This window comes from Capricornis sumatraensis, chromosome 17, assembly GCF_032405125.1.
Source record: "Capricornis sumatraensis isolate serow.1 chromosome 17, serow.2, whole genome shotgun sequence".
Classification (NCBI taxonomy): domain Eukaryota; kingdom Metazoa; phylum Chordata; class Mammalia; order Artiodactyla; family Bovidae; genus Capricornis; species Capricornis sumatraensis.
In genome coordinates this window covers 62,079,380-62,327,934 of record NC_091085.1, presented here as the reverse complement: position 1 = coordinate 62,327,934, position 248,555 = coordinate 62,079,380, and the positions used below count along the sequence as shown (strand labels likewise).

Genomic DNA, 248,555 nt, shown 5'->3' with positions numbered 1-248,555 from the left:
ATCGGTGGTCTGACTACTATCATTGTGATTGTTTTAGTTACAGTTCATCTTAGTTCCAATGTTGGTTTGTTCCCATTTCCTTGAGGCCATTTCTCAGAATTGAGGTAGCTTATGTCACGGCTACAGTCTGGGTATCATGTAACTTCTGGGTAACTTCTATATTAAGTTAAGGGGTTTTGGTGTCTATAAGGCAGCTTACAGGATATGGGGGCTTCTCAAGTGGCTCAGTGGTAAAGAATCTGCCTACCTATCCAGGAGATGCAGTTTCGATCCCTGGGTCGGGAAGATCCCCTGGAAAAGGAAATGGCTACTCCAGTGTTCTTGCCTGGGAAATCCCACAAACAGAGGAGCCTGGCGGGCCACAGTCCATGGGGTCACAAAGAGTTGGACACAACTTCGCAACTGACCATGCCCACACAGGCTATGGCTCAGAACATGACCTATAGCACTTGGAAAGGAACTGAAGGTCCTAGACTTTGCTTAACAGCTCCACTTATTATTTGGTCTCCTTTTACTGTTTTTCTTTGTTTCTGCATTTTCTTGCTGCTCTGATTAAACTTATTCTTCAGCTAAAGTTTTCCACAGACAAAAGGCAGGCAGAGGACATGTGTGTTGTGGGGTGGGGGTGGGCAAGGGCCATAGGGTCCTGCTCCATTTCATGTGGACTGGAGCCTTTTTTATATATAATTTTTTTTTTTTTTTTGCCCAAAGTTATACTTGAATAGGTTTGGGTTCTGCACATTTTGGCCAAGTCCCAGTGTAAAAGCAGTACTTCTTAAACTTTCATATGAGTATCAGTCATGTAGGGGTCTTAAAAATGTAGACTCTGAATCAGTAGGTCTGGTCTGAGACCTAAGACTTTGCTTTTCTAAGGAGCTAATGCCAAGTAATGCTAATGCCACTGGTTCACAGACACATTGTGAACAGCAAGGTTTTACTGAGGTATGATTACAGATCATAAAATTCACCTGTTCTGAGTGTACAGTTCAATACTTTTTGGTAAGTTTATCATTCTGTGCCACCATCCTTATAACACAGTTTAGGAATGTTTTCATCACCCCAGCAATATCACCCCTTTTACAGTTAATCCCCATTCCTACCCCCAGCCCCAGGCAACTGATCTACTTTCTGGTTTTATAATTTGCCTTTTCTGGATATTTCCTATAAATGAAATGCTGCAGTACATGGTCTTTTGTATCTGGCTTTTTTGAGAGAACATAATGGTTTGGGGGTTCACCCAGGTTGCAGCAGGTGTCATTACTCCATTTCTTTGTATTGCTCAGTAGTATGAGCAGACCATATTTTGTTTATCCATTCACCAGTTTGGGGGTTGCTTCCACGTTTTGGCTATTGTGAATAATGCTGCTGTAAACATTCATGTGCAAGTCTCTTTGTGAAAGTATGTTTTCATTTCTCTTGAGTAAATGCCTAGGAGTGGGTTTGCTGGTAAGAAGTAAGGCATTAGAGCATCATAAGACGTTAGACAGTTCTATGTTAAATAACAGGGCTTTGTTGATATTTGTGACTATTTTTCAGGCCCAGGGAGGTGCTTACAACTCTTGGACTATCTAGTAATTCTGTTTTCCTTAAATCAGGGTTTCTCAACCACAGCACCTTTGGGAATTTCCTGGCAGGCCAGTGATTAGGACTCCATGATTTCGCTGCCTGGGTTTGATAACTAGTCCGAAAACTAAGATGCCGCAAGCCACGTGATCCAGCCAAAAAAAAAAACCCACACCAAAAACAGAACCTCAGCATTGTTGATATGTTAGGCCAGGTAATTCATTGTTGGGTTGGAGGGAGGGTGTCCTATGCATTGTGGGATGTTGAACAGCAGCCCTGGTCTCCAAATGCTCAAGGCCACTAGCATGCCCACCACTAGCCCCCAGTTGTGATCGCTAAAGTTGTCTCCAGACATTGCCAAGAGTCCCCTGGGAGGCAATATTGCCCTGGATAAGAATCACTGTATTAGGGTTTACTTAATACACCCTAATTTATTTAATTTGTTCCAATCGTGCTTCTGACCTAGAGGTATTCAGTGGTCAAGTACATGGTCAATCCTGTCTTCCTTACTCGGAGAAGGTGTGTGGGTCCTGTCTTGGAGCTCTCAGCGTTGACATCCTACACGCTGCTTTATTTAATTTGTTCTAAATCAGTAGTTCTCCTGTGGTTTGGTGTGTATGCATTTGTTCTCAAACTGGGCCAAGAGAAGAAATAAAGGATTGCAGATGGCACAGGCTGTGGTTTCTGTCTATTTAATTCAGATGAGTCCAGCCTGATGGGACTTATTCCAAAATATGTGCTTGAGGCATACCTAATACACATGTAATAGGTATTTTGAGTTATACAGCTCTGCTTATAAGAAACACGAAAGAAAATAGAGTGGATGTTTGTTGTTTTTTGACTGCCGGGTATACATTTCTTGCTTCCAAACAGCTTTCTGCTTGCATTTTGAAGAATGAATTCTCCCTGACTGTAGGCGCTTGGTGAGACAGAAAATCCAGGATGCAACTGAGGAAGACAAAGGGCTTCCTGGAGCCCTCCCCCACCTCCTGACTGATCCTTCCTCTCCAACTCTGGGAGGGGGAGTGTTTCAGTTTTTCTATTTCTATGAAACAAACAACTGCAACCCTAGAAGTTTAACACCACAGTGATTTATAATTTCTCATAATTATTCTGTGGGTTAGTTACTTGGACAGATCTGCTGGTCTCACCTGGGCTCATCCACGTGGCTACCTTCAGTTAAAACGTTGGCTTGGCTTGGATAGAAGACTCAAGATGGTCTCACTCAATATTTGGTAGTGAGTGCTCCTCCACGTGACCTCTCATCCTCCAGCTGCCAAGCCCTACAACAAGACTCATGTAAGATCTATTTTCCTCTTACCTGAATGGTGTGGCATGAAGATATGAGATGTACTAAAAGTAGCAGAGCCCAGAAGAGCCAGAGGACTACTGGGGAGACTGGAAATTATGACTGTAGGAGTTAGAATGGAGATGCAGAAAGAAAGACATGACATTCTTGGTGACATTCTGTAAGCCACTGGATCAAGCCTTACCTGAAGCTGAAGGCCTACATATAGTCTTCAGTTATGTGAGCAAATAGATAATAAATTTTCAGTGTTTTTTAAGCCATCTGGAGTTAGGCTGCAATCAAAAGCATCCTCACCAACAACTATCTCTTATAAGAATAACCTGCTGCTACTTTAGAGGGTAACAGATGGAGGAACTTCAAGCTGCGTGTCATTGAAGAGGACCCAACTCCCAAAGCAAGCTCTACAGGCTCTCTTGGCACTTTATGGGGTATTCACAGATCCTCCTTGAGCCCCTTCAGTTATAGATACCATATGTCTGCATCCTCCAATAGAATCTCTTAGAGTGTCCTATGTAAGCAAGAAAAGCAATTTGCAATTGAATGGAAATTTTCCTTGCGATTTACTCTTTGAAATTTTTTCCTATAGTCTAGATCTCTAAGTGTGAAGAATTTGGCAAGAACAAATGGAGCAAGTGTCTTGGGGCTCATTCTGGGATGTTAAAACCCATATTAAGCTCAGAAGATCATTTATTTTCCACCTCTGGCCATCTCAACCTGCAGGATTCAGAAATAATCTGGTACTTCCGAAAGTGACCAGAGGAACAGCTGAGCCTGTGGGAGCCAAGCAGATAATTCATTTTATTCTCTCACTGCTGCTAACATATGAAAAGGAAGTTTGAGCTCCATTTTCCAGATAAAGCAAATTGAACCATGTAGAGGTGATTGACTCAGCTGTGCCTTAAACAAGCACTATCAAGGGTGCTTACATTTGATGCTGGCAAAGCTCCTAAATAACCTTTGTAAATCAAGTGTTATCCACCTGCCTGTGTGTGTGTGCTAAGTGCTAAGTCACTTCAGTCGTGTCTGACTCTTGGCAATCCCATGGACTGTAGCCCACCAGGCTCCTCTGTCCATGGGATTCTCCAGGCAAGAATACTGGAGTGGGTTGCCATTGCCTTCTTTAGGGGATCTTTCTGACCGAGGTATTGAACCGGCATCTATTATGTCTCCTGCATTGGCAGGTATGTTCTTTACCATCAGTGCCACTTGAGAAGCCTAGACACCTAAAAATAGAACCAGAATTCTGAGGGAGCAGCTCCCCCAAAAAACATAAGAAAAAGAAAAGGCCAGAGGCATTTCAAAATTATAAATCTAGTTTAAATGAGCAGGACATGCATTACAGTGACACAGTGCAAGGACCTCATTAGTGACTGACTTTTAAGGAGTTATTAGAATTGTCCAAAAATGAATACTGATCCTTCCACAGTTCCGTGGATAGAATCAAATGCCATGAGTAAGTATGCAAATTAGCAGATGCCCACATGCCCAGAGTCTAAAGAAAATAAATCAAGAAGTTATCCGAAGAAACACATTTTTCCCCTTTATTAGTGTTTGGTTCAGTTTCGTTCAATAAGCGTTTATTGAATGTTAACCCATGCCCAGCACTGGTCATTTCATTTCCATTCATATGATGGTCAGCTGTCATTTTCTCATTTTCCTCATCAAACTCTTCCAAATAGAACACTGTGTTAGTCTCCTAAGGCTGTGTCGACTAAAAAATATAGACACAACCTGAAAGTAGAGAGTTATTTTATTTGGTGGGAATGTTTAGGAGTCCGAGCCTAGGAGAAGGTATCTCAGTAGCTCTGAACTGCTCCAGGAAGCAGGAGGGGAAGTCAGGCTCTATGTAAGTTTGCAATAAAGGAAACAGGCACCCTGAACATCAAAGATCAGCTAACCAGTTAAGGAATTGAACATACTATGTGGGACGACGCAAGCCTCTGGGCTCGCTGAATTCATGCCCTTCACCTCAGCTCTCTGGGGCCAATCCTGTTTCCTCTCTCACCTTGCTTCTTGTATTCCCCCAGCTCCTTAGCGATCACTGTGGGGAATGGCAGTGTCCACTGGATCGGAGTGTTGGGAGCCCTCATTCACATTTGGAGGCCAGAAACTACTGATGACTGTGACATTTCTTGTTTATCGATATAGCAGGAGATATTTTCATTTCACAGCTGCCATAACAAAGTACCACAAACTGAGGAGTTTAAACAATAGAATTTAATTCTGTCACAGTCCTGGAGGCTGCAAGTCCCAAATAGAGGTGTCTGCTGAGCCATCTTCTCTCTGAAGGCTCCAGGGGAGGACTCTTCCTGCCTCTTGCAGCCTCTGGTCGTGCCAGACTTTTCTTGGCTTGTGGCCACATCACCCCAATCTCAGCCTCTGTCTTCATGTGGCTTTCTTCTGTATGTGGGCCTCCCTGTATCTTCTCCTCACCCTATAAAGATGCCAGTCTGTGGATTTAGGGCCCAGCCTAAATCCAGGATGATTCCCTCTTGAGATTCTTAGCTAGTTAGATCTGCAAAGACTCTATTTCCAAATAAGGTCACATTCTGAGGTTCCAGGTAGGCATGAATTTCAAGGGGCAGGGGTACACCATTTAACCCACCATAAATGCTGTCTCACTAAAGCCAGAGGGAGAAATGTTAATTTCACTAAAGCTTTTGAAAGGGAGGAGGAGAAGGTTCGGATTACTCACCCCACAACCAACACCAGTGAAATCCCCTGTTGCAGGCTGAATAGCTGGGAAGCAGACTCAAGTGAAGATTAGCTTGAAGGGTGTTTATTAAACAGTGCCCTGGGACTTTCCTGGTGGCTCAGATGGTAAACAATCTGCCTGTAATGCAGGAGGTGTGGGTTTGATCCCCGGGTTGGGCAGATCCCCTGGAGAAGGGAAAGGCTACCTGCTTGCCTGGAGGATTCCTTGGACAGAAGGGCCGGGTGGGCTACAGTCACAGAGTCTAACATGATTGAGTGACTAACACTTTCACTTTTGGGATCCTAACCCTTGGGGAGGGAGGGGAAGAAAGCCAGACTGGGGAAACTTGAGCTATGATGCAGTCACCCCAAAGTCTGACACCCGTCCTGAAGAACTCTGGAGCTGGGGTGTCCTTCAGAGCTTTTCAGTCCCCATCCATTACTGGGTGTAGGATTCCCAGGGATGGGTGTGACCTTGGGTGAAGTGGGTGTCTTTCGGAAAGGCAGTCCCCACAGTGGGCTGAGAGCTGAGGACTGCCAGCCAGTAGAGTGCCCAGCAGTCGGGGGAGTAAGTCTTCATCCTTGAAGAGGGATCTGGACAGTGCATCACAGTATCTACAGCACTGCCTTAGTCACTGGTCTGTTCCTGCAGCTGCCATGGAGGAGGTTTTCCTTTTTTCCTGTCTCCACGAGGTGCTGAGGACCCGTCACAGTCCTCGCCCCCACTGAAGCTTCCTTCTCCAAACTTGCAAAGTTTGGAGTTTCCATCCACAAAAAAAGGAGTCTGAAAATTACCCCTAAGGGTTAACTCCTTAAAAAAAAATATTGAAGCAGTAATAAAGAGCAAACGACGTGTTTGTCAGTATTGCATCATGGACTATGTACTGGATTTTGAATAAGAAGACATAGATTCAACAGCTAGTTCCACCACTATCTGTGTAACCTTGAGCAAATCACTAGTTTTTTAGAAGAGAGGGCAAGGAATGTGTCTGCTTTGTTTGTGACTGATAATGCAGAACCTAGGGGAGTACTTTACACTTTGCAGGTTTAGTAAATATTCCCCGTGTACATGAAGGAATGAACAAGCTTTGCTTGGGCTTTGGTTTCTCTGGGATAATGTTGATTTGGTAACGAGAAGCGAGGCCATGGTTCCCCAAGTGTGGCACCTGCACTAGCAGCAGCAGCAGCGGCGGCATCCCCTGGGAACTTGTTAGAAAAGCAAATTATCAGGCTCCACCCCAGCTGTGCTGAATCAGCAAACCTAAAGGAGGGGCCAGCGTTTTGGGCTTTAATAAGCTCTTCCGTTGATTCTGCTGCCTGCTCAAGTTCCAGAACCACTGGGCTAGGTTATACCAAGGCATCAAACTCAAAATCTCAATGGCTTAATACAGCAAAGGCTTATCTCTTGCCCACACTAAATGCCCATCTTCTGTTGACAAGGGGCTCCGTTCATCATGGTCACCCAGGGATTCAGGCCGATGGAGCAGCCAGCATCTAGAAAGCCACTGGTGGTCATGGCCATGGAAAAAGATGTGGGGAATCACGAACTGGGTCTTTGAAGCCCCACCAACAGGTGCTGTCATTTCTGCTCACAATCCACTATCCAGAGCAAGTCGCAGGGGCACATCCAATGGGAAAAAAGTAGAGAAGGGCTTCACCCATTGTGGGACTGTTGGGAGGATCAAGTTAAGCAGCAGATGGGGAAGCCTTTGGAGACCTGTTAAAAGCTACACCACTCGAAGAGATTATTTCTATTACTTCTGCTCGTGGTATTAAAGTGTTGGCCCCCTGGCTGTTTGGCTCCTTGTCATCGTTATTAAGTGATGGCTGAGAATGGGGTCGCAATGATGTGAAATTCTAAAGCAGGAAGTCACAATTTATAAGGTTCTGTTCGAAATAAGTTTATCAGATATTTTTTCAAGATGCTGGCTTTGAGGAGACAAAACGATAGAAACGTATAGAAAACACGATGCATGCTTCACGTGGCACGTAGAATGTATTTGATATTTTGTTAGGCAAGCGATTTTTTCCTCCTGTTCAGATGAATTATTGTGACAATCTCACAGTTACAAAGACTGGATTGGTTTGGAACAAGCTTTTTATTTACTGGTCACCTTAGATGTAGGGTTCATACAGCTGGTTCACAGGATAGTTTACAGAGGTAGGAGTCCATCCAGAGTTCAAATCTCAGCTCAGCTACTTATTACCTGTGTAACTTGAAGTCAGTTATTTAAGCTCTCTGTGACTCTGTTTTCTTCTGGGGAAAAAATGAGGCTCACCATAATTGATACCTCACAGGGTTATTGTAATGATTACATGAAATAATACCTATAAAATGCTTAAAACAGTATCTGCAACATAGCAGGTACATAATACATACATGAAGCTATTGTACTGTTGTTGGTTTTTACATTTTTTATTTTAAAGTCCAACCTCTTCATCCATAAATTTCAAGATTCTGCTTGAACTCTGTCTACCTTCTCCACCTCACCTGCTCCTATACTCCTCACTGACTTACCTCTCGAAGACCACACTGGCCTTTTCCATTCTCAAATATGCCAGGTTGGTCCCTGCCCCAGGGCCTTTGTCGGGAAACTTCCCTGTAGCTCAGATGGTAAAGAATCTGCCTGCAATGCAGAAGATCCGGGTTCAATCCCTGGGTCAGGAAGATATGCTAGAGAAGGAAATGGCAACCCACTCCAGTATTCTTACCGAGAATCCTATGGACAGAGGAGCCTAGCAGGGTACAGTCCATGGGATCACAAAGAATTGGACATGACTGAGCAACTAACGCATCTACCAGGGCCTTTGTACTTCCCATTCCCTCTGGCTTGGCTCTATCAGCAGCTCTGCAGATGGCTAGCTCTATCTTACAGTTTATTTCTTGGTTCCAATGTTGTTAGGGAAATTAAATAGTCTTATTTAGGCTTCAGAGCAGGCCTCTGACCTCACTTCTAACTTGCCCGGAAACTGCCCTGACTATGAGTGACTGTGAGTGACTACCTACTATAGATGAGATAGGGGACGAATCATGAGATAGTTGAATCCCTGGAAGGGGGTCTAGCCAACCAAGCCCTGGGTTTAACAACATTCCAAGTCTTACAAGACAAAACAAATAGCATTAACATGAAGCCAGAGCTGCAACTTGCTCACGGATTGATGATGATATCAGTTTGCGTTCTGGGATTATAAGTGGGAATCCAAGCTGCAATTTTTGAAGTCTCACCCATGGAGTGGACGTGCTGCCTGGGAGCTTTCCCCAGATGGGACTCCGGATGTGCCATGTCACAGGACTTCCCAGTGCTTAAGTCTGCATGTTTGTCAAAAGCCAATTTAGTGATGTACCCTCTGCTGTTTCTATTTCTCTTTTAACGTTAGTATATTGAAAGTAACCTAGATAATTCTCTAACAAATACTGGTATTATTTGTTTGTTTAGAATGAGTGGCTTATTTTGTTGACAAATACTTTGAACCTGAGACGAAAATGAGAATTTACTGCGAAACAAATGTACTCTTCTACATGGGTGACCACAAAATCCAAAATTAGCCATACTTACAGGCTGATTTAGTTTTTCTTCCCCACCATCCTGGCATTTTTACTCTACGTAACCATCTTGTTCATCTGTTTACCAGCTATATGTCATCTTCTTAAGAGCAGGGACCTTGATCCCTCCTTTATCCCTGGGACTTAAACTTCTAAAATGATGCCCAAGACATAAGTCAGCACGCTATGAATTGTTGAAAGAAGGGTTCAGGTGGATATATCAGCACTCTACCCCATGAGAAGAAATGATCTTCTCTTGAAACTTGAGATGACAATGATTTTCTGCAGCAGAAATGTTTTTCATGTTGAGTGGATCCAAAAACGAAGTGCTTCTGGAGCCATGTGGGGAGGAAATGCCGTTTTTAACAAAGGGCCGACACGGTCACCATGCCAGCTGATCTACTTTGCCGCCTCACCATGGATGAGGCAAAATATTGTACTCACGGCCAAGTGATTTTTGTACATTACTACACTAGAGCTATGTGCTATGTCCTAGCAGTTGGATGTACACATACTTCGGGGGAGAAAAATAACATGTATTGCAGGCTTTTTTTCTTTTAAAGTTCTGATCTCAGAAGAATCACAAGCTCAGTGTAGAAATTTTGGAAAACAGAGGAAAGCAGGAAGCACACAGGAAAACATGAGACTTCAATCAGCTTTCCAGTCTTTTTTCTGTGAATGTTTTAAAAATGAGTCTGCATCACATAAACTGTTTTAGAGTTGAACTTTTCATAGTGGCATATCATGGGTATGATTATTTATTTAACATTCTCCTATAAAAATGTTTCTTAGTTATAATAGATTTAAATAAATTTGAATATCTAAAATACACACCCACGGTAAAAAAACAAAACAAAACTCAGATAGTACAGGGGACTAGGAAAGAAAAAAAGCTTCTCCTACTGCTAAAGGTATCTTGCAATTCCTTCCAGAACATTCTATGTTTATATATACATAAATGGAATCATTAGATTATGGTTTAGCAACTTATTATTTAATAATGTAACAGTATGCTTTAGATATCTCTTTATAGTTGCATGATGTTCTGCATTGTTGGTTGCATAAATGTGCGGTAGTTTTTTCAACTACCTCTACTTGGACACTTTTGTAATTCTTAGTACTTTGATGTTCTACACAATGATTAAATTCTCTCTCTTTCTCCCTCTTCTGTCTCTTTTCCTTCTCTCAATAGATATGTAGATAGATGGGTATGTAGACAAGTACACAGACAGTTAGATTAGATAGATAGATAGAGATACATAGATATAACTGCTTAGAGTAGTACCCACATATGTGTGTGAGTGTATACGTATCTCCTTTGACTTGTAAATTCTGTATACATTGCAAATCTATAAATTTTTAGGATCAATAACATATTTTAAATTTTATAAGATACTACCAAGTTGCCCTCCAAAGGGATATACTAACTTCCAATTTCACTGAGAGTTTTTGAAAGTATTTTTCTACCCTTTCTCTACCCTTTTGCCAACATTGTTGTTGTGTTAGTTACTCAGCCATGTCTGACTCTGCGACCCCATGGATTATGGCCTGCCAGGATCCTCTGTCCATGGGATTCTCCAGGCAAGAATACTGGAGTGGGTTACCATTTCCTTCTCCAGGGAATCTTCCCGACCCAAGGACTGAACCGGGGTCTCCTGCGTTGCAGGCAAATTCTTTACTGTCTGAAACACTAGGGAAGCCCTTTGACAGTATTAGATAACATCATTTTTTTAAATTTGTTAAACTGTTAAATGAAAAATTATACTTCATTTAATTTTTTAAATTTGCATTTCTCTAATTGTTAGTGAACTTGCTCTGTCTTTCTATGTGCTGCTGCTAAGTCGCTTCAGTCATGTCCGACTCTGTGCAACCCCACAGACAGCAGCCCACCAGGCTCTCCCGTCCCTGGGATTCTCCAGGCAAGAACACTGGAGTGGGTTGCCATTGCCTTCTCCCTATTTTCCTACGTATCTATCTGCCCCAGTTCAATTCCTGTGTCAGGATGATCCCCTGGAGAAGGGATAGCCCACCCACTCCAGTAGTCTTGGCCTTCCCTGGTGGCTCAGCCAGTAAAGATCTGCCTGCAATGTGGGAGACCTGGGTTCAATCCCTGGGTTGGGAAGATCCCCTGGAGGAGGGCATGGCAATCCACTGCAGTATTCTTGCCTGGAGAATCCCCATGGATAGAGGAGCCTGGCGGGCTACAGCCTATGGGTCACAAACATGACTAGGTGACTAAGCACAGCACATACATATACAGAGAGATGTAGATATATAGATATTTATTGCTTGTTTGTTTATTTTTCCTGAGAACTGCCTTTCATGTCCTTTGTGCGGTTTCCTATCATTCCTCTTTTTCTCATTGATGTCTAATCTCATATGTTGTTAGGAAGGAAATCGTATGTTGCTAGGAAGGAACCAAATTCATGTAACTAGTGTCTTGGTATTAATTATGTGTTGTTTTCAATTTTCTGAAAACATTGGAAGTTCTCAGCTCTGTTTGCTCAGTTGCGTCACCTGAGAGGTTGTTGGTTTTGCTTAAATACTGATGTTCTCCCTCAAGAGATCTTGATGTAGTCGGTCTGAGGTGGGGCCCAGACATCAGTGTCCCACAGGGTTTCTTAATCTCAGTACTACTGACTTGTGGGACTAGACAAATCTTTGTTGCAGGGACACACTCTGTCCTCTGTTGGGTGTTTACCAGCATCCTGGCCTCTACCCCTTAGATGCCATTCCTCCACAGTTGTAACAATCAAAAATACTTCCAGGTAATGCCACCTGTCCCCTGCATGCAAAACGCTCCTCTGCTTCTCTACTAGCCTTCCCCTGCAACCCTACACTTGGTTGAGAACCACTAATAAATTGGCTTTAACTCCCGAGTGAATCAAAATGCAAGCAGAGTTGAGAACCTCTGGTATAAATAATGCTGCAGTGAACATTTTCAAGCATATGATGTTGCCTACATCTTTAATCCTCTCCGTGAGTCACAGACTTGTTGTGAAGGGGCTTGAGTAACTCAGTGAAGCTATGAGCCATGCCTGCAGGGTCACCCAATATGGATGGGTCATAGTGGAGGCTTCTTACAAAATGTGGTCCTCTGCAGGAGGGAATGGCAAAACAGTATGCTTTCCATGAGAACCCGATGAGCTGTATAAAAAGGCAAAAAGATATGACATCAAAAGATGAGTCCCCCAGTTGACACCGTCTGACAATTGCTGATAGCTCCAGAAAGAAAGAAGCAGCTGGGCCAAAGCAGAAATTATGCTCGGTAGTGGATGTGTCTGGTGATGGAAGTAAAATCCGATGCAGTAAGGAACAGTATTGCCTAGGAACCTGGAATGTTAGGTCCATGAATCAAGGTAAATTGGCACCAATTCTAAGGGACATGAATTTTGGGTGACTCTGGGAGATTGTGAGGGACAGGGAGGCCTGGCGTGCTGCAGTCCATGGGGTTGCAAAGAGTCAGACATGACTGAACAACTAAACAACAACAACAACATCTTTGTTTCTTTAGCATAACCTCAGGAAGCTGGCACGTCTTAGGGCTTTGGACAGAGTTTGGCCAGTTGCCCTTCAAAGAGATTGTAATAGATATCGACTCTCTCATCACCAGTGCCTGAGAGCATCTTATCCCCCTCACCTTTGCCAGTTCTGAACATTATCAGCATCCTTCTCATCCAGTGTGATATGCAAGAAATGTTATCCCATGTTGAAGCTGATGTTTTGTAGGCTGCCTTCAAAATTGGGCTTTCACCTAATGAATAATGTGCGAAATGTGACCTTAAAATCAATCTTTTTCATCGTGTTGGCTAGTTGATTTCACCACTTGTGAAAGCCTGAAGGATTTGGATAAGTTTTGATGCTCATCTAGCCGTGGTGTCTTTGTAAAATGTTTAACAACTGGCTCTCTAGAGGTCAAAAATAACAAACCGATCCCCTCCAAAAAAAAAAAAAACTGTTTGCCAGTTTCTGTGATAAGTACACCCATTGTGGTCAGTTTCAAGTTATCAGTGTGATGCCATTGAATACGCAGATGGGAGGAGATGTACCCAATTGGTTGTTGTCGGCTGGTTGTGCCTGGTTGCAGCTCACCACAGCCTTGTATGAAGGTCAAAATAACTGTATAATTCAGTTCTGGGTCCTATATCTCATAGTAAGAATTTAACCTATTTCTGTTAGATCAGGTGTAAGTTAGCAAAGTGGACAAGCAAATAAGTGACAAACCTAGCCCATGAGTTCAGCTTGCATAATGAAAAATTTGAGAGAAAACAAGGATAGTAGGTGAAGACAAGGGTCTGTGTCACCCAGGACTTATTCTAAATACCCAGTGGGCCTAAATATTATCAGCTTGCCACTCTATGTAGTATAACCTGACTTCAGAGGGTCTATCCTTGGCTTTGATACTTGCAAGATATCCAGCCTTAAGCAGCTCCCTTAAATTTCTGTGCCTTATTTTTATCCCATGAATTGAGAAGGAGAAGAAGTATATCATTTCACTAGAGGACTGTGCAAAGGGATGCAGTAAGGCCATCGCCCCACTGATTAACATGAAGCCACAAAATGACAAGTCAGCTGACTTCAGCTCTGTGCACTCAAGACAGTGTCAGAGCTTAATAATCATGTCCAGCACAGAATCAAAATGCATGACCTGACTTGCTAAGCAGTTTCCCAGCGACAGCAGTCAAAATAAGAATGAGTTTCCCTTCTTCCCAACATAAAAAACAGCAACATGTAAGGTCAGATTCCAGAGAGAAAATGACCTATTAACTTTAGTAAACATTCAGCTCTACTGTTCAGGGACTATTTTAGCAGTTTAAGAATTTCTTAAACTAGTAGTTCACAATTCTAACTGAAAATCAGACTCACCAAGGGAAGTTTTAAAAATTATGAATGTCTATGAATTCCCACGCACAGGAATTCTAGTTTAAGCAGTTTGGAGCAGGCTCTAGTACCCTGAATTTTTTAAACTCTCCAGGTCACTCAGCTGGTAAAGAATCCACCTCAATGCAAGAGACCCCAGGTTGATTCCTGGGTTGAGAAGATCACCTGGAAAAGGGATGGGCTGCCCACTCCAGCATTCATGGGCTACCCTGGTGCCTCAGACAGTAAAGAATCCGCCTGCAATGGGGGAGACCTGGGTTCCATCCCTGGGTTGAGAAGATCCCCTAGAGGAGGGCTTGGCAACCCACTGCAGTATTCTTGCCTGGAGAATCCCCATGGACAGAGGAGCCTGGTGGGCTATAGTCCATGGAGTCAGAGTCAGACATGACTGAGTGACTAAGCACAGCACAACACAGGTCATTGTAATGTGCAGCCAGATCGGAAAACCACTGACCTAAATCAGTGGTTCCTAAGCTTGAATCTGTATCAGAATCATTTGGGAGAAACTTTTAGGCAGACAGGGACCTGGGTAGGAACTTGGTAGGAATCTGCAGAGATTCAAATTTGGTGAACTTTGTCTCTGCAGCACAACCCTTCCCCGGTGATCCAGTGGTCAAGACTCTACTTCGTCTGCAAGGGGTGAGGGTTTGAGCCCTGGTCAGGAAACTAAGATCTCACATGCTGCTCTGTGTGGCCAAAAAAAATTATGGTATACTTTTAACAAACTCCTCACCTCAAGACTCACTGTTAATTCAGACAGTGGGGAATGCTCCAAGGATTGGGCAGTGATGGGATATGATCAGATCAGATCAGGAGATCAGCAAAATGACTGGAGGGAGGAGATACAGGATGACTCCTTAGGGAGCTGTGAGAGAATTCCAGGCAAGTGATTCTGATCTGAAGTAAGTCAAGTGCACTGGGGATGGAGGGCAGGCACTGGACCTTGGACAGACTTGGGAGGTGGTGTTAGCAAGATTTGGTGATTGATTGGATGTGGAGAATGGAGGGAGAGGAAAAAGTCACAGATAACCACTAGTTTTCTCCATTCATAATCGGTTGGATGGTGGTGCAATTAAGGACATAGGAGTCACAGTAAATTTGGAGAGAAAAGCAATGTGTTCAGTTTGGGACCTGATACATTTGAGATACCTCTGGGACAGACAGTGCAGATATTCAGTGGCTGACTAGATAGTTATCGCTGGCATCAAGAAAGATAATGGGGAAATTCCCTGATGGTCCAGTGGTTAGGATTCCACACTTTCACTGCCAAGGGCCGGGGTTCAATCCCTGGTCCAGGAACTAAGATCCCTCAAACTGCATGGCCAAAAAACAAAGAAAGATGATAGGCTGGTGATGGAGACCTGAGTGTTGTTGATGAAGAAATGGAAATGAATGAACAAGTTTCCATTTCTTCAACTGTCAACAGTTGATTGGATGCATTCACTCAGGGCCAACTTCTCCATTAGGCCTAGCAGGCTCAGGACCTAATGCCCATAAAAAACGTTTTAATTGCTTTTAAAAGCAGAAGAAAGCAAGTAAATCTAATAATAATAGTGAACCTGGTCTGGATTATTTGCATCTTTATATGCACACAGTCATAAAGTATAATTTTTAATATCTTATATAGTTAAGGTTATAAGGTTTAATATCTTATATAGTTAAGCTATGGTTTTGCCAGTAGTCATATACGGATGTGAGAGCTGCACCATAAAGAAGGCTGAGCACTGGAGAATTGATGCTTTTGAATAGCAATGCTGGAGAAGACTCTTGAGAGTCCCTTGGACAGCATCGAGATCAGGCCAGTCCATCCTAAAGGAAATCAACCATAAATATTCATTGGAAGGACTGATGCTGAAGCTCCAATACTTTGGCCACCTGATGTGAAGAGCCGACTCATTGGAAAAGACCCTGATGCTGAGAAAGATTGAAGTCAGGAGGAGAAGGGGACAACAGAGGATGAGATGGTTGGATGGCATCACCAACTCAATGGACATGAGTTTGAGCAAACTCCGGGAGATAGTGAAGGACAGGAAAACCTGGTGTGCTGTAGTCCATGGGGTAGAAAAGAATCAGACACGACTTAGCAACTGAACAGCGAACAGAGGGGGCCCTCTGTAAACAAAAGTGCCTTGGGCCCACAGAAGTCATCATGTGGCCCCGAGTCCACCAGGGAGAGGAGAGCTGAGGCCAGGCTGAAGGAACTCTTGGGTTTCGTAGAGATTTCTCCCCTCCACTGTGGGTGGAGTCCCTTGGGCAGTCTTGTGAAGCTGAGGGACCTTCCTTAGGCTTTTAAATGTCTAAGATAAAACACAAAGTTACCAGGGAACCAATTATGTTGAAAAGTGAAGTGAAGTGAAAGTCGCTCAGTCATGTCCAACTCTTTGCAACCCCATGGAGTGTCCATGGAATTCTCCAGGCCGGAATATGAGAGGGGGTCTTTCCCTTCTCTAGGGGATCTTCCCAACCCAGGGATCAAACTGGGATCTCCTGCATTGCAGGTGGATTCTTTACCACTGAGCTATCAGGGAAACTCTAAAGAGTCATCAAAATGTTTTAAGAAACCAATTTGGTATATAGTAATATGTTTGTGTGTCTTTATTGAGGCACTGAATAATAAGATTCAGCAGCAAACCTAAAAACTCCCGTCATTTCAAAGTAGTAACAAGCGTTAACTTTGAAATAACAGCAACAGCTATAGATGTAAAACGCAAATATCTGTGCCTTGTCCTGGCGACAAGGTCACAGGCACCACTGACACTTCTGTGTTTTGTTGCTTACGTCCATAACGGAAGGAGAAATGCTGACCCTCATTCAGAAATGGATGAAAACAAAGTGACTTTCTCCCAGTCAAGTTCATGGACGCCTGAATTCTATCCACAGTCTCCCTGAGGGTCTGTAGATTCCAGTTAGGAACTCATGGTCTACAGGGAGAGATCAGAGGAATATGAACAGATCCAAGAAAAAACATGGCCCAAATGTGGAGTGTTTAATAAGAGCTGGCCTGAAGTGTTAAGACAAAAGGTTGGTATGGGGCTGGGGGTGGGGGTGAAAACAGATAAACTATCAGCACCTTGAGGGCGGAGATTGTATCCTGTATTATCCTGGAGTCGGAGGGTCATGGAGTTATCATAGGGACCTGTGAAATTAATGTAACCCATCATCAGCCACAGACTGAAGAAATGTTGCCTCCTACATACGTATTAAATACAAGAGAAGTTTTCAATTATGTAAAAGTGATGCTGCAATAAACAAAATAGAAATCTGTTAAAAGTCCTTGAATCCTGGTTTCTTTGAGTCAGTATGTATTTCCTCCATTGAAGTGCTCTAAAATTATATGGAGATCATCGAGCCATCAACTACGCTGTTTTCTCTGCTGAGAGGACTCTTTTCCACTCTCCCCTACTTTGCCAAGACAGCTCTTACTCCTCCTTGGGTCTCAGCTTAAGCATCACTTTCCCAGGGGGGCCTCTGCTGCGTCCTCCAAAAATGAACTCACCCCATTACTCATCTCCAGGGTTCCTAAATGGCTAATTAATAGCTCCCATTGCATGTGTCTTAAAGAATTGGACACGGCTTAGAGATTGTACAACAAATCACATGCATAATTAATTAGTTGTCCAATATTTGTCTTCGCTTTCTCCATGAGGATTGGGATTGCACTTGAATTCTCAAACCAGGAGTGAATGTTTGTCGACTGGATGGTGGGTGAATGGATGGCCCGTGGGGGACAGGAACTTAGAGAACAAGGAGTATTTTTAAATATTTTCCTTTTTCCCATTGTCTCATCAGTTTTCACTGATTTTGCCTGCCATGTATATCATAACTCCCGTAGGTTTAATCTCAGTTTAATTTCAGTTTAATCTCATTTTAACTTTGGAGTCCGAACTCAAAGACTTCTGTCACTTCCAGTTTACTTCTCAATGGATTTAAGGGGCAAGGAAAAGAGGCAGGAAGTTACTATTCCCATGATAGAAAGAAAAAAAGACAGGTGGGTGTTTGGGGAGTAGGGAAAGTTTGAGGAGGCAGAAAATGAATGAAAGAAGGTGTCAACTTGGTAGAAATCAGGGAGAACCATCAGCTGCCTCACTCCCCCCTAGAAACTGACCAAAGGAGCCTCTGAGAGGAAACTTGCATTCTGCTGCCATCTGGTGGCTGATATTGGAGCAGTTCCCACAGGAAAAAATTTTACCCTACAGTTATGAGGCATCTATTGTGTTCAATATGCCAGGGAATCTATAAGCAAGTCCTTACTTTTTTATTCTCCTTTACCAATGACAGAGCATTTTTATAACAGGGAAGAGCAAAATCTGACTCCATGTTGGATCTGTTTCTTTTAGTTTAACCTTTGCTTTCATTGATTTGTTATTATAATCACTAAAAGGATGCTGTCTATAACTGTAAGCATACATAGTGGAACCCTGCCCCCTGCTTGAATGTTAAACTAAAGAGCCTTTGTTCAGCTCTCAGGGAGACATTCTGACCCCTGCTCACCTGTGAATGGCTGCAGTAAAGAAGAAATTAACATATCTCCTCGATGGTGCTGGCCAAGCTGGGAGATATTTTGCAAGATTTACGGCCTTTTTGCTTTACCTCCTCCCCCTCCCCCTCTCTTTATTCTATAAAACAAATTGACATCCAGACCCCAATAAGATGATCTCTAAGGCTCTAGCTTGTCATCTTCTCTTACGCTGAGCTTTCCGAATAAAGTCGCTATTCCTCGCCTCAACACCCCAATTATTGCCTTGTGGTGTGGTGAGTAGACCCTGCTTGGATTTGGTAACATTTTCACCTACAGTATTGCAATCCCAAGAAGGAGGCCCTAAGCAAGTGAAATTACTCCCATTCCCATTTTGCAGATGAGGAAACTGAGCCCCAGCTTGCACAGGCCCATATTATTGACCTCATTTCACCGACTACAACCACATTGATATTACTTCTTCAGTTCTATTCTGGGTAGAAGACAAAGAATGAAACAACAACAACAAAACTAAGTTCTCCTGCAGTGAAAGTGCATAAACCTGGACAGAGACAAAGAAAAGGAAAATGAACCAAGAAGAGAGAGAAGGAAGAAATGGCATCTCTAAAATTTTTTCCAGCTCTTAATTTATTAATTTCAAGTAATACCCCCAAAGTTTAAGGCTTCAGATCATTGAAAGACAAATAAGAAACAACAAAAAATAACAATACAATATTGTATAAATGAAAGTTGCTAAGAAAGTAGATCTTAATAGTCTTTATCACAAGAAAAAGAACATAATTATGGGAGGTGATGATTATTAACTAAATTTACTGTGGTAATCATTTCACAATTTATACATATATCAAACCATTATGTTGTACACCTAAAACTAATACAATTTCATATTGCTAATAATATCTCAATTAAAAATAATTTAAAATAACTTTAAAAGAATAAAAAGGAATCAATTAAGATCTTCCCTTGAAGTTTGGCATTAGAAGGAACCCTGAAAGTCACATAAATTACTCTTCCTTCCAAAGCAAGTGTTCTCTACACAGTATCCTCCAACCTTACTGAGCATGCAAACTCCCTGGGGATTGTGCTGAAATGCAGCTCCTGAGGCAGTCAGTCCGGGATAAGGCCTGCTGCTGCTGCTGCTAAGTCACTTCAGTCGTGTCCGACTCTGTGCGACCCCATAGACAGCAGCCCACCAGGCTCCCCCGTCCCTGGGATTCTCCAGGCAAGAACACCGGAGTGGGTTGCCATTTCCTTCTCCAATGCATGAAAGTGAAAAGTGAAAGTGAAGTCACTCAGTCGTGTCCCACTCTTGGCGACCCCATGGGCTGAAGCCTACCAGGCTCCTTCATGCATGGGATTTTCCAGGCAAGAGTACTAGAGTGGGGTGCCATTACCTTCTCCGGGATAGGGCCTGAGACTATACATTTCAAACCAGTCCCCAGTAGATGCTTATGCTGCAGGTCTGCAAACTGCTACTTTGAGCTGCAAGGATCTAGAGCAAAGGCTGGCAAACTTGCTCTTTGAAGGATGAGATATTTGAGGCTTTGCAAGTCTTATAGCCTCTCTTGTAACTGTTCAATCCTGCCATTGCAGATTCTCCATTCTGCACAATAGCACAGCCTTAGATAATGCATAAAAATGGGTGGCTGTATTCCAAAATAACGCTTGATAAAAACAAAAGGTTTACTGGATTTGGCCTGCTGGCTATAGTTTGCTCACTCCTGCTCTATATATTTCTACTCCTGGATGAGTTTTATATGGATGGAAAATGTGTTGGTGGGATTATGTGTGGCATACTCTCGCTGGTGACTCAGCAATAAAGAATCCGCCTGCAAGGCAGGAGACATGGATCCGATCCCTGGGTTGAGAAGATTCCCTGGAGAAGGAAATGGCAACCCCCTCTGGCATTCTTGCCTGGAAAACCCCATGGACAGAGGAGCCTGGGGGGCTAAAGTCCATGGGGTCACAAAAGAGTCGGACACAACTTAGCAACTAAACTACAACAAACAACTGTCCAGCAGTCGAGATTTCAGGTTCTTAAACTCAAGGACTGTCATCACCACTCCTTAAGTTGTTCCCGTTCATTTGAACCTTCATACTGGGTGTTGGTCTGACATCAGTTCAGTTCAGTTCAGTCGCTCAGTCGTGTCTGACATCAGGTTTCCATAAAGGAGTAGAGAATAGAAGGCAATATTACTGACACTTACATAGTGCTTGTTATGTTCCAGACACTGTTCTAAGTTCTTTGTATATATTAACAACAACCTTGTTAGGAAGCACAATTATCATCTCCACTTTACAGATGGAAAAACTAAGTTTGGTTAAGTAATTTGTCAGAAGTTGCACCAATAGTAATTAACAGAGCTGGGCTTTGAATTGAGGCAAGCCAATGCCAGACTCCCTACTCTCTCTCTTTTTTTAATTGACAGACTTTTTTTTAAGTCTTTATTAAACTTGTTACAATATTGCTTATGTTTTGTGTGTTTTTTTTTTTTTTTTGGCTGTGATGCATGGGGGATCTCAGTTCCCCAACCAGGGATTGAACCCACACCCCCTGCATTGGAAGGCAAAGTCTTAACCACTGGACTGCCAGGGAAGTCCCCAGACTCCCTATTCTTTATTGCCTAATTATACCACTCCTGAAGAGAAGCAGCAGGTGGTTTACCATTAGTTTTGATAAATGGGTGGAGGGAGACTGAGTTACATGGAGAAAGATGCAAAATAAAGAAGTTGAAATAGAAATAGAAATGATTTTCTGTTGCCTAATTTTCTGTTAGTTTTCGTATGCTCTATTTTGTTATGCATTAAATTCCTTTAATAATGGTATATAGCTATTATTTTCCAAGAGTAGGAATAGAAATGGTCATTTTCACATTCAGCTGTAATCCCAGCTACCCTTCTCTTGCTAACGTGCTTTAAATACATGCTATCCTACAAAGGGTCAGGCAGAGTTCGAGAGAGTGAATTTTCCAAGGAGGTTGCTGCTGCTGCTGCTAAGTCGCTTCAGTCATGTCCGACTCTGTGCGACCCCATAGACGGCTGGGCGCTTTGAAAACTTTCACCTGCCATGTTCAATGGCCTCCTCCCAAACTGGATAAGAGGACTTCAAGGGCACCTCACTATGCCAAGACCAGCCTTAGAGGGTGCTGTCAAAGTTTTCTGTCGAGGCAAGTCTTCTTGTTGAGACTTCTTTAGATGCAAAAGTAAAAACCAGACCATATCTGTTGGCACAGATTAGAGATTCTCAACCCCAGCGTTATTGAGATTTTGGACCAGATAATTCTTTGTTGTGGGCGAGCTGCTATCTGTGCACTGCAGGGTGTCTAGCAGCATCCTGTCCTCCCCACCATGAGAAGCCAACGGCATCACCCCAGTTGTGACAATCAAAAATGTCTCCAGGCACTGCCGTCATCCCCTGGGAAGTCACAGTCACCCTCAATTGAAAACCACCAGTACAGATCAATGACAGTTTACAATTCAAGAGTGCCCACCACCATCTGTGTGTGGGAGTATATACTGGCACAAACTTTTTGAAGAGTGATTTTGAAAGTGGCTTTGGAAAGCAATCATTAAAATATTCAAAATATTTGCATTTGGAAGGAAATAGAAAGGATTTACTATTTATAGACCGGAAATGTAAAAGAGTCATTAGGAATAAAGATTTGACAATCTACAAGATTTTATTTGCCTTGAATGATGGGCACAGATCTGGAGGCTGCCAGCTTCCAAAACTCCCTAAAGCAACTGAGTGCATGATAAACCCTTGGATACTTGATTGGAGGTGTGGGCATCTGTCTTAAGGTGCTTAGTCTACACATTTCCCGGACTACTGTGATTGGTCTAAGGCCGAGCCAGAGTACTTCCTAGGGTGCTCCTTACCAACGTGAGGGGGCAGCAGGGGGCACAAGGTTTTCTCTCTAGGATCACAAAGCGGTAAAGATGGGGGCCCACCATTCAACAGCCATGCCCCCACCTAGTGAAGTGGCTGTTCTGAGAAAATGAAGCCAATTAAGCTAGAGAGCAGCACAGGTGAGAGGCACAGACAATGTAGCGATGTTCTCCTCCCAGCTTCTGGCCATCCCCATGACCAACTCCCACCAGGACATTCTGGTGATTTTATTATGTGAAACAACTCATTCAAGCTAATTCACGTTGGAGTTTTGTCTCTTGCAACCACTCGGTTTTTACTGAGGTACCTTAACAAAGATGTTAAAAGAGTCCATACAATGACCAGAAACATGTATGAAATGTTGACTCATAAATCTCTTCAGGCAAAAAAATCCCTGTGCAAACCAGATAGGTTCACATGCACCTATTTTGTCAATTCTGGTGTGGCTCTAGAAAATTCTCAGCAGATATGGCTGCTTCTTTTCACATACAGATAATCACAATGGCTTCCATTGGTTCAAAGGATTTATACTTCCCACAGCTTTCACATTCATTATCTCCTTTGCCTTCCACAATAATGCAATCAGATGGGGAAGGAGATTTTAGCATCCCTGTTTCCAGGTGAGAAAATGGAGACACCATGTGGCTAAATGACTTTTTTATGTAATGTAGGGGTTTGGAACAAGATCAGCTCTTCTCAAATTCAATCAGTCACGAACTGTGTCATGACTGATTTGATGCTAATGGTTAAAGTACCAGAGCTGGAGAATGATTCATCTTTTTTAAAATAACACATTATCCCTGTAACAACCTAATTCTCACCAGCATTCAATATGCTTTCCCAAGTAGGAGAAAAGCAGTGGAGTTACACCTGGCATATTGGGAATTCCCGTGGGATTGTTATTCATGTGAATAACCAACCACGTTCTTGGCAACAGAAAAAAACAAGGTTGAGAGTCAGTGGATTAGCCAGGCCTGGAAGTTGTTTCCAGCTCTAAAATTGGATGATTCACCTAAAATAAATGAGATAATAGTACTTGAGATTTAAAAAACCACTTTTCCTTGCCCATGGATCTTAATCCATGACTTAGCAACTGAACAGCATTTCAAAGAGTGGTAGGTTGATCATAAAATGTATCATCCAAACCAGGGTAGTTTTAAGAGACAAAGGAGCATCTATGGAATGGAACATCAGGGCGATAGATTAAACAGGAATTGCATCGAACAAACCAGAACTTGAATCACTCTAACTATATGTAACTCAAGACAAGTACATTTATATAACTGGAAACCACGAGACATGGCCCTAGGAACATCACTCTGAAGGTGAGTTGGATGTGTCTTGGTTTCAGTTCCCCCCAAAAGCAGACTTTAAAGCAAGGATTTTTTGGTGTGAGTAGTTCACTGAGGAAGTTCGGGAGAGTGGGAAAGTGAGACAAGGAAAGAAAGACAGCCAATAAGAGTGTTTTGGACTTCCCTGGCTGTCCAGTGGTTAAGACTCCCAGCTTCCGATGCAGGGGACATGGGTTCAATCCCCTCAGTGAGTAGTTCACTGAGGAAGTTCGGGAGAGTGGGAAAGTGAGACAAGGAAAGAAAGACAGCCAGTAAGAGTGTTTTGGACTTCCCTGGCTGTCCAGTGGTTAAGACTCCCAGCTTCCGATGCAGGGGACATGGGTTCAATCCCCGGTCAGGGAACTAAGATCCCACATGCCATGAGGTGCAGCCAAATAATAATTTTAAAAAAATTTTAATGCCACATGGGAAGACATTAAGAAAAGACTGTGTTCTCAAGCCAGCAACTGCTGAAGCCAACTGGAACGGGACCCCCAGAGGCGGTCAGAGAGATGTGCCGCCCACATTTCCCCTCAAGGAAGGACTTGCTGTCCAGCTGCAGGCAGTGGGGTCTGCAGGCCCCACCCCACCCCCACCCTGGCCCCACTCTTCAAAATCTGCCTTAGGAGCAAAGAGCTGCCTCACTCAAGGTCATGCCTTCCCAGAGAAGCCTGTACTGTTGACCAAGCAAGGCAAAGCTAGAGAGGCTGCCCATTTCCTCCAGCTGTGGGACACTCTGACGGGCAGTCCTCACTCCAGAGTTTCCCTTGAATTGGCCCAGTGTTGGTCAAGCTGGTGTTGCAACCAGACTTTTCCTTTCCTTTCAGAGGGGTTGATCCCTAACAAGCATTTTGTATCCCAAGCCGCATACAAGCATCTCCTTCCAGAGAAGCTAGCCCCAAACCATCCCTCTGGGGAAACTCAGTGTATTGATTATGTTTTTTATTTTCTGTATCTTATGATATTTTGACACTTTGGGGGACCTTTCAGACTTGGGTAGAAACTGCACCTACAGGGCCATCTAGTTCCTAAGGGTGGTGGACTGTTTGCCTGGAACATGTCTAGTCATGAGCAGACCCCTTGATCTGCTGCCATGTCCCCATCTGCCTCTTTATCTAACTCAAACACCAAGCCAATATTTCCTCTGCCCTAATCACCCCAGAATCAGATGCCTCTGCCCCAGATCCTGCTTGAATTATTCATAGGTGCCCATCCTAAACTATTTACAGTCTCTTTTTCTGCAGAAGCTTAGGCTTTTCCACTATTACTGATTCTGTTTCCTGATCAAAATCTGATGCCTCCCTCGTGGCCCTGAGTGGCATGCCGTGTCCCTGTCTCTTGGGAATGTAAGTAATAAACAGTTGTTCAATGGCCTTGGATTCTTCATGTCATCACTCAAACAGAGAATGCCTATAGTACCTTTATTTATAACTGCCCAAATCTGAAAGCAACCAAGATGTCCTTCAAAAGGTGAACAAGCAAATGAAAGCAGCCACTCTGAAAGGCTAAATACTGTATGATTCCAACTACATGACATTCTGGAAAAGACAAAACCATAGTCAAAAGTAAAAGAGGATGCTAATAAAAAGAGACAGGAAGAGATGGGTGGTTTCCACACTTTGGGAGAGGGAGAGATGAATATGTAAAGCATAGAGGATCTTCAGGGCAGTGAAGCTACTTTGTATGATACTATAATGATAGATATAGGACATTACATATTTTGTCAAACATATACCACTGTACAGAGTGGGTTTGTGATCCCTGGGTCAGGAACATCCCCTGAAGGAGGAAATGGCAACCCATTACAGTGTTCTTGCTGGGATAATCCCATGGACAGAGGAGCCTGGTGGGCTACAATCCACGGGCTCACAAAGGGTCGAACACCACTGAGCAACAAAGCACACGTGCACAGGTGCACACACACCATGGTACAGGATCAAGAATGGACCCTAATGTAAAATAGGGACTTTAGTTAATAATAATATATCAACATTGCTTCACTGATTGTAACAAATGCATCATATTAATGTAGATTTTACTAAAAATGTTACTAAGAGGGGGAAACTGTGGGCAGAAGAAAAGGGTACATGGCAACTCTGTACTCTCCGCTCAATTTTCTGGAAACCTCAAGCTGTTATAAAACCAAGCCAAAACAAAAAACTATGTGAAAGAAGAAAGATGGGGAGGGAAATGGATGGATGCTCCAGATAGATATACCTGGGCTCAGCCAGGACAGGGTGAAATTTAAACTTTTCAAAAAATAATAGATATAAGCCACAAGATACCACTTCACATCCACTAGGGAGGCTATAATTAAACACACACAGAATAATAAGTGTTAGTGAGGAAGTGGAGAAACTCGAACTCTCATATATTGCCAGTGGAACATAAAACGGTGTAATCACTTTGGAAAAGAGGTGACTCTCATATGACTTAGCAATTCCACTCCTAGGTATATACCCAAAGGGATTAAAAATGAGGGCTTGAAAGGAGCTGAGTATGCCAGTGTTCACTGCAATATTATCACAGTAGCCAAAAAGTAGAAACAGCTAAATGTCTGTTCCTGGATAAATGGATAAACAGAATGTGGTGTATCCATATTCCAATGGAACATTCTTCAGCCATGACAAAGGAAGTTCTGATACAAGTTACAACACGAATGAAATTTAAAATCATCCTAGTCAGTGAAAGCAGCCAGATGGGAAAGGTCACATATACGATATGACTCTCTTTATATGAAATATCGAGAATATGTAAATCCATAGAGACAGAAAGTATAATGGTTGCCAGAAGCTGGGAAGAGGGAGAAATAAGGAGTGACTACTAAAGGATATAGGAAATAAATAAATAAATATAAAAAAATAAAATAAAGGATATAGGGTTCTTTCTAGGATGATGGAATAGTTCTGGAGTTAGATAGTGGTGATGGTTTCATAACACAGTGAACATACTGAACACCACTGGCTGGTTCACTTTAAAGGATGAATTTTATGTTATGCAAATTATATCTTAATTTAAACACACATAAATAACACAAGTGCCAAACTATTTCTCGCTCCTCCTTTGCTAAGATCTACATGAAAACAGAACTTCCTAGAAGTAACCTACTTATGGCTAATGCTGAGTGGCAAGAATTTGTCTTTCCAAGGCTAGATTTTTTTCATTTCTAGTTACTGCTTTATTAAGTAAACCTATTGTGCTTGCCACTTAAGGGCAAAGTATTACAACAACAACAACAAAAAAAACACACAAAAACCCAGATACCATCATGCCTGTGACCCACCACCTAAACAATAATTTCTTTCTAATTTGTGGGATGCAAGGCAGTCACTCAATTTCCAGCATCTGTGATTCCTGGGGAACCCAGTTTCCAACAGCGCTGGTAATTCTTTTCTCAATAGGGGTGTTATTGAGAACAGTTTTCTAGGACACCTACAAGCAAAGATTAGGCTTATAAACAGGCTGCATTTGAACTACCATTGGGTGTTCTGAGATGCATGTAGCCTGCTGGGTATACATTTTAAAATGCCATCTCTGGAGCTATCTTTAGTCTTTGCCTCCCAGCTTGTGCTCATGAAAATAAATACATCCACAAGACAGTGGTTTAAGGAGCAACTTTGACCTTACAAACACAGTTGCAGTGTGGTGGTAGATCTCTTCGTGATCTACGGGAACCCTTATGGATGGAGGTCCTCTGAGTTTTGTTCTTTCATTTAACAAATATTTACTGAGCACCTGCTATTAATATGTGCAGGCATTGTTCTACGCACTGGGTTCAAGAAAGATGGGTCCGGAGAGTCTTCTGCCTCTGTATCTGCTTCTAGTCACAGTTGGTTTATAAACCAACTGTATATCTCTGCATATCTTTGTTCTGTATTATTCTACAGAGCAACAGTCAAATGCCTTCAATGTGCCCAGCACAGTGCTAGAGGCAGGTGAATGAGGCTCTGGTCCAAGAAGCTCACAGAAGGGAAGGAAAAAAAAATTGGTCAATAAATAAAGGAAAAATGTTAAAACTTGCTAGTGTTTATTTATTTATGGGTTGCTGTGTTCCAAAAAAAGATTCAAGGCTGCTTACAAGGATACATAAAACCCAGCCAGATTGCATAAATTTTAAATAGGAGAGAAGGGAGAAAAAGAAAAACAAGAATGAGGAATGAAATGGGGCCAGAAATGAGACAAACACAAAGACAAATATGAGAACTTCCTCTGTGCTTGACGCCTGGCTGTAGTCCCTTGTGTAGTAGAAGCTGCCGGGGCCCTGCCCAGAGTCCCTCAATACTCTGCTCTGTACACACAAGGGTGCTCATTGCTACACTTGTGACTTTCTGAATAAGGGCTTTGTTCTGGTTGTGGAAGCACACCTGGCCAGCAAGCAGGATGGCCTGGAAGTCCCAAAGAGTTTGTCTCTAGAAACAACCCCACCCAGTGACGGATGGGAGTTGGTATACGAGTATCCCAGCTTCCTCTCCTTCCACTGAGATAATGTGAGGCAAGCTCTCCACAGCCTCCCAGTGCCCCCTGGGGATGCTGAGATCCACTTGCCCATAGCAATGACTCACTTTTCACATGTCCTTTATTGGCCATCCTCCTTTCTGTGTCTCCCTTTCCCTCTCCCCAGGCTGTTATTTCCTGGGATCATCTCTTAAATAAACTACCTGCCCTTGAATCCTTGTCTCAGAATGAACTTCTTGGGGAACCCAACCGACGATAACTCACCAGACCCTCATCTGCTATTTTTTGTAGAACTCCAGGTTTCTGCAAGTATCACTCCTAGAATCTCCTGGGATGCCTAGGAAGGAGTTGCACATGCTCAGAAACAAGTCTAGTCAGCTAAACTACCATGTTTGTAAATTTCTCCTCTTTTTCTACTTTTCTGGACACCTCTGCATGGACCAGGCATGTTGATATTTCTGCTGCTTATGACTACCTTGGTTGACTGCCACTTTATCCAAGAGTCATCTCCACTTTGCATCACTGGGCACCTTTTGTACCAGCCACTGCTGCCTCCTATTGGGTACCAACTAACACGGTACCAGGGGCCAAAGTAGTTTGGTGTCCAATGGTGATGTTCAGTAGAGGAGAATGCCTCCCTGCCATACTGTGCTCGTCATTGTGGATGCGATGCCAGAACAAAATTGTTTGAGAGCCAAAGAGAGGTTTTCATTTAACAATTTCCTCATTTTTTACTTATAGCCATAGCCACAGAAAAACTCAGGCATGGTAAGTCCATAAGGACTGGTTGTTAGAACAAATCTGAGTGAAACGTACACCACTAAACTCAAAAATCACCCATCCAAACCCTAGCCAAATATAAACCTTATTTTGAGGCTATCTTGTTTGATCTTGTCTTCCCTCTTGACGTGTTATCTCCTGGGAGGTCCTTGGGCCCCTGGTGCAAATAAGCTACATGCAAAATGTACAAGGAGTCTCGGTATCTGGAATTATTAACTAAAATACTACTGAATATTGGAGGACGTCGACTCAAACCAATCAGTTCTTCGTTCTTCTTTCTGGCAATTGTAGAGCAGAGTCACCTATTTATTGAAGTTACTACAGGATCATTTGTATGTATATACATATTTTAGCATTTGGTTACTCGTGCGCTCTGAAACCATCATTGGCTCCCCATTACCCTTAAAATAAAATGTAGACTTAACATGACTTGTTGGCTCCTGTTGGCTCCTGTCTGCCAACTCCATCTCCTATCCCTTTCCCTTTTGCGTACCACATCCTAGTCATATGACTTCCTTTCTGTTGTTCCTCAAACACATCAAACTGTCAACGCAAGTCCTTTGCATCTGCTGTGCCTTCGGTCTGGACTGCTCTCCCCATGGCTGACTCCTTTTTCTTCAAATGTCAATTCAGATGTCAGCTTCTCAGAAACTGCCAGTTACCTTAACTAAATTAGAGGCCCCATACACACACTCCCCACCATTTGATAAAAACTCTTTACCAAATCATTATATTAATTTTTTTCATAGAACTTGTCAGAATCTATGATTATCTTATTCAATGGTTTTCTGTCTCCTTTCACTGAAATATAACCTCTATGAGGACAGGCACCTTGTTTGGCTTTTTCTCCTAAATACTCAGTACCAACCACGGTGCACCCAAAGTTCACCCAATATGTTGATGAGTGACTGTATGTAAATAAGTGCTCATTTTCTGTTCTCAGTAGCAGAAAGGTACATATTTTGGGTTTATCCAAAATTAATGGCACATCATTAAAGTATGACTTAAAAAGCAGGGAGGCCAGCAAGCATCCCTTACTTTCCCTCAAGACATTCGCTAGTGACTCTGATCCTGTATGAGCATCAGTGACTGGCAGGAGAGGAGGAAAGCTTCATCAAACTCCTGCGATTAAACACATAAACAAGTTCTGGTCCCAGTTGGAGTCTAAGGAAAGGTCAATAAAATTGATAAACATTACTTGTAACTAAATTTTTCACATGACAGCAAAATATATATATACATATGTTGCTAAGTCACTTCAGTCGTGTCCAACTCTTTGCGACCCCAAGGACGGCAGCCCACCAGGCTCCCCCGTCCCTGGGATTCTCCAGGCAAGAACCCTGGAGTGGGTTGCCATTTCCTTCTCCAATGCATGAAAGTGAAAAGTCAAAGTGAAGTCATTCAGTCGTGTCCGACCCTCAGCGACCCCATGGACTGCAGCCCATCAGCCTCCTCCGTCCATGGGATTTTCCAGGCAAGAGTATTGGAGTGGGGTGCCATTGCCTTCAAAGATCATGGTAGGTGGTCAAAAATAAACAATTGAAATTAATTTTAGTAGTATATTTTATTAAATTTAATGTTTCCAAAATGGTATCATCTCAACATGTAATGAGTATTTTTTAAAAAGATAAAGCAGATCTTTTACATCCTTATTTTTCCTACTAAGGCTTTGAAATCTGCTGTAAATATAATTTCATACTTACAGCATATCTCAGTTGGAATGATAAATTTGAATTGCAAATTATGGCTCTGGATTTAGATTTCAAAAGTTTAGAGCTGAAAAAGTAGATTCATATACCCAAGGAATTCCAAACATCCTTGAGAATTTTTCCAATAATGGAGTCAAGAATCAGTTTTACAAGTTAACATGAAGATTGATGACTTTATGCTAAGTAAAAGAAACCAGACACAAAAGGTCACAAATTATATGATTATTAAATCCATAGAAAAAAAAAAATAAATCCATAGAGACAGAAAAACTAGTGGTTGCCAGGGGCTTGGGGGAGGGGAGAGTGAGGGTAATTGCTTAATAGGTACAGGGGTGTTTTGTGGCGTGATAAAAATGTTTTGAATCAGATAGAGATGGTTGTTACACAACATTGTGAATGTACTAAAATTGTTCATTCTAAGATGTTTAACTTTGCATTGAGTTTCACCTTGATTTTTAAAAACTGAAATTAATCAAATTCGATTCAAGTTACAACTTCAGTTCCTCCATCACACTAACATGTACATCACAATCCGTGTACTCAACAGCCCTAGACCATGACACTGTCCAACACACGACCAAACTACTCCTTTGCAGAGGCCTCAGCTTCTTAAATCACTTATTTCTGTTTTTACAGGACACGGCTTCCCTGCACTTAGTGAAAGCTTTCAAGGTGAAGTGTCTCAGTTTATTTAAACACCACCTGGCAGCCATTGAAGTGGCACGTTTCTATTTCACGAGAGCCAGCCATGAATCTGATTGCTACTGTTCCACATGATTAGCCCGTTTGGGGTGACAGATTGTTAAGGGCTGTCACCTTTTTGAGCATGTTGTGATTCCTTCATAGTTTTTCTGAAGGGCACCAGACAGCATTCAGAAGCTTGTGATAATGGTTTCCAGCAGCCCTTGCCTCCGGGGAGCTGGAGGGGAGCAAGGAGGAGATAAGTCACAGAGAGCAGGCACTGTGCCGGTCATGATACACGTGAAAGGGGCAGTTTAAATGATTAAGGGTGTAAAACATTCAGAAACCTGAGGATGACTCATAAGACTCTGAAGGATCTGATGAGTTCACCTTGTCCATCCCAAATGAATATAAGGAACTTGCTCTTTTCTTTCAACTTCCCGGAGGTCCACAACCATTCCTGTTTTCTCACTGCGCTGAATCACACCTCTCTGGTATTAAGACATGTTCCTCTAAGTCTTTCTTATCTAAATCTCTCCTGTTAGTTTATCATTTAAACCTCCCAGTTAAGCCTGATATCATTCAGTGATGGCTGTTCCCTGAATATCAGGACCTTTACTTGGAAATATCTCCTTAATATTTTCTCCCTTTTTTTTTTAGTATATTTATTTATTTATTTAGCCTCATTGTGTGGCATGCAGGATCTTAGTTCCCAGACCAGGGATTGAACCCATGCCCTCTGCATTGCAAGGCAGGTTCTTAACCACTGGATCACCAGGGAAGTTCTGTGTTTTCTCACTTTTGATGCTTCTATATTCTAGGATGATTATTCAGTTTTTAGATTGCCTGGACTTTTTTTTCCTCTCTCTGTCTTCTTGCTGCCCAGTGCTTTTTTCTTTCTTTCTTTCTCCCTTATTGTATTGAAGTGAAGTTGCTCAGTTGTGTCCGACTCTTTATGACCCCGTAGACTATAGCCTACCAGGCTCCTCAATACACAGAATTCTCCAGGCAAGAATACTGGAGTGGGTTTCCATTTAAGAGAAAAGTAAATAAACTTTTCACTGATCAGTTTTTCTTGGTCAGTCCAGTAGTGGAAATATATTCAAATTCTATCTTTCTAATACTAAGTGACAGCTATTACCATAAATCTATGCCTCTTATTTATTTAAAACACTATGGCCTCATATATATATATATATAATTTATTTATAAGACTGGTTAGTTTCTTTCAACAGCAACAACAGCAATACTAAAATATACGCCATGGTGACACTTTCAGTCATACTGCTGACAAAAGTGATAGCTTTCATGGATGTCTCAGAAGAAATGACAGATATTCCCCCAAAGAGTTGCCGTCCATCATACCCCTTCCAAGGTTAAACTTGGCTGAATGCAATGTCTTGTTCACAAAATTTTGATTGCAATGAATGGAAGTGTCCTATGGTTAGCATAAACCAAAAAATAAAAACAGGGGTGGGAGAGAAGAGGAAGTTAATGAAAGGAGGCTGGGGATATTTTGTGGCATGAAAATAGGAGCTGAACATGGGACTTCATTGGTGGTCCAGTGGTTAAGAATCCCACTTTGCAGGGGGTGTGGTATCAATCCCTGATCGGGGAACTAAGATCCCACATTGCCAAGGGGCAACTAAGCTTGGGTGCTGCAATGAAGACCCAGCACAGCCAACAAAAAAAGAAAAGATCATGGCAAAACTATTTTTTAGAAAGAACTAAACACCTAAGGCTTAGAAGAAGAAGAAACTAAGGATGAGTTTTGAGAATTCAGCAGTAGTTCACAAACTTTTTCTCCAGAGCACTGCCATCAACATCACTTTGTTCCAGATCTCCTCTTACTTCTTTCTTTTCTCTTTCCAATTTCAGATTCTTGGGAGGGAGCCCAGGGTGGGTCAGGTGACCTTGAAGATACTTGGTGCAAGTGAAAGATGAAACTAATGTTTAAAAGGATGAGCTCAAATGTGATAACACACATAAGGCGAATTATGTCTTCCAAAGATGACTAGAGCCATATCTCCCATCCCGCACACTCTTCTGCAACGTGACCTTGTCACTCCCTCATCAAGAGGTGTTTGAATCTGGGTTGCCTTAATGGCTCACCTGTAACCAATGCAAAAATACAATAGTAACAAACATGAGAACATTCCTTGTGCCCCATCATTAGTGTTGACAGACAAAACACAAGACACATGGCTAGCTTTGAATTGCAGACACCCAAAAAATAATTTTCAGATAGACAGTGAATATATACAAATGGAACATACTTATACTATTAACAAACATGGTTGTTTATCTGAAGTTCAAAATTAACTGGGATTACTATGTGCTAATTCTGGCAATCTTATCCAGTTTCTATTCTCCCTTTTAGAAATAAGAACACCCCACCCCAGCAGTTTTAGCCCAGCTAGAGACTGTTTCCATGCCTCCCTTGTGCTAGGAGTGGTCGTGTGAGTGGTTCTTGTCAGTAGAATGAATGGAGTAAAAATGGGCCACTTCAGCCCACAAACTTTCTCCCTTTCCCTCCTTCCCATAGGCTCAAATCCTGATACAGTGCTGGAGAGTTGGCTTGTACTGTGTAGATAAAGATAGTACCCAGCTGGTACAGCAGAGCAACAACACAGAAGGAACCTGGGGCCCCTTTCAGTGTCTTGGAGCAGAGCTGCCTAATCTCCTTAGACCAGCTCCTACCTAAGGCTTCCCAGGTGGCACTGGTGGTAAAGATTCTGCCTGCCAATGCAGGAGATATAAGAGATGTAGTTTCAATCCCTGGCTGGGGAAGATCCCCTAGAGGATGGCATGGCAACCCACTCCAGGGTTCTTGCCTGGAGAACCCCATGGATAAACGACCCTGGTGGGCTACATTCCATAGGGTTGCAAAGAATCAGACACGACTGAAGTGACTGAGCACAGCACAGCCTAACTCCTACCTGTGGACAAGAGCGTGAGAAAGAAGGAAAAGTCTAACTTGATTAAACTCCTATTTTTTGTGGTCTGTTACAATAGCTCATTCATGAAATAATAGAATTGGGATTACTGCACTGGATCTGAAGGACTTTCCAGTTTCTGCCTGCAATCTAATCACTGGGAAACCCAACAAGATCCAGTTTCCATACATTTAGGAAGGCTGAGTTGTATGCTTTCATCTGGATTCCCATGAGTCCTGGCAGCCTTTTGAGATCTCTGCGTTCTTCATTTCCATTCATATGTTCATACTAATAAGAGACCATCTGTTTCTTGATACCAAATCTCGTAGGAAAATTTCTTCCCTTTGATTCGGCAATTTTCATTTATATGTGTCCTTTCTGTCTTCCCTGATAAATGTGGGCTCCATGAGAACAAGGGTCATCATCCCTCTGTCCACTGCTGTTTCCTCTGTACTTAATGTGGTACCCAGCCCATAGGAGGTGCTCAAAAGAAGATGGGTGGATAAAAACCAGACTGTAGTTTATATGAAGGAAGACTTCATGGAATTTTCCCCTGAAACTCTGAATTCCTTCTGTCTTGACATTCTCTGTGTCACTGTGACATTTGAGTAGGCCACATTCCCTTTTTTATCTCCAATTGTAGAGGCTTGCCTCAACAGAAGTGTTAAGTCAGGAGAGTATGCCTTTAGGACCTTTCTTTCTAGTGTTTTCTATGACCTTACTACCTTATTCCTAAGCACCCAGAGGCCTGATATTATGGACCTTCCCCTTTATCATAATGAAAGATTCCTTTCTTTCATTCCTCTAGAAAAGAGGCTGAGACCAGGATTAAAGGACTAACATCTTATTTAGGAGGCAAAAGCCTCCAGAGGTGAAGATGTGGGGGAAAAAAGAAAGAGAGAGAGAAAGAGGAGGTGAGGAAAGATGCAAAGCAACGTGATGCAGTTCCACTGTTTGCTTGACAGTCTTTTCAGAGAGGCCACAGGAGAGACCACAGCTAAGAGTGGGTCTGCAAAGGCGAGGAAAGAGATGGGTCATATCTGGTCAGCTCTCTCTCATCTCCCACTTTCGAGTGGTCAAGACCCATCGGTTGGGAAACTAACTTCCCTTCACTTCTTGGTTGTGTCACCTGACACCTTGCAGCCACCCAGGCTGAAAAATTCCCATGGCGTGGTATTGCATCAAGACCAGAAGCAGAAAGACAAGTCAGTGCCTTGACAGGTCAGACAGAAGACAAGACAAGACAAGGATGGGGAGCTGATCAGGAGAGAAGGGAGAAGACGGTAGTTGAGGAATCTGGAAAGTTTTATAAGGTGCAAATCTTATAAAGAGACTTATAGGCTTCTCTGGTGGTCCAGTGGCTGAGATGCTGCTCTCCCAGTGCAGGGGCCCTGGGTTCAGTTGCTGGACAGGGAACTAGATTCCACATGCTGAAACTAAAAGATCCAGACTGCAACTAAGACCAGTGCAGTCAAATAAATAAATAAAAATTTAAAGTATTTTTTAAAAGGTAAAGTGTAAATCCCTTGCATAACCCATGTCTATTCATCTCCTTCCATAGGATAATATTGGACCACCACTGTGTCTGTAAGAACCACATTGCACTTATTTTCCCAAAGAAGGGGGAAACAAAATCAGTCAGTTATAGAGCATGAGAAATGCTGGGCTGGAAGAAGCACACGCTGGAATCAAGATTGCCAGGAGAAATCTCAATAACCTCAGATATGCAGATGACACCACCCTTATGGCAGAAAGTGAAGAGGAACTAAAAAGCCTCTTGACGAAAGTGACAGAGGAGAGTGAAAAAGTTGGCTTAAAGCTCAACATTCAGAAAACTAAGATCATGGCATCTGGTCCTATCACTTCATGGGAAATAGATGGGGAAACAGTGGAAACAGTGTCAGACTTTATTTTTTGGGGCTCCAAAATCACTGCAGATGGTGATTACAGCCATGAAATTAAAAGACGCTTACTCCTTGGAAGGAAAGTTATGACCAACCTAGATAGCATATTCAAAAGCAGAGACGTTACTTTGCCAACAAATGTCCGTCTAGTCAAGGCTATGGTTTTTCCAGTGGTCATGTATGGATGTGAGAGCTGGACTGTGAAGAAAGCTGAGCACCGAAGAATTGATGGTTTTGGACTGTGGTGTTGGAGAAGACTCTTGAGAGTCCCTTGTGTTATGCCCAAGGTCCCAATCCCCAGAACTGAGAGAACAAGACAGCCACAGCAATGCAAACACAAAAGGGAATTTATTGCTAGCTCGAGCCAGGGCCCAAGTTACATCCAACGCAGTGGAGTGGAACAAGGGGCCTGAGCCCTGAATTACAGCAGTGTTTATAGGGTTAAGACAAAGACAGGGAGTTGGCAGGGGCGGATTGGTTGCAAGAGTTCCTTAGCATCTACTAATTGGCTAGATTTTCATGCACGTGGGCTTTCTCAGGGGATTTTCATCCTTGTCCTGATAAGCTCGAACCAGGCTACAGGGAGTATACTGATTGGTTGAGTCCTGGCGCCAGCGGAGGATGATCTCAGCTCCTCCTTGGCAATAACTCAGCCCCTCTGTAAAGGAGACTTAGGCCTACCTTGGCCCCCTGAAGCCTGTCATGGCACCTGTTTGGTCCTAACACCTTGGACTGCAAGGAGATCCATCCAGTCCATTCTAAAGGAGATCAGTCCTGGGTGTTCTTTAGAAAGAATGATGTAAAGCTGAAACTCCAATACTTTGGCCACCTCATGTGAAGAGTTCTCACATTGGAAAAGACTCAGAGGAGGAGAAGGGGATGACAGAGGATGAGATGGCTGGATGGCATCACAGACTTGATGGACGTGAGTCTGAGTGAACTCCGGGAGTTGGTGATGGACAGGGAGGCCTGGCGTGCTGCAATTCATGAGGTCGCAGAGTCGGACATGACTGAGCGACTGAACTGAACTGATAGAGCTTGACTCAGGGATGTGGCAGTCACTAATTCCAGGAAGGCTAAGACAAAGGCCTCAGTGACACAACCTACAGTCTGTGGTAGAAGGAATAATGTCCCATCTCCCAAAGATATCCATGCCCTAAGCCTGGAACCTGTCAATATTTATCTTACAAGGCAAAAGAGGTTTCGCACGTGATAAAGTTGAGGACTTGGTGATAGAAACCACAGCCTGAATTACCTCATCACATGAACTCTTAAAATCAGAGAACCTGTCCCAGCTGTGGTTAAAGAGAAACACAACAGCAGAAAGATGAGAATGACGCTACATTGCTGGCTCTGCAGTGGAGAAAGGGGGCCACCAGCCAAGGAATGTGGGCATCTCAGGTGGGGCTGACCCTCAAGGAGCTGACATCCGGACCCCATCTGCTTGCTGACTGCACTCTTCACAGCTGGGCAACAAGTTCTTCCTTGAAGAGGGACTGGAATGGGACATCTCTGTGACTACCAGAGTCCACCTCTTGCTCTGCTGGGATCCTGTCTGTCTTCATGTAGTCTCCTCCATGGCCCTGTGGGTCTCTTTCTGAGCGAGAACTCAGGAAAGGGAATTAGTCAGCTGAGTCATTAGCCCCTGCTGGTGCAGTTGGTCTCAAGGCTGCAACTAACACTCCTTCCCTTCCTCATCCATTACCCAGACTGGAGTCACCTGCACCTCAGCTACCACCTCAGCAGGCTTTGGTGGCTTAGCTGGTGATGTGATCCAGACCCTTATTGCTAGAGTTTGGCAGGCAGGAAGTTTACTAAAGAAGGCTCTCAGCATCAACACCTGGGGGGCAAATGAAAGAAGCGAGAATGGATGCAGAGAGAAGTGAGGCAGTCACAGCAAGATTCCAGCTGAACCCGCAGGGAGCTCTGCAGCTGGACTCACTCTTCAGAGGGCCATCCCCAACTGGGGCCAAGAAGATTGGGCCTTTTCTGCTCCTGTATGGACCTCTGCTTGAATGGGAACTGCCTCGGGAAAGTGGGTATGACACCGGGTAGTATGGCTTTTTTCTGCAGAGGACGGTACCCACAAAAGGCTGGCAGCTGAGGGCTGGCAGCTGGAGTGTGTAGTTGCAGCAAGTGTCCGTCAGTCCTGACGGGGAACGAGGTGGTGCTAACCATGCTAGCTCCATCTGGGTCCAGGGCCCAGTGCTTGTCTCCCCCTCGCACAGTGTCAAAGTTGGCATCAGAGTTGTTTCTCACTGACTCCTCTTTCCAGGATTTGTTATCATAGTAAAACTACCCATAACAGAAAATTTACCGTCTTATCTGTTTTTAAGTGTACATTCAGTATTATCAAGTATATTCACAGTACCATGCAACCGATCTCCAGAACTTTTTCATCTTGCAAGACAAACTCAATAGCCAGCCATGAAGTAACTCCTCCTTCTTCTTCCTCCCCAGTCCCTGGAAACTCAACTGCCACTCGGCTTTCTGTCTCTAGAAATGTGACCATTCTAAGTACCTTACATAAGAGCCTTTTGAGACTGGCCTATTTCACTTACCATAATGCCCTCAAGATCCATCTATGTTGAAGCAAAAAACAGCCTTCCTTGGTAAGGCTGAATAATACCCCATTATGTGTATATATCACATTTGGTTTAACCATTCATCCATCAATAGATACTTAGATTGCTTCCACTTTTTGGCTATTGTAAATCATGCAGCTATGGACCTGGATATACAGATAGCTCTTCAAGATCCTACTTTAAATTCTTTTGGATACAAAGCCAGATCTAAGATGTTTTTATCAGAGATATTTTTAATCTCTCATGGCCTTAACTCCTTCTAAACCAAGACAGAGGCAAGGGTGAACCACCTACTTACTGTCTTCCTAGGGAGGCAAATTTTATAAATCAGAGCACCTCCAAGGTTAGTTCGTCGCAAGCAGGATTTTGAGAAACAGCCTCTCTGATGAAAGAAAATAAGGTTAAGAGGCAGGCACGGAGCCAGCTCATTACCATGCTGAAGCTGGTGAGGATGTCTTTGTGATGAGGAGGGGAAAGCAGGGGCTGACCAGGGAGAGGCAGACACTGTCGAGGCAGGGGACTCAGGGGAGGTTGGATGAAGTTTAAAAGACTTTTCTGCCCAGGAACCTATCAGTACATCAATTTGTTGGCCTGGTTATTTTAGTCTAAGCAATACCTGAGATATCAAACAGCAAAAAGGACAAGTTCATTTTTTAATAAATTATTAAAAATAATTCAAGCTTCTCATCTCAGACCTATAAATTTGGATGAACATCCTCTGTTTTCATTAAAGTTAAACCCAATCTGCACGACTCAAGCCAAAAGTTAAAAGCAGCATCAGATGTCTTTTGCGCTTTTCTTCACCCCAGGTAGCCAACTAAAATGAGAAAGTGATAAAAGAAAACTTAAAATTCAGAGTTCATTTTCTTAAGAAAATTCTCAATGCTGAAACACACCCACTCAGAGCTGTGTGCAAGTAGATAATTGATATTGAATACATTAATGGCAAAAATCATATGTACGCTTCCTAAAATAAGTAAAACTGTTCCATGGTGGTTGGGAAGGAGGCTTAAAAAATAAATAACAGTAAGAACTCCCTACCACAAAAGACTCATTTTTAACCATTATTTGAAATAATACCTGTTGACTATGCTAGACACTCCCAAGAATGTGCTCTGAAAAGACCAATCAAACCTAAAAGTTACATTGTTATGGTGCAATGTTTAGCGAACTTTAGGATAAAGTTGGTAATTTTATCCTCTTGGAACATGCCCATCTTTATGAGAGCACTTATACGTGATGCTGTATATGTTCTCAGTTATGTATTAATACAATGATTCTATATCTTAAATAACTTCTCTGGTCATTTCAAGGAGAAAAAGAAAATGGCCAAAAAAAAAATCCAGCACCTCTGCAACTTTTCTCCATAATTCTTCTTTTAATTGGCAGAAACACGAAAAAAATCTAAAACCCCTCTTTCCCTTATTCCCTTTAACAAGATGAGATTATCTATAATTTCCCAAAGAAGCTTCACTAGAAAACACAGAAAGTACCAAAAAACAAGAAAAGAAAAAAGCCAAGTTGAAAAATATAGGTTTCTGATTTTCTGATTCTATAAAAGCTTACTGAGACAGCTAGGTCTGATCTGACATCCTGATCAAACAATTTCCATGCTTAATTTTTCCATCCTTTCTTCTCTGACTTCTTCCTCTCTCTCCTATATTTGCGCTCACCCAAAAGGGGGTCCCAGTTACTCAAAACTTCAAGGGAAAAGTGAATGGAAGGTAAATGAGGTTAGTGACCCAAACCTGTGTGAACAATGGACTTTCCACTCTTCTCTAGGTGGCTTTGACACAGAAGGTGTTCCATCACCTGAAAACGGTCATGAATTCATTTCTTAGAGTAACAGTCTGTGGTTATACTTAATTTGTAATATCTATTCCACAAGGATCTAATGAGCTGCCTTAACCCAACTTCAGGCCTAGAGATTTAATCTTAGCTTTAAAGTCAAATTCCATTTATGGAAAAGAAAAGTAATTTTTATCATGGAAGTCACAGCTGTCTTTGATATAAAATGGTATCCTTTTCTTTTTATTATCAAAACTGTCCACAGCTGAAACAAACCATCCTAATCTATCTGTAGACATCTCAAAGAAGTCCAGTTATCATAATAACCTAAGTGTTACTTTAAGGGCAATAAGTTTCTGGAAATGTTGTCCCAAGTTGACATATATGACCAACATAGTGGGTTTAGGTTTAGTTTAGGTCAGCACAAACTAATTTCTGTTTTTATGGTTAATAGAATAGAGTAATAAGACAGAAGAATAAGTGCCAAAGAATTGATGCTTTTGAACTGTGGTGTTGGAGAAGACTCTAGAGAGTCCCTTGCCAGCAAAGGTCTGTCTAGTCTAGGCTATGGTTTTTCCAGTGGTCATGTATGGATGTGAGAGTTGGACTATAAAGAAAGCTGAGCGCCCAAGAATTGATGCTTTTGAACTGTGGTGTTAGAGAAGACTCTTGAGAGTCCCTTGGACTGCAAGGAGATCCAACCAGTCCATCCTAAAGGAGACCAGTCCTGGGTGTTCATTGGAAGGACTGATGTTGAAGTTGAAACTCCAATACTTTGGCCACCTGATGTGAAGAGCTGACTCATTTGAAAAGACCCTGATGCTGGGAAAGATTGAGGGCAGGAGGAGAAGGGGATGACAGAGGATGAGATGGTTGGATGGCATCACCAACTCGAATGACATGGGTTTGGGTGAACTCTGGGAGTTGGTGATGGACAGAGAGGCCTGGCGTGCTGCGGTTCATGGGGTCACAAAGAGTTGGACATAACTGAGTGACTGAACTGAACTGAACTGAACTGATGTGAAGAACTGACTCATTGGAAAAGACTCTGATGCTGGGAAAGATTAAAGGCAGGAGGAGAAGGTGACGACAGAGGATGAGATGATCGGATGGCATCACTGACTCAATGGACATGAGTTTGAGCAAGTTCTGGGAGTTGGTGATGGACAGGGAAGCCTGGTGTGCTGCAGTCCATGGGGTCGCAAAAATCGGACACAACTGAGTGACTCAACTGAATAAGATAGAATAAACAAATAAAAGCTCATTTGTGTATCATTTATTCATCTTTGGCTGTTCACCATGGTCACCTCCAAGCCATCTTAGCCCACCTACCCAGTTTTTCAAAGCATCCCAGAGTCTGTAAACATAGTAAATGATCCCGGAGTCAGGCAACCAGCATTTTCTGAAAGTTTTCTTTGATACTTAAAGAAAATCCTAAGTGCAATTAGCAGGCAATTGATCCCCACTATATTCAAAAGCAGAGACATTACTTTGCCGACTAAGGCCCATCTAGTCAAGGCTATGGTTTTTCCTGTGGTCATGTATGGCTGTGAGAGTTGGACTGTGAAGAAGGCTGAGCACCGAAGAATTGATGCTTTTGAACTGTGGTGTTGGAGAAAACCCTTGAGAGTCCCTTGGACTGCAAGGAGATCCAACGAGTCCATTCTGAAGGAGATCAACCCTGGGATTTCTTTGGAAGGAATGATGCTAGGGCTGAAACTCCATTTGGCCACCCCATGAGAAGAGTTGACTCATTGGAAAAAACTCTGATGCTGGGAGGGATTGGGGGCAGGAGAAGAAGGGGACGACTGAGGATGAGATGGCTGGATGGCATCACGGACTCGATGGACGTGAGTCTGAGTGAACTCCGGGAGATGGTGATGAACAGGGAGGCCTGGCATGCTGCGATTCATGGGGTCGCAAAGAGTCGGACATGACTGAGCGACTGACCTGAACTGACTGATGGTGGTTAATTTTATGCAGCAACTTGATGGGCTGAGATGCCCAGGTAGCTCGTGAAACACTGTTTCTGGGTGTGTCTGTGAGGTGTTTCTGGACGAGACTGGCCATTTGAATCAATAGACTGATAAAAAAAGTTTGTCCTTACCTGTGCAAGCAGGCATCATCCAATCCGCTGAGGGCCTGAACGGAATAAAAAGGCAGAGTAAGGCTCTATTTGTTTTTTTCACTTGAGCAGCTGAACACTGAACTTTTTTTTGTGTGTGTGTGTGTGGCCATATCTTGCACCCCGACCAGGGATGGAATGCGCACCCACCTGCAGCAGAAGTGCAGAGTCTTAACCACCGGACTGCTAGGAAAGTTCAGGCTCTTAGACTTGGAATGAGACTTTCACCAGCAGCTCTCCTAATTCGTGGGCCTTTAGACTTGGACTGAATTACCCCACCAGCTTTCCTGGTTTGTCAGCTTGCAGACAGCAGATCGTGGAACTTCTCAAGTCTCCACATTCATATTAGTCAGTTCCTATAATAAATCTTCGTATCTCTGGCTAAATCATTTCATTCACTCACATTTTTCTTTGTTCGTTCTATTTACTAATTGTTTGACCATATTTTGTGATTCTCTGAACCATCTGCTGGTCTTGGTTGCATCCTGACTTAGAAAGCAGCAATGTGAATGGTGGCTAGTCCATCTCTTTGCTTCAGGTCCCCTGGATCAGGACTAGTTTGCTCCACAAGAAGCCATGTCTGTCCTAGGCTCAGACCAGCTCTATTTCATGGTATTCTTCTGTACCTGCCTCCAAACTACATTATACTTACTATTGTGCAGCTCACCCACACCTGGAAGCTCCTATTTCAGCCCAAGAATTTCCCCAGTCTCACCCACAGTCCTTCAAATCTCATAAAACCCCTGGCAAATTAGAAGTCTGATTTGCCAGCACATCAAGAGCAGGTCCATATTTTAGAATTGGACTTACATTAATTAAGATTACTAAGTCCAGTGTTCAAAGCCAGGGCACCAAAGTATTGATTTATGATGAGAAATGTAAACTCTCAAACACCACAATGCCAAGGTTCACATAACTAAAAGCATTTTCCCTTTATAGGCAGAGAAACCAAATTGCAATCAGAACACAGATTAAGGAGTTTATAATTAGAACAAAGAGAATTAGATGCATGAGCTAAAGGAGCATCCCTCGGTTTAGAAATACTTTGCCCTTTCTTGCCAATGAGTCAGTAATACTAGAAGTCCCTTGCTGAGCCATATTTGAATAGGACTCTTGATATTTACCCCTGCGATGCTACTTTTTCTAGCTCTTCAAAAAGACAAACTTCTCTTTTAATGGACAAAATTTTTTGAAATTGTGTTTAAAAACCCCCATAAATTCAAGCCTTGCTCTGGCTTAGGGATAACTGTGTCTCTCTATTCTGTTACATTGTATATTTATTTTATAGATCTCTTTTGTACCACCAAATAAGTCTTATTTATAAACTTCACAGAGCCTAGCATAGTCATTATACAAGGCAAGTCCTCAGTTTGTTGAAAGGAGAGTGAAAGAATGAATGAATAAGTATATTTCAATGACAGATGACTTTAAAATAGTTCTCTTATCACTGTGGGAAACAGAATGGCAGTTTCTCAGGAAATTAAAAATAGGATTACCATAAGATCTGGCAGTTCCACTTCTGGGTACATACTCAAAAGAATTAAAAGCAGGGATTCAAAGAGAAATTTGACCACTTATGTCCATAGCAGTATTATTCACAATAACCAAAATGTGGAAGCAACCCAAACTTCCATCAATGAATGAATAACTAAACAAAATGTGATATATACCTGCAGTGGAATATTATTTGGTCTTTAAAAAGAAGGAAATTCTGACACTGCTGTGATATGTATTAAGCTTGAAGACATTATGCCAAGTGAAAGAAGCCAGTCACAAAAGAATATATACTATATGATTCCATAAGTTACTTTGAATAATCAAATTCATAGAAACAGAAGGTATAACGAGAGTTGCCAGGGGCTAAGGACAGAGAGGTTAGGAGTTAGTTTTTAATGGGTACAGAGTTTTAGTTTTACAAAAAGAGTGCTACGGTTAGATGGTGGTACACAATATGACGTACTTAATGCCTCTGAACTGTACACTTAAAATGGTTAAAATGGTAAATGTTATGTGAATTTTACCACAACTGAAAATAATGGCTCATCTATACTGACTCATGGCTTATGTTTTTAAACCTAAGCTCTGTCTCCACAAAACCAATATATCAGTTCTCTTTCACTCTGTTTGGGGCTTCCTGTTATACAGTATCACTGTATTATCCATGCCATAGAATTTGGTTAGAGCAACACAAAACACAGCATTTCAAAGTAAAGCTATAAACCGTATTGTCACTCTTGTCAAATTAAAAGAACAGACTTTCAATCAAAAAGATAAACACATTATTTGTGGTAGATAAGACAATTTGATATTGGGTTAACATCAACTTAGACAATATTATACTTGTTTTTTAAAATCTGCAAGAAGCAAACGCGTGAGCTGAATGCAGTTGAACAAAATCATTGTAGGATTAACAGTTTTCTGACCCACTTACTAAAAAAAAAAAAGCTGAATCACTCAGTTGAGACCCCAGGGAAATGCAGATTTATACCTTTGAAATATTGCTTGGTTTTTCTTCAGTTAAATTCAATTCTGTGACCAGTTTTTGAGTCCTTGCCATTTTCTTTTCTTTCAGTTGGTTGATTTGCTATGCCTTCTGGAACACAAGCCTTTGCAAATTCTTGATTTTTGTAAATGCAAATGTACAATAAAACCCCAGACAGCTTTCCTCTATGCAATTATTTTCTAAACCCATCAGGAGGGCTGCTTCTCTCCCTAATCCTTTCCTTTATTAAACTGGAGCTGAATGGGTGGGGTGAGTTGTCAGGAAGAGAAGTTCAATGCTCTTTGCTTGCACATGGGAATGAGGGAAGATGGGGAAAATGGTCACTTCACCTGTGGCCACGGTGGCCCTTAAAAGAGAGGTGCTTCCATTCCCACAGGCATGGAGCCATAGTCAGCTGTTTCCTGTCTCCTGGCCTCGATTAATGCTCTTCCAAACAAGAGAACCATCTTTGTCCTCTTGTCAAGTACTTGAGCCCTTCTCTTCCATCCAGTGAAGCTTCCTTTAGGAAGGTTGCTTTCATATGAAGAAACTTTCCCAACACAGGGATCAAACCCGGGTCTCCTGCACTGCAGGCAGATTCTTTATTGACTGAGCTACAAGGGAAGCCCTCATTTTCAAGTCAAGTGAAAGGATTGCTGACCAATATCTCATCAACAGGTCACTCTTAGAATTGCTATGTTTTTACTGATGAGATGCTTGTCTCAGTTCCCTGTACAGGCCAGATGTCCTTGGCAATGGCCAGATCAAAGGGCCTAATTGTGTGATTCTCTCTCTTGTTTCTGGCTTTTTGTTTTTGGCAATAGCACCATCATTCTGTTGCCCAGAATCATAACCTCAGAGGCGTCCCTGCATCCTCCTTATCAGTCTCCAAATCCTAGTAATTATGTTTTTTCAACTTCTCAAACATCTTTACTCAGTTTCCATTATCTCTTTCATCTAGACCAGCAGTACCCAACCTTTTTGGCACTAGGGGCCAGTGTTGTGGAAGGCAATTTGCCAACAGACTTGAGGGTAGGGGATGGTTTGGGGATGATTTAAGTGTATTACATTTATTGTTCACTTTATTTCGCTTGCTTGCCCTCTGCTCACTTCCTGCTGTGCTGCCTGGTTCTTAACAGGACACAGATGGGTACCCTGATGGGATCCCTGATCTAGACTCTTCCAGCACCATCATAACTGGCCTCCCTGATTCCCAGCTCCCACTGTGAGCTCATCCTTCAGAGCCAGATGCATCTTTCTGAACTACAGCTTAATTCAGATCATGATTTAAAAAATTCTCTGATGGCTCCCCATTGACTCAAGGCTATCATAGGTGGAAAGACCACAGGTTTTATAAGTAATCTGATCTCTGTTCGAATACCAACTCTACCCTTTACTAGTTGCAGGCTTTAGGGCAACACCCTGATCCTCTCAGAACCGCAGGTTCCACATCTATAAAATGGCAGTCATAACCCATCTGGAAAGATTATTAAAAGGTTTAAGCAGTCCTCTGACTGCCCAAGCTGTTGTTGTGTTGTTTAGTCATGTCTGATTCTTGGTGGCCCCATGGACTGCAGCACGCCAGGCTTCCCTGTCCTTCACCATCTCCTGGAGCTTGCTCAGACTCATGTCCATTGAGTCGGTGATGCCATCCAACTGTCACGCGCATGTATGTTCCTCGATTCTTTGTCTCGTCACAACAAAGATTTGGAGTGACGGACATTAAAGCCCCCTCAGCGTGTCACAGCTCTCAGGTCTTGGAGAGACCGTGTTATAGCTCTCAGGTCTCGAATGGACCGTGTTATAGCTCTTAGACAAATCAGTGTTACAGCTTAGTGTTACAGCTCTATTTTATTTAGAAGATAGCAGGAAAATCCATCTTTGAGGCGTGAGGGCACATCGATCCAAAGACACGAGAAGAGCACCCCAGCGCGCGGGAGAGGGAGAGACAGCTAGCTTTGGCTCCTCTATTTATATGTTTCTCTCTCCCTGGGCCTATCCTGTGTAAATTGGGCCAGCCAGGAGTGTTGTTTGTTTTACCTGAGGTCCTCACTCCGGTCCTCGGACCTTCTTTTGTTCTATTTTCACGGGCTTTTCCCTTCCTTGTCTTTTAGCCACCACCATTTTGGACTCCTTTCCCCTATTCTACCTACCTAACACAACCATCTCATTCTCTATCGTCCCCTTTTTCTCCTGCCTTCAGTTTTTCCCAGCGTCAGAGTCTTTTCACTGAGTTGGCTCTTCACATCAGGTGGGCAGAGTACTGGAGCTTCAGCCTCTGCATCAGACCCTCCGATGAATATTCAGGATTGATTTCCTTTAGGACCAACTGGTTTGATCTCCTTGCAGTCGAAGGGACTCTCAAGAGTCCTCTCCAACACCACAGTTCAAAAGATGCTTGCTCCTTGGAAGAAAAGCTGTGACAAACCTAGAGAGCATATTGAAAAGCAGAGACATCACTTTGCCGACAAAGGTCCATATAGTCAAAGCTATGGTTTTTCCAGTAGTCATGTATGCACATGAGTGTTGGACCATAAAGAAGGCTGAGTGCTGAAGAACTGATGCTCTTGGCTGCCCATAGTAGGTATTCAATAAATGGCATCTTTCCTTCTTCTGCAAACCCATGCCAAACTATCTTTACTTTTACAACTTTATTCTCCTTCCTTGATTGTTCTCCAAACACAACTTCCTGCCCTCTGTGTCTTTGGAGAAGTTGTTTTTCCTACTTGCCTTCCATCTTTGCCTATGGAATCCCCAATGCCCTGTAAGAGCAAAAGTCATGTCATAAAGTGTTGCTTGATCAATTCTGTCAAGTATTGTCAGTGGCATAACAAGGGGGAAAGTGAGAATGTGTTGTCATTGATAGTATTTAGAACTGCAAGCTCAGACTGAAAATAAAAAGCACACAGACTTTTTACTATTTTTTAATTGAAATACAGTTGTTTAAGCACCTAGACTTTTAGTTTTATGTCACTATATCTAATATCTCCCTTCTCTGAATTCCAGAAAAACACATGGCATAATTTATCAGGTATTTAATGTACTCTTTAATATAAGTCAATATGGTTATAATTATAGTTTTTTCTATTCATGTTTTCTGTTTATTTATTAAATTATAAACTTTTTGAGGGCAAGTATCATAATATATACACCATTATTTCCCCTACATAATATCCATCACTATGATTTCTTGCAACAAATGTTCTGGATAAATTAAGAGGTTAGTGAAGTGAAAGTCACTCAGTTGTGTCTGACTCTTTGTGACCCCATGGACTATACAGTCCATGAGATTCTCCAGGTCAGAATACTGGAGTGGGTAGTCTTTCCTTTCTCCTGGGGATCTTCCCAACCCAGGGATCAAACCCAGGTCTCCCTCATTGCAGGTGGATTCTTCACCAGCTGAGCCACAAGGGAAGCCCAAGAATACTGGAATGGGTAGCCTATTCCTTCTCTAGCTGATCTTCCCAACCCAGGAATCGAACTGGAGTCTCCTGCATTGCAGGAGGATTCTTTACCAACTGAGCTATCAGGGAAGCCCAAATTAAGAGGTTAATACCAAGTTAATATGTAACACTTCTGGCATTCTGAGGTCAAGGTTTGTTTTTTTTTAATATCTTGAGTGAGCACTGACTTTGTGCTAGGCAGTGTGCTCAGAGCTTTATATACAACATTCACTATTTTTAAAATATTTATTTGGCTGCACCAGGTGGTAGTTGCACAGGTGGAATCTTTAGTGGAATCTTGATTGCAGCACATAGGATCTAGTTCCCTGACCAGGGATGGAACCAGCCCCCTGCCTTGGGAAGCAAATTCTTAACCACTGGACCATTAGGGAAATCCCACATCATTCATTATTAAATTATATCAAATTCCTACTATACCCTATGCATTGTGTTAGGCCTTAAGAATGCATTCGTAAACAAAATTAATTACTTACACAATGCCTGGTCAGAGAGATTAACTAACTTACTCAGGGTTATTTAGCTAGTAACTGGGGGAGCCTCAACTTGAAACTGGTTTACCCTAGAAACTATGTGGTCGATCACTATATTACATTTCCTCTGATGTGAGCTATAGTGAAGCCATAGGAGACTGGTGATTGCCCAGTTTGGCCATACTCTTTTTTTAAAAAAAATTTAAATTGGAGGCTAATTACAATATTGTAGCAGTTTTTGCAATACATTGACATGAATCAGCCATGGGTGTACATCCTGAACCCCCTCTCACCTCCCTTCCCATCCCATCCCTCAGGCTTGTCCCAGTGTACTGGTTTTGAGCGCCCTATTTCATGCATTGAACTTGGATTGGTGACCTATTTCACATATGGTAATATACATGTTTCAATGCTATTCTCTCAAATCAGTCCATCCTCACCTTCTTGCAGAGAGTCCAAAAGTCTGTTCTTTATATCTGTGTCTCTTTTGCTGTCTCGGATATAGGGTCATCGTTATCATCTCTCTAAATTCCTTATATATGCGCTAATGTCCATCTTTCTAAATTTGATATACATGTGTTAATGTACTGTATTGGTGTTTTTCTTTCTGATTTACTTCACTCTGTACAATAGGCTCCAGTTTCATCCACCTCATTAGAACTGATTCAAATGTGTTCTTTTTAATAGCTGAATAATATTCCATTGTGTATAGGTACTACCACTTTCTCATCCATTCATCTGCTGATGGACATCTAGGTTGCCTCCATGTTCTAGCTATTGCAAACAGTGCTATGATGAACAGTGAGGTACACATTTGACCACACTCTTTTACACAGGCAGTGATGGAAATCTTCTCAAGGATAGCAATTTGTGTTTTCCTAAATCCTAAATGACTCTTATGATGTTAAGTCTAAATCCATACCAGCTTATGATGGATACTTAATAAATACTCACTGGCCAATGGCCTTGATAACTATACAATTCATTAGGCTTCTTTACACCTTGAGAATTAAAAAAAAATTAATTCTCCCATAAAAATTTAATCACCAGTAAGAGCTTATTTCTCCCAGACACTGTCAGGGATAAATTAAATTACCAATATTAACTGGTGCATTATTCCATCTATCTTTCCAGAACACTTAACATGCCCACATATACACCCATAACTACATTGTGCAACACATGCAGTTACACCTTGACTCTTCAGAAAATGCCGAGTCCTCCTATCACAGAAAGGCCCCAAGAAGCCCATATCGGCTTTTTACCGAGAGCAGGAAATGTAGTAGTAGCAATGACAACACAAAATATGAAAAATAGGTTAAAGGCATTTTACCTAACCACCAGCAAAAGTTTTCAGGTGTCCTGGAAACTGGATGATAAACTGCTTCCTCAATCAGTTTACTCTGAAATTAACAAAGAAATATAAAGAAAAAATGGGGGAGATTCACTTAAGGAATCAGTGCTACCATGTGTAAAATAGGTAACTAATGGGAACCTGCTATAATGCACAGGGAGCTCAACTTGGTGCTCTGTGATGATATGAGTGATATGGGCATGGAATGGGAGGAAGGTCCAAGAGGGAGTGCATATATGTATTCGTATAGCTGATTCACTTTGTTGTACAGCAGAGACTACCACCACACTGTACAGCAATTATAATCCAATTTAAAAAAAAAACAGTGTTACTATGAGCAGTTATCAATAGATATAAATAACTTGCCTGCCAACAGATTAAATAAGAGTGTGATGCAGAAAAAACAAGACAAAACAAATGTTTGGCAAATTCTTGAAATAATGAAATTAGGAAATGTCTAAAAATAGCATCAGATGAGTGATGTATGTACAAAACACATCAGTAGTGAGTTTAGGGCCAAGATCATTGAAAAGAAGCAGGAAAATGTGAACACAGAAAATTGAATCACAAATCTTTCTAGATTTGGGCATTGGAAGAACCAAAAATAGCCAACTCTTGAACATAAATTTAGCAGTTGTTTTCTGATGAGTTTGAGCAGTGGAGACCGCCAAATCACTCAAAGAGGGAGTGAGGAGGAGGGAACTAGTTAGTCAATGTTGGAAGCCAGTCAGCCTGAAACAGAAGGGTTTTGTTTTTGTTATCTACTTGTTTGTTTGCATAAGTGGTGTATGGCTCTTTAAGAGCTGGCTTCCAGATGGGACTTCCTAAGAGCAAGTACCCTTGGACTCACATCACAGCTTCTTTTGTGTATAACCCATTCATATATTTCTCAGGCAACAAATCTCATTGCCAGGTTGTAGAAGCCTATTGTTTTACATCAGGGTTTCTCAACCTTGGCACTATTGGCATTTAGGGACAGATAATTCTTGTTGTGGGAGGCTGTGCTATCCATTGTAGAGTATTTAGCAGCATCTTTGACCTCGATCACTTAGATGCCCGTAGCAACCCCCATTCCCAGTTGTGAAAACCCAAAATGTCTCCAGATATTGCCCAATGTCCTCAGGGGGCAAAAATCAGCATTAGTTGAGAACTGCTGATTTAGAGAATAAAGGCTTATTCAGCCCAACCATGTACCATACAGATGAGGAAACCAAAGCTCAAACACACTGAATGCCTTGCTCAACTGTATACAGTTGGTTAATGGCAGATGTAATCCAAGAACCCCAGATCGTCACTCTCAATAAGTGACTATCTGCCAACTTTAGTCTTTTGCATACAACCATCATGGTTTTGCTATATCCAATACCACTTATATTATTATTTATTATTTTTTAGTTGATCCCTTTTTTAACTTAGTAAGTTTTATTTTAAAAGGAAACAGGCATCTAAAGAAAAAGAAGTCAGACATAAAAGCTTTAAAATATCATGGTGTTAAGAGGAAGAAATCTGTGCTCAGTTATTTTATGTATTTATTGATTTATCAAGCATCCACACTGTGCCTACCATGTGCCAGGCATCATTTTAACTACCATACATACATGAAATACTTTTTCAATTTTATTTTATTTTATTTTTATTTTGGCTGTGCTGGGTCTTCGTTGTGGCACAGGGGCTTCTCTTACTGTGGGTCACAGGCTCTAGAGCCCAGCAGGTGTGGTGCTCAGGCTTAGCAGGATTTTAGTTCCCCAACTCCGAGTCTCCTGCATTGGGAAGCGGATTCTTAACTACTGGACTACCAGAGAAGTCCTAAGAAATTTTTTATCTTAATAACAACTGAAGGGGAAAGGGGAGTGAAGGGTGGGGTTGAGGTTCAGGAGAGGACCCTGGAAGGGTGAAGGGAAAGGCGTGAGGGGGCTGCCAAGGTAAGAACCTAGAGGTGGGAGGGGCTGGGAAAGAGGTCCCAGCAGGATGAGCTGGGGCCCTAGTGACAGGTAGCAGAGAAAGCTCACTCCTACATCAGACAGTGCAAGGTATGCACTAAAGACTGATGCCACTGAGCATGAGCCACAGAAGTTAATGTTTTTCCCTTAAAAACCAAGTTGAGGATCACTGGAGGTATACACATCACATTTCACAAAAATGTTGACTCAGTTCATCTCTAAAAAACATAAAATGTTTTTGGGTAACATTTTAGGAATTTTTGAGACTTTTGTTCCTATGACTAGTTTGTAAATAAAATATAAAATTAAAAGCACACACACTTATAATTGCTGGATGAAAATACCAAATGTGGAACTGCTTTATCACATATTTTGCCAGCTCCTCATGTTTCTTCAACACGACTTTTCAAAAACAAATTTTCTGGAAAATATTTACACTTACCAGTTTTCACAGACCAAGATGCTAATAAAAATAAACAACTTGAGGAAATTCAATGAGCGTCATCATGTTTGGAACTATCAGGATTTCTAAGAAAATTTCATGCTTTGCCCTTAAAGATGTGACAGCACTTATGTGGAAATCTATCCATGCTAAGATGGGTCATACCTAAGGTCACCAAAATATCAAGGTACCCAAAGCAATATTGATGAAAATGTATTTTAAAGGAATAAAAATGATTTAAAAAATATGACGCTTAGTAACTAAAAGCAAGCACTTTAGAGTTAGGTAAGATTGTAATATCATGTCATAGTACTTACTATTTCATATACGAGCATCGTAAGGTTACTATGGGGATTAAATGAGATGTTATACAAAGGATTTAAGGAATGAAATGATACATATTTTAGCCACTATTATTCTGGCATGAATCAGAATAAACTAAATAAGAGATTTCTTAGAAGTCTGTGGGTTTTCATATCTTTGCTTTGTGTTTTGAATCTTGGCACTAATTTCCATAGCAAACCTAGCATATATGCATGTGTTAGGTTGCTTCAGTGTCTGACTGTTTATGACCCTACAGACTGTAGCCAGCCAGGCTCCTCTGTCCATGGGACTCTCTAGGCAAGAACACTAGAGCGGGTTGCCATGCCCTCCTCCAGGGGATCTTCCCAACCCAGGGATCAAACTCCACCTCTCTTATGTCTCCTGCATTGGCTAATTGGGTTCCTTACCATTAGTGCCACCTTGGAAGCCCAACAAGCCTAGACAGCATATTAAAAAACAGAGACATCACTTTGCCGACACAGGTCTGTATAGCCAAGGCTATGGTTTTTCCAGCAGTCATGTATGGATATGAGAGCTGGACCATTAAAAAGACTGAATGATGAACAATTGATACTTTTAAATTGGGAGAAGATTCTTGAGAGTCCCTTGGACAGCAAGGAGATCAAACCAGTCAATCCTAAAGGAAATCAACCCTGAATATTCATTGGAAAGATTGATGGTGAAACTGAAACTCCAATACTTTGGCTACCTGATGTGAAGAGCCAACTCACTGGGAAAGACCCTGATGCTGGGAAAGATTGAGGGCAGGAAGAGAAGGGGCCAAAAGAGGATAAGATGGTTAGACAGCATCACTGACTCAATGGACAAGAATTTGAGCAAACTCCAGGAGACAGTGAAGGACAAGGAAGCCTGGCATGCTACAGTCTCTGAGGTCTCAAAGAGTTGGACACAGTGTAGCGACTGAACAACAATAACGACTAAGTGCCATGTGGGAAGGTACTTTTTCATTCTTCTTAGTTTAAGGTTAACTTGTCTTGAATGGTTCTAAATCAGCAATTCTCAGCATGGTTCATCAACTCCTGAGGTTCTAAAGACCTTTTCAGAGGGTCAGCAAAGTAAGCACTATTTTCATAATAATTGCATTGATAGCAATTCTAACAGTATTAACAACAGTAAAGCTAATTTCATAATCTCATATTTTATTTCATAATTTCATGTTAGTAAACATAATACTAACTGTATAATACTATTTTTATTTTTCACTATGTTGGTCTTGGTGTGAAAAGGATAGTGTGGATAACATTACTGATACCTTAGCATGATTCATGGCAGTGGTACCAAAGTGTACTCATAGACATGTTATTCTTCACTACTGTTTGTTCACAAGAAGAAGAAAGAAGCTAGTTTTCATTTGAGAATGTGCCTGATGAAACATTACTTTTATTAAATCCCATTCCTTGAGTAAATATCTTTTTAATACTCCATGTGATGAAACTGAAGTACCCATAATGCATTTCTGTTGTATACCTAAGTACATTGTTGTTTTGAGATAAAACCTTTGTACCACTGTTTGACTTAGGGGTTGAACTAATCATGTATTTTGGGGAACATCATTTTTCCTAAAATTAATGACAAATAGACTATGGTATTCAGATTTGGGTATTTGGTAGATATTTTCTCAAAAATGAATGTAGCAAGACTGTCACTTAAAGGAAAACAATAGAAACTATGGTTACCAATGATAAAGTTGGAGCTTTCCAGGGAAAATAAGAATTTTGGAAAACTCATATCAACCCCAGTGAGCTTGATAGCTTGCCAATACTTAAGACTTTTCTGATGAGATCAGTGGTGATATTAATGAATGGAATTTTGAAATACATAACAACATATAACAGTATTTGGAAGATCTGCATCACTCAGTGAACCATTATTTCCCAAATACTGATACATACTGTTAAAGAATCAATCACACACACACACACACACACACACAAAGAATCAGTCACATATGGGTAAAAAAGCTATTTGTGGAAGAAAGATGAGTGGATTTCCTTCAGGTTTTAGATTCCACATTGCAACTAACATCTCTTGTTGAATTTCAGTATATTATCAAAGAAAAATACCCTTGACAATCATAAAAGGCTAAGAGAAATTCTTCATTTTCCCAACTAAATCCTTGGGGTTTTCTTCACATATTTCAACCAAAACAAAACATCACTACATTGAATGGAGAGGCAGATATAAAAATCCATTTTGTGCTGTTAAGCTAAACGTTAAAGAGATTTACAAAATAAAAAAGAATGCCATTCCTTTTGTTCATTTTTTTTTTTGGCTTGGGAATATTTAGTTATTTTTCATTAAATACATTATGTTAAACACATAATGGGTTTATTATAAGTATTTTAAAAACATTTAATTTTTAATACAGTGAATGTTGATATCTAAACCTATATAAACTGAAGGTTTTTAAGAACTTTATTTATTAAGAGTGTAAAGAGGTTCTGGGACCAAAAATGTATGAACAATTATTCTAAATAGTTTTCTAAACTTGGGGTGGTCTCCTTTGACTATTCACGGTAAAATAGTACCTAGGGCCAAACCTGCAGCAGAAAATGATCGCTTCCAAGCCAGGTTAGGCAGGGGAATATTGTGAGGAAGGATCTTCAGAAATTATAATTATTATTAGCATTGTAATAGTTCATTTTCACAGTATCAGGCAAGTCTAATAGAGTAGGTCTACTGAGTTTAAGGAAGGCAAGACAAAGACCTTTGGGGAAAGATAGGCTGCAAGTCTGCATTAAGGAAAAATAAATAACTGAAACCTCTTTTGATTAAGAATTCTATTTGGTCTTGTCCCTAATCTATTTTTAGGAGTAACTTCTCCTTTCCTGATCAAAAAAGACAAAAGGGATTTGCCGTTGGGTTTCACCATGGGCCCACGATTTCTGCTCAAGGGGATATAATAAAAAGTGTTAGAACAGTGCTTTGTTGGAATGGTACCACGGTCAACTCTCAAAGCTTACTCTTAGATTGATGTGGGAAACCCTCTATTGTCTGTCTCCTTTTCAATCCGCAAGAGAACAAAGACAGCTCTGAGGCTCAGGACCTTTGGGATTCTCTCCTTCAGTCTGAGGGTAGAAAGTGATGCATATACCTGAGTATTGTTAGGCTCTGAATTTAACAAGGAGAAGACGTTAGGAGAAATCATTTGACTCATTTCAGCTGAAATTTCCATCTTATAGTGATAAAAAGAAACAAAGTGTGATCTAACTTAAAAATGGGTTGTCCAAGAGGAAAGGAACCAATTCTAGCTTCAGATGAGACTGTTTCTGAAGATAGGAGACAGAGCATCACCAACGACGTCACAGCCAGAACTGACTGGAATCACCTAGTAGACTGTTCAGTCCTTGGTTTGGTTATTCCAGGAAGCTTTCCTGATATCTCCTTGAATATCGACCCCGGCCATCTTGCTCACAATTACCATTTATCTTCCTCAAGATTTATATGTGAGGAAAGTAAAGAATAACAATATACGCAAACCCTGGAGTAAGTCTGCCTGGATCTAATCCTATCAAGCTCTCAGTTTCCTTCTCTGTAAAATGGGAAGAGTGAAAGTACTGACTTTATAAGAGTCTTGTGAAAATAATGCGTATTTAGCGCTTAAAACAAGACATGGCACACAATAAGTGTCTAATAGAAGTTATTATCGGACAGAATGTTTGCTTCGTATTCACCACCTGTGAGCGGTTTTTTCCCATTATTTCTAAATAGAACCCCTTTCCTTAGGGGTTGCTGGTCTCCAAAGCATCTGATCCCTTGTATTCCTGCGTCATTATCAAGATGCTGGGATACTGAAGTCATCTCTTCTATTGCTCTCTAGCGCCCCCTCTCCTGACTGCTTAACTCTGACGGGGAATCAGACCCAAAATCGTGGCTGGAGAAATGTCCTCAGTTCCCTTGGAGACCACCTGAGACTGAGACCCACCTGAACACACAGAAATTCCTAAGCCCAAGCAGCAGTGAGGCCAGGCCCTCAGAAGGGCCTGGAGGTGAGAACCGGGCCGGGGGCGGGGCCGTGCTCAGAGGTTCTCGCGAGGCCACACCCCCAAGTGAACGTGCTAGAGGCGGGGCCATACCGTGAGGCGGGTGTGAGGCCGGGGGCGTGGCCGCACCCGGGAAGAGCCAAGACTGTTAGGAAGGCAACAGCGGTCTCCACAGGTAGCGCGCTCAGGGGTACAGGCCGCCAGCGTCGCCTGGGCGCCGCTGAGGAGATGCATGAACCGGCGATCGCTCGCGGACGCGGTGGACAGGTGCCCGCGCGCGTCCTGCGCCCGCAAGGGGCGGGGAGAGGGGGTGCGGCCAGCCGGGAGGACTGGAGGAGCTGAGGCATGCAGGGAGAAGCTTGCGGGGCTGTGCGGCGCGCGACCTGGAACCGCCGTCGCTGCTGCTGCCGCCGAGCCAAGGGACAAGGAGCTCGGCTCCATCGAGCGTCGCAGGGACAGCAGAGCGCCCCGCGAGGCGTTGCCTGGGCGGCCGCGGCAGCCCCACCTAGCAGCAACAGGGCGATTGAAAACCTGGCGGTTCCCCCTCGCAACCTTCCTCCTGCTTCCTGTCTCCTCAGTCTCCCCTTCCTCATCCTTTGTCACCGCCTCCTCCCCAGCAAGCGCCGACCCCCTGAGCCTGGGATCGGCGGAGGGGCGCGGCCGGCCGGCTAGGTGGGGCCCCTCCACCCTGCCGCTCGGCGCGGGCCGGCCAGCCGCACCGCTGAGGGCTCCGCGTGGGCCAAGTCCGCCCTTCTCCTGCCTGGGCCTGGCGGCCGCGCTTCAACACCCGCCAAGCTGAAGAGCGCCTGCTGCTCTTGGCTGCCTGGCGCGGCTGAGGTCGCAATCTGGAGTGCTGTCGCCACCCTCAACTTCTTTCCCGGGGGTCCCGCGGAGCTGGAACTGGCGCTAGAGGAGGAACTGGAGCTGCTGGCGGCCGGGGAGCGGGCTTCCGAACCCGGGGAGCATCCCCAGGACAAGCCCAGGGAGGGTCGGACTTGCAGCCATCGTGCCCGCCCAGAATCCGGCAGAAGGATCCGGTGTTAGCGACCCGAGGGGGCACGGCATTGCTGGAGAGGAACCAAGACAAGAGTCGGCAGGATGAGCAGATGCCCAAGGAACTGACAGATAAGCTGGAGGTGAGGACGTCCCTCTGGCGATGAGTGAGACCGAGTGGTGACGCCTGGGGAGGCACCTGCCCGCTGGGTGGCTTTGGGAGCCACTCACTCATCCATCCCCACGCCCCCACACACATCCCGCCCCTCCCGTCTCCCCCCCAACCCCCCTCCCCCGCTTTCCTCCTCGTCCAACTGTTACCAAATCTCAAGTGCACGTGCCCCAGGCACAGTGAGGCCAATCAATAATAAAAATTATAGAGTTTAAAACAGAGAGAGGTTTATTATAGGTTCATACAAGGAGAGGGTGGCTCATACCCTAAAAACCCCAAGGTTACTGAAAGCTTTCAGCAAGCCCCTTCAAAAGCAAAAGGTGAGGGGGTGGTGTGGTTAGTTGTTGCAGACTTCTTGGCGTCAGATCCTTTGTTCTTCAGGTCAGGTCATGGTCAGGTAGCGATGTTCTTGTAAATCTCTACCAGATGAATGTTATTCTCTGTGCTGACAAGAAAGAGCAAGGTCTCAAGGCACAACTTGCACCCTCCACGGTCCCAGTCCTGGCTAAGAGGAGGCAGATCTCAGGTGGCAGCTCCCTCAGGGCCAGGTTCCCACATCCTGCCCAGCTGTCATCCCTGAGGGAACCAAGTACCCAACCCAACTGTCCCTCAGTCTCCTGAGGCCACCCAAATAGGGGAGACCAGGTCTGACAGACTGTGACCCACACAGTCGGCCACTGCTAGTAGGTTGCAGAGACAGGGATGGGGGAGAGGTTCACCACTGCCTCAAGGCCTGGGCTAGTGGAAGCCCTTAGTCAGGGCTCTGGAGCAGGACATAGTCCCCGGTCTGTTCCCTGGGCCCTCCAGCTCACCTGCTGGCCTAAGGCTGGGTGAGCTTGAGGGCCTCTTACTTCACTCTCTACCTGATGATCACCACACCACTAACCCTTAGCTGAATCACTTACCTAATGGTCCCTCACTGACTGTTACTTGTGGGCAGGGTCCACTGTGGCACTGACCAGTAGCTGAGCAGGACATCTACTGGTTGCTCATTGACAGTTTGTGGCTTATGGGCAGGGCCCACTGAGGAACCAGACCAATGGCTGAGCAAGACCTCTTGCCTAGTAATAGGGTGTGGAGTAGTGAGGCCCAGCAGTGGCTGCCTGCTAAGGAATGTATCCATCCTGCTATGTTACACTACCTCACAGAAGACTGCCTGGAAGGGGGGTGGAATGGACCATTTGGGATCATCAGAGAAGGGCATTCATTGAGCCCACTTGACCTTTCCCATGCTGCTCACAACAAATGGGTCCATACAGGGTTTCAGACACTGGGCCATTCTAGATATGTACTGTTCACAGCATCTAAAATAGAGCATACCAAGTGAACTCCGGGAGATGGTGATGGACTACTACTGTGGCTAAGCAACCCACTCCAGTATTCTTGCCTGGGCAGTCTCACAGACAGAAGAGCCTGGCAGGCTATAGTCCATGAAGTCACAAGGGTTGGACATGGCTTAGTGACTAAACCACCCCCACCACCATGGCTACAGCACTGCAGATGGTGACTGCGGCCATGAAATTAAAAGATGCTTACTTCTTAGAAGAAAAGTTATGACCAACCTAAATAGTATATTCAAAAGCAGAGACATTACTTTGCCAACTAAGGTCTGTCTAGTCAAGGCTATGGTTTTTCCTGTGGTCATGTATGGATGTGAGAGTTGGACTGTGAAGAAGGCTGAGCACCGAAGAATTGATGCTTTTGAACTGTGGTGTTGGAGAAAACTCTTGAGAGTCCCTTGGACTGCAAGGAGATCCAACCAGTCCATTCTGAAGGAGATCAGCCCTGGGATTTCTTTGGAAGGAATGATGCTGAAGCTGAAACTCCAGTACTTTAGCCACCTCATGCGAAGAGTTGACTGATTGGAAAAGACTCTGATGCTGGGAGGGATTGGGGGCAGGAGGAGAAGGGGACGACAGAGGATGAGATGGCTGGATGGCATCACTGACTCGATGGACGTGAGTCTGAGTGAACCCCGGGAGTTGGTGATGGACAGGGAGGCCTGGCATGCTGCGATTCATGGGGTCACAAAGAGTCGGACACGACTGAGCGACTGAACTGAACTGAACTGAAGTGATGTTTGCACACAGAGTAATTAAAAAGCAGTGAAGCATTTAAAATATGTTCCAGGTTTTCAGAGAAGTAGTGAATCACTAATCAGGGTGTTATCCTAAAGCTTTTCATTTGTGTTAAGGCCTCCAGGTAGCCATGTTTTAACTTCCCACATGGAAGGAAACAACTGCCTTAAGGGAGCTTCATATAACCTTCAAATACTCAAGAATTAGGAAATCTGGTTCCATTGCACAAATAAGGTAAGCCTGAGCTCATCATGTGACCATTGGTTAAGGATTTATTTTGGACTGCAGTATATTTATATGTATTTAAACAGTAATTTTCTGTTTGTGTTCTCAGTCTCACACATGCAACTGGATGGCCAAATGTAACCTATGAGAACTATATAACTTGTTGTTGTTTTCTGCCTATACATTTGCTGCTGCTGCTGCTGCTAAGTCACTTCAGTCATGTCCCACTGTGCGACCCCATAGACGGCGGCCCACCATGTTCCCCCATCCCTGGGATTCTCCAGGATATTGTTACCCAATTTGGTTGCAGCTTTCTTTTCACTCTTACTTACAAGAGAATAGTACGGTCCTGAATAAGGTCTGAAATTGACCCTCGTCTGGTCCCATATTACTGCTGCTGGTTGAACAGTCAGAATGCAGATTCAAAACTTTTCTGTAGTAAGAAGTGTGTTTGTAGTCCAATGACATATCAAATCCGAGAGGAAAAAAAGAAAACCAGTGAGTGCCCTGTAGTTCAGTTAACTGCCTAGTTGTAGTTAACCAGCTAAGCCAGTTGATGAACTCCTGAGATACCACTCTGAAAAGTGGCTAGTGAAACCTATAGGTAGACTGCCAAAAAACAACTCCGTGAATTGAAATTTTTAATTTTCACTTGAAGGCAAGCAACAAGAAATAAAAGGGTGTCTTTAAAAAGATTCAAAAATTTAAAAGAGATTTGAATATGATTATATAGAAGTATTACTGCAGAGATGTATGCTTGTGATTTGAAATTCCTTCAGCGAGGGATTTGATTAAACAGACAGCTAACCTGAAAGAAACATCCTATCAGTCAGTTTGATTGGTGATAGATTTCAGGGTAATCCTCTGTGTGCAGTTACACACATTCTCGGTTCCATTTGGAACCCATGTACATGTCTTCAACAAAAGAAAATGATTTTCAAATTCTATAATGAGATGGGTTCTGGCATTTTGTTTGTGAAACCAACCTTCCCTTCTCTGGAAGAAGGGAATATTTTTGCAGTTGTGAAATGGGCGAGTTTTCCTATATGGCAAAGTGTTTTGTTTTGACTGACAAAGGAAAAGAAAAGAGAAAAAAAAGACTTTGGAATTTTTAGACCCTGATGCTGGGAAAGATTGAAGGCAGGAGGAGAAGGGGACAACAGAGGATGAGATGGTTGGATGGCATCACAGATTCAATGGACATGAGTTTGAGTAAACTCGGGAGTTGGTGATGGACAGGGAGGCCTGGCATGCTGCAGTCCATGGAGTTGCAAAGAGTCACACATGACTAAGCAACTGAACTGAACTGAAATTAAATCCTTTTCACCCAGCAATTAGAACAAGAGAAATGTGAAGATTTGAAAACCAAGAAGGGGAGGGCGTGTGTCTGAGCCGGAGAGTGGTGTGAAACAGCTTCAGTTTGAGTTGGAGAGTCAGCAAGCAAGGAAGCAGATTGAAAAGAAACACAGACTATCCAGGAATTATCAGAACAGAACCAAAGGTTATTGGATCAACTTAGCAGGGTGAGTCACAAGTTAAGAATTTGTGGAATAAAATAATAAAAGTTGAAACAGAGCTTTTGTGTAATGTCAATTGTGTATATGGTAAGAGTAGTTCAGATTTTTGTTGACTTTGTACTGATATCAACAAATGAAGTGTTTTTCACTTATAAGAATTCCAGTTTTCAGGTGTCAGGAGCAAAGACCCTTGCCTGTCATTAGCCAGCTGTGAGATTTTGGCAATCACTTAACTTGGGAGTTTTCTCACTGTAAAAATGAAAGAGTTTGCTTAATGATTTCTGGTGTTTCTTACAGCGTTTGTTGTTGCGCTTGTTCTTCAGTTGCTAAGTCGTGTCGGACTCTTTGCAACCCCAGGCTTCCCTGTCCTTCGATATCTCCTGGAGTTTACTCAGACTCATGTCCATTGAGTCAGTGATGCCATCCAACCATCTCATCCTCTGTTAGCCCCTTCTCCTGCCCTCAATCTTTCCCAGCATCAGGATCTTTCCCAGTGAGTCGGCTCTTCACATCAGGTAGCCAAAGTATTGGAGTTTCAGTTTCACCATCAATCTTTCCAATGAATATTCAGGGTTGATTTCCTTTAGGATTGACTGGTTTGATCTCCTTGAAGTCCAAGGGGCTTTCAAGAGTCTTCTCTAGCACTACAATTCAAAAGCATCAGTCCTTCAGTGCTCAGCCTTCTTTATGGTTCAATTCTCGCATCCATACATGCTGCTGCTGCTGCTGCTGCTGCTGCTAAGTCGCTTCAGTTGTGTCCAACTCTGTGTGACCCCAATGATAGCGGCCCACCAGGCTCCCCTGTCCCTGGGATTTTCCAGGCAAGAACACTGGAGTGGGTTGCCATTTCCTTCTCCAATGCATGAAAGTGAAAAGTGAAAGTGAAGTCGGTCAGTTGTGTCTGACTCCTAGCGACCCCATGGACTGCAGCCTACCAGGCTCCTCCGTCCTGGAAAAACCATAGCTTTGACTATACGGACCTTTGTTGGCAAAGTTATGTCTCTGCTATTTAACATGCTGTCTAGGTTTGTCATGGCTTTTCTTGCAAGAAGCAAGTGTCTTAATTTCATGGCTGCAGTCCTTGTCCGCAGTGATTTTGGAGCCTAAGATCTTAATAAAGTCACTGTTTCCACTTTTTGCCCATCTATTTGCCAAAAAGTGATGGGACCAGATGCCATGATATTAGTTTTTTTTTCTTTTTAAAAAATTTATTTATTTTTAAATTGAAGGATAATTGCTTTACAGAGTTTTGTTGTTTTCTATCAAACCTCAACATGGATCAGCCATAGATCTTAGTTTCTTGAATGTTGAGTTTAAGCCAGCTTTTTCACTCTCTTCTATCACCCTCATCAAGAAGTTCTTTAGTTCCTCTTGACTTTCTGCCATTAGAGTGGTGTCATCTGCCTATCTCTAAAAGTACATGATTCATTTACCTAGAGAAAATCTTTCATTGATAAAATTCTGTTAATGCTTTTAGCGTAAATGTTAAACAGTGCCATCTTTAAAAGCAAAAGCTTGGGGGGAAATTTCTAGAGCAAATGGTTTTCATTGATGTTACATTTGTGACTATATCAATACATTTCTTCATATTATTTAAATATGAAAGGAGGTATGTATATCTATATTTAAAATTTGTTCTCTTTATTGCCACATTAAATAAAAGTTCTTTTTTGTAGCTTTTTAAGGTGGTGTCATGGAAGTATTAATTAACCAAAGTCAAGACTGTAAAATCATTGCAGAGAAGGAGTTTGAAGTTTGAGTAGGTGGAAATCTAGTTTAAATACAGAACATACCTTTTACAAATGCAGAAACATTATTCATGCCCTGGTCTCTAAATCTACTTACTTTTGAAAATTAAGAGCTGGATTTATTACTGTACCTCAGCCCTTCTTATGTGTTGAAAATGAGTTCAGTTACCAGAGGAGAAAAGAACTTCTACTCTGATTTCATCCCTAAGCACGAATGATCTCAGGAGAGCACTGCTCTTGTCTGCATGGTTAGTGTTTGGTGCTTAGGTCTCTGGGAAAGGTTTAGCTAGAGCAGCATGTGAAGTTATTTCACTATTTTGTGTCATAGTTGCTTCCTATAGGAACCCTGAGACAGGTCAGAACTGTCGTGCCTTACCAGGAAGTGCGAAGTAAATGCTCCCACTAGAGAAAAGAAGAAGAAGGAGAGGTATAGAAGGAGAGAGTAGAACCAGGGGGCTGGGGGAGATAAGGGGCAGTGGAGAGACAGGAGAGAGATGGGAAAAACTTGAAAAATAGCTAGTTGCAGGAGATATTGAATGTATGTGAAGGTGAGAATTCAGTTGGTAGGTGGAGCTAAAACTACATATCTCACCTACTGGTTTCTTTCTTGTCTGGGGAATCAAATCACCGTTTGATTGGCTGAAAAGGAGAAGCTGGACAGTTCTTCAAGAAGTCATTACAGGGCCAGCTCAGCAGCCTTTCTGACTCAATTCTAAAACCTTTTTTCACCAGTTGGGAAGGATATCTTTATCCTTGTAAGACTTTATAGATTTTTAAGTCTTTGTTCACCATTCATGAAAGATTAACCAGGTAGGCCTGGCTAGATTGACTTATTTGCTCAAAAACACTTATTTAGTACTTTATTTTTATTATTACAACCATCTCTTTGTCTTTTTAAAAAACTTTTTAAGACAGGCTCCTCTGTCCATGGGATTCTCTAGGCAAGAATACTGGAGGCAGATTCTTTACCATTGAGCCACCAGGGAAGCCCAGTTCTTCCCCATTTAATACCTATTCTAGTAAGTGTTTCTTATGGAGACTTATGAAAGGAATACAACCAACCAGAACAATTTAGGAGGAAATTATTTCTTGGGAGTTAAGTTTCTGTTACAAAATGATGTGAGCAGAAGCTGACTCAAACTCTGTTTTCTGATCTGGTGAAATATAGGTGGCCTAGAGAGATAGAGTCGGAGAAGGCAATGGCACCCCACTCCAGTACTCTTGCCTGGAAAATCCCACGGACGGAGGAGCCTGGTAGGCTGTAAAGAGTCGGACACGACTGAGTGACTTCACTTACACTTTTCACTTTCATGCATTGGAGAAGGAAATGGCAACCCACTCCGGTGTTCTTGCCTGGAGAATCCCAGGGACAGGGGAGCCTGGTGGGCTGCCGTCTATGGGGTCACAGTCCATGGGGTTGCAAAGAGTTGGACATGACTGAGCGACTTCACTTTCTTTCTTTAATTATTTGCCCAGAGAGAGCCATGCCTGATTCAGGAGTCCTCAAGTTGGTTCTGTTAGTATCATGGTCTGATTATCTTTTTCAAAAGAGGCGAGCTTGAGGTTCTAACACATTAGGTCTAAATTTGGGGGGTTGCAAGGTCCAAAATTCAGATGAGTCACTGTGGGAGTAGATCTTATTAATGCTGCTAGATTTGACTTAATACAATGGCAGTGGGCTTTTTTTTTTTTCTTTTTTACATTGATATCTGAATGCCATCGGTCCTTGTAGGCAGCTTAGTATATTGCATTGGAGTAATGAACACAGAATTAAATGAGTTGCCCCTGCCTGGTATGGGGTGAGGCCTCTAATTTCTGTACCTGCCACATGGATTGCAGGTGATAGGTTGGGGTTTACTGGCATAGAAAAAAATATTGACTGCAAAGTACACACTCTTTTGTTATTTCGCTGCCTGACCCATAGTTCTGGTCACTGAATATTGTTGCCTTGAAAAATAAAGTATCTGTAATCAGTGAGTAAACATAATCAGCAGAAAAGCTGGTAATATTTGTTTTGACTCTGATAGCATCTTCTCCACTGCTCTTCACTGGTGTCCAGGACAATTATACAGTACTATCATGTATTTTTAGTACTGAAAAATAATTTCTAGTCTAGCTGGACCAGACCAGAAAATGTTGGTAAAATGTTTTTCAGAGGTTCTGTAAATCTGATTGTGTTTTTAAATATTTGTTCCACTTTGAAGAGCCATTACCAAAAAACATCCTATGTTCTCTTGAGATGAATTGGTTAAACTTTCACCAGTTTAAACAGGTGAAAGACCATTGGTGCCTCAGGTTGTGCTGCCAGTTTATCTTGCCTTTGTGCCTTCTCTGTTAACTAAATAGTATGATGCTGTTGTAACCTGAACTGTGTAAAATCTGGTGGCATTTGTAATTTCTTCACTGGGTGAATTTAAAAATTTGTGTTCAGTATTTTAAAATCAGAGCTAAGGTAAACCCACAAATACAAATACATACTGAATGAAGTTACCACTATCATCCTTGTCCTCCAATTTCAAATTATTTTTAGAAGGCCTAAGATTGAGGGTGGGAGGAGAAGTGGACGACAGAGGATGAGATGGTTGGATGCCATCACCAACTCAGTGGACATGAGTTTGGGTAAACTCCAGGAGTTCATGATGGACAGAGAGTCCTGGCGTGTTGCATTTCATGGGGTCACAAAGAGTCGGACACGACTGAGCGACTGAACTGAATTGAACTGAATTATTTTTAATGAGTTTATAAATCTTATATAGTTAAACTTATAAAATATTTAATATTAACAAAAGATAACCATTATCTATATGTTTATTGAGACTTCTTATAAGATTACACATGTAAAAAGTATATGAGTTGGGAAAAAACCTCATCAGACATAAATTGGAAAGCCATTAGTTTAGATCAGTAGTTCTCAAACTATAGTCTGAGGAGCCATAGGTCTCCAAGAGGTGCCGCAGAATAGTTATAAAGTAGTACAATTCAGTTATTTTTAGCAAATTTATAGAATTGTGCCACCATCACTATGAACCACTTTTAGAAAATTTCGATACTCCTGCTCTCCCTGCAGATTCCCTTGTGACCTTTTGCAGTCAGTTTTTAATCTCCACCCGCAGCCCCAGACAAACATTGATCTGCTTTTTATCTGTATCAATGTCTTTCTTGGATATTTTGTATAAGTAGAATTGGACAACAGATAGTTTTTTTGTGTGTCTGACTTCTTTAGCATAATGTTTGTGACGTTCACCTACATTGTAGCATATATCAATAGTTCCTTTCTATTGCTGAATGTATCCTGTTGTGTGGATGCAGTGCATTTTGTTTATCATTTAACCAGTTGATGGACATTTGGATTATCTAGTTTTCGACCATTATGAATTGTGCTGCTATGAACATGAACTTGATTCATGTACAAGTCTTTGTGTGGACAAGTGTAACTTATAAAGAAACTGCCAAACTGCTTTTCAAAGGACCATGCATCATTTTGCATTTCCACGAGCAATGCCTGAGAGTTCCAGTTTCAACAAAAAGGACCGTTTTTAATATTAAAAAAATATGGTGTATACTCACATGATAATAGATGTCATTTTAGTATCTGCAGGATGATAAAAAAGAACAAAAATGACAGGGAATTAGTAATATTCCTAGAAGGATTTATATTCTGTAATCACAACAGCATTTAATGACTTGATGCAATTAGTCTATAGGCTGTACTTTGTGTGCACTCTTATAGCAATTCAGTGGCCCACAGGGATCATGGTTGGAAGCTACTGGTCCAGATGATATGTTTATGGATAAATATAAGCCATCTTTTAATCATCTTCTATAAAATAGAGACCTACTTCATAAAGTTGTTTAGAAACCAAAGCATTTGGCCCATCCTAGGTACTCAACTGGAGAAGGCAATGGCACCCCGCTCCAGTACTCTTGCCTGGAAAATCCCATGGACGTAGGAGCCTGGTGGGCTGCAGTTCATGGGGTCATGAAGAGTCTGACATGACTGAGCGACTTCCCTTTCACTTCTCACTTTCATGCGTTGGAGAAGGAAATGGCAACCCAGTCCAGTGTTCTTGCCTGGAGAATCCCAGGGACGGGGGAGCCTGGTGGGCTGCTGTCTATGGGATCGCACAGAGTCGGACACGACTGAAGCGACTTAGCAGCAGCAGCAGCAGGTGCTCAATTAGTGACAGCTGTTACTACTAGGAATTAGTGTGACTTTAAATAGCAGGAGACCTGGGTTTGATCCCTGGGTTGGGAAGATCCCCTGTAGAAGGGAAAGGCTACCCACACCAGTATTCTGGCCTAGAGAATTCCGTGGACTGTATAGTCTATGGGGTTGCAAACAGTCGGACATGACTGAGCGACTTTCAGTTTCACTTTTGGAGCCATACAGGTGAGAATTCTAACTTTTCTGAACCTGGTTAAACTAATAGCAGTCTCTTCTTTATTCAAACTGACTTGCAATAGAGACTAATTGGATTTTTGGCAACACCTCTTTTCCATACTTCTTGCTGACTTCAAAATGTTGCTTATATCTATACATTTCATTTGATTTCATCTTTTTTGAATTGGAAACTCCTCTTCCCCACCCTCAAATTTATCAAAGCCCCTTAGCATGTTGTTACTGTATTCTACAGCTGTAATTCTCATCTCTGATGTTCACAGGAATCACTTGGGTAGTTCTTGCACTGAATACTGATTCCTGGGTCCCACCCCCAGAGATTCTCATTTAACTGCTCTGTGATTTGCACGTCAGCATCTTTTTTTTAAAAGGCAGGTGATTATAATGTATGGCCAAGGATGAGAATTATTATTATAATATGAAACAGGATTGGTGACAGTGTTCTTGCCTACTTGAGTATCAATAGTCAGTGTTACAAGTATCTTAATTCCTTCATTGTAAAGACATTAAGCAAAATAGAGTCTCTGGGATACACTGTTAGAATGACACAAAGCCGCTGGAGGAATCTCTGAGGTAAGCCTTTCTTCCACCTAAGTGGTACAGTCAGTGGTACAGTTGTGTGTAATGAAAACAAAAACTTTAAGGCATGCTGAAGTCAGGGCATGTTTCATTCATCATCACTTCTTCTAGGAGGCACTGTGGCATAGTGAAATGGATTCAGGTTTTGGCACTAGATGAATTTGGGCTTATTTTGGATCTGTAGATTACTATGTTGATTGAGATTCAGAGTTTGCAATTGCACATTTTTCTCATGTGGAAAAAAATAAGGATTATGAAAAACACAACAGGAATCATATTATACACCATACAGGGTTGTTAGCATTGTAGACTATATATAAAATCCTTAGCAAACTTTCTGGCTTAGTAAATAGCAGTTGTATTGTATATACCATCCCTCCTCATTCTAAAGACTGTCTTTGACTTGTTTGTATCTCCAGTGCCAATCACAATGCCCTAATGCTCAGAAGGTTATAAAATTTGATGATGATATAGAAAATCTGATTTCTTTTTTTTAATCAATTACTCATAGTTAAAAAATAGAGATGTGGCATTATAAAATTAGAGCTCAGCAAGTAAATGTTGCCACACATTATTTAATGGCAGTATCCCTTCATTTTTGTTTAATGAGATTCATGGTCAAAGTCATGTAGTGTCATACAATCCATGGAAAAAATAGTAGCACCTCAGTATTTAGCAAGTGATGCTTTAGTGGCTATACTAAGTATGATATAAACAAGAGATATGGTTTCAAGGGAAGGGACAATTATAAAAATAGACAAGAACTTAATGTCAGAAAAATCAAGAGTTAAAAAGGTTAGGACAGATACACAAGCCAGAATCAGAACACATTAGGCAAATGCAGTTCATCGTGGATTTTCTTCCTAGCTCTGACTTCAGAAGGCCTAGAAGCAATGAAATACTAGTAGTAATAAGTACCTCTAATGCACAGAGTTTTACTTCCTAAATATCGTTCTTGACTAAAAGGGACCAGGGCTCCTTGGAGAAATTACTAATTCCAAGTTTGTAGTAGGAACTTAGGCTGAGTCTTAGACATCATTTTGTGCTAGGAGCAAGAAAGTTTTCAAAACCTAATAGAATAATTATGTGTATACATCAGTTTAGCAGCAAGATCTTTATTGACCCACCCTTTCATTTAATGAAAATGAAAACAACAATAAACAAAAAGGACCTAATTAAACTTAAAAGCTTTTGCACACCAAAGGAAACCATAAGCAAGATGAAAAGACATAAGGAAACCATAAGCAAGACAACCCTTAGAATGGGAGAAAGTATTTTCAAATGAAGCAGCTGACAAAGGATTCATCTCCAAAATACACAAACAGCTCATATAGCTCAATATAAAAAAAAAATCAAAAAAAAAAATAGGCAGAGACATAAATAGACACTTCTCCAAAGAAGACATACAGATAGCCAACAAACACGTGAAAAGATTCTCAACATCACTAATTATGAGAGAACTTCAAATCATAACTACAATGAGGTATCTATCACCTTATACCCATTGAAATGGCCATTATTAAAAAATCTATGAACAGTAAATGCTGAGAGGGTGTGGAAAAAAGGGTACCCTCTTGCACTTTTTGTGGGAATGTAAATTGATACAGCTACTATGGAGAGAAGTATGAAGGTTCCTTTAAAAACTAAAAATAGAACTACCATATGAGCCAACAATCTTCTACTGGGCATGTACCCAGAGAAAACCATAATTCCAAAAGACACATGCAACCCAATGTTCATTGCAGCACTACTCACAATAGCCAAAACATGGAAGCAACCTAAATGTTCATCAACAGATGAATGGATGAAGATGTGGTACGTATATACAATGGAGTATTACTCAGCTATAAAAAAGAGGAAAATTGGGTCATTTGTAGAGACGTGGATGGACCTAGAGACTGTCATACAGAGTGAAATAAGTCAGAAAGAGAAAAACAAATACTGTGTATTAACACATATATGTGGAATCTAGAAGAATTGTACAGATGATCTTATTTGCAAAGCCCGAATAAAGACACACAGGCTGGACACCAAGAAGGGGAAGGGGAAGGGGTGGGGGTGGGATGAATTGGGAAATTGGGATCGACATATACACACTATTGATACAATGTAAAAATACTATATATAGGATCATTCCAAGCTGGATTCAAGATTGCTGGGAGAAATATCCATAACCTCAGATGTGCAGATGATACCACCCTTGTGGCAGAAAGTGAAGAGGAACTGAAGAGCCTCTTGATGAGCGTGAAAGAGGAGAAAAACTGGCTTAAAACTCAGCATTCAAAAAACTAAGATCGTGGCATCTGGTCCCATCACTTCATGGGAAATAGATGTATAAACAATGGAAACAGTGACAGACTTAATCTTCTTGGGCTCTAAAATCACTGCAGATGGTGACTGCAGCCACGAAATTAAAAGATGCTTGCTCCTTGGAAGAAAAGCTATGACAAGCCTAGACAATGTATTAAAAAGCAGAGACACTACTTTGCCGACAAAGGTCCATCTAGTTAAAGCTATGGTTTTTCCAGTAGATATGTATGGATGTGTGAGCTGGACTGTAAAGAAGGCTGAGTGCTGAAGAATTGATGCTTTTGAACTGTGGTGTTGGAGAAGACTCTTGAGAGTCCCTTGGACAGCAAGGAGATCCAAAGGAAAGGTTGATTCTAAAGGAAATTAACCCTGAATATTCATTGGAAGGACTGATGCAGCAGCTCCAATACTTGGGCCACCTGATGCTAAAAGCTGACTCACTGGAAAAAACCCTGATGCTGGGAAAGATTGAAGGCAGGAGGAGAAGGGGATGACACAGTACAAGATGGTTGGATGTCATCACTGACTAAATGGACATGAGTATGTGCAAGCTCTGGAAGATAGTAAAGAACAGGGAAGCCTGGTGTGCTGCAGTCCATGGGGTCGTAAAGAGTTGGACATGACTGAGCGACTGAACAACAACAACAGTAATAAAACAGATAACTAACGAGAACCTACTGTATAGTTCAGCACTGAACCTACTCAGTGCTCTGTGACAAACTAAATGGGAAGGAAATCTAAAGAAGAGGAGATATATAGCATATTCAAAAGCAGAGATATTACTTTGCCGACTAAGGTCCATCTAGTCAAGGCTATGGTTTTTCCAGTGGTCATGTATGGATGTGAGAGTTGGACTGTGAAGAAGGCTGAGCGCCGAAGAATTGATGCGTTTGAACTGTGGTGTTGGAGAAAACTCTTGAGAGTCCCTTGGACTGCAAGGAGATCCAACCAGTCCATTCTGAAGGAGATCAGCCCTGGGATTTCTTTGGAAGGAATGATGCTGAAGCTGAAACTCCAGTACTTTGGCCACCTCATGCGAAGAGTTGACTCATTGGAAAAGACTCTGATGCTGGGAGGGATTGGGGGCAGGAGGAGAAGGGGATGACATAGGATGAGATGGCTGGATGGCATCACTGACTCGATGGACGTGAGTCTGAGTGAACTCCGGGAGTTGGTGATAGACAGGGAGGCCTGGCCTGCTGCAGTTCATGGGGTTGCAAAGAGTTGGACACGACTGAGCGACTGAACTGATAGTTCATTCACTTTGCTTTACAGTAGAAACTAATACAACATTGTAAAGCAACTATACTTCAGTAAAAAAAATTTTAAATAAAATAAATTTCTCTTTCTGGTAATTATTACTGTACAGAAATTCAACAGATTCCTGTTTATTGATTTCATATCCTTCAACTTTACAGGACTGATTTATTCTAATCATTTTTTGGTGGAGGCTTTAGGGTTTTCTATATATAATATCATGTCATCTGCAAATAGTGACAGCACACCCCCTCCTTCCAGAGGAACCACTATCAAGACTTTTTATGATAATCATTCCTTTCCTTTGCTTTCTAGTGAGTTTTACTTGCTAAGTGTGCATCTGTAAATAATACCATTTTGTTTGCTTGTTTTTGAATTTTGCATCAGTGGAATCATAGTGTGAATTATTTTGTGTCTGACTTCTTTTCACTTAGCATTTTGTTTTGTAGTTCATCCATATTGATACCTATAGCTTAGGTAATTCATTTGCTTTGATATATTATATTCCATTGTGTGAATATATAACATACCTGAGTCATGTACTGGTACCTTGACTGCTGTGGGGGTAGAAAGTATTACAGGGTAAGGGCCCTTCCATATGGGCTGGAGACCTTGGAGATGCCCAACTCCAGTCTAGGAGGTTGTCCTGCCTTGACTTGCCTAGGGATCTGGTCCTCGAAAGGTTGTCACGCCTCAACCTGCTCAGGGATATGCCAGTCCAGGGGTCCCAGGAAGTCGACATGCCTCGACTTGCCCAGGGACCCAATTCTCGGGAGGCTGACCTGCCTTGACCTGCCTGGGGATTCGATCTCCAGGAGGCTGTCACTCCTCAGCTTGCCTGGGGATCCGCAACCTGACCCAGGGACGCCTGGTTCTCAGGTTGTAAGAGTACTGGGTAGGATAAGTTTCAAAAAGATTCACCCCCCATGGAAATTGAAGGAGGCCTATTAGTTTTTTCTTTTTTCTTTTCCTCGCTGTCATCACTGTCTTTCATATGGGAAATAACCAATCCACTTCCTGACAGACATCCTTGAGATGCATCCTTGATAACTGGAAGTTGTTTGATCCTCTAACTCTAAGGAGAAGTTGCTTAAAATTCTTTTGTGCCACTATATGGCCATGGTATCCTCTGGGGGACAAGGAACACTAGCCTGAGGATGGGAGTTTGAATCACAGTGCCATCCTGCAGCTAGACTTATTCTGCAAAGGACAAGGGAAATGGACAGAGATCCCTTGTGTCCAGACTTTATTCTGACTAAGAGCTATGCAGGAACTCAGTCTCAAGTATGGGATTGTTGTACACCCTAAAAGTGAGCCTACTAGGCAGATGGTGTTAGGCACAGACAACCAAGAGAAGGTACCTGCCTGCGAAGGCTCACCTCCCACGGCTCCCGAGTCGCCTGGTGCTCCTTCCTTGTATCCAAACCAGGCCCCCATATCTGGGAGCACCCCCTCCACAAAAGTGAACTCGAGTAAGTCCCTTAGTCGAAACTGAAGGAGTATTTGAACCAACCTGGGTCCATAAGCCCTTCTCCCTCTTAGAACTAAGACAGATCAAACAAGATCTGGGAAGCTATACAGATGACCCAGGCAAATATACAGATACATTCCAACACATTACCTTGGCCTTTGACTTGATGTGGAAGGACATCATGGTCATATTTAGTCAAACTTTATCTGACCCTGAGCATGCTAGGGTCTTAAAGGAAGCCGGAAGGTATGCTATGGGGCTTCACATGTCAAGCGATAAATACCCAGTAGGGGAAACTGCAGTCCCCTCCTTAGATCCTAATTGGAATTATAATGACCCTGAGCACATCTGGGAAAGGGAACATTTTCTGATCTGTGTGAAGGCAGGACTGAAAGGAGCCCAGCAAAAAGTAATCAGCTATGCCTGGGTCTCAGCAATAACTCAGGAGCCCAGTGAGAACCCCATTGCCTTTCTGGAAAGGCTAATAGAGGCCCTCCAAGTATTACTAGAAAGATCCTGCAGTGGAGCAGGCCTCCAAACAACTATAAGGCAAGTGGTCTCCTCTTGTCCCACTTGCCAATTAAACAACCCCCAAGGAGCTCGAAGACTTCAGCCTGTCCAATGATGTGGGACCTATCCAGGAGAGGACTGGCAGATGGATTCACCCAGATGCCAGTTTCTCAAGGGTAAAAATGCCTATTTGTTATGAGAGGTACATTCACAGGATGGATTGAAAGCTTTCCCACCCAGACTGAGAAGGCTGAGGAGGAGGTAAAAAAACTGCTCCATGAAATCATTCCAAGATTTGGTCTGCCCCAGTCATTACAAAGTGACAATGGGACATCATTTACTTCTAAGGTCACCCAAGGGGTCTCTAAAGCATTGGGTGTTACTTATTATCTCCATTGTGCCTAGAGGCCTCAGTCTTCAGGAAAAGTAGAAAGAGCCAACCAATTCTTAAAATCAGTGATAAAAAGATAACCCAGGAGACCTCCATGGGATGGAAGGAGGCTTTACCAATAGCTCTCCTCTGCACCCATATTGCTCCTAAGGAATATGTTGGTCTTAGTCCTTATGAGATGCTATATGGGAGACCTTTTGTTTATGTCAATGACCTCTTCCTAGATCCAGAGGTTCAGACCCGCCAGTCTTATACCATGGCCAGTGGGCAATTCCAACAGGATATATGCTTGTGAGGTATCAACCAGGACCCAAAAGATTCTTAAGAGTCACCACTATATGCTCCAGGGACTCAAGTCCTAATTAAAGTCTGGAAGGATGGGTCCCCAAAGGCTCAACTCCAGCCCACATGGAAGGGCCCCTACCCTGTAATACTTTCTACCCCCACAGCAGTCAAGGTACCAGGACATGACTCCTGGATTCACTACTCATGAGTCAAGCCATGGAAGAAAACAGAAAAGGACACTCAATATACCTGTGAGCCCCTAGGAGATCTCAGATATCTATTAAGAACTACAAATGAGTGCCATTCTAATGAACACCCTCAAAATTAAGTTTCTGGGGATAAGATTTCTCAGGACAGCTCTAAAGAGCCAGCACAACTTGGCAGAGGTTGTACTCCAAAACAGACAGAAGATAGATCTCCTGATCCCTTGACAAGGAGGGACTTGAGCTATCTTGAATGAGATGTGTTGTTTCTGGGTAAATACCTCCAGCTAAGTTAAAGTCTGACAGTCCTCAAGAAAAACATTCAGACCCTACAGGATCTCAGAGAACAAGCTGGAGAGTTCTTGGGGTGGCTACAATCTCTCTTTGGGGGATCCTCCTGGTGATGGGAAATTTGGAGTTGGCTAATGCCCCACACCCAAGGGCAGAGAAGCCCCAGCAAGATGGTAGGCACTGCAGCAGCGGCTGCATAGTGCTGGAGACTGTGAGGAGATATCCCACATCCAAGGGCAAAGGAGAAGCCCCAGCTAGATGAGGGCAGACAAACTGAAAACCACAATCACAGAAAACTAACCAATCTGATCACATGGATCACAGCTTTGGTCCTAACTCAATGAAACTATGAGCCATGCCATGTAGGGCCATCCAAGACAGACAGGTCATGGTGTAGAGTTCTGACAAAACGTGGTCCACTGGAGAAGGGAATGGCAAACCATTTCAGTATTCTTGCCTTGAGAACCCCATGAACAGTATGAAAAGGCAAAAAATAGGACATTGAAAGATGAACTCCCAAAGGTCAGCAGGTGCCCAATATGCTACTGGAGATCAGTGGAGAAATAACTCCAGAAACAATGAGGAGATGGAGCTAAAGCAAAAACAACACCCAGCTGTGGATGTGAATGGTGTTGGAAGTAAAGTCCCATGCTGTGAAGAACAATATTGTATAGGAACCTGGAAAGTTAGGTCCATGAATCAAGGTAAATTGGAAGCGGTCAAACAGGAGATGACAAGAGTGAACATTGACATTTTAGGAATCAGTGAACTAAAATGGACTGGAATGGGTGAATTTAACTCAGATAACCATTATATCTACCACTGTGGGCAAGAATCCCTTAGAAGAAATGGAGTAGCCATCATAGTCAACAAAAGAGTCTGAAATGCAGTACTGAGATGCAGTCTCAAAAACGACAGAATGATCTCTGTTCGTTTTCAAACCATTCAGTATCACACTAATCCAAGTCTATGCCCTGACCAATAATGCTGAAAAAGCTAAAGTTGAACAGTTCTATGAAGACCTACCAAACATTCTAGAACTAACACCCAAAAAAGATGTCCTTTTCATTATAGGGGACTGGAATGCAAAAGTAGGAAGTCAAGAAATACCTGGAGTAACAGGCAAATTTGGACTTGGAGTACAGAATGAAGCAAGGCAAAGGCTAACAGAGTTTTGGCAAGAGAACGCACTGGTCATACCAAACACCCTCTTCCAACAACACAAGAGAACTCTACACATGAACATCACCAGATGGTCAATACCGAAATCAGATTGATTATATTCTTTGCAGCCAAAGATGGAGAAGCTCTATACAATCAACAAAAACAAGACTGGGGGCTGACTGTGGCTCAGATCATGAACTCCTTATTGCCAAATTCAGACTTAAATTGAAGACAGTAGGGAAAACCACTAGACCATTCAGGTATGACCTAAATAAAACCCTTTACAATTATACAGTAGAAGTGAGAAATAGATTTAAGGGATTAGATTTGATAGACAGAGTGCCTGAAGAACTATGGATGGAAGTTTGTGATATTGTACAGGAGACAGGGATCAAGACCATCCCAAGAAAACAGAAATGCAAAAAGGCCAAATGGTTGTCTGAGGAGGCCTTACAAAGAGCTATGTAAAGAAGAGAAGTGAAAGTCAAAGGGGGAAAGGAAAGATATACCCATTTGAGTGCAGGGTTCCAAAGAATAGCAAGGAGAGATAAGAAAGCCTTCCTGAGCGATCAGTGCAAAGAAATAGAGGAAAACAATAGTATGGGAAAAACTAGAGATCTCTTCAAGAAAATTAGAGATACCAAGGGAACATTTCATGCAAAGATGGGCACAATAAAGGACAGAAATGGCATGAACCTAACAGAAGCAGAAGATATTAAGAAGAGGTAGCAAGACTACACAAAACTATACAAAAAAGATCTTCATAAGCCAGATAATCACGATGGTGTGATCACTATGAACAAAGCTAGTGGAGGTGATGGATTTTCAGTTGAGCTATTTCAAATGCTAAAAGATGATGTTGCAGAAGTCCTGCACTCAATTTGCCAGCAAATTTAGAAAACTCAGCAGTGGCTGCAGGACTGGAAAAGGTCAGTTTTCATTCCAGTCCCAAAGAAAGGCAATGCCAAAGAATGCTCAAACTACTGCACAATTGCACTCATCTCACACACTAGTAAAGTAATTCTCAAAATTCTCCAAGCCAGGCTTCAACAGCATGTGAACCATGAACTTCCAGATGTTCAAGCGGAATTTAGAAAAGGCAGAGGAACCAGAGATCTAATTGCCAACATCCACAGGATCATCAAAAAAGTAAGAGAGTTCCAGAAAAACATCTGCTTTATAGACTACACCAAAGCCTTTGATTGTGTGGATCACAACAAACTGTGGAAAATTCTTCAAGAGACTGGTATACCAGACCACCTGACCTGCCTCTTGAGAAATCTGTATGCAGGTCAGGAAGCAACAATTAGAACTGGACATGAAACAACAGACTTGTTCCAAATCGAGAAAGGAGTATGTCAAGGCTGTATATTGTCATCCTGCTTATTTAACTTATATGCAGAGTACATCATGAGAAACGCTGGGCTACATGAAACACAAGCTGGAATCAAGATTGCTGGGAGAAATATCAATAACCTCAGATATGCAGACACACCACCCTTATAGCAGAAAGTGAAGAAGAACTAAAGAGCCTCTTGATGAAAGTGAAAGAGGAGAGTGAAAAAGTTAGCTTAAAACTCAACATCTGGAAAACTAAGATCGTGGCATCTGGTCCCATCACTTCATGGCAAATAGATAGGGAAACAATGCAAACAGTGACAGGCTTTATTTTTTGGTCTCTAAAATCACTTCAGATGGTAACTGCAGCCATGAAATTAAAAGACACTTGCTCCTTGGAAGAAAAGTTATGACCAACCTAGATAGCATATTCAAAAGCAGAGACATTACTTTGCCAACAGTAGTCATGTATGGATGTGAGAGTTGGACCATAAAGAAAGGCGAACACTGAAGAATTGATGCTTTTTAACTGTGGTGTTGGAGAAGACACTTGAGAGTCCCTTGGACTGCAAGGAGATCCAACCAGTCCATCCTAAAGGAGATCAGTCCTGAATATTTATTGGAAGGACTGGTGCTGAAGCTGAAACTCCAATACTTTGGCCACCTGATGCAAAGTGCTGAGTCATTTGAAAAAACCCTGATGCTGGGAAAGATTGAAAGTGGGAGGAGAAGGGGATGACAGAGGATGAGATGGTTGGATGGTATCACCAACTCAATGGACATGAGCTTGAGTAAACTCCAGGAGTTAGTGATGGACAGGGAGGCCTGGCATGCTGTAGTCCATGGGGTCGCACAGAGCTGGACACAACTGAGCAACTGAACTGAATGCCCCTACTAGTCCTTGTCATCACATATTGATGCTGCTTATGATTGTTCCATATATTATCAATTGTCTACCCCATTTTGTCTCTGTCCAGGTCAACAAGCTACAACATGCAGCGCCAGTTCAACAAGGATATATAAAGCTACAGTGCCCCAGAGAAAATATCACTCACCCTTAGATGAACACTGCTATAAGGACTCTGAGGCCTGAGACTAGCAAGAGGGGGAGGCCCAGTGCCCCTCACTGTCCCTGTTCAGCAGGAAGTAGCCAGAAAGACCTTGACGCCCCTATTCCCAAAGAATTGGGCCTCCCATCTCTTGAGCGGGGAATGTTAGGTAGTTAGAATAGGAAAAAGGATTCCAGAATGGCGGTGGCTAAAAGAAAAGGAAGGCAAAAGCCCATGAAACTAGAACAAACGAAGGTCCAAGGACTGGAGTGGGGACCTCAGGTAAAACAAACAGCACTCCTGGCTAGCCCAATTTACACAGGGTAGGCCCAGAGGGAGGAGAAAAAAACGTATAAAAAGAGAAGCCAAAACTGGGCTGGGGGCCTCTCTTCTCTTCATGTCTTTTGGGTCGGCATGCCCTCATGCCCTCATGCCTCGAGGATGTATTTTCCTTTACTTTCTAAGTAAAACTGAGCTGTAACATGGAGCTGTAACACTAGTCTGTCCGAGGGCTGTAACACTGGTCTGTCACTTCAAATTTTTGCTGTGATGAGACAGACTGAGGGGATTACAAACTCCCCTGACATACCTATTTGTCTGGAATGTTTGTTTCTAGGTTTTAGTTAACAAATCATGCTGTTATGAACAATCCATTCTGGTAGACATTAACACACACTTCTGTAGGATTTACACATAGGAATTGCTAGGTACATAAAACTGATGGCTTCTCTGATTATTCCTGAAGATAGATTCCTAGCAGTTAAATTAATGGATCATAAGTTCTAAGCTTGGAAGAGGATTCAGGACCTCTGTGAATTTACTCTGTAATCAGCAAGATAGCCTTTAGTCTAGTTTAATTCTTTTTTTAAATTTTAATTTACTTTTAATTGGGAGGATAATTGCTTTACAATGTTGTGTGGGTTTCTGCCATACAATGACATGAATCAGCTGTTAAGTATACATATATCCTCTTGAGCTCCCCCACCCCCACAAGTTTAATTCTTCTACAGTGTAAACTAGCTACACTTTGTTCAGTGTGGGAACAAACTATAGAATCAGTAAGCAGTATCCTTATTTTTTTCCTAAAGTTCATATGGAATTGTGTTTCTTTCATGCAGTCTAATGCCTTCCAATTCATATGGGTTTGTGTAGTGATTATGGCTGACTGACTGGAAAGCTTAGAACTGTTGAATCTCATTGTACAGAAACATCAATTAACCATGATCAAATTAATAAAGACATTGATTCAGTGTGCTTTATTTGAGGATTCACTTTCCAGAGCTTAAATTCAGTCAATTGAATGTTTTAATATACGTGCTTCTATGTTGTTTTCACTTTAGCAAATGTGAAATGTGTTTGTTCATTCACCTGTTTTGTGTCCTTCCTTGAATGCAGGGCTGAATCCTAATCAATGCCTAAAATCTTGCCTTGGCTGTGGTGGATATTCAGTAACTGTGTATTGGAATAGTGTTCGATTAACACATTATTTTGGCTTCCCCAGTGGCTCAGCAGTAGAGAATCTGCCTGCAATGCAGGAAACACAGGAGATTTGAGTTTGTTCCCTGGGTTGGGATGATCCCCTAGAGGAAGAAATGGCAACCCACTCCAGTATTCTTGCCTGGAGAATCCTATGGACAGGGGAGCCTGATGTATTATAGTCCAGTTCAGTTCACTCAGTTGTGTCTGACTCTTTGTGACCCCATGGACGGTAGCATGCCAGGCTTCCTTGACCATCACCAACTCCCAGAGCTTACTCAAACTCATGTTCATCAAGTCAATGATGCCATCCAACTATCTCATTCTCTGTCATCCCCTTCTCCTCCCACCTTCAATCTTTCCCAGCATCAGGGTCTTTTCCAGTGAGTCAATTCTTCACATCAGGTGGCCAAAGTATTGGAGTTTCAGCTTCAGCACCAGTCCTTCCAATGAATATTCAGAGTTGATTTCCTTTAGGATGGACTGGTTGGATCTCCTTGCAGTCCAAGGGACTCTCAAGAGTCTTCTCCAACACCACACTTCAAAAGCATCAATTCTTTGGTGTTCAGCTTTCTTTATAGTCCAACTCTCACATCCATACATGACTACTGGAAAAACCATAGCTTTGACTAGATGGACCTTTGTTGGCAAAGTAATGTCTCTGCTTTTGAATATGCTATCTAGGTTGGTCATAACTTTTTTTCCAAGGAGCAAGTGTCTTTTAATTTCATGGCTGCAGTCACCATCTGCAGTGATTTTGGAGCCTCCCAAAATAAAGTCTGTCACTGTTTGCATTGTTTCCCCATCTATTTGCCATGAAGTGATGGGACTAAAACCATGATCTTAGTTTTTTAAACACTGAGTTTTAAGCCAGCTTTTTCACTCTTCTCTTTCACTTTTATCAAGAGGCTCTTTAGTTCCTCTTCATTTTCTGCCATAAGGGTGATGTCATCTGCATATCTGAGGTTATTAATATTTCTCCCAGCAATCTTGATTCCAGCTTGTGCTTCATCTAGCCTGGCATTTCGCATGATGTACTCTGCATATAAGTTAAATAAGCAGGGTGACAATATTCAGCCTTGATGTACTCCTTTCCTGACTTGGAACCAGTCAGTTTTTCCATGTCCAGTTCTTACTGTGGCTTCTTGATCTGCATAGAGATTTCTCAAGAGGCAGGTCAGGTGGTCTGGTATTCCCATCTCTTGAAGAATTTTCCACAGTTTGTTGTAATCCACACAATCAAAGGCTTTGGTGTAGTCAATAAAGCAGAAGTAGATATATTTTTTAAAATTCTTGTGCTTTTTTGATGATCCAACGGATGTTGGCAGTTTGATCTCTGGTTTCTCTCATGCCATTACATTCCCATGCCATTAAAGTGTACGGGGTCGTAAAGAGTTGGACATGACTGAATGCACATACACTCACCACATTATTTGAAATTGTTGCCATTTTGTATTTTTGCTCTTCCTTAGTATGTTAAGTATATTAATGATTAGGATCATTTTGACTTTACAAAGCACCTTCTCTTCCCCTTAGGAGCTGTGAGGTGACAGGTTATTTTGATTCTTTTTGATTTGGAATAATTATTTCAACATTTAAATGAGCCTCTGTCTGAATGTACTCAAATTTTCATTTCTATCTTTTTAAACTTTCCTGCTCCTGAGAATTTTCAGGCTTATAAGATTGCAGGTAATTAATAATCTCCATCGCTGCATCCCAGATAGACATGGGAGTTGCCAGAAAGGAAGGAGAAACAAGTCTAAATAAAATAACGCTTAGCAGTGAGATAACATGTTATACCAGAAAGCCTTTGCAGACATTACCTAATCGATTTTCCAGCACATTGGAAAAGTAGGAAATGGGTTTTTATTATATTTTAATGGCTGAGAAAGTGAGATATGCTTTTAATCTCTTAACTTCCTGAGAAGTGGACATTCACAACTTTGTTTAAAATCATAAAGACATTTTTTGCAGCCAGGTTTACATGATAGATTTCTGTCTTTTTAAGCTTAATCTTTTAAGAGACTCATCCCTTGACCTTCCATTTTTCTGAGATGCAGGCAGCTGAGTCAACTTCAAAGCTTATTGATTTCATTTTCACAAAGCCAACACACTAGGCAGTTTCCAGAAGCAGTAAGCTCCTTTTGCTCCTTCACCATCCTTGGAGAAACAAGAGACTAGAACAGATGCCAACTCAGAACACAAAGGAACATCTAATTCCCCCTGAAGGATGGTCTGATGGTGGGTAGAGTTAGTTTGGCCCATGTGTTTGAAGGCCAGATTGCTTACATGAATTGCTTATGTTCACCCAGTTAGGAAAGGAGTCGAGTGATAGGTGATCCCTTTCCCAATATTTTTTGGTTCTTAACCTTTTTTCCTTCAAGACATATGTTTATTTTGCCCAGAAGTCTAGCTCTAATACCTTTTCTCTTCTAGTCAAGAAAATATAGTGAGTAAATATTTTTAATTTTGTTACTATTTAAATTTTTTGAAGAAATGATATATTTACTTCATTACTTTATTAGTAATAACAAACGATTTGCAACATATCTCACAACTAATTATGACCAAATGATATGTTCATAGTTACAACTTTACATAAGATTTTAATTTTTTTCAAAATAGTAAGTAGACATTGTTATATTTTTCAGTATATTTGATTTCTTCAACAAAAACAAACAAACCCAACAGTCTTCCTCTCACTTGCTTACATCAGGTATAATTCTTTTTATTTTTTTCACTGTTGATTTTCTTTAAGTCTTTTTTTTTCTATTGTGAGCCAAGCCCTTTCTGAATCCTAGAGAAGTGGCAAGAGGTGAGCCACCCTTACATTGAATAGCCTGCAATCAAGCACAAGTGATTGTTTTGAGGAAATAACTTGTACGGGGAAAATCACTTAACCTCTCCAAAGTTCAGTTTCCTCATCTAAATAGTGGATTAATAATGCCTGCTTAACAGGTATCATTATGAGGACTTAAGGAAATAATTCACATGATAGCACTTATTACTGGCACAAGGTAGGCACTCAGAGACTACTTATTCAGTTTACTTCTGGAGAACCATGCAAGACACTATCATTAGATTATTAAATTATAATATGAAGGCTATTTTAAAAATAAGAATTGAGAGACATAAGCGAGAACTGAGAGCTAGAATTTATTAGGAAAGGATCTGTGGAGGATGTGAGGTTTAAAGAGGCTGAGCTTAAACGATGAAGCTGTAGGTATTATCAGGGTAAGGAATGGATTGGCTCTGATTTGGAGAAAGAGTTTGGACTCCCTACTTAAGTCTCATCAGCTTTTTATGCCAACATTGTATCTGCATTGATTCCTGAGTGACTTCGCAGAAAATAATTCTGTACTCTGTGGTAAAACCCTGAGCTAATCCTTGTTAGTATTACTGCTATTTTCATGGCAACCATCAGATGATAATCTTAGTGAGGCAAGATGTGAGAAGTATTTTCATCAACAAATACCCAAATTTACTGGTGGAATGTCCCATGGGAGATAACCTTATCACTTAGCTGCTGTCCCCCAAATCTAAACCCTGCTCTTCTACATTTCTGTGTTTGAACATTTAGTAGGAGATATTTTTAAGAAAAAAAAATCTTGCCATGGATTTTCTCCCATAATGGAATATCATTACACTTGAATTCTGTTTGAATAGTTTTTGGAAAATGGACATAAGTGATAAGATAAATCTGAGAGGTGGGAAAGGCTTTATATTTCATTTATAAATATTTCTGTGACTATTGATAAAGTTTTATAACTACTGGTAATTAGGTATGAAGGTAAAATTGACTTGATCATCTTTTATTGATTTTACTGAAAGATTTAAAACTAAAATTCTTAATATTTAAATATAAAAATTTCTTGTTGAAAACTGAACTCACTCTGTAATATGGGGGATTTTATAGAATTTATTTTGTTTTCTGTGACATTTAAGGAATATGTTATAGAGATTTCATGTGGGTACAAGGGGAAAAAGGAGAAGTCTGGGATAATTCCTTTGTGTAGGGCTAAAACTCCTAAGAATGGAGTTCCCATGGGCTTCCCTGGTGGCTCAGAGGTTAAAGCGTCTGCCTGCAATGTGGGAGACCCAGGTTCAATCCCTGGGTCGGGAAGATCCCCTGGAGAAGGAAATGGCAACCCATTCCAGTACTCTTGCCTGGAGAATCCCATGGAGGGAGGAGCCTGGTAGGCTACAGTCCATGGGGTCCCAAAGAGTCAGACACAACTGAGCAACAAACTACTAAAGAAGGGAAGAGGCAGGAGAAACATGTTTGGGTGGAGGTCCTAGAACCAAGAGTTCTGCTTTTGTATGTGTTGAGTTTGAGATGCACAGCAACTATCCACCTGGACGTGTTGAGTAGGCAGTTGGAGGAGCCAGAAGTCAGAGCTGGAGATAAATTACAAAAGTGGTATGAAAGCATTCAGGAAGAAGTGCCCACTGGAGACCTGGTTGTTGCTGGTAAACCTACCCAAAGTAGTTATGAGGAGTCTTTTCCCATGGGTGTGGTTGTAGAGTGGCATTTTCATTGGCTTTTGGGTCAGACCTGTATTTGAATACTAGCTCTATCATTTACTAATTAAGTGACCTCAACCATGTGAATTAATCTCATTTAGCTTCACTTTCTTCACCTATAAAACAGGTTAACAGGACATATTCCATAGCATTGCTAAGATAAAATGAAATAATGTATGTTTCTTAGAGCAGTGGTTGGATGTGATAAGTGCTTAAAAAATATTATCTTCTTTTTCTTCAGATTTAGTTTGTTGCATTCAATCCAAACTAACAAAACATGAGCTTCTCTTCCAAAATAAAATAAACCTGAATTTAAAGTCTACTCTCACATTTACTTTTGGGGGTGCCTACTTAATGATAAGCTCCAAAAAGGATTTGATTCAAATCTATTTCCTATCAATCAATAATGACCTCATAAAATAAAGGATTTTTGTGCAGATCCTCTGCAACTTGGCCTCAGGGAGGGCTGTCATTCTCTCCATCAACCTCTGGGCCAAATTTTCCTGGCTCTTTAAGACCAACCTGCCTTCTTTTTCCATTTAATCCTTTGGGCTTTCTCTGCCAATGACTTGAACATCAGATCTTCAATCCAGTTGATCTTTGAGGTTATTAGAGCTATGATAGCGATGGAGACAACAAAGCAGCAGAACAGTGAGCACGCACAGTACGTAACTGTGCACCAGATGCTCCTCACTACTTTTACTTAGGTTAGTTTATTTCACCTCCACAACAGGCTTTTGAGGTAGCCACCACTTTATCTCCATTTTACAAGCGAGGAAACTAAGGCAGAAAGAGTTGTGTAGTTTTGCCTCAGGTTATACAATGCAGTAACTGGGAGAGAAGAAAGACTGCTCTTTTCAGAGGTTGAGTTTGGAAGACAGTTTTCCCACAAGAACACAGTCTTTTTTCATCTCTGTATCCTCAATTAAAAGTATAGAAAGCAAATGTTCCATCCATGTTGGAGTTAGTGCAAAGTGCCAGCCCATCAACACAGAGGATTGTGTCATTCTGTTTAATTTCTTTTTTTTAAAAAAAAAAAAGGAAGGGGGAGACCAAGTGAATCAAAAGCTCTGATTGTGAATACAGTATACTGGCAACATCTGGGGCCTGTTTTATTTTGAGTCCTCATAGGACATTTAGAAATAAAAATTTTAAAATCTATTCTGACTTCTGAAATATTTTTTATTTAACTAGCAGTAGGGATCTGACATTGAATAATGACCCTCCTCCAGCAACAAAAGCAGATTAACATTTGTCCTTTTTTTTCTATTAAAAGCCTGTGCTGCCAGATTTGCTGGTCTTTGATGCTGAAGGATTACTGTTTGTGACATGATTAAAAGATGATAATAAAACTAGTATTGTGCTCTAATTTTAAAGTTAGTTCAAATAAAATTAGACATGATCCCTAAGGGCAGTTTTTCACAGATCCATATAAACAGGCATTCCGTTCCGTTAATAATAAACATTGTTAGTGGCATCAGACTTTCCTCATTCCAGGGGATGAGTTTTTAGCATATCTGAAAGTCATCCACTCTGTGGCTTTTTGTCTAAAAGAAGAAAAACAGTATTAAAATGGAAAGAAACTGAAAATGGGAGCCAGGCATCAACCAGCTGTGTGATCTTAGACAGGACCTTACTTTCACTCATTCAAATTACAGGCCTATACGAGGTCACGCTTGGGTTCCCACCGGTGTGCACAGTTGTGTGTATCAGTTTAGCACACATGTTGGGTCATAGGTTCTTTTACTCTGGTTTGTTCGTCTGTGGCGCTCACCCTGGCCCTGTAGTTTTAGGGGCCCTTCTTCCCCAGGCCCATCCAACTATCTCTGCTTAAGGAAATCTTTCCTACCAAGATTCAGCCCAAACCCCATCTTCTGAGGAAGTCTTCAATAATCACACTAGCTTCTCTTGGCTGCTTTCACCAGTTTTCAGTTCAAGGTCAACCATACACTGCAGCCCAAGATTAACTGCATGTGCTGAAACCCTAATATATTTGTGACTCCATGTGGCTCAGTCTGTCCAAGACATTAAGTACAATTTAACTTTCAACCTAGATTTCTCCCTGATAATATGTGTTGACTCTTTTCTTTCTTCCACTTTACTTTCAATATGTTTTCTTGCACTTCTGTAAGTCTTTGTTCTGATATTTTTGTTATCTTTGTCTCTAGGTCCAACTTTATTACTCTCCATTGCCCCTTGTCTGTGTGGACACACTGCCAGGAATGAAACTGACAAAAGCAAAGTATCCTTAGAGGGAAGAGGAATGAAGCAGGGAGAGGATCTAAGCAAGCAAAATGTAAGGATGCTACCGAAGGAAGAGATGTGAACACTTTGACGTGAATAAATATTATCCTCCCACCATGCCGAGATCATTGAGAGAAACTCCGAACTGGGTAAGAAACAGTCATTCACTTCCTCTAAGAAGTTACACAAAGTCTTAGCTTTGAAATATTCCAAAGCATTTTATTGTTAGGGCCCAACAGTGTCTTTTCAGGTTGGAAAAAATCTAGTTCCACCTGTTCTCTAAAAACAGTGGTAACTGAGATGTCCTTCAGGGTCACTGAATGGTGAGATTTTAGATATTTGGTCGTATAGTCCCAATGCTGGGACACTGACACTATCAAATGGAGGGAGTTTTCTGTTTTGCAAACTGTATGGGGGGAGGGGAGTAATTCAGAGCAATAGTTAAACAAGAAGACATTCTCTCTCAGGAGCCAAAGGACAAACAGTGGCCCAGCCTGGGCATAGGCTGCCCTCTTTATTCTTGTACGTGCACACATGCACACACACGTACACACACACTCTGATGACAGGCCACCAGCACTCCATGCCCTACCTTCAGCCCTAATGCAGATGTTCCCACAGGGGCTGCCCCCTAGGCAGTAAGGAGGTATCCCCAAGATTCCCCAGCTTTGGAAACAGACTCACATACTTTATTCATGGCAGGACATGTTCTCGTTGGCTGCCTGGGGCTGCTTTTTCTTCTTCCTCCTCCCCCAGGTGAGGCAGCCAGCACCTCAGGAAGCCTCTCAGAGATGGTAAAAATCCATGCCTCTGAGTGGAAAGAGCTCTGCAGTCTTGTGATTTAGGTTTGAATTCACTGACTAGCTGTGTGATCTTAGGCAAGTCATTAAACCTCTTTGAACCCCAGTCTCCTCACCTCTAAAATGGGCAGAAAAAATTATTTGCCAGTTGTTGAGATGTGCAGTTCTTGGCACCTGGTAGGTACTAAAAGTGCTGTGCTAAGTCGAGTCAGTCATGTCCAACTCTACGACTCTATGGACTGTACCCCACCAGACTTCTCTGCCCATGGCATTTCCCAGGCAAGAATACTGGAATGGGTTGCCGTGCCCTCCTCCAGGGGATTTTCCCAACCCAGGGATTGAACTCCCATCTCTTGCGTCTCCTGCATTGGGAGGCATGTTTTTTACCACTAGCATTAGCCCATACCTAGTAGCTATTACTGTATCCACATGATGAAGTTAGGGGAGTCTAGCCATTCTCCTCACTCTGCTTCTCCAGATGGGGTCCCCAAGCAAACAGCAGTAACTGTTAGCACATTAGGAAGACAGGTCTGCTGAGTCACACTTGGCACTAAACCAGATCCCCAGGTTCACTCCTCTGCACGTTAGCCTGTGGGAGAGCTACAGCTGTGGCTGGTCCAGCCGTGCTTAGTCGTGTGGGACCCCCACAGGCCTGTATCTCAAGTTGAGATAGCCTCCTCTTTAGACCCCTCCAGAATCCAGCCACATGACACACTGGCATGTACTACAGGCTTCATGTTTAATCTTCATGAGTCAGCTCATTTTACCTTCAAACAGTCCTAGGAAGGATTGCTGTTCTCTCCCATTTTCCAAATGGGAAAACCAACTCTATGAGATGAAAATATCTTCTCTGTCATCACCCAGCTCATCTGTCACAGGCAGGGTTGAAACCCAGGGTCACTTGAATCCAGAAGCATAACTGACAATGAGCCTCTCCCTGACTAGACTCTTGCTACGCTTCTCTAAGCACTCTTGCTGACTGGGCCGACAGAAACTATAGACTCTCAGTATGAATGATGTGGTCCACCCCCACCACATCTGAAGACCCTGAACAGACACTAATAGTTTCTAGCAGCTCAAGGCCACATCCCTAGGATGGCTGGAGCCTGGCGAATGTGCCTGCCTGAGGAAACTCAAGGCTCCCAGAAGTTATTGCCAGTTTATTCCAGCCAGTGTTTCAAGATAGGACCCTGCCTTCCTTTCTCTGTGGGAGGCTAGGAGCCTAGCTTCTTTAAGTGCCAGTTAGCAAACCCAGATAAATTTCATGTGGACTGGTGCCCTCCACCTTCCCACTTTCTGTTGATTTAGCAGGAATTTCCCTGTGTAAACCCTGCCATTGACCCTCCCTGCTTTCATTCTCTCCCTAAGATGCCCCCTGTACAAATGGAAGCTGAGGTCAGTTCATGCTGGGCCCTCATTCTTACTGCAGTAGAGTATAACTAATTAATATTTGTCCTTAACACTTTAGTGTCTATGTTTTTCTGTGACAGCTCTTTACCGCTAGGTTATCTATCTAATACCGATAAAAATTCCCTGAAGTCATTTATCTATTCAGCCATCTTGATTAAAAGAACTCTGCTCCCAGAGTATTTGTCCAATAGATGGTCACAGGTTTGGACCCCTGGTTGCTGGAGCCTGGGACTCTCCCGTCTTTCTGCTGTGATGCTTACATGCATTGGCAAGTTCAACGATGGCGAGAGGGCTGTAGCCTCGTGGCACCATGGAGGGCAGCATAAATACTGATCCAGAGATCCCAGAGATGCTCAACCAAAGCTTCAGCTCTGGGCTTGCCCCTCTGTTTCCCTGTGACTATGGAGAGGCCAACAGCAGCACAGCCCTGGCCTCCCAGATGAACACTGGGGACTCTGGAATGGGAATGCTGGCAGAGAATGCAGGAGCCTATTCTTTCAACATCACTTCCAGTGACATTCCCCTAAAGGGGCCCCAACCAGAGGAGTTCTCTGGAATCCAGTCTCTTTCTTACAGCCTTTCTAGGATTATTCTGGAATTATCTGATAGTATATGAAATCAGGGCTGGGAGGAACACGGGCAGCTGTGGATGCCAGGACCACACGTAACTGCAGGGAGCATGAGGTGGGGGAGAACGGGACGAGAGGGCTAAACACCCCATCACAGCTGGCATTCTAGATGGAACCCTGAGCCCTGAAACTGTCATGGGGCCACGGGGGAGGGCTCAGTCCAATGGGAATCTAGCCTCTGATGCCAAGAGATGAGCAGAGGAATTGTGTGTTCAATTGCTTTGAGACAGAAAGTCAATGTGAGAAAAAATCATTGTATGTTATGACGACATTTTTTTCCCATACCCAAGACAGGCTAATAAGAAGGCAGACCCAGCCACATAGAGACGGTGGCAAGAGATTAAGTGTGCCACAAATAAAGCTGGTCAGGCACCCTCGTCACCCGCCAAGCTTGTTCATGCCCAAGCATGCATCTACAACCATACACAGACTCCTACTCCAGAGAAGCAGAATGCTGTCACGGCACCACGTTAGTTAGCACATTCGGCCAACCAGAAATGCCAACTGTTTGCTGAAGGTAGGGGAAAAAAGAGAGAGAAAGACAAGGTTAAATTTCCTTTATTCTTCAGATTTTTTGCTCATAACTCATTAAAACCCCTGCCCCTCATCCTCCACCTTTCCTTCTTTTTTTTTTTCTTTTTTAATTTTAACTTTGTGGGTGGTTTTTTTGCACCCCTCTGCAGCAATATGGAATTTCGAACCAGCTCTAATCTTCCCTTATTCCTTCTTTATCCTGGTGAACTTTGGAGAGCAGAGGCAGCTTTTAAAAACTCAAATCAAAGTGTCACATTAAGACCTAAACTTACTGTTTTGTCAAGTTTAGAATCAACACCAAACTCCCACCAAAGGCCCCGAGGTCTCAGATGGCCCAGCACCTTCTACCTTCTGGTATTCAACACCCAGACACACTGGGCTGCCCTGCAGGGCCTCTGCATCTGCTGTTCCTTCTTCTGAAGCACCCTTGCCCATTCTTATCATGCAGGTCTTGCTCAAATGCCTCCTCTGGAATGAGTTCTCCCTTTCTGAGCCCCCAGCTCCCACCCTCTAGCAGTGCCTATTAGAGCACCCACATCACCCACCACCATCTCAGATACTCGCCACCATCCCCTACTTGAGAGAACACCCACCTGGGGCAGTTACAACCACATGCCTTCAGGGCACCAGGGGGTCAAGGGGCCAAGGGCCCCCTGGTGTCAGCAACTGGGCCAGTTTGTTCTCCTGCACATTCCCCAGGGCCTAGACTAGTGCCCAGCTAAGAGGAAGGGTATACTTGACAGTGGTGAGTGGAATTATTTCACAGGATGGGAGATCCTGGATGAGGGGCTGCTGGTGGCTGCATCTCTGTGAGTCACATCCTTTAAGCACGCTCACTGTCCCACCCAGGGCTTCCCCTTTCCCCACAGAACCTGAGGGAGATGTGCAGTCGCCCCACAGTTTCTATTTTCATCCCTGCAGCTGCACTAGTTAACAAGCAAGGTTAACTTCTGAGGCCATGAGAGAAACCTGAGGGTCACGTGACACACGTGCCAGAGCACTTCCTTTTTCAAACCCCTCCTTACTAAGACTCAAAGCAAGAATTCAGGCTGCTAGAACTCTGCCACAGTTTTCAAAAGGTTGTTTGGCAGTGCGGCTGGTGTTGTGATAGCAGTTCATTGTGGGGGAGGAGTTGAATTTAACTATCTTTGTGAGCAACAAGCAGTAGAGGAGGGCCTGCCTCCCCAGACCACTAAGGCAAGGACATCTGAGAAGCATTTTCACAAGCCCCCCATGCCTCCCCGGTACCCTGAAGGCATGAGGTTGTAACTGCAGCAGGTGGGTGTTCTCTCTGGTAAAGCAGTTCCTTGAGGGGGCCAGGTCTGCAAGGCAGCAGACAGTGAAGAGTGATCCCTGCCCATGTGGTCTGACCTGAAATGGGCAGCTGTTGGCCACATCATCCCAGATCACGAGATTAGCAGATCAGGCCCTAAGAGCCAATGGCTTATCTCCACCCACTGCCTGGGCTCATGGGCACCCATTCCTTCAACTCAGACCTCAAGTGAGCAAGCATGTCCACTTTTCTCTGTGGGAAAAGTACTGCTCTCTGGATTGTAATGGCATATTGCCCACCACCTCCTCTCCCCACAAATATTCTGACTACAGAGCAGATGGAGGATGGCCCTCACACACCAGAACGCCATGGTCTTTTGCTGACCTTTAGATGAGTAGCACTGAGGTGGCTGATTTGGGACCTACTGTGGGTCACTGCATCTTTGCCCTCCATGCGTACAGGTAGGCTGATGCACTGGGCAGGATCTTGTGTAAACTCAAATATGCGGAGGCAACTGACATTACTGAAACAGGGGTTGAAGTGATAGCCTTCATTCTCCATTCTTTTTATACAATATAGAGAATTCATGATGTCTCTGAAGTATGCACTCTTATTCTTTCATGTTTCCAAAGTTTCTTTCTAAATTAACATTTCAGTGTTCTGTGTTTTGGATATTCAAAGAAAGAAAATTAGACGGCAGTGGCTTCATGATTTGGGTTACATTCCTTTTTCCCAGGAGTTCTACCCCAGGTTTGTAGGCTGCAGCCATCAGCTGGGAGAAGCGGTGGGGAGGGACAGAGCAGCAGGCCCTGTATTGGGAGCAACCACAGGCCCAGTAGGTCTCCTAATACTCATGCAGATGCCCACAGCCTTTGCACACCACAGCCAGAGAGAAGGGGCCCAGCTGCCCATCCAGCTCCTGGCCTAAAGACCAGCTCTTCAGGCTCTGTGCCAAAACCCACTCAGCTCTTGGCTACTCCTCTTCCTCCTTGCCTGAAACAGGCAACTCCAGGCTTCTTACAGAAGTGTGTTCTGTGAGGATCCACCAAGGCTGAGTTCACAAGGGTCCCAGGACAGAGCTGCCAGGCAGGGTGCATGGAGCGCACACACCAGGCCTTTCAAAGCACGTCATTTAAACATTTGGGCACAACAAGCCTGGTGGGGATGATCTGGCTCCTGCAGGTCTAACTGCGGTGCTTCAGCTCCATCTTGGCCACTGCTGCTCGGTGCACCTCATCAGGGCCATCAGCAAAGCGCAGGGCTCGGGCCCCAGTGAAGAACTGAGCCAGTGGGTGGTCGCTGCTCAGCCCTGCTGCTCCAAAGGCCTGGCAGACACAGGGCAAGAGGGGAGGAAGCCCTGGGTGAGCCCTCATCCCTGAGAGCCCCACGAACAAGTGCCTGCTCCTAAGATGTGAGGACAGCTCAGAACAGCCACACTGCAAGGCTGTCCCCTGACACCTGTGTGACAACAGCATTCTGGAAGACTCCAAATGGGGCCTCACTAGCCATCCCAGGGACACCAGGTTCCCCAGGTCTGCTCTGCTAGGTGACTTCTGCTGTTGGGAAGTCCCTCTCTAGGGGCCATGGATTGAGATTTGGGAAGGAGGCATCTCTATGTGGTTAGAAGGCTGGGCCTGGTGTAAGAAGGACCTAGGTTCCCCAAAATCTGAGCTCAGCTCCTTGCAAGCTGAGTGACCTTAGACAAATCACTTTCCTGTGCTTCTGCTTCCACGTATTCAAAATGGAAGCAGAAATAGGACCCCTCATAGGGTTGTTCTGAGGAGGAAAAGGACAGTCATGTATGGGGGTTGTGCAACAAAGGGCTGTTATTAGTTTATAGGAGGTTGGGCAGCTAAAGGAGAGAAATTCTGAATCTTGTGAATGATTCAGAAGAACCAGCGATCCATCATCTGTGCTCACCTGAATAGCACGATCAATCACTCGGGAAGCCATGGATGGGGCTACCATTTTAATCATGGCAATATCCAGAGCTGCAGCCTACAAGGAAGAGGAACTACGGTGAGGAGGGCAAGACCCCAGGGTGGAATGCGTGGAAGACTGATCAGTTTCACAGGGAGGAGTAGAAACAGCAGCTCCGAACAGAGATCTGAGCTCCTGCTGGACCACAGCCTTGCCTGGTGCATGGATCCTACCCAGCACCAATGGGTGGAGAGGCAGGGTGGGTGACAAGGAAAGTGGCTTAGGATGCTGTGTGGTGTGGGAAGCTGCCTTGTCAAGGAAAGACAAGGGGCATCTTCCTAGGTGACAGGCAGCATCACCGCACACTCAATGCAGAGTGGGGACTGGCCTGAGCCTCATCTGGGGTCATGACCAGCTGTTTCCAAAGGAAAGGTGGCATGAGGCCAGCCAGGACTCAGCGGAATTGAAGTACAAGCATCTTCCCTGAGTTTGGGATTTCAATCAAAGCCCCTGAGAGCCCTCATACCTGGCACTAGATGACCAAGAAACCAGGAACTTGAGCCTGGGTCACCCCCTGCTACCGAGGCCTCTCAGCTAAGGGTTAGGGACTCAGTAGAGAGATGGAGAAGGCAGGGATTGACATGGCATCATGCCTGGTGTTAGGAGGCACTCAGAAAGAGCCATTTAAGGAATAATGTCACGTTGAAAATAAAGCTTTTCTGGTTAACTCCCTGGCTTATTCTCAGTTTGCCTGACGCCTGGAAGACCAGGCAGGTCTGTAGCTCAGGCCGGGGCCATATGGCCCTGTCAGGCCTGCTGACAGACGGTCACTGGGTCAGTAAAACAGAAAGGTCAGCCCTCTTTATTGTACCTTTTCTGTTTTTCAGAAGCTGCCCAGGCAGTTCCAAGGAGAATTGAAGCAAAGTTATTTATGTCAAGGAGCCAAGTGTTTTCTCTGTAGTTTGCTGAGTGGGGAGGGAAGAGTCAGCATCTATTAATAGACTTCCGGGCTGGCATCCCTCACCGTGTCCTCTGGACCTGTCCTCTGTGAGGTCCCTCGGCCTCCTACCTTATTTCCCGCCACATCCATGACGTGGGCAGCTTTCAGCACCAGCAGCCGGGCCTGCTCGATCTCCACGCGGGATAGGGCAATGTCTGCCAGGACCGTGCCTTGCTCTATCAGGGGCTTCCCAAAGGCCACGCGGGACTTCGCCTGTGGACACAGGAGACAGGATGGGAGGCATGGATGGTGCTCTGCAGAGGAGAGGGTGGAAGCACAGGAGAGGGCGGGGGCGTGGGGGAAGCTAGACAATGTGGTGGCTGCACAAATTATCTCCAGGAACCCCTTTACTCCAGCCCTTCTGCCCCATCTGGGCAGCCCTGGCCTCCAAGCAGGACAGAGCTTGGTCTGAGTTGCCTGTGGCCCAGGGCTACTCTGGTAACCAGGCAGTGACTGTGGGCGCCTCACACAGGCCAGCAGGGCGCCCTCTGCTGACAGCAGGGCCTGCTTCACATCCTGAGGAACTCTCAGGGGCAAAGTCTGGGTGCCAGAGCCCTCTTGTGGACAACTGTTATTGCAATGGGGATTCTAGAATCTGAAAACTACAATCAGAAGAACTTAAGGGATCTTTTCTCTGCCCCACTTTTTAACTAAAAACAGATAATGATACCAATTATATTACTAATGGCAGAAAAGCATACATTTTCAGAACAAAAAAAAAAAAGAAAAACCACAACACAAACAACATGGTATTCCATCATCTAGTCACACTTTAAAATTTGGATACTTCTCCGAATGCATAAACATACATATGTATTTTTTTAACAAAAAAATGGAATCATATCCTTTATAATGCTTTTGTAGCCTGCTTTTTTTTCATTAAGGGTTATCTCTTTACATATATTAAGAAACAGATTTCTACAGCATTGCTTTGGAATTTCACTGCATGTCCATAACCAGGGTTATCTGACCAAGCTCTACTTGTTAGCCTCACAGGTTGTTTCAAAGTATTATAATCATGGTTGTGGTGAACCTCCTAGTATCAAATCTAACTACTCCTTATGATCAGGTCCTATGAGTCGGATGGCCATCCTCCTCAATACTTGGCATCTTCTAAGACTTCTGGCATGTACACTTAAGCTGCTCTGCAGGATGAGACTAGGTACTATACCTGAGCCCTTAAAGGGAGCATTTTCTTTAAAATTAAAAAAAAAAAACCTAAAAACAAAAACACAAAACAAAGAAATTGGACATAAAAGGGTGTGAATATCAGATTTGCTCAGTGACCTATGCACACATGACTATCTCTGTTCTTTGGACAGTATCTTGTGAGATATTTTGGGGGGCTCAAAGATTCCTTCAGTTTTCTTTGCAAAATTGGTATCACCGATTTGAATTACCATTGCCAGCAAGAACTTTCATTTCTGTGGACTTGCAACCTTTGAGGGGTCACAGAAGAATAAAGTTTTAAATGTGCTTGGGGAGGAGGATGGTGCAGGGCTGGATGCTAGAACCCCAAGTTCTCTCTATTACCTAATTTTTAAAGATGAACTAATAGAAGAAATGGTCATCAGTAGACCATGACCCTGTGGACTTGGAACCCTGCCCTCTGTTGTCACAGAGCTTGGCCTTTCCCTTCTGGTCACCTTGACAGGGCGAGGCCCATCTGCTCTGGATTTGAAACTTTAGCAAAGTAAAGGAGGCAGAGCAAACACAAGGACACAGCTTCTCGTAAAGAACATCACCTTGCTTCACCTGCCAAGTCTGCTCTCAGGAAACAGGATTTGAAGTCTGAGAGGAAGACAGATGGGTCGTTCTGGTCCAGAGACAGGCACGAAGGGAAGTACTTACTCGGGCCTTCATGAGCGCCAGCGCCCTCTCTGAGCAGCCAATCAGCCGCATGCAGTGATGGATCCTGCCAGGACCCAGTCGGCCCTGGGCGATCTCAAAGCCCCGGCCGGGGCCCAGGATGATGTTCTCTTTGGGCACGCGCACCTGCTCAAACAGGACTTCACCGTGGCCACCTGAAAGACACAAAGGGTACTCCGAGTGATCTGCCTACACATTTTTCTTGGTTATGTTTATCTCATCTGAGGCAATATTCCTGCCCTTGTGTAGTCTTCTAACAGGAACGTGGTTGAACAGTGTAGGAGAACAAAATGGAGCCTATTAAAAATAGAAAATAAGTCACTAATTTACACGATAACAAATGAATAGTTTGGCATTTCTTTTCTAAAACATAACTCTAGGGATTTCCTGGTGGTCTAGTGGTTAAGAATCCACCTGCCAAAACAGGGGACATGGGTTCAACCCCTTATCTGGGAAGATCCCAAATGCCTCGAGACAACTACATCCATGCACCACAACGACTGAGTCTGCACTCTAGAGGCCAAATCACAGCTACTGAAGCCTGTGCACCTAGAGCCTACACTCTACAATAAGAGAAGCCACCAAAATGAGAAGCCCACACACCATGATGAGGAGCAGCCTCTGCTCACCGCCACTGAGGAAAGCCTGAAGGCAACTATGAAGACCAGGTACAACCAAAAATAAAGAAATCTTAAAAAAAAAGAAGTAACTCTAACTTAAACTGGAACTCCCTAGCAGTATTGTGACTCTAACAGTGTATTGACCATATGGGAACTCTGAAGTCAAAACGTGGACAAAATCAGCAGAGAGAAAGAGCCCCTGTGAGAGGACCTCCAAGCTGGGAAATCAGATCTCCACACTGAGGTCTAGAAGAGAAGGTCTGGAGGCCACTTCCTGCCTCCATTCTCTGTGGCCTCCTTACCTCCTAGACTCCTGCTTGTCTTCTATGATTAAAAGAGAAAAACAACAACAACAGATGAATGCCTGTCTGAACCTTGCCTACATGGTTGATACTCATGAACTAAAATGCAGGAGCACGTGGCCTTCCAAATGTCCTCAGACTCATACAGGTGTTATTTTGCACTGGAGCAAGGGTTACCCAAAGCCTTTTCCCCAGACCCAGACCCACACAGAGAAGCGAGCTGTTTTCAAGGGGCCAACCTGGTGCGTCCTCCAGCCCATACACCGTCAGTGGCCGGATGATTTTTATCCCTGGAGTATCCATGGGAACCAAGAGTATGGACTGCTGCTGGTGGCGTGGGGCATGTGGGTCTGTTTTTCCCATAAACACGCAGAGCTGGCAGCGAGGATCCAGGATGCCTGCCAGGAAAGGAGAGAGACAGAACCCCATCATCTGACACCAGGGCCATCAGCTCTCCTTAAACACTCAGTCCTGGCCCAGAGAAGCTGAAGTCAACGAGCAGATGGGACCCTTTAAGATGTCACGTGATCAGATGAGGCCATGCAGCCCTTTGACTAGCAATAAGAACAACTGGTTTCTGCCCCAGTGAGAAAGGAATCCAACATCCTAAGAACAGTTGATTTGTAAAGCACATTGGGTTGAAAATATAATTTGGAGACAAGAGTCTGAAAACTGCTACTTTATCAGTGGCAGCCTATTCTGCTTTGTTCCCACAGGAGGTGGAAACATGCTGGCTTTGGCCACAGGCATCAGAGTCAGGCCAGCCTTGAACTCTGGGTGGTTCCCTACTTGGCAGTAGGGGGGCTAGTACCTTGGGCAGTGACTCAAGTCACTTCTCCATCCTGGTTTCCTTCTCTGTGAAGTGGGGATAATACCACAGACCTTCTGGGGAAGGGTGGAGACTCAGTGAGGGGAGGTCCCCACAGCATGTACCGCGGGCCCTGGAGAATTAAAGCCTAGTGAACGACAGGATTATCACCAGCCCTTCTGCTATACCACAGCTGACCTCAGAAGACGGGGACACCATTGAGGAAGTGACCTCCGGCCTGTCTAAAGCGAGATGCCCACAGCAGAATGAGGAGAGTGGGGAGTGGAGGAGAGATTCCTGGAACTGTCGCATGTGGGGTCACCTGGAGTCCACGTAGAACCTTTGGTTCTCTCAGGGTTTGCTGCCTCTTCTGGGATCAGAGACAGAATTTCTTTTGTGTTAGCTGGAAATGAAGCTAGTCCCTCCCAGTTTCTCAGACAACAGCAGGGCAGAGAAGACATGCTTATCAGGCTAGATCCACATAAACGTGATTGAAAAATGAATTTCAGGCCAAATACCTGTGATCCACCACTTGTGACCATTGATGACGTAGAAGCCATCTTCCTCTCGGATGGAAGACTCAATGTTGGTGGCATCTGAGGAGGCGACCTGAGTGAGAGCACATTCTGATTCGAGCTGGCAAGGGTCCCGAGGTCCCTGATGGCAGAGCCCGATGGGGCTGGGTAAGGGTCTGGCCTGACGAGGAGCGCCTGTGGGTGACTCAAAGTAGGTACCTGGGGCTCAGTCATAGCGAAACAGGAGCGAGCCTTTCCCTCCAGCAATGGAATCAACCAGCGGGCCTTCTGCTCCTCGGTGCCGTATCGAACCAGAAGCTCCATGTTCCCCGTGTCTGGAGCAGAACAGTTAAAGATCTAGAACGAAGAAAAATCGTAAGAGTGACTTTCACTTCCATATTTAAAATTCAAACATCTCAGAAGCATGGACTCTTTCATGTCATAGATCCTCTGACACCGTCAGGAAAGTCCTTCCTCTCCCCAAGGAAATGCAAAGACCCACAACATTCTGAATACAGTACCTCAGAGGCCCCTGAAGCTCAACTTCAGAGCTCCTTGGGGAGAGAAAGTAGATTGGAGCTGTTGGATTGAGGCTCCACAGAAGCCAGCCGCCAGGCTGTGCTCAGCCAGGCCCTAACTTCCTGAGAAGACACCACCCCTGGCTCCTTTCCTGCTCTGGCTCCAGCCACCTGCCTGCAGTGTCTTTACTCCTAAGAAGTCTGAGTGTGCGTCAGAGCTCCCGAGTCCAGTGCTGCTGCAGGGAACCCCGTCAGCCCAGGAGGATGGCTGAACTCTCTGGAGGACAAGCATTTTCTCCCATGCTGAGGAAGACAGTAAAGAAGGTACCTCGGGAGCATACAGAGACGTGCCCATGACCTCACACAAATGTGCGTACTCCACGTTGGTCAGCCCTGCTCCATATTTCTTCTCGGGATCAGTCTCCAGGGGTAGGAAAAGGTTCCAAAGTCCTTCGGCCTTGGCTTTCTCCTGTCATGGCAAAAAGAAATCAAGGATTCACACAGGGTGGCCTTCATTTTATTTTGGCCCATGAAAAATAGTAAGTCCAAATTATCATGCTGGATACAACCCTGCAGATCTGTGGGAGGAGAATGGGAAGTGTCCGGGGACAGCCCATTCCTAACAGGGATGGTGCGATCAGTTCACTTCCCCGTGTCCATATCCCAGATGCCCCACTAGCCCACTTCCATCACTGCTAGCATCACTACTGTCATCACAACACAGCTAGACCTCACATCATGAACACAAGAGAGTGAAGTCCTTTAGTGAGTCTGCAGGGAACCAGCCCAGGAGATCTGGCGGCAGTCTTAGCTGGTTTGAGGATAATATGATGATGATGGGTGATGAGGTACCTAAGGAGATCCCCTGTCCAGCTTTCTTCATGAGGCACAACTTTGTTCCTGGGGAAGTACCCCTAGGTTTCTGAACATAGCTCCTGACAGGGAAACCAGGGAGTCCAGCCTGGGGATCAGGAACCCAGGCCATGAGTCAGACTGCCTGATTCAGACCCTGCCCCACCACACCTGCTGGGAGACCTTGGGCAAGATAGTGGAGCTCCTCATGGCAGTTTCCTCATCCCTGACAGGGGACGTCACCAACCACCCTACCAGTCACAGCTACTGAGTGAGACTAGGAATGGAGGTGACTGACTGGAACAAGGATCTGAATGGGAAGATTATCAGGAGTTCAGGTTAGAGAAGGGGGCTTAAAAATGGATGGGAATCCAGGCAGCTTAGAGAATGGCAGCAGGGCAAACACTCAGCAGTCCTGCTGTTCAGTGAGTGAGTGCTGGCTGTTTTCTCTGTCGAAAACACTTCACTCTTCAGGTTCCAGGTAGGGACTGTGGGGCTGCCCTAGCTTGGCTCCACGTGCCCAGTTCCTGTCTGGGCATTGTGGGGTGGGTTGAGCTGGTACCTTGACTACAGCTCTGCCAGACTGTCCAAAGGCAGGGAGGGAGGCACCCAAATGACTAGGGTGCTACTACCCAAAGAAAGGAGAAGAGACACTAGGTAGCCAACCTATGCTCAAAACACGCATCTCACTAGATTGTTGGAAAGATTAATTAGGAAACACAGAGAACACAGAGTGTTGGACTCAGAAGCTGGGGCTGCAATAAATATTAGTGATGATGGTAAGTCTTCCCACTGGGAGGGTACCACTTTGCTGGCTCTTCCATGACATGAGGGCTGCGCTCTAGAACATATACTTCTAGAATCAGCACATACACTCGTCTCATGACTGTGTTAAGCTAATTAGCTGAGACTGCAGTGACCAAGGAGAGGAAGGACAGATTAACTGGAACAAATGAAGCAGGAAAGGAAAGGAGAATTAGGAAAAGAAGCAAGGGAGTTCTGAGAAGAGGAAGAATAAGGAAGTGAATAGAATCATCTCCTTGTGGGAGGGGAAAACACATAGATTTGAGCCCAGAAGATCTGGATTGAGTCCAGGTGATACTATTTCTAGTTGTGTCCCTAGACAAATTTTATTTCTTACCTTTAAATTGAGGTTCATAACGCTTACCTCATAGGATTTGTGAGATGTAGTATAAATACCAAATACTTCTCACTTATGAGTAGTAATGACACTTTGGATAAAAGCTGTGAGCCATTCTTTTACTACTCTCCCCAATAATCTTAGTGGTCCTTATGATTCCCATTCAGGTATGACCACAGGTAGAATATTCTCTAGGTTTTTCTTATAGATTCACTTAGAAACTAGAGGTGTCCATGGCAATAACGTCTGCTTTTCCAACACTTCTGTGCACTGGACGGGTACATCTAATGCGTGAGGATTAAGTGTGCAGGTCAGCAGGTGGGGTATAGGACATTTCATAAGGTAATAGGAGTATAGAATGGTATGCACCTTACTGATGAAAAGGACCTAAAATGGTCTCATTCAGGAATTCCCTGGCAGTCCAGTGGTTAGGACACAGTGCTTTCACTGGGTAGGGGGAGGGCAAGTGGGGGGAAGGTGTCAGGTTCGATCCCTGGTGGGGAACTAAGATCTCATGTGCTGTGGGGCAACAAAGCCAGAAGGCTGCAACTAGAGAAGCCGGAGCACTTTAGGGTCCGTGTGCTCTAGAAACCATGGGCCACAACTACTGAGCCTGTGTAAGAGATACAACAAGAGGGAAAAAAAGTCAACGCACACCACAACTAGAGAAAGCCCATGCACCACAATGAAGACCCAGCCAGCCACAAGTTAAAAAAAAAAAAAAAAGACACTGTAGAAACAGTAAGTGGACATACAAGCATTTAACAGCATTTGACACGCCTGCTTGCACAGGACCCAAACTGCTTCTTATTCTGCGCTGCTCTCACTGTAAAACTTTCAGGGGCATCAACACATGAGGATGGGACCTACACATGACTGGCTGAAAATTCCCACCGCAGTCTCAGTGTCCTGGGGAAGCATCCAGTGGAGACCTCCTGGCCATTGCCCTATGACAGCTGTGGCCACACTCCTAGCAGCCAGCATCCCCTTGGCTTCCACTGTCTCTTTCAGCTGGCTCTTCAGCCTCCCTGTCCATGTTAGCAGCTAGCTGCTCACTCTGCTGCTTTGGTGACCTGGAGTGACCTACACTGAGATCCCCACAGTGTCTCTCAGCCGGGGGCAGGGTAGCCAAATTACGGTGCACCCCCAATGTGGTCCCCTCGGGGATCCACCTCCAGGCACTGACATGGAATACATCATTAAATAACATAAGCCAGTGGGAGATTCAAAGAATTGAATAAAACAGTTTCATTACAATAGGATGTGGAAATATATATATATAATTTCTATATATATTATAGGAATAATATATATATTACTATGTAGTAGAAGAATGGAACTGGAAGCCTATAAATCAAATTGTTGACAGTCACTATCTCAGAGGCCAGAGAATTTTATAGAACTCTTTCTATGTCATGAATTCTTTCTAATCTTGCCATGTTTGAACTCTGGTTAATTTGAAACAGGTTTGAAAGTAGAGATAATGCCAATTCATTTTAAAGTAGGTCTGGTTGGATCACAGGCAGAATATGTGCTCCTGAAGACCTCAGATAACTTAAGAACTAACACAAGCCAAGACCAATCCTGAAAAAGAACAGCAGGTATTTCCATTATACACTAAACTGATGTCACCGTGTGTCAGGAGCATAAACATAGTTTACAGTTGATGTGGCCCTTCAGGTTTGATGTTACGGATTCTTTAAAAAGAGTGTCATTTAACTGATGCAATTTATATCACTCAGTCTCAAATTTACATGATTCAGACATGTATAAAATGAGTCCACCTGCTTCAGAGTTAGAAGCCACAGACTCGGCACTCCTCTGCCTGGGGTGAGTATCAGGCCGAGACATGGTCACATAGAAAGAGCAATAAAGTGAAACTGAGTGATCTAGGGCTGGCTCTTTCTAGTGGTGGTGGCAAGCAGAGACCATTGAACTCAATCTTCCATCTCTTCACTGCCTAAGAAGGAACAGATATGGCCAGTGGACGAGCTGAGGTTGGGCTGTGCTAACGAAAGGCTGCTTTACCTTGAGATCTTCAACCAGTGGGGAGGGGGTCCACCTCTCGGCCGAGGCCTGGTGACGCTGTAGCTCCGGCTCAGCGGGGTAGACATGTCGCTCCATAAACTCCTTCAGCCGCTGATATAGCTCCCTGACTCGGGGGGAAAGGCCTTCTGGAGAGAAGATCAGAGCTCCCTTTGAGGCATGAACTAGAGAAGAGTCTGTGGAGGTGACATAACTCCTCGTGCCTGGGGTCCTCAGCAGGGACCATGTGTGGTGGGACCTCATTAATGGTTTGGTGGCCGGCATTTCCTTAAAAACCTGGAACCCCTCTTTGATTGCAAAATCCCATGCCAGGTTAGACATAAATTCTGTCAGCTTCCCAGTTTGTTTCGCAGTCGCCGAGCTTGCTTGCCCTAAGCAGAAGCAAAGAAAACCAGTGAGAACCCCTTAAACAACCCTTAAGAGTACTAATGTATAACAGTATTGTTGTTCCATCAGCAGCTACTACCATTGCTGAGCACTTGACATGTACCAGACTTGATGCTGAGTGTCTGATGTGCAACTCACTGAATTCCTAGAGTTACATGACTGCTGTAATCCCCATTTTACAAAGATCAAAAATCAGATTGATTACATTCTTTGTAGCCAAAGATGGAGAAGCTCTATACAGTCAGCAAAAATGAGACCAGGAGCTGACTGTGACTCAGATCATGAATTGCTTATTGCCAAATTCAGACTTAAACTGAAGACAGTAGGGAAAATCACTAGACCACTGAAGTATGACCTAAATCAAATCTCTTACAATTATACAGTGGAAATGACAAATAGATTTAAGGGACTAGATCTGATAGACAGAGTGCCTGGTGAACTATGGACGGAGGTTCATGACATTGTACAGGAGGCAGCGATCAAGACCATCCCCAAGAAAAAGAAATGCAAAAAAGCAAAATGGCTGTCTGAGGAGGCATTACAAATAGCTGTGAAAAGAAGAGAAGCGAAAAGCAAAAGAGAAAAGGAAAGATATACCCATTTGAATGCAGAGTTCTAAAGAATAGCAAGGAGAGATAAGAAAACCTTCCTCAGTGGTCAGTGCAAAGAAATAGAAGAAAACAATAGAATGGGAAAGACTAGAGATATCTTCAAGAAAATTAGAGATACTAAAGGAACATTTCATGCAAAGATGGGCTCAATAAAGGACAGAAATGGTATGAACCTAACAGAAGCAAAAGATATTAAGAAGAGATGGCAAGAATACACCAAAAAACTGTACAAAAATGAGCTTCACGACCCAGATAATTACAATGGTGTGATCACTCACCTAGAGCCAGACATCCTAGAATGTGAAGTCAAGTGGGCCTTAGGAAGCATCACACGAACAAAGCTAGTGGAGGTGATGGAATTCCAGTTGAGCTATTTTAAATGCTAAAAGATGATGCTGTGAAAGTGCTGCACTCAATATGCCAGCAAATTTGGAAAACTCAGCAGTGGCCACAGGACTGGAAAAAGTCAGTTTTCATTCCAATCCCAAAGAAAGGCAATGCCAAAGAATGCTCAAACTACCGCACAATTACACTCATCTCACACGCTAGTAAAGTAATGCTCAAAATTCTCCAAGCCAGGCTTCAGCAATATGTGAACCGTGAACTTCCAGATGTTCAAGCTGGTTTTAGAAAAGGCAGAGGAGCCAGAGCTCAAATTGCCAACATCCGCTGGATCATGGGAAAAGCAAGAGAGTTCCAGAAAAACATATATTTCTGCTTTATTGACTATGCCAAAGCCTTTGTGTGGATCACAATAAACTGTGGAAAATTCTTCAAGAGATGGGAATACCAGACCACCTGACCTGCCTCTTGAGAAATCTGTATGCAGGTCAAGAAGCAACAGTTAGAACTGGACATGGAACAAAGACTGGTTCCAAATAGAAAAGGAGTACGTCAAGGCTGTATATTGTCACCCTGCTTATTTAACTTATATGCAGAGAAAATCATGAGAAACACTGGGCTAGATAAAGCACGAGCTAGAGTCAGGATTGCCGGGAGAAATATCAATAACCTCAGATATGCAGATGACAGCACCCTTATGGCAGAAAGCGAAGAAGAACTAAAGAGCCTCTTCATGAAAGTAAAAGAGGAGAGTGAAAAAGTTGGCTTAAAGCTCAACTAAGCTCAGAAAACTAAGATCATGGCATCCGGCCCCATCACTTTATGGCAAATAGATGGGGAAACAGTGGAAACAGTGGCTGACTTTATTTTTGGGGGCTCCAAAATCACTGCAGATGGTGACTGCAGCCATGAAATTAAAAGATGCTTGCTCCTTGGAAGGAAACTTATGATCTACCTAGATAGCATATTAAAAAGCAGAGACATTACTTTGCCAACAAAGGTCTGTCTAGTCAAGGCTATGGTTTTTCCAGTAGTCATGTATGGATGTGAGAGTTGAACTATAAAGAAAGCTGAGCACTGAAGAACTGATGGTTTTGAACTGTGCTGTTGGAGAAGACTCTTGAGAGTCCCTTGGACTGCAAGGAGATCTAACCAGTCCATCCTAAAGGAGATCAGTCCTGAGTGTTCATTGGAAGGACTGATGCTGAAGCTGAAACTCCAATACTTTAGCCACCTGATGTGAAGAGCTGGCTCAGTGGAAAAGACCCTGATGCTGGGACAGATTGAGGGCAGAGGCGAAGGGGACGACAGAGGATGAGATGGTTGTATGGCATCACCGACTCAATGGACATGAGTTTGGGTAAACTCTGGGAGTTGGTGATGCTGGCGCGCTGCAGTCCATGGGGTCACAAAGAGTCGGATACGACTGAGTGACTGAACTGAACTGAACTGAACAAAGATCCAAGTCTTAGGAAGGAAATGGGCCCAAGCTTACTTTAGGGAGCTGGGAGCCAGAAGTTGGACTCAGTCAGCCTGCTCCCTGCGCTTTATCTCTTTTCCTAAAGAATCTAAATTAAATCAGGAATTCCCCAAAGCACTTCTGCTATCACCTTGGGCTACAGGAAGCCCTGCCATGAAACTGGTAACAAGTGTCACAGGGGATTGGATTAATGGTTAGTTTCTGGGCACCATTTTGTCTAGATCAACACCACTGTCAGCATTGCAGAATTCACTCTAGTCATGCCTTTTTTTTTTTTTTTTTTACTTAATACATGCATGAAGGCTTTTTTGAAAAAATTTAAATTAAGATATAGTATACATACATCCTCTTTATAAAGTGTACAATTCTTTAAGTTTAGTCAGGCAGCCAACAGTACCATCAGGATATAGTATATACATTCCCATCATCCCCAAATATCCACAGCGTCCGTTTGTAGTCAAGCCTTTACCCTTGCCCCTAGGGTACAACACTGATCTATATTCCTGTAGTTCATTTTTTCCAGAATGTCATATAAATTTGTACATCATATTCTTTTCAGTGTGGCTTCTTTCACTCACTCAATGTATCTAGGATATATCCTTGTGTCTCCTTATACTGTGAATATTCCCTTTTTATAGTGGGCTTGGAGGCCTAGCATGCTGCAGTCCATGGGGTTGCAAGAGTCTGACATGACTGAGAGACTGAACTGAACTTCCATAGCCAGTTCTCCTGGATTAGTTTTAGAATTTCTATGTTTTAAAGAGACTGTTTTCATCATTTACTTTGTATCAATAAATGGATCTTTGCAGAGGCCTGGACTTCCCTGGTGGCCCAGATGGTAAAGTGTCTGTCTACAATGTGGGAGACCTGGGTTCAATCCCTGGGTTGGGAAAATCCCCTGGAGAAGGAAATGGCAATCCACGCCAGTACTACTGCCTGGAAAATCCCATGGACAGAGGAGCCTGGTAGGCTACAATCCATGGGGTCGCAAAGAGTCGGAAATGACTGAGCAACTTCACTTGCAGAGGCCTATTTTACTTCTGGCTCCTGCCATGGTCAAGTATTATTTCTCAAAAGAACCATTTGCATGCAGCTTTGGTTTTAAAGATATTAGGCTAGACTATTCCTTACAAATTGAAAACCAGATCCATCTGCTACACAGCAGAGGATGCAGCCCACTGGACCTCAGCAAGTCTTTACTTAATCACCTTCCGGGTAATGAGTATGGACCCAGGCACTGGGGGCCAGTTGGAAAGCAGGCAGCCCCTTCCCTGGTTCATGGTCTTACAGACTTTATTTTCCCCTCCTAACTCAGACTGTACATATCTCATTGAAAGAAAAGACAGCCCCCCACCTTGCATTCATTGTTATTCATAGTGATTTTCTTTTCTAACAGAGGGTACAAAGAATTTTTTAACATTTTCATCCCCTTAATTGGATATTACTCTCACAGTACTGCTTTGTCTCTTGGAAAGTCATTTGTATGAGCTTGGATTGATTTAAAGTGAACATTTCTGATATATTTTCCTGAATGTAGTCCTAGCAGAAGAGACCACATCCATGGCATCTTCCTAAATTGCAGCCACCAGCACTTATCTTTCTAGAATTTCAGCATCCATCTATAAGAAATCTAAACCTCAGCATCAACTTATTAATGAAGGAAAATCATATGTGGGGTTGCCTGGTACAGACTATAAATCAATCCCTGCCAGCCTAAGGATGAACCCAGATCTCCTGTGATGATATCACAGAGAGAATGCCTTTGAAACACATCCTTTTTCTCCAAAATCCACTTTCCCAGGGCAATAGCAAGTATCTCTATAAGTGCTATTCACCTGAAGCTATCACAACATTGTTAACAGGCTCAACATTCAGAAAACTAAGATCATGGCATCCGGCCCCATCACTTCCTGGCAAACAGATGGGGAAACAGTGGAAACAGTGACAGACTTTATGTTTTTGGGCTCCAAAATCACTGCAGATGGTGACTGCAGCCATGAAATTAAAAGATGCTTGCTCCTTGGAAGAAAAGCTGTGACCAACCTAGACAGCATATTAAAAAGCAAAGACACTACTTTGCCAATAAAGGTCCGTCTAGTCAAGGCTATGGTTTTTCCAGTAGTCATGTATGGATGTGAGAGCTGGACTATAAAGAAAGCTGCTGCTGCTGCTGCTAAATCACTTCAGTTGTGTCCAGCTCTTAGCGACCCCATGGACTGCAGCCCACCAGGCTCCTCCATCCATGGGATTTTCCAGGCAAGAGTACTGGAGTGGGTTGCCATTGCCTTCTCCGAAAGAAAGCTGAGCACCAAAGAATTAATGCTTTTGAACTGTGGTATTGGAGAAGACTCTTGAGAGTCCCTTGGACTGCAAGGAGATCCAACCAGTCCATCCTAAAGAAAATCAACTCCAAATATTCATTGGAAGGACTGATGGTGAAGCTGAAGCTCCAATACCTTGGCTACCTGATGTAAAGAGCTGACTCATTGGAAAAGACCCTGATGCTGAGAAAGGCTGAAGGCAGGACGAGAAGGGGATGACAGAGGACAAGATGGTTGGATGCCATCACCAACTGAATGGATATGAGCAAGCTCTGGGAGACGGTGAAGGACAAGGAGGCCTGGCGAGCAGTCCATGGGGTCGCAGAGAGTCAGATACAACTGAGCAACTGAACAACAACAGCAAGGTGTTGCTGGCATGGTGCCTGACCTAGCAGAGGCTCTTGGGAGTGAATGCATGATCAATTCCCCTACTGCAACTGCCTTTCTCAGAAGGTTTTGACACCCTGGCTGAGAGCAAAATGCTACCAGAAAGCCTTGGGTACTGATGAGCACAAGGCTAAGATGTCCCCATAGTACTAGCAAACCCACTGCTGGGCTTCTTTCCATTTGCCTTTTTAAGTTTTCATTTTGGAAAATTTCAAAGACAAACAAAACTAGAGAGAAGAATTTAATGTACCTACAGGTTTCTGCCACTCAGTTCAATAATCATCAAAGCATGGCCAATCCTGTTTCATCCTCTGCCTTTCCACCCCACTGCCCTGGATTTTGCTGCAGTAAATCCCAAACACCACATCTTTATACTTATATTTCATTTATATCTAAAAACAAAGACTTAAAAACATCCACACAATATCATTATCACAGTTAAACAGCAGTTAACTATGACGCCTTAATATCCTCAACTATCTAGTAAGAATTAATTTTTCATTGATTGTCTCAAGAATTTTTTTCAGAACATTTCTTTTTTCAAACAGGGATCTGAATAAGGTTCTAATACTGTTTTTGGGTAATGTATCTTTTAAGTCCCTGAGATAGTTAAGACTGTCTCACAAAAATTTTTTCCACAACATTTCTTTTTTCAAATAGGGATCTGAATAAGGTTCAAATACTGATTTTGGCTAATATATCTTTTAAGTCTCAACATCGTATCACCTTTTTCATTTGTTGAAGAAACTGAATTGTTTCCCTGTGAAGTTTCCCAGAATCTGGATTTTTGTGAGTGGCTTTGTCTCAGTGGTACTATTTAATGTGCTCCACTGAATCCTCTGTTCCCTGTAAGTTGGTGGCTGGCACTAGAGGCTTGGTCAGATCCAGGTTCAACTTTTGAGGGCAGCATCAGGAGGTATGTAATGTCTGGTTGCCTCTCTTGATGATTTTAGCACCATTAACACTTATTTTCCAGATGCATTCATGTACTGGGATGGCAAGTTGGTGCTATGCTAATTCTATCACTGGGTCCAGGATGCTTCTCTAAAGAAAAACTTCCTCGTTAATCATTTGTTTAACATGACATCTAATTTGTATAGGAAAGGCAGGATAAGTGGTTGACTTTTTCCCCTTCATTTACCAATTATCAGAATAATGGGTTGCTTCCCTCTCAGCCTCCAGTCACCAGTGAGACTTTTAGTATCACTCTTTACTCATGGATCTAAACATACTTGATGTGTGTCATCCATCCATTCCAGCTCTCATCCTTACTGGTGCTCAAAGTTTCCTGTCATTAGCAAGTGGGAGCCTATTCAAGAGGACTCCTGAGACAGTTAAATATGACCTTCTCAACAACCTCCTATCTTTCTGGTACAGGAAGATGTTCCAGATTCATCTTGTGGATATTCTGCCCTAGACCTAAAATCAGTCACTTCTCCAAGGTGCCCTGGTTCCTTTTGGTAAGAATGGAATTTATAGATTATAATGTGGATGATTATGGGTACTTAATGCTATTGGCCTAGTCACTATTGCTAAGTCTTTGGGGAAGCCTTTTGGGAGATTCTACCTTCCTGCTTTCTAATTGCTTTCCTTCTACATAGGAAACAAATTTTAATCTGTCTTTATACCTTCTTAAATAATTTAGGCTATGGCTCAGATGGTAAAGCGTCTGTCTACAATGCGGAGACCCGGGTTCGATCCCTGGGTTGGGAAGATCCTTTGGAGAAGGAAATGGCAATCCACTCCAGTACTATTGCCTGGATAATCCCATGGACAGAGGAGCCTGGTAGGCTACAGTCCATGGGGTCGCAAACAGTTGGACATGACTGAGTGACTTCACATTCACATAGATTATTTCAGTTTCTACCCTACAGAATTCAGAATGAAAACTAAATTGGCACAGTAACACTGTGCCATACTTGCATATATATAAACACTCCATAGGTGGCCCATGTATATATTGAACCATCAGTTCTAAATAGCCAAACTTTTCTTCTCAAACGTTCAAACTTTAAAGATATAATCTAGAAAACACTGGTTAAATAAAATATTTTCCCATATATGTAAGAGGATCATCAAAGAAAATACAGTAATCTTTTTTTCTTCTTCAACAATCCTCTCACTGGGCAATTTGGCAACATTAAAAAAATTTAAAATACACAAATTTTTAACCCAGAAATTCTAACTCTGGGAATTTATCCTTTAGATATATTCAAATATGAGTAAGAAAAGATGTCCACCAACCACTAAGTGACTGTGGAAATCTGCAGACGATCCAAAGATACATCAATAGGGTAACTGGTTAAATACATTACAGTATATCCATACCATGGAATGTACTATAGAAAGCAAAATGAATGATGTCTATACATACTCACATGGAAAGGTCTCAGTGAAATACTGTTATGTGGAAAAAAATAAGGAATTTGCCTTACATAGTTGTCAAATACATATATATGGCCATAATATATAAATGTGTATATATATACACACAATCAGTTCAGTTCAGTTGCTCAGTCATGTCCGACTCTTTGCAACCCCGTGAAGTGCAGCACACCAGGCCTCCCTGTCCATCACCAACTCCTGGAACTCACCAAACTCATGCCCATTGAGTCAGTGATGCCATCCATAGTATTTCGTTAAAATCTTTGGGATAAAAAATTTTTATATCAAGGTACTAAAAAATAACATGTAAAATGATCACACTTTTATAAAACTTGCAGAGAGAGACAAAGAGGAGAGACAACAGATATACAGAAAAATTGGGGCCCAAAACCCTTAACAGTAGCTTTGTCTTTGAGGAGTGATGCTGAAAAGAATGGAAAACGATTTTATATTCTTCTATATGATTGAGTTCTTATTATTGTGTTTTTACTTTTAAAAAGTTTTGTACCTTATTTTAATAATTTAAAAAAATTCTAAATATTTCTTAAAAATATATGATATACACTTGCTGACAAATGGTTGAATTAACTGAACTTTGTAGTTTGGTCATGAGAGGGTTTCAGGGAGAGAAGCCTCTTGGCTGTGACTCACACCCTGAGGCCAGCTCTCCTAGGCTCCCATTACCTGTGAGTGAGCGCTTGTAGACTCCCTGCAGGATTGCGGCGATGCGGAAGAAGGAGAAAGCCATGTAGAAGTTCCAGTTCTTAGTAGGAGGGATCCCCATGTGAAGACAGTACATCCTGAAATGCTCCTCTGCAGTAGGGATTCCCAGCTCAGTCAAATCACAGTCGCTCAACCCTGAAGCGACAGAGCCAGGACTAGGCAATGACCTCATGCTCCCCTGTGGCTCCCAATATTTGAATTCTGAAAATCACCTTGTCCCTTGGAAATAAGTTTCACAACTAGTTCAAAGGGTTACAGGTCATCATTTTAAGATGTCTGGAATCCAAGCATGAAGCTGTTCTTCATAACCTGGTTGTTAAAAGTTTTGGACTAAATTGGCAGTAAAGGAAGTAATGAGGGGCCTCCAAGTTCCATCTGGACTACAGGTCAGGGTGGATGCATATTATTTTCTATCAGTCATTTGATAAAAAATGGTATTCAAAGAAATCTCACCAAATTATGAAAAAGATAACTGCAACAGATAAAAAATCTTACTGATTTTCTTCACTTGTAACATTTTGATGGTTCAGAAGCATATAATATATTCTGTTCCAAGAATTTATCCTAGGAGTATACCTTATATACAGGCAAAGATATTACTATGCAGATATTCACTGCCTTTTTTGTGGAAGCACAGGGAAGTTAGTAAGAATTAAAAAAACAAACAAACAAAAAAAAAAAACTGGAAACAAATACCCACATAGAAATCAAACCAAATGCCTTGAATGAGTTAATTCTTTAACAATGAAATCCTATGCTGTCATTAAAAATGATACTGTAGAAGAAATACTAAATACCTGAATCTCATGAAGGAGCCCCCAATCACCAACTACTTCAGCTGAGTTTGCCCAAATCTTTGAGAATGGAGGAGACTCCATCCCTACTCCCCCAGCAGCAGTTTCTACCTGGCTGAATGGGAAAACCGGATGGCAGGTAGTGAGCCAGGCAGTTGTAGGCCACATCGGCAAGAGGGTCGCCTAAGGTAGAAAGTTCCCAGTCCAGGACAGCAAGCACCTCGGCAGTTTCCGGATGGAATAGCAGGTTGTCCAGCCTGAAGGAGCCACAAGGAATGGAGACAGCACTAAGAAAACTGACCACTGGGGAGTGTTCCATGCTGAGTGTTCATTTTGTTGGCCCCTCCAGACACACTTCCCAGCCCTCTGTGCTCCATGTGCCCAGGAGCCTGCGTGGGCTGTGTCCACCAGCTCCCTTGCCCTCTGGCTCAGCCAATGGGGATACCAACAGGCAATGGGAAGGGGGCCTGCGTATTAATTCCTCAGCCCCCTCTCAGCACAAGGCCAAGGGACAGCTGCGTTCCTCTCCCAAGGGCCACAGCTTTGGTGAGGCAGCCCTCGCCACATAGAGACAGTATCCAGTTTCTGGTAATTCTCCTTCCCTGAGATGGTTTTAAAACAGGTCGGCAATTTTTTGACATTCCTGCCACAAAAGGAAGAGTCTAATCCTTCACCTTTGGAAGCATCTCACTTCTAACAATTATGATGCAGGTGGAAGTGGTGCTGAGTGACTTCCAAGACAAGGATAGAAAAGGTGATCAGCTCCTGCCTGGCCCTCTCCCCTCAGAATACACACCTTTGGAGCCCAGAGCTACCAGGTAAGAAGTCCAGCTACCCAGAAGCTACTATACTGGACAGTACGTGTGCGTGCAATCAGTCGCTCAGTCGTGTCCGACTCTTTTTGACTCCATAGACTGTAGCCCACCAGGCTCCTCTGTCCATAGAATTTCCCAGGCAAGAGTACTGAAGTGGATTGCCATTTCCTCCTCTAGGACATCCCAACTCAGGGACTGAACCCACATCTCCTGCATTTCCTGCGCTGGCATGGAGATTCTTTACTACTGAGTCACCTGGGAAGCCCCATACTGAAAAGACTAGTTGAGAAACCATAGATATACAGAGAGAGATTCAGGGAGCCCAGCTCTCCTCTGCCCCCGTGCAGATGTGTGAGTGAGCCATCAGGTGATTTCAGCCCCTGGCCTTAAAGTCACTCCAACAAGCCATCTTGTCCCCAGACTGTAGACTCATGAGTAAAATCATTGCTGTGGCTGTTGACAGCAATGCAGTTTTGGAGGTGGTTGTCCTGCAGTAGTTACAACTGGAGTCTGTGCTTGTGCCTTCGGACCTGGGGGTGGTACTAACTCTTGCTGTGGCAAAGGCCCCAAATGTCAATAGTGTCAAACCTGACAAACCCTTCCCTAAAGGCTATGCACAGGGAGCTAAGTGTGCATGGATAGTTGTCAGCAGTAAACTGGGGCAAGACCAGCTGCTTCTTTCCCCTTCAGATGCCTTTCCCATCACTTTCCACATCTAAATATCAACCCTCCTCATGCCGAGTCGACCTGAAGTCCCCGTGCACCACTGTGGTCCGCTGCTGCCTGGGAAGGTGGAGGGGCAGCCACTCGATGAGCCTCTCCATTGCTGGAATGGTGCTGGTTTCTGAGGCTCGATACTGCTTGATCCATGTTTGCACCTGCCGTGCAAGATAGTCCCCTGAGGGAAAGAAGATTAGAATATGGTGTGCCATTTCAACAAACTCCAAAGGTTTCAGAAACCAACCACTGCGTGAAACCCTTTGTAATGTCTGAGGCATCTTCATCCCATGACTGGAGAATTTTCCACATGATGCTCCTGCTCCCTCTGCTTGGAAGCCACTGCTATTTTGTCTTGGCTGGATCTGTGTGATATGGGCATTGTTCCAAGCCACACAGCCCTCTGAGCCTGATCTCTGGCCCTCTTGGAGATCCTATAAGCTTCCTAACAGCCTTTAATAAATCCTTTCTTAGCTAGAGGACAGTGCTTGGCTAAGAGCATGGACACTGGGACAGATGGTCTGAATTTGGTTCCCAGCCCTGCCATTCTCTGTGTGGTCTCAGGTAGGTTACTTTATGTCTCCATGCCCTTGTTCCTCATCAGTGAGATGGCCCTCATTAGAGTTGTTGGGAGGATAAAATATGTAAGGCCCCTGCAACTATTCCCGGCATGTAGTAATACATGAGCATTTGCTATTATTCAGTTGTTTATTAAGAAACCCAGAGTTACCACAGTTGAGGAACTTGCAAGTTATGGGACCATAGACTAGAAGTGAGTTCTGGAGTTACCTGGCTCACAGTTAAGCTTTTCAAATGATTTAACCTTTCTAAGCCTCCACTTCTTCATCCGTACAATCAGTGTACTGATAACCTATATCCCCTAGAACCGTTGTGAAGAACAAATGAAATCCATATATAACATGCTGAACACAGAAGGCTGCTCAATGAATAATGGCCATTATTACTGTCACCGTCATTGCTGTCAAATGACAATTATTATCACTATTAATAATAAACAACATACTAGGTCCATGCTCTAAGTCAAGCCCTCACCCCTCATCTGAGAGAAAAATGTTTCCCAGGAGCTTGAGGACAAGGAAAGAGAGACTGGGCTCCTTCCGTGGAGTCAGCTGCACACTCGGAGCATCCATTCACCTGGCATTAGAATGATCCAGCAGAGCTGTAAGAGGCGTGATCAAAACCCACAGGAGTTCAACCCAAAACAAATCAAGCCTTGAGAACTAACTTTCAGTTTTCAGAATTATAGGAAGAAGTCAGCAGTAAATGAAACCATAATCAAACTAAATCTATAATACACTTACCTAGTACCTTTAAAAACTCATTTAAAAAAATTGGTGAGGGGGTTGTTCTAGACTCCTCAATCAGATCCTGATTTGGAAAACAAACCGAAAAACCTCACTTATAAAAGATATAAGAGGAATAATGAGGAAATCGAATATGGACTGGGTCTTAGATATTCTGAGAAAATGGTAAATTTTCTTGGATGTGATAATGGTGCCGGGGGATGTTCTTATTATTAGGAAATACATACTGAAGCACTTAGGAGTCAAGTGTCAGGGTCTCTTAATCATGCAGATAGATAAATACCCATTCTTAAAATCAGTCACGGGCATATAGTTATTCACAGCACTACTGAATGTTTCTGTAAGTTTGAAAATTATCATAAGAAATCAAATACTAAAGCCTCCAGGAGCTGAACCTTTGTGGAAGGAGCCCCTCAGGTTAATATCCTATGTGGATTTAGGATGTCCCCCCACCCGCCATGCACACACCACCCCAGTGCTATGCACACTCCCTTCTCATGGGAAGCAGGTACAGCTGTCCCTGTGTTTCTGTTCTGTTGGCCACTGGCCTCAAGCAGGCCTGCCAAGGCACAAACACCCTTCCTCCCCAAAGCAGCCTGCCCTCTGGGATGAGAAAAGGGAATTATGCTCTCTACAGGTTCTTGGTGGAAAATTTCTTTATGATAACTAGATTGGACCTAAAGGGATCTTTGTCAAAAGTTCCTTTCCATCAGAAATCGTGTTTATGTCCTTTTTTTCCCTTACAAATTTATATTTGTTCTCTTCAACAAATCATATATTCACCTGGTTCAAAATTAAAGTGACAAAAAGGTGTACAATAAATCCCCAATCCCCTGCCCAGCCACTCAGCCCTTTTTCCCCAAAGGCAAACCATGTGACCAATTTCTCAGGAATGCTCTTGAGGATATTCTTCACATGTGCAAACAAATTAATTTTATTTAAATGTACCAATTTTATACAAATGGTGTATTAGCTATACACAGCCTGTGCCCTGCCCAGCAGCTGGATTTCTAACATAACTTAAATTACAGGATACTTGAAAAGAATATCTGATGGCCCTGTAGCTGGACCAGTGAATGTAAAATCTGAGGAAGCTGCTTTATGTAATAAGCCTCAAGACATAGCCAGTGGCCCAGGAGCCTGACCCTGAATTATATGAAATCAGACCAGATTTCTGCTTCATTTCTTTGTCAACCTAGTAGGTCAGTGGAAAGTATATCAGAACGGTCCACTTTAAAACTAAAAGGCAAAGGATACACTCAGCACATACAAGAGCCCTCCTTAAACTGTTCTCTCTTCACTGTGCAATGGGATGTCACACTGCCCACTGCTTCATGTGGCAGAGACTTTGTCCATTCACAGCACTGGAACAGGTGCCACCTCCTTTGCTTGTCATATCAATGCTGTGAGAGGGGCAGGGCAGGGCTTTTTCACTCAGCCTCTATTCTTGAGAAAACTATGATGAAGTAATGGGGCTTGCCCAAGGTCACCCCACAAATCAGCACCTAACTTCTGTTCCAGGGCTCTTTCCATCCTGAAACAATAGATCAATAAAGGCAATATCTGTTGTCTTTGCCTACTGGCCCTTTTACTAGTAACTAATGGCAACCCACTCCAGTACTCTTGTCTGGAAAATCCCATGGGCAGAGGAGCCTGGTGGGCTGCAATCCATGGGGTTGCAAAGAGTTGAACACGACTGAGCGACTTCCCTTTCACTTTTCACTTTCATGCACTGGAGAAGGAAATGGCAACCCACTCCAGTGTTCTTGTCTGGAGAATCCCAGGGACAGGGGAGCCTGATGGGCTGCCATCTATGGGGTCGCACAGAGTCGGACACGACTGAAGCGACTTAGCAGCAGCAGCAGCAGGGCTCCAGATGAAATATAAGATGCTCAGTTAAGTGAAATTTTGGATCAGTTCAGTTCAGTCGCTCAGTTGTGTCTGACTCTTTGCGACCCCATGAACTGCAGTACGCCAGGCCTCCCTGTCCATCACTAACTCCCGGAGTTTACCCAAACTCATGTGCTCTGAGTTGGTGATGCCATCTAACCATCTCATGTTCTGTCATCCCCTTCTCCTCCTGCCCTCAATCTTTCCCAGCATCAGGGTCTTTTCAAATGAGTCAGCTCTTTTGCATCAGGTGGCCAAAGTATTGGAGTTTCAGCTCCAACATCAGTCCTTCCAATGAACACCAGGACTGATCTCCCTTAGGATGGACTGGTTGGATCTTCTTGTAGTCCAAGTGACTCTCAAGAGTCATCTCCAACAGTTCAAAATTTTGGATAGACAATAAATAAATTATTATAAATATCTTCCAGTGAGACCACCAAGATGGAGGGGAACCCCACTAAATTGGTGATTCTGGTCAAAAGTTAGCATTTGATACAGATCTGGCTACAAGTGGAAAGGGTAGAGAACTCCCTTTACTGTGACTGGGAACTCAGCAAGCCTGCTATGTGGTAGCAAAGTTTCTCAAAGGGTTAGTTTTGAGGCCTCACATCATGTGCCTACAGACTGATAGAATTTTAGGAAACTTGGTAAAAATATGTTAGGAAGTTGATGTACATTGGATACATACTGCAGCATTTGATACAGTCCTAGAGGAATAGGCATGCTTTAGTTAAAAGCAGAGAAAGAACAAAATACAGCTTACTGAGATTCTTTTTAACCACGGTCAGGAATGCATTGAGAGTCAGATAATTTTGAATGCTGCAGGGAAAGGTGAAACTCTTTGGCTCATGCTAAAGTATCTGCATGTAAAAGCACGGAGACGGTTGTGGTGGTGGTTATAAAACCGTGTGCATTTGCCAGAATTCATAAAATGCTACCTTTCAATACAACTGACTTCCAAAAAAAAAAAAAAAGGAAAAGGGAAATCCTGACAACACAAAGTGCTTACAAGGATGAGCAACAACTGGAGCTCTCAGACAATTAAAAAAAAAAAAAGAGCAGCAACAAATTATACAAATACCTTGGTACAATGGCGTTTAAAAAAATTTATCCCTGTTGAAAAGAATATTTAGAGGAAATGGTAAAAAATGGAGAAGAAAATACATATCTTAAGTACTTTAGGCCAGTTGGTATCAGAAAAAAGAAGACAGTGAGATAAAATTTGAAGGGAAAAGAGATTCTGTAGTCCATGGATGGATTTATCTCAGGACAAAACATCTAGGTAAACAACACCTCCACTAAAATGAAAGTGGATTTCCAAGTAGGATGCTAACAAGCCCACCTCACATTTACCAATGCTGCCTTAAAACCCTGGCACAATAGAAATCATGAAAGCAAGGGACCAATGAGGAAACATCAGCACAGAAGACAAGGGGCCCTGTGCTCACCGTGTTTCCCATAGTCTTCCAGGCCCACAGCCTTGAGGTCCACACTGTGAATCTTGCACAAGACTCTGTTCATGGCAGTGTAGATGGCCCTCCTCTGGCTGGGCTCCAAGCCTGGCAGAGAGGGGTCTTTGTAGATGAGGCCTGGGCAGTATTCCATCAGATAGAAAGGGGTACCGACAACACTGGGAGGGACACAAACAGGGTGTTTCAGTGGCCTGTGATGTGGTAGGCTGTTAGGGCACTGCTCTGTCCTGTGTGTAAGCTATAAGTGCTGGGTGGGAGTTCAGACCCAGAGTACTGGAAACTTCCTTTTTCCTCTGCATATAAGTGGAAGTTAGAAGTACTCCTTCCCCAAACTAAGCCACACATAAACATCCCTGTCTACACTTCCTTGCCAGCATGCCTCTCTTCTCTTTGGAATCTACTCGGAATGGGATTGTGATAATATAGGAAAGCAGCATGTTGGGTCAGGGGGTGGGGAGGTCAGGTCTGGAGTCACAGAGAACCAGGCTTAAGTCTCACCTCTGCCCTTCCTAGAACTGTGATCCTGAGGAACATATTAAACCTCTCTGAGCATTGTTTTTACTAAATCTATAAAGCTTCAAAGAATAGCTATAAGAATTAAGGGAGCGATATACAGGGAATGCCTGGTTCCATGAGGGTTTGACAAATATCCCTTCTTGTTGTTGACATTATTTTCATCATTATTCAGTGAAATGAATGGCATACACAACACCCCAAAGTATTAAGGTGACACACCAAAATGTCATTAATCAATCTTTTCGTCACTACTAGAAATCAGTTTAGTACTGTGAAAAGTTGTTTTGAAAATTCTACTGTTATAAATATTCATCCTGGCTTGAAAATTTAAATTATTTTTAGTTTAAGTATAATACTGCTGCTGGAGTTATGAAAGAAAATGTCTTTATTCTTAGGAGATACATGCTGTCTGCAACTTACTTCAAAAGGTTCAGTGAATAATAATTACATACATATGAAATATATTTACTTACTTATAAAACAATTATATAATTATTTATCAAAACAGTAAATTAGAAAATGTTTATATAATTATTAACTATTTCTATAAAATTATTTTATCTATCATACACTTACATATACACACATACATATATATATACACATAGAAAGCAAATGTGGCAAAATGTTAACCGATGTTTTCATCTAGATGAAGTGTAAATGGGTGCTCACTGTACTGTTTTTTCTTCTTTCAACTTCTGTACATGTTTCAAATTTTTCATAATTAAAAATCAGGAAAAAAGAGACTCAGAAAGTATATTATAACACAATTCAAAAACAGTTTAGAAAGCCCACAATAAAAAAATTAATTAAAACAAACAACATGAAGCTAGATGGACGTATGCTCTTTAAATGTTAGAAAAGATGCTTCCTACCAATTCTCCTGAAAGCAGGCATTTATCTTTCAGGATAACTTAAACCTCTCTAGGGGAGGTTGCTATAAAATCTCTTTTCTACTTGAATTTTACTTGTCTTTACTCTAGCAAACTAGAATTTGAGTTAATATATGGACTTTTCTCTAGCGTGAATATACAATGGAAAAAATAAATCTGAACATTACCTTGAGTCTTCACAAAGGTCAAGAACTTTGGGGACAGGGACTCCAGCGTTTGCAAGGGCTTTCATTATCCTGGCAGAACAAAGATGAGAGACACTACTGAATAAGGTGATCAGATTTTCTTGAGATTATTCTTTGATTTTAAAATGGTACATGCAAAAATCAAAATGGAATGCTAAAATTTAAAAATTTCAATTGACCCAAGAAGGCAAAAAGGCAAGGAGAACAAAAGAGAAATGGGACAAAGATCTAATAGGAAAATCATAGATCTGAGTCAAATATATTGATAATTACATTAAATTTAATAGCATAAGCATTCCAATTAAAAGACAAAAATTGTCCTACTGGATACAAAAGCGAGACTTAATATGCTTTAAATATAAAAACATAGAAAAAATAAATAAAATATGAAAGGATAGAAAGGGACGTTCCATGAAATTGGTGAGCATAAGAAAGCTAGTGTAACTATATTAACATCAGAAAAAGAGACTTAAGACAAAGAGAAATACTAGAGATAAAGAGAGACATTTCAGAACAATACAAGAGTTAATTCACCAGGAAGACATTATAATCATAAATGTGTATGTGCCTTAAATAACAAGGTTCTACTGTATAGCACAGGGAACTCTATTCAATATCCTGTGACAAACCACAATGGAAAAGAATATGAAAACAATATATATATGTATGACTGAGTCACTCTGCTATATAGCAGAAATTAAACATAACATTAAATCAAATATACTTCAATTAAAAAAATAAAAAATAAATGTCTATGTGCCTAATAACAGAGCTTTAAAATACCTAAAGTAAAAATTTCATTATTAAAGACAGAAATGGACAAACTGACAATCATAACTGAGACTGCAAAATGCCTTTATCATTAACTGACTTTATCAGACTAACTAGAAGTAGTAAGATAAGAACAACACTACCAACCAACTTGATCTGATGGACAGTTCTATCACACACAACATCCACAGGATATGTATTCTTTATGAGTGCACACAGTACAGTCACCAAGATTTATCATGTAATGGTCCATAAAATAAGTCCTAATAAGTTTCCAAGTATCAAAATCTTAGTATTTCCAAGATCTTAATGGAATTAAAGGAACATTAAAAAACATTTCAAACTGTAATAATAATGCTGCTGCTGCTGCTGAGTCGCTTCAGTCGTGTCTGACTCTGTGCGACCCCAGAGACGGCAGCCCACCAGGCTCCTCCGTCCCTGGGATTCTCCAGGCAAGAACACTGGAGTGGGTTGCCATTTTCTTCTCCAATGCATGAAAGTGAAAAGTGAAATAATAATAATAATACATGTCAAAACTTTTTGGATGCAGATGAGCTTAGAAAGTGATTCATACCTTTGAAAGCTCATGTTAGAAAAGAAGGAAAATGTAAAGCATTTACATTTACAAAATGTAAGGTTATAGCTAAGAAGGTAAAAATACATCCACAGTAAGCAGATGGAAAGGAATAAAGCTCAGAGGAAAACTAAATGAAATAGAAAATAAACAGAAAAATTAATAAAACTAAGCATTTATACTCGTCAACACAATGATAAATCCTTAAGTAGACTGATGAAAGAGACAGAGAAAATACAAATTATCAGTCAATTGCAGGAATCATAAAGAGGGGACATTCCTAGAAATCCTACATACAGTAAAAGGACAGTAAGGGAATATTTTGAACAATAAATTTAATTGTTCATATGAAATGGACATATATAACTTTATATATATTTATAACAATTTTATATATTTAAAAGTATAAACAGACAAATTCCTTGGAAATTACAACTTCCAAAGCTAAGGTAAGTGGCAATAAAAGACCCAAATAATCCAATATTTTTTGAATTGAACCCATAAGCAAAAACCTTTTCATAAAAAAACTCCAGGCCCAGATGAGTTTACTGGTAAATTTTATGAAACATGTAAGGAAGTTCATGGATTTTTCCAGGCAAGAGTACTGGAGTGGGGTGCCACTGCCTTCTCCTAATGTTTCAATGTGTAAGTCTTTACAAAAAATAAAAAAAGTAGTTAAGACATATATAGTTTGTATCTGTTTTTGCTACATTAAGATTTTATCATATATATTTTATTACAGGCATCCTTTTATTGGCAGCAATCACAGTATAATCATTAAGACTTGGCTATGGAATCCTACTACCCCTGGGTGTGAAGCCAGGCTCCATCCCTCACATACTAGTTATATATCACTAGGCATGTTGCTCAGTTTTTTTAAGCTTCCCTTTTCTATAAAATGGGGGTCATAATAGGACCATATCAGGGGGTTGCTGAGAATTATCTGAATTAATAATATATTCAAAGCATGTATTATAGTGCCTGACACATACTGAACACTCAGTAAGTATTAGCTATTACTATTATTGTTCCAACAAATAGAAATACCAAGGTTTGCAAAATCATTTCTTGATTACTGCATCTATAGGCTATTTCCACTTTTTTTTTTATTATAAATGACACTGCAGTCAGCATATTAATGCATAAAGGTTTTCTCCCTATTTAGAACTATTTTTTAAAGAGAGATCCTCTATTAGAATTATTAGGTATAAAAATATGACTACCCTGAGGTTTTTACAAATTGTGTTATACTGTTTTCCCAGCTTTCCAAATTTGATTTGGCATTTTATAAGCAGATACATGTTTCATCTTCAAGTACACATTTTATTCCTTTACTAAAATGGAAATTCTGTACATTTTGGATTTTTGGATGTCCTTCGAACAGTCCAGAATTCCTCAGAACACTGGCAAGTTGGAGAGAGTCCCCAAGCAGAATGCATACATAGTGGTAAGTTTCACATTTCAGGGTTTCTCTTCTGTAAGCACATACTATCACATGGGCACATATATAAATATAAATGCTCACAAATAGCTATTGGACTTCTGTGGGCTTCACAAATGAACCCCGAAGCCTTCATAAATGTCAGTCATCAGTAGCTGTAATACAGAGAGTCAGACACAAGGAGCCAAAAAGTCAGAGGAGAGACAGTAAATAATGAGAAAGAGGCCAAGAGCTAAAATCACATTTTCCTGAATAGTTCCCACAACCTTCCTTCTGCAGAACATGATAGGCTGGAAGGTGGAGGAGGAGGCAGAGAAAGTCTTCTGGGAGAGGAAGCTCCACTCTGGAGCCCAGTCATCACGCTGTTACTCACTGACCAAGGGTTTGGAGCTAGGTTTTTCAACCTACTATGTTTTATTTTGTTTTGTTTAATATTTATTTATTTTGTCTGTGCTGGGTCTCCATTGCTGTGCACAGGTTTCTCTAGTTGCAGAGAGTGGGTGCTACTCTTCAGGGTGGTGTGCATGTGGGCTTCTCATTGCAGGGGCTTCCCTTATGAAGCACCGGCTCTAGAGTGCTCAGGCTTCAGCAGTTGCAGCTCCTGGGCTCCAGAGAGGAGTCTCGGTAGCTGTAGCCCCAGGGTTAGTTGCTCCGAGGCATGTGGGATCTGCCCAGACCAGGGATCGAACTGGTGTCCCCTAACCAGTGTTCCCTGCATTGCAAGGGAGATTCTCGTCCACTGGACCACCAGGGAAGCCTCAACCTACTATGTTTAAATTTTCCTATTTGTGAAGCAAGAGATTTTACTTGGGATGGGTTATAACACATTTATTGTTTTAAACATCTTATTATGAAAAATATCAAACATATACAGAAGTAGGAAGATTCACATATGGAATCCCAGGTTTCAACAACTATCAACTCATGGATAGTTTCAACAACTATCAACTCAACTCTTTGGGCAATAGCCCCATTTAGTAGAATCTCAAAAAGTCTTGTTTCCTACAAGTTTAGATAGAGAAAACAAGCTCCTAAAATTAAGTGACATGTTCTTATCTGAAATAATTATGGAGCATCATACTTATAATTTTAAATATCTCAAGACACTATGATGGGGTGCTGACTTGCCAGCCCAGGGGCTGGGCTGTGGAAACTGGGGACAGCGAGCACAACTCTCACCCTGAAAATTTACCTGAACTCCCTCTCTACTGCATGCGCGGATGGAAGGAGTGTCCCAGGGGGTTTCTTCCTCAGAACCAGCTGATGATTAGCCAGCTTGACATAGTAGGTGGGATTTGACTGCCCATGATCAAACTGAAGGAGTTCCAATGGGCCTGTAAGTTTGAAAGCAAGGAAAACTCAAACCAGCTCTGGAGGACAGATGTGGACAGAGACTCTTTCTTTCTAATGAGTACTGCACATGGACAAAGAGCATCCTGATTTGGAATGCACTGTAAGGAAAGCATCTCCTCCCTGGGTCCCAGACATGACTGGGTCAAATCTCCAATGTCACATTATAATGTAGCAAAGGCCACTGAATTTACATCACAACAATTTTCACTTTGCAGGGAGGTGTCCAGTTTGGCCTTCCTGCCTATTTCTGCTCCATGAAAAAGCTTTATAGTTCTGTTTATCAACCACAAGCACAGTCATGGCAACCCATCTTGCTAACTGGAATGCTTTAAGCCAAGGACAAAAGGTGCCCTTGTGTGTCCCTCACCCCATGTTTGGGCACATCACACCTGATACTCATGTGACAGCTGAACGCAGCTATACAGAGGCCTGCTTTCAGGAGATGCAATTTCCCATTCCATCAAGCTAAACTGTGAGGCTCCCTTGCAGAAACAGTTTATATAGGGACTCTGCACTTCCACTCCAGTATTCCTGCCTGAAGAAGCCCCATGGACAGAGGAGCCTGGTGGGCTACAGCCCATGGGGTCCCACAGAGTCCGACAGGACTGAGCGACTAAGCACAGCACTTCCACTGCAGGGGCCACCAGAGGGGAAACTAAGATCCCACAGCCACAAACCCAAAACAAAACAGTAACAGAAAGAAACAGCCTAATTAACTCTGGTCTTCCCAATGAGATGAACTTGACACATAAGATTCATTTCACTTGATCAGAAGAACAGGCAGTGGGAGTTTGCCTGAGTTGCCTGGTCTGGTCAGAAAGGTTCCCTCAACTTTGTAAAGGCTCTACAACAATCCATCAAGGGAAAAAAATCCTCACATGAAGCTGCATACAAAGAGTACTTTCAAGGATCAAACTTTATCACCAGGTAGAAATTTCTTCAAAAGGTCATGAAACTATAATAAAAAAATTTTTTTAAAAAGTTATTGAAGCACTTGTTTTTCTGAGGGTGGAATATGAAAAAGAAGAGAGGGACCTTTGAAAGATGAAGACAAATTGTCTCATTTTAAACTCATGAGACTTTTTAAGTCATCTTCACAAAACAGGGTGTCATCTCAAAAATATCAGAAAGACCCAAACACCCTAGGCACATACTGCAAGTTCTTCTCCCCCAGGACAGCTGTTTGCAGGCAACTGCTGCCACGCCATGGTCTCATGTGGAACAAGGGCCAAGTACACTCTGGGGACCCATAGAAAAGGAGGTCAGTGCTTCTTCCCAAGCAAAACAGAGAAGCACCCGGGTATGCAGAGCCCAATGGCTATTTTCTTCACTACATGGCATCTTTATCTCCAGTATATTCCACTAGAAGAGAAAGTGAGAGCCAGACTGAAAGCCTAGCCTCTACCAAAATGCAGAAACTTAACTACCTGTGGTTTGGGTCCCCAGTAAGTCTTTGAGGTACTTCTCCAAAGCGTCTTTGGGAATTTCCATTGTCTTTCTCACAGGGCGAGTGTTTGGAACGGCCATTCTCAACGGAAATCCCAAAAGAGTTTCCAATTCTTTTACTGCAGTCTCTGGGTCATCGACCTGGTTTCAAAGAGAATATTGAGCATGGATCCCCAGACAACCCTGACCTCTCCTCCTACCTGTTCTCTAAGAGGGTACATTTTTAGAGGGAAATATAAACAAAAGCCAGTTCTCTAAGCAAGGACTTTGGAGCCAGCATAATCAGCTCATGAAAAAGCCTCAGAATGACTTTCCTCCCCCATTTAATTCCTAACCACATTAAACTCTTTTATCTGCTGGAGAGAGTGCCAGTTAAAAGTTCATTAATACTCCCTTGTGCCAGGAGGGCAAAATATTGTACTGGAGTATCCATTCTGCCCCTATAGGCCCATCACCTAATAATGAAAACCTAAATGTAGAAAGCTGAACAGAGACCACCGCCCCCTCCCTCAACACACACACACACACATGGCTTCTCCTGTTTCAAAGCACTGAAGCGGTCCAAGTAGCTGGTAGTTGAACAGCATCAACCGGCCAGCAGGACTGTCACCCAAAATGTCTTAAGCCTGCCATTCACCTCCCTGTGTAACTCTTTTCTCAAAATGCCTTCTTACTTCCTACTGAAAATATAAGCTGCTAGTCAACTAGACCTCATAATTAAAAAAAAAAAAAAAAGACTGTGGCAGCAAGGGCTAAAACCACCAGAGGCAACTCCAACTCTGAGTGTAAGAGGACTATACTGAAATACCTACACTAGTGTCTGAAGCACAAAGGGGTTCAAAAAACAGTGACCATTACCTTAATGGTATGAATACCAAGGCTGGCAGCTGCTTTTAGATTTGGTCCAAGATCATCAAGAAGGACGGACTCAGAAGGCTGCCGGCCAAGCCGCTCCAAGCACAGCTTGTATATCTTGGGGTCTGGCTTGCAGATACGTTCCAGGCAGGATTCCACGACCTGAGGGAGAGGCAGGAAGGAGAGATGAACATCCCTAAAAGTGGTGTTCCCATGTTATACCCTGGTATGTTTTTTTGAAAAGAAGACCAGAGGGAGAGTGGAGATTTGTCATAACAGGTAACTTAAGAATGTCATAATATAAAATGATGTTGCTTTTTTAAGTGGAGTGATTTGGATATACTCATCAGGAAACTGGAAACACTGATAGCCATCTCACCCATCTTAACAGTAGCTGGGAAACTTAGTGAAACTGGAAGGTGTTCCAAAATGACACAGCATTCTGCTCATGTTAGGTATCGTGGCTGCATGGAACAGAAGAAAAGCTGCATATTTCAGTTTTAGGGTAAGTATTTCACCATGTTTTCAGAAAGAAAGGCAGTATTTACTGTTTTGAAAGAAACATGACTTTAATATCCATATTTCAGAAGTGAAAAAACAAAGAGCTATATTCAACCTAGACAAGAGGACTAACACCAGAGATACTGTCAGTGGCAAAGACAGGTTTCATGCAAAGAGCCTCCTCTATCCTGAGAACCTTGCCTCAAACTCTGTCCAGTCCAGAACTGGTGGGGGGCATCTGAGGGTTCAGGAGAACCCTGAAAAGCTGTCTCAGTGTCAGGCTACCTCTGATCCAGCAACCCCCGGAAGTCCTCTGACATTGACCCCAGGGCTTAATCTCCTGTGAGTAGGTCTAAAACAGCCATAGAGGCCTGTAACCAATACCCTCTGGGTCTGTCCTAAGAATAGAACTAACTCCCTCATTCACTCCTGAATTGACCCTTGCTCTCCAAGATCAAGGACAAATCTGAGGACCCCTCCCTCTCCTCCAAATTCCCACTGTTCAAGGTTGGAGGAGAACTGCCCTTTCAGGTAAATAAATGTTGAGTAACTTACTCTTACTTATTCTTCCCGGTCTCCTAAGGACCTGAATGAGCTAAAAGAAAACAGAGAAATTCCTTCTGAAGAAAACCTCAACAGTGGGCAGTGGAGAAGCCAGATGTTTCAGACACCAGTGAAGGCATCACATGACAGGAAAGGAGCACATCTGGACAGCTGAGACAAGAGGTGAGAGGGGAGCAAACTCTGGGGACCTGGGCCACATCTGGCAGGCAGACACCTCCTCTCAGGTGATTGTATCGGGGGAAGGGAAAAAATTCTTGAGATTTAAATTGGATAAGACCCCTGGCCTTTTCCTTATGTTCTGTTTTGCAAGATAAAAAATTTCTGGGGTTCTGTTTCACAAAAATGTGAATACACCTAATATTCTTGTGCTATATCGTTAAAAACTGCTAGAATGGTAAATCTTAGATGACACGTTCTTGACAATAAAATATAATGTAAACGTTTTTACTTAAACAAATTAGAGGACCAAAATTTAAAAGCCACATTCACCTCAGCAGAAACAGAATCCTATAATATTATTGAAAAGTTTAGGAACAGCTTCCAAAGATGATGGGGATCATAGGAATGGTTATATTAGCTTTGCGTGCAAGCTAAGTTGCTTCAGTCACGTCCAACTCTTTGTGACCCCATGGACTGTAGCCTGCCAGGCTCCTCTGTCCATGGGATTCTCCAGGCAAGAATATTGGAGTAGATGGCCACGCCCTCCTCCAGGGGATCTGCCTGACCCAGGGACTGAACCCACGTCTCTTCTCTCTCCTGCATTGGCAGGTGGGTTCTTTACCACTAGCACCACTTGGGAAGCCCAGATATACTTCTATCAAAACAAGTATTTTTCCTCATAGCTTTAGAGGATAAAAACGTACACTCTTGCTCTTGAGGAAACAGATTTTCAACACTCCAGGTCGCCTGCAGACCTAAGATATGAAAATGGATCAGAAAAAGCTGCCTGAAAGCACCTACCAGAGAGTCTGTGAAGTCTGCATAAATGAGTCCATCGTGTTAAAGAAGCTCACAAGCCCTTAAACACTTGAAGGGCCCAGTGTGAGCCTGGCAAACTTATTTTGTCCAGATCAAGATAATAATCCCCACTGCTGCACTGGAGGGAAGGAATCTCTGAAAATAATCTGCCAGGTACTCTGTAAAGTGCTTTGTATGTATTATAGTCTGGGATCCACACAGCCACCCTAAAGAAACAAAACTGCTGCTCCTGAACCACAGGTAAGGAACTGCGGTTCAGGGAATCAGAGCTACTGCCCACAGCAAGCTGCAGACAGGATCCAAATATGGCTGAGGTCCCTGAGCCCCCAAAGGGGAGGATGCTTGGAGAAAGGCTGTGCTGTGGACAAGCCAGGAAACCAAGAATCAAAGTGGGTAAGGAGCCAGGCAAGAGTACAGAGGGAAGAGAACTCTTATCTTGACAGGGTTTGTATAAGGATGAATGAGGAGGTGGGAGGTGAAGAGAGCATTAGGCTGGGTGGTTAATTTCCCATATTTGAACTCTGAATTTCCGCTCGTCTGTTTCAATAGGTTTTTTTTTTTTTTTTTGTGGCCATGCTGCATGGAATGCAGAGTATTAGTTCACTGAAAAGGGATCGAACCTGCCCCCTGCAGGGGAAGCAGAGTAGGGGACTACCAGAGAAGTCCCCTGATTACATTTTATGTTCTAAAATATCACTATCCAATAGAAATTTCTACAATGATAGAAATGCTATATTGCCCAGTCTGACACAGTAGCCACTAGTCACATGTGGCAGCTGACCACCTGATATGTGGTGAATGCATATTCCTGAGGGCAGGACTTCTGTCAGTTGCATTGAACACAGTAGCCCTTCATGCCTAGCCCGTGCCCAGTACACAGCCACTGCTGTGAAAGAATGTGTTTTCTGACTGAAGTTTAAGTTAGTCATCTGTCAATAATTTCTATCTGTCCCAGGATAAAGATAAGATACTTCCTTTGAGGAAAATGGGGAGTCTTTCGCAGAAGTAACCTCCTGGCACAGAAGACCATCTCCTGACTCAGAATCTTCTCAGGTATACTTCCTTTGAGGAAAATGGGGGAGTCTTTCACAGAAGTAACCTCCTGGCACAGAAGACCATCTCCTGACTCAGAATCTTCTCAGGTCCTTTGATAGTCTAGCCCTTCACACACTGTCCCATAAGGCAGCCCCTAGTCATTTGTGATGATATGCATTTCAGTTGAAATAGAATTTAGTTGCTCAGTGCCACTAGTCACATTTTAAGTATTTAATAGCCATGTGTGTGACTAGTAGCAACTATATTAGACACTTCCTTTCCTGCAGTAAGTCTGTTTGCTTAGCAATGATCTAAGGATTAATGCCATAGAAATAGAGGGCAATGGGGCTGGTCTTTGAAAAGATCAAAGGGCCCATTAAAAGGTGAGGGCTGATCAAAGTACATATGTTATCTGATGCTGTTGTTGTTATATGAGTTCAGTTGTGTGCAACTCTTTTCAACCCCATAAGCTGTAAGCTGTCAGGCTCTCTGTCCATGAAATTTTCCAGGAAAGAATACTGGAATGGGTTGCCATTTCCTACTCCAGGGGCTCTTCCCAACCCAGGGATTGAACCTGTAGCCCTTGTGTCTCCTGCACTGGCAGGCAGATTCTTTACTAACTGTGCCACCTGGGAATCCTTGATATCTGATGACTAAGGTTCAAGTCCAGATGAAAGGGAGTCTCTGAAGCTGAGGTTTCACCCAGTTATCAAAGCCCATAAATAACCTTGCTCACAGCTCAGTGATACTTTGCAAGTCCTCTTTCCCACCTATCATGTCTAATCCTAACTCAGTCAACTGTGTGAATAAACAAACCCATCCATTCAAGACCTTATGAGAGGCAGCGTTAATGCTGCATCCTAAGGTAAGGACAGAGACTTGATTCAGATTGTTCTGGGTCCCTGTCAGCTTACCACATCAAACTGTTTCCGGTCCAGGGGCAAAAAGCTCTTCCCATTGGGAAGATAAAAATTATTGCTCAAGACTGCAGTCTGAAGGCCTTTAGCCCGAATCTGAGATATGGCCTCAGTCATCACTGGAAACTGCTTCGCCACTTGCTCACTGGTCAGCAGAGAGAAAAAGGAGTCCACGGGCACGGAGGTCTTTGACTAAGGTTGGGAGTAGGGAGAGAAGAGAACCAGCCATCATTAAGAATAAGAACAGCTTATCACCAACACAGAAAAACATATTCCAGGCCTCTGGCTTGCTGCCAAAAGGAATTCTCTCTTTCAGCCCTGGTGCAGAACTTTGCATATAAGGTTGAAAAAAGTTTCTTAGAATTAGAATTATAGTGGTTAGGGAATGGAGCAATTTATATCAATATTCCAGTTAAATGAATTCTTTATTTCACTCATTCATTGTCAATTTCAAAAAGATTCTGAAGACTCTAAGAGGATACATGAAACCCTAAAAGTGAATTAAGCAGATATAATTTAATTTTTAATGACCCAGAGATTTGATGATTCTGCATTGTCTCAGCTTCAGCATGACAAACTGAATGTCAGTTTCTGATCAATTTTTGTGATTTTTAAATTCAGTCTCTGTGGATTTTAAAACCTCTTATTTTATCATGTTTCAAAATTTGCAATGGCAAGCCTGCTATTTTATACACACACACTTATTTTACAACAGCTTTATTGAAATACAATTCATATATCACACAAGTGGTGCATTTAAACTGTAAAATTCAGTGCTTTTTAATATATTCACAAAGGTGTCAAACCTTTAAGGCAGTTTTAGAACATTTACATCATCCAAAAAAGAAACATCATACCTATTAGCAGTCACTACCCATTCCTCTGCCTCCCTGCCCCCAATTCCCCAATACTCCCAGTCCTAGAAAATAACAACTCTATTTTCTACTTCTATAGATTTATCTGTTCTGGGTATTTCATATAAGTTGAATCGTACAATATGTAGTCTTTGGGGCTGGCTTTCTATGACTTAGCAGAATGTTTTCTATATATATATAAATATTTATTCATTTACTTAAAATTGTGGTAAGACCACATAACATCATATTCATTGTTTTAACCAGTTTGGATAACATTAAGGACATTCATTGTTATCTAACCAAAACCACCATCCATCCACAGAACTTCACTATGTTTTAAATTATATTTTAGCAATTATATTGTGATGGTATGGGAGTTAATATAAATAAAGAGCACAGAACAATGCATAGTCCAGAGAAAGGCTCAATGTTATCACTGCGTTAAACAAGCTTTCTGATCAAAGCCATTATGCAACAATTCCAGTTTCACATAAACAATAGCTAATATACATAATATTTTATTTTTCATTCGTGCAGTTAAAATTGAGTACCTGGGGATGGAAGAAATAACTTAAAATCTTATAATGGGTTATTAGGTTTTCCCTTCTTCATTTTTAGTTTAACCAATTTAATGGATGAGTGTTGCATCCACTATTCTAGATGACAGAATATTGAAATTCAAGTGTGTTTATCACTTACAATTTCAGAGCAAAGTCTCCCAAATTCTTGTAAGAAATCTTCTGTTGTTATCTCTGCTCTCATAAATTTCATCCAGGGCCCATTTTCACCACCTGAGATCAAGGCCTTCACTATAGTTCCAGAAGGGATATGATTCTGTACTTCCCACTCTACCAAAAGTAAAACACATGGTAAGTGAAATGATATATGGACAAACAGCTCAAGTTCGGGGAGCAGGGTAGTTACCACACAGGTTCTGTGGCATCACTGTGGTGCCAGGTGGGTTCTATCGGGAATTCAGAGAAATTCAGGAAATGGAAAATCTCAGCCTTAGACCTCCCAGGGAACAGCAGTAATAATTTGTGTGACTGAGGGGACACTGCTGCCAAGCATCAGTCCACGCCACCAGCTTGAGATGACGCCGGACACTACTTTATGAATTTTCTTCCCTGGTCTCTCATTAGCTGGTTCACATATATTAGGTCAGGCTTCGCAGGTAGTTCAGAGGTAAAGAATCCACCTACCAATGCAGGAGATGCATTTCATCCTCAGGTTGGCAAGATTCCCTGGAGAAGGGAATGGCAATCCACTCTAGTATTCTTGCCTGGGAAAATTCCATGGACAGAGGAACCTGGCCAGCTACAGTTCATGGGCTCTCAAAAGAGTCGGACATGACTTAGCAACTAACCAACAACAGCAACAATATATTAGGTCACTCACATGGTCCTGGCACGTGGTATGGAAGTACATGAGGGAATAAATCAGATTCTGACAACATTCCAAAACAAACCCTTCATTTGGTAAACTGAAGTAATCCTTCAGGGCAGTGTAGCTGGTACACTGAAACATTCGAATGGAGGATGGTGTCTTTGAAAAATAACAAAATTCTGTCTGTAAAGAGCCAAAGCAGTGGATGGATTACTATTGTGTACTTGGGGAAACGCTGCGATAGTGGATACTTTTTCCTGTACAAGAGGGTTTTCTCTTTCTATAATATACCTGCTTATAGGGCAAAAACATCTAGCATCCATAATTATATCTAAGATATAAGATATTTAACACAAAGTTTTTGTTTAATGTAGTGGCTGTGCACTGAAAATATTTCAGACAACACAGAAAGATATAAAAAAAGAAAACAGAATGACAAAGCAATCTCATTCTTCAGAAATCACCAACAGGACCAACTCAGTATGTCTTCTAAGAACAGCAGGTCTTTTAAAACTCAACCCAAATAATACCTCTTTAATTTTAGAACTAAAGTTAGAACAATTTTTAGGATCTTAAGAGTTGGTAAGCATGCAAGGAAAGGCTCGCTCTCCTACGCTGCTGATGTGGGTGAAAATAAGCACAACCTCTATGGAGTGCAACATGTTAAATGCACATTTACAATTGATGTAGCAATTCTGCTTCCAGGAATTTCTCCCAAAGATATATTTATAAATGTAAGCAAAGATTATGTATACCACTGTTGGAGAGACTGCTTACAGTGAAAACTAGAAACTTACATGTATGTTAATAAAGGGCTTGTTAAAGCGACCATGGTACATTCATATAATGAAATGCCACATAGATGTTAAAAATGTGTAAACTAGGTCACAGGTCAGCAAATTATGGCCTGGGGGCCAAATCTGTCTCCGATCTACTTTTGTGGATAAAGTTTTACTATAACATAATCACACCTACTTGTTGACTATTGCTATGGCTGCTGTTGGCTCCAACAGTAGAGGTGAATAGTACCCCTGACAGAAAAAGTTTGCTAATTCCTGAACTAGACCTATGCCTGCTATTGTTGTTGGTTATCACTAAGTGGTGTCCGACTCTTTGCAACCCAATGGACTGTAGCCTGCCAGGCTCCTCTGTCCACGGGATTCTCCAGGCAAGAATACTGGAGTGGGTTGCCATTCCCTTCTCCAGAGGATCTTCCCAACCCAGAGACTGAACCTGAGTCTCCTGCATTGGCAGGTGGATTCTTTACCACTGAGCTACCTGGGAAGCCCATGCCTACTGATGTAGAAAATTTCGCAAGGTATTTTCCTAGGTCAGAAAAAAAGAAAGGTATATCTAACAGTTTGTATGAAAAGCGAGAGTGGTAGTCACTCAGTTGTGTCCAACTCTGTGATCCCATGGACTGTAGCTCGCCAGGCTCCTCTGTCCATGGTATTTTCTAGGCAATAATACTGGAGTGGGTAGTCATTCCCTTTTCCAGGGGATCTTCCCAACCCAGGGACTGAACCCAAGTCTCCTGCATTGCAGGCAGATTCTTTACCATCTGAGTCACCAGGGAAGCCCAAACAGTTTGTATAGCATGACCCAATCAGTGTAGACACAGTACACACACACACACACACACACACACACACACACACACACACACACACACACACACACACACACGTTCCTGTGTATATATTGGGAATTTTCGGAAGGATAAACAAATTTTTCACAATGATAACCAATGAAGGCTAGAACTGCGGGGAAGGGATGGAGGTGACAATAAGAAATTGGCCTTTGTATTTTTTAAATCCAAAGTATGAAATATACTTTTAGTACCAGCTATTTAATAAATATGGTTGGCATAAGTGAGTTTCTGAATAGAAAAAAATTAATTAAATCTCTATTTCTCACAATTACAAAAATGAATTCTCAAAAGACTAAATACCCAAATCAGGAAAGAAAAAAAAAAACCTCTTAAAGTTATAAAACAATATACAACATCTTTATGAATGTCAAGGAAAGAAAGACTTCCTTAGCCTAGACACTTTACACTCAAGCCATAAAGAAAAACACAGATGATTTTGATGACAAGAAAAATGAAAATCCTGGTATTGCAAAAACATTATAAGATAAAAACACAAGTCAATAACAACCACAAGCCTTACTAAGTGCTCAAAAGATTCCGGGCACTGCTGAATAACATACCATTTAAAAGTATAAGCAGGATTTCAAAAGGCAGAGGAGGCAAGGAAGGGTAGCTTCAAGCAGAGGGAACAGAACCTGCAAAGGCACAGGAGTATAAACACATTCGGCAATTTTAAAGAGCATCAAGTAATTGAAGGTAGCTGAAATGTGGGTGTACATGGCAAATGGTGTGAAAAAAGGACATGAGAGCTGTTTGTGAGAGGCCCTGGAACCAGGTAAAGTTCCAGTCTTGAAGGGGAAAAAACTGCAGGCAGTCAAGGATCTGAAGCAGGAGAGGGAAGGGAGAAGATGTGATGTGTGTTTTAGAAGGGCAGTTCTAGGGGCTGTGTGGAGGGGGTGTAAAACCCAGAGGCGAGAGGTAGACTTAGCAGTTAGGAGGCTGCTGTGATCAAGCAGGTGGGAGAATTTAGGGATATAACATGTGCAGCGGCAGTAGCAGTGGAAAGAAGAGAACAGCTTCTCAAGGTATTCTGGAAAGAGCTGAGAAAATTCCTGCCAAGTGATCTTTATGTTCGCTGCAAAAGCAGAGATTCAGCTACCTGCCAAGGTTTGGTCTGGAGAAGTATGATGGCTCCGAGGGGAGTTTGGAACAGCCCTGTAGTAAGTTCAAGGAATATCAGTGGAGGAATAGAGAGCCTGAGGGCTCACTTGCAGCTGAGCTAAAAAACAAAACAAAACAAAAAGTAGCTCAACCAGTTAGCAAAGTTCGGTAATTTTTCAACCAGGGGCACAGAAAACCTGACCTTGGGTTGATTTAGCATACAAAACTGCCCAATCAGCAACCACAGTCTGTCAAAAGAACAGAGACCTCTGGTCCTTCCTGGTGGCTAGAATGCACATGAGATGGCAGAAAGTGAAGCAGCCAAACCTGATCCACAAGGTGAGAGTGGAAATGGGGTGTGCTCACAGCAGAGCAACACAAGGAAAACAGCCCCGGGCCCTGATATCACAGAGCAACACACTAGCCCAAGACACACACCTGGACTTTCACGTAAAAAACACATTTAACTTCAATCTTGTTTCAGTCAATGTTTTGTTGGTTTTCAAGCCAAACAAATCAAATTTAAGTCAGTTCAACTGAGTGCATAAAAAGGTAATACCAAAAAGGGCTGAAAAAGGAAGGATCAGAGCCTAGAGGTTTGTCTTGTAACAAAAGCAGGTTTAGAGGGCGGTTGATGGAAGAGGAAAGGTTGTGATCACAGTGGGGAAGGCGGCAGATTTCAGCATTCACAAGTAGTTCTCGGGGAAAGGTAGTTAAATTCTACCTATAACATTGACAATAACAATGGCAGCTTGTCATTTTTTGAGAAGTTCAGATGAGCCAAGCACTCATTCTGCTAACCAAGTGCTTTCCATGAATAATCTCACTTAACCATCTCCTAGCACCAAAGAGGTACAGACCATTAGCCCTAATTTAATGATGAGGAAACTAAGACTCAGAGAAGTGAAATCACTTGCCCAAGATCCTCAGCAGCACTAACTGTTGCTTGGAATTTGATTCAAGAGCAAGAATAGCACCCACTGAGACACGCTGTCATCTTCCCTCACCACCCTCCTTTCCCCCACCCCCACGCACCCCGGTCTCCCAAGGTGAAGGAGAATGAAGAGCTCACCTGCGGCCACTCTCCCTGGAGAAGGAAGCAGAACTCCGCCCATGTCAAAAATCACTGCTCTGTAGGGGCCGCCTCCAGAATGTGTCCATCTCCAGGCTCCCGGGTGCCTGCCCTGGACGTGTTTCAGGAAGGCCGCCCTCCAAGCCCGCTGGAGCTGGGAGGACTGCAGAAGCTGCCTTAGGCACATGTTGGGGCCAAGGCTGTGAAGCAGAAACAGGACATGATTAGCCTTCACTGCCTCCAAGTCGACCTCCGTCCTGGCACTCAGGGTGCCACCTGCACGTCTACTCTGACTTCCAACCAGCGTTTCAGACACAACCAGAGCTGAACTCAGTGTCTCTGCCCTCCATGACAACTCCTCAGTCTTCCAGCCAGACACCTCCATTCTGGTGCTCGGTGTGACTGGTCATTCCTCCCAAAGCTCTCCATCTACTCTCTTCATTCCCACTGCATGATCTCACTCACAGACCTTTGCAGCAGCCTCCTAAGTGGTCCCCTTGCCTCTTCATTCAAAATTGCAAATTTGATCATGTCCTACCCCCATTTAAAATTTCCAGTGCCTCTCCACTGTCCTCAAGATAAACTCTCAGCCCCTTAAGCCACCTGAAAAGGCCCTCTGAGAACTTCTTCCCCCTCTGGGCAGCAGCTCTCCTTTGTACTTCACCTTAGCCTGGGTGATCTCAACACTCATGTCCACAGCAGCTTCACTGAACACATGATGCCCTCCTCCTGTGGCCAGGCCTTAGCATATGCTGTTTCCCTGGCCTGAATGCTCCCTTCCATCCATTACCTGGATAACTGCCCACTGTCCCTCAGGTTGTAGTTTGCCTGTCACTTCCTTCATGAAACCTCTTCTGGCCACCAGAAGAGACAGATGAGCAGTCTCTCCTGTACTCTCTCAGGGTGCCCTGTACTCACCTCCTCTTGGCACTCACGATGCCACCACACTATCATCCCTCCTACAGAGCAGGGCGATGACCTCCTGATCTTCACTGCCTCTTTTCTAAACTTACTTTCAACAAGTTCGGGGAAAAAAATAACATACACACAACAGGTACATGTATATACAGATACATAAACATTTTCACATGAATAGACATAAATGTGGCAAAATGTTAATAATTAGTGAAAGGCACATGATGAGAGGTATATGAGAGATCATTGTACTATTGTTTCAAATTTTTTAGAGATCTTAAATAAAAACCTGGGAAAACAACAACAACAAAATTCTACTCGCAGCCAGTTCCCCTTGAAAATCTTGAAGTTTCTCATATGATGTATTTCTCATATGATGTCTAAGAAGCCGGTTAGAGCAAAACAGGTTGGTAAGACAGCCTGCATGTTCATGGGAGTCACCTCAGTGGCACCATAAGGACTAAATAAAGTATAAAAATCTAAAGAAAGAATTCTTAGGAAGTAAATGTTCAAGATGATACAGTGTGTTTCTTATGTAATTGGAAATTTGCTGGATTGGGGCATGAATGCTGAAATGAAAAATGTAGAGATTATTTGCATTTTGGGTTTTACTTATGTTCTTATGCCAAGGCCAAAGTTAATGATGGAAGGAGAAATTTATTTATAGGCTCCTCAACATGTTCTGTGTGAGGGCTTAACAGAGATGAAAAGGGTGTCTGGACCTGAAAGGTTGACTTTCATTCTCATTGAGGACATCATGAAAGTGAAAGTCGCTCAGTCGTGTCCGACACTTTGCAACCCCATAGTCCATGGAATTCTCCAGGCCAGAATACTGGAGTGGGTAGCAGTTTCTCCGCCTCATACTCCTGCTAATGGATAATTCGGCAACTCTCCCATCACTGGCTTCCTTCTTCCTTCCAACTAAAGATGACGCTTCAGTTCTAGCCACGTACTGATTGCGGCTCATTTCATCATCACAGCTGTACAAAGATACTAAGTCAAGTTTACACAAAACTTAAGGTCACGAAACTGGTGATCAGGGTCTATTCCATAATCATCAACGTATCTCTACCGCCGCAACAGAGCCTGGGCTCTCAGTAAACTTTAAGAGATTAGTTAAGAGATTAGTCCGGGAGGGGGGCCCAGATGGATTTCCAGTTCAGGGCACTTAACCAACCCACCGTCCTACCTTAACAGAATCAGAAACACTGCAACTAGTGCCAACTCCCCAGGCGGATTCAGCTCTCTGAGCCTCAGCGCACCTATCTGTAAAGCGTGGCTGACACAAAGTAGCTCTGCCTACAGCTGGAGCGAGGTCAAACACGACAAAAAGAGACCAGAGCTCGGGTCTCTGCAGGGAGCGGGTTCCTCCAACAATCGGAGACCTAGCGGAGCCAGAGACTCCTCGCCGTCAGATAAGGCGGGCTGAGGGCACGTCCCCTCAGGCCTGGGAGCAAAACCCACCGATCCTCCTAGTGTCCAAGTGTCCAGGAACCCTGAGACGTTCCTCCTCCAAGTCCTCTTGGAGATCCTGACCAGTGTGCGCGGGTTCACCTCGGAGCAAACACGGCCGTCACGTGGGCGCATCCAATCAGCGAGCCCGCTGATCCGCGCTTGCGTAACCTCAAGGGTCAGCGACGGTGGCCGGCAGGCGGCAGTGAAGGGTTTGGCTGTAAGCGTAGCACGTAGAGCCGGTGGCGCTGAGGTGGCGGCGGCTGTGGCGCTACCTGCTCCAGGGCTCTCATCCTCAAGGCTCCCGTCCCAGCCTCGCCTGAGCCCTCCGGGGCCTGCGCCGGCCCGCGCCTGCCGTATGAGCGGTTGTCATCCACCCAGAGCTCCCAGAACACTCGCGGGTCCCCGCCGACTTCAGCTTCATTGGTGAGTCCGCGGCCTCGCCGCTTCCCCGGTAGCCCGCGCCTCGGCCCCGGGGCTCGTCCTCTCAGAGTCTGAGTCCGGGCAGGAGCCTCGGCGAGGGCTTTCGCCTCAGGAGGAAGCCGAGGAGTGGTTGGGATCCCTCTCATTTCCCCCAGCCGTAGGAGGACTTCCCCGGGGAAGTCCTGCTTCCTGGTGCCTTCCCACCGGAACTCTTTATATTTGGCCGCGGCGCTCTCTCCAACCTGGTTGAGAGCCTAGTTGCGTGAGTTGATTTCCTCTTGGCTTTATGAAGACGAAATACCCAGCACTCTGATGGCTCCTGGGAAGGTTTAATTAAATCTTTCCTCTTTGGAAAACTTTCCATTAAGGGGCCCTTTAGCAGTAGTTAAAACTAAAATGTCTACACGTTCTGTATCTGAGCAACTAAATACTTCCTGGGCACTGTTTTCTCTAGTTGTCTTCATTCAACCGTACTAGTTAGATGGGTGTGTGAGCCTTCTACAAACTAGGAAACTGAAGTCCTGGGATTAAGCGCCTTGCCCAGGATCATCTGTCCGATGGAATTCTAACTCAGAGAGCTGGACTTGAAAGTCTGAGCACTTCATTCCCAGTCACACAGCCTCCTGAGGGGAAAGGCAGGTATGGCTCTGTTCCTTGAACCTCCATCAGTTATCTAACAATAGTTCAGTTCAGTTCAGTCGCTCAGTCGTGTCCGACTCTTTGCGATCCCATGAATCGCAGCACGCCAGGCCTCCCTGTCCATCACCAACTCCCAGAGTTCACTCAGACTCAGGTCCATCAAGTGCATGATGCCATCCAGCCATCTCATCCTCTGTCGTCCCTTTCTTCTCCTGCCTTCAATCCCTCCCAGCATCAGAGTCTTTTCTAATGAGTCAACTCTTCGCATGAGGTGGCCAAAGTACTGGAGTTTCAGCTTTAGCATCAGTCCTTCCAAAGAAATCCCAGGGTTGATCTCCTTCAGAATGGACTGGTTGGATCTCCTTGCAGTCCAAGGGACTCTCAAGAGTCTTCTCCAACACCACAGTTCAAAAGCATCAATTCTTCGGCGCTCAGCCTTCTTCACAGTCCAACTCTCATGACTACTGGAAAAATCATAGCCTTGACTAGACCAACCTTTGTTGGCAAAGTAATGTCTCTGCTTTTGAATATGCTATCTAGGTTGCTCATAACTTTTCTTCCAAGGAGTAAGTGTCTTTTAATTTCATGGCTGCAGTCACCATCTGCAGTGATTTTGGAGCCCCAAAAAATAAAGTCTGACACTGTTTCCACTGTTTCCCCATCTATTTCCCATGAAGTGATGGGACCAGATGCCATGATCTTCGTTTTCTGAATGTTGAGCTTTAAGCCAACTTTTTCACTCTTCTCTTTCACTTTCATCAAGAGGCTTTTTAGTTCCTCTTCATTTTCTGCCATAAGGGTGGTGTCATCTGCATATCTGAGGTTGTTGATATTTCTCCCGGCAATCTTGATTCCAACTTGTGTTTCTTCCAGTCCAGCGTTTCTCATGATGTACTCTGCATGTAAGTTAAATAAGCAGGGTGACAATATACAGCCTTGACGTATTCCTTTTCCTATTTGGAACCAGTCTGTTGTTCCATGTCCAGTTCTAACTGTTGCTTCCTGGCCTGCATACAGATTTTTCAAGAGGCAGGTCATTCAAAAAATGTTATCTAGCGTGTCTGACTTCTTCCACTTTCAGTTCAGTTCAGTCCCTCAGTCCTGCCAACTTTTTGCGACCCCATGGACTGCAGGCTTCCCTGTCCATCACCAACTCCCATGGAGCCTACTCAAACTCATGTCCATTGAGTTGGTGATGCCATCCAACCATCTTATTCTCTGTTGTCCCCTTCTCCTCCCACCTTCAGTCTTTCCCAGCATCAGGCTCTTTTCCAATGAGTCAGCTCTTCGCATCAGGTGGCCAAAGTATTGGGAGTTTCAGCTTCAACATCAGTCCTTCCAATGAATATTCAGGACTGATTTCTTTTAGGATGGACTGGTTAGATCTCCTTGCAGTCCAAGGGACTCTCAAGAGTCTTCTCCAACACCACAGTGCAAAAGCATCAATTCTTCGGTACTCAGCTTTCTTCACAGTCCAACTCTCACATCCATACATGACTACTGGAAAAACCAGAGCCTTGACTAGATGGACCTTTGTTGGCAAAGTAATGTCTCTGTTTTTTAATATGCTGTCAAGGTTGGTTATAACTTTCCTTCCAAGAGTGAGCATCTTTTAATCTCATGGTTGCAGTCACCATCTACAGTGATTTTGGAGCCCAAAAAATTAAAGTCTGCCACCGTTTCCCCATCTATGTACCATGAAGTGAAGGAACCAGATGCCATGATCTTACTTTTCTGAATGTTGAGCTTTAAGCCAACTTTTTCACTCTCTTCTTTCACTTTCATCAAGAGGCTCTTTAGTTTTTCTTTGCTTTCTGCCATAAGGGTGGTGTCATCTGCATATCTGAGGTTGTTGATATTTCTCCTGGCAATCTTAATTCCAGCTTGTGCTTCATCCAGGCTGGTATTTTGCATAATGTACTCTTCCACTTTGACATGTTTTAAAGACTCAACTGAGTAGCTCTATGTTTTCAGAGCTCTTTCTCTTTGTGACTAGTGTTCCACTGTGTAGATGAACATCATTTATTATTCATTGATTTATTGGAAGTTTGGGTTTCCGATTTTGGCTGTTATGAATAAAACTGTTATCAGCATTTGTGTAAAAGTAAAAAAAAAAAGAAATACTTTTTGAGAACCCACTCTCTGTTGGAGTTTTAGTTGTGTGTGGAAAGGGATGCCTTGCTTTAATGGCACCAGCAGTTCACTCAAGTTCATGGAGATGAATGAAATAAACATTTACAGAATAAATGTAGAACTGCAGTTGTGACAAATGTGGTGAAGGAAGGGAAGATAGTTTTTAGACAGCTGTTACGAGAGGATGTGTTTGATTTGGGGAGGGGCCCTGGGCCTGGTGACGTGGGGAACTTCCCTGAGTGTGTGAATTTTGGAGCCATTAATTAAAAGACTGAATATGATTTAATAGGCTACTGAGTTTTGAAAGTCAACTAAGTTGACATAAGCCACATATACAGTTCTACATGGGTCAGTCATTGATTCATTAATTTATTCAACAAATCTTTAAATAGCTTCCAATATGTGCTAGGCACTGTGATGTAAGTGCTGGGCAAAACAGACGTGATCTCCACTCTGATAAAGCCTATAATCACAGATTTAGGGTGTGATGGCATAACGCTAACCCAGGGTGTTTAAGAAGACTAAAAGTTTTTTAAAGTTTCTATTATTAGTGGACTTTAGCCTTCATTTGGGTTCCAACACAAAGTGTCACTCTACAAGTGCTACTGAAATGTTGGTTCATCTGAGCATGATCACTGTCAAAGCTCTTATCTCCTTCATTTGCTTTAAAGTGCATGATTTTCACTAGAACTGCCCTGCATTTCTGAGTTTATTGCCCTGGGCATTAATTGACTGTCAGGTACAGCAGGAGCCCCAGAGGTGAGTGAGAGGACTACTGCAGAGGCATCTTACAGTCTTGAGGGAGGGCAGCAGAGAGAAAAGGGAAACCTGTGGATGGATACATTGAGAGTGGATTTATCAGGTATTAATCATTCATGTGTTCTTTAGTCAGAGAAATGTCTGAAGAGGAGATTGAAAAGAAGACACTAGCTTCAGCTGTTGCCTGTTTAGAAGGGAAGTCACCAGGGGAGAAAGCAGCAATCATACATCAGCATCTTGGTCGTTGAGAAATGACAGATGTGATCATTGAGACCATGAAGGCCAACCCAGGTATGCTTTCCAAAACCCTAGGCTATCTTCTGTAAGGTAAACCCATGGTAGCTTGTGTTGGAGTGGTGTTCAGTGAGCTGTGATTAAGACCTCTTAGCATACTTTAGCTTTTACTGCCTATGTTCCTTACATGAAGCTGTCAGGGTGGATTTCAGTTTCTCTAAATATTTCTTCTAAATTACTCATAACAAGCTAGGTTGACAACTCTCCTCAGTGAGGAGAGCTACTTAGCATGTAGGTCTGTGGCGATTCATGTTGAATCCAGATAGGCACGGTGTGACTCCTCGCCCCCGACCCCCTCCCCAGCTCACTCCATCCAGGGGAGTGGATGTGTATTGCATCTCCAGTGTGAAGAAGTGGTAGGTTTGGTTTTCAAACTTAATAGCCCTGAATATTTGTCTCACTTAAGAGTGTATGATAGAAGACACCTGCTTTCTTATGGTATTTCTAAACATAAAAGCCATCTCTGCATTTGAGGGTGTCAGTGAGGTTTTTTTATGGGGCAGAGACCACTTTTAAGTTGAGATTCCCCCATAACTCCACTGTTTTGTGAATATAGTTCTTAACATAAGACATCTGGGTCCACAGTGGAGGTGAACACCACTCCCATTTTCTAATTTGGATTCTTTTCTGTGTGAGAACATCTCCGTCAGAGCCCCTTTACTTTCTCTCACAGCTTAAAATCTTCCTGACAGCTGTGGCAAACTCCAGTTCTCATTGTGTCCCATAGGGTGCTGTTTCCTATGGATGGCCTGAATTGCACAGGATAAAGAGAGTTAATACTTAAATTTCTGCCCTCTCACTCTTTTTTAAAATTCAAGTGATTTAAACCACTTTTAAAGAAATATTGCAAGGCATTTAATTTGGATCTGTGGAAAAAAAAATTTTGTCCAAGTTAAAGGCTTATGGAGACCTTTTTCATTCTGAAGAACCATGCATTGGTTGACTTATTCTTTTCTTTAGATAATTATGTCCACTGACTGGTTGCAAGTAAAACAGATGGAAAACTAGTACAGTATGAGGGTGATAGTTGCCCAAAGGAGAAAATAGGTACCTTATAGTTAAAGGTAAGATATTTTACTAGTAATTACTAAATACCTATATCTACTGCTTTTTACTATTCCAACTGTCCATCAACTGGATAAAGACAGATGGATAAAGAGGGTATGGTGTGTGTGTGTGTGCATGTGCATGTACACACACACATACACACAATGGAATATTACTCAGCCATAAAAAGGAATGAAATATTGCATTGGCAGCAACACGTATGGACCTAGAGATTATCATACTAAGTGAACTAAGTCAGACAGAAAAAGACAAATATCTATCACTCATATGTGGAATCTAAAAAATAATACAGGTGAATTTATTTACAAAACAGAAACAGATAGACATAGAAAACAAACGTATGGTGCAAACTACAACACTGTTCCAATTGTGGATATGTGTCATGATGTAAAATGTATGAAAAATGAATTTGCCTAATGGAAGAGATCACGAGTGACAAGAATAAAACCATTTTTTCTGTTGAAATCCAAATAGGATGCCATGTACTTACTAGAAAAATGAGGAGAAAAAGGTGGCCTGTCATGAGTATCCATGGTGACATGAGTCAACAGGAATGTGACTAGGTTGTAAATGAATTTAAACATGGAAGAACTCCTATTCTGATTGCTACAAATGTGGCCTCCAGAAGGCTAGATGTGGAAGATGTGAAATTTGTCATCAATTTTAACTACCCTAACTCCTCAGAGGATTATCTTCATCGAATTGGAAGAATACTCACAGTACCAAAACAGGCACAGCACACACTTACATAACATAAAGCAAGTGAGTGACCTTATCTCTGTGCTCCTTGAAGCTAATCAAGCAGTTAATCCCAAATTGGTTCAGTTAGTCAGAAACAGTTTCAGATCATTTCAGAGGCAGGGGAGACATGCAGGCTGAGTGTCGCAACAGATACTCTGTGGGCAAAACAGATGGACTAAATCCCTTTAGAGACAGAGAAAATTATGAAAGGGGTTACACTAGTCTGCTTAAGAGAGATTTGGGAGCAGAAACTCAGAATGTGGTTTATATTTGCTACAAATTACACCAGTGGGAGCTTTGGAAGCGATTTTGTGCCTGCTGGTATACAGACCAGTTTTAGAACCAGTAATCCAACAGGGACTTACCGGAATGGTTATGATACCATTCAGCAATATGGGAGTAATATTCCATATATGCACCATGGTGTGAACCAGCAAGTATTTTCATATCTGGCTACTGCAGCTGAGCCTATATTTGGTTATCCAGTGCAAACAGGATATTCTCAACAAGACTTCAGAAGTATGTGTAAACATCTGTTTTTCATAATTGCTCTTTAGATGTTATCAGGCAAGATCGTTATTTAAGAAAAGAAACATGGGAAATGCAGAAATGACTGCACTGCAGCAGTAATTATGATGCGCTTTTTTGCTATTTAAGTTGGATATTTCTCTACGTTCCTAAAACAGTTTTTAGGGTTTTTTTGTACTAAAAAGGGCAAGCAGTGTTTTCCCCAAAGTTAAGTGTACAGTGATTTGAAATACAATAAATGAAGGCAATGTGTGACATTCCAATAAAAAATATTTGAAGATTAAAAAAATATTTTTCTCTATCAAACTTTATTCTTCTGACTCAGTTTTCATCTAATTGGAATCCTGCTAATTTTTAGTTTCTGAAAGATGAGCTGAAAGCTACAATGGAAGAAAGTCTTCAGAAGCATCCCTCATTGCACCGAGAAGTAAAGATCAAAGTAAAGAAGGTGTAAATGCTGCTCCTGACTCTCCATCCAGGCAGCTTCCAGAACAGATTTCCTTCTTCAGTGGAAACCTCTCAGTTGAAACAGTTCACAGTATTATGCATCTATTCAAGACAAGGTGAGAAAAACACTGTTTCCTTTTGAGTTTGCCTATTTTTTGACATTGGGCAGAGAAAGTGCTCTTGCCCTGAAGGGAAGTGGATATTTTAAGCTTCAGAGGAATAGAACAATATTTTTTGTGTTAAAGAATTCCCTGGTATTTATATTTAGCTAAATCTTGTAGATTGGCTCAAAGCTTCTTACAAAAGTGACATAGATACACCTGAGAAAATACCTGGGAAAATACTCTATGAGAAGTTAGGTATGCAGGTGATTGGGAAGTTGAAGCAATATAGGAGATAGATGGGCACCAGGTTAGACATTTACAGCTAGCCTCCCGTTTGCATTTCATGGGGCACGAAGAAGTGGGCTTCAAGCTGGATACTTAAAACTGTTAGCATTTTGTGAGACAAGAGATAGGTGGTCTCCAGTTAAGTTATTTACAATCAGCCTCTTGTTTGCCCTCCGAAATGGAAGTAACAATAGAAACAGGGTAAATAGTCAGTTTGTCTCTTGTAAACACCTTAAGGTAATAGTCCTGGCTACACCTATAGTCAAGGTTATAATCATGACAAGGACAAAGAGGGGCAAAACCTTGTTTGAGTAAAGGATTAAGCGATCCCCCTCCCTCCCTCTTTTGAGACAAGGGAGACACTACACATGCCAGAAAGGCTCTTTGTGGGTCAGAAGTCAGGGGACAATGCCAGGCCATAATGAGTCTTGCTCCTCCCAGATGCCTTCACTTTGAGATCCGTCTTGGCTGAGGGGTATGAGTGTACCCCTAAGGGAGTGTCCCAGGTTAGGTCACGTGTGGAAAAAGAAACCAGGTAATTGACCTGGAGGAAGACAAAGACCTGGAAGAACTGACCTATATAAATGACTTAACCATCTCTTTATTGCTCTCCTCCTCACTGGGGGGATGCGCACACCCTTCCTCTCTGGGTGTGCATCTCTGCCTTGCTTCTGTCTTAACTAAGCAAACCATCTCTCTATGTGCTCTCCCACTTGCTGTGCTACGTCTCTAATAAACTTTGTATCTACGTTTACAGTTTCTGCCTCTGTGATAAATGCACTGGGGGCAAAGATCCAGGGAAAAATTGCTTCTAGCCTGTAGCCCTTGCTGGTCTGGTAGCTAGGATTCCTGGTTTTCATCCAGGCTACCCAGGTTCAATACCTGGGCAAGGAATTAAGATCTCACTTCACGCCACTGCTTACTGCTGCCTTGCTGAGACCAGAAGGAAGATAGAAAAGAAAAATTATAAGTGATCCATACATCGTTGTAGTCTCATATTCCCACCAAGTCTTTACTAAAGAAGCTTGTAGGTCAGTTAATTGATTGCAGTTTCATCATTTCTTTAAACTCCTTTCTGTGGTCCAAACAAGGCTTGCTGGAGGCCAAAGGAAAGGAAGAGTTTGGCTTGGTAATCAATAAGCTGGGCCACCAGCTCCTTGGATATTGGTAGCTGACCTCTTTAAAAGTCTTTAAAGAGGACAGTCCTTGTCCTACCTTGTTTGCTCGGTCCCCACTGGGACACAGAATACTCAGGTAGCCATTTTGGATCACAGCTGTTGAAGTGAGTTTGCAGCATTTCAAAAGCAAATTACATTGTAGGGGGCTTTTCTTTCCCCTCTATTCCAGCTATTCCAACCCAGCAACACTTTCTGTAATCTTTAGAGTCACATCCTCAAGGTTCAGAATTCTCTTTCTTATACTTAATTTTTAGAGAAGGCAGGGGCAGCCCACTCCAGTACTCTTGCCTGGAAAATCCCATGGATGAAGAAGCCTGGTAGGCTGCAGTCCATGGGGTCGCTAAGAGTCAGACACGACTGAGCGACTTCACTTTCACTTTTTACTTTCATGCATTGAAGAAGGAAATGGCAACCCACTCCAGTGTTCTTGCCCGGAGAATCCCAGGGACAGGGGAGCCTGGTGGGCTGCCGTCTATGGGGTCGCACAGAGTTGGACACGACTGAAGCGACTTAGCAGCAGCAGCATACTTAATTTTAGAATATAGATCATGTGTTTTTATGTAACTAATTGAGGTCTTACCTACTTCTTGGCAGAACCTTTGGATTTACTTAATATGTGGCCACATAGGATGTGGACGATATGTGAGTCGACATGCCTATAAGCACTTAGAGGAGACCAGCACACGTATGCCATGCAGCCCACCAACCATCGAGTCTGGGACTACACTGGAGGTGAACACCACTCTCATTTTCTAATTTGGGTTCATTATGTCTGAAAACATCTCCCTCAGAACTTTCTCTCAACCTTCTCACAGCTTGAAATCTTCTGACAGCTGTTGCAAACTCCAGTTCTCATGGTGCCCCATAGGGTGCTGTTTCCTATGAATGGTCTGCATTACACAGGATAGAGTTAATGCTTACACTCCTGCCCTCTCATTTTTTTTAAATTCAAATGATTTAAACCACTTTTTAAAGAAATATTGCATGGCATTTAATTTGGATCTGTATCAACAAAAATTTTGTTCAAGTTAAAGGCGTAATTATGGAGACTTTTCCTTCTGAAGAAACACACGTTGGTTGACCCATTCTTTTCTTTAGATAATTATTTCTGTTGACTGGTTTCAAGTAAAACGGATAGAAAAACAGTACAGTATGAACGTGAGGGTGACACTTGGCAGGAGGAGAAAATAGATGCCTTACAGTTAGAGGTAAGATATTTTATTAGTAATTACTAAATACCTATGTCTAGTGGTTTTTATTGTTCTAACTTGGAAGGTTGTTTGGGCTTTTAATTTTGCCATTTGCCCTGCATGTTAGATTTTGTTTTTAAGATCTATATTGCTCTGAGGATTATTAAAATATCTTTATTCCATCTCATTTTCATCTTTGAAAGTCTGGGTTTCACTGAGTCTTACTACTTTCAGTGTCACGTTCCTAGTTGTCTCAAGTTCATCATTAGGGTTGCCCTCTGTAGCTGTGATAAAACTGGAGATAAGAATCTTCCTGTTGGCATCACAGTAGCAGTTGGAAATTGAGCAGACTTGGTCAGGATAAGGAATCTCCAAAGCATCTTTCCATCCTGAGAAGCTTTTTCACATATATTGGGCTGGAGTTTATGAACTGGACCCTTATACAGATGTAGTCATTTGGGGGTATTCATATAATTAAACAACAAAATTAGCACAGTCTGGTTTTTCTCACTGAAGTAATTCCCATCTACTATAAAATTGATGTGTAAATGTTATGTTAAGGGAGGAATAGTTTAACATGAAGCCTATTTTATATAAATTTCAGAATGATGGTTTTAAAACCAAATACCTTAAACATAGGAGGAAGTGGACATTTGAAACTTGATCATCTCCAGACTTTTAAGGTCAGTGGAATCGCCTAAAATAGGGTTGTTGTTACCATTAATAAATTGTATTAATTTGAAAAAGTTCAAATCTTTAATGTTAAAGTTTTTATACTAAGTAACTATAACATATTAAGTATGTTTATTCGGTGAATATTTATTGAGAGTTATTCTCCATGTGCTGGGAACTCAACATTGAATAGACTCCATGCTGTCATAGAGTGTACATTCTGGTGACACGCGCATATTTTCCCAATTGTCCTTTCTTTCTGTTACCCTTTCATTCTCTTCTCTAGCCTGCAAACATGATTAGATCACTTCTAGTCTCCTGGAACAGTTTCCAGAATGCAGATGTGACTTATTATCTGTCATAGTCACGTCCATTGATTGAGCTCAGCTAGACAGGGCTTGCTCGTGTTGCACAGTAAAGGCACCTGGGGCCACAGGTTCAAGGTGGCTTCTTCACTCATATGTCTGACACCACATAGTTGCTTGGGTTTCCTCATGGCAGGCTCAGGCTAGTCTGACCTCTCACATGACAGCTGGTTTCCTCAGAGAGTTCTACAGTACCAGGGAGAAGACATGTAAGATCTAGCTTTAGATTTTGCCACCAAATTCCATTGATCAGCATGAGTCACAGGCCCCATCCAGGTTCACAGAGAGGGAGGAGAGCCTCCACCCCTGCCTGAGAGGAGCAGCAAAGAATTAGCAGCCACCTTTCCTCTACCACACTACTGTCATGATTGTTGTAACAACCAAGTTAGATTATTCTTTCAACCATTCAACAAATTTTTAGTGAACACCTGCGATGGGCCAGGTACTATTCTAGGGCTGAGGACACAGTGGGAACCAAACTCAGTAAAGATCTATCTCTCATGGAGCTGGTATTCTGGTGGGCATAGAAAATCAGTCAGATACACAAGACAACCTCAGACTGCAGTCGTAAGTGCAAATGAGAGAAACAGGATCCACAGAGTACCGAATAGGGGGAAGACAGAGACGGCTAGCTCTGTGCTGTTGTGAGGAGGAACAGCTCCTGCCTCTGGGGAGAGACTGATGCTGGTTTAATGAAGCCAGTATCAGGGATGCACAGGCCTCTCCATTCACTCAGGGAAAGAGTCCTTAAGCAAAGCCACTATTCTCGTGTCAGAGTCTCTGCTCCCAAAGCCAAGCAGTGGCCTTAGGGGAGTACAGAGGGGAAATTTCCCCTGAGGTTAAGGAAGCTGGTCTCTCAGGGAGGGGGCTGAGGTCACTTTAGTCACTTCAACCAAGGTGAAGGTGAAGGCAAGGAAACCTGTCCAAGCTCTTCCTTGCCCAAGAGCTGTCCCAATATGGCTTGACTCTGGCTTAGGACTCCAGTCACTCAGGGCCAGGGTCTGGGACCTCAGACAAGATCAAGGCATAAAGCAAAGCCCAGAACTTAGTTGATGCCGGGGCCTGAGATATCAGGGCAGCAGGGCCCAGGGAGGGATGGCTTGGCTCAGTGGCCAGGGGTTGAGACAACAATCAGGATGAATCTGGATCTTTTAAGCACATTGCCCCATTTGTGTCACGTGGGACAAAGGACTTTACCTGCCCACACCTTCATTTCCTCATCTGTTGAGCAGGAATCACTGTAATACCCCTCACAGAGGGGCACATGAGAGGCTTCCAGCTGTTGCCTTGAGCCTCATAGAGCGAGCATACAAGGCAGTGACCATAATGGTAGTGCCTGGGTGACACCAGAAGAACCAGGCAGTCTGGGTCCACTAGGGGTCACTTTCTTAGGCTCAAATTTGGCATTTCAGCACAGTGTCTCCCCAACCATCATGGCAGAATCTGAGCTGTGCACCTGCAGTAAAATGTCCCGGGCCTTCGGGAGGAGAGTGTGGGTGGACATCAGCCAGGTTCTTCGGAAATGTGTGTGGGTTCACATTAGTTGGTTGATCATCAGTCTGGAGGGGAAAGACACCTCTGTTTCTTCTTGCAGGAGGGCTGGGAAGTGGGTGACAGGTAGTTTCCAATGGTGGGAACAGGTGTGGCAGGAAGAGTTCAGGCTGGAAACCAGGTAGACCCCAGTTCAAGCTGGACTGGGCCACACCCTGCCCACATGCTCCCCTCTCTGAGAATCGACCTTGCCTCCTGCTGAACGTGGAGGAGAGTGAAGCCCATGGGGAGAAGCAGAGATAACACCCATGGAAGAGGGAGGAGGGCCTGGCCCACAGTCTGTGACCACCCTGAGCATCTGTTCCATTGCCACCCGGAGTGCATGTTCAGGATTCACAGCTTCACACACACAGCTTCCCTGAAGCACTTGAAGGGGGAGGTCAGCTACAGAGAGAAGCAGGCTACGGCGGTGGGGTGAGCCCAGCTAACCTTGTGCTGTTTCCTTCTGACCAGGATGTCAGCACCTGGTCCCCAGAGGATGACCCACCCAAACCTGGGTTATGTCCTCAACACAGACAGTTGAGTATTTCTGAACTACATTCTGGTCATAGGCCAGTATGATGCTGTTGTGACCACAGTAGATTTCTTGTCAGTCTTAATCTTGCGTACTATCGTTTCTCTTCACCAAGGTCTTTAAGTCTGGGAGTGATGAGTTTCCATGTATGCTTTTGAGGGGTCCCTCTAGGGACAGCATGGAAAATCGGTCCTAGAGAGGAGGACAGGCTGCAACAGCAGAGAGCTGACGTGAAAAATAATTAGGTTCATCGCAGCACTGTTTATAATAGCCAGGACATGGAAACAACCTAGATGTCCATCCGCAGATGAATGGATAAGAAAGCTGTGGTACATATACACAATGGAGTATTACTCAGCCGTTAAAAAGAATTCATTTGAATCAGTTCTGATGAGATGGATGAAACTGGAGCCGATTATACAGAGTGAAGTAAGCCAGAAAGAAAAACACCAATACAGTATACTAACACATATATATGGAATTTAGAAAGATGGCAATGACGACCCTGTATGCAAGACAGGAAAAAAGACACAGCTGTGTATAACGGACTTTTGGACTCAGAGGGAGAGGGAGAGGGTGGGATGATTTTGGAGAATGGCATTCTATCATGTATACTATCATGTAAGAATTGAATCGCCAGTCCATGTCTGACGCAGGATACAGCATGCTTGGGGTTGGTGCATGGGGATGACCCACTGAGATGTTATGGGGAGGGAGCGGAGGGGGGTTCATGTTTGGGAACACATGTAAGAATTAAAGATTTTAAAATTTTAAAAAAAATTAAAAATAAATAAATAAATAAATAAGCAGGGTGACAAAAAAAAAAAAAAAAAATTAGGGCCTGAGTAGAAGCAACAGGGCTGGCTGGGAGGGAGAGCATGGAGGCAGATTTGACAGGTCGCTGGGTGGAGACGAGGGAGAGGAGGAATGAAAGACGTGTAAGGATGCAGCTGACATACTGTGTCAGGCTAAAGTGTGAGCTTTTGTTCTCCACTCCTTGTGTATGACAGAATGTTCACAAAGTCTCTGAGACATATTTTCTTCTTCTTTGTTCCCAAAGCTCATTTCCAAAATAACATTTTAGTAATCTGTGTTTTGGATATTGAAACAAAGAAAATTACCGAGCAATGGCTTCACAATTTGGGTTTATTTCCATCCTCCCAGAGCACTCCTGCCCTGGCTCTGTAGGCTGCCACCATCAGCTGGGGGCGGTGGGGGACACAGAACAGGAGGCCACCGTATCATCCTCAGATTGGGAGCAACCACAGGCACAGCACCCTGGCAGGACTCCTAATATTCATGCAGAGTCCCACAGCCAGAGAGAAGGGGCCTGGCTGCCCATCTGGCACCTGGACTAAAGATCACCTCTCCAGGCTCTTCATTACTCCCCTTCCCCCCTGCCTGAAACAGACAACTCCAGGCTTCTTACACAGGAGTGTGTTCTGTAGGGACCCATCAAGGCTAGGTTCACAACAAGGATCCCAGGACAGTGCTGCCGGGAGGGGTGCAAGGAGCACACATACCAGGCCTTTGAAAGCGCATCATTTAAAGATTTGAGCGGGGACGATCTGACTCCTGCAGGTCTAACTGCGGTGCTTCAGCTCCATCTTGGCCACTGACCTCTGGTGCACCTGATCAGCAAGGTGCAGTACTCGGGCCCCCACGAAGAACTGAGCCAGTGGGTGGTCGCTGCTCAGCCCTGCTGCTCCAAAGACCTGGCAGACACAGGGCAGGAGGGGAGGAAGCCCTGGGTGAGCCCTCATCCCTGAGAGTCCCACGAACAAGTGCCTGCTCCTAAGATGTGAGGACAGCTCAGAACAGCCACATTGCAAGGATGTCCCCTGACACCTGTGTGACAACAGTGTTCTGGAAGATTCCAAGTGCGGCCTCACTAGCCATCCCAGGGACACCATACTCCTCAGATCTGCTCCACTAGGTGACTTCTGCTGTTGGGAAGATCCTCTCTAGGGGCCATGGATTGAGATTTGAGAAGGAGGCATCTTTACATGGTTAGGAGGCTGGGCCTGGCATAAGAACGACCTATGTACTCCTTCATCTAAGCTCAGCTCCTTGCAAGCTGAGTTACCTTGGACAAATCACTTTACTGTCCTTCTGTTTCCATGTATTCAAAATGGAAGCAGGAATAGGACACCTCATAGGGTTGTTCTGAGGAGGAAAAGGACAGTCATGTATGGGGGGTGTGCAGCAAAGGGCGGCTATTAGTTTACAGGAGGTTGGGCAGCTGAAGGAGAGGAATTTTGAATCTTGTAAATGATTCAGAAGAACCAGCGATCCATCATCTGTGCTCACCTGAATAGCACGATCAATCACTCGGGAAGCCATGGATGGGGCTACCATTTTTATCATGGCAATATCCAGAGCTGCAGCCTGCAAGGAAGAGGAGCTGTGGTGAGGAGGGCAGACCCCAGGGCAGAACACGTGGAAGACTGATCAGTTTCACAGGGAAGAGTAGAAACAGTAGCTCAGAACAGAGACCTCAGGTCCCTCCCGCTGGACCACAAGCCTTGCCTGGTGCATGGACCCTGCCCAGCACCAACGGGGGGTGGAGGGGCAGTGGGGGTGACGAGGCAGGTGACTTGGGATGCTGTGTGGTGTGGGCAGCTGCCTGCTCAAGGACAAGGGGCATCTTCCCAGGCAGCATCACCAGCACACAGGCAATGCAGATTGGGGACTGGCCTGAGCTTCCTTCAGGGTCATGATCAGCTCTGTATTCAAAGGGAAAGGTGGAATGAGGCCAGCCAAGATTTAGGGGGATTTAGGTTCAAGAATCTTCTCTGAGTCTGGGATTTGGATCAAAGCCCCTGAGAGCCCTCATACCGCCAATAGAGAGCCAAGAAACCAGAATTTCATCCTGGATCACCCCCTGCTACCGAGGGCTCTCAGCTAAGGGGTGGAGACCTGTGGAGAAATGGAGAAAGCAGGGGTTGGCCTGGCATCATGCCTGGCACTAGAGGCACTCAGAGCTGTCTACGTGATAATGTCACATTGAAAATGAAACTTCTCCTCTAACTCCCTGGCTTACTCTCAGTTTGCCTGATGCCTATAAGATCAGGTGGGGCTGTAGCTCAGGCTGGGGCCATGTGGCCCTGCTGTCTTGAACCCATAAGGTTACTGGATCAGTAAAACAGAAAGGTCAGCCCTCTTTATTGTACCTTTTCTGTTTTTCAGAAGCTGCCCAGGCAGTTCCAAGGAGAATTGAAGCAAAGTTATTTATGTCAAGGAGCCAAGTGTTTTCTCTGTAGTTTGCTGAGTGGGGAGGGAAGAGTCAGCATCTATTAATAGACTTCCGGGCTGGCATCCCTCACCGTGTCCTCTGGACCTGTCCTCTGTGAGGTCCCTCGGCCTCCTACCTTATTTCCCGCCACATCCATGACGTGGGCAGCTTTCAGCACCAGCAGCCGGGCCTGCTCGATCTCCACGCGGGATAGGGCAATGTCTGCCAGGACCGTGCCCTGCTCTATCAGGGGCTTCCCGAAGGCCACACGGGACTTCGCCTGTGGACACAGGAGACAGCATGGGAGGCATGGACGGTGCCCTGCAGAGGAGAGGGTGGAAGCACAGGAGAGGGCAGTGGGGGAAGCTAGACACATGGCAGCTGCACAAATTATCTGCACAACTCCTTTACTCCAGCCCTTCTGCCCCATCTGGGCAGGCCTGGCCTCCAGGCAGGACAGAGCTTGGTCTGAGTTGCCTGTGGCCCAGGGCTACTCGTAACCAGGCAGTGACTGTGGGCACCTCACACAGGCCAGGAGGGTGCCCTCTGCTGACAGCAGGGCCTGCTTCACGTCCTGAGGAACTCTTAGGGGCAAAGTCGGTGCCAGAGCCCTCTTGTGGGCAACTGTTACTGCAACAGAGATTGAGTAGTGTGTTCAAAAGCTACAAGCAATCAGAAAAGGTGATAAGGGGGTTCTTCTTCCACCTTATTTTTAAAAATTAAAAACAATTACAACACACATGAATAGCTCATGGCAGAAAAGAGTATACATTTTCAGACAAAATATAAACACTCAGCACCCCATTATCTAGTAAATTATACTTGCTATTTGGTGCATACCCTTCTAGACTTTTTGTATATGCATATACATACATCTGCTTTTCTTTTTTTTAAGTCATTCTCTGTATTACTTTATAGCCTTTTTTTTTTCCACTTAGCATATAGCGAACGTATCTCTAGTTAACAAATAGATATCTACAGCATCATTTTGGAATTTCACTGCACGCCCATAGTAGGGTTATCTAACCAGACCCCAATAGCTAGCCTTATAGGTGTTTCCTAACATAATCATGGCTGTGGTGAACCTCCTAGTATCAAATTTTTTGTAGATTCCTGATTACTCCCTTTCAACCAAGTCCAATGAGTAGCACGGCTATGTCAATACTATAGCATCTTCGAAGATTTCTGACACATTAGGTCAGATTGATCCACAGGATGAGAATGGAGACTATATCTGAGTCCTTAGAGAGGAGTATTTTCTTTTAAACTGGCTGGTTTCAACTAAAAAGGGTTTGAATCACAACTTTGCTTAGTAATGCGATACCCTGAACTGTTGCTATTCTTCATTAAGACTGTCTTGTGAGATATCTGTTCGGTCTGAAGTTTCACTCTGAAATCACTTCAGAGTGAAACTGATTTCACTGATTTGAACCGCTATTCACAGCAGTAACACTCTTGTATGGGCTTGCAACCTTCGAGGGGTCACAGAAGTATAAAGTTTTGGACGTGCTGGGGGAGGAGGACGGTGCAGGGCTGGCTGTTGGCACCCCAGGCTCTCCCTGTTGCCTGAGGTTAAAGGTGAGCTAGTGGCAGGAATAGTCATCACTGGACCCTGACCCTGTGGACCTGGAGCCTTGCCCCCTGCTGTCACAGAGCCCACAGAGCCCAGACGCCTTCTGGCCCCTCGGCAGAGGGAGGCACATTCTGCTCTGGATTTGAAACTTTAGCAAAGTAAAGGAGGCAGAGCAAACACAAGGACACAGCTTCTCGTGAAGAACATCACCTTGCTTCACCTGCCAAGTCTGCTCTCAGGAAACAGGATTTGAAGTCTGAGAGGAAGACAGATGGGTCGTTCTGGTCCAGAGACAGGCACGAAGGGAAGTACTTACTCGGGCCTTCATGAGCGCCAGCGCCCTCTCTGAGCAGCCAATCAGCCGCATGCAGTGATGGATCCTGCCAGAACCTAGTTGGCCTAGGAGGATCTCAAAGCCCCGGCCGGGGCCCAGGATGATGTTCTCTTTGGGCACGCGCACCTGCTCGAACAGGACTTCACCGTGGCCACCTGAAAAAACCCGTAGAGTACCCCTGAGCAATTTGCTTTCCTGTTTTCTCTGGATGCATTTATCTCATCAATATCCCTTGCCCTTTTGTAGACTTCTAACTGGAACATGATTGGAGGAGGATGGAAGGCAGGAACAAGGCTATTGCAGATGGAAGAAAAATTGGTAATTTAAAATGTCAAATGAATAGTTTGGCATTCCTTTTATAAAACGTGATTCTAACTTAAACTGGAACTCCTAGTAGTCTATGACTCTCACAGTGTAGTGACCCTAGGGAAACTCTGAAGTCAAAATGTGGACACCATCAGCAGAGAGAAAGAGCCCCTGTGAGAGGACCTCCAGGCCAGGAGATAGGCTGTCCACTCTGTGGTCTACGAGAAAAGGTCTGGAGGGCATTTCCTGCCTCCTGTTCCATCCTCTGTGGCTTCCTTACCTCCTAGAGTCCTGCTTGTCTTCTATGATTAGAAGAGAAAAAAAAAACAAACAGATGAATGCCTGTCTGAAGCTTGCCTGCATGGTTGATATTCATGGATGAACTGAAATGCAGGAGCATGTGGCCTTCCAAATGTCCTCAGACTCTTACAGGTGTTACTTCTGCACTGGGGCAACTGCTGTCCAAAGCCTTTTCCCTAGATCCAGACCCACACAGAGAAGTGAGCTGCTCCCAAGGGACAAACCTGGTGCATCCTCCAGCCCATACACCTTCAGAGGCCGGATGATTTTTATCCCTGGGGTATCCATGGGAACCAAGAACATGGACTGCTGCTGGTGGCGTGGGGCATGTGGGTCTGTTTTTCCCATAAACACGCAGAGCTGGCAGCGAGGATCCAGGATGCCTGCCAAGAAAGGAGAGAGACAGACCCACATCATCTGACACCAGGGCCATCAGCTCTCCTTAAACACTCAGTCCTGGCCCAGAGAAGCTGAAATCAGCTAGCAGATGGGGCCCTTTAAGATGTCACGTGTTCAGATGAGGCCATGCAGCCCTTTGACCAGCAATAAGAGCAATTGGTTTCTGTCCCAGTGAGGAAGGAATCCAACATCCTAAGAACAGTTTTGTTTTGTTTTTTAAAGCACAACGTCGGATTGAAGAAAAGAGGCTAAAAACTGGTACTTTATCAGTGGCAGCCTGTTCTGCTTTGTTCCCACAGGAGGTGGAAACATGCTGGCTTTGGGCACAGGCTTCAGAGTCAGGCCAGCCTTGAACTCTGGGTGGTTCCCTACTTGGCAGTAGGGGGGCTAGTACCTTGGGCAGTGACTCAAGTCACTTCTCCATCCTGGTTTCCTTCTCTGTGAAGTGGGGATAATACCACAGACCTTCTGGGGAAGGGTGGAGACTCAATGAGGGGAGGTCCCCACAGCATGTACCGCGGGCCCTGGAGAATTAAAGCCTAGTGAACGATAGGATTATCACCAGCCCTTCTGCTATACCACAGCTGACCTCAGAAGACGGGGACACCATTGAGGAAGTGACCTCCGGCCTGTCTAAAGGGAGATGCCCACAGCAGAGTGAGGAGAGTGGGGAGTGGAGGAGAGATTCCTGGAACTGTCACCTGTGGGGTCACCTGGAGTCCATATAGAACCTTTGGTTCTCTCAGGGTTTGCTGCCTCTTCTGGGAACAGAGACAGAATCTCTTTTGTGTTAACTGGAAATGAAGCTAGTCCCTCCCACAGTTTCTCAGACAACAGCAGGTCAGAAAAGATGGGCTATCAGGGAAGACCCACATAAATGTGATTGAAAAATGAATTTCAGGCCAAATACCTGTGATCCACCACTTGTGACCATTGATGACGTAGAAGCCATCTTCCTCTCGGATGGAAGACTCAATGTTGGTGGCATCTGAGGAGGCGACCTGAGTGAGAGCATATTCTGATTCGAGCTGGCAAGGGTCCCGAGGTCCCTGATGGCAGAGCCCGATGGGGCTGGGTAAGGGTCTGGCCTGACGAGGAGCGCCTGTGGGTGACTCAAAGTAGGTACCTGGGGCTCAGTCATAGCGAAACAGGAGCGAGACTTTCCTTCCAGCAATGGAATCAACCAGCGGGCCTTCTGCTCCTCGGTGCCATATCGAACCAGAAGCTCCATGTTCCCCGTGTCTGGAGCAGAACAGTTAAAGATCTAAAAAGGAGAAAAAGCACAAAGGTGACTGCCTTATCGTATTCAAAACTTCAAATTCCCCAGAAGCATGGGCCGGGGCTCCTTCCAAGATACATGCCCTCTGACACCCTTATGAAAGTCCTTCCTCTCCCCAAAGATGCAGAGACCAAGGACATTGTGAGTACAGCAGCTCAGAGTACCTAAGCTCAACGACAGAGCTTGTTGGGAGAGGAGGAGGAGAGGAGAGCTGGGGGACTGAGGCTCCATGGAAGCCAGCCAGGCTGTATTCACTTGAGAAGATTTCTCGAGAAGATGCCCACCCCCTGCTCCTTTCCTGCTCTTGCTCCAGCCACCTGCCTGCAGTATCTTCACTCATAAGAAGTCTGAGTTTGCGTCAGAGCTCCTGAGTCCAGTGCCGCTGCAGGGAACCCTGTCAGCCCAGGAGGATGGCTGAACTCTCTGGAGGACAAGCATTTTCTCCCATGCTGAGGAAGATGGTAAAGGTACCTCGGGAGCATACAGAGATGTGCCCATGACCTCACACAAATGTGCGTACTCCACGTTGGTCAGCCCTGTTCCATATTTCTTCTCGGGATCAGTCTCCAGGGGTAGGAAAAGGTTCCAGAGTCCTTTGGCCTTGGCTTTCTCCTGTCACAGCAAAAAAAAAAAAAAAAAAAAATCAGGGATCCACATAGCGTGATTGTCATACTATCTTGGCCCATGGAAAATAATGAGTAAGTCCACACTACCAGGCTGGATACAACCCCACAGATCTGTGGGAGGAGAGTAGGAAGAGTCTGGGGACAGCCCATTCCTAAAAGGGACGGTGGCAATCAGTTCACTTCTTGTGTCTGTATCCCAGATGCCCCACCTGCCCCACCCCCTCACTGTTAGCATCATTAATGTCATCACAATGCAGCATAAAACTCGCTCCATAACACAGAGAATGAAGGGTCCTTCAGTGAGCCTGCAGGGAACCGGCCAGGACATCTGGCAGCAGCCTCAGCTGCTCTGATGAGGTGCCCAAGGAGATCCCCTGATCCAGCTTTCTTCATGAGGCACAACTTTGTTCCTGGGGAAGTAACCCTGGGTTTCTGAACGTAGCTCCTGACAGGGAAACCAGGAAGTCTAGCCTGGGGGTCAGGAACCCAGGCCCTGAATCAGACTGCCTGGTTCAGGCCGTGCCCCACCACACCTGTTGGGAGACCTTGGGCAAGATGGCGAGCTCCCTGTGGCAGTTTCCTCATCTGTTGTATTAGGACGGTCACCACTCACCCTACCAGTCACAGCTACTGAGCAAGCAAGAGTAGGAATGGAGGTGACTGACTCACTGGAAAAAGCATCCAAGTGGGAAAATTAGCAGGAGCTCAGATTAGAGAAGGAGGCTCAGAAATGGACAGGAACTAAGGCAGCGAAAAGAATGGCAGCAGGACAGATGTTCTGCAGTCCAGCTGTACAGTGACTGAGTGCCAGCTGTTTTCCCCCTCGAAAACATTTCACTCTTCTGGTCCCAGGTAGTGACAGAATATAGTATGCCAGAAGCTGGGGCTGCACTAAATATTAGTGATGATGGAAATTCTTCCCACTGGGAGAGCACCACCTGGCTGATTTTCCTATCACATTGGGACTGCCCTCTAGGACACATACTACTAGAATCAGCACATATACTTGTTTCATGGCTGTGTTATGCTAATTAGCTGAGACTGCAGTGACCGAGGAGAAGAAGGACAGATTAATTGGAACAAATGAAGCAGGAAAGGAAGGGAGAATAGGAAGGGAAGCAAGGGAGTTCTGAGAAGAGGAAGAATAAGGAAATGAATCATCTTGTGGGAGGGAAAAACATAGATCTGAGCCCAGAAGATCTGGATTGAGTCCAGGCGCTATTATTTCTAGCTGTGTCCCTGGCAAACTTAATTCCTTATCTTTAAATTGAGGTTCATGATGCTTACCTCATAGGATTTGTGAGATGCAGTGTAAATGCCAAACATTCTTATTTATTGGTAGTAACACTGAATAAAACCCATGAGCCATAACTTCACCACTCTCCCCTAAAATCTTAGTTATCATGATTCCCATTCAGGTATGACCACATGCAGAATGTTCTCTAAAGCAGATTTTTCATATGCATTCATTTTCAAGTCTAAAAGTGTTCACAGCATGAGTGTCTGCTTTTCCAACACTTCCTTGCATGAGATGGGTACATCTAATGGGTGAGGATTAAGTGTGCAGGTCAGCAGGTGGGGGATAGGACATTTCACAAGGTAACAATGGGAGCATAGAATGGCAGCTTTCTGAAATACATTTGGCAGTATTTGTCAAGACTTAAAATGGTCTCATTCAGGAATTCCCTGGCAGTCCAGTGGTTAGGACTCACTCATACTGCAGGGGCCCAGGTTTGATCCCTATTCAGGGAACTAAGATCCCAAAAGTCACGTGGTGCAGTTCAACAAAACCAACCAAACAAACAAACCCAAAGCAAACAACAACTAAAAATGTTCTCATCCTTGGACCAGAATTTTTACCGCAAAGAATTCATGCTGGGACTTCCCTGGTACCAGTGGTTAAGAATCGGCCTTCCAATGCAGGGGACACAGGTTCAGTCCCTAGTGGGGGAACTAAGATCCCATGCGCTGCGGGGCAACAAAGCTGGCAGGCTGCAACTAGAGATGCCTGAGCACTCTAAGGCCCATGTACTCTAGAGACCATGGGCCACAACTGCTGAGACTATGCGCTGCAACAAGAGGAAAAAAACGTCTATGTGCACAACTAGAGACAGTCTGCGCACCATGAAGAAGACCCAGAGCAACGAATTTTTTTTTTTTAACTGACACTGTAGAAACAGTAAGTGAACACAGAAGTATGTAACAGCATTCGATATCCTTTGCTTGCACAGGATCCAAACCCCTTCTTATTCTGAGGTGCTCTCTCACCGTAGACATTTCAGTGGCATGAAGATGTGAGCATGGGACCTACACGTGACTGGCTGAAAATTCCCACCTCAATCTTGGAGTCCTGAGAAAGCATCTGGACACTGCCTAGTGACAGTCATGGCCAGGCTCCCCATAGCCAGCCTTCCCTTGCCTTCTACTGTCTCCTTCAGCTGGCTCTTCAGCCTCCCTGTCCATGTTAGCAACCAGCTGCTCACTCTGCTGCTTCAGTGACCTGGAGTGACCCAGACTGAAATCCCTACAGTGTCACTCAGGCAGGGGCAGGGTAGATAAATTACGGTGCACCCCCAATGTGATCCCCCAATGTGGCCATGGGATACAACATTAAATAACATAAAACAACTGGAAGATTCAAATGCATAAAACATTTTCATTACAACAGGAATGATAATAATATGTATTATTATGTACCAGAATAAAGGAGCCGGGAGCCTATAAATCAAATTATTGACAGTCATTATCTCAGAGGCCTGAGAATTTTAGAGAATTCTTTCCAGGTCATGAACTCTTTCTACTCTTGCCATGTTTGAGCTCTCGTTACCTTGCAATAGGTTTATAACTATGAACAAAATTCAATGCCGTTTCTTTTTAATGTAGGTGATGGTTGCATTATAGGCAGAATATGTGCTCCTGAAGACCTCAGATAACTTAAGAAGTAACACAAGCCAAGACCAATCCTGAAAAAGAACAGCAGGTATTTCCATTATACACTAAACTGATGTCACTGATGTCAGGAGCATAAACATAGTTTACAGTTGATGTGGCCCTTCAGGTTTGATGTTACAGATTCTTTTAAGAGAGAGTCATTTAACTGATGCAATTTATATCACTTGGTCTCAAATTTACATGATTCAGACATGTATAAAATGAGTCCACCTGCTTCAGAGTTAGAAGCCACAGACTCGGCACTCCTCTGCCTGGGGTGAGTATCAGGCCTGGACATGGTCACACAGAAAGAGCAATGAAGTGAAACTGAGTGATCTAGGGCTGGCTCTTTCTAGTGGTGGTGGCAAGCAGAGACCATTGAACTCAATCTTCCATCTCTCATTGCCTAGGAAGGAACAGATATGGCCAGTGGACGAGCTGAGGCTGGGCTGTGCTAACGAAAGGCTGCTTTACCTTGAGATCTTCGACCAGTGGGGAGGGGGTCCACCTCTCGGCCGAGGCCTGGTGACGCTGTAGCTCCGGCTCAGCGGGGTACACATGTCGCTCCATAAACTCCTTCAGTTGCTGATACAGCTCCCTGACTCGGGGGGAAAGGCCTTCTGGAGAGAAGATCAGAGCTCCCTTTGAGGCAAGAGCTAGAGAAGAGTCTGTGGAGGTGACATAACTTCTAATGCTTGGGGTCCTCAGCAGGGACTGTGGCCTGGACCATGAGTGGTGGGACCCCATTAATGGTTTGGTGGCCAGCATCTCCTTGAAAATCTGGAACCCCTTTTTGACTGGAAAATCCCATGCCAGGTTACACATAAATTCAGTCAGCTTTCCAGTTTGTTTCACAGTCACCGAGCTTGCTTGCCCTAAACAGAGGCAAAGAAAACCAGTGAGAACCATCCCCCCAAACAACCCTTAAGAGTACTAATGTATAACAGTATTGTTGTTCCATCAGTAGCTACTACCACTGCTGAGCACTTTACATGTATCAGACTTGGTGTTAAGTGCCTAACATGCGTTATTTCAGCTCACTGAATTCCTGGAGCCACACACCAGTGTTTTAATCCCCACTTTACAGACAAGGATCCGGGTCTTAGGGAGGAGATGGGTCCAAGCTTACATTCCATGGGCCGGGAGCCAGAAGTTTGACTCATTTGGTCTGCTTCCTGCTGTTTATCTCTTCTTTTCCTAAATAAACTAAATTAATCAGGAATTCCCCAAAGCACTTCTGCTGTCATATTGGGCTATTGGGAGCCCTGCCATGATGTTGATAACAGTGTCACAGGGGATTGGATTAATGGCTAGTTTCTGGGCACCATTTTGTCTAGATCAACACATTTGTCATCATCACATAACTCACTCTAGACATGATCTGTTTTTTTTTAATCTTTAAAAAATATATTTATTTATTTGGCTGTCCCAGGTCTTAGTTGTGGCACGGAGGATTTTCCATCTTCGGTGTGGCAGGGTGGATCTTTTATCGTGGAATGTGGGATTTGTAGTTGTGGCATGTGAACTCTCAGTTGCCACACATGGGATCTAGTTTCCTAACCAGTGATGGAACAAGGACCCCCTTCACTGGGAGAGTGCAGTCTTGGACAGTGGACCACCAGGGAATTCCCATGCTCTGTTTTCTTTATTTAACATATGCATCAAGCCTTGTTAAAAAATGATTTTTGAAAAAAATTTAAGGTATAGTGGACATACATCCTCTTTGTAAAGTATACAATTCTGAGTTTAGTCAGGCAGCCACCACTGCCCTCAAGAAATGGTATATTTACTTCTATCATCCCCAAAGTTACATGGGCCCTTTGTAGTCAAATCTTTCTCCTTTCCTCTGGGGGACAACACAGATCTATTCCTGTAGTTTATCTTTTCTGGAATGCCACATAAATACATACTTTCTACTCTAGAGTTGCCTGGTTCATAGTCAAGCTGTTCAGTTGATTTAACCTCTCTAAGCTGCCACTGATTCATCAGTACTATTAGTGTACTGACACCTGTATTCCCTGTGAGGCCATATGAAGTCCATATTATAACATGCCAAACACAGCACTGACACAGAAGGCTTCTCAGTGAATTGTGGCTGTTATTACTGTGACTGCCATTGTTGTCAAATGACAATTACTATCACTGTCAATAAACAACATATCAGGTCCATGGCTCTAAGCCAAGCCCTCACCCCTCCTCTGAGAGAAAAATGTTCCCCAGAAGCTTGAAGACAAGGATAGAGGGACTGGTCTCCTTCTCTGCAGTGAACTGCACACTCAGAGTACTCAGTCACCGTCCTTTGGAGAATCCAGCAGGGCTGTTTTTTTTTTTAATTGTAATGAGTAATCTTTTAGGAACCACTTCATTCATTTAGTTTGTTCGTTTATGGCTGTGCTGGGTCTTCGTTGCTCTGTGTGGGCTTTCTCTACTTGTGGCAAGCAGGGACCGCTCTTTGTCGCAGTGCTTGGGCTTCTCATTGCGGTGGCTGCTCGTGGCAGACCTTGGGCTCCAGGCACTCGGGCTTAGTAGTTGAGGTTCTTGGGCTCTAGAGCACAGGCTCAGTAGCTGGGCACATGGGCTCAGCTGCCCCAAGGCACATGGGATCTCCTGGACAGGGATCAAACCTGTGGCCCCTGCATTTGCAGGTGGCTTTTTAACCACTGGACCACCAGGGAAGTCCCTATGAAAGGTTTTAACTCAAAATAAAATCAAGCCTTTAGAACTAGAGTTCAATTTTGGGAATTACAAGAAGTCCAAAGTAGTAAATGAAACCATAAGGTAATAATCAAGACAAATCATAAGACAACTGACTTGGTCCCTTTAAAAATTCATTAAAAAAAAAGAGGGGGTACTGTTCTAGGTTCCTTGATCAGATCCTGACTTAAAAAACAAACCAAAAACGAACCCACCTCACTTATAAAAGATAAGGAGGAAAATGAGGAAATCTGAATATGGACTGGGTCTTAGATACTGGGGAAAACGATGAGTTTTCTTGGGTGTGAAATGGTACTGTGAAATGTTCTTATTATTAGGAAAGGCATACTGAAGCACTCAGAAGTCAAGTGTTAGGGTCTGTACCACTTTGTTAATTGTGCAAATAGATAGATGCAGAAAGAGAAAGATAACAGACATGGCAAAAGTTAATCATTGTTAAAATCAGTCATGGGCATATAGTTATTCACAGCACTATTGAATGTTTCTGTAAGTTTGAAAATTATCATAAGAAATCAAATACTAAAGCCACCAGGAGCTGAACCTTTGTGGAAGGAGCCCCTCAGGTTAATCTCCTACATGGATTTAGGATGTTCCCCCGCCCCCCCCATGCACATACCACCCCAGCGCTGTGCACACTCCCTTCTCATGGGAAGCAGGTGCAGCTGTCCCTGTGTCTCTGCTCTGTTGGAGACTGGTTCTGACCAAGCCTGCCAAGCATTAATGCCCTTCCTCCCCAAAGCAGCCTGCCCTCTGGGATGAGAAAAGGGAATTATGCTCTCTGCAGGTCCTTGGTGGAAAGGTTATTTGTGATAACTAGATAGGACCTAAAGCATCTTTGTCAAAAGTCCCTTTTGATTAGATCATTTCGTGTGCCTAAAAAAATTTAAATGTGTTCTCTTGAACAAATGATACATTCACATACCTTGAAATTACAGTGACAAAAGGGGGTGTGGGCAAGGCTCTCCCACCCCTTTGCTCAGCCACTCAGCTCATTTCCCCAAAGGCTACCAACATGACCAGTCTTAGGTGTCCTTTCAGAGATTTTTTTAACTTCAGCAAACAAACAGTTATATTTATTCAAATTTTAAGTATACTCATTTTACACAGATGGCAGATTAGCTATATATAGCCAATGCCCTGCCCAGCAGCTGGGCTCCTGACGTAACTCTAGAAATTGCAGGATTCTTGAAAAGGAAGATCTCATGCCCCTTTAGCTGGATCAGTGAATGTGAAATCTGAGGAAGCTGCTTTATGCTGTCAGGCTGAAACCACAGCCTGGGAGGCTGGTCCTGAGTCACAAAAAATGACACCATATTTCTACTTTGTCTCTTTGTCACACTAATAGGTCACTGTAAAAAGCACTTTAAAACTAAAAAGCAAAGGATCCGCTTAGCACGTGAGAGAGCCCTCCTTAAACTGTTCTCTTTCCATTGCAGGATGCGATGTCACACTGCCCATTGCTTCATGTGACAGGCTTTATCTGCATTCACAGCACTGGGACAGCTGCCGTCTCCTTTGCTTTTCACATCAGCGCTGTGAGGGGGGCAGGGCAGGGCTTTTTTACATAACCTCTACTCTTGAGGAAACTATGACAAAATAATGGGGCTTGTCCAAGGTCACCCCACAAATCAGCACCCGACTTCTTGTCCAGGGCTCTTTCCATCCTGAAATAAAGGATCAATATAGGCAACATCTGTTGTCTTTGCCTACTGGCCATTTTACTAGTAACTAGGACTCTAGACAGAGGATGAGATGGCTGGATGGCATCACCGACTCAATGGACATGAGTCTGGGTGAACTCCAGGAGTTAGTGATGGACAGGGAGCCCTGGCGTGGTGCAATTCATGGGGTCGCAAAGAGTCGGACACAACTGAGCGACTAAACTGAACTGAGGGCTCCTAGATAAAATACAGGATACTCAGTTAAATTTGAATTTCAGATAAATAATAAAAAAAGTTTTATTGTAAATATTTTCCATTGAGACCACCAAACAGAGGCAACACTGACAGAGTTTGTAACTCTGGTCAACAGGTTAAAATATGAGAGGATGATATGGGTCTGGATGTACTTGGAAGGTGTGGAGAACCTCAACTGGGGCTGGAAGTTGGCAAGCCTGCTTTGTGGTAGCAAAGTGTCTCAAATTGTCAGTTTTGAGAATTCAGATCATGTGTCTATGGAGTGAAAGAATTTTAGGTAAGTTGGTAGAAGTATGTCAGGAAGTTGACGTACACTGAACACATACTGCAGCCCTTGATATGATCCTACAGAAAACATAGGTGTTTTGGTTAAAAGCAGAGAAAGAAGAAAATACAGCTTAGCTGAGAGATTCTTTTTAACCACAGCTAGGAATGCATGGGTTTCCCAGGTCGTTCAGTGGTAAAGAATCCTGAATGCAGAAGACACAGGGGACACAGGTTCAATCCCTGGGGTCAGGAAGATCCCCTGGAGAAGGAAATGGCAACCGACTCCAGTACTCTTGCCTGAAAAATCCCATGGACAGAGAAGCCTGGTGGGCTACAGTCCATGGGGTTGCAAAGAGTCGGACATGACTGAGCAGTTACCCATAGCCACAGGAATGCAAACTGGTCAAGAGTTAGAGAATCTTGAACTCTGCAGGGCAGAGGTACAATTTTTTGGCTCACAGTAAAGATTCAACATGCAAAAGCATGGGGACAATTGTGATGTTGATTATAAACTATGTGTGTTAGTGGGGGATTTCCTTGCACTTCAGTGGTTAGGACTCCAGGCTTCCACTGCAGGGGACAGGGATTCAATCCCTGGTCAGTGAACTAAGATTCTCTATGCTACTCGATGCAGCCAAAAACAAACAAACCTACAAATCGTGTGCATTTGTCAAAATTCATAAAATGCTACACTTCAGTAACTCTGATTTTTTTAAAAAGAAAGCAAAAAACCTGATGATAACAAATACTCAAAACAATGAACAGGAACTCAAACTGAGATACAAAAAAAGAAAAGAAAAAAGTAGAAGCAAATTATATAAACAAATATTTGGCACAATGGCGTTTTTAAAATCTATCCCTGTTAAAAAGTATATTTATGGGAAAGGGCAGAAAACGAAGAAAGTAGGTATCTTAACTACCTTTGGGCAATATCAGAAAAAAAGAAAGGTTTAAAGATACAGTGAGATAAATGTTGCAGGGAGGAGAGATACTATACTTCATGAAGGTATTTATCCCTGGACAAAATGTCTAGGTAAGCAACACCTCCACAAAATGAAACGGGCTTTCCAAGTAGGAAACTAACAAGCCCAACACAATTAGCAAAGGTTGATGTGTTAATACCTTGATACCATCCAAATCCAGAAAGCAGAGGACCAGTGAGGAAACATCAGCACAGAAGACAAGGGGCCCTGTGCTCACCGTGTTTCCCATAGTCTTCCAGGCCCGCAGCCTTGAGGTCCACACTGTGAATCTTGCACAAGACTCTCTTCATGGCAGTGTAGATGGCCTGCCTCTGGCTGGGCTCCAAGCCTGGTGGAGAGGGGTCTTTGTTGATGAGGCCTGGGCAGTATTCCATCAGATAGAAGGCGTTGCCGACGATGCTGGGAGGGACACAAACGGTATGTCAGTAGCCTGTGATGTGGCAGGCTGTTAGTCAGGGCACTGCTCTGTCCTGTGTATAAGCTCTGTCAGGGCACTGCTCTGTCCTGTGTATAAGCTCTGTCCCTCTCCAAACCAACACACACACACACACACACACACACACACACACACACACACACACACACCACCCCCCCCCACCCCCCGTTTATACTCCCTTGCCAGCATGCCTCTCTTCTCTTTGGTCCACTTGTAGAAGGTATCAGGAATGGGATTAACTATGATAATATGGGAAAGCAGCTGTTGAGAGGGGGTCAGAGCACACAGAACCAGGCTTAAGTCCCACCTCTGCCTTTCCTAGCAGTGTGATCCTGAGGAACATAGTAAACCTCTCTGAGCTTGTTTTTCTTAATCTTCAAGGGGCAGTTATAAGAATTAAGGGAGAAAATTTATATATGGAGTGTCTGGAATGTGTGTGGCTCCAGTGAAGATTCCGTAAGTATCCCTTCCCGTTAGATATAATTTCATCATTATTCAGTGGTTTGAATGGCATACAAAATGTCATTAATCCATCTCTTCATCATTCCTAGAAATCAGCTTAGTACTCTAAAAAGTTGTTTTGAAAAGTCTACCATTAGGACTGTTTATCCTGACTTGAACATGGACAATATATTAAGTTATACAATTCTTTTTAATTATCTTATATGTAATACTGCTATGAAAGAAAACATCTTTATTTTTAGGAGATATATGCTGCCTGCAGCTTACTTCTAAAGTTCAATCTTATTTATATACATTTATTAAAAAGATACTTGATGGTCCAGTGATTAAAAGTCCATGCTCCTAATGCAGGGGGCACAGGTCTGATCCCTGGTCAGGGAACTAAGATCCCACATGCCATACAGCAGAGCAAAAAAATTAAATATATATAAAAACAACAATTAAAAAATATGTATATATATATATATACACATATATTTGTTTACAAAATAATCCTTTATAATTATTTAACAAAATTATTAAATGTTATAAGACAATATTATTTTATAAAATTATATTGTTATATAATTATTACTATTTCTATAATATTTTATATATATAAAATACACATATATACATACACATATATAGAAAGCAAATATGGCAAAATGTTAACAATATTTCCATCTGGCTGAAGTGTAAGTGGGTGCTTATTATGCTATCTTTTTCTTCTTTCAACTACTCTGTAAGTTTCACATTTTTCATAATTTAAAAATTGAGAAAAAAGACACAGACTTAAAAAGCATATTACAGGGACTTCCTTGGTGGTGCAGTGGTTAAGAATCTGCCTGCCAATGAAGGGGAGATGGGTTCGATCCCTGGTCCTGGAAGATGCCACACGCCATGGAGCAGTCAAGCCTGTGTACTATAACTGCTGAAGCTCACATGCTCTGGGGCCTGAGAGACCCAACTACTGAAGCCGGCTCCCTAGATCCTGTGGTCCACCACAAGAGAAGACATCGCAATGAGAAGCCTGTGTACCACAACTAGAGAGCAGCTCCTGCTCTCCGCAACTAAAGAAAGACCGAGTGCAGCAACAAAGACCCTGCGCAGCCAAAAATCAATCAATAAAATTATTTTAAAAAGCATATTACAAAGCAACTTTAGAAGTTTAGAAAGCCACAATAAAAATAACTAAGAAAAACAAACATGCAACTTGATGGAAATTATTTCTAGAATGTTTTTTTAAAAAAAAGTAGATGTTTTCTACCAAATAGGAGGTGCCTATAAAATCTCTTTTCTCTTCTACCCAAATTTTATTTTTCTTTACTCTAGAAAACTGAAATTAGAGTTATTATATGGGCTTTTCTCTTCTGTACCTTGAGTATACAACATAAAGAGTAAATCTGGACATTACCTCGAATCTTCACAGAGGTGAAGAACTTTGGGCATATGGGCTCCAGCATTTACAAGGGCTTCCATCATCCTGCCAAGAAAAATGAATGAACTTCTGGCTAAAGTGATGAAATTTTCTTGAAATTATTTTTCTGATTAAAAATTAATAAATGCATAAATTAAAATGGAACTCTTAAAAAAATTCAATTGACCAAAGAAGGCAAGGAGAACAAAAAAACAAACGAGACAAACAAAAAATGGTTCATTTACAGACCTAAGTCAAACATACCGATAATTACATTAAATTTAATAGAGTAAACATTCTGATTAAAAGATGAAAATTGTCCTACCAGATAGAAACACAAGACCTAATAGGTACTGTTTATAAGAGACATTGTTTAGGAACTTGCCTAGTGGTCCAGTGGTTAAGAATCTGCCTGCCAACTCAGGGAACAGGGTTCCATCCCTGGTCCAAGAACTAAGATCTCAGATGCCTCGGAGTAATTAGACCCACACCCCAGAACTACTGAAGCTCACGTGCCCTAGATAGAGCTCACGCTCTGCAACAGAAGAAGCCACTGCAATGAAGAGGCCGTGTGCCACAACGAAGACCCAGTACAGCCAAAAATAATAAAATAAGTAAATAAACTGCATAAAAAATACCTCTGTGTTTGTGTGTATACACTGAATAACTGAATCACTTTGCTGTACACCAAAAACTAGCAAGTAAATCAACTACAATTTTTTTTTTTAAAGTAGAGGTATTCACATAACGAATCCCCCAGTTTCAATAACTATCAATTAAAAGCCATGCTTCTTTGGGCTAAAGCCCCACTAACAGAATTCCAAAAATTCCTAGCCTCCTAGTGGTTTAGACAGAGAAAAGAAAAAACAATCTCCTGAATAAAATTAGGTGACATGTTCTTATCTAACATAATTTTGGAAAGTCATACTTGTAATTTTAAATGTCTCAAGGCACTTTGATGGGGCACTGACTTGCCAGCCCAGGGGTGGGGCTGTGGAGGCTGGAGACAGAGCACGCCCCACCCCCCACACACACCCTGAGAATTTACCTGAACTCCCTCTCTACTGCATGCACGGATGGAAGAAGTGTCCCTGGGGGTTTCTTCCTCAGAATCAGCTGATGACTAGCCAGCTTGACATAATAGGTGGGATTTGACTGCCCGTGATCAAACTGAAGGAGTTCCAATGGGCCTGTAAGTTTGAAAGGAAGGAAAACTCAAACCAGCTCTGGAGGACAGATGTGGACAGAGAGTCTTACTTTCTAAGGAGTATTGTACATGGACACAGAGCATCCTGATTTGGAATGCACTATAAGGAAAGCATCTCCTCCCTGGGTACCAGACATGACTGCATCCCAGGCATACCCCCCACCCCGGCTTCGGTCCAGAATGTCACGCTGCAGTGTTACAAAGGCCACTGGATTTACACCACAACAATTTTCACTCTCACAGGTATCCAGTTTTGTCCGTCTTGCCAACTCCTGCACCGTAAAGAAAAGCTTTATAGTTCTGTTTATCAACTACAAGCACAGTCATGGCAACCCATCTTGCTAAATGGAATACTTTAAGCCAAGGATGAAAAGTGCCCTTGTGTGACCCTCACCCCATACTTGGCCACACCACACCTGACACTGGTGTGACAGCTGAAAGGAGCTATGCAGAGGCCTACAGCTCAAACCAAAGGAGCTTTGGGGAGAAGTGATTTCCCGCCACAAAGATTAAACTCTGCGGCTCCCTTGCAGAAACAGCCTATTTAACCCTAGTCTTACAATGATATGAACTCTACATACAGATTCGTTTCACTTGGTCAAAGGAGCAGGAAATGGGAGTCTGTCTGAATTGGCTCAGTTCAGTTCAGTCGCTCAGTTGTGTCCGACTCTTTGTGACCCCATGGACTGCAGCACGCCAGGCCTCCCCGTCCATCACCAACTCCCGGAGTTTACCCAAGCTCTGCTCTGATTCAAAATGGTCCCTCAGCTCTGTAGAGGCTCTAGGAATAATCCGATCACTAGAAAACATCCTCACATGAAGCTACATGCAAAGAAAGAGAACTTTGAAGGATCAAACAGGGGAGGCCAAATTTTATGCCGAGGTAGGAGTTTCTTCAGAAGCTCATGAATCACCTGTTTTCCTGAGGGTGGAATGTGAAAAATGAGAGAGCAACCTATGAAGAGATGGAGACACATTTTCTCATTTTAAACTCCTGCAACTTTTAAGTCACCTTCACAAAACAAGCTGTCATCTCAAAAATAGCAGAAAGAACCAAACACCCGAGGCACATACTGCAAGTTCTCCTCCAGGACAGCTGTTTGCAGGCAACTGCTGCCACGCCACAGCCTCACGTGGAACAAGGGCCAAGTACGCTCTGGGGACCCATAGCAAAGGAGGCCAGTGCTTCTTCCCAAGCAAAACAGAGCAGCACCCGGGTCTGCAGAGCCCAATAGCTATTTTCTTCACCACATAGCATCTTTATCTCCAGCATATTCCACCAGGATAGAAAGTGAGAGCCAGACTGAAAGCCTAGCCTCTACCAAAATGCAGAGACTTAACTACCTGTGACTTGGGTCCCCAGTAAGTCTTTGAGGTACTTCTCCAAGGAGTCTTTGGGAATTTCCATCGTCTTTCTCACAAGGCGAATGTTTGGAACAGCCATTCTCAATGGAAATCCCAAAAGAGTTTCCAATTCCTTTACTGCAGTCTCTGGGTCATGAACCTGGTTTCAAAGAGAATATTGAGCATGGATCCCCAGACAACCCTGACCTCTCCTCCTACCTGTTCTCTAAGAGGGTACTTTTTTAGAGAGAAATATTTTTTAATAGCCTGAGCAAAGACTTGGGAGCCAGAAAGTCAGCTGATGAGAAAGCCTCAGAATGGGTTTCCTCCTTCCATTTACTACCTAACCACGCTAATCTTTCTTATCTGCTGGGAAGAGTGACGGTTAAATGTCCATGATACTCCCTTTTCCCAGGAGGACAGAATATTGTACTGTAGTGTCCACTCTGTCCCTATAGACCAGTTAATAATGAAAACCCAAATGTAGAAAGCTGGATGGAGACCCCTTCTCACATGGTTTCTCCTGCTTCAAAGCACTGAGGTGGTCCGAGTGCTGGTAGCTTCTTGGGTCCCCACCCAAAACAGCATCACCAGATCAACCTGTCACCTGAACCATCTTAAGTCTGCCATTCATCTCCCTGTGTGACTTTTTCTTGACTGCCTTCTTAGTATGTGTGTGTCTTCTTATTGAAAATACAAGTGACTAATCACCTAAATTTCATAATTAAAAGGTAAAAAGACTGTGGCAGCAAGGGCAAAAACCACCAGAGGCAACTCTGACTCTTGAGTGTAAGAGGACTGCACAGAAATGCTTACCCTAGGACTCCCTGGAGGTATGATGGGTAAGAATCTGCCTGCCATTACAGGGTACACAGGTTCGATCCCTGCTCTGGGAGGATTCCACATGCCTTAGAGCAACTAAGCCAGTGCAGCACAACTACTGAGCTTGTGTTCTAGAGCTGGGGAGCCACAACTACTGAGCCCACATGCTGTAGCTACCAAAGCCTGTGTGCCTAGAGCCCATGCTCCACAACAGCAGAAGCCACAGCAATCAGAAGCTCCTGCATGGCAATGAAGATTAGCCCCTTCTCACAGCAACTAGAGAAAGCCCACGTACAGCAACAAAGACTCAGCACAGCCAAAAATAAATAAATTTTTTTAAAAAGAAATACTTACACAACTGTCTGAAGCATACTTACACTAGTGCCTGAAGCACGAAGGGGTTCAAAAAACCGTGACCATTACCTTAATGGTGTGAATACCAAGGCCGGCAGCTGCTTTTAGATTTGGTCCAAGATCATCAAGAAAGATGGACTCAGAAGGCTGCCGGCCGAGCCACTCCAAGCACAGCTTATACATCCTGGGATCTGGCTTGCAGACACCTTCCAGGAAGGATTCTACTACCTGAGGGAGGGGCAGGAAGAAGAGATAAATGTCCCTAAAAGTGGTGTTCCCGTGTATACCCTGGTATGTTTTTTTGAAAAGAAGAGCAGAAAAAAGACAGTGGAGCCTTGTTATAACAAATAAGAGTGTCATGATATAAAATGATGTGGCTTTTTTAACTGGAGTGATTTGGAAATACTGGGATGCAACCTGAGGGAAGACTCAGAAAACGAAAGTTCTGGTTCAGACATGGTGAGTGACCTTGTACCAGCATCGAGGCCATGAGGGACTGCAGGTTCATTGTCAGGAAACTGCAAACACTGATAGCCATCTTACCCATCTTAACGGTGGCTCAGACAGTAAAGCGTCTACCTACAATGCGGGAGACCCGGGTTCGATCCCTGGGTCGGGAAGATCCCCTGGAGAAGGAAATGGCAACCCAGTCCAGTATTCTTGCCTGGAAAATCCCATGGACGGAGGAGCCTGGTTGGCTACTGTCCATGGGGTCGCAAAGAGTCAGACATGACTGAGTGACTTCACTTAAGCAACTTAAGACCCATCTTAACAGTAGCTGGGAAACTTAGTGAAACTGGAATGTGTTCCAAAACTAGGTATTGTGGCTGCACAGGACAAAAGACAAGCTGCACATTTCAGGTTTAGGGACAGTATTTTACGGTTTTTTCAAAAAGCAGTGTTTACTGTTATAAAAGAAGACTTTAATGTGCATATTTCAGAAGTGAAAAACAAACAGCTGTACTCAACCTAGACAGATAAATCCCACAGAAGAGCTGACACCAAAGAGATCCTCAATGTCAGAAACATGGTTCTTTTCTTTCTTTTTTAAAGAACTTTTTTAAAAGACTTTTTTGATGTGGACCATTTTTTAAGTCTTTATTGAATTTGTAACAACATTGCTTCTATTTTATGTTCTGGTTTCTGGACCAAGAGGCATGTTGGATCTTAGCTCCCTGACCAGGGATAGAAGTCATACCCCCTACATTGGAAGGCAAGGTCTTAACCACTGGACTTCCAGGGAAGTCCCAACACAGTTCCTTTCATGCAAGGAGGCTCCTTGCAGTCTTGCCTCAAACTGTATCCAGTCCAGAACTGGTGAGCAGCAGCTGAGGGTTCAGGAGAACTCTGAAAAGCTGTTTCAATGTCAGGCTACCTCTGATCCAGAAACCCCCGGAAGTCCTCTGACATTGTCCCTAGGGCTTGATCTCCTGTAAGCAGGTCTAAAACAGCCATAGAGGCCTGTAACCAATACCCTCTGGGTCTGTCCTAAGAATAGAACTAAATCCCTCACTCACTCCGGAATTGACCCTTGCTCTCCAAGATCAAGGACAAACCTGAGGGCCCCTCCCTCTCCTCCAAATTCCCACTGTTCAAGGTTGGAGAACTCCTCTTTCAAGTAAATAAATGTCCTGAAAAAACTGGACCTCTCTACTTACCCTTCCCTGTCTCCTTATAACTTGAATGACAAAAAAAAAGACAAAGACCGCTCCTTCTAAAGAAAATGTCCACCAAGGGCCATGGAAAAGCCAAGTGTTTCTAATCAACAGATGACCTGGCAGGAAAGGAGCATAGCTGTACCAGCTGAGAGAAGAGGAGAAAGGGTAGCAAATGCAGGGGCGTTGGGCCATGTCTGAGGAACAGACACCTCTTCACATAGGTGATTACATGTGGGGAAGTGAAAAAAAACTCTTGAGGTTTAAATTGGATGAGATCCCTGGCCTTCTCTGTGTTCTGTTTTGCAAGATGAAAAAGTTCTGGAGATGAGTTTCATCACAATGCGAATATACTTAACACTAATTGAACTCCACAGTTAAAAATTGCTAGGATGGTAAATCTTATGTTCTTTCACAATTCAAAAATGTTGAATTTTAAAAAATATTTATTTTTATTTATTTCTTTGCCTGCACCGGGTCTTACCTGCGGCACCCAGGATCTTTTTTTTTTTCAGCTGTGGCATATGAACTCTTAGTTGTGGCAATGAGGGATCTGGTTCCATGACCAGAAATCCAGCCCAGGCCCCCTGCATTGGGAGGGTGGAATCTTAGCCACTGGACCACGAGGGAAGTCCCCCTCAATTTTTTTAATTAAAAGAAAATGGCGGGGGGCAGAATATGGGGCTTCCCTGGGGGCTCAGTGGTATAGAAGCCACTTGTCAATGCCGGAGACATGGATTCGATCCCTGGTCTGGAATGATCCCACATGCCCCAGAGAAACTAAGCCCTGTGCCACAGCCCTAGCACCCATGCTCTGCAACAAGAGAAGCCACCACAATGAGAACCAGCAGCAGCACCACCACCCGCTCCCTGTACCTCAAGTAGCACCCCCCACACCAGTCATAACTGGAGAAAAGACTGCATGGCAACAAAGACCCAGCATAGCCAAAAAATAAATAACATTATATTTGTTTAAAAAAAGAAAGAAAATGGATGAAAACATTTTTGAATGTCATATACGCCTCAGCAGAGCTATATATATATATTCCTATAACACTGAAGAGGTCAGGAACAGCCCCCAGTGATGACACAGATCATAGGAGTGGTTACACTATCTTTACCCTCATCAAAAAAAATTTGTTTTCGTCTTATAGCTTTAGAAAACAAAAACATAAACCATGCTCTTGAGAAAAAGGATTTTCAACACTCTAGGTCTCTTGCAGAACAAAACTATGAAAACTCATCAGAAAAGCTGCTGGAAAGCACATGCCAGGGAGTCTGTGAAGTCTGAATGAAGTCCATTGTGTTTAAAGAAGCTCACAAGTCCTTAAATAGTAGAAAGGCCCTGTGTGAGCCTGGCCAAGTTATTTATCCCCATAGCCGCACTGGAGGGGAGCAATCTCTGAAAATAATCACAGGGTATTGAATACTTACCTATCTGCCAGGCACTCTGTAAAGTGCTTTGCATGTATTATGCTGTGGGATCCACATAGCCACCCTAAACAAAACTGCTGTTTATGAACTACAGATGAAGAAACTACAGTTCAGGGAATCAAAGCTGCTGCCCATAGCAAGCTGCAGAGACAGGGTTCAAATCTGGCTGAGGTCCCTGAGCCCCTAAAGGGAAGGGTGATTGTAGGAGGGTTGTGCTGTACACAAGCCAGGAAACCAAGAATTGAAGTGGGTAAGGAGCCAGGCAGGGATGTACAGGGAAAAGACTCTATTTCAGTAGGCTGTGCACAAGGAGGAATGAGGAAGTGGGAGGTGAAAAAGAGTATTAGGTTGGGTGCTTAATTTCCCATATTTGTGCCTGTCATCCGACTAGATGTCATGTTCTAAAATAGCACTATCCAACAGAACTTTCTATAATCACGGAAATGCTATACTGCCCAGTCCGACATAGTAGCCACTAGACACATGTGGCAACTGACCACCTAAAATGTGGCAAACATATATTCCAGAGGGCAGGGCTCATGTCAGCCACATTGAACATAGTAGCCCTTCACACCTGTGTGCCCAGCACACAGCCACTGCTGTGTAAGCATGTGTTTTCTGACTGAATGAAGTCTAAGCCAGTCATCTATCAATTCCTATTTGTCCCAGAATAATCATATACTTCCTTTTAGGAAAATGGAGAGTCTTTCGCAGAAGTAACCTCCTGGCACAGAAGACCATCTCCTGACTCACAGTCTTCTCAGGTACTTTGATAGTCTAGCCCTTTATTCACTGTCCCATATGGTGGGATGATAATTTGAGTTGCAGTAAAATACAATTCAGCTCCTCGGGGCCACTAGCCACATTTCAAGCGTTTAACAGTCGTGTATGATAATAGCAACCATACTAGACATTTCCTTTTCTGCAGTAAGTTTGTTTGCACAGCACTGGTCTAAGGATTAATGCCATAGAAATAGAGGGCAAGGGGGTTGGTCTTTGAAAAGGTCAAAGGGTGAGGGCTGATAAAGTGCATGTATTATCTAATGACTAAGGTTCAAGTCCAGAATGAGAGAGAATCTCTGAAGCTGAGGTTTCACCCAGTTATCAAAGCCCATAAATAACCTTGCTCACAGCTCAGTGATACTTTGCAAGTCCTCTTTCCCACCTATCATGTCTAATCCTAACTCAGTCAACTGTGTGAATAAACAAACCCATCCATTCAAGACCTTATGAGAGGCAGCGTTAATGCTGCATCCTAAACTAAAGACAGAGACTTGATTCGGATTGTTCTGGATCCCTGTCAGCTTACCACATCAAACTGTTTCCAGTCCAGGGGCAAAAAGCTCTTCCCATTGGGAAGATAAAAATTATTGCTCAAGACTGCAGTCTGAAGGCCTTTAGCCCGAATCTGAGATATGGCCTCAGTCATCACTGGGAACTGCTTCGCCACTCGCTCACTGGTCAGCAGAGAGAAAAAGGAGTCCATGGGCACGGAGGTCTTTGACTAAGGTTGGGAGTAGGGAGAGAAGAGAACCAGCCATCATTAAGAGTAAGAACAGCTTATCACCAACACAGAAAAATACATATTCCAGGCCTCTGGCTTGCTGCCAAAAGGAATTCTTTTTCAGCCCTGGTGCAGAACTTTGCATATAAGGTTGTAAAACATGAGTCATTAGGGAATGGAGCTATTTACATCAACATTCCAGTTAAATGAGTTTTGTAAAATAAGTATTTATTTGGCTGCATCGAGTCTAGTTGTGGGCTGTAGGCTTAATTCCCCTGCAGTATGTGGAATCTCTTCTGGCACCAGGGATTGAACCTGCATCACATGTTGCTAGGCAGATTCCCTGTTACTGGGCCATCAGCTGCTGCTGCTGCTAAGTCGCTTTAGTCGTGTCCGACTCTGTGCGATCCCATAGACAGCAGCCCACCAGGCTCCCCCGTCCCTGGGATTCTCCAGGCAAGAACACTGGAATGGGTTGCCATTTCCTTCTCCAATGCATGAAAGTGAAAAGTGAAAGTCAAGTCGCTCGGTCGTATCCAACTCTTAGCGACCCCATGGACTGCAGCCTATCAGGGAAGTCCCTAAGGGAGTTCTTCATTTCACTCACTCACTGTCAATTTTTAAAAAGATTCAGAAGACTCTAAGAAGATACATTAAACTCTAAAAGTGAATTAAGCAGATATAATTTAATTTTTATTTGATTCCTCTTGGTAATTCAGAAGACATTTGATGTTTCTGCATTGTGTGAGCTTCACCATTATGCACTGAAGGTCAATTTCTGATCACTTTTTGTGTGTCCAAATTCTATCTGTTTGGGTTTTGAAAACTCTTACTTTAACATATTTCAAAATCTGCAGTGGCAAGTCTGCTATATTATACACAGACAAACACACACATTTCACAACAGTTTCATGTTGTTGTTAAGTTACTCAGTCATATCCAATTCTCTGTGACCCCATGGACTGCAGCATGCCAGGCTTTCCTGTCCTTTACTATCCCCCAGAGTTTGCTCAAACTCATGTCCATTGAGGCAGTGATGCCATCCAACCATCTTAACCTCTGTCGTCCCCTTCTTCTGTCCTCATCTTTCCCAACAGCTTTATTGAAATACAATTCACATATCACACAGCTGACCCACTTAAACTGTAAAATTCAGTGCTTCTTAATATATTCATAAAGTTATACAACCATCACCACAGTCAGTTTTAGAATATTTTCATCACCCTAAAAAGAAACCCATATCCATTAGCAGTCAGTACCCATTTGGCACCCCCACCACCCCAATACTCCTAGGCCTAGAAAATAACAACTCTACTTTCTGTTTCTAAAGATTTACCCGTTCTGGATACTTCATATAAGTAGAACTGTTTATTATGTGGTCTTTTTGTACTCGCTTCATTCTATCACTTAGCATATGTTTTCTATGTATATTTATATATTTAAACACAATTTTATTTAAATATTTAAATTGTAAAAACACATAACATCAGATTTACTATTTTAAGCCCTCTGGGTGACATTAAGTACATTCACTATTGTGCAATCAAACCCACCATCCATCCACAGAACTTGACTATATTTTAAATTATATTTTAGCAGGGTTATTGTGAAGGTATGTGAGTTAATATAAATAAAGAGCTTAGAACAATGCATAGTCCAGAGAAAACTCAATGTTATCACTGCGTTAAACAAGCTTTCTGATCAAAGCCATTATGTAACAATTCCAGCTTCACATGAACAATAGCTTATGGAGGGGCTGAGTACATAAAATTTTTATTTTTCATTCATGTAGTTAAAATTGAGTACCTAGGGATAGAAGAAATAGCTTAAAATCTTATAAGGGGTTATCAGGTTTTCTCTTCTTTATTTTTAGTTAAACCAATTTAATGCATGAGTGTTGCATCCACTATTCTAGACAAAAAGAATATGGAAAGTATGTTTATCACTCAGTTTCAGAGGAAAGTCTCCCAAATTCTTGCAAGAAATCTGTTATCTCTGCTCTCATAAATTTCATCCAGAGCCCATTTTTGCCACCTGAGATCAAGGCCTTCACTATAGTTCAGAAGGGATATGATTCTGTACCTCCCACTCTACCAAAAGTAAAACACATGGTAAGTGAAAGGATACATGGACAAACAGCTGCAGTTTGGAGAGCAGGGTAATTACCATACAGGTTCTGTGGCATCACTGTGGTGCCAGGTGGGTTCTACTGGGAATTCAGAGAAATTCAGGAAATGGAAAATCTCAGCTTTCGACCTCCTAGGGAACAGCAGTAACAATATGTGTGACTGAGGGGACACTGCTGCCAAGCATCAGTCCACGCCACCAGCTTGAGATGATGCTGGACACTACATTACGAATTTTCTTCCCTGGTCTCTTATTAGCTGGTTCATACATATTAGGTCACTCACATGATCCTGGGACATGGTTAGGAAGTACATGAGGGAATAAACCAGATTTTGACAGCACTCCAAAACAAGCCCTTCATTTTGTAGGCTGTAGTAATCCTTCAGGGCAGTGTAGCCAATACACTGAAACATTCACTTGGGGGTGTTGTTTTGTAGAATAAAGAAGAAAATTTTGGTCCACAGACAGCTAAAGCAGTGGATGGTGGATCAGTATTGTTTCTACTGTGAGCATTTGTATAGGAGTTGCTTTTTTTTTTTTTTTTAACAAAGATGTTTCTTTCTACAATACAGCTGCTATGGGGCAAAAATATATATAGCATTCATAATGATATCTAAGACCTAGGGATGGAAGAAATAGCATACTTTATAGTATACTTGATACATTTTCTTTCGATAAAGCAGTGCCTTGCATTGAAAATACTTCAGACAATATAGAAAGGTTTAAAAAAGAAAGTAAAATGACAAAGTAATCCCATTCTTCAGAAATCACCAATGTGACCAACTCAGAATGTCTTTTGAGAACAGCAAAACTTATAAAACTCAATCCAAATAATAATACCTCTTTAATTTTAGAACTAAAGTTAGAGCAATTTTTAGGATCTTAAGAGTTGGCAAGCGTGCAAGGAAAGGGGCACTCTCCTGTGCTGCTGATGGGGGTGTAAATAAGCACAACCTCTATGGAGTGTAACATTTTATCTTACTTTAAAATATTTATTTATTCATTTGGCTACACCAGGTCTTAACACAGGATCTTCATTGTGGCAGGTAGGATCTTTAATTTTAACAGGCCAACTCTTAGTTGTGGCATATGGGATCTACGTCCCTGACCAGGGATCCAACCCGGGTCCCCTGCATTTGGAGTGCAGAGTCTTAGCCACCAGACCACCAGGGATGTCCCAAATACAATATTTTAAATGTACATTTACATTTGATGTGGTAATTCTGCTTTCAGGAATTTCTCCCACAGATGTATTTATAAAAGTAAGCAAAAATTATGTACATGGCTATTGGGCAGAACTGCTCATAACAAAAACTAGAAACTTACATGTATGTTAATAAAGGGCTGGTTAAATCAACCATGGTACACCGATATAATGGAATACCACATAAATGTTAAAATGTATAAGCTAGGCCAGAGGTCAGAAAATTATGACCTGGGGGCCAAATGTGTCTCCCATCTGGTTTTTTGTAAATAAAGTTTTATTGGAACACAACCACACCTATTTGTTTACTACTGTCCAGGGCTGTTTCTGGTTCTAACACTAGAGCTGAATAGTTGTGATAGAGCCATTATGGGCCTGAAAGTCTTTCTAGTCCTTGACAGAAAGAGTTTGCTAATCCCTGAACTAGACCTATGCCTACTGATGTGGAAAAATTGCAAAGATATTATACTGAGTCAAAACAAAAAAAATTTACCAAACAGTTTGTACAGTACGATTCAGTTTTGGTATACACATTTTCCACACACACACACACACACACACACACACACACACACCCATTCTCAAATACATAGATGAAATTTTTTGAAATATAAACAATAAACTTTTCACAGTGATAACGAATGAAGTCTGGAACTGACTGAAAAGTAGTGGAGGAGCAAGCAGGAAATTTATCTTCATAGTTTGTATACTTTTAGAACTGACTATTCCATAAATGAGACTGTCATAATGAGTTTCTATAAGGAAAAAATTTAATTAAATATCTTTTTCATACCACCACAAAAATTCCCAATAGATTAAATACCCAAATCAGAAAAAACTCCAAAACAATACAGAACATCTTCATTTGAATAGATTTCCTTAGCCAAGACTCATAAAACTCAAGACATAGAAAAAAACAGATGATTTTCTTGATATCAAAAATGAAAACTCTTGTACAGCAAAAACATTATCATAAAATAAGAGAAGCCCCAGAATAGAGAAATATATTCATGTGATATGACAAAAGTTTATTATTGCAAATCAATAATAAAAATGAACAATTCACAGAAAGGGAAAACTTACCAATTAATATACAAAAAAAGCATTCAACCTGAATATTAAAATAACATACAGAGGGAGAAAAACACACAGAGATAGGCTTTTATTCATCACACTGACAAAAATTAAGCAGTCTGATCATATGACACTCCCTGAATGCTATGCTAAAAATGTTTGGGCTGTACTCTTAATTTTTTGTGTACACTGATTTTATAGTAAACTAATAGCTGAAATCAGGGCCTTGCACACTTTCTGAGAAGGGCCACAGATGGACACTGTGTAAATGAATGAACATGGCTGTGTTCCAATACAACTTCATTTTTATGGATACTGAAATTAGAATTTTGTATAATTTCCACATGCCACAGAATAATATTCTAGTTTTGACATTTTTAATTATTTCAAAACATAAAAACCATTCTTGGCTGATGAACTATATAAAACCATACAACAGGCCAGATTTGGTCCACAGGCTGTAGCTGACTGACTGACCTCTGGCTTAAATGTAAAAAAAGTGTGCCATTAGAGATGATCTGAATTCTAGTACTTGCTGCTCCAGTGACTCTTGATATGGGTCATTTTGTTTTATCTGGGATGTGACCACCAGGAATGTCTCATAGGTCTTTTTAATGAATAAATAACATTAGGAGTTCCAGTCAAGAAAAACAAGAAGAACGTAGAAGGTATTATTATTTCCTTCTTTATCTATCCAACCAGCCTTTACTGAATGAACACCTGAACCAGCTCTGAGCTGACACTGGAAAAGTGAACTTAACACATCCCAGACCCATGGTTCCCAATTCTAACTGCCCCACAGAGGAGTAGGAACACATCCCATAGCCAGCTAAAACACCCGTTGGTGTTAAGCTGAACTGGAAAGCTGCTATCCAGGGAAGGAGGTCAGAGGAGTCTTGACAGAAGAGAAGTCAATAATAACAACCATCATCTGATTTACAGGCACCATGCTGAACACCATACGATTTAACTTGTCATTAAAGTATAGGTAGGATTTGAGCACACAGAGGAGGCAGGGAAGGGTAGCTGCCAGCAGGTGGAACAGAACTTGCAAAGGTGCAGGGGTGCAGATGTGTTTAAAGAACATCAAGTGGTTGAAATGTGGGCACATGTGGGAAGTTGTGTGGTACAAGGGTATGTGGGCTAATTGTAAGAGGCCCCTAATGCCAGACAAAAGCTTCCCAACTTAATCTAAGAGACAGAGTGCAGGCACTCAAGGATTTGAAGCAGGAGAGTGAAGGGGTAAGATGTGTGTATGTGTGACGGTTTTTTTGGCATCACGTGGGATCTTGGTTCCCCGACCAGGGATCAAACTCTCACCCCTGCAGTGAAAGAATGGAGTCCTAACCACTGGACAGTGAGGGAAGTCCCAGATGCGTGTTTTAGAAAACTAATTCTGGGGGCTGTGTGGAGGGTGGTGCAAAAAAGCCAAAGGACCAGAGTTACTGAGAGGACGCAGGTGGCTGATATGATTTCAAAGGTAGAACAAGTCGGGGATTTAAACTTGGGCAGAGGCCATTGGAGTGGAGAGAAGCAAGTAGCTTCTCAAGATATTCTGGAGAAGCTTAAGAAAACTCCTGCCCAGTGATCTTTGTTTCCAAGCAGAAGGATTGGGGTAGGGGAGTACGATGACTCAGGGAGTGTGGAACAGGCCCGGGGTAAATGCAAGAGGAATATGAGTGGAGGAAAAGGAAAGCTGAGGGCTCAGCTCAGAGCTGAAGCAATGAAAAGGAAACAAAAAAGGCTCACCTCAGAAGTTTGTATACCCAGGTAATTTTTTGACCAAGGTCACAAAAAAACTGAACTTAAGTTGACTTAGCATGGAGAACTGCCCAATCAGCCAGCAGTACAGGTCAAAAAGAAAGGTCCTCCGCCATTCCTGCTGGCTGTAATGATAATGTGACAGCAAGAGATGAAGCAGCCAGCAGAGACTATAAGGTAAGACTGGAAATGAACAATACCCATAGCAGAATGACACTATAGAAAGAGCCCACAGCTCTGATATCACATAGCAACATACTAGCCCAGACCACATTCCTAGCTTTCATATACAAAATAAATCAACTTCTGCCTTCTTCAGTCACTGTTCTGTTAGAAAGGACAGATAAAGAAATGATCAGAACCTATAGGTCTGATTTTATAGTAACAAAAGCAGGTGTAGAGGGAAGTTGGTGGAAGAGGAAAGACTGCAATCAAAGCAGGGAGGGGAGATTACAGCATTCAGAAGCAGTTCTCAGGGAAAGGTAATTAAATTCTACCCATAACAATAACAATGACAGTTCATCATTTATTGAGAATTTCAGATGAGCCAAGCACTCATTCTGCTAATCAGGTGCTTTCCATGAATGATCTCACATAATGCTCCCCAAACTCCAAAGAGGTATGTACTATCATTAGCATTAATCTAATAATGAGGAAACTGACTCAGAAAAGTGAAATCACTTGCCCAAGATCCTCAGCAGCACTGTTGCTTGGAATTTGATTCAAGAGCAATAGCACCCACTGAGACACGCTGTCATCTCCCCTCACCACCCTCCTTTCCCCCACCCCCACGCACCCCGGTCTCCCAAGGTGAAGGAGAATGAAGAGCTCACCTGCAGCCACTCTCCCTGGAGAAGGAAGCAGAACTCCGCCCATGTCAAAAATCACTGCTCTGTAGGGGCCGCCTCCAGAATGTGTCCATCTCCAGGCTCCCGGGTGCCTGCCCTGGACGTGTTTCAGGAAGGCCGCCCTCCAAGCCTGCTGGAGCTGGGAGGACTGCAGAAGCTGCCTTAGGCACATGTTGGGGCCAAGGCTGTGAAGCAGAAACAGGACATGATTAGCCTTCACTGCCTCCAAGTCAACCTCCATCCTGGCACTCAGGGTGCCACCTGCACGTCTACTCTGACTTCCAACCAGCGTTTCAGACACAACCAGAGCTGAACTCAGTGTCTCTGCCCTCCATGACAAACTCCTTTCCTAAGGTCCTTAGCCCAGCAAAGGGCTCCACCATTTCCCCAGCCACCCAAGCTAGAAAATTGGACTCACCCCAGTCCCCCAGCCACACACCTCCATTCTGGTGCTTGGTGCAACCAGTCTTTCCTCTTGAAGCTTTCAATCTACCTCTCTCCACTCACTGTGTGATCTCACCCACAGACCTTTGCAGCAGCCTCCTAAGTGGTCCCCTTGCCTCTTCATTCAAAATTGCAAATTTGATCATGTCCTACCCCCATTTAAAATCTCCAGTGACTCCCCATCGTCCTCACAATAAACTCTCAACTCCTTAAGCTGCCTGGAAAGGCCCTCTGAGAACTTCTTCCCCCTCTGGGCAGCAGCTCTCCTTTGTACTTCACCTTAGCCTGGGTGATCTCAACACTCACGTCCACAGCAGCTTCACTGAACACATGATGCCCTCCTCCTGTGGCCAGGCCTTAGCATATGCTGTTTCCCTGGCCTGAATGCTCCCTTCCATACATTACCTGGATAACTGCCCACTGTCCCTCAGGTTGTAGTTTGCCTGTCACTTCCTTCATGAAACCTCTTCTGGCTATCAGAAGAGGCAGATGAGCAGTCTCTCCTGTACTCTCTCAGGGTGCCCTATACTCACCTCCTCCTAGCACTCACGATGCCACTACACTATCATCCCTCCTACAGAGCAGGGCGATGACCTCCTGATCTTCACTGCCTCTTTTCTAAACTTTCAACAAATTCAGGGGAAACAAAAACATACGTACAACAGGTACATGTATATATAGATACACAAACATTTTCACATGAATAGACATAAATGTGGCAAAATGTTAATTAGTCTCAGTGAAGAGTGTGTGATGAAAGGTATATGAGAAATCATTGTACTATTCTTTCCATTTTTTTAGGTCTGAAATAAAAACCTGGGAAAAAGAACAACAACAACAACAAAATTCTACTTTCAGTCAGTTCCACTTGAAAATCTTGAAGTTTCTCATGTGATATCTATGGTTAAAAAACTAAGAAGCCAGTTAGAGCAAAACAGGTTGGTAAGACAGCCTGCATGTTCATGGGAGTCACCTCAGTGCCACCATAAGGACTAAATAAAGTATGTAAGAATCTAAAGAAAGAATTCTTAGGAAGTAAATGTTCAAGATGATATAACGTGTTTCTTATGTAATTGGAAATTTGCTGGATTGGGGCATGAATGCTGAAATGAAAAAGGTAGATTGATTTGCATTTCGGGTTTTACTTATGTTCCTGTGCCAAGGCCAAGTCAATGACGGAAGGAGAAATTTATTTATAGGCTCCAAAAGTTTTAACAAGTTCTCTATGAGGGCTTAACAGAGATGAAAAGGGCCGACTTTCATAATGAAGGGGTGACTTTTATTCTCATTGAAGACACTGTCCTCCTCATACTCCAGCTAATGGATGAGTGGGCTCCCACAACTAGCTGCTGCTTCCTTCCAACTAGAGATGATGGTCTGTTCTCACTTCCCAATGCTCTCTTCAGAGCAGGAAAAGGTTGTGATTTCTCATACCATGCATCCTGATAACTCCGTGGTAACTGCCCACTGACTGGAACGCCTCTGCCTGGTTTGTGTGTGTTACTTGCTCAGTTGTGTCCGACTCTTTGTGACCCCATGGACTGTAGCCTCTCAGGCTCCTCTGTCCATGGAATTCTCCAGGCAAGAATATTTGGGTTGCCATTCTCTTCTCCAGAGGAACTTCCCAACCCAGGGATCGAACCCTGGTCTCCTGCATTGCAGGCAGATTCACCATTTGAGCTACAGGGAAATCTGCTTTATTTGCTAGTAAATTTCCACTCATTTTTACATCACAGCATCAGCTTTATCTCCTCTAGAGAGGCTAGTCTTTCTTTTTCCTGGAAGACTCTGATACTAATATTTTTTTCCACTTCACTGCTTCTTATCCATACCTTCAGTAGACGACTTACCCCATCATAGTTCTTTTTGACTTTGTCTACTCCTCTACATGTAAACTTGTTAAGGGAAGGCCTTATTTCATTTTCATGTCTATCTATCCCCTAGGACCTGGCACAATATCTAGACATGTAGCAGGTGCTCAGTAAAAACATGAGTTGGAGGAGTTCCCTTGGCTTCCCTAGTGGCTCAGACAGTAAAGAATATGCCTGCAATACAGGAGACCTGGGTTTGATCCCTGGGTTGGGGAGGTCCCTTAGAGAAAGGAATGGCTACCCACTCCAGTATTCTTGCCTGGAGAATTCCATGGTCAGTGGAGCCTGGTGGGCTATAATCCATAGGGTTGCAGAGTCAGACAAGACTAAACCAATAACACTTCCTTTCACTTCCTGGGTGCCTAATAGGATTCCCAGCTTTCACTGCTGTGGCCTTGGTTCAGTCCCTGGTCAAGGAACAGAGATCCTGCAAGGTGTGTGGCAAGGCCAAAAATCAGAAAAGAAATATGAGTTGGAAGGATGAATAAACTGGATGAATCAGAAAACAGGGGAACACAGGTGGCAGGCATAGTATTTGGCAGCTACAGAGTACTGTAACAAGCCCGTTTTGCCCATCTCTAGTGAATAATTCTAGTTCTCTGGAACTGGCATCTTCCTTCTCCACCATAAACAATATTCATCTTCTCTTTCTCTGCCTCTCAGAATGAGATCAGTATGTGTAATGTAGATGTGCTACCTAAATTATACTTTCATAAACATGCACACAGTGTGAAAAAGTGAAAGTGTTAGTTGCTCAGTTGTGTCTGACTCTTTGCAACCCCATGGACCAGCCTCCTAAGTCCATGGGATTCTCCAGGCAAGAATACTGGAGTGGGTTGCCATTCCTTTCTCCAAGGAATCTTCCCAACCCAGGGATTGAACCCATGCTTCCTGCATTGCAGGCAGATTCTTTACCATCTGAGTCACCAGAGAAGGCCAGTTCCTGCATATTAGAGAGATGGTTTAGTAGAGATTGAGTGTTGGCTCTGGAATCAGATTCCCTGGATTCAAAGTCTAGTTCTGCCGCTTACTTACGTGTGAGATCCTGAGCAAGTGATTCTCTGAGCCTCAGGTTCCTCCTCCATAAAATGGGAAAAATTATAGTACCTGTCTCATGAAGTTGTTCTTATTACTACACAGAGACAAAGTATGTATTAATAAAGCACTCAAGTTAGTACCTGGCACAACATTAAATGTTATCTGCTACTGTAATATATTATAAAAAAAAGTTCACATGAGATATCATATATTATATATATATAGTGGGATGCATATGGCATATACAGTTCCACAAAAATCAGCAACTGCCACTGTGGGGAATTTTGGCCCCAAGGGGACATCTGGGAATGTCTGGAGACATTTTGGTGGTCACCAGTTGGAGGTGCTACTGGTACCTAGTAGGTCAGGCCAGGGATGGTGCTAACTATTCCATTAAGTGTAGAATATACACACAACCCAAAGGCTTAGTGAATCCAATCATGTTAACAGTGCAGAGGTTGAGAAATCATGATATAAAGTGTACACTGAAACTAATTCATAGTGTGCAGTCATAAGGTATAAACGTCAGGTGGTCATGATATGGATTTGTAGTCCACACACCTACGTATGTCCAGGACAGTGTGTACTCTGACACCCTTACATGTCATAACATACACCTATGTAGCATCTTGTCACATATATGCTATATATGTATTGACTGTGGCTCTCCATGTTCACGTGCCAAAGGCAAGTCTTGTTCAGCGGCTAAGTCCTTTAGGACTCCTTGCGACGCCATGACTGCAGGATACCAGGTTTCCCTTTCCTTCACTATCTCCGAGTTTGCTCAAACTCATGTCCGCTAGGTCGGTGATGCATCCAACCCTCTCATCCTCTGTCGCCCCCTTCTCCTCCTGTCCTCAATCTCAAGTCTGGGGTATTGAAAAGAATGCGGACTCTCAGAAAAATTAATGTAAACAGAGTCACAGCCTCTACTTGCTTCATCCTCATAGCTATATAAGGATATCACACAATTTTATGAAAAACCTCGCTCAAGGTCACACAACTAGGGACAAGGTCAAATCCATAAGAACAGGAATTGGGTGTTCATCTTATTTACCAATGTATCCCCACCACCCCAACAGTCCCTACTCCCTATTGGCCCTCAGAGAAAGAAGCCGATTCATCTCTATGCCTCAGGGCACCGATCTGTAAAGCGTGGCTGACACAAAGCAACCCTGCCTACAGCTGGAGCGAGAGATCAAACAAGACAAAAAGAGGCTAGAGCTCTCTGAAGGGTGCGGGTGGCTCGGACAATTGGGAGACCTCGCGGAGTCAGAGACCCCTCGCCGTCAGATGAGCTGGGCTGAGAACGAGGTCTCTCAGGTAGGCTAACTCAGGTCTGGGCGCAAACCCACCGATCCGTCTAATGAAAGCCCAGCTCCCGAGATTCCCGTGACGTGCCTCCTCCACGATTTCTTCCAGATTCCGTACGCAGGGTGTAGGCTCACCTCAGCGAAAACACACCAGTCACGTGGCTACCGCCACACCCAATCAAAGAGCGCGCTGGCCCGCGCATGCGTAACCTCACGGGACAACGACGGCGGCCGGGAGGCGGAAGTAGAGCTTGTGGCTCAAAGGGTTTCTCGCGGAGGTGCTGCTGCTGCTGCTGAGGCGGTGGCGGTGGCGGCGGCGCTGAGGCGGTGGCGGCGCTGCCCGCCCCGGGCCTCTCTACCTGTAGGCTCGCCTCCCACCCTCGCCTGAGCCCGCCGGGGCCTTCGCCGGCCAGCGGCTGCCCTATGAGTGTGTCACTAGTTGTCATCCGCCTGGAGCTCGCAGAACACTCGCCGGTCCCCGCCGGCTTCGGCTTCAGCGCTGCCGGTGAGTCCGCGGCCTCGCCGCCTCTCCCGTGGCCCGCGCCTGGGCCCCGGGGCGCGTCCCCTCAGAGTCTGGGTCTGGGCAAGGGCCTCCGCTTCAGGAGGAAGCCGAGAAGTGGTTGGGATCCCTCTTATGCCCCCACTATCCTTGGGAAGTCTCTTCCCAGGTGTCACCTGTGGGAAGTCTTTCCCGGTCCCTCCTTCCTGGTGCCTTCCCACCGGGACTTTGTTTATATTTGGCGCGTCGCTCTCTCACCAACCTGGGTGAGAGCCTAGTTGTGCGAATTGATTTTCTCTAGGCTGCCGTTTCTGGGGTCGCACAGAGTCGGACACAACTGAAGCGACTTAGCAGCAGCAGCAGCAGCAGCAGGCTTTGTGAAGGCAGACAGGGAATCCCCAGCACGCTGACGGCTTCTGGTTTAATTAAATTCTTCCTTTTTGAAAAACCATACATTTGGGCGCCCTGTAGCAGTAGTTACAATTGTAACTGAAAATGTGTACAGTTCTATATCCGAGCACTGTACTAAACGCCTCGTGTGCACACTTTCCTATATCTTCATACAACCCAATTAGTTTTATGGGTGTATGAGGCTTTTGCAAACTGGAACTGAAGCCCTGGGATTAAGTGCCTTACTCAGGATTATCTCTCCGTGGCAAAACTGGAATTCTGCCTCAAAGAGCTGGACTTGAGAGTCTGAGCTCTTCATTCCATCACACAGCCTCCTCCTGGGAAATGCAGGTATGGCTCTGTTCTTGAACCGCCAGCAATGCATCATTCATTCAAGGAATACTTCATGAGTGCTCACTCTGTTGGGCTTTAGTTTTGTGCGGAAAGAGAAATGGTCCCTGCTTTAAGGGCACCAGCAATTTACTTCAGTTCATGGAGATAGATTAGTTAAATAATTACAGGATAAAAGTAGAATACAGCTGTGACAAATGTACAGTAAGGGAAGGTAGAAAGCTGGAAAGGAATTTGGAAAGCTACCATGAGAGCATGTGTTTAGTTTGGGGAAGAGGCCTGGGGCTGGTAGGGATGGTCTTGTGGGAAACTTCCCTGAGTGTGTGAATTTTTGAGCTGCAAACTAAAGACTGAATATAATTAAATAGGCTACTGAGTTCTGAAAGTTGAATTAATCGACATAAGCGACATATACATTTTTACATGGTTCAGTCATTGAGTCATTAATTTATTCAGCAAATCTTTAAAGAGCTTCCAGTGTGTGCTAGGCACTGTGATGTAAGTACCGAGGATACAGTGATGGGCAAAACAGGCTTGATCTCTCTTCACATAAAGCTTATATTAAGGATATTTCTGTCAAGTCTCCGAATTCATTTTTCATTTTTGTGTGTTTTAGTGATTTAAGAAAATGATCACAGTTTTTCAGGACAAGGTGGCATTAGGCTAACCCAGGTTGTTTAAGAAGACTAACCTCAAAGTTTTGTTGATTAGTGGACTTGATGCCCTCATTTGGGGTCCAACACAATTTCATTGTACAAGTGTTACTAAAATGTTGGTTCATCTGAGCAGGATCACTATCAAAGCTCTTACCTCCTTCATTTGCTTTAAAATGCACGATTTCCATTAGGACCACCCTGCATTTCTGAGTTTATTGCCCTGGGCATTAACTGACTGTACTGCAGGAGCACCAGAGATGAGTGAGAAGGACCCTGCAAAAGGTATCTTATAGTCTTGAGGGAAAGCAGCAGAGAGAAAAAGGAAACCTGTGGATGGATACATTGAGAGTGGAAAGAGGCTTGTTTTATTATCAGATATTAATTATTCATGTATTCTTTAGTTGGGGAAATGTCTGATGAGGAGATCGAAAAGAAGACACTAGCTTCAGCTATAGCCTGTTTAGAAGGGAAGTCACCAGGGGAGAAAGCAGCAATCATACATCAGCATCTTGGTCGTCGAGAAATGACAGATGTGATCATTGAGACCGTGAAGGCCAACCCAGGTATGCTTTCCAAAACGCTAGGCTATCTTCTGTAAGGTAAATCCATGGTTGCTTATGTTGGAGTGGTGTTCAGTGAGCCTGTGATAAAGACCTCTAGCATACTTTAGCTTTTACTGCCTATGTTCCTTACGTGAAGCTGTCAGGGTGGATTTCAGTTTCTCTAAATATTTCTTCTAAATTACTCATAACAAGCTAGGTTGACAACTCTCCTCAGTGAGGAGAGCTACTTAGCACGTAGGTCTGTGGCAGTTCATGTTGAATCCAGATAAGCACGTTGTAACTCCCCCTGCTCTGCCAGCTCGCTCCATCCAGGGGGGTGGATGTGTATTGCGTCTCCAGTGTGGAGAACTGGTAGGTTGGTTTTCAAACTTTCAAATAGACCTGAATATTTGTCCCACTTAGGAGTGCATAGCTCAGTTGGTAAAGAATCCGCCTTCAATGCAGGAGACCCTGGTTCGATTCCCACGTTGGGAAGATCCACTGGAGAAGGGATAAGCTACCTACTCCAGGATTCTTGGGTTTCCCTTGTGGCTGAGTTGGTAAAGAATCTGCCTGCAATGCAGGAGACCCTGGTTCGATTCCCGGGTTGGGAAGATCCCCTGGAGAAGGGAGAGGCTACCCACTCCAGTATTCTGGCCTGGAGAATTCTATGGACTGTATAGTCCATAGGGTTGCAAAGCGTCAGACACAACTGAGCAACTTACACTTTCAGGAGTGCATGATGGAAGACACCTGCCTTATTATGGTACTTCTCAATGTAAAGTCAACATCCTTCAGTTTCTGAGGGTGTTAATGACATGGGGGCAGGGAGAGGGGGGGCAAAGAGTACTTTCAAGTTGTGATGTCCCCAAAACTCTGCTGTTCTGTGAATGCAGTTCTTAATGCAATTTCTCTTTCAAAGTTTATTCTTCTGACTTAAAATTCTCATCTAATTGGAATCCTTCCACATATTTCATATCAGTTTATAATCTATTAACTTTTTGGTTTGTGAAAGATGAGCCAGAAGCTACAGTGGAAGAAAGGAAATCTTCAGAAGCATCCCCCACTGCACAGAGAAGTAAAGATCCAAGTAAAGAAGGTGTAAATGCTGCTCTTGATTCTCCATCCAAGCAGCTTCCAGATCAGATTTCCTTCTTCAGTGGAAACCCCTCAGTTGAAATAGTTCATGGTATTATGCATCTATACAAGACAAAGTAAGAAAATCCTTTTCTCTTTTGAGTTTGTCTGTTATTTGCCATAGGGTGGAGAAAATGTTCTTGCCCTGAAGAGAAGGATTATTTTAAGCTTTGTTCAAAGGGTTAGTACTTTCATATATTGTGTGTTAAATTCTTAGATATTTTCTTAAGCAATCTCATAAATTGGGTAAAGAGCCTTATGAATGAATCATGTAGATTCACTTGAGCGAATACCCAGGAAAATATTTCCTGAGAAGGTAGGCTTGCAGGTGATTGGAAAATTGAAAGGAAGGAAGATAAAAAAGAAAAGAAAAGTTCTAAGTGATCTATAACATAGCTGTAGTCTCTTATTCCCACCAAGTCTTTACTAAACAAGCTGCTAAGAAGTCACTTAATGGGTTGCCATTTCATCATATCTTTGAACTCCTTTTTGTGGTCCAAACAAGGCTTTCTGGAGGCCAAAGGAAAGGAAGATTTTGCTATATAATCAACATAGCTGGGCCACCAGCTCCTTGGATAATTAGTTGCTGATTTCTTTAAAGACTGTCCTTGTCCTAAATTGTTTGCTCAGTCCCCACTGGGAAACAGAATACTCAGATAGCCATTTTGGATTGCAACTGTTGAAGTGAGTTTGCAGCATTTCAAAAGCAAATTGCTCACCTGAAACTACCACAACATTCTTAACTGGCTATACCCCAATACAAAATAAAAAGTTTAAATTTTGAAGGAAAAAGCAAAGTGTATTGTGGGCGGTTTTTCTTTCCCTTCTTTTAGCTATTCCAATCCAACAACACTTCCTGTAATCTTCAGAGTCACATCTTCATGGTTCAGAATTCTTCTTCCTATATTTAGAGGTCTTTTCTCTTGAAAAACCTTCAAGAGAAGTCCATAGTTAGAGTTGTTCTTCTATTGTTATCTAAGGATGGTGATTATTAAAAACACGAATGAGAGCAAAACACTGCAGATTTGCCTGATGGAGGTTTATAACCATTAAAAGCCTTTAACTGAAGATTAAAAAATATCAGTGGTGGGTATCATGTAGAACATTTCAAAGGTTACCTTAAACTCCATTGCAGATGTGTTTAAGGGGTTCTCCATTTACCCAAGTGTGTATTTTCCAGTAAGATAATAAACTGTTTAAATTGATTTATAAAGTATTACATTTTGTCTTTCCTTGGACATAAAAGTTGTCTGATTAGTGTTGCTTGAACTAACCATACCTCATCTATTTAAGACAGTCTAATTATTGTCTTATTAGTAAGATGACCTCCTTAAAAGAAGATGTGAGGCGTAGTGCCATGCTGTGTATTCTCACAGTCCCTGCTACAATGACCAGTCATGACCTTATGAAGTTTGTCGCCCCATTTAATGAAGTAATTGAACAAATGAAAATCATCAGAGACTCTACTCCAAATCAATATATGGTGCTGATAAAGTTTAGTGCACAGGTAAAAGTTAAGATACTAAAAATCTGTTTGCCACAAAAACTGTGTTTTTGAAAGTGTTTGATACTAGCCATGTTTAATTTACTACGTGTTGCATTTAGAAGTCTTGATATCTTCTAGAGTATTAACGTAATTCTAGAAATATTGCTGAACTCATCAGCAAGCACACAATTTTAATTCATAGCTGTTATTTTTTATAAATCAAATTGAATGTGAAATCTAGGGTTGTGTGTGTTTGTTTATCCAGTAGTAACTATTCTAGTAGAACAGTTATTCCCAACCTTTCTTAACCCTGTATTGTTATTTACCATTATAAAACTGTGCCCCTGCTTCTATCATTCTCTTTTTAGTAGATATTCTTGGGCATATTCTAGAAAATCAAATAAAAAATTTTTTTGATGATGAGGGGTTTTGTGATATTCCTTGAATTATTAAAGATGCTTTTGAGTTCTAACTGGAAATCACTGCAATAGAGAGACAAACTCTGAAAGAAGGGTGATATTTTCAGCTTTTAAAAGTATACTGTGCGTTGTAACAATCTTTAAGAAGGTTTGGCCATCCAGTCCATTTCCCTTTTTGCATTAAGCGTAACTTTGCATGTGCTTCAGTTCTAAAGATGTTAGATATTCTCTTGGTCTTGTATTTTCATTCTTAGGAGTCTATGTGTTTTTATGTGAATATAAAAATGAGGTAAGCTTTAGGTATTATGCAGGTTAATAGAAGACTACTTTGTCCATAGGTTTTCTTTAATTTGTTTGTATTTTTTAATACCTGTTACATTTTGAAATTTCATTAGGTTGTGAAATGCAGCTTTGTCAAAGTTAGTTCTTTCACACTGATAAATAGCCTTTCTGAGTTTGCCCCAGATAAGCAGTTCCAACTTGCAGATTGGCAAAGAAATGAATGTGCCTGTAAGGTCATTTGTCATTGCCTCTGACCGTTCACCACGATCTGTGGATAATAGAAGCTCATGACACAATGCCCATTTGTCACCTCCTCATGATGAAAAGCTAGAATTTACAGCAGTAGTGGCCATTCATTGGTTGTAGGTAGAGAATTAAGAGAAATAAGAGTTGAACTGTATTTGTACCTGTTCACTGGGCCACCAGAAGAAAAAAACAAAACAAAAACTTGGTATGGATTTCCCAGTCCAAGAGAGTACACAATTATCTTTAACCTTCACAAAGCACCGCACCTTTGAGGGAGACATTTAAGAAGTATTTCAATGGCCCTGTGAGCTTAGACTTCACAAGTTGACACTGAGAACTGAAAAGCACCTAACAGCTGCTTTCACTGACTGTCAGAACACCATCTAAGGTCACTGAGACACTTTGCGAATAGTGGGCAAGTGGTATATTAAATCTTTTAAATGTAATAATGAGGATAGTGATAACACACAACCTTTATTGACTGCTTATTCTGTACCATTCACTCTGCTAAGTGCTTAATGGGCACTAGCTGATGTAAGCCTTACTATAACCCTATGAGGTAGACAGGTACTGTTGTTACCCTGTTTTACAAATGAGGAAACCAGCTGCAGAGAGAGGTTAGTGATTTGGCCACGGTTATACAGCTAGAAATAAGTGACTAAGCTGGGAATTAAGCCCTCACTTTTAATCCCTAGGGTGTAGTCCTTGTCCAGCAGGAGCAGGATATGGGCAAGGGAAGATACTGTTCACAAAGAATTGCGTCATGACAGTATTTCACTTATAGCTTCTACTGAATGGGCAAGGGTGGTAAGCAAGTAACACAGATAACGTCATAGAAAGGGATTGGGAAAAAAATGTTTGAGAATATATTAGGCTTTTTATTTAGTCTGAAGTGTATTAACCCAACACTAACTTGTCTAAAAACCCCATAAATGTCTCTGTAGCACATACCACCCTTTGCAGTCTGCAGATGATGCTGTGGAAATTTTCTGCTACTCTTAATGGATTTTCTTTGTAAGATTTTATGGAAAAATCCAAATGAACTTTTTGGCCAATCCAATACTTGTTTCTCCACCTCTGCCTTTTGGCCACATGTAAGTTACTTAAGTTGACAGATGTTTTCTAGGACTGTAATACAGCTTTCTTAGTGCTCTCTGAAGATAGAACCCTTGACCTTGGTATCGTGAGTTGTATTTTTAATGCTAGATCTTAAGGTATAAGGCTCATTCTGTCAGGGATTTTCTAAGGCCTAAAACTACCCTAGTATAGGTCTCAAAGATGTTAAATTAATATTGGGCCCCAATGAGAGTAGACTCAGTAGGCACCAACTCTGGATCACTTACCAGATGCCAGGTTATTAGCTTTGCATGCATTAGCTCCTTGAGTCCTCTCAGATATGTCATGAGCTAGGTGTCATTATTTTCATATTTTATAATTGAGGAAACACACATGAGTGAATCAGTTGCCCAAGGGTACACAGCTAGTGTCAAAGAGTTATGATTCAAACACAGGCAGCCTGACTGCATGGCCTGGGCAGGTAACTATATTCTTATTCCTTTCTGTTTCTCACCAGAGAATTTTTATTAAGAACTAACAGGCCTATATTACGTCTTTTATCATTTTTTGAATCTCTGTTGACCTCATCTTTCTTTATGCTGGAGGTATCAGATATCCCTACAAAGTTGTACTGTGCCCTTTGATGAATTAATTTATAATTCAAAGTACAGGGAGGCAGAAGGGGGTTCAGTTTTGTAGTTCTTTGGAACAGAAAATGACAGATAACCTCTCCATAATGGAGTATGGTGGCTCATTATCACTTGTAGGCTTAGGCCAGCCTACTTTCTTTTGAGAAGTAAAAAATATGTTCTTAGCACTAGTTGATCACCATAACAGTAAAGAAACATTGATTATAATAGATTTTTCTTTTTCTAAGTTAATCCTGAGAAGAGAACAATCAAATCAAAGGACTAGAAAAAAACAGAAGCTGGGTTTCATTCAATTTGGGGCTCTATACAGTACAGGGATTTTAAATGAGTTGTTTCTTCTGTGTTTTTGCAGTTAGCTTCAGGCTTTTGTTCAGTGCATCTCAGTGCTGGGTTGAAGCAGGAACCACATAGATTTTGCTCCCTGCTCTTGTCCTTTGCATATACAGTACCTGGCATGCTTTGGGTGCTCAGTAAATGTCCCAGCCAGTGGAGCTACATTTCCAATACCAAGATTTTAAAGAAGAAAGCAGTGTGTTCAAAAAGTATACACCTTTGGTCCAGGTGACTCCCCCAAGAAAGAAAGGATTTATCTGGGATTGAGTAGATTTTGTCACATTCCCAGCATCACACAGCTTGTCCCTTCCCCTGAGGAGGCTTGGGTGCTTAGGGAGCATCTCCAGAGCTGGAGGTCTTTGGCCGGGTCTTCTGTTCTCAGCAGCCACATCTGCAGCAGTTCTGGTGGTGACGGCAGCCCTGAAGAGCCGGCCATGGCCCACTGGCCCTTGGTGCGTGAGTCCAGCGGCTCACTGTGCTGGTTATTCATCCAAAAGCATTTCAAGGCAAAGCCACTGCTCTTGAAAAATGGGAGAAGCCATTTGGGGCTGCTGCTTCTTAGTGTTAAAGACATTTATTATCCAAGAACTGACTTTAACATTTTGAATTTCAAATACCCTTTACCCAATGTACAGGTTATTTCCCAAAGGAAAAGCCTTCCCTTCTCCACCAAAAAGTCCCTGCAGAATCTATGTTCAGAACTGGTCATCCTTCCTTAGTGGCTTAGCTCGCTTGGTCATATTAAGATAGCATAGGTAGTACAAGAATCCACATTTGAATTACATCATCCAAGTGCAGACTCAATGGACATGGGTTTGGGTGGACTCTGGGAGTTGGTGATAGACAGGGAGGCCTGGCGTGCTGCATTTCTTGGGGTTGCAGAGTCGGACACAACTGAGCATCTGAACTGAACTGAGTGCAGTGAAAAACTACTGAAAAGCTTACAGTGGCTGTAAGATTCAAGATCCCATGAGGGTAGACAGCCAGGACTGTTTTTGCTTGATACAACTCAAATATCGACCTCAAGGTTGACGGTGCGGTATTTCCTTTTGCAGAACACACTTCCTCTCTTCAGGCAGCTTGCCTGTACTGGCAGGGCCAGAGCACTTCTCTAATGCCTGGGCCTAATGCCTGTGTGGGAGTGAAATGCACACAAGCCACAGCCTCTCAGCTGCCTCTAAAAATTGCTGAGCTTTAAAAGCTGGAATTGTCTCTTTGTTACTTCCTACTGAGGCTAGACTGGAAGATTTGATTTATTTGTGTTCTTATCCACAAATGCACATGTGCTTTCTGCAAGGGACTGATTTCCCCTGGTTTTATCTGTCTTCCACTCCAAGGGAACAAGACTGTTAGAATTTTAAAGGTAGTTCATCTTGGACCTCTTGACCATGGCCAGGAGTTTTGCTTTTGGTATTATACACTAGGTTGTTAAAACCTCCTGACAGGATCCTGGTATAACTGTCATGTACTAATTACTGTTATTACTTGGCTTATTGAAAAAAAGGAATTGGCTTCTCACTCCCTACTGGTTCCACTGGTCCTCTTATTTTTTCTCACCTCTTAGATGCTGACATTTGTTTTAAAAAACTTCTCCATAGGGAATTAATTCCCTAGCAGTTCATTGGTTAAGACTCAGCACTTTCACTGCTGGTGGGCCCAGGTTCAATCCCTGGTTGGGAAACTAAGATCCTGCAAGCCCCAAGGTGCAGCCAGAAAGGAAAAAAAAAAAACTCACCCATTTACAGTCATCAGTTATGATTTGGTTCCAAATAGAACTGACCTCAGCTGCTGTGAAAGTGCTGACTAGAGGCAAAAGGGGAAAAAAATGATTATCAAGGGAAACATTGACCATTGTTGGTTGACTGTGTATTAAAATTGTAGTAGCCATCAGTTTATTGCACTTCAGTAGCTTCTGATTATTCAAATAAAACTACCACATAAATCAGAAAAAATTGTAGAGTAGGATATTGACCTGCAGGGTTCACTTAGCCTGTGAGTCTCCTACCACAGATGTTACTTTTGGCAGTTGTTCTCTCTCCTAAGTATAACTTTTAAAATCTGATGAAGAGAATAATTGACGCCATCTTGAATAGAAAGCACATTACTACGATCGCTCTCTTAATTGTTTCCCTTTCCCCCCTGGTTTACCTAGGCTGATGCAGATAGTTTTTACATGGCATGCAATGGCCGCCAGTTCAACTCAATAGAAGATGATGTTTGCCAGCTGGTCTATGTGGAGAGGGCAGAAGTAGTGAAATCTGAGGATGTAAGTGCAAATAATTCCTATATTTGAAATAAATGTATCAGAGTGGTATAAAATTGAAAGTTAAGATACCTGTGGAAATGTCCAGAATTGGCCAGTCCATAGAGACTGAAAATAAGTTAGTTGCCAGAGACTAGGGGGGGAGAGAAGTGAGAAGTGACAGCAAGTACATGGTTTCTTTTGGGGGTGACAGAAATGTTCTAGAATTAGTGGTATGATGATTGTACAACTTTGTGAATATACTAAAAATCACTTTAAAATGGCAAGTTTTATATATGTGAATTTTACCTCAACTTTTAAAAATTGTCCAAAATATTTTTTTAATAAAGAATATTATTTGTGTTATTAAAGTTGAGTGTGTATCTATTCCAGATGGATGAAACTGTGCCTGGAGCCCCAAAATGAATATTTTTGTTCTAAATATTAACCCTTAATCCTTATCCTAATACTTAATTCCCTTTTGATAGCAATTTGTATCAGTAATTGCTCTGATCTCCCACCCTCCACGGGAAGCATTCCTGTAACATGTGCTCATTTGAATAAAGTAGTAGACCCAGCTCTGTTATACTTTTAACATTTCCTCTTTTAAAGTAGCCCTAAAGGTCTTTTCAGCTTGAATTCCACTTGATAGGAATAAATTCAGATTAGATTGTTCTGTCATTAGATTAGGTAAAATAAAAATCGGCAAAGGGGACTTTCTCTGGTGGTCCAGTGGTTAAGACTCTGCTCCCAATGCAGGGGACCTGGGCGTTCAATCCTTGGTTGGGAAGCTAAGATCCCACAGGCTAAGTGGCATGGGCCAAAAAAAAAAGTCAGTCTACTCTTTTGCCAGGTACTCTGCAAGGCCTCAGTTTTAGGAATTCCTTTCTCTAAATGAACATGGCTTCTTGAGAGATTTTCAAATATCTGCTCTTCAGGGATAGTAGATGAATGTGACTTTTCTCGGTGTGTTTTTATTTATATGCCTCAATAGTCCCCTAGTTGGCAGGGCTTGGGTCAGACATTGCTGTGTTAGAGGTGTTTTTTTTGACCACCTAGATCCTTATGCCCTTCATACTCTGTTCTTTCACAGCCATTGGTAATTACAACCATTTTATAAGCATTGGTAATTAACAGTTTTTAAAAGTTTCAAGTTTTGGGGGACTGCCCTGGTGGTCCAGTGGCTAAGACTGTGTACTTCCAGTGCAGGAGCCCTGAGTTTGATCCCTGGTCAGGGAACTAGATCCCACATGCCACAACTAAAACCTGCTGTGGCCAAATAAATAAATATTTTTAAAAATAATAATAAATGAAAATTTTGAATTTTGTATCTCTCTCTACTAGAGGCTAAGCTCTGTGAGGAAAGGGACAGATTTTGTGTTTTGCAACTTAACTGAATCTGTTTTTGCTCACCGTAGTCCCACACCTAGAACATTGTCTAGCTCACAAAGCAGGGACTTAATAAGTATGTACTAAATAAAAATCACTGTTGTTGATACTATTATCACATAGTGGAAAGTGTTGAGTTTTAATTTACTCTATGGAAAATCATTCAGATACACTGCTGCTTTTCTTCCTTTGTGTTCTGTTATGGTCATGGCCATTTAGAGTTAGAGCAAGGAGTCTGGTAACATGAGATTCTGGCAGCAGTCTCTCTTCCTCCAATGTCAGCACTGTGAGGGCAGGGATCTTCATCTGCTTTGTTCCCCTTGGTATTCGTAGTGCTTAGCACAGTCCTGGGACTCTAAGAGGCGACCAATTAATATTTGTTGCATGGATGAAAACCTCACCAAATTAGGTTGTTTTCGCAAAGCAATAATATTGAGAACATCCTACCAGGAGTCAAAGAGTATCAGGAAAACTATTGCCTTAAAAAAGAAAAATTAGAACCTGTGGATGATGAGTGAGGCTCATTCAGGGTGTTTCCCTGTAGGGCGCCAGCCTCCCTGTGATGGACCTGACAGAGCTGCCCAAGTGCACGGTGTGTCTGGAGCGCATGGATGAGTCCGTGAACGGCATCCTCACCACCTTATGTAACCACAGCTTCCACAGCCAGTGTCTGCAGCGCTGGGACGACACAACGTGAGTGCAGGGGCTCATCCCCCTCCCTGTCAGAGCTCATTATTACTCTTTCCCAGAATTAAGAACAGCCACCCCCCAGAAAGAACCACTCCAAGTATTTGATTTTATAAACTTGGGTACCACAGTGGTGAGGAGGTCACATGGAAGGGCCTTCTGTATTTCTTCTTTGCTTTTCCTCAGTTCACATGGGGTCAGCATCTGTAGACCAATTCCTTTTTAATATGCTGACTAATATCCTTGTGGAATGTCCCAAAGCAGCATGAATCGTTCTCTCCTTCCAAGAGCCAGAGAATGAAAGGAGTAGGGGGTGGGGAAGTAAAGCTTAGCTTTTAGGCTCCTCTACTTAAAGGGCATCTAGGTCTAAAATCTTGTTTATCACTTGTACTTTATGTCTACCCTTGACTTTGGCTTTCTTATCAGAGTGCCGGGCTACACCCATCTGACGTTTTGGATTTATCATTATCGATGGCTTGGTGGCCAGTAGTAACAACAGTCACTAAGTATGAGGCACACACACACCTATGGTGTCCTGTTTCCTAATGCAGCACAGACCCTGTTTGTATGAAAGGGAGCACTGTGCAAAGAACTGAGGTGTAACCTGTACTTTTACTTCCTCTGGTCAAAAGTTGCTGCTCCCTTTGCAGACTGCATTGTGAGTCTTAGCTAGAAACGGAGATTGGACGCTGGCCACAAGGGTTTCCCAGTAGAGAAGAAGATGCAGAATCAAATAATCACACAGATAAACGAGGTTACAAAGGAACAACGTTGCCGCACCGTGACTAGAGAATAGGGCCCTGACCCCACCAGGCTCGTCCGAGAGGCAGCTCTCAGGGAAGAGGAATAGGAGTTAGCCAGGTGACCGGTGGAACCCAAGAGAAGATGGTGTGGGGGAGGGGTGTACCCAGGAAGCAAAAGGTCAAGTTCCAAAGCCCAGGAGTGAGGAGGGGTGAAAGTCCACAGGAGTCTCAGTTCTTTGCCCCCATGTGGCCAGCTTTCCAGAGCAGAGACCTTGTCTGGCTGTTCTCTGCTGTGCCTTCCATACTTAGGGGGAGACATAGTGTGTAGGAGGAGCTCAGTAAATATCTCTGAGCAAATATGTAGACCCTGGCTTTCCTGTGGTTTATTTAACCAGGAAATAATTTTGCCCTGGTTCTGTAGAGTCCTTGGTCAATTCTGTGGTATCATTTAGGAGTTCTTCAGAGAATTGTCCGGGTTTAAATTTGCCTGGAATAAAGCCACTCTGAGATGTGTGCATTCCATAAAGTGTTAGTCTGTATCTTGTGTCCATCTGCTACCCCGTTTAAGTTCTGGATACTTCTTTGTTTCCCACCACTCCAGTTTTACTCTCAGTAGACGTTAACTTTTTTTTTGGTTGCAGTGGGTCTTTGTTGCTGCATGCGGGCTTCTCATTGCGGTGGCTTCTCTTATTGGAGAGCACAGGCTCTAGGCGTGTAGGTTTCAGTAGTTGTGGCACCCAGGCTTAGTTGTTCTGTGGCTTGTGGGATCCACCTGGACTAGGGATTGAACCTGTGTCCCCTTCATTGGCAAGCGGAGTCTTATCCGCTGTGCCATCAGAAAGTCCCACATGAATTTTTGTAAAACCATAGCATTTTCACGTTTCCTCAGGGACCATCTTGTCCAACCTCCTCATTATTTATAGAGGAGGAGACCAAGACCCAGAGGTGATGAATGGCATGCTTAGAGTGTCAGGACAGAGAATGCCAGAACTGGGACCAGAATCCAACCCACTGGGCAACTGCCTTCCAAACCATACAGTGCCTTTAGCAAGTGGGTTTTAAGCCTCTCTATAGATGGCTGGATGGCATCACTGACTCGATGGACGTGAGTCTGAGTGAACTCTGGGAGTTGGTGATGGACAGGGAGGTGTGGCGTGCTGCGATTCATGGGGTCACAAAGAGTTGGACACGACTGAGTGACTGAACTGAACTGAACTGATATGCACAGTGCTGAGAGGCAGAGAATCAAAACACAGATCCTCTTTAAGGACATTGAGTCTCCTAAGGGAGAATCATACATGTATGTGTACAATTCAAGGTAGAGATGAGAGATCAAGCTGGTTCCTCCTCTGGGCTGGTCCAGAAGGGCTGCTTACAGAAGACAGTATTGGTACCAGGCCTTGAAGGGTACTTTCTTGTCAGGGAATGACATTCTGAGAGGGTTTCCCCAAATATCTCCTCAGGAAAATAAGGTAACAACTCATAATTATTTTTTGAAGGGAAAGCAGGGAGAATTAATGAACTGTTTTTTTTTAATAGACAGATGGGATGATATATCATGGAGTGCTAATTGTATGGTACAAATAAGTTAATTTTTGTAATTTCCCCTCTTTTCTCCTTTTTGATTCTCAGGATCATACATTTCAAAAGATCATTCTGGCACAGCATTTAAAGTTAGATTTCAGAATTCATGTGTTGTTGTTGTTGTTTTAAATTATATTGATTTTTGACTGTGCTGGGTCTCCACTGCCACGTGGACTTTTCTTTAGTAAGGCACAGGCTCTAGGGCACGTGGGCTTCAGTAGTTTCAGCGTGTGGACTCAATACTTGTGGCTCCTGAGCTCTGGAGCAGAGGCTCAGTAGTTGTGGTGCGTGGGATTAGTTGCTCCAAGGCATGTGGGATCTTCCTCGATCGGGGATCGGACCTGTGTCTCCTGCAATGGCAGGTGGGTTCTTTTACTACTGAGCCACCAGGGAAGCCCCAATTGTTAATTTCTTATCCCACAACTACTAACGGCCACCACATGGACCGAAGGGATGACACAGAGCTAGTTCCTACCTTTGACAAGACCGCTTGTGAGATCCTGCCTGCAACTTTTGTTATTTTTTCAAATTTCTCCTGTCTTCTCTTTTGATCCTAAAAAAAGAAACAGGCTAAATCCTTTAGTATTCTCTTGACAAACATAGTCCTTATCTGTGATAAGAACTTAGTGTTCTTCCTGCATATTTCCTTTCCTTGATTTTATTTATTCAGTTGAGTAACAGATTGATTCTAGTTATATCTTGAGCATTGGTGGTGCTAGTTCACTTAGCCTCAGCTGTAGCCCTCTTTCTATCATGTTTGCCCATCAGACACAAATATTCAAGGCTGGCACTTAGTATTACTTTGTCTTGAGTTAAGGGTTAATATTAATAGTTTTTTTCAAAAATGTTTTTAGTTTTATTGAAGTATAATTGACAGTCAAAATTGTATATATTTCTTCTTTTCCAGTCTGGATTCCTTTTATTTCTTTTTCCTCTCTGATTGCTGTGGCTAGGACTTCCAAAACTATGTAGAATAATAGTGGTGAGAGTGGGCACCCTTGTCTTGTTCCTGATTTTAGAAGAAATGCTTTCAGTTTTTCACCACTTAGGATAATGTTTGCTGTGCGTTTGTCATATATGGCCTTTCTTATGTTGAGGTATGTTCCTTCTGTGCCTACTTTCTGGAGAGTTTCTATCATAAATGGGTGTTGAATTTTGTCAAAGGCTTTCTCTGCATCTATTGAGATGATCATATGATTTTTATCTTTCAATTGATTAGTATGGTATATCACATTGACTGATTTACATATATTGAAGAACCCTTGCATCCCTGGGATAAAGACCAATTGATCATGATGTATGATCTTTATAATGTGTTGTTGGATTCCGTTTGCTGGAATTTTGCTAGAATTTTGAGGATTTTTGTATCTGTGTTCATCAGTGATACTGGCCTGTAATTTTCTTTTTTTGTGGTATCATTGTCTGGTTTTGGTATCAGGGCGATGGTAGCCTCGTAGAATGAGTTTGGGAATTTTCCTTCCTTTTCAATTTTCTGGAAGAGTTATAGCAACATAGTTGTTAGCTCTTCTCCAAACTTTTGGTAGACTTTGCCTGTGAAGCCATCTGGCTCTGGGCTTTTGTTCATTGGGAGAGTTTTTATTACAGTTTCTATTTCCGTGCTTGTGATTGATTTGTTCATATTTTCTGTTTCTTCCTGGTTCAGTTTTTCTAAGAATTTGTCCATTTCTTTCAACTTGTCCCAATTTATTGCCATACAGTTTTTCGTAGTAGTCTCTTATGATCCTTTGTATTTCTCTGTTGTCCACTGTAACTTCTCCTTTTTCATTTCTAATTTTATTGATTTGAGTCTTCTCCCTTTTTTCTTGGTGAGTCTGGTTACTGGTTTGTCAGTTTTTTCTTCTCAAAGAACCAACTCTTAGTTTTATTGATCTTATATGAAGTCTAGAAAGATAGTACTGATGATCCTACGTGCAGGGCAGCAGAGGAGACACAGATGTAGAGAACGGACTTTTGGACACAATGGGCTAAAGAGAAGGTGGGATGATTTTAGAGAACAGCATTGAAACATACACATTATCATATGTAAAAAAGATAGCTAGTGGGAGTTTGCTCTGTGTTGCAGGGAAACCAAAGCCAGTGCTCTGTGACAGCAGGTGGGCTGGGGGCCAAGAAGGGAGGGGACAGTTGTATACCTACGACCAATTCATGTTAATGTATGGCAGAAACCGTCACAATATTGTAATTAGCCTACAATTAAAAACAAAATATAAATAATTTAAAAATTGTATGTATTTAAGGTATACAACTGGATGACCTGATATACGTCAACATTGTTAAATACACATCACAACCAAGCAAGTCAGCATATCCGTCACTTCACACCTTTACCATTTTATGTTTTTTTTTCTTTTTTACTTTTCTTTCTATTTTTATTTTATGGTGAGACCATGCTCCGCCCTCTAGTAAATTTCAGGAACACAATATAATATTGTCAGTTACAGTCAATATTGATGTACACCAGTTCTCCAGAACTTACTCATCTTGCATAACTGAAAGCTTGTAACTCTTGACCAGTATTTCCCCATTTCCCCCTTTCCCAGCCCCTGGTAGCCACGTTTCCTCTCTGTATATCTATGAGTTTGGCCTCTGTGCCATGTTTATTGGCTTTTTGTAAATTGAAACAGTACTCACAAAGTGCTGATACCTTCTTCCAGGTGAACTTCATTGTATGATAAAATGTCATATGCATTTCATGAGTATATTAACATTTTTGTTTTAATATAGTGAAATTTACTACAGAATTTAATTTCAACTCTTAGGAGCAACCTTGAGAGGACAAGGGTACATATTGGATGATTTAAAACTTTAGGAAGTGGAGATAAGGTAGACTGCAAGTAAAAATACATTATGGGTAACCAGACTTGAAAAAAATAACTTGTCTCAAGTCTCTAATTGTAACCTGTAAATATTTAGTTCTTTGATTACCTAAGCTTTAGGCAGAAGAGTGGAAAAAGATATGGGGCATATCAAGATTTCTCCCTTTTCTTCAGCTTTATCAAGATCTTTTTTTTTTTTTTCATTTTGTTTGAGAATAGCTTGGAAGTGTTTGTCTTTTGATTGATAGCCTTAGTTGTTATAAAAAATATTATGTAAGAGAGGGAGTATATAAAATCGAACTTTTGACTTTATTTTTTTGGTGCTCTTTATAGATGTCCTGTTTGCCGATACTGTCAAACGCCAGAGCCAGTAGAAGAAAATAAGTGTTTCGAGTGTGGTGTTCAGGAAGTAAGTAACAAGTGGTGGAAAAGAATAATGTACACAGCTTTAATTGTCTGGGATTTTCTTCTGCCCATTGTGACTTAACTTCTTTTCAATTCTTTTTGAGACAGATTTTTTTTTCTCTCTCTGTTGAGGATCAGGCAAAAAAAAAAAAAAAAATACACAAACTGTTTTACTCCTACACAAAATACTTTATGCTTTCATTCTTTGGTGTTGGAAAAGGCTGAGATTTTTGTTGATAAATTATTTTCCTTGTTGTTTACATAGGACATGTGAGTTCCTTAGAATCCAGAGTGAAAAACTTAATTGACCCATAAAAGCAGCCTTTTGGGTGTTTTTAAAAGATATTTATTTATTTGGCTGCACTGGGCCTTAGTTGTGGCACTCAGGCTTAGTTATTAGTTACTCAGAGACATGTGGGATCTTAGTTCTGTGACCAAGGATCCAGCCTGAGGACCCTGCACTGGAAGGTGGATTCTTAACCACTGGACCACCAGGGAAGTCCCCTAGTTTGAATAAGGGGACTTATTTGAATTTGAAATAATTTGAATAAGTTTGAATAAGTTTCCTTATTCAGAACTCCTGTAGAAACATCTCTAAATCTCATCCCGCGTCAGGCCCCCATACACCCAAATGTCATACACCTCATACACCAGGTCATGTAATTTTACATCGCTAATGAAGACCTTACCTCCTTCCCGGCAGAACCTTTGGATTTGTTTAATATGTGGCCACATAGGATGTGGACGATATGTGAGTCGACATGCCTATAAGCACTTTGAGGAGACCCAACACACGTATGCCATGCAGCTCACCAACCATCGAGTCTGGGACTACGCTGGAGGTGAACACCACTCCTGTTTTCTAGTTTGGACTCATTCTGTCTAAAAACATCTCTGTCAGAACCTCTCCACTTCCTTTCTCACAGCTTGAAATCTTCCTGACAGCTATGGCAAACTCCAGTTCTTATGGTGGCCCATAGGGCCCTGTTTCATATGTTAATTGCCTGCATTGCCCAGGTTAAAGAGAGTTAATACTTACACTCCTGCCCTCTCACTCTTTTTTTAAAAATTCAAGTGATTTAAACCACTTTTAAAGAAATATTGCCCAGCATTTAATTTGGATCTGTGAAAACAAAAATTTTGTCCAAGTTAAAGGTTTATGGAGACCCTTTTCATTCTGAAAAACCATGCCTTGGTTGACTTATTCTTTTCTTTAGATAATTATGTCCATCGACTGGTTGCAAGTAAAACAGATGGAAAGCTAGTACAGTATGAATGTGAGGGTGATACTTGCCAGGAGGAGAAAATAGATGCCTTACAGTTAGAGGTAAGATATTATTAATCACTAAATACCTACGTCTGCTGCTTTTTACTATTCTAACTTGAAAAGGTTTTTGGGGCTTAAATTTTGCCATTTTCCCGCTGTGTTAGCTTTTGTTTTAAATATCTATATTGCTCTGAAGGATTCTTAAAATACTTTTATTTCATCTGATTTTCTTCTTTGGAAATCTGAAGTTTCATTGAGCCTTTTAATTTTCAACATTATGTTCCTAGTTTTCTCAGATTCAGTATTAGGGTTATCCTGTGTAGCTGTGATAAAACTAGAAGTTAAGAATCTTCCTGTTGGCATCACAGTAGCAGTCGGAAATGGAGCAAACTTGGTCAGGATGAGGAGTCCCCAATAGCATCTTTCCATGCCGAGAAGCTTTTTTGTATATGTTGAGTTGACATTTACTAATTGGATAAAGATAAAGCCTTATATAGATAAAACCATTTTTGGATATTCACATAAGTGAAGAAACAACAAAACTTGCACAGTTGGTGGTTTTTCTCACAGCAGTAAACTTTATATAACTATAAACTTGATGTAAATTTTTTATTAAGGAAGGAAAAGTTTAACATGAGTCCTATTTTATATAAATTTCAAAACAATTACTTTAAAAACAAATACCTTAACCATTGGAGGAAGTGGACATTTGAAAACTTGCTCATCTCCAGGTGTTTAAAGTCAGTGAAATGGCCTAAAATAGAGCTGGAGTTGTTACCATTAATATATTGTATTGACATGAAAAAAGTTCCAGTCTTTAGTGTTAAGTTTTTAGTAACTCTTACAAATTAAGTATGTTCATTCAGTGAATACCTATAGAGGGTTGCTGTCTGTCAGCTACTCTTCCATGTGCTACTCTTCTATTTAACTTAGCATTAAATGGACTCCCTGCCCTCCTGGAGCGTACATTCTAGTGACACACATTCTCCCAAATTGTCCCTTCTTTCTGTGGCTCTTTCATTCTCTTCTGTGGCCTGCAAACATAAGTAGATCTCCAGTCTCCTGGAATGATCTTTTCCAAAATACAAAATGTGATCTTGCCACTCTTTGGCTCACATTTCTAGATGTGATACCCCAGAACTTTGCATAGGCCCCAGCTCACCACACCCTACACTCCAGCCTCACTGGCCTTACTTCATGGCTGCGATAATCCTAAACGTCCACAGCATCACATTTCTCTGGAATCTTTCTGTCTCCTCCTCCTGTCTGTCTGTCAAGGTGTCAAGGGTCCTTTCAAATCTCACCTTCTGTCAGAAATCCTATTGGATCCTACTGTCATAAGCCATCTGTCCTTTCTCTGTAGTTACACAGCACTGTTCATTCATTCATGCACTTGGGTAGCAAACTTTTCTTGACATCCAGGATGTGCCAGGCACCAACGGCACAAAAATAAAGATATAGCCTTGCTTTCAAAGAGTTCACAGTCCAGTCAAGGAGAGAGCCTGGTAAAAGGCTGATTAAGTGCTAATGTCAAAAGTGCTATTAATGATAGGCACAGTGGGAGCCAAGAGGGGTAATTAACCCAAGGCTGGAAGTGATAGGGACAGCTTCCTGAAGGGGTAGCTGGATTAGCTGATTTGAGTTATACTCGATTTAAAACCATGTGGTTCTTCTTGAAGTCAGCTTGAACAGAAACAAGGGTTTTTTTAAATTGTACATTTCTCTGTCCCTAACTAGATTGATTGTAAGCTCCCAGAGGGGACTGAAGTATAATTGTCATCTCTGTGTTCCCCTAATTTATTGAGTAGAGTGGAACCAAGGTGTAATATACATTCTGAATGTTCCTCTTACTCTTCTTCAGGTCATTAAAAATCAGGTTTTAATTGACTTTCAGAGACTGACAACGGTAACTTATGTTTTGGTGTCCATTCTCTGTGTTTTTGTAGTATTCATATTTACTAACAAGCCAGCTGGAGTCACAACGAATCTACTGGGAAAACAAGATAGTCCGGATAGAGAAGGACACAGCAGAGGAAGTAAGTTTCTCATTTGATGACTGCTGAAATGCCACATGCTAGGACAGCCTGCTGTTGGGTGGGAGAAGGCAGAGTACAGGGGAAAAGGGATCTTATAATCTTTCTTTTTAGTCACATCTATAGGTAGAGAGCTGGTTTACCTCTAAAAAAGAAACCTTTGTTTTATGTCAGTTAAATCTCAACAAAGGTGGAGGCTAGTAAGGGTAGAAAAAAGAAAAGATTTGGAATCGCTTGGCTCACTCCAGTGACCTAACTTGATCAGGGTTCCAATAAACACCTGACTTGGCATTATACTGGAGACTTAGCCTCTGAAGGGTGTATAAGGAAACAACTTCCAGACAACAATGAGAGTGAAATTAGTCAAAAAGAGGAAAAGGAAGAAGAGACAAAAATACACTTACTGCAAATGTAATCAACTAAGCATAATTGAAGAGAAGGGACGTGGACATATATTCTCACCTAGGATTAGTAAATCAAGATTTTATTGTGTGCTGAGCCCTGCACACAATCTTACTGTGTGCTGAGCCCTACTCTGTACTAAGTTAAGAAATCAGACACTTGGTATGTACTTAAAAAAAAAAGAAAGAAAGAAACCTTGGATTTAAAGCCTTAAGTATTTTGGTATTTTGAGGTTGGGATGTTGTTTGTTTGTACTCAGTCAGGTTTTCTAGTGGCTTGTGCAATTCCATTTAAAAAATAGAAGTATGTGCATGAGAGTTTGTAATTTGAGTCAGCCAAGTGGTTTGTCAACTTGGGAACAGCTGCTTTGGGGAGCTGAATATGGGCTCCTAAGGCAACAAGATGGTGCTTTAAAATTGAAGGGAATAAAATTAGGCAGAGATGCTAGAGTGGTCAGCATGGCACCTTGTTGGTCTCAGGCAGTGGTCTTGAAAATTTAACAAGATAATCCTTTAAAGAAAAGGCCATTCACTATTCCAGTGGGTAGAAGAGAAAAGTGATGTGATTTGGCAGAAGCCCAGCCCAGAGTGGCCCAGAGCTCCACCAACTTGGTTTTCCCTTTGTCTCCAGCATGTACAAGGAAACCTGAGGGTACCAGAGAAGGGAGTTTGAAAACCAGTGAGCACCTGAGTGTTCATGTATAACTGGGGCTCTGGGAACCATTCTCCGGATCTAGCGACAATGATTCCCTTAGTCTTAAATAAAGGCTTTTAAATTTAAATCATTGATTTAAATGGTTATTTTAAAAATGCTTATTTTAGTAACTTTGTGAATCTCCACCAGTAACTGGGTCTTCAGATGGGGAACTACAGAGCCAGATATGGGGCTCTCCTCTGTGGTAGCTGGTATTATCCTAGAGCTTAGCAGGCAGGGCCAACCTGTCACTTTATGCCAGGCTCAAGGGTCCCAGTTTCTGAACATGCGTACAAATGAGAAGAAATCAGGTCTCTTTCATTAAGGCATAGTGTGTGCGTACTCAGTCGTGTCTGAGTCTTTGCAACCTCATGGACTGTAGCCCACCAGGATCCTCTACCATGGAACTTTCCAGGCAAGAATACTGGAGTGGGTTGCCATTTCCTGTGCCAGAGGATCTTCCTGATACAGGGCTCGAACCTGCATCTCCTGTGTCTCCTGCACTGGCAGGCAAATTCTTTACCCACAGCAGCACTTGGGATGCCCCCAGCTTTATAATAATCTCTCTCAAAAAGTTCATGATGCAGTTCTTACAAGAACCTTCTAAGCAATGGCAGTGCCTTTCTAGAGGGGCTTGATTGGAGTCCACATGGGAAGGAGGTACCTCTGACAGCACTTGAGAGGCAGAGCAGGAGGAGCACCAGCAATGCCATGTGGCCTCACTAATGAGTTTTTCTATGGGCTGTCCCAGTGTGACCACCTGAAGTGCTTTGTACAGACCCTTGAGAACTTAGCTCATGATCCTCTCTGCCTTTTAAGATTCTTGAGGATTAACTGCATTCCCTAACACATGCCCATGGAAAGCAAATCAGAGGGCAGGAAAACTAAAAATGTGAAACTGTGTTTACCTCTAGGTAGGGATAAGGTTGCGGCCAATGCAGCCCTAAATACAAAGCTTGGAAAGGATATTTTGTGTTCTAGTGAAAGAGGTCAGTTAATGGGTGATGTAAGCCTTTTGTTCCTGCCTCTGTCCTCCTGACTAGTCCTCTGTCCGTTGGCACATCCAGCCATGGTGCACGTGCAAAGGAGAAACAGTGATAGTGAGTCTCACGGGCAGAGATTCTTGGTCATGGGACTCATAGAAAGTTAATGTAGGGGAGCAGAGGGGCTGAAGATTTGAGATCCACTGTGGACTTCTACAATACTATTCCAGTCCCTCGCTGCCTTAGTGCAGTTATTACAGCGTGAGCAAAGTTTGTTCTGCAGAATGAAGCTCATACCCATTTGAAGGTTCCTAGTTTTAGTGGGCCATGTATGAAGAGCATAGAGTAGGTCATCTATACAGGTGAATTCTCCCAGATACCACTTTTTTTCTGGAATTCCTTAAGTGGTCCAGTGGTTAGGACTCTGCAGTTTCACTGACAAAGGGGATGGGTTTAATCCCTGGTCGGGGAACCGAAATCCCACAAGTTGCATGACACGGCTTAGAAAAAAAAAGATAAATCTTTTCTTTTAAGCCTCTAGCTCCATATATAAATTGCTGTTTTCCAGTTGTAGATTGTGAACTGAGTTTGGTGGGCCACAGCTGGTAGTTTTATTAAACAGCATGGGATAGATATCAGAGTGAATCATTTAATATTACTTTGTGAAACTTCTGTTTCAGGAGAATGTGTGTGTGTGTGTGTACAGAGTGTTTCTTAATGCAGGCTAATGGTCAGAAATGTTTTTTAAATCACTAGTTTAAACCATCATAATATTTATCTCTAGCAATATTAAAAACCTTTTTGAGGTCACTTAGTATTTTTCATCTTGATTTAAATGTGTTTGGCTTATTGTCTTTAGTCACCAAAACATTGGTTTGGTTTTTTTTGATGGTTATTTCTGTCCTCTCCAGTTTCCCTGAACTGATTGGAGTAACTTTAAGAGCAAAAGGTCAAAAGGATCTCATGGTCTTATTTTAAAAACAGTATTGAGGAGAAAATTAATACCGAATAGAATTAGAGTAATTTGAAAGCTATTTTTATTTTTATGACATAGCAGAACTTTTAGAAATCTCCTTTTAATTGCATGTTCTTCCAACTTAATAATGTTGGCTCTAAAGTTAATTACTACAAAGCAGTTATTCTTATTTTTTTAAAAAAGAGGGAGCAGTGCAGTTAGAGACCTGCTAGGCAGGCCATATGGCAAATGTTGAAAAAGAAAGCGTTAAAAGCGTTTTTTCTGGCATGATGCATGTTGCATGAGTATATGCTGAGAGTTTAGATCTTGCCCAGAGGTCACTTTTCCTTTGTTATTGAGCTTTGGTCCACTGTCTGGTGCAGAGAGAGTTTTAGAACTTGGCTTTGAACCCAGACTTGGGGTCCAGTCCTGGACTCAATCACTCTAGCTGGGTGACCTTGGGGTGTATTGCCTCACTTTTCTCAAGCCTCAGTTTCTGTAAAAAGTTTATACACCTAAGTCATAGGCTTGTAATAAAGAATAAATGGAAAAAAAGAGAATAAATGAGATACTACCTGTAAGACACCTAGCCAATGCCTGAGCCATAGGATTTAAACTCTCAGTCACTTCCATTTCCTATTATTAATACCCCATGACCCACCTATCTTCTTCATGTCTTTAGACCAGTGGTGTTGAGGCATATGTTTTTAAGACAGTGTAATATGAATTCTTTCTGTAAATTGCCTTTATATAAACTCAATAAAATAAGAACTGCTTATGTTGCATGTGACTTCAGAGTACATGAGAATGTTAATAGTGAGTTTGGAGGGGAAAGAATACCAAACAGCTAGAATCACCTGTTACAAGTACCTTTGGATTATTTGGATAATACAGTTGGCCCTTAAACAGCATGGGTTTGAACTGTACTTACATGTGGATTTTTTTCAACGGATGCCTACTGTAGTATTACAGGAACCACAGATGGTTGAATCTACAGATGAGAACCTCAGATACAGAGCACTGATGATAAAGTTATACTTGAATTTTTGACTTCGAGGAGGGTTGAGTTCCCTAACCCCCGTGTCGTTCAAGGGTCAAGTGTAATTTTAGAATATGATCTCAAGAGGTAAAAAACAGTAGTGAGTTAAGAATGGGAGAGTCTTGTCCTCCTACACTATTGATAGGAAAGTAAATTGGTGCAGTCACTATGGAAGACAGAATGGCAGTTCCTTAAAAAAAATTAAAAATAGAGCTACCATATGATCCTGCAATCCCACTCTTGGACATATATCTGAAAAAGACATAAACTCTAATCAGAAAAGATAAATGCACCCTAGTGTTCATAGCAGCACTGTTTATAATAGCCAACACAAATAGAAGAAACCTAAATCTCCATCAGCAGATAAATAGATGAAGATGTGGTACATACATACAGTGGAATACTACTCAGCCATAAAAAAAGAATGAAATAATGCCATATGCAGTAGTATGAATGGACCTAGAGATTATCATATTAAATAAAGTAAGTCAAAGAAAGACAAATATTATATGATTATCAGTTACATCCAAATCGTAAAAAATAATACAAATGAATCTATTTACAAAAAAGAAACAGGCTCACAGATATGGAAAATAAATTTATATTTACCAAAGAGGATGGGAAGGGGAGTGTGGAATTAACTGATAGACACTACTGTATTTGAAATAGATAAGCAACAAGGATGTACTATATAACACGGAATCATATTCAATATCTTATAATAACCTATAATGGAAAATAATCTGAAAAATATATATGTATAACTGGATCACTTTGCTGTACACATGAAACTACCACAATATTACAAATCAGCTACATTTCAATTAAAAGAAAAAAAAGAATGGGAGATTCTGATCTGGCTTCTGACAAAACCATCTCCTACTCTGTAGCGTGAAGCTCTTTACCTTCTAGCAGTTTCACTCAACATTCAGTAGCTTTTGATCCCTCTTCATCCTGGTTGAGAGAAATGGTAAGAAAAAAAAGAGTTCTCAAAATATTTACTCCTGTTGCAGAAATTCTTTCAGATAATGGTCTCACCTTTTCTAAGTTTGGTTTGTCAAAGACAAGTAGTCGGGAGGTGAAAATTGTAAAGTTAGCCCCAGAGGCCACACAGCTTTGTCTTTGAAATAAAACTGATCTCTGTTTACTATTTCAGATTAACAACATGAAGACCAAATTTAAAGAAACAATTGAGAAATGTGATAATCTGGAGCACAGACTAAATGATCTCCTGAAAGAAAAGCAGTCTGTGGAAAGAAAGTAGGTATAACTGACCTGTTCTCTTAATTAGCTGTTTTATTCTAACAGGCTCCATAAACAGAGAATCTCCTTTAGTCCCATGGACATACACTCATTATTGTCAAGTGTGTGTGTATGACCAAGTTTTCAAGGGTCTCCCTATATATGGAGCAGACCTACTGTGACGTCCTATTTACGAAAAAATTCAGTGTTTCATGCCAGATGGATGCCGTGTGGAATACAGGACTCTCCCCTGATGACAGTGCTTATGCTTGCACAAGTGTCTCCTGTTTTTGCCTGTAGAAAGCTATCTCCCTTTGCCCAGAGCTGCTCTGAGCCGTGGTGACTGAGAAATGGCAGTTAGGAAAGACACATCTAAGCTGGAGATGGTGTGTCTTCTGGCTTTGCTTGGGAATTAAAGGCCAAAGATACTGAATATGGAGCGAAAAGCTCATCAACAGCATGGCAGGAACATTCTCTACTACTATTATTTGGGAAGATAATTGCTATTAAATGAAACTACTTTTCTAGCTTAAGTTAGACTCACAAAAATAATTGGATTTTTTGCCTCCAGACAAATGGATAAAAAATAAAGGGGATAATTGTCCCTTAAGAAGGTTTTTTGGTTTGTGTTTTTTTAATCTTTTATTTTGGAATAAATATAAGGTTTAAAAAAAGGTTGCAACGATAGTTCTAAGAATTTCCATAAACCTTTCACCTGTTTTCCCCCATAGCAAATAACTGGATATTTTTAGTAGTGTGGGGGTTTGTTTATGTGGTAAAATATGTGTTACATAGATTTTGCCATATTAATCATTTTAAGTATACCAGTCAGTGACATGAAGTGTCTTCACAGTGTGCAACTATGATTCTAGAATTTTTCAACACTCCAACAGAAACTCTTCACCAAGGGGGTTAACTGTTGTGAAAACAACACTACAACATAAATAGAAATAAAAATAAAAAAGTCTCTATTATACTTTCAGTGCCCTAACTAATTGAACTGTTGCAAAGAATTTAAAAGTTAAAACTGAAAGTTTTCTTTCACTCCCAACCTCTAGGATCTAATGCCTGATGATCTGAGGTAGAGCTGATATAATAATAATACAAAAAGTGCACAATAAATGTAGTGCATTTGAAACATCCTGAAACAGTCCCCCCATCCCCCCTTACTTCCTGGTCCATGGAAAAACTGTCTTCCATGAAATCAGTCCCTGGTGCCAAAAAGGTTGGGGACCACTGATCGAGAGGTTCTTAATGGCACCAGTGAATACTTCTTGTTCCACCTCTTTTACTGTACCTGTATAAACACCTCACATATATCTTTTTTCTACAAAAATTGAATAATATTAGGTATTCTGTTTGGTAAAATATTCTGTTTGGGAGGTTTTTGGGTTTTTTTTCCCTTTGGACTGGCACACCTAGATCTATACCTTGTAACATGTATGAAAATCATAATAATTTTAACCAGTTCCCCTTGATGGACATGTTTTACTACTATAAACAATGTTGCAATAAGCACCTTTCTCCATATGTCATTTAGTGCAACCCTGAGTATTTTATAGGATAAATTCTTGGAAGTAGAATAGCTATGTCAGAGGGTGGGTGAAATTTTAATTTTCATAGATGTTGCCAAGTTGACTTCCATTGAGTGTGTATCAGTTCACACTCTAGTGCCACCATGTGGGAGTGCCCCTTTTTCCCACATCTGAGCTCTCTGGCATTCTGATACATAAAAATGGTATTTCAAGTGGTGTTTTAATTTGTCATTCTTTACTTGTAAGATTGAGCATCATATAAGGCACTCCCTCTTCTTGAAGACTCTTCTCCAGCAAATGCAGTGAGGTCAGAGCACTTGACTCTTTAAGAATGTCACTTTTCCTCATAACTTCTTTATCACAGTTATCATCTCTAGGCTACTCATGTAAACAATACAGAGAAGCAGTAGACATGTTAGCATGAATCACAAAATAGTTTCTGCTATTGAAAAATCTCTGATCTTTAAATATTGTCCTGAAGCTACACTTGAGGTAACCGAAGCAGAATTCTGATTTCAGGTGGCTGTGGCAATGCCAGCAGACCCCTTGGCCATGGGAGGGAGGAGTCTGCCATGAGTGGATTCTGAGGTCATGTTCTCTGTTCAGTCTCAGGGCAGAAAGGGGCTCTGTCAGCAAATGGGAACCATGCATTGTCTCCCTTTGTTTTTGTGAAAGGTGCACTCAGCTAAACACTAAAGTGGCCAGACTCACCACGGAGCTCAAAGAGGAGCAGGAAATGAACAAGTGTTTGCGAGCCAATCAAGTCCTCCTACAGAACAAGCTGAAGGAGGAGGAGAGGGTGTTAAAAGAGACCTGCGACCAGAAGGACCTGCAGATCACCGAGATCCAGGAGCAGCTGCGGGATGTCATGTTCTACCTGGAGACGCAGCAGAAAATCAACCACCTGCCCGCTGAGACCCGGCAGGAAATCCAGGAGGGACAGATCAACATTGCCATGGCCTCAGCCTCCAGCCCCCCGTCTTCTGGGGGCAGTGGGAAGCTGTCCTCCAGGAAGGGCCGTAGCAAGAGGGGCAAGTGATCTTCAGAGAAGTGCACTTCCCCAGGACTGTTCTCCCTGGCACAGCGAGGGCGTGCTGGGGCCTTCAGCTAACTATGAGTGTGGACCCTGAATAAGTATAAGTCAGGATCAAGCCACAGTTGTTCGGATCTTTCATTTGCTAGTGTGTGGTGTAACGACCGTAGAGGGCTGACGACCAGGAGAGTTGAGGGAAACAGGCAGTGTTTTCAAAGGTGGCTGCTTTTCTCAACCATGATAGTTCACTAACCTCAGACATTCTGATGACCATTTTGCCTTCCTACTTGATAGATGCTCCAACGCTGCTGTGCATTTTTCCGTTGTATTTATTGAGTTGGTGTATTTGACTTTCAGTTCTGGGGTCAGTTTAAGAGCTCGGATTTTTTTGTGTCCCCTGAAAGGTAATATTACCTCGTCCTAAGGCAGCAAACCTGCCAGAAGTCACAGCAGTTGCTTGAGAGAGAGGCTCCTGTTGCCCACTAAGGATTTATGAAAATGCCCTAGCATTAGTCTCATATCATTGGCATCACTTCTTGCCTCTGGGGAATTGAAGAAATAGTTAAATGTTACATGAAAAGAGGCTAGGTCTGTAAACCCAGTACTGGCTTGTCACCAGCAGCCATCTCCTCTTGCTCTAGGCCTCGCCAGGAAAAACAAACAGCCCCTGGGCAGACTGAGTGGACCCAGTGTAGGAAAAATGGTGACGTCCCTACTTTGTTTATTTTTGATGCCTCCACAGCTCATGATGAACCTCAGAGAAGGAGGCTTAATTTTTGCTTTAAGACAAACCTCAGTGGACTTCCTAGCATCCAGCAAGAATAAACAGGCAGATTTATCATCCATGTGAAAAGGTATGAGCAAGGCCTCTGACTGGATGACTGTATTTTGTTGGGATCAGTATTTTCTGAGTGTTTACAAAAAACTGGGCTACGTGTTTAGGTTGTGACTAGAAGGAGCTTGGGCAGATCTGCAGTTATGCTTTCAAGATATATCCAAAAGGCTGTTGCTAAATTCAAAAATTAGAATTTTAACAGAGGCCCCTTTAAAACAGTCATGTAATGCTTATATGGGCCAACAGAGGGTCTGTGTACTTTTTCTAGAAACAGAAATGTCAAAAAAAAAATCTCGCAATATGTGGTAATTAAACAAAATTAAAGTAAGACCCATATTGGAATCTAGCTTCCAAAAGAGGTAGCTGTATAGGTTAACAAGACACACTGTTAAATGACGGATTTTCTTTTCTGTTTTTATAATTAGACAAAGTTTTCAAATGATCACACTTCAGAACTTGTTTTTAGCCTATGATTAGGCCTCATCCTCCAAAAGTCTTCATGTCACCTGTTCACACACCAACTGTATGGCTAATCACCATGCATTTCTGTGGGGTCTGCCACAGCATTTCCCAAAGAACCTTCTCTGTAACTCTGCAACATGAATGTACTCAGACATTCTCAGTTTTTTCTTAGGGCAAACCAATTCCACAAGTCCCCCTTGGACTTATATATATATATATATATATGCAGGTATCTTAAAGCAAAAGTGGGAATGGGAAACTAACCTAATTCTCTTTCCTATAGAGATTCTATTTTATTTAAAATCTATTTTTACACTAGTTAGAATCCTGCTTTTTTGGCCAAGTACTTGTCGTGCATGTCTGACCTTGCAGAAGCTGGGGTGGATTGTAGCATACTAATTAAGAGAATTAGAAGTAGTTGACAAGCTTGCTTGCTCCTCATTTCTCTGTGATCACCTCTTGTCAAGCAGCTCTACTACCACTGGCAGAACAGAGATTTTTCTCAGTAAACGTGAGATAAACACTATGAAAGGCTGTGCCCAGAGGAAGGAGCAAATAGGCAAATGTTTCCAAACTACTTGAAGGTTTAAAAAAAAAAAAATGTTCCAGAAAGAAATCTTGTCAAGCTATGTAAAGAAAATGTTTAAAAAAAAACAGTCAATGAGTCATGTTTGAATTTGACAAAATTACATAAGGTAGAAACTCTTAGTGTTTTCTGCAGGATGGAAATGAACCACTTAACATATCCATACTACCTTGAACAATGAAACTGCATTAAAATAACCAAACTTGGAAATGATTCTGCCACGTGTGAAATCTGTGTCTCTCTGGTGGTTATTTTGCTTGGGGGCTTGTACCTGAATCATGTAAGAAAAAGTAACTGAACCAGATAGAGAAGAAGGTTGTCTGAATTGGGAGGCTTGGGTTAAGAGAAGACCCAGATGCACCATTCTCTTGCAAACTATGGTTAAAAAAAAAAAAAAAACAGTCAATATCTACACCCAAGACTTTTTTCCAGGCCCTCTACAGAGCTAGGGTGGTATTGTTTTTGAAAACTGTCATAAATGTGACTCATTCAGGATCCACCGTGTAAGATAAAGCACTGAAGCGACTCCCTGCTCCCTGATTGCTCAGTGAAGTTGCTCTCGGCTGAAAAAGGGATTTAAAGAGCCAGTCAGTAAGAATGTGGAGAACTTGGCAAATCACAAATGAACAACCTTCTGTCACTACTTGGAAACCCCTCTCCTGGTGCAGTCAGGGTACACAAGCTACAAATACTACCCGTAAGATTTGGCTGCCATGTATGATGCCACATTGCTTGGGCTGGTGGCAGATTTTGGCTCGTTGTGATCAAGTCCATGGGCTAATCTGGAAAATAAAAGTCACTCTTAAAACATTTGAGGAAAGCTATTTTGTTTCCTCCAGAATAAAGCTGATTTAACTCTGTTGCAGTGATTCTGCTGTGTTACTTCCCTCTTGGCAGCAGAAGGGAAAAATTTCAGGAACTTTTCTTGAGATCTAGCTCCTGTTCTTTAATGGCGCTGAGGGGTACATCTAAACCACCCAGAGACCTGGCCGGCATCTGAAGCAAGTTCAGGAAGCCACCGAGTGTTCTCTGGCAGGCCTCTGCTGCTGGCCAGTCTTCATTCTTGCCTGTGAAAATTCCTGAAATGGGAGTCCTAGAATTCTCTGTAGTGGCTACACCAACAGACGCAGCTTTTAAAGTTAAGATTTTTAAATGACAGAGTAAAGTCATAATAGCCTGTCCTCTGAGGAACCCTGAGTTCTATCCCAGAGCCAAAGCCCAATCTCCTCTGCGATGTGAAGTTATCTCCCCTCAAGGCAGTATTGCGGTCAGCCTGCAGCAGGCAAAAAGCATGCTTTGCATTCGTGCATTAGGGCACTTCGGGGAAGTTATATAAGACTTTTTACTTTTTTGAGGGGGGTGGGGGGAAGGGTGTGGTCTCTATCCTGATTAATGTCATAACTTCTTTACACCCTCTTCTCATTTTCTGAAGGTAGTGGTAACCATTTACCACCTGATGGTAACCCTTTTTCTTGCTTCCCTGAAACTTACGTGCCCTCCCCAGAATGCTGTCATTTAGGACAACAGTTTCTATCAGACATGAATTTTGAAAGCTGGACTTCGAGAGGCGAAAACTATTTCAAAACCATTTTAGCTAGTGTACCTTTCCTGAACATTGACCAGCCTCTCAACTGTAATTCTGGAAGCTTATAAGAGCCTGAAAGGTGGTCTGCAGTTGGTTTTTAATCTGGATTTTGAATTCTTCCTGCCTTAAGGCCAGGAAGAGATGAACAGTCTGTCGTGTTATACACAATGACTGTGGCCTTGGGGACCTAATATTGAACTTCTTTGGGGCAGAAACTTCTCACTGGAATCAGCAGCAAAATGTGGTTTTGGCACCAGGCACGGAGCTGCGCTGGTGCAGACATTTGTTACTCTAAGGCTAATTACCGTTTCTGTACTGTAGTGGTTATCAAGTTCACCTCACAAGGCTAATTACCAAGCACACGTGAACTAAATCAGCTTGGCTTCTTTTCAGACTGTGTTCTAAATCCTCGACCCCAAACTCCTTTCAGATCCAACAGATCTTGAAATAATAAATGAAGAGAGGTTCGTCTGGGGCTGGGGAAAGGGAGGGTCCATCAAAGGGTGAAATCACCAGCAAGATCTTGGACCATGACGGTGTTTGACACCTAGGATGAATCTACCCTAGCACAACACTGACTCTTAAAAAAAAATCAAAGTGAGGGACTTCCCTGGTGGTCCAGTGGCCAAAACTCTGTGCTCTCAATGCAGGGGGCCTGGGTTTGATCCCTGGTCAGGGAACTAGGTCCCACAAACCACAACTAAAAGATAACGCTTGCTGCAACAAGTTCCTGTGCAGGCAAAAAAAAATAAAAAGTGAGTCTATAGCACTGAATCGGAAAAACAGTTCTGACTTGCCCTCTGTGGAGACGTCTTTTGCCATCTTCTGCTGGGAAGAAGCTGCAAATCCCAGAACAAACCTTCTACTTGATTTGTTTCCTCATTTAAAAAGAACAACTGAGATCCCTCCAGCTATATGAATTCCTGATTCTAAATTCTTCATTCTTTGGTTGTGGCCCAACGGGCTAAAAGTTCAGACTTTTCCCTGGAGGGCCGAGAGAAGGCGAGTGCCATTAAGAGAAGGTGTTTCCACCACTTGAGAAACTTGGCTTGTATCACTTACGTCATTACTGTTGTGCTTAAAACCAGCAGGCTGAGGCGCTAAATGGAAAAGAAGGAACGCAAACTCATTTCTGGGCAGAAGAACAGATCATGGAGAAAGACCTAGAAGTGAAGAAGAAGAAATGGAAAATTTCAGAAGGAATCAAGAGAGTTGCTGGCTTGGAGACACTCCAGCGGACAGCAAATTGGAACTTATCACACAAAGCCAGTGGGTCCTGCAGCAGCATTCTCCTGGAATTATCTTTTGTGAAGAACCTAGCCCTCATCGTAGCTGTGCCCACTCACACATCCTGATTAGTTTATGCATGCTTGGAAACTCTGAGCCCAAAACCGCTCGCCAAAGTGACCGCAACAGAAGAGCCACGTCATGACTCCCCCACCTCCCCGCTCCACCTGTCCTTGGGGAAACAAATGAAAAGCCTGCTTTCGAAATGCACGCCTCAGGAAAACAGCCTTTCGGTTGCATTTGTTTCTATGCTGCGCAAAATCAACACTGACTGGCTTTGATCCCAAACAGGGCCAACTGCGGACATTGAGATTTCTGCAGCCTCCGGCAGCCCTCCCCACCCCCAGCACATTCAACTTCAATTACGTGGGAACAGGCCCGGGGCCGGGGGCTGCCGCCAGATTCTCCTGGCCCAGCCTAGGAGGCCCCGTGCTGTGGCCCAGAATCTTTCCTAAAAGTCTCCGCAGGATCGCTTGGTCACTGCCAATCCTGCACTTTCTGTTTGGCCAGATTCCTGGCTCTGTTTGACCAGAGTCAGGCGAAGGCTCTCTCCTGCTCCTTTTCCTCCTGTATGCCGGGATCTCCTCTCCCTGCAATCCCATGGCCTCTCACAGTTTTATGTAAATAAAGATATCCTGCTGCTTTTCAGAACCAGAATAATCCCCCAAAGATAACCCACACCACACAGTCTTCAGGAAAGGGCTGCCTTTTTGGTGAGCTCTGTTCAAACACTTTTCACCTGCTGAGATAATATTCTTGTACAAAGGGAGGTAGTTAATGTCAAAGAATCCTGATTGGATTATTGTTGGCTCCTGTGAACCCAAGTAGACAGGGGAAAACATAAAACACCCCCCTGAGAGAGCTCTTTTCCAGCCCTGGTTACCCCAAGTAGACAATCCAGAGGGGCAGACCCCGAATCTGTTTTCCTTGGTAGGACCCAGAGCTGACAGAGTCAACTTGCTCTTGCCAAGAATTAGAAGCGGAAGAAAGTCCTGTCTTTGCTGAGGTGTTTGTTTCCGAGGCAAGCTCGCATTGGTTGAATTCCAAACCATGTACCAAATTACAGTTGCTGTGTCGAGTGCTTTCCATGTACTCAGCGCCCGCCTGTAAGGTAGGTAGTTACCCCATTTTACAAATCAGGAAACCAGGGCTCAGCGGGGGACATTTCAGCATTGACATGAGGTCACATAGCTGATAACACGTGATAAGGGCAGCTCCCCATCTCAGCACTGTTTGACCCCAAATCTGGGCTCCTTGCCACCCCTCTCCACTGCTCCCCTAATGTTGGAACTTGGGGACAAAGGACACGGCCCCCAATTCCTGTTTTGTGGTTGCCTTGGGAAAAGAGCAGAGTATTGACTTAAGACTACTTTTGTGTGAGGACTTGTAGTTCTGTCCGCCCACCCTCTGGAAGCCTTGCCCTCTCCTCATGGAACTGACTTCTCTCCGGCTCTCTCCCACTCAGGCCGGGCCTGAGCCAGAGCTGATAAAGGAGAGAGAAAACTTCGCCAGTACTTCCCCTCATTCCACCCAAGGGCAGACTCTGGGCAATTGCCTCTCATGACCCTCTTCATTCAGGGGGCTCAGGGCCCAGGCCACACCAAGCAAGTAAGCTGACATCTCAGTTCATTTACATGGAGCTTCCCTCGCTGGAAAAGTTGCTTCTGGAACAAAACTATCTAGACCCTAAGGAGTCCTTTCTTTGAGCGTGTAGACTCAGTTACTGTCCCCAAAGGCACAGTCAGACAGGCAGAAACAGGCTAACTGGAAACTTTAGATTCTGGAGGGATCAGCTTAATTTGTGGCTTCAATTTATTACAGAATAAATAGGAGAGAGAGAAAACCTAGAACAAGATTTTTATAAACTACTGAGGGATATTATAAAGCAGTGTTAATTTGGTAGGTATAGACTGATATCTGTACAAATGTCTTCCAAAAGCTTTTTCTGTTTTTTTTTTAATTGAAATATAGTTGATTTACCATGGTGTGTTAATTTCTGCTGTTCAGCAAAGTGATTCAGTTATACATAAATGCATTTTTTAATATTCTTTTCCATTATGGTTTATCTCAAGGTATTAAATATAGTTCCCTGTGCAATACTATACAATAGGACCTTGTTGTTTATTCTATATCCAACTTTATTTCTTCTTTTATATTATCACAAGTCAAATTTAATTTGAGAGATTCAATACCAATTTTTGTTATGTAACTCACATCTCCACTTATTTCTACTTATCCTATTTACAATTATGTATCCTCAGTGCTATAAAACAATAGTAAGAGCTTTCTCTTTTAAAATACACAAGTAGGGGACTTCCCTAGTTGTCTAGTGGCTAAGACTCTGTGCTCCCAATGTAGCAGGCGCAAGTTCAATCCCTGTTCAGGGAACTAGATCCCATATGTTGCAACTAAGACCCAAGGCAGCCAAATAAATAAAAATAAAAACTAAATGTTTTTTAAAAAGGAAGATGAATTGGGAAGGGCAAAAAGAAGAAGGCACAGAAATGCCACGGGATTCAGAAGAGGGCAGGATAACTAACTGGGCATGGAGAGGCTGCAGGGACAAGGCCTTAGTTGAGATGGACCTTGCCTACCCTGTACCCTCTGTCTTTGGAGTCTAAGACCAGTGTGGAAAGTGTTGTCTTGAGCAAATTCTGCCTGAGTTAGAGGAGAATGAGGATGCCTCCAGCTACAAGTAATAGAATCTCAACTCAAAATGGCTTACACAATAAGAGACTAATTATTTCACAAAACAAGGATGGAGGCAGGTCAAGTTCTGGATTGGTTAATGAGCCAACAACCTCACCAAAGAACTGGTACAGAAGCCCTCCCAAGAGACTCCCCCATACTCCTTGAGGACAGTCATGATTTACCTCCCAAGATTGGGGGTAGGCCTCACCAGCCCAGAAACTCAAACAAGTGATCTGGATATCTGTACTGCTGTCTTAGCAAAGAGATGAATCATGATTGCTCCTGGTTGACGGTATCAATCCTATTCCCCTGTGTAAGACATTGGTCAGAGATGGTCATGGGACTTGATTTTGGCCAGTGAGATGGAGAAGGAAATTTGCTGGAGATTTCTGGAAAAGATTTTACCCTCTGAAGTGAAAAGCATGAAAACAAGAAAGCTGTTTTTGCTCCTGCCCTCTTCCTTCTTTCCTTCCTTCTTTCTGAGAATGCCTGTGTGTGAGGATATGATACTTGGTTTCACAGCAGCCAGTTTGTGACCCAGAGGGACAATGTTGCTGACATGCTGAGGATGGCAGAGCAGAAAGAGAGAAAGAACCTGGGCCCCTAGCATGCAAGGAGAACCAGTCTTGGAATTACTTATCTTTAGACAGCTAATACATGCAATAAACAAACCTTGATCTTTTAAGTCCCACTAGTAGGGTGTTCTATTACTTATAGACTAATGCATTTCTAATAGATAAGAGTCTCCAACTCTCTGTCTAAATTTACTGCCCTCTATATATCACACATTCCTTCTTTGCTGGTAATAAATACATTTGGGGCTGGTGGTGACCATCTTTTCTTCCATGTGGAAAGAGACCACATGAGAATAAAATCAATGCAGAAAAAACCAAAGAGGAGAGAGAGAGAGGGGCCAGTCCCTGATGTCATTGTCTGAGCCTCTGGATTAGCTGTGCCTGAAGTCAGCCCTACTCCTGGACTTCACAGTTATATAAGCCAATAAATTCCATTCCCTTATTTATCTATTCTCTCAATCCAGGTTCTCTTGATTTTCTGTTACTGAAAGAGTCTTGATTAATATACAGTGCCCTGAAGTGCCACTTCAGGGCCTTCCCTCACATCACAGATGATCATAAAGTATTTGTCAAGGAGATGAATTCACTACTTTCTCTCCTCATCCCTGCTTTCCAGATTTCTGAATGCTACCCCCGTCAGTATCATCAGTATCGCCTCCTCAAAAGTAGGGCAGGAGAGCTAGAAGGAGGAGATGCCTGGCACTTCAGGGCAGTGAGAAGTCACCTTGCTGGGTTTCCACAGCATGAGGAGTGTTACATCATGACGCCTTACAGAGGTAAAACCAGCATGGAAAAGCATTAGTTGCTCAGTTGTGTCCGATTCTTTGTGACCCCACGGACTGTAGCCCACTGGGCTCCTCTGTCCATGGGATTCTCCAGGCAAGAATACTGGAATTGCCATTCCCTTCTCCAGGGGATATTCCCAACCCAAGGATTGAACCCAGGTCTTCCACACTGCAGGCAGATTCTTTACCCTCAGAGCCACCAGGGAAGCCCAAGGCCAAGTTCAGGGGTGGACCTTCGGGACTGTGGTTCCACAACTACCATCTCACTAACTGCCCAGGGCTTTCTGCCTGCAGATGGGCTTCTTCCAGGTGGAGGGGGATGGGAGCCCCAGGGCCCCAGAGAGCCCCAGGCGCTGCTCACACCAACTCTTGGGCGGCTTCTCTCTCCAGCCTCCATGAAAAATCCCAGGATTTCATTCTCTTTAGCCTGGGCTGGACCACACGCCCCTATCTGCGATGACCACTCTGGCTCTGACTGGCCAGACCTACGCCATGTGCCAAGGTGCTGTGGTCTGTGGGGCATTGTCACCACCTTGTGTGGGGAAAGGGAGCTTCCCAAAGGAAGGCTGGCTGGGAGCTGTTATGCAAACAAAGGGGGCAGGAATGTCCACTGGGTAGATGAAAACAGCTGACATCCATCGTAAAGCCATCCCTCTACAAACTGGAACTTAAGAAATCTTAATGCATTTCACTAGCAGTTGTTGGATTCAGCAAATATTATTTCTTGCACTCTATTAAATGCCACAAGTTATGTGTTAGGAGCCTGGGGCAATAAAAATAATCAAACAAAAGTCTTCAAAGACTTCAAGTGATCAGATCAAGTGATCAAACAAGTGATCTGATAATGTAAACCAGCTACTGTGATTCACTGTCATAAAATGCTATGCTCTGGGGACAGGAACAAAGGGTGTGCTTCACTCTACTTGGTTTGGGGGTGAAGAGAAGCTACAAAAAAGAAGTGCAATTTGAGACAAGCCTTGACATTAAAGTGCACAGACTGGCAGGTGGAAAGGGGTAGGCTGGGGTCCTTCAGCAGAGAGCAAAGTGCCTGGTAGATCCTGAGAACAGCAGGGAATGCCTAGCTGCATAGAGCAGGGGTACCATGTGCTTGGGTGACATGTAGAGTAGTGGGCCCTCAAAGATGTCCATAATCTAACCCTCTGAACCTGTGTAAGTTACCTTATTTGTTAGGGACTGTTATCATCTCCATTTTATAGATGAGGTAACTGAGAAGTAGAAGAGTGAGGAGCTCCCTCTCAGTGGTCCAATGGTTAAGACTGATGCTTCCCATCCAGTGGGCATGGGTTAGATCCCTGGTCAGGGAACTAGATCCCACATGCCACATAGTGGGGTCAAAAATATATAATAAAAATGAGATAATTTGTCTATGATCACCTGGCTATCAAAGAGTAAAACTGGCATTCAACCCAGGCAACTTGGACTTGGGAGTGAAGTGATGCTGGCCAAGAGGACTTGAAGGTCTGAAGGTTCTGTAGGAATTCTAGTGGAAATGAGTGGCAGGCAGCTGATGGGATGAGTCCTGAGCTCAGAGCAGGAAAGATTTGGGGATTCCTCACTGTACATGTGTGGCCAAAGCTATGGGTATAAAACTGTGGTGTTAGAGAAGACTCCTGAGACTCCCTTGGACTGCAAGGAGATCAAACCAGTCAACCCTAAAGGATATCAACCCTAAATGTTCTTTGGAAGGACTGATGCTGAAACTGAAGCTCCAATACTTTGGCCACCTGATGAGAAGAGCTGACTCATTGGAAAAGACCCTGATGCTGGGAAAGATTGAAGGCGAGAGGAGAAGGGGACGACAGAGGATGAGATGGTTGGATGGCATCACTGACTCAATGGACATGAGTTTGAGCAAGCTCGGGGAGATGGTGAAGAACAGGGAAGCCTGGCACGTTGCAGTCCATGGGGTCGCGAAGAGTCAGACACAACTGAACGACTGAACAACCACCACAATGGGTGTAAAAAAGAATCCTCGGAAGAGAATGTAGATGTGAGATGACATGAAGGCTTAAGACAGAGCCTGGATAACAGTGGCAGTTGGGCAGGAGTGAAAGAAACAGAAAAAGAAGATCCTGAGAGGTCAGAAGAGGCCCAGGTGGGTAGATATCCAGAAACCACTCTTATCAGGGGAACAGGAAATGGTGGTCAGTGGTATAGTGTGTAGGCAAGAGGCCAAAAAGTATAGGGACAGAAGGAAGGCCACTATACTGGATATTGGGGCATTGACAGCCACTGGAACCCTTTGAGTGGACTGGCATGGCTGGAGGCTTGGTTATCCAGGACTGAGGAGGGTACAGTAAGTCAGGAAGTGGAGCAGGCCGTGTAGACTAGAATTCTGGCAACCAGAGGAAGGAGAGTGATCTGCAGAAACTCAAGGGAGATGAGAATGTTTTGCTGTGTTTGTAGGTTGGAGGAGACTTGGACATGTTTACAGGAAGCAGCAAGAGAGGGAAGTTAGGTGGAGATATGTTGCTTTCACTTTCTTCTCCTAAGTGCAGTTTTCCTTTGGGGAACTGTATTTCCCTCACTTCTTGATCCATAGCCTGCTCCTACTCTGGAAGTAGTCATGTGACTCAGGCCTGGCCAGTCAGGATGTTCTAATCCCCCAGCCACAGTGATAGGTTCATGAAAGAACACGTGACTCAGCTCTGCCTAATGAGCATTGGCCCCAGGACTTTTTAAATTAATTTTTTTATTGAAGGATAATCGCTTTACAGAATTTTGTTGCTTTCTGTCAAACTTCAACATGAATCAGCCATAGGTATACATATATGCCCTCCCTTTTGAACTTCCCTCCCATCTCCCTCCCCATCCCACCCCTCTAGGTTGATACAGAGCCCCTGTTTGAGTTTCCTGAGCCATACAGCAAATTCCCGTTGGCTATCTATTTTACATGTGGTAATGTAAGTTTCCATACATCTCACTGTCTCTTCCCCTCTCCCCATGTCCATAAGTCCATTCGCTATGTCTGTTTCTCCATTGCTGCCCTGTATATAAATTCTTCAGTACCTTTTTCGAGATTCCTATATATGCGTTAGAATATGATATTTATCTTTCTCTGACTTAGTTCACTCTGTATAAGAGGTTTTAGGTTCATCCACCTCATTAGAACTGACTCATATGCATTCCTTTTTATGACTGAATAATATTCCATTGTGTATATGTACCACAACTTCTTTATCCATTAATCTGTCGATGGACATCTAGGTTGCTTTTATGTTCTAGCTATTGTAAATAGTGCTGCAATGAACAATGGGATACATGTGTCTTTTTCAATTTTGGTTTCCTCAGGGTATATGCCTAGGAGTAGGATTTCTGGGTCATATCATGGTTTTATTCCTAGTGTTTTAAGGAATCTCAGCCCCAGGACTTTTGCTGAAATCCTGTCTTCAGGGATTGCCAAGCTGGTCAGAATGAAAACCTGGATATACAAGGGGTCATCTTTGCTACCATGGAAAGAGGACCTGCCTGGGAGTGGAGTCAACACAGATGATAACAGAGCTGAGAAATGGAGAGGGACTAAATCCCAGTGACATTGTTTGAGTCCCCAAGTCTAAAGGTCTGTATAGTCAAAGCTGTGGTTTTTCCAGTAGTCATGTACAGGTGTGAGAGTTGGACCATAAAGAGGCTGAGCACCAAAGAATGGATGCTTTCAAATTGCGATGCTGGAGAAGACTCTTGAGAGTCCCTTGGACAACAAGGAGATCAAACCAGTCAACCCTAAAGGAAATCAACCTTGCGTATTCATTGGAAGGACTGATGCTGAAGCTGAAGCTCCAATACTTTGGCCACCTGATGGAAACAGCTGATTCACTGGAAAAGACCCTGATTCTGGGGAAGATTGAGGGCAGGAGGAGGAGGACAGGATGAGATGGTTGGATGACATCCCTGACTTATTGGACATGAGCTTGAGCAAATTCCTAGAGACAGTGAAGGACAGGGATGCCTGGCGAGCTACAGTCCATGGGGTTGCAAAGAGTTGGACATGACTTAGCATCTGAACAACAACGCCAGTTTGTTCTCGATTTCTCTGCCACTTAAAAGCGAATCCTGCCTTCCATAGGGAAGGTGTATGAGTTGTACTGCACTGGAGTGACACCTGTTCTCAAGCTCACTCACGTGTTTGTTGGCCTCAGTTTCTCACTGGCTGTTGCAGGAGGCTTTGGTTCCTTCCCATGTGGGTATCTCCACAAGTTTTCTGATTGCCCTCTTGCCCTGGCAGCTGGCTTTCCACCAAGTAAGTTGTCTGAAGAAGAGACAACTCAAGATAGAAGCTGCAGTCTTTTAAATAACTAAATCTTGAAAGAGACATATCATCATTTTCATCACATCCATGAAGTCCGTCACTAGGTCCAGTCCAGTTACAAGGGGACCAGAACTAAGCTCCACTTAAGGGAGGCATGTCAGAGAGTATGTAGAGATATTTTTTAAACAACTATACCATTGGTAAGCTTTCCCCTGATATATCATTCAAGAGATTTGGGTCACATGGTTATATTTGAACCAGTCGCTGGTAAGGGGAATGGATTATTGTAAGATTAGTCACTTCTGGGGCTGAGGACAGCTTCCTGGAGGCTCAGAGCTGTGTGGGGGAAGGGAGATGCCTGAATGAAATCTGGGAGAAAGGAAAGAACAGATGCTGGTGAGGAACCAACAGTGAGTGTTGTAGGCAGTCCGCTGCGGGTAAGTAACTGTGATAGGAAGGGAAGATGTTTCAAAGAAAGAGGAGCTATATTTAATAGTTAATTAAGTCCCAGATTCTTTAGTAGTATATATTTACCAGAAGGAGAAGGAGAATAAGATGAATGGAGTTTCCTTTCTGACTTGGAACTCTGTTTTGTCCCCTCTGCCCTAGAAATGTTGTAATTTGTGTGCTCTACAGAGACACGCAATCCTTTTCATCCTAGGTCTTTGCAAAAATGCTAACTATTTCATAATGAAAGTCAAGGTTATGCAAATTAAAGGATCTAACATGAAGCCAAGACAGGTTTGTTTTTTTTTTAAATTGAAGTGAAATTCACAAAACATAAAGTTAACCTTTTTTTCTGGCCACACCATGCTCTGTGCAAGGATCATAGTTCCCCAGCCAGGGATAGAGCCCATGCCCCTGCCAGTAGTAGCTCAGAGTCGTAGCCACTAGACCACCAGGGAAGTCCTAAAAGTAACCATTTTAAGTGAATGGTTCCGTGGCATTTAGTACATTTATGATGCTGTAAAACTTCCACCTCTGTCTCATTCTAAACCTTATTTGTTATCTCAAAAGAAAACCCAGTGCCCGTTAGCCCCACCCCCACCCAACCTTCCGTCCCGCCCAGTCCCTGGCAACCACCAATCCGCTTTCTGTCTCTATGCATCTGTCTATTCTGGGTATTTCATATATGTGGAATCATACAGTCTATGGCCTTTTGTGTCTCCGTTCTTTCCCCAGCATGATGTTTGTGAGGTTCATTCATGGTGGTGTGTATCAGAACTTCCTTGTTTTTAATAACAGAATAATATTCCATTGCATGGATATATTACATTTTGTTTATCCATTCACCCAATTATGGACTTTTGAGATGTTTCTACCTTTTGGTTATTGTGAAGAGTGTGCTGTTATGAACATGCATGAACGCGTATTATTTTGAGTACCTGTTTTCAATTTTGGGGGTTTATACCTAGGAACAAAATTGCTGGATCATATGGTACTTCTATGTTTAATTTTTTTGAGGAACTGTCAAGTTGTTTTCTAAAACAGCTTCACCATCTTAGATTCTTATCAATTCTTAGCAATGAACAAGGGCCCAGTTTCTCCATGTTCTTGCCAATGCTTGTTATTTTCCATTGTTTTTAATATGGTCACCCTAGTGAGCGCAGAGTGACAAGACAGATTTTAGAGGTGATGGCACCGCACTCCAGTACTCTTGCCTGGAAAACCCCATGGACAGAGGAGCCTGGCGGGCTACAGTCCAGGGGTCACAAAGAGTTGGACACAAGTGAGCTTGCATGCATGATGATCAATTTCCTAATTATCTATTTCAACAGGGTCAAAATCTTGCATTTCATTTTCTGAAAAGAAAAAAAATGCAAGGAAGAAAAACCAAGACTTCTGGTTTTCATCCATTCCAATAAAACTTGGGTTTTGAATAATTTGAAGTTGGAAATAGCATAATAAATTCCCTTATAAAGTTAAATTCACTGCAATGTACTTAAAAACAAAACGAACAAAAGAAACTAGTAGAGGTGATGGAAACAAAACCAAAAAAAGAAAGTAGTGGAGGTGATGGAATTCCAGTGGAGCTGTTTCAAATCCTGAAAGATGATGCTGTGAAAGTGCTGCACTCAATATGCCAGCAAATTTGGAAAACTCAGCAGTGGCCACAGGACTGGAAAAGGTCAGTTTTCATTCCAATCCCAAAGAAAGGCAATGCCAAAGAATGCTCAAACTACCGCACAATTGCACTCATCTCACACGCTAGTAAAGTAATGCTCAAAATTCTCCAAGCCAGGCTTCAGCAATACGTGAACCGTGAACTTCCAGATGTTCAAGCTGGTTTTAGAAAAGGCAGAGGAACCAGAGATCAAATTGCCAACATCTGCTGGATCATGGAAAAAGCAAGAGAGTTCCAGAAAAACATCTATTTCTGCTTCATTGACTACGCCAAAGGCTTTGACTGTGTGGATCACAATAAACTGTGGAAAATTCTTCAAGAGATGGGAATACCAGACCACCTGACCTGCCTCTTGAGAAACCTGTATGCGGGTCAGGAAGCAACAGTTAGAACTGGACATGGAACAAGAGACTGGTTCCAAATAGGAAAAGGAGTACGTCAAGGCTGTATATTGTCACCCTGCTTATTTAACTTCTATGCAGAGTACATCATGAGAAACGCTGGGCTGGAGGAAGCACGAGCTGGAATCAAGATTGCTGGGAGAAATATCAATAACCTCAGATATGCAGATGACACCACCCTTATGGCAGAAAGTGAAGAGGAACTCAAAAGCCTCTTGATAAAAGTGAAAGAGGAGAGTGAAAAAGTTGGCTTAAAGCTCAACATTCAGAAAACGAAGATCATGGCATCTGGTCCCATCACTTCATGGCAAATAGATGGGGAAACAGTGGGAACAGTGTCAGACTTTATTTTTTTGGGCTCCAAAATCACTGCAGATGGTGATTGCAGCCATGAAATTAAAAGATGCTTACTCCTTGGAAGGAAAGTTATGACCAACCTAGATAGCATATTGAAAAGCAGAGACATTACTTTGCCAACAAAGGTCCATCTAGTCAAGGCTATGGTTTTTCCAGTGGTCAAGTATGGATGTGAAAGTTGGACTGTGAAGAGGGCTGAGTGCCAAAGAACTGATGGTTTTGAACTGTGGTGTTGGAGAATACTGTTGAGAGTCCCTTGGACTACCCAACCAGTCCATTCTAAAGGAAATCGGTCCTGGGTGTTCATTGGAAGGACTGATGCTAAAGCTGAAACTCCAGTACTTTGGCCACCTCATGTGAAGAGTTGCCTCATTGGAAAAGACTCTGATGCTGGGAGGGATTGCGGGCAGGAGGAGAAGGGGACGACAGATGATGAGATGGCTGGATGGCATCACTGACTCGATGGACGTGAACTCCGGGAGATGGTGATGGACAGGGAGGCCTGGCGTGCTGTGATTCATGGGGTTGCAAAGAGTTGGACATGACTGAGCAATTGAACTTAACTGATGTACCAGAAGTCATCAAATGAAACACTTAAATATATGCAGTCTGTTATGTCAGTTATACCTCAATAAAGCTGTAAGGAAAGGCAATAAAGTAATTCAAATAGTTCCAAGGGGTACCCTATAAATTATAGGTCTCCTCTTTTCTAAGTTCCAATCTTCTTTACCAGGGAGCAACCACTGTGATCAGCATGTTGCCTTCCAGAGGTAGTCTAGGCACGTGTGAGTTTGTTGTTGTTCAGTTGCTAAATTGGGTCCAACTCTTTGCAACCCCATGGACTGCAGCATGCCAGGCTTCCCTGTCCTTCACTATCTACCAGAGTTTGCTAAAATTCATGCCCCTTGAGTTGATGATGCCATCCAATCATCTCATCCTCTGTCATCCCCTTCTCCTGCCTTCAATCTTTCCCAGCATCAGAGTCTTTTCCAATGAGTCAGTTCTTCAAATCAGGTGGCCAAAGTATTGGAGTTTCAGTTTCAGCATCAGTCTTTCTGGTGAATATTCAGGGTTAATTTCTTTTAGGATTGACTGGTTTGATCTCCCTGCAATCCAAGGGACTCTCAACAGTCTTCTCCAGCACTACAATTCAAAAGCATCAATTCTTCAGTGCTCAGCTTTCTTTATGGTCCAACTCTCACATCCACACATGACTACTGGAAAAACCATAGCTTTGACTATATGGACCTTTGTCGCAAAGAGATGTCTCTGCTGTTTAACATACTGTCTAGGTTTGTCATAGCTTTTCTTCCAAGGAGCAAGCATCTTTTAATTTCTTGGCTGCAGTCACTGTCTGCAGTGATTTTTGGAGCCCAGCAAAATAAAATCTGTCACTCTTTTCACTTTTTTCCTGTCTATTTGCCATGAAGTGATGGAATTGGATGTCATGATCTTAGTTTTTTGAATGTTGAATTTTAAGCCAGCTTTTTCACTCTTCTCTTTCATCTTCATCAAGAGGCTCTTTAGTTCCTCTTCCCTAGAGTGGTATCATCTGCGTATCTGAGGTTGTTGATATTTCTCCCTGCAATCTTGATTCCAGCTTGTGAGTCATCCAGCCCAGCATTTCGCATGATGTACTCTGCATGTTTATGTTATTTCCTGCCCCTCCTTTTCAGAAACCTTAATGTCAGCAGCCCACACTCATTGTCTAGTATTTTATTTTTTCCTCTTGATAACGTCTTGGAGACCCTTCCTTATTTATCCAAATAGAGCTTTTGCATCATTTGCCACGTGTGCATCCTATTTGGCTGTTGGGGCATCTTACACTGTGTCTAACTGGTCCTCTGCTGATGAGCACTGAGGTGGTGCCCGGTTTTGGTTATTGCAGTGCTGCCAGGATTATCTTGGTGCAAATGTCTCTTTGTAACATGGGTACAGAGGAACTCAGATCTGAAACTCAGCAACCCGTGTTCACACCAAGACTATACTATTTGCTGGCTGTCCCCTTGAGTAAGTTACTTAATCTTCGTGACTGAGTTTTCTCCTCTGAAATATGGGGGAAGAGTGGGCTATGATATATATACAATGGAATGTTATTTGGCTTCAAAAGGAATGAAGTTCTGACACATGCTACAACGTGAATGAACCTTAAAGACATCAGCAAAGTGAAGGAAGCATGAAGAAAGTCACATATGCATGGTGAGGTCCCTAGGGCAGTCAAATTCATAGAGAAAGAAAGAGTGGTAGGTGTTAGGGGCTTGGGGGAGAGGGAAATGGGTAACGGTATCAGTTTGGGATGATGAAAAAACCCTGAAAACAGTACTGATGGTTATAAAACAATGTGAATGGACTTGATGCCAATGAACTGGACACTTAAATATGGTTAAAATGGTCAATTTGGGGGGATTTCCTTGGTGGTCCAAGACTCCATGGTTAAGACTCCATGCTTCCACTGGTCAAGGAACTAGGGTCCCGTATGCCACACAGTACGGCCAAAAAAAAAGGAAGGCCAATTTGTTGGGTAAACTTTATACAATAAAAAATAAAAAGAGTGGATTGCGAAGATTAAATGACATCATTTATCTGAAGTACTTAGAAGAGAGCTTGGCAGAGCATATCAATACAGATCAAAAGATCAACCCTTGTTATTTGTTGGATGAATTCCTAGTAGAGGATGGTTCTGTTATTTCATGTTCCCTTATCCTTTGCAATGAAAAAGGCAGGTTATGGTTTGTATATTTTTGGTCATTCTGCTCCAACACTGGCATAGAATAAAGGGGGTAGAGGTGAGTGTGAGGAGCACCCAGTGGAAGCAAATGAGGGTGTCACTATTACAAAGAAAAACCGACAATATGTGAACCTCCTTGCATAACCCTTAGGGCAGCCTATTCAAAAGCAGTTCACGGAGGTTTCTCCTGGAACTGAAGCAGCTCACGAATGCCAGGCTTTGGTTGGGGGTTGAGAGTTTTGAACCTGCCTCCTCAGTTCCTGGCTATGGAGGGTTTTCTCAAGAGGCCCAGTTGCCACCAGCCATGCCTGTGTTTGGCCATTGGGAGTGGGCCTCTCACCTGAGTCACTCCTGTCTGCATGTAGAACATGGAACAAAACATTTTGAGAACCAGGACACCCACAGCCTCTCTGGCCCAAATGGCAAAGGTCAGAGGGCCTGGCCTTGAAGGGGATGTGCAGGAACAGGCCACCTGACACCCCGCCACCTCTCCCTTCCCTGGAACCCCTCCCGCCTTACTCTTCCCTGAGTCACACAGGATACAAAGGTGTAAGCTCAGGCTAAGTCTGATTTTTTGTTTGGAAGGAGATGGAGATGTGTGAATGAGTCTAGTACTTAATTACTAGAGGTCAGTCTAGAAAAAACCACTCTCAAACCTTGGCATAAGATAGCCTTAGTTAAAATATAATCTATCCACACATTAGGGGACTATTCAGCCTCAAAAGAGAAGGACTTCCCTGGCAGTCTGGTGGTTAAGACTTTGTTTCCAATGCAGGGGGCATGGGTTCAATCCCTACCTTGCAGTGTGACCAAAAAAAAAAAAAGAGCGAGCGAGCGACAGAGAGAAGGAAATTCTGACACCTCTATAACACGTATGAACCTTGAAGACACTAAAAGAAGCCAGGCATGAAAGGACAAATACTGTATTATTCCACTTATATGAAGTCTTAAAGTAGTCAGAATCAGAGACAGAAAGTAGACTGGTGGTTACCAGGGGTCGGGGGGGGAGGAAATGGGGAATTAGTGTCAAATGGGCAGAGTTCAGTTTGGGATGATGAAAAAGTGCTGGAGGTAAATGGCGGTGATGGCTAGACAATCATGTGATGCCAGTGAACTGCACATTTAAAAATGGTTAAAATGGGGACTTCCCTCCAGTGGTTAAAACTCTTTGCTCCCAATACACGGGGCCTGGGTTTGGTCCCTGGTCAGAGAACTAAGAACCCACATGCTGCAACGATTGCATGTGCTGCAACTAAGACTTGGTACAGCCAAATACATTTTTTTTAATGGTTAAAAGGGCAAATTTTATGTTATATATATTTTACCACAATAAAAAAGAAATAACCCCAATATCAGAAAGTAAACTAGTGGTTGCTAGGGACTGGGGGAAGTGGGGAGATGGAGTGATTGCTAATGTGTATTAGGTTTCTTTGGGGGACAATGAAATGTTTGAAAATGATACTCTAGTGATGGTTATACAACTCCGTATATACTAAAAACCAATGAACTGTACACAGTTTATGTGTTTATTTTTATTTATCTGTATGATTTCACTTTTCTTCTTTTAATTGAAGTACAGTTGACAGACACGTGGCCAGTTGTCCTTATCATCTGCAGCTGACATAGAGCCAACTGCCAGACATGTCAGTGAGGCCATCCTAGACCATCCAATCCCAGTCAGACCAGCCCAGAATGGAAGAATTATTCAGTCAACCGTACAGTCTTTTTTTAATTTTATTTTTTGATTGCATTGGCTCTTTGTTGCTGGGCGAATGGGGGCTACTCTCTAGTTGCTTGGGCTGCTCATCGTGGTGGCTTCTCTTGCTGCGGAACGTGGGCTCTAGGCGCTTAATCTTCAGTAGCTGCAGTGGCGGTGTGCTGGCTCAGTAGTTGTGGCACATGGGCCCTAGATGCCCATGGCATGTAGAATCTTCCTGGACCAGAGATTGAATCCATATCCCCTGCACTGGCAGGCGGATTCCTATCCACTATACCAACACCGCTAGGCAAGTCCATCTACCCATACAATCTTAAGAAATTTCTAAAAGTTTATTGTTTCAAGACACTATGTTGGGAGTGGTTTTTTTAACACAGGGAATACTGACTGATACACAAATACTCAAGATGTCTTTAAAAGGATTATATGACCTAAAAAAAAAAAATCATGTGTCTAGATCATCAGAAATTGTAGTAACAGGATTTCTGAGTCATTTCCAGGATACCAGAAGCTTATCAATTGCTTATTGCTGCATGAAGATTTGTCCTGTATTGACCGTCTGATGACAGAAATGCCACACATGCAATGGAAGAGAACCCTGATCAAAGGAGAGTGAAACCAAGTCTCATAGGGCCTCAGCTCTGACCTCCTTCAAGCCTGCAGAAGGCTGGTGACTTACAATAGTTCCCCAAAAGGCCCCTCCCTCATGGTTTCTTGGCTCCAGTGCTTATAAGACCACATCAAGCTATTAACTGGAAGAGAAGTTAGCTTTATTCAGTGAGTGAATGCAAACGATGCAAACCACATATGATGGAGATATGTGGGTAAGGAAGGCTTGCTGTTCAATCAGTGGTCCCCCCTAGGCAATTTCCCCTTGCCTAGAAATGCTTAGGTCATTAGGGAGTGACCTTGGTCATTAAGGGCCATCAATATGGCCCATGGCTGGTAGCCATCAGCAGGTATGAATAGGAAGCATATGCCATTTCAGGTTCAAAGAAGCCAAAGTGAATAAACTGAGAATAAGTCTCTATCAAAATAAATCGACTTAGGTTTATTAAGTTCCTGCCATATACAGATGGGCTCTGTACAGGTGGCAGGAGTAAAGGGTTCTACCTGCTTCTGCAGCTCCTATATTTGACCAATATGGTACTTCAGCAGAAAACAGCACAACATGGCAGAAAGGGATCAGCTCAGTTCAGTCGCTCAGTCATGTCCGACTCTTTCCGACCCCATGGACTGCAGCACGCCAGGCCTCCCTGTCCATCACCAACTCCTGGAGTTTACTCAAACTCATGTCCATTGAGTCAGTGATGCCACCCAACCATCTCATCCTCTGTCATCCCCTTCTTCTCCCGCCTTCAATCTTTCCCAGCATCAGGGTCTTTTAAAATGAGTCAGCTCTTCCCATCGGGGGGCCAAAGTATTGGAGTTTCAGCTTCATCAGTCCTTTCAACGAATATTCAGGACTGATTTTTAGGATGGACTGGCTGGATGTCCTTGCAGTCCAAGGGACTCTCAAGAGTTCTCCAACACCACAGTTCAAAAGCATCAATTCTTCAGCACTCAGCTTTCTTTATAGTCCAACTCTCACATCCATACATGACTGCTGGAAAAACCATAGCCTTGACTAGATGGACCTTTGTTGGCAAAGTAATGTCTCTGCTTTTCAATATGCTGTCTAGGTTGATCATAACTTTCCTTCCAGGGAGTAAGCGTCTTTTAATTTCATGGCTGCAATCACCATCTGCAGTGATTTTGGAGCCCAAAAAAATAAAGTCTGACACTGTTCCCACTGTTTCCCCATCTATTTGCCATGAAGTGATGGGACCAGATGCCATGATCTTCGTTTTCTGAATGTTGAGCTTTAAGCCAACTTTTTCACTCTCCTCTTTCACTTTCATCAAGAGGCTTTTGAGTTCCTCTTCACTTTCTGCCATAAGGGTGGTGTCATCTGCATATCTGAGGTTATTGATATTTCTCCCGGCAATCTTGATTCCAGCTCGTGCTTCCTCCAGCCCAGCGTTTCTCATGATGTACTCTGCATAGAAGTTAAATAAGCAGGGTGACAATATACAGCCTTGACGTACTCCTTCTCCTATTTGGAACCAGTCCATTGTTCCATGTCCAATTCTAACTGTTGCTTCCTGATCTGCATACAGGTTTCTCAAGAGGGAGGTCAGGTGGTCTGGTATTCCCATCTCTTGAAGAATTTTCCACAGTTTATTGTGATCCACACAGTCAAAGGCTTTGTCATAGTCAATAAAGTAGAAATAGATGTTTTTCTGGAACTCTCTTGCTTTTTCCATGATCCAGCAAATGTTGGCAATTTGATCTCTGGTTCCTCTGCCTTTTCTAAAACCAGGTTGAACATCTGGAAGTTCACATATTGCTGAAACCTGGCTTTTTAAGAATTTTGAGCATTACTTTACTAGCATGTGAGATGAGTGCAATTGTGCGGTAGTTTGAGCATTCTTTGGCATTGCCTTTCTTTGGGATTGGAATGAAAACTGACCTTTTCCAGTCCTGTGGCCACTGCTGAGTTTTCCAAATTTGCTGGCATATTGAGTGCAGCACTTTCACAGCATCATCTTCCAGGATTTGAAATAGCTCAACTGGAATTGCGTCACCTCCACTAGCTTTGTTCGTAGTGATGCTTCCTAAGGCCCACTTGACTTCATATTCCAGGATGTCTGGTTCCAGGTGAGTGATCACACCTTCATGATTATCTGGGTTGTGAAGATCTTTTTTGTACAGTTCTTCTGTGTATTCTTGCCACCTCTTCTTAATATCTTCTGCTTCTGTTAGGTCCATACCATTTCTGTCCTTTACTGAGCCCATCTTTGCATGAAATGTTCCCTTGGAATCTCTAATTTTCTTGAAGAGATCTCTAGTCTTTTCCATTCTATTGTTTTCCTCTATTTCTTTGCACTGATGGCTGAGGAAGGCTTTCGTATCTCTCCTTGCTATTCTTCAGAACTCTGCATTCAGATGCTTGTATCTTTCCCTCTCTACATCATACAAAATATCTTACACATTTATGTTTTGTTATTTTGTTTCATTTTTTGATTTTCTGCTTTTTGGCTTAACAACAGGCTTTGGCTTCCCCTCAGCTTTTTAAAGTGTACAGCAAGCTGACTTTACATATGTAGACTTTCCAAAGTGATTACTACAGTCCAGTGTATTAACATATCCATCACCTCACATAGTTGCCTTTTTTCTATTTTTAACAATAGATCTTAAAGATCATTTCAGATCAATGCAAAGATCTACGTCTTTCATTGAACAGCTGAGAATGTTCTGTATTCCACTGTATTTGGGATACCCTACAAAGCATTTAACTGTCTGCCACTGGTGGAGTTTCTATTCTTTGTTCCAAACAACACTGCAGTGATTATCCTTGTACATTCATCTTCTCCCCCTTGTTGCGTCAAGAGGAAGGTGCAGTTTCAGTTTTGATAGGCACTGCCAGCTTGTCTCCTGCAGATGGTGACTTTTACAATAGCCAGTTATTTCTCTAATCAAGAAACAGACAGTAATCTGTGGTGCCAGCTCTCTAGAAGTTTGTATTTGATGAAACCAAGGAAATTAGTTTATTTTTCCAAGACAGCCAGCTTGCACCATCATTATTTCAAACAGCAAAGTGGTTTAGAGTCCAGATGTTGGGAGACACACTGCCTGGTTTTAAATCCCAGCTCTGTCATTTATTGAGTCTGACTTCAGGCAAGGTGACTTAAATTCTCCATACTTAAGTCTCCTCATCTATCAAATGGGAATATAATAATCCTGTCTACTTCATAGGGTGACTGCAGGGTTTGTCAACCAACCTCAGCGCTACTGACATTTAGGGCTGGATAATTCTCTGGTTGGGGCTGTCCTGTGCATTGTAGGGTGTTTAGCAACATCCCTGGTCACTACCCACAAGATGCCAGTAGCATTTCCCCTTCAGTTGTGATATCTAAAAATACCAGTGTCCTCTAGGGGGTGAACCAAAATTCTCCCCTTCCAATGAGAATCAATGGATCGCTGTGAGGATTAAGTAAGTTACTGTACAGAAAGAACCTAGGTTGGAGCTGGGACATGGTATTTGCTATAGAAGGGACCCCATTTATTAACATCATTATCATTCTCAAGCCCTAGCTTACCTTATGGAAAAGAAATGATTTTGAAAATATGGGGGCTTAAGGAAGACAGTTAGTATCTGTTCTACTTCCAAATGAGAATCCAAGTCCCTCTTCTAAGATCATAGGTCAGCAACGTCAGTATTAATTATAGTTTGATCCCTCTAGGGTTCCATTGTAGGGCTCACTGTATCCTGTAGCAAACTAAGACGACTGCATGCTAATGGCCAGCTCAGCTGTCACCGGTGCTGCACGCATCCATTTTAAATCCCCTCCTGCATTCTCCAAATGGTGCATACCTCACATCTTTCGCCTTCCATAAATCTGTGGCCCCTGAAATAACAGGCTGTCCACAAAATTCACCTCCGCAAAGGAGGGCAAATGAAAAAAAAAAGGAAGAACCAGAAAAAACCAAAGGCTGAGTTTCTTTAAATTTCTGGCTCTGCATAGCACAAGCATTTCCAGTGAAAAATAAAGAATTCTTTCTTCTGTGTCTATTTCAGCTGGCATCCAGCTCTTGCCTTGTGAATAATGTCACTGCATCATTATTCTGTCCCACAAGGTAAAACAAAACGAGCAACTTAACAAGCAAAAGTGTGCTTGTGTGGAGGAAATGGCTCATTTAAAAGCTTTTCAAATAATGTTGCTGTGTTCCCTACTATTTTGTCACACCCCTCTCAGTTTTTTCAAACCTATGGGAAAGTCGTTACTTTGCACACAAGGTGTGTAAATAATGCCCTCCTGGAAGCATCACACCACACACTTTTTCCTTTTTTAATTGCCTTTAGCCTTTTGGGATTCCTGGAGTGTCTACAAATAGATTAGCCTCTAAGAATTCTGAGTAACCATGGTTAGGAAAAAACACTTGTTTAATTAGCCATGGTCCTATTTTTGAAATTACATCTGCTCTTCTTTTCCGTTTTTTTTTTAAATGAGGGTTGGTCTATGCAAAAACTTGAAGAGGATGGATTTTCGGGATGTACATTAGTTTTGATTTGAATTAATCTTCCTGCTTTTGAAAGTGAAATCAAGAGTATTGAGTGAATAATGTATCATCATACATTAAACATGTTCAAATGAAGAGAGCTGAAAAGAAATGATTGCAGGGAAATGAATTGCTGGAAATACTGGATCATCTGATGTGTGCTGCTATACTGAGTGATCACAAATCACTCTTCTCATTTCTGCTTTGCATGGCTACATCACTTTTTCATCTCCAAATCCTCAGACTTGATTAATCATTGCTATGTTGAAAATTAAAGGGCCATGTGGCTCACTGAAGGGTCACTGAAAATCAGAAAGCAAGTATAGAATCCACAGGACTAGAGTCCCAAGTTTGAAAGTCTTTATGGTTTTCACTTGGTACTACTTTCATTTCTTTTAAAATTCTGTATTTATTTGGCTGTATCAGGTCTTAGTTGTGTCATGTGGGCTCTCTAGCTGTGGCACGTGGGCTCAGTAGCCTCGAGGCATGTGGGATCTTAGTTACCCCACTAGGGACTGAACCTGTGTTCCCTACACTTCAAGGTGGATTCTTAACCATTGGACCACCAGGGAAGTCCCCTTCTTTCATTTCTGAAATAGTGGTTGAAATGGCCACAGCTATTTTTGAAATATTTGAGCAATATTTCTCTATACCTGAACTCTTTCAGGACGACATTCTTCATTGTCTTTGATGACAGCTCCTCAATGACACTTGTTGGTTTTGTTTAAATAGCTGCCTGAAAATCATCTGGGGAGGGGGAAACATTTAAAAATTCAACTTCTACTGGATATACTACTAGTTCCTGACTTCAGCATTTGTCTTTAAAGAATTCTGAATGCACATAGAAATCACAGGAAATGAGAAATGTACTTTTTTTCTAGGGGGGGTTCATGTGTATTAGTTAGCTATTGCTGCATAATAAATTATCGAAAAACTTAGTGACTTAAACAACAAAAGAGTTAAAGGAGTCTGGTACAGTTTAACTGAGTGTCTCAAGCACAGGGTTTCTAACAATGTCTAATAAGGTAGACTGACCAGGGCTACAGTCATATCAAGGCTTGACTGGAGGATGATCCTCTTCCAGTCTCACTCACAAGGCTTGTTGGTGGCCATGAGGTTCTCCCTGTGGCTGGAGCCATCAGTTCCCTGCCTTGTAGGCCTCTCCATAGGGCAGCTCACAACATGGCAGCTAGCCTTCTTCAAAGTAAGTGAAAGTGGGCAATCCAATACAAAAGCCACAGTTTTTGTAACCTAATCTTGGCACTGAAAAGCCATAATTTTTCTCCAACTTTTTGTTAGAAGGAAGCCACTAATCTCCTCAGTGAAGGGGATTTTGCAGGGTCTGAATACCAGGAATACATGATCATAGGGGGTCCACCTTAACAGCTGCCTGCCACACTATTTTATCTTTCTTTTTTTTCTCCCCCAAGATTAGTTCTCAGACCAGGGATCAAACCCAAGTCCCCTACAGTGGAAGCATGGAGTCCTTACCACTGGAACACCAGAGAAGTTTCACATACCATTTTGTCTTAAGGTGGATTATCCTGGCATTTTCTTCTAAAGCTAAAGCCCTCTGACTTCACAGTTGTTGTTAAATAACCATGTCTTCAGAGATCCAGAATTCAAAGGGTTTGCAATAAGCGCTAGTCCTTCATTTTGGATGGTGAGCCTCCTTCCACAAAGAAAAAATAGGAAATTGCGTAGAACAGAATCAACAATAGAGGTTCCCTTGGTTTCTATTTTAATATAAAAGCAGAAATTTAAAAAAAATTGTTTTTGGCCTAGTCTCATGGCTTTTAGGATCTCAGTTCCTTAGGATCTCAGTTCTTCGACCAGGAATTGAACCCAGGCCATGGCAGAGAAAGCCTGGAATTCTAACTACTAGGCTACCAGGGAACGCCCAAGAAATCAAATTTTAATGATGAACTCTCAAACATTGCAGACGTGGATGTAAAATGGCACAGTCACTTTGGCGAAGAGTTTGACAGTTACCTTAAAAAAATAAATTTAAAAATTTAAATTTATTATATCACCCAACATTCCATTACTAGGCATCTGCTCAAGAGAAGTAAAAACATATGTCCACAAGAAGACATATGTTTACAATTGTTCATAGTAGCATCATTTATAATAGCCCCAAACTTGAAACAATCAAAATGTCCACCAACTGGTGAGTAGA

General features: G+C 42.8%; 3 protein-coding genes, 1 long non-coding RNA gene and 1 pseudogene across 4 annotated transcripts; 3 read left to right on the top strand and 2 right to left on the bottom strand.

The window, feature by feature from the left end:
* Positions 1–90,511: 90,511 nt before the first annotated feature.
* Positions 90,512–139,776, bottom strand: LOC138093935 (acyl-CoA dehydrogenase family member 10). Its single transcript, XM_068990118.1, has 21 exons — positions 139,717–139,776; positions 137,338–137,537; positions 132,827–132,975; positions 131,268–131,462; positions 127,279–127,437; positions 126,402–126,561; positions 124,814–124,955; positions 120,818–120,886; positions 119,218–119,399; positions 114,585–114,735; positions 113,134–113,279; positions 112,190–112,363; positions 103,575–103,963; positions 99,882–100,022; positions 99,255–99,392; positions 99,039–99,129; positions 97,952–98,110; positions 96,773–96,945; positions 94,991–95,134; positions 93,922–93,999; positions 90,512–93,326 (listed from the first exon to the last, which is right to left on the bottom strand). Exons 2-21 carry the CDS (start codon positions 137,522–137,524, stop codon positions 93,186–93,188), a joined length of 3,168 nt encoding a protein of 1,055 aa, XP_068846219.1. The 5' UTR covers positions 137,525–137,537; positions 139,717–139,776; the 3' UTR covers positions 90,512–93,185.
* A 189-nt stretch (positions 139,777–139,965) lies between these two features.
* Positions 139,966–149,529, top strand: LOC138093938 (uncharacterized). The gene is made up of 4 exons (XR_011146176.1): positions 139,966–140,130; positions 143,788–143,949; positions 146,648–146,852; positions 148,898–149,529. It is a non-coding gene; the product is annotated as an uncharacterized lncRNA (long non-coding RNA).
* On the top strand, positions 145,288–146,318 carry LOC138094024 (probable ATP-dependent RNA helicase DDX5 pseudogene; annotated as a pseudogene).
* A 4,480-nt stretch (positions 149,530–154,009) lies between the features above and the next one.
* On the bottom strand, positions 154,010–191,832 carry LOC138093937 (acyl-CoA dehydrogenase family member 10-like). Its single transcript, XM_068990119.1, is given in 19 exon segments — positions 154,010–154,310; positions 154,906–154,983; positions 155,967–156,110; positions 157,720–157,892; positions 158,568–158,726; positions 159,653–159,743; positions 159,869–160,006; positions 160,493–160,633; positions 164,053–164,453; positions 169,677–169,858; positions 171,754–171,822; positions 172,805–172,946; positions 174,308–174,467; positions 175,553–175,711; positions 179,882–180,075; positions 182,024–182,137; positions 182,140–182,166; positions 187,076–187,275; positions 191,799–191,832. Coding segments are annotated over 18 exon segments (2,691 nt in total). The 5' UTR covers positions 187,263–187,275; positions 191,799–191,832; the 3' UTR covers positions 154,010–154,178.
* Positions 191,833–192,137: 305 nt separating this feature from the next.
* Positions 192,138–222,938, top strand: BRAP (BRCA1 associated protein). The gene is made up of 12 exons (XM_068989789.1): positions 192,138–192,261; positions 194,054–194,215; positions 195,210–195,408; positions 196,649–196,838; positions 201,956–202,069; positions 203,979–204,127; positions 209,619–209,694; positions 210,394–210,532; positions 210,908–211,017; positions 212,904–212,993; positions 218,219–218,322; positions 220,515–222,938. The coding sequence occupies exons 1-12, from the start codon at positions 192,180–192,182 to the stop codon at positions 220,876–220,878; spliced, it is 1,779 nt and encodes a 592-aa protein (XP_068845890.1). The 5' UTR covers positions 192,138–192,179; the 3' UTR covers positions 220,879–222,938.
* Positions 222,939–248,555: the final 25,617 nt, after the last annotated feature.

Bases quoted from the DNA above. Each gene is read 5' to 3' on its own strand.
- BRAP (XM_068989789.1), top strand. From the start codon at position 192,180: ATGAGTGTGTCACTAGTTGTCATCCGCCTGGAGCTCGCAGAACACTCG. The intron at 196,839-201,955 runs GTAAAAGTTAAG...TGGTTTACCTAG, and splicing joins TGATAAAGTTTAGTGCACAG to GCTGATGCAGATAGTTTTTA. The intron at 218,323-220,514 runs GTAGGTATAACT...TTTTTGTGAAAG, and splicing joins AAGCAGTCTGTGGAAAGAAA to GTGCACTCAGCTAAACACTA.
- LOC138093935 (XM_068990118.1), bottom strand. From the start codon at position 137,524: ATGTGCCTAAGGCAGCTTCTGCAGTCCTCCCAGCTCCAGCGGGCTTGG. The intron at 124,956-126,401 runs GTAGTTAAGTTT...TCAAACTTACAG, and splicing joins ACTGGGGACCCAAACCACAG to GCCCATTGGAACTCCTTCAG. The intron at 103,964-112,189 runs GTAATGGGAGCC...GCTTCTGCTTAG, and splicing joins CTACAAGCGCTCACTCACAG to GGCAAGCAAGCTCGGCGACT.